At 55.4% G+C, this 226,536-nt stretch overlaps 12 protein-coding genes, 1 long non-coding RNA gene and 2 other non-coding genes across 38 annotated transcripts; 7 read left to right on the top strand and 8 right to left on the bottom strand.

The window, feature by feature from the left end:
• The first annotated feature begins 8,006 nt into the window (after positions 1–8,006).
• LOC127389148 (C-factor-like) lies at positions 8,007–16,839 on the top strand. 6 transcript variants are annotated; one of them, XM_051629399.1, is made up of 6 exons: positions 8,007–8,245; positions 8,453–8,504; positions 8,707–8,894; positions 9,180–9,338; positions 9,425–9,544; positions 16,641–16,839. In XM_051629399.1, exons 1-6 carry the CDS (start codon positions 8,099–8,101, stop codon positions 16,752–16,754), a joined length of 780 nt encoding a protein of 259 aa, XP_051485359.1. In that variant the 5' UTR covers positions 8,007–8,098; the 3' UTR covers positions 16,755–16,839. The 6 variants fall into 6 exon arrangements, with proteins under 6 accessions (XP_051485359.1, XP_051485358.1, XP_051485357.1 ...); XM_051629398.1 differs by lacking the exon at positions 16,641–16,839 and adding an exon at positions 13,068–13,225 and having other exon boundaries at positions 8,008–8,245; XM_051629397.1 differs by lacking the exon at positions 16,641–16,839 and adding an exon at positions 9,766–9,923 and having other exon boundaries at positions 8,008–8,245.
• An 11,321-nt stretch (positions 16,840–28,160) lies between these two features.
• TRNAH-GUG (transfer RNA histidin (anticodon GUG)) lies at positions 28,161–28,232 on the top strand. Its single transcript has one exon. It is a non-coding gene; the product is annotated as a tRNA-His (tRNA).
• A 1,540-nt stretch (positions 28,233–29,772) lies between these two features.
• On the bottom strand, positions 29,773–29,845 carry TRNAK-UUU (transfer RNA lysine (anticodon UUU)). The gene has a single exon. It is a non-coding gene; the product is annotated as a tRNA-Lys (tRNA).
• A 2,127-nt stretch (positions 29,846–31,972) lies between these two features.
• On the top strand, positions 31,973–39,436 carry LCAT (lecithin-cholesterol acyltransferase). The gene is made up of 6 exons (XM_051629380.1): positions 31,973–32,189; positions 35,118–35,274; positions 35,742–35,857; positions 36,169–36,264; positions 36,537–36,761; positions 38,335–39,436. The coding sequence occupies exons 1-6, from the start codon at positions 32,042–32,044 to the stop codon at positions 38,964–38,966; spliced, it is 1,374 nt and encodes a 457-aa protein (XP_051485340.1). The 5' UTR covers positions 31,973–32,041; the 3' UTR covers positions 38,967–39,436.
• A 2,197-nt stretch (positions 39,437–41,633) lies between these two features.
• On the top strand, positions 41,634–54,514 carry MATCAP1 (microtubule associated tyrosine carboxypeptidase 1). 2 transcript variants are annotated; one of them, XM_051629382.1, is made up of 6 exons: positions 41,634–42,021; positions 45,589–45,732; positions 51,004–51,136; positions 52,015–52,320; positions 53,173–53,270; positions 53,684–54,514. In XM_051629382.1, exons 1-6 carry the CDS (start codon positions 41,671–41,673, stop codon positions 53,846–53,848), a joined length of 1,197 nt encoding a protein of 398 aa, XP_051485342.1. In that variant the 5' UTR covers positions 41,634–41,670; the 3' UTR covers positions 53,849–54,514. The 2 variants fall into 2 exon arrangements, with proteins under 2 accessions (XP_051485342.1, XP_051485341.1); XM_051629381.1 differs by having other exon boundaries at positions 53,173–53,775.
• PSKH1 (protein serine kinase H1) lies at positions 45,002–140,142 on the bottom strand. 4 transcript variants are annotated; one of them, XM_051629387.1, is made up of 5 exons: positions 140,118–140,142; positions 138,346–138,508; positions 136,618–137,652; positions 110,875–115,031; positions 45,002–45,029 (listed from the first exon to the last, which is right to left on the bottom strand). In XM_051629387.1, the coding sequence occupies exons 3-4, from the start codon at positions 137,560–137,562 to the stop codon at positions 114,714–114,716; spliced, it is 1,263 nt and encodes a 420-aa protein (XP_051485347.1). In that variant the 5' UTR covers positions 137,563–137,652; positions 138,346–138,508; positions 140,118–140,142; the 3' UTR covers positions 45,002–45,029; positions 110,875–114,713. The 4 variants fall into 4 exon arrangements, with proteins under 4 accessions (XP_051485347.1, XP_051485345.1, XP_051485344.1 ...); XM_051629385.1 differs by lacking the exon at positions 45,002–45,029 and adding an exon at positions 81,877–81,929; XM_051629384.1 differs by lacking the exon at positions 45,002–45,029 and adding an exon at positions 96,642–96,703.
• TMEM208 (transmembrane protein 208) lies at positions 55,302–61,169 on the bottom strand. Of its 7 annotated transcripts, none has more exons than XM_051629406.1 (7): positions 61,100–61,169; positions 60,441–60,536; positions 60,295–60,354; positions 60,084–60,220; positions 59,443–59,586; positions 57,124–57,208; positions 55,302–55,453 (listed from the first exon to the last, which is right to left on the bottom strand). In XM_051629406.1, exons 1-7 carry the CDS (start codon positions 61,103–61,105, stop codon positions 55,304–55,306), a joined length of 678 nt encoding a protein of 225 aa, XP_051485366.1. In that variant the 5' UTR covers positions 61,106–61,169; the 3' UTR covers positions 55,302–55,303. The 7 variants fall into 7 exon arrangements, with proteins under 7 accessions (XP_051485366.1, XP_051485369.1, XP_051485367.1 ...); XM_051629407.1 differs by having other exon boundaries at positions 55,361–55,651; positions 60,084–60,203; XM_051629404.1 differs by having other exon boundaries at positions 55,361–55,651; positions 59,443–59,582; positions 60,056–60,203.
• ELMO3 (engulfment and cell motility 3) lies at positions 61,994–72,782 on the bottom strand. Of its 5 annotated transcripts, XM_051629349.1 has the most exons (21): positions 72,676–72,782; positions 72,565–72,605; positions 71,201–71,273; positions 71,076–71,126; positions 70,449–70,618; positions 69,534–69,633; positions 69,287–69,438; positions 68,511–68,678; positions 68,259–68,337; positions 67,604–67,654; positions 67,147–67,269; positions 66,893–67,024; positions 66,571–66,675; positions 66,104–66,212; positions 65,809–65,945; positions 65,262–65,425; positions 64,089–64,201; positions 63,781–63,885; positions 63,571–63,653; positions 63,251–63,331; positions 61,994–63,112 (listed from the first exon to the last, which is right to left on the bottom strand). In XM_051629349.1, the coding sequence occupies exons 1-21, from the start codon at positions 72,751–72,753 to the stop codon at positions 62,900–62,902; spliced, it is 2,328 nt and encodes a 775-aa protein (XP_051485309.1). In that variant the 5' UTR covers positions 72,754–72,782; the 3' UTR covers positions 61,994–62,899. The 5 variants fall into 5 exon arrangements, with proteins under 5 accessions (XP_051485309.1, XP_051485311.1, XP_051485308.1 ...); XM_051629351.1 differs by lacking the exon at positions 68,511–68,678; XM_051629348.1 differs by lacking the exons at positions 72,565–72,605; positions 72,676–72,782 and having other exon boundaries at positions 71,201–71,574.
• On the bottom strand, positions 73,951–88,562 carry E2F4 (E2F transcription factor 4). 2 transcript variants are annotated; one of them, XM_051629389.1, is made up of 10 exons: positions 88,415–88,562; positions 86,457–86,566; positions 85,828–85,989; positions 85,330–85,373; positions 82,986–83,047; positions 81,420–81,705; positions 80,383–80,547; positions 78,870–78,917; positions 76,529–76,573; positions 73,951–76,211 (listed from the first exon to the last, which is right to left on the bottom strand). In XM_051629389.1, exons 1-10 carry the CDS (start codon positions 88,559–88,561, stop codon positions 76,096–76,098), a joined length of 1,185 nt encoding a protein of 394 aa, XP_051485349.1. In that variant the 5' UTR covers position 88,562; the 3' UTR covers positions 73,951–76,095. The 2 variants fall into 2 exon arrangements, with proteins under 2 accessions (XP_051485349.1, XP_051485350.1); XM_051629390.1 differs by lacking the exon at positions 78,870–78,917.
• Positions 91,642–103,496, top strand: EXOC3L1 (exocyst complex component 3 like 1). 2 transcript variants are annotated; one of them, XM_051629353.1, is made up of 13 exons: positions 91,642–91,830; positions 92,708–92,868; positions 93,953–94,172; positions 94,490–95,150; positions 95,344–95,461; positions 95,643–95,768; positions 95,885–95,985; positions 96,384–96,494; positions 96,845–96,974; positions 98,891–99,013; positions 99,955–100,110; positions 100,922–101,046; positions 101,659–103,496. In XM_051629353.1, the coding sequence occupies exons 1-13, from the start codon at positions 91,788–91,790 to the stop codon at positions 101,843–101,845; spliced, it is 2,262 nt and encodes a 753-aa protein (XP_051485313.1). In that variant the 5' UTR covers positions 91,642–91,787; the 3' UTR covers positions 101,846–103,496. The 2 variants fall into 2 exon arrangements, with proteins under 2 accessions (XP_051485313.1, XP_051485314.1); XM_051629354.1 differs by lacking the exon at positions 98,891–99,013.
• Positions 104,857–107,626, top strand: CTRL (chymotrypsin like). The gene is made up of 7 exons (XM_051629394.1): positions 104,857–105,115; positions 105,249–105,352; positions 105,489–105,568; positions 105,703–105,784; positions 105,876–106,056; positions 106,856–106,989; positions 107,430–107,626. The coding sequence occupies exons 1-7, from the start codon at positions 104,863–104,865 to the stop codon at positions 107,589–107,591; spliced, it is 996 nt and encodes a 331-aa protein (XP_051485354.1). The 5' UTR covers positions 104,857–104,862; the 3' UTR covers positions 107,592–107,626.
• A 5,041-nt stretch (positions 140,143–145,183) lies between the features above and the next one.
• NRN1L (neuritin 1 like) lies at positions 145,184–147,942 on the bottom strand. Its single transcript, XM_051629415.1, has 3 exons — positions 147,867–147,942; positions 145,579–145,714; positions 145,184–145,490 (listed from the first exon to the last, which is right to left on the bottom strand). Exons 1-3 carry the CDS (start codon positions 147,940–147,942, stop codon positions 145,217–145,219), a joined length of 486 nt encoding a protein of 161 aa, XP_051485375.1. The 3' UTR covers positions 145,184–145,216.
• Positions 147,943–148,480: 538 nt separating this feature from the next.
• Positions 148,481–191,390, bottom strand: EDC4 (enhancer of mRNA decapping 4). The gene is made up of 29 exons (XM_051629333.1): positions 191,273–191,390; positions 187,218–187,374; positions 186,095–186,206; positions 184,552–184,651; positions 181,945–182,134; positions 180,752–180,899; positions 180,139–180,243; positions 179,003–179,112; positions 178,394–178,477; positions 177,423–177,518; positions 176,324–176,426; positions 175,314–175,494; positions 172,913–172,985; positions 171,635–171,726; positions 170,797–170,993; positions 167,685–167,773; positions 166,692–166,845; positions 164,853–165,316; positions 163,001–163,102; positions 161,836–161,988; positions 160,440–160,476; positions 159,149–159,329; positions 157,074–157,229; positions 156,251–156,366; positions 154,680–154,845; positions 153,472–153,658; positions 152,075–152,294; positions 150,765–150,928; positions 148,481–149,482 (listed from the first exon to the last, which is right to left on the bottom strand). Exons 1-29 carry the CDS (start codon positions 191,349–191,351, stop codon positions 149,290–149,292), a joined length of 4,209 nt encoding a protein of 1,402 aa, XP_051485293.1. The 5' UTR covers positions 191,352–191,390; the 3' UTR covers positions 148,481–149,289.
• Positions 191,391–191,473: 83 nt separating this feature from the next.
• Positions 191,474–193,526, top strand: LOC127389166 (uncharacterized). Its single transcript, XR_007890566.1, has 2 exons — positions 191,474–191,613; positions 192,493–193,526. It is a non-coding gene; the product is annotated as an uncharacterized LOC127389166 (long non-coding RNA).
• On the bottom strand, positions 193,509–221,550 carry NUTF2 (nuclear transport factor 2). 3 transcript variants are annotated; one of them, XM_051629418.1, is made up of 5 exons: positions 221,472–221,550; positions 210,779–210,903; positions 208,246–208,317; positions 201,825–201,923; positions 193,509–194,072 (listed from the first exon to the last, which is right to left on the bottom strand). In XM_051629418.1, exons 2-5 carry the CDS (start codon positions 210,875–210,877, stop codon positions 193,959–193,961), a joined length of 384 nt encoding a protein of 127 aa, XP_051485378.1. In that variant the 5' UTR covers positions 210,878–210,903; positions 221,472–221,550; the 3' UTR covers positions 193,509–193,958. The 3 variants fall into 3 exon arrangements, with proteins under 3 accessions (XP_051485378.1, XP_051485377.1, XP_051485379.1); XM_051629417.1 differs by lacking the exon at positions 221,472–221,550 and adding an exon at positions 221,223–221,438; XM_051629419.1 differs by lacking the exon at positions 221,472–221,550 and adding an exon at positions 213,892–214,082.
• Positions 221,551–226,536: the final 4,986 nt, after the last annotated feature.

A 226,536-nucleotide genomic window follows, 5' to 3' on the forward strand; every position in this document is an offset into this window, starting at 1 on the left:
TTCCTGGGATGGTGCATCCAGCTCCTTCGGCACAGGAACGCAGAGGGGACGCTCCCCACTCCTCCCTCTTCCCCCCAGGCAGTTCTGAGCTTTTCAGACATGCTTGGCTTGGAGGAGACCCCTGGCTCAGGGGTTTGGGTGGGATTCTCTGGAGTCTAGACCACAGAACCCACCATGAGCTTGGGAAAGGAGGAATGACTTTACTCCCTGCCCGAGGCAGCCACAAGTAGCATTTGGTTCTCTCCAGATTCAGCTGGAGCTGAAGACACCCAGCAGCTCCTGAAGCTGTGTCCTCTGGGCAGGGGCTGCTTGGGAACCTGCCTCAGCCTTGGGTTCTTCTCATGGTAAGACACCCCTTGCAAGGCCAGGGCCCTGAGTGCTTGGCACAGAATCAGCATCCCAGACTGGTTTGGGTTGGAAGGACCTTAAACATCACCTAGATCCAGCCCCCTGCATGGGCAGGGACACCTCCCACCAGCCCAGGTTGCTCCAAGCCCCATCCAACCTGCCCTTCAACACTGCCAGGAATGGGAATGCTGCTCCTTGCAGCATCTGCTTGAATTCAAGCCCCATTCTGCTTCTCTCTGCTCAGGCCGCCAGTGAGAGGACTTGTCACCAGAAGTGCTGCTCCATCTGGTGCAAAGGTGGGCAGATACGTAAAAATGAGGACACAGGGGGACAAACCAACCCTCTCAGTGAACCACACTGAGGAAGGGGGTTTTGCCCACTGTGGGAAACTGTTCTTTTCTTCCCCACATCAGTCTAAACAAAATGCCTTTTCAGCCAGGAAGGCCTCTCCTGATTATCCCCAGCTAAGGGACTAAACCAGACTTGCTTCTCAAGGACAACTGAACCCAAAACAACAGCTGTGGCCCGGGACAGAAAGGATGGGTGACAAGCCACCCTGTGCCCCTGGTGTCACCGCCCTAACGTGGGGCTGATGGACGCTCGTTGGCTCTGGACAGTGACACTGACTGGACAGGTGGGTCAGGGGGTATCAAAGGGGCGAGGGCAGCAGGTGGGCCCTTCCCTCCTCCCTGAGGCCCGTTCGGACGCTTTCTGCCTGGGACACCCCCCTGCTGCGGACACTGGTGCTGGGACCCTGCCTGCCTGCCTGCCCCGGGTCCAGCCTGAGCCTCAGCGCCGAGCGTGCCGGGGTCCCGAGCCCTGGGGTCGGGGCCGGAGCCCCCTCCCCGTGTTGCTGCCCTGGAGGGGAAACCAGCGGCCGCTGCACCCGCTGCCGAGAGGCTGCCCCTCCGACACCACGGGCTGCAGACCTGCCTGGCGGGGACAAGCCAGAGGGGAACAGCACCTCACACACACACACACACACGCACACACAGCTCCACCTCAGGCTTCCTTTGGTCCTCAACCCTCCCCCAAAGAGAACGCCTTAAAAGCACAAGACCCTTTGCATTACCTCCCTAAAGGACACTTTCTTACTGTATATATATATATATATATATTTACATATATCTATCTATATCTATCTATATCTATATATATTTACATATATATATCTCCCTGGTAGCCATTTACGTTTCCATTTTCCCTAAACGTCATCCCTCAGTTTGTGTTAAACCTTAATAAACCGATGAATTCGTGTAGTAAACATTGGTCTCAGCAGCAATTTGTGGGTGCATTCTAACCAGCACCCTAAAATACAGCCCCGCAGCGGCCGTTCCTCCGGGAGAGGCAGCGTGTGACCCTCGGGCTCATTCACAAACCCCTCCTGTCACCGTTTGACTCGGGTTTGGGTCCGACAACAACGCTCTCGATCCCCTCCCCCTCCCACCCAGGTAGGGAAGGAGAGAGAGAAAAAGAGAGAGAGACTTGGCTGGATTGAAAACTAAACTGCACAGCTTGAATTAAACACTGATGATGTAAGAAAATAGATACCATTATATAGATACGTTCAGGTATGGGCAAAAGCCTCTCACCTCCCCCCACCCCCAGCAACTCCCCCAGCATCTCCTGAGCTGGGAACAGTCCTGGAAAATCCTGGAGCTGCTGGAGAAAGCGGAGGGTGATGAGGGTCAGGAGAGCTGGAGCCTGGGGGTCCACGGGGAGGGAGGGACGGAGTCCTCCCCGGACGATGGCCACGGGTGGAGGAGAAGGGAGGAAGAAGCAGGAAGGAAGTTGTCTTGTGTGATCTCTGTCCTTCCCCTGAGCTCACGTAGCTCTCTGGAATGGAAGATCTCTGGCCAGTTTTGCTGTCTGTCTAACTCAGCCTCCTCCGGGGGGGTCAGAGATCTCCCTGTAGCATCTGAGCCGGCAGAGTGAAGGTGTGACCTTGAAGCCCCAGTAGTTAGAGAAACATTCCTCTCTTATCAGCCTTAGTTAGAACAGACTGGTGCTAGTTAAAAGAAAGCTTGATGAAGGAAAAAAAAAAAAAATCAATAAAAAGAAAATTGGCTTCATCCTGGCTCAAACCAGCTCCACATCAGGGGGGAAGTTGTGAAAGCACCTGACAGCTGAGAGCCCCCCAGTATCAGCCCACCTTGTCCACCCAGATCCTACACTCTGAGGCAGATTACATCAACCATCTCTTCCCTAAGTGCTCCAAAGAGCTCTGGAAACTGGGATCCCTTGTGATCTGCTGCAAGGAAACAGTTAATGTGCAGCCACAGCTGAAGGCAGGAGGAGCCTGTCCTGAATATCAATGGGAAGGGTGAAAACAGCCAAGCTCTGAGCATCTGCAGTTGGATATTTCCCAACATGGACACAGTTTGACCCACTTTTATGATTCAGTTCCCCGTGAACAAAATAGGGCAGTATAGTTGGGCAGAGACCTTCCTCCAGTCCAACTGTTAACCTAGCACTGACAAGTCCTTAACTAAACCAGAACCCTAAGTACTATGTCTCTATGACTCTTAAATCCCTCCAGGGATGGTGACTCCACCACTGCCCTGGGCAGATGGAATCATCAATTCCTAGAACACCAGGTTGGGAGGGACCTCAAGGATCATCTGCTCCAGCCTTTCTTGTCAAAACCTGAACACTGCCAGGGCTGGGGCAGCCACAGCTTCCCTGAGCAACCTGGGCCAGGGTCTCACCACCCTCACTGGGAAGAATTTCTTCCTCATCTCCATCATCTCTATTCCAGTTGGTATCTGCTTCTATGGTGCCAGGGCTTTGGGTTGCTGGGCTCAAGGCCAGTTGAGACACAGCACAGGGCTAACCTGGATCTGCCTGCTGGGAAAACAGCAAAGCTCTGGAAAAGGGCCATGAGACACCTCACCTGGGACCTCACCACTTTGCTGCAGTGAAAATCAGGAACCCCTCCATCTCTTCACAATGGGGTGTCACTAGTCCTCTCCAGCCAGAAAGAAAATGAGTCAGGGAGGGTGGGCACGACTCGCCCAGCTTCCAACAGTCACAGGTCTCACCCCACCCCTCCATCCATTCATTCCTCACCATCTGTTAGCTCTTCAGCCAGTGACTAACAGGTGAAGACAAAAGGCCCAACACACCTGGAGTAAACAGGCCTGATAAACAGCAGTGAGTTTATTCTCCTTTTCAGGGCAAATTAATCAGACTCAGGATGACTGTGCCACTCCCTCCTGGCAAAGAAAACTCGGTTGGTCAACCCTGCTGTGGGTGCTGTTGCCCTTCTGCAAACATGTGGGTGAGGGTGAGCACACCTCAGCTTCCAGCCATGGAGAGTGCAGGAGAGACTGCACCTTGGAAAACTGGCTTGGACTCTTCCCAGCTCAGTACGAGGGGAAGCTCCAGATGTGAGACACATCTGAAGAAAGTCCAGAGGAGGCCACTGAGATGATCTGAGGGCTGGAGCAGCTCTGCTCTGGACACAGGCTGGGAGAGTTGGGCTGTTCAGCCTGGAGAAGAGAAGGCTCCAGGGAGACCTTAGAGCAGCTTCCAGTGCCTGAAGGGGCTCCAGGAAAGCTGGGGAGGGACTTTGGACAAGGGCAGGGAGGGAGAGGACAAGGGGGATGGATTAAAACTGGAAGAGGGAGATTGAGGTGAGACAGGAGGAGGAAATTCTTGAGTGTGAGGGTGGTGAGACCCTGGCCCAGGCTGCCCAGGGAAGCTGTGGCTGCCCCATCCCTGGCAGTGTTGAAGGGCAGGTTGGATGGGGCTTGGAGCAGCCTGGGCTGGTGGGAGGTGTCCCTGCCCATGCAGGGGTTGGATCTAGATGACCCCTTCAAACCCAAACCAGCCTGGGATCCTATGATACAGCTGCCTGAGGTGTTATGGGGAACAGAAGGATCTTAATGTTCAGCTTAAGGCTCAGACCATGCAAGGACCATCTGAATGGCTTCCCAGGAGTTGGTCTGAGGTCCCGTTCAGAGCTCTGGGGACAGCACTGGCATCTGTGCTGAGCCTGGGCGGTGAGCCAGAAAAGGCTGGCTGGTTCAGCCTCCACCTCTGCACACCAGGTTGGACTTAGCATCCTGGATCTTAGGTGTTTATTAAAATGCTAATGATCAAGGGTGCAGTCTGGGGCACCAGAGCAAAGTCAACATCATAAAGTTACAACGCCAAAGCGGTGGAAGGCTGCAACAACAGGGTAACACAGCAGAAAGGAGATTTAGAACCACAGAAAAGACCTTTAAGATCATCAAGTCCAACCCTTCCCCCAGCCCTGCCAAGGCCACCACTGCCCCATGTCCCTCAGCTCCACATCTCCAGGGCTTGGGAACCCCTCCAGGGATGGGGACTCCACCCCTGCCCTGGGCAGCCTGGGCCAGGGCCTTACAGACCTTTTCATGATGAAATTGTTCCCAAGATCCAATCTCAGCCTCCCCTGGCACAACCTGAGGCCATCTCCTCTTGTCCCATCCCTTGTTCCTGGGGAGCAGAGACCAACCCCCCTGGCTCCAACCTCCTCTCAGGCAGCTGCAGAGCCAGCAGGTCTCCCCTCACCTCCTTGTCTCCAGGCTGGACACCCCCAGCTCCCTCAGCTGCTCCTGCTCAGACTTGTGCTCCAGCCCCTTCCCCAGCTCCCTTACCCTTCTCTGGACATGCTCCAGCCTCTCAGTGTCCTTGTTCTGAGGGACCCAGAACTGACCCCAGGATTCGAGGTGTCCCCACACTAGTGCCCAGCACAGGGAGACAATCCCTGCCCTGGTCCTGCTGGCCACACCAGTCCTCATACAAGCTAGGATGCTGGTGGCCTTCTCAGCCCCTCAAGCACACTCCTGTTGAAAAGGTAAATGTTTTCTCCTGATGCTGTCAGGCTCTGAGGGACTGGAGAGGTTCCTAACAGGCTGTGAGGGATGGCCTCATCCTCTGCCTGGAAGCAGGGAAGTGTGGAAGTCTGTTTGGAGGAACAGAGCTCTTGTGCAAATGGCTTATGTGGGTGAGTGGAGTTGTGGTCTGTGGTCATTTAGAAATGAAAATATAGAAAAAGCTGTTGAGATGACCTGGGGGAGCCTGAAAACCAGTCCTGGGATCTGAGAGGTAAGCTGAGGTGGGACAACTGTCCTCAGTGAGAGATCAGTCTGAGACAGACTGCTGGGAGAGCCAGAGCTTTGCACTGTTGAGAAGTGGTAGGAAGCAGAAGAAGGTCTGAGTGGCCACAGGAAAGAAAATGGGAAAAGAATTATACACATGGAGCTTAAGGAGAGACTGAGCCTTGGCAGGGTGGAGGATGGGGGAAGAGGGAGGATCTGTGACCAGCTCTGAAATTCAGCTGCAGAAGCTCAGGAGGGCAGGATCTTATCTCTACTGTTGTGTTCCTGCAGAGGAACATCTCACCTAAGAGCTGGGCAGCACAGCACTAGATGGCCATCCAAGCAAGAACAGTCCATGGGTGGGGGAAGACCTGCAGGCACAAAAAGCAGCTTTGCCACCAAAGAAAAGCTACAGGCAGTGGAAGAGAGAGGAGTAAAACCCCTTTCTAGGTTGCCATGAGGTTGTGAATGAAATGTGTGAGAGCTTAATATGCTGCTAATAATTCTGTATGCAAAGTCACAGGAGAGGAACTAAACAAATTCATTGGCAGGGAATGTTTTCCACAAGGCCCAGAGGAGGAAACATTGGTTATTGCCTGCCAATAAAGACTACTTTTCATTTCTTGTGCCAGCATGCCCATTGTGTTTGTGTACACCTCTGTCACGTGCTCTGGGCTTTATCTCAGGATTGACACTGAAGAAAAAAAAAACCACAAAAAAGGGTAAATATTGCTCAGAGGTTGTGAAATCAAATGAGCATCTGCTGACAATGCACGCGCTGGGAGAAGAGAAAAGGCTGGGAAGGGGTCCAGCCCATGTTCCTGGGTAGAAGAGGAGTTACAAAGCACCTCAGAGGTGGAGAGGGACACGCCGGGTCTGGCCAGCAGCACAGACGTGCAACGGGGATTGGTACCTCTAAGCAGGCCCTGGGGCAACTGAGTGGTTGTGTCCGTTGGTAAAGAAGAGCGGCCCCTGGGCAAGAACTCAGTCCCAGGAGGTTTGATAAACTGGACAGGGTTGTATCTGGAGCCAAGGCTTGGTGCAAGCCCCGAGTGGGTGAGGTGAAGCACGATATAAAGAAGCTCTGAGGAGCTGAGCGAACCAGGAAAGTAGGAGCAGAGGGAGGAGAAGGTGCCGAGGTGGGGTCCCTCTCCCTGCTCCCCCTGTGCCCGGGCACTGCGCACACCTGAGCCCCCGGGACGGCCCCTCCGGAGGCGCAGGGCCCGGGCACAGCCGCTCTCCTGGCAGCGGGGCTGTCCCAGGGCTGCTGAGGAGGGAAGGGATGGGGTCCTGGCTGGCCCTGGGCTGGGGGTCGCCGGCTGCAGGGCTCTGCCGTGTGGGGACACAGGGCTCGTCTGGGTGATCCCAGTGCCCGTGGGGACAGCCTGGGGCTGAGGAGGCCTGGCCCACGGGGACACGTCCCCAGGCTGCAGCGATGTCTTCTCCAAGCCCCCTGGACCCGGTGCTGGCCGGGCTGCCCTGGCCTTGCTGCCCTCCTTGCCCCTGAGCGGCCCCGCGGCTCCGGTCCCACACACCCCGAGGCGCCAACGTCAGAGCTGCCCCTGGGGCTCCAGGACCCAGTGCCCCCGTGTGCCCTGAGCGGGAGCGCAGTGGGGGCTCAGGGGGGCAGCCGGTCCTGGGGACCCTCCCCTGCACAGCCCAGGACCTTCTCCACCCCCCGTCACGCTGGATCCACGGGCCGAGGCCGACGGCCCCAGGTTCACCAAGGCCAAGTGCCGGGTCCTGCGCTCGGCTCCCAACAACCCCCGGCCGAGCTCCAGGCTTGGGGCAGAGCAGCTGGAAAGTGCCCGGGGGAAAAGGACCTGGGGGAGCTGGTTGACAGGGGCTGAATATGAGCCAGCGAGTGCCCCTGTGGTGAGAAGGGCACCAGCCTGGATAGGAAACGGAGGGGCTGGTAGCCCAGGGCAGGATTTGTGCCGCTGTGCTGGGCACAGGATGCCCTTGTCCTGGGCCGCGTCACCAGGCACCTGGTCACCACGTTCTGGGCAGTCTGGAAGAGGTAGCACCGTGCAAGCACAATTTGGGGTGCGGGGGGGCACGAGAGGGGATGTTCTCTAGCCAGAAAATGGCCGTGGGAGTGGGAAATGGGGCTGTGCCCAGTGCTCGGTCATCGGCGCACCCAGCACTTTGACAACACCCTGAACTTGCACAGTTCACCCATTGAACTGCAAGAGCTGCAAAGGGAGGTGCAAGAAGGCAAGTCAATTTGCCAAGTGGGAAGGCAAAGAACCTCTCCCAGTGGCCACCTGAGTCACGACCTGGTGCTGCAAGGACAGCCCATCCAGCCCAGGGACACCTGTGAAGCTGCACAGGCCAGCGGAGCCCTGGGGCTCCCCACATCCCTCCCACACGCTGCTCCCTCCCTCCCTCCTCAACCTCAGCAGCTCCTCCTGGCCAGCCTGGCCGGTAGCTCCTGGATTTCGGGGCCAGGGGTCCCAAGGTCAGCAGAGCTGGCCTGGAGAAGCCAAGTGATTTTTGCCCGTTGGTGCGGAGGGCTGGCTCCAAGCCAGGAACGGAGTCCAAGGGTCCCAAGCTCTGGAAGTTTTACCTGGAGCCAAGGCTTGGTGCAAGCCCCGAGTGGGTGGGGTGAAGCACGATATAAAGAAGCTCTGAGGAGCTGAGCAAAGCAGGGAAGTAGGAGCAGAGGGAGGAGAAGGGACATGTCAGGGCTTAGTGTCCGCTCGGTGCTGGTGAGCGGGGCCAACCGCGGGATCGGGCTGGGGCTGGTCCGGCAGTTGCTGGGGCTGCCAAACCCCCCCCAGTGGGTGTTTGCAGGTTGTCGGGACCCCAAGGGGCAGCGAGCGCAGGTGAGGCCGGGCTGGGCCGCAGGGGCTGTGCTGGGGCCGGGAGCACGGGGGGCCAGGGCAGCAGGTTGGGGCAGGGAGGGGGTTTGCAAAGGGCTGGAGCTGCAGCCGGGCCCCCCGGCACAGGGCAGCGGCTGGGGACGGCCGTGGGACCAGCTGTGCTGGGAGGTGCCCAGGCTGGCGGTGCCCACGCGGCCCCCTCTCTTGCAGGAGCTACAGGAGTTGGCCTCCAAGCACCCCAGCCTGGTGGTCGTTGCGCTGGGTAGGTGCCCCGAGGTGGGGTCCCTCTCCCTGCCCCCCCTGTGCCCGGGCACTGCGCACACCCTGGGAGCCAGAGCCAGGAGGGAGCAGCCCTGAGGGGCCGGTGCCTCTGGGGACACCGGGGGCTGCTGTCCTGGGGGACACCGGGGGCTCCGAGCCACCACGGGGACACGGGCACTGACCTCCCCGTGTCTGCTCTGCAGAAGTGACCGACCCTGCCAGCATCAAGGCGGCTGCAGCCAGAGTGGGGGAGAAGCTGGGGGGCTCGGGGCTGAACCTCCTCATCAACAACGCTGGAATGGCAAAGTTGACCTCATTTGAAACGGAGACACTGGAGAGCATGACTGAGATTTACACCACCAACACGATTGGGACCCTGCTGCTGTGCCAGGTCAGACCCTCACCCACAGCACTGCTGCAAAGCTCCGAGGAGCACCTCTACCTGTGGTCCTGATCTGGGCAATCCCCAGGGAGCACAAGAGGCTCCATGGACTCTCAACGAGCAGCTCATGGAACTGTGGGCTGGAGCTCATGAGTTGGGTCTGGCTGACTGGGGCAGTGGGAAGAGGAGGCAGGATGCTCCTGTGCTGGTGCTGATGTTGCCCTTTGGGAAGGAGAGGCTCCTCTCCCCTGTGCCAGCTCCATGAGTGCCCCTGTCCCCTCCTTCTCCTGGCAGGCGTTCCTGCCCTTGCTGAAGAAGGCTGCCCAGGGGAGCCCGGGCTCAGGGCTGAGCTGCAGCAAGGCCGCCATCATCAACATGTCCAGCGCTGGGGGCTCCATCACTTCTCCTCTTGGTTGGGACCTGATGCCTGTTGTCTCGTACCGCTGCAGCAAGGTACTGCCGTGCCAGGGCCAGATTCCCCTGTCCGGGGGTCTGCCCGTGTCCCCTCCCGTTGCCAGCCCTGCCCTGTCTCCCCGCAGGCTGCTCTCAACATGCTGACCAAGTGCCAGTCCCTGGGGTACCGGGAGCACGGCGTCCTCTGCCTGGCTCTGCACCCCGGCTGGGTGCAGACCGACATGGGCAGCGCAGCCGGACTCACGGTAGGAGTTTCCCCCGTGCCGCCACGTGCTGCTCTGCCAGGGGAAGGAGCTGCTGCCCTGAGCCCTGCCCAGCAGCTCCCTGCCTGCCCCAGCCCCTCGGCTCCCTGCCCGGCCCCTCTGCCCGGGGCTGGCAGCTTTCCCCTCGCTCCCCCGCGGCTCCTGCCCCGGCCCGGCTGCTCCAGGGCCTGACCCAGGGGCTGCCTCTCCCCTCTGCCCCGCAGCCCCCCTTGACGGTGGACGAGAGCGTGCGAGGGATGCTGAAGGTGCTCTCCTCCCTCTCCGAGAAGGACACCGGCACCTTCCTGGACTGGGAAGGGAAGGTGGTGCCCTGGTGAGACCCCGGCATCCTGGCAGCGCCTCAATAAAGCCCTTCCCGAGAGCCCCCGGCTCTGCTCTGCCCTCCTGCTCCTTCTCCCGCCTGTGCCGCTGCCCGCAGGCGCCCGCCCGCCCCGCGGGGCCGCTGGGTCCCCACGCGTGACACCCGTGGGGCCCGGAGCCCCCGGGACGGCCCCTCCGGAGGCGCAGGGCCCGGGCACAGCCCCTCTCCTGCCATCATGGCCCGGGGACCACCCCGACCCTCCTCAGGGCGGCTTCTCCCCCTGCCCGTCTGCGGGGTCCCCCAGGGCCGTCCTGGGGCGCACAAGGGTCTGGGGGTCGCAGGGCCCGGCTGCCCTCTCCCCTCCGCTGGGGGACACTTGGTCGCCGGCCGGACAGACGGACAAACAGGCAGCACGTGGAGAGCTGGTGCTGGTCTCCATGTTCTGGGCCGCCTGGGAGAGGCAGTTCCATTCTGGGTGGGCAGGAGAGGGGACATTTCCCACCCAGAAAACGGCCGTGGGGGTGGGAAATGGGGCTTTGCCCTGGGCTCGAGCATCGGCACAACCTGCCTGACAGGTTCCGTCCTGCTGGTCTTGGTCCCTGTGCTTCCCCTGAGGAGAACCAGGCAGGGGTGGGTGCCCAGATGGGCTCCCCTCCAGGGGCACGGGGCACAGCAGAGCATGCCCAGCACCTCCCTGTCCCTCACCTTGCTGCCATGGCACAGGTACATTTGGACTGGGAGCATGCCCAGCCAATGGGAGCTGGGGAAGCTCACTCATGATTCTGGCAACACCCTGAACATGTATTCTTCCTCCAATGAGCACAAGAGATGCAAAGCGCAGCACAGGAACACAAGTTAATTTGGTCCCGAGAGCAGCACTAGCCCCAGGGTGGCAGCAGTGGTGGGGCAGCTGCTCAGCCCAGGGCAGAGTGAGGGAGCACCCCAGGGCACGGAGTGTGTGAAGAGCGGAGAGGTGACGTGCTGGCCATGCACGTCTGCTTCCTGCTTCCAGCAGACCATGCTGGGCTTGCTCCGCTCCTGGGGTCTTCTGTGGGACAATCAGTGGATGGACGTTGGCTCAGAAGAGACAAGAGCAGGGCAAAGAACCTCTCCCAGTGGCCACCTGAGTCACGACCTGGTGCTGCAAGGACAGCCCATCCAGCCCAGGGACACCTGTGAAGCTGCACAGGCCAGCGGAGCCCTGGGGCTCCCCACATCCCTCCCACACGCTGCTCCCTCCCTCCCTCCTCAACCTCAGCAGCTCCTCCTGGCCAGCCTGGCCGGTAGCTCCTGGATTTCAGGGCCAGGGGTCCCAAGGTCAGCAGAGTTGGCCTGGAGAAGCCAAGTGATTTTTGCCCGTTGGTGCGGAGGGCTGGCTCCAAGCCAGGAACGGAGTCCAAGGGTCCCAAGCTCTGGAAGTTTTACCTGGAGCCAAGGCTTGGTGCAAGCCCCGAGTGGGTGGGGTGAAGCACGATATAAAGAAGCTCTGAGGAGCTGAGCAAAGCAGGGAAGTAGGAGCAGAGGGAGGAGAAGGGACATGTCAGGGCTTAGTGTCCGCTCGGTGCTGGTGAGCGGGGCCAACCGCGGGATCGGGCTGGGGCTGGTCCGGCAGTTGCTGGGGCTGCCAAACCCCCCCCAGTGGGTGTTTGCAGGTTGTCGGGACCCCAAGGGGCAGCGAGCGCAGGTGAGGCCGGGCTGGGCCGCAGGGGCTGTGCTGGGGCCGGGAGCACGGGGGGCCAGGGCAGCAGGTTGGGGCAGGGAGGGGGTTTGCAAAGGGCTGGAGCTGCAGCCGGGCCCCCCGGCACAGGGCAGCGGCTGGGGACGGCCGTGGGACCAGCTGTGCTGGGAGGTGCCCAGGCTGGCGGTGCCCACGCGGCCCCCTCTCTTGCAGGAGCTACAGGAGTTGGCCTCCAAGCACCCCAGCCTGGTGGTCGTTGCGCTGGGTAGGTGCCCTGAGGTGGGGTCCCTCTCCCTGCCCCCCCTGTGCCCGGGCACTGCGCACACCCTGGGAGCCAGAGCCAGGAGGGAGCAGCCCTGAGGGGCCGGTGCCTCTGGGGACACCGGGGGCTGCTGTCCTGGGGGACACCGGGGGCTCCGAGCCACCACGGGGACACGGGCACTGACCTCCCCGTGTCTGCTCCGCAGAAGTGACCGACCCTGCCAGCATCAAGGCGGCTGCAGCCAGAGTGGGGGAGAAGCTGGGGGGCTCAGGGCTGAACCTGCTCATCAACAACGCTGGAATGGCAAAGTTGACCTCATTTGAAACGGAGACACTGGAGAGCATGACTGAGATTTACACCACCAACACGATTGGGACCCTGCTGCTGTGCCAGGTCAGACCCTCACCCACAGCACTGCTGCAAAGCTCTGAGGAGCACCTCTACCTGTGGTCCTGATCTGGGCAATCCCCAGGGAGCACAAGAGGCTCCATGGATTCTCAACAAGCAGCTCATGGAACTGTGGGCTGGAGCTCATGAGTTGGGTCTGGCTGACTGGGGCAGTGGGAAGAGGAGGCAGGATGCTCCTGTGCTGGTGCTGATGTTGCCCTTTGGGAAGGAGAGGCTCCTCTCCCCTGTGCCAGCTCCATGAGTGCCCCTGTCCCCTCCTTCTCCTGGCAGGCGTTCCTGCCCTTGCTGAAGAAGGCTGCCCAGGGGAGCCCGGGCTCAGCGCTGAGCTGCAGCAAGGCCGCCATCATCAACATGTCCAGTGCTGGGGGCTCCATCACTTCTCCTCTTGGTTGGGAACTGATGCCTGCTGTCTCATACCGCTGCAGCAAGGTACTGCTGTGCCAGGGCCAGATTCCCCTGCCCGGGGCTCTGCCCGTGTCCCCTCCCGTTGCCAGCCCTGCCCTGTCTCCCCGCAGGCTGCTCTCAACATGCTGACCAAGTGCCAGTCCCTGGGGTACCGGGAGCACGGCGTCCTCTGCCTGGCTCTGCACCCCGGCTGGGTGCAGACCGACATGGGCAGCGCAGCCGGACTCACGGTAGGAGTTTCCCCCGTGCCGCCACGTGCTGCTCTGCCAGGGGAAGGAGCTGCTGCCCTGAGCCCTGCCCAGCAGCTCCCTGCCTGCCCCAGCCCCTCGGCTCCCTGCCCGGCCCCTCTGCCCGGGGCTGGCAGCTTTCCCCTCGCTCCCCCGCGGCTCCTGCCCCGGCCCGGCTGCTCCAGGGCCTGACCCAGGGGCTGCCTCTCCCCTCTGCCCCGCAGCCCCCCTTGACGGTGGACGAGAGCGTGCGAGGGATGCTGAAGGTGCTCTCCTCCCTCTCCGAGAAGGACACCGGCACCTTCCTGGACTGGGAAGGGAAGGTGGTGCCCTGGTGAGACCCCGGCATCCTGGCAGCGCCTCAATAAAGCCCTTCCCGAGAGCCCCCGGCTCTGCTCTGCCCTCCTGCTCCTTCTCCCGCCTGTGCCGCTGCCCGCAGGCGCCCGCCCGCCCCGCGGGGCCGCTGGGTCCCCACGCGTGACACCCGTGGGGCCCGGAGCCCCCGGGACGGCCCCTCCGGAGGCGCAGGGCCCGGGCACAGCCGCTCTCCTGGCAGCGGGGCTGTCCCAGGGCTGCTGAGGAGGGAAGGGATGGGGTCCTGGCTGGCCCTGGGCTGGGGGTCGCCGGCCGCAGGGCTCTGCCGTGTGGGGACACAGGGCTCGTCTGGGTGATCCCAGTGCCCGTGGGGACAGCCTGGGGCTGAGGAGGCCTGGCCCACGGGGACATGTCCCCAGGCTGCAGTGGATCTTCTCCAAGCCCCCTGGACCCGGTGCTGGCCGGGCTGCCCTGGCCTTGCTGCCCTCCTTGCCCCTGAGCGGCCCCGCGGCTCCGGTCCCTCTCCTGCCATCATGGCCCGGGGACCACCCCGACCCTCCTCAGGGCGGCTTCTCCCCCTGCCCGTCTGCGGGGTCCCCCAGGGCCGTCCTGGGGCGCACAAGGGTCTGGGGGTCGCAGGGCCCAGCTGCCCTCTCCCCTCTGCTGGGGGACACTTGGTCGCCGGCCGGACAGACGGACAAACAGGCAGCACGTGGAGAGCTGGTGCTGGTCTCCATGTTCTGGGCCGCCTGGGAGAGGCAGTTCCATTCTGGGTGGGCAGGAGAGGGGACATTTCCCACCCAGAAAACGGCCGTGGGGGTGGGAAATGGGGCTTTGCCCTGGGCTCGAGCATCGGCACAACCTGCCTGACAGGTTCCGTCCTGCTGGTCTTGGTCCCTGTGCTTCCCCTGAGGAGAACCAGGCAGGGGTGGGTGCCCAGATGGGCTCCCCTCCAGGGGCACGGGGCACAGCAGAGCATGCCCAGCACCTCCCTGTCCCTCACCTTGCTGCCATGGCACAGGTACATTTGGACTGGGAGCATGCCCAGCCAATGGGAGCTGGGGAAGCTCACTCATGATTCTGGCAACACCCAGAACATGTATTCTTCCTCCAATGAGCACAAGAGATGCAAAGCGCAGCACAGGAACACAAGTTAATTTGGTCCGGAGAGCAGCACTAGCCCCAGGGTGGCAGCAGTGGTGGGGCAGCTGCTCAGCCCAGGGCAGAGTGAGGGAGCACCCCAGGGCACGGAGTGTGTGAAGGGCAGAAAGGTGACGTGCTGGCCATGCATGTCTGCTTCCTGCTTCCAGCAGACCATGCTGGGCTTGCTCCGCTCCTGGGGTCTTCTGTGGGACAATCAGTGGATGGACGTTGGCTCAGAAGAGACAAGAGCAGGGCAAAGAACCTCTCCCAGTGGCCACCTGAGTCATGACCTGGTGCTGCAAGGACAGCCCATCCAGCCCAGGGACACCTGTGAAGCTGCACAGGCCAGCAGAGCCCTGGGGCTCCCCACATCCCTCCCACACGCTGCTCCCTCCCTCCCTCCTCAACCTCAGCAGCTCCTCCTGGCCAGCCTGGCCGGTAGCTCCTGGATTTCGGGGCCAGGGGTCCCAAGGTCAGCAGAGTTGGCCTGGAGAAGCCAAGTGATTTTTGCCCGTTGGTGCGGAGGGCTGGCTCCAAGCCAGGAACGGAGTCCAAGGGTCCCAAGCTCTGGAAGTTTTACCTGGAGCCAAGGCTTGGTGCAAGCCCCGAGTGGGTGGGGTGAAGCACGATATAAAGAAGCTCTGAGGAGCTGAGCGAACCAGGAAAGTAGGAGCAGAGGGAGGAGAAGGGACATGTCAGGGCTTAGTGTCCGCTCGGTGCTGGTGAGCGGGGCCAACCGCGGGATCGGGCTGGGGCTGGTCCGGCAGTTGCTGGGGCTGCCAAACCCCCCCCAGTGGGTGTTTGCAGGTTGTCGGGACCCCAAGGGGCAGCGAGCGCAGGTGAGGCCGGGCTGGGCCGCAGGGGCTGTGCTGGGGCCGGGAGCACGGGGGGCCAGGGCAGCAGGTTGGGGCAGGGAGGGGGTTTGCAAAGGGCTGGAGCTGCAGCCGGGCCCCCCGGCACAGGGCAGCGGCTGGGGACGGCCGTGGGACCAGCTGTGCTGGGAGGTGCCCAGGCTGGCGGTGCCCACGCGGCCCCCTCTCTTGCAGGAGCTACAGGAGTTGGCCTCCAAGCACCCCAGCCTGGTGGTCGTTGCGCTGGGTAGGTGCCCTGAGGTGGGGTCCCTCTCCCTGCCCCCCCTGTGCCCGGGCACTGCGCACACCCTGGGAGCCAGAGCCAGGAGGGAGCAGCCCTGAGGGGCCGGTGCCTCTGGGGACACCGGGGGCTGCTGTCCTGGGGGACACCGGGGGCTCCGAGCCACCACGGGGACACGGGCACTGACCTCCCCGTGTCTGCTCCGCAGAAGTGACCGACCCTGCCAGCATCAAGGCGGCTGCAGCCAGAGTGGGGGAGAAGCTGGGGGGCTCGGGGCTGAACCTGCTCATCAACAACGCTGGAATGGCAAAGCCAAACTCACTTGAAATGGAAACACTGGAGAGCATGACTGAGATTTACACCACCAACACGATTGGGCCCCTGCTGCTGAGCCAGGTCAGACCCTCACCCAAGCTGGTCCTGCCTCACCTCCTGTGCCAAATGGTCTCTTGCCCGACAAGCAGCTCATGGAGCCACGGGCTGGAGCTCAGGAGCTGGATTCAGCCGCTGGGGCAGTGGGAAGAGAGGGGAGGATTCCTCTAGGCAGAAGCTGGTCCCCTCCCCTGTGCCAGCTCCATGAGTGCCCCTGTCCCCTCCTTCTCCTGGCAGGCGTTCCTGCCCTTGCTGAAGAAGGCTGCCCAGGGGAGCCCGGGCTCAGCGCTGAGCTGCAGCAAGGCCGCCATCATCAACATGTCCAGCTCAGCAGGGTCCATTCAGGAAGTCTATTTGTGGGGTCCCACACACGTTGTCTCGTACCGCTGCAGCAAGGTACTGCCGTGCCAGGGCCAGATTCCCCTGCCCGGGGGTCTGCCCGTGTCCCCTCCCGTTGCCAGCCCTGCCCTGTCTCCCCGCAGGCTGCTCTCAACATGCTGACCAAGTGCCAGTCCCTGGGGTACCGGGAGCACGGCGTCCTCTGCCTGGCTCTGCACCCCGGCTGGGTGCAGACCGACATGGGTGGCGCTGGATCACAGAAGGTAAGAGTTTCCTCTTGGTCAAGGTCTGGAAGAACCTCTTTATTTGGGAATGCCAGGCTTCCTGTGGATTGAACGATCCGGGGATGCTGGTCTCTGGGAGGGCACTTTGCCTGATGCTCTGAGGGAATGAAAACAGAGACAAAAAACTCTTCTCACCCTGTGTCGGCCTCTCCTCACTCACAGCAGAAAGCCCCAAACCCCCAGCAATTATCTGCTCCAGGGCAGCCCTTGCCAGGCCTGACCCAGGGGCTGCCTCTCCCCTCTGCCCCGCAGCCCCCCTTGACGGTGGACGAGAGCGTGCGAGGGATGCTGAAGGTGCTCTCCTCCCTCTCCGAGAAGGACACCGGCACCTTCCTGGACTGGGAAGGGAAGGTGGTGCCCTGGTGAGACCCCGGCATCCTGGCACCGGGGCCTGGTACTTGTGCACTGAATTGTTCCTGTGTCTTAATAAATTTCTGCCTGAGAATCATAATTAGCACAGTCTGAGCCTTCCTCTTGGTCTCCTTTTAGCTATCATCATAAGAGTCTTTGCTAATGCTTTGAGAGAAGTTCTCAGGGTTATTTCTGCCTGTAATCGAGCTAGGTTGGTCTGGGTGGCCTGGTGGCCCCTCCAACTGGAGGCCTGGTGGTCATCCTGGAAGAACCTGTTCCCTGGATACAGAGGGGTTAATCCCACAGCTCTCTGAATGACAGCAGAATCTTCTGATCCATCAGTCACCCCTCCCAGCGAACTCTTCCTGGTTTGTGAGCACAAAGTCCAGCAGAGCTCTGCTCCTCCTTGGCTCTCCTGTCACCGATGCTCTCTGGGAACCTCCTGCGTTGCCTGTGTCCTGCTGCATTGTCCCTCCAGCAGATATCAGGCTGGTTAAAATCTCCCAGGAAGACCAGGGCCTGCAGACATGACGCTACCCCTGTCTGTAGAAGGCCTCATGCACTTGTTCTTCCTTACCAGGGCAGACACCCACTACACTGACACCCATCCCAGTTTCCTCCTTCATCCTGATCCATAGGCTCCCAGTTGGCTCATCCAACCCCAGGCAGAGCTCCAGGCATTCCCATGACTGTCTCATTCAAAAAGAAACCCCCTGGAGGTGTCTCTGAGCCCTGCTGTTGTCCCAGGACTGGGGAAGCTGCTGCTCTATGTGCCTTGTCCATATCCTAGGAACTGGAACACCACCACAACCCCACACCCGCAGTGGTGGCACAGCCTCTCCAGTTGGGACCCATGAGCTGACCAGCACATCTGGAATGCAGAAGGTGAGCCTCTGGCCAGGAATCCCTACCCATGGCTCTCAATGTCTCCTTGTTCTCCTTGGGCAGTGAGGTGAGGAGAACTCCTCCTCACCTCAGGGTGGCCCTTGCAGTCCCTCTGTGACATGGTGTGTGGTGATGCTGGGACATTCCATACCAGCACGGAACTGGGGGCCCTTTGGTGAAGTCAAAGAAGGAGGTGGAGGTTGTGGAGTAGTCATTTCCTTCTCACCCTCCTGCTACAGGAGCTAGCCCGGAGGGAAGAGGAGGACAAAGATGGAAAACCTGTGGCCAAACGTCTTTCCAACGCTGAAGAACCTCACCATTGGTGGTAAGGCTTGCAGGGGTTGTTTCCTGACCTTTGTAGACAATACAGCTATGGAAGTAGCTGTGAGAACACGGGGCTTTTGGGGGGGTCTGGGCAGGGTCCAACAAGACCCATCAACCCTTCCTGGATTGGTTCAGCAGCTGGGACTCCTGGGTCCTCTTCCTGAGGACCTTCCTCTGCCCCTGCCTTGCTGGAAGGCCCTGGCACCCTTGCCATGGGGATTGTCCACCTGGAGCTCCCTGCCACGGTGGCCCTGTGAAGTTGATGAGCTGACAGGGGAGATACCTGAGGGTCCCCTGATCCTCCCAGCCCTCTGTGGGCATCCTCTCACTGGTGTGGGCATCCAATTCCCTACATCTCCTGTCCTGCGGAGCACCTTGCGTGGTCTGAATGGGGTGGCAACATGTTTAATGTCACTCATCATCTTCTTGGGGAAGGGGGTGCTGAAGTGGTTGCTGACTTGGACCCATGATCCTCTTGCTTTCCAGAGATCCTTCTGATTTGGGACAGCGTGTCTGAACGCATTAGGCAGCACATGGAGAAGGACAAGGTGAGTCTGGCACCCTGTTCCTTCTCCCTGTGAAACCCCAGGACCTTGCCTTGTCCTGGCAACGCTGTGCCACCAAGTGCCACCCCTTCCCTGCTCTGACAGCAGGAACTGCCACCCAGCAGGACGCTGCTGCACACACGTGGCACACACCAGCTTCTCTGGCACCTGCAGTAAAAAGGGAAGTCCAGATCAAGTAGAAGAAAGTGTTCATCACTTTCTGGGCCTTCTCTCATCTCCATTGCCAGGGTGGAAAGACCACCCTCTGGTATCTCCTGAAGGGTTTATCCCTGTTGAACCAATTGTACCTATGGGTGTTGGCTCTGCTGCCACTTTTCCCAACATATTGAGCAAAGCAGAGGAGAAAAAGGACCTGGAGTCTCTTCTTTTTCTCCAGAGCTTCCTCAGTGTCCCACCCTGGCCTTTGTAGCATCCCCATGCTCCAACAAGCCATTGGATACTTAAAATGGTTCCTTCTCTTTGCCTCCCGCTGCTCCCAGGCTGTCCAACTGATTGGAATTGGGACATTTTATGTTCTTAAAGACTACCCCTGCAGTGTGAACGGAGACGTTTCAGTCGTGAGGAGACCCATGTTTCATCTGTCCAAGGTTGTGGCAAATGAATGCAACCTCAGCTGTGCTCAAGGAGACATTCCTGGTAAGAAGAAGGATTAAAACCTTTGTCCCACCCTTGAGGTGTGTGCTGACCCCTGCTGAGGCCTGAGTGAGTGCCCAAAGATGTCCTGAGAACAGGACTGAGAACTGAGGAGCAGTTCCTCAGACACACCCAGGGGGTGTCCCGTTTTGGTGGTACTCATCCAGCTAGAGGATCTCTTCTTGACCTGCCCTCACATTCACCATTGTGCTTCCAAAGAGTCAATTGTTGGAGCTGCTTCTCCTAATGGAACAGAGATAAAGCTCATGCTCCAACTTTCTGGTGCTGCCCATCTACTGGTAACGGCAGGGCCAGAGTTCCTGCTGACCCTTATAGGCTCCTTCTGGAGCAAAGTGGGGACAAGTCACTTGTAGACCCACCAGAACCAAAGACAGGCAGAAGAGCTTACAGCAGGACTCATGGATGGCCAGTTTTGCCACCATTTGTGGTCAGTGCAGCTGCAGGGTGACACAGATGAGGCTGTGGGGCAGGAAGAGCTTGGGTCTGTGTTTGGAGGGTTCTTCTCTTACACCCCATCTTCCATGTGACTGAAACAGCAGGTGGGTATGTGGGTATGAGGGGAAGGAGGACACCAGCATGCTGTTGTGTGGTCCTTGTGTTTCCCTCCTCCATTGCTTCTCCATGGGTCTGGCACAGACTTTGTTGGAGCCCACTGGGTGTGGGCACACTTGTGGCCCAGCACCATGGACTTGGCTGTGGGATCTGCACCCTTCTCCCTGCCCTCCCACACAGTGGCAGCCACTGACATGGGATCCAACAGGTTGCTCCAGAGCAACATCCTGCCTGGAGCTGCTGACACCTTCTGGGAGCCTGCTCTGTCCTGCTGGTGACTTGGTTCCTCCTTCTCCTCCAGCTGATGTACCGATTGTCCCTCTGAAGTGTGAGGAGCTCTCCGTGTGCACCCAGCTGCCGTATGCGAGGGTGCAGTGTTGTGTCTTTGAGACTGTGACATTGTTCTTTCGGGCCACCTCTAAAAGACAGGACACGGACTTTGTCTTCAGGACCATGGGCATCCTTTCCATACGGAACAGGGAAGTCACCATGAGGTTTTTTGATGACTTTCTCCTCACTATGGATGACACTGGAAAGCTGCTGAAAGCCCTTCGCAGTGTAAGTTGATCCCCTTCCCTGTGCTACAGCTTGTCCTGCTGGACACCTGTCAAAGGACAACTGAGCTGGTTTCCAGTGGCCTGTGAGGGCCCTCTTGGTCCCTGGGGCAGTGCTGGTCTACAGCAGTGCCAACTCTGTGGTGTCCTGCTGTCCTACACAGTGGTCCAGCTGACAGTAGAATCCAGGAGGGATCATCAAGAGTTAGATCAAGGCTCTGCCCAGCCCACTGTCTGTCCTAGAAATGAATCATGGTGAGGCTTTGATGGTTCAAAAGTGGACACTATCTAGAGAAGAAGTCCAAGACCAAGTGTCCCATCCTACCTCACCCCTCACAGAAAGCCAGCTTTAGTTTCCTTGCACGTGAGCAGCCATGGGATGATCTCACTGCTTTGGATTCAACTCCTTGGACCCTGTTTGGGACACGGACACATCAGATCCTGTTCCCCACATCCTTGTTGTGCACCTGGGGAACTGCAGCTCCCATGGGGCAACACGTGGCAGTGCTACTGCTCCTTGTCACCTCTGAGCTGGGCACCTTCTGCCTGAAGAGCTGAGGGACTCCTGTGAGCCAAAGAGAACTTTGTTGTAGGATGGCCAGGTGGCCACGTCTTCTCAGAGCAGGTGAAAGACTTCATAAGCAAGGTAAAAATGTCCCTGACATGCTCTCCCACATCTCTGTCTCTGTTTCAGACCCCCGGGAGGAGACATCTGGTGATATCCAAAAGAGAAAGCCCTGAGTTTCACATAGGTCCTCGTGGTGTCTTCGTGTTGCCACAGTACGTTGGCTTCTCCTTGATGAGGAACTAAGACAACGTTTTCCACAGGGTTTCTTCTGGGTGCAATTTCAAAATGGAAATGGCCCAGAATTCCCTGCACGTGGATGGCACCATAGAGTGTCCCCGAGTGGGTACCAGAATCACCCAAGTCCTACATTTGTGAGGTAGCCATGGCTTGGGTGAGACTTGAGGGTCCCCTAAATAGCTGCTCCCTGAGTCCCATGGGGACAGGAGGAGTGATTTCTCCTGCTTTGGTGCTTCAGTGAGGTTCCTCAGAGCTCTGATCTGAGGTGGGGCTGCTCAGCAGTGTCCCTGATGGCCATGGGGGTGGTGGTTGTACTCTACAGATGCCCTGACATGGGCGTGAGAGGGTCTGCAAGCGAGCTGCAAGGCAGGGTTAGAATTCAAACCAACCTTGCCCAGCTGGGCAAGAAAGAGTGGTCTGTTCTCCAGGTCTGTGGACAGGAAGAAGAGATGAGAGATGCTCTTCAATGAAGGAGTCCTAACTTTTTCAGAGTTAGGACTTGGGAGCCCCTGGAGCAGACTGATGGGACGTCTCATGAGCTCCAAAGCCATGGAGGTCTTGTGTCACTCCATGTCCTAAAAGAGCTCTCAAGGACATTGCATGTTCCTCTGTGGAAAGCAATTGAGAGACCTTTTGAAGGACTCTTTGAAGCCTTGATAGACCTTTTCCAGTCTCTTCCTGTCTGCACTGTTAATGGAAGATGCAACGGGAATGTGGTGGCCCTTTCTTTTATCTGGTGTCTTCTCCTTTCCAGGTTCATTCTTATGCTTCCCCCTGAGAAACCAGCCAGGAAATATCTCTTCACAGCACCTCTGAAGGCCAGAGGAGACTGGAAGAGGAAAGAGGAGGAGATGAAGGAGGAAGAAATGGGTGATAAGCAAATTGAGAAAGTCACAGAAGACGAGACCAAGGAGGAGGAAGAGAAGAAGGAGAAGAAGGAAGAAGGGGATGAGCAAATGGAGATTGATGGTAGGGTCATATCTGACCAGGGTGGGGGGAGTGGACAGGAAGGCTTGTCTGTGGGTGTTCCTTTAGTCCTCAGCTGTAGGAGGTTGAAGCCAAAGCCAACACATGGTGCTTGGGATGGAAGCTGGCATCTCTTGTGCTTTGCTGTCCATAGTCACCAGCTATGGAAGGAGACCTCCTGGCAGCCCAACATGGCAAAAGGCAGCTGGTACTGCTGAGGGACACTCTTCCCAGGGCTCTGGGCCCTGCTCAACATCACAAGCTGCTCCTTCATTTTAGGAAGCTCTGTCTGGAGCTGCCAGAGGTGGAGGGATCTACCTCTCCTGCAGGTCCTGTGCACTTGAGTGTGGGGAGAAAAAATGCCTGGAGATTACATTTAAAAGGCTGCTAAGCTGTGCCAGGGACCTCCTGGAGAGTCAGACCTCTTTGAGGTGATGGCATCAAAAGCACAGAAAAGACATGGACCTGTTAGAAATGGTCCAGAGGAGGTCATGGAGATGATCCAAGGGCTGGAGCAGCTCTGCTCTGGAGCCAGGCTGGGAGAGTTGGCGTGTTCAGCCTGGAGAAGAGAAGGCTCCAGGGAGACCTCAGAGCAGCTTCCAGTGCCTGAAGGGGCTCCAGGAAAGCTGGGGAGGGACCTGGGACAAGGGCAGGGAGGGAGAGGACAAGGGGGAAGGGATTAAAACTGGAAGAGGGAGATTGAGGTGAGACATGAGGAGGAAATTCTTGAGTGTGAGGGTGGTGAGAGCCTGGCCCAGGTTGCCCAGGGAAGCTGTGGCTGCCCCATCCCTGGCAGTGTTGAAGGGCAGGTTGGATGGGGCTTGGAGCAGCCTGGGCTGGTGGGAGGTGTCCCTGCCCATGCAGGGGGGTTGGAGACTGCTGATCTTTAAGGTCCCTTCCAACCTTCACCATTCCATGATTCTATCAAGGAACTGGATTGTTTTCTCAGATGCTGGAGCTGATCTGCTCAACATTCCTGTTAAAAAGCTCCAAAGGCACTTTCTGAAGAGTCTTCTCATGTGTCATTCCAGAGAGTCCTTCTACTGAACATCTCCGTTCTCAAGGAAAGCTTTCTCACTCCAAGTCATCTGGCCAGAAGAAGAGAAAGGGGAAGAAAGACAAAGACAAAAAAGACAAAGACAAAGACAAAGACAAAGACAAAGACAAAGACAGAGAGTCACCTGGCAGGTGAGGCTCAGGGAGCAATGGATGAGGGTGACCCTGTGCTCTTGGGTTTCTGGAGTGAGCTGTCCCCTTGGCACACAGTGTTGGTGTTGTCTCTGAAGATGTGCTCAGGTTTGTCGTGGTGACTGATGCTTGTGTGAGGAATCACTCCAGGAGCTGAGGCTGGTTTTCTCCTTCCTTTTCAATGCCCACGAAGCTCCTCTGATGTCGGTGTAAATGATGCTGCTTTTCAAAGAAAAATGAGAATCTTTGGCTGCCCCATCCCTGGAGGTGTTGAAGGGCAGGTTGGATGGGGCTTGGAGCAACCAGGTCTGGTGGGAGGTGTCCCTGCCCATGCAGGGGTTGGAAGTGGAGGATCTTTAAGGCCCCTTCCAACTCCAAACATTCTCTGAAGTTCAGAACCTCCTCCCCCAGCAAGGCAGAGCAGTGTCTGTGCTCACTGTTCCCTGCCTTAGATTTAGTCAACTGGAAGATTCTTCTTTAATTCCAAAGCTGGTGGCCAGGGCAGGCAGTTCTCTGGCACAGGAGAAGTGCCAGAGACAACTACTTGCCAGCTTTGCTTCTCACTCTCAAAAACCCTCCTCCTGCACAAGGTGCCCCCAATCCACAGCCTTGAGCCTGTGGCCACCACAGTGGAGTTTGCAGGAGGAAGGTCCTGGTCCCTCCAGGCTCTGGTAACTGCACAAGCCACTGTTGTTCACGTTGTTCCCTCAAGCTGGGGACCACATGTGGGTGTCACATGTGAGTGCCCCAACTCGAGGTTTCCTGCCTTCACTGTTGACATGAAACCAAGAAGCCAAAGCACCTAATTCTCCAGAAGAACCTCTGTCTGCTGCAGAGGCCAACACTGGTGAGCAGAAGGTGGAGATCAGCCCCATCTTGTACTCACCCACTTGGGTATTTTTCAGCTTTCTGCCAAGAATTCGGGAGTGCTCCTTGGTGGGGGAACGGGCCAGCAGGACCAAGGAAGGTCACCATGTCAGACCTGAAACGACACTTCCCATGCTCAAAAACGAATCGAGGACCTCCCTGTCACACCAGGAAAGCAGTCTGCAGGTCAGGATCTGGATCAGCTCCAGCTGGGGGTGAAGTGGGAGGTGGGTGGAGGTCCCAGAGGATGCTGGAAAGGGCTGCTGGTGCCTTCAGGGCCTCCATCTCCTCCAGCTGAGCCATCTTCGTGGTTCAGTGATGTGCTCTGACCTCCTGAGCCTCTCTGGAGGATTTGCCCCATCTCTATAAGTGTTGAAGGGCAGGTTGGATGGGGCTTGGAGCAACCTGGGCTGGTGGGAGGTGTCCCTGCCCGTGCAGGGGGCTGGATCTAGGTGAGCTTTAAGGTCCCTTCCAACCCAAACCAGCCTGGGATTCCATGATTTCATCTCCTGTTTCCTGCTCTGAACAACAGCTCTTCCCTCCCCTCACCTCATCATGAGTGATGTCAACACGGGAGTGTGGGGCCAGTGAGGAACTGATGTCCCCCTGACCCAGAGGGCCATGTTGGGGTGTTCATCTCAGGGGGGCTTCTGAAGGTGGAGCAGCCCCTGCTGGGGGGCTGCACAGACCCTGCAGCTGCTGGTGCTTCCGCTGCTGAACGTTCAGAGCACTTGAGGGAGGTGAGAAGCCTCCTAAAAATCATTTTCTGGTCCAATGCAGGACGGGTGGTCTCAGGAATCATTGAGAGAGGCTTGGCCACCCTCACAGCTGCCGCTGATTGCAAAAGAGGAGAGGTCTGCTCCCTTCCTGGATGATGCTTGCATGGAGAGACAGCAGGGGCTGTGGAGACGAGCCAGCCTCAGCCTGGGAAACTTGGCTGACAGGAGCTGTCCAAGGCATGAGGAACTGAGTCAGCTCCTGAGTGCTGGGGCTGGGTAAGGTCTTCTTCTTCCCCGTGACCTGAACCACACCCTGCTCCGGGCAGCCCCAAGTTGCCTCCAAGCTGGAGGCATGGGAAGCAGGAGGACCTCAGCCAGAAGGTGGGTCAGCCCTTTCCCTCGCTGTTGCAGCAACCTTTCTGTGCGGGCAAACCACATCCTGCAGCTCCTGGAGACCTACCAGATGCGTCGGGAGGACTGGAGCAGGAGAGTAGAGAAGAACCGGTGGAGGAATCTCCAGAATAAGAATCTCTTCTGGTAAACCTCTGCAGCTGTGGATGGTGTCTCCACACCCCCTGCGGTGCCCTGCACCCCACAAGCAGGACCACCCAGGGGAAGGGGGTCTCTGGTGGGCACCTCCTGTGGGAGAGCAGCAGGCTGGGCTTGGGAGGTTGGCACCTGGAATGAGGGCACCCTGGGCACCTCGATAGGGTCTTTGGTAGGACCAGAAAGTTGTGGGTGCCCAAAGAGAAAAGGGTTCCTCCAGGGTTTTCTACCTAGCCACTGAGACCTCTCACCCTGTGGGTTGATGCCTCTTTGGTCCAAAGTCCCCTCCCTTGCCCAACCCATCCTGGAAGTGTTCAAGATTGGATGGGGCAACCTGGTCTGGTGGCAGGTGCCCCTGCCCATGGCAGGGAGTTAGGACTAGAAGGTCTTCAAAATCCCTTCCAACCAAAACCAGTCTGGGAATCTGGGATCCCCAGGCTGACTGCCTGCACGTGGGACCTTCTCATTGCCTGGCATGCCGGGGTTTGTGTCCCACCAGAAGAAGCATGGAAACACTAGGAGGAGCAGATCCCATAATATCCAGCTGGAACTAAGCAGGGAGCCTTTCTGGCCCCTGCTCCCCACACAGTGCCACCAACCTGTCTCTCCTTAATGCCACAGCATTGGGCAGCAGATGACTCTCCAGGATCCAAAGGAAAGGTACCTGGACCCCTGGAAGAACCAAGGACACGTGATTATGATGGAGAAGTCTGTAAATGACACCCTGGGCCCTACTGGGCGTGGGAGGCCCTGTGGGCTCCGTCTCTACTACATTCCTATTAAATCTGGTCTCCACCTCTCTTCTGGGTGGCTGCACTTCCTCTTCCAAACCTGTCTGGAGCCAGGGTGGGCTCTGGGTGCTGTGGACATTTCCATGGGACACCTGTGACTTGCGGGGCTCCAGACTGAGCAGAAATGCACATGGGAGCTCTGGGACTCAGTAGAGGGTTGATGGAGTGGGGTGAGAGACCTCCATGGGAGCTCCATGCAGGGCTGGGGGGCACCAGGGCTCACCTGCTGCATCTCCTGTGGGGCGTGGAGAGATGGGGAGGAAGAAGGTGGTGGGACATGGAGCAGGGAGCTCCCACCCCCACCAGGTCCTTCCAGCTCCACCAGAGCTGAGCCCAACCTGTGCCAGGGCCAGAAACAGCCAAAGAAGCTCTGGAGCCACCAAAGCACCTTCTTGAAGGTGTAAAATTGGGGGGGGTAACAGGGAGGTGTTTCTTTCATCACTAACAAATTCAGAAGTTGTGTTTAACACAGGGATGAAGAACGTGGGACCCTCAACTGTGTCCCCACCTCAGCAGAGTGGGACGTACACAGGGTGGTCCCGACAAAGGGCACATGGGACCATTGTGATGGCCCTGTTTGGGAGCCCACAAACATGCCTAGAAGAGAGACAGGCAGGGACAGGAGAGCTCTGGGAGAGCCAACTCCAGGCCCTCTGTCCTCTCCAGAGGTGAGGACATTTTGCTGTGCCCAAAGGAGGAGAAAGCCCTGATGGAGACTGAAGGAAGCAAGGATCCTTCTGGCATTGGATCCATCTCTCTTGGCCAATTTCTACCCCAGACCATCTTGTACCAGCCATTCATGGTGCAGATCCAGTGGTAAAGAAGCTAAAGGGACCAAAAATCAGGTATTTTCTCCAAACCAGGCCTAGAGGAGGAAAGGGTGGGGAGCTCTGACCAATACAACCCATCAGCTGGGCTACCAGAGGGCAAAAATGGGATGGCAGGAGGATTAAAAGTGTCACAGAAGCAGCTGGATGGCTGGTTTGGGAAGAAAACCAAGGGCTGAAAGGTCCCAGTGCCAGCACAAACCCTGGAGATAGGAGCTTGGAGGACAAGACTCCAAGGAGCCCTCCAAGGCTGAGCCCAGCCAAGAGACTCAGCCCAACCACCCTGTCTGACCCGGGCTTCCCTGTGACACAGCAATGTCACCAGGGGAGGATTTCCCTGCAGGGACCACAGCCAGGCAGGGAGGTGGCAGTGGGACCCCAGGGACACTGAGTGAGGGGCCCTGGGGACATGCCAGCTTACCTGGACCTCTGTGCCCAGGGTCTTCCCCAGGCATCACTCAGCTCCCCATGGAGATCCTTGTACCACTTGTATTTTAAACTGAATTGCCCCAACTTGGCAATTGGTCACTTCTCCCAAGGGGCAAGTGATGGGACAAGAGGAGAAGGCCTCAGGTTGTGCCAGGAGAGGTTTAGATTGGATCTTGGGAACAGTTTCTCCCTGGCAAGGGTTGTCAGGGCCTGGCCCAGGCTGCCCAGGGCAGGGGTGATGTCCCCATCCCTGGAGGGGTTTCCAAGCCCTGCAGATGGTGCTGAGGGACACGGGGCAGTGGTGGCCTTGGCAGGGCTGGGGGAACAGTTGGACTGGGTGATCTTAAAGGTCTTTTCCAACCAGAACAATTCTGTGACTCTATGGCATTTGCTGCATCTCCCACTGAGGATGCCACAAAGCTCCTCAGTTCCTCCCCTCTCGTGTAACTCAGATGCAGCTGAACCTCGTCCCAGCTCCAGCTCTGCTGCACCACCCCCTGATCCCCTCCCCCGCGGGGATGTCCCCAGGGCACCGCATCCCCTCCGCAGCACCTCCCGGCCCCAGGGTGCCATCCCAGCCTTTCCCACAACCCCAGCCCCGTTCCAGCCCCCCGAGGGGCAGCACCCGAGCCCGTTCTGCAGCCGCTCAGGGGAAGCCGGGAGGGCTGTGCGGCCGGGGGGGCCGGGGCCGGGGCCGGTGCCGGGGCAGGGGCACAGGACGGCGATGTCCCCCGGCTCCCGGCGCCGGGCTGTGATCGTACAGGGGTCAGTACTCTGCGTTGTGGCCGCAGCAACCTCGGTTCGAATCCGAGTCACAGCAAGGGTTTTGCTCACCTCTTGGAGCAGCCGGAGGCCGGGCTGGAGGTGCCAGGGGGGTGGGGGCTTGTCCCTCCCAGACCTGGGAGGGAGGTGACAAAGCTCTGAGGTCCTTTCCCCTCCTCCAAGTCACCAGACTCAGCCTGCAGCGGTTGCCGACCTGTAGGCGCCGGGCAGGGGCTCCCCAGAGGGGCTTCCTGCTGGGAACGCGCTCCTGCTGCTTTTTTCCAGGCAAAGCCGGAGCGTTTAAGAAGGGATCGCCCCGCTTGCCCACCCGGTTTTGCAAGAAGAGGACCAGAAGATGCTGTGGCCAACCTGGAGGGGAAGGAGGCAGCAGGTGGCTGCTCCAGGCTCAGGAGAGCCAAGGGCAAGGCAGGGAGGACCTGCCACAGCCACCGCTCGGAGAAGAAGGAAGGTGAAAGCACTCCCGGCTCCTGGGAATGGGGTTTCGGCTGCAGCAGCTCCAGGGATGCTTCCACAGCAGAGGTCAAGCCCATCCAGCATGGAGGGACAACCCTGACTCGCTGTGGGTCTGGGAACCAGAGGTCCCGTGGGCACCAAGAGGCAGGTGGAGATCTCTGGGCTCACCAGGAGGTGCTTCAGCTCCGGAAAGTGCTCTAAGCAGTTTCCCCTTCAGCTGCCTCCAGAGCATGGAGGCACCCTGTGGTCCTGGTGCCCTCTCCTGACAGCTGTGCAGAACACACGGCGGCTTCGAGTCGGAAACTGCACCTGAGCCCCGCGAAGTCTCTCCCGGGCGGCTCAGAAGACACCACCCAAGGGGCAGGTCTCACTTCAGTCCCTGCTGAACGCAGCAAAGAGCTGCCGGCAGCCGGGGGGGTGCAGAGAAAGCTCGAAAAGCCTTTTCCCTCCTAAAGATCACTCAGAAAGAAGACCAGCCTGTAGAGAAGTTGTCCTTCAGCAGCAGAAGTACCTGTCCCACCTGGACCCAGCTGGGGAGCAGGAGCCCTGCTTGCAGATGAACCATCTGGAGGAGATGAGTTGGAAGTGAGAGGCAACAGGGCTGGAGTGAGTTTGAGGTGACAAGCCACAGAATCACAGGACCTTTGTTGCTGAAGACACCTCTGGTGATCACCTGGTCCAATCCTCTGCTCGAGCAGGGCCATCCAGAGCTGGTTGCCCAGGGCCACCCAACTTTGGAATGCCTCCAAGGATGGAGACTCCACCAGCTGCCTGAGTGACCTGTGCCAGTGCACACGAGTGAACACGTGTCTCCTGATGGTCAGACGGAGCCTCCTGTGCTCCAGTTTGTGCCTGTGGCCTCTGGTCATGGCACTGGCCACCACTGACAAGAGCCTGGCTTACCTCCTAGGAGAGATGCTCCAGCCCCTTCATCATCTCCATGAAAAATCAGACCCAGCAGGAATCCAACCTCTGAGGATGGGCTGTGAGGGCACCTAAACACCTCTCAGTGAGAAAGGGAGAAGGTCCGTTCCTCCATCCCCACCTCAGCAGCTCCAGGAGGGACTATCCCCAGCAGGAAGAGGTGCTGCTCCTGCCCACGGGCTCCTAAAGGATAAATTCTTCGCCTGAACAGGGGCTTGAACCCTGGACCCTCAGATTAAAAGTCTGATGCTCTCCCAGCTGAGCTATCCAGGCTCCTGGAGGGAATTTTTGGGGGGGTTCAGGACAGGCAGGGAGGACCCCCCAACACTGCAGCACTGGTGGGACAACCTGGGGACTCCTTGGAGTCCCCCACACTGCTCCAGCCAGGCCACCTCAGGGGAGACATCATCCCACCAGGAGCACCCCAGGACCCTGCCCTGGGACCCCCTTCCTCAGGCCAGGAGGGGGCCACTGGGATGGAGGTGACACATAAATGTCAGGTTTGTCCTCATGGGGACAGCCAAAAGCCAGGGTGACAAGGAGGAGGAGAAGAGCCTGGTGGAGGCTGTGGGTGAGGAAAACGATAAGCCAGCAGCTGTGGGCTTTGAACTCAGTTGTCCCAGCACCCAACACCAGCTCCTCAGCCCTCTCAGCTGTGCTGCTGGTGCTGCCAGGGTCAGCACTGGGATTGTCCCATGGGCTGGACCAGCCTCCCACTGGGACTGATCCTCAGCTGGCTGCAGGACGGATGGTTTGCAGAGACATGGTCTGGGAGGCAGCCACCAGCTCAGACCAGCTCCTAAAGGCCACCCATCCTTTTCTCTTGCCCTTCCTCCCTGTTGTACTGGAAAGGACCCCTCTGTTCCATGAGGAACCTTCCAGTGTCCTGCAGACCCAACCCACCTGGCCCTTGCCTGTGAGGAAAAAGACATCTTCCCTTTAGGAGGACAGTATGACTTTTCTGAAGCTAACCCACTTCGTTGGAGCTCTTTGTGCCTGTCCTGGCCAAGCTGGAAGGCAAACCTCCCCTGGGAAGGAAAACCTCCCCTAGGAAAGCTGAAGCTTTCTGCCCCAGAGCTCATCTCCAGAGAAGATGCTGGATCTGCAGGATCTGTAAGCAGAGGATGGGGCAGGACTCTGGGTGAGCACAGATTTCCTGTGATTCCTGTTCATACTCCTGGAGTGTCCTCAGGTTTTTGTCCACCAAGGAGAGCACGCTGGAGCTGCACCCCCAGATCCTTCCTCCCCTGAGCCCCACAAGCTGCTGGTGCCACCGAGCTCAGCCCAAGGGTGACACTGATCCCTGAGGTGGGCTACGGAACACCCCCCCCCCCCCCTGCATCCAACCTCCTCCTCTCCAGGTCCATGTGTTCAGCCCTCACTTCTCAGGCTAGGAGGGCTTTCCTTGGGCAGAGCAGGGCTTGGGTGCACCAGGAGCCTGCCTGTGTCATGAGGATGGAGTCTCCCAAGGGACTTGGTGGGCACGTGGAGCCCGTTTCTGTGTCCTCACGTGGATTTGCAACCCTCTCCTTCCGAGCAGGCACTGCAAAACCCACCAAAAAAACAACCCTCCTGGAGCTGAGACATCACCTTCCTCTTCCTCCCCCTGGGGCAGGTCCTTGGGGACCTGCCAGCAGCTCCCTACTTGTGCCCCGGGGCGGGGGGCGAGTCCTGGGCAGGGGCTGGATGGCTTGAGGAGGACCCAGGGGGGGAACATCCAGCTCCCCCCAGCTTGGGCTGGCACCGAGGGGGCACCCGAGGGGACCCACAGCCGGTGGTGACCGAGACCTGCGGGGTGCCAGGGCCGGGGGGTGCTGCAGCCCGGGCAGGGGCAGTGCCGGGGGTGGCACTGGGGTCGGGGCTCTGTCCTGCTGCCGTGTGGCACCTGCGGCTGCCCCGATGTGTCCCGGCCGCTCCCAGCCCCGACGTCTTGCTTCTCCCAGGGGTCTGGGGTCCGCCTGGCCCCCTCGGGCAGCCCCGGCAGGAGGGGAGAGGTGCTGCGCCCACCCGACAGGGCACGGGAGGGGAGGGTAATGAGCAGGGAGGGCAGCGGTTTGCAGGAAGGGAGGGAGGAGGCAGGAGCGGGAAGGGACGCGGCAGGGAGGGCAGCTCCGGGCTGACCCCGGGGCGCCGAGCAGCGGGAAGGGGGTGGCAGCCCCCGCACCCAGCCGGGAGGCACCCGAGCTGCGGGAAACCGCTCCGCACCGGCGCTGGCAGCCCTAGCAGCGCCGCGGGGGTGCGAGGAGCCCCCCCAAACCCCCTCAAACCCCCCCCCCACCCAGGCCCGCCCCGTCCCTCCTCCCCGGCGAGACCAGCCCCTCGCCGCTCTGCCCTCCCCTGCAGCCCGGCTGCCTCTTGGCTGAACCTGCCTTAAAAAACAAACCACACTCCCCCCCCGCCCCACGCACACACCGATATAAAAGGCTGTTTTGCTCGGAGGGACCGGGAGGATCCCGGGCGAGCTCTGCCATGGGGAGCCGCGGCGCCGGGCTGGCTTTGCTGGCCTTGTGGCTGCTCCCGCAGCCCAGCAACCAGTTCTGGCTCTTCAATGTCCTCTTCCCACCCACCAGCACCCCAGAAGCTCCCCCGACCAACAGCACGCCGCCCGTGGTGCTCGGTAAGGTCCCACCGGGGGATGGGGGGACACCCCGGGGACCCCCGCAGCCCTCCTGGAGCCGGTGGGGGGATTGGGGGGCTCTTGGGGGCTCTTGGCACTGCTCAGGGGCTCTTTGCAATTAGATCCACCAAGGGGGGGAGAGGAGGGGGTGACACACGGCTCCGGGTCCCCTCCTGTCTGCCGTGCTGGGGACACAGGGCTGGCTGGAGCTGGGGGTGCAGGCCGGGCACCCCAGAAAGCAAACGGGGCTCCAAGATCTCATGGCTGGACCAGAAGGGGGTTTAGAGCTTGCTCAGTTCAGGGGGTGCTGCAGCACATCCTCTGGTGTCCTCTGCTGCCATCAGTGCCATGGGCCACCCACCACCCCTTGGTCCCCCTAAGCCCACCCCGTGTCTGCTGCAGCTCCGTGGAGATTTTAGTGTGAGGGTGGTGAGAGCCTGGCCCAGGTTGCCCAGGGAAGCTGTGGCTGCCCCATCCCTGGCAGTGTTGAAGGGCAGGTTGGATGGGGCTTGGAGCAGCCTGGGCTGGTGGGAGGTGTCCCTGCCCATGCAGGGGGTTGGATCTGGATGATCTTTAAGGTCCCTTCCAACCCAAACCATTCCATGTTCCATGATTCTGTGATTCTACAGGGAGGTCACCCTCTGTGGCTCCATGATCCCACATCCCACCTCATGCCCACCCTGCCCAGGCTGGTGTAGAAGAAAGCAGGATCTGCTGGGGAGGGGGGAAGGAGAAGTTGGGGCATCCCCTTGGGGGGGTGGGAGCAGGTGCTATCTCCATCCTGCACGGCTCTGCTGTCCCTTGTCCCCATGCCACCACCAGGGACCTGAGCTGGGGTCTTGCTGTGATTCTGCTGTGCAGCATTGGGGTTTTTCTCCTTTATCTGAGTTTCCCCTCCAAAAAGAGAAGAGAAAAAGCAGAAGGTCCCTGTTGCAACGCCCAGGGCTGAGCCACAAACTCCCTTCCCATCAGAGGGGACAGTGTCTGGAGCCTCGGTGCCCTGGGACAGGTGCTGCTAGTGGCCAGGAGACACAGTGGCTGTCACCAGGTGCCTCTTCTCAGGCTGGTTTGTGAGGGTCAGAGCATCTCCCCATGCCCCCAGCCCCTGTCCCAGCACCCAGCCGGGTCCCCCAGCTCCACGTGCCTCTCGGCATCCTCAGGGAGCCCATCCCCCTGGGCCGGGTGTCCCAGAACCCCCAGTGCCCTTGGGACCATCGATAACCCCTCTGCCCCCACAGGAACTCCCTTAATAATTACCTAATGTTCCCTGGAAGGGGGGGCAGAGCTCAGGGCTGCGTGCCGGGGGCAGGGGTGCTGGTTCTGCATCCTCAGGTGCCAGCAGAGCAGCTCCTGATCCTGCTCTTCTTGCTGGCTGGAAAGGTCCTCCCTGCCTGGGCTCTCCTACCCTGAGGTCCACTTGGGTAGCCTGGTCCCCAAGCAGGTGCTTGGAAGGCAGGATTAGACCCTGCTCTAGGGGATCCTGCTCTTGCAGGGGAGTGGGAATAGATGATCTCCAGAGGTTCCTTCCAGCCCCGACCACTCTGTGGTTCTGTGACCCTCCCTGTGTCCCTGGGGAGATGCTACAAAGGTGGGGGAGCCGTGGATCAGGTTGAGGGAGTCAAACACCAGCTCCTCATCACCTCTTGCCTGGGATGAGGCTTTTGGAGGCTGCAGCCTCGGCCACAGCACAGCCCAGCATCTAGAGGGACCTCAGACCACAAAGCTTCTCCTTGAGGGGAGCTCCTTATGTGGGACATGGAGCTGTCAGTGCCTGCAGAAGGTCCACGCTGTCCCCAGTCCAGGACCACTGTGGCTGTGGGATTCATCACCCAGTGGTCCCATCCCACCACAGCCACTGTCCCCTGCAGGCCCAGCACCTCTTGTCCTCACCCTCGAGCCAGCCCTCAGCTTCTGCACACCGGCTGGGAATGGTCCCCGTGGCACAGGGACACGGGCCAGGGGGGCACGGGGTGGGGAGTCCCATCCTTGCCAGGAACCCCAGAGGCAGCCCAGGCTCCACGGTGATGGTCACCCTCCACCCAGGGAGCCCAGGTTGCACATGGCAGCCCGTGAACCTTCTTTTAAAACCCCGCCGTGTTTCCCATGCCTGCTGTTGGCATTGAATTCCCATGGGATATGGTTCTGCTCACCATCCAACCACCCCAGAGACCTTGCTCAGCCTGGAGGGAGGGTTTAAAGTTCAGGAAAACAGTGTGTGGCCTTTGGGTGCCAGCACCAGGGTGATTTTCACCTCCCCCGGGGACTCTGTGTATCCCTGAGCTGGTGGGACTGGGCAGCCCTGGGCACCACCCCCTTCATCCCTTGGGATGCAGCAAAGAGGAGGCTGGAAACCCAGGCAGGCAGTGGGGAATCCTGTGGGATGCTTCATGCTGGTGGGGTTGACAGGGGTGGGGCTACAACTACCTGACAAGAGGTTGGAGTGAGGAGAGGGTTGGTGTCTTCTCCCAAGTGTCGTGTGATAGGGCAAGAGGAAACGGCCTCAAGTTGCCCAGGGGAGGTTCAGGTTGGATCTTGGGAACAGTTTCTTCCCCAAAGGGTTGTCAGGCCCAGGCTGCCCAGGGCAGAGGGTGGAGTCCCCATCCCTGGAGGGGTTTCAAAGCCCTGGAGATGGTGCTGAGGGACACGGGGCAGGGGTGGCCTTGGCAGGACTGGGGGAAGGGCTGGACTTGATGATCTTAAAGGTCTTTTCCAGCCAAACCAAGTCCATGATCCTATGGTGGCAGCTTGGGGGGTCACCCCCTGGGAAAGGCAGCTCAGGGTTGTCCCCAGGAGGGGTTGGCAGTGCCACCTCCCTACTCACCCCAGCTCCGAGCACCCTGGCTGCCGCACGGAGCAGGCTGCTCCCCGGGAGCAGCGGGTGGGACGGGTCTCTAGCTGTCCCTCTGCTGTCCCTCTCTGGGCCGCCAGTGCCCGGGTGTCTCGGGAACCAGCTGGAAGCGAAGCTGGACAAGCCGGACGTGGTGAACTGGATGTGCTACCGCAAGACAGAGGATTATTTCACCATCTGGCTCAACCTCAACACCTTCCTGCCCGTGGGAGTCGACTGCTGGATCGATAACACCAGGTACCGCTCGTCCCCGCCCCGGGAGCTCCCGGGTAAATGACCTACCAGGGATGTCCCTCCCTTCTCCTCCCCCCCCCCCCCCTTGGCCACCACCTGGCACACATGGAAAACCACGGGAGCGTCACGGGACTGTTTGGGAACAGAGTTGGCTGCCTCCTGCTCCCAGCGCCCGTCCCTTTCCCGTGTCCCCGCCAAGTGCTCGTGCCAACCAGGCTGCCCTCAGCACCTACTGGAGGTGCCACCACCCCGCCCGGGGCAGCAGGACCGGGGGGGCTGCTCTGTCACCGCTTTCCACCCCGAGGTGCTGGGTGGTCGGCAGGGACCCCAGCTTGGGCACCAGTTCACACACACCCCCCCACACACACACCCAATCTGCACCAGCTTCAGAAACATCCGCCAAGGGCCAGGCTGCCACCGCGTCCCCTGGGGAGGTGGTTCTGCTCCTAGTCCCCAGCCTGTCCCCGCAGGGTGGTGTACAACCGAACCTCCCGGAAGATGTCCAACGCCCCGGGCGTGCACATCCGCGTGCCCGGCTTCGGAAAGACCTATTCCGTGGAATATCTGGACCAGAGCAAGCTGGCAGGTAAGAGGAGAGGTGTGGGGTGTCCAGAGACCCCGTGCCCTCCCTGACGTCCCCATGTCTCCGCTGAGGACTGGTTCTTCCGAGAGCCCAGGTCACCAGGGACTGATGGACGTTGGCCCTGGGGACACAGTCCCTCCAAGTGCCACCGGGGACCAGCCCAGCCTTGATGCATAGAAGCCACAACCTCTGGCTGAGCCACCAAGCCCCAGGGCTTACCAGAGGACATTGTGGCCGTGGCCAGGACCAGGGTGGAAAAAGACCGAGAGGAGAAGACCACAGGCTTAATTCCCACCCGTTCTCTCTGCCCCTAGGCTACATGCACACCCTGGTGCAGAACCTGGTGAACAACGGCTACGTGAGGGACAAGACGGTCCGGGCAGCCCCCTATGACTGGAGGGTCGGGCCCCGTAAGTTTGTGGCCAGGCCACCCAGGCAGGGAGGGGAACGGGGTGGTTCTCAGGGGCTGGGTGAGGCACCTGGTGTGGGGGAACCCCTGGGCCAGGGATGACTGCCCAGGGTGGTGGGCGCTGGGCCATCCGTGGTGCTCTCACGGCAACGCGTGATGGCACTTGTGGCCTCTGCACCCACACCTCTCCCTGGTCAGGGCTCCTAGGGCCACCCCTGGAGCCCTGCGGCCATGGGTGAGGTGACCAAGGGCTGGTGCACCTCTTGTCCACAGAGGAGCAGCCTGAATACTTCCAGAAGCTGAAGGCCCTGATCGAGGAGATGCACGACGAGTACCAGCGCCCCGTGTTCCTCATCGCCCACAGCATGGGCAACCTCAACGTCCTCTACTTCTTGCTGCAGCAGACACAAGCCTGGAAAGATCAGTACATTGGGGGCTTCATCTCCCTGGGTGCCCCCTGGGGAGGGTCTGTCAAGCCCCTGCGTATCCTGGCATCTGGTGGGTGACTCCTGGTGTGCAGCCACCTCTTCGCTTCCTTCCTCTCTGGCAGAAGTGGAAGGGTGGTTGGTGGGAGAGGGAGGAGAAGAGGTGGGGGACAGATGGCCAGGGGGTCTCTGGAGGCAGTGCTGGTGCTCTGGTGTTGATGCCACTGCTCCCTGAGGTGCTGAAAGCACCATGGATGTTCTCAGGGCATGACCTGGAGCTTGCTCTGGCGTCCACGATTGGGGTTGGTGGGTTGGTGTGTATGGAAACCTGCTGCCAGAAAGGTGCACCTGCACCCTTCCTCCACACTGGCTCTCACCAGACAGCCTGCAGGACCCCCCACCCAGGGTCAGCTCCTGGGCTAGGGTTGCTCCTTCACAGCCAAAAAACACCCACCCTGGCCAAGAAGAGGGCTCAGCCAAAAGTCTCAGGGCCAGGGAAGGACTTTGGGACATGCTCACCCTCTTCTCACCACCTGCCCAGGCACCTGCACCACCTCCAGCTGTGAAGGTTGCTGGACCTTCACGCCAAACCACACAGCCCTTCTGCAGCTGAGGCACCACCCAAGGACACCCACACCCCCCTGCACCCCTTGCTTGGACCTCCCCACACCTCAAAGCCCATCACCCATAAGCTTGGCTGTCTCCAGGCTTCAGCCTCCCTTCCCCCAGTTCCTCTTTAGCGTCTTCTCAGCCCAGAAGGCCACAGTCCCTTGCCCAATGCTGACAGCCCAGAATATCTACAAGTCACAAGCTGAGCCTCCAAAACCACATGGAATCAAAATCATGTGCTTCAAGGTTTTAACATCTGGCCCCTTGCATCACCCTTCAGTCATCTCCTCGTAGTTTTTTTCTTGGTTGCCCCAAGGGCCAGAGACATTTTTAAGGTTATCAGAGATCATTGCATGGTCAAGGGCCCCAGACACACCAAAACCACCCAGGCTTGCAGGATGCACATAGGTTGGCCACCCATTATCAGCACCATCATCAGGCTCCTGTCCCTGCAGGCTGGTGTGGAGGTGCTGGGGTTGCAGGGCAAGTCCAGGGTTGGGTTGGTCAGGGCCATCACAGGTCCAGGTTTCTTCACAGTCAGCCCCTCCTAGCAGCTGGAGAGGCCCTCTTTTCTTGGGGGCAGAAGCAAATTAGACATGAGGAGGAAATTCTTCCCTGTGAGGGTGGTGAGAGCCTGGCCCAGGCTGCCCAGGGAAGCTGTGGCTGCCCCATCCCTGGCAGTGTTGAAGGGCAGGTTGGATGGGGCTTGGAGCAGCCTGGGCTGGTGGGAGGTGTCCCTGCCCATGCAGGGGAGTTAGATCTAGGTGAGCTTTAAGGTCCTTTCCAACCCAAAGCAGTCTATGATTCTATGTTATGGTGGAGAGAAGAGTTTGGAAGGTTGCTCTGGCTATCTGCAACCAGAGGGGTGAGAAGAGGACGTATGGTCCTGGGCAGGGCTAAGCAGGGGAAGGTGTGAAATGGAACGATACCCCAGTCAGCTGTGGGTCACTGCTGAGCCCAGCACAGCCACCCAAGGGGCACCATTCCCCACGGTACCTCTTGGTGCTGCTTCTGACCAGCCCCCGTGTCCCCGGCAGGTGACAACCACGGCATCCCGCTCATGTCCAACATCAAGCTGCGTGAAGAGCAGCGCATGACCACCACCAGCCCCTGGATGTTCCCGACGAGCCTGGCCTGGCCCGAGACCCACGTTTTCATCTCCACCCCCTCTTACAATTACACCTACCGGGACTACAAACGCTTCTTCACCGCCGTCAACTTGGAGGACGGCTGGTACATGTGGGAGGACATGAAGGACTTGCTGAAGGACTTGCCTCCTCCTGGAGTGGACACGTATTGCCTCTACGGCACCGGCCACCCCACCGTGGAGACTTACATATATGATGAGCACTTCCCATACGAGGACCCCGTGGACATGGTTTATGGTGACGGGGACGACTCGGTCAACACGCGCAGTCTGGAGCTGTGCAAGCGGTGGCGTGGCCAGCAAAAGCAGAAGGTGCATGTCCAGGAGCTGCCAGGCATCGACCACCTGAACATGGTCTTCAGCAACCTGACCCTCAGTTCCATCAATGAAATCCTGCTGGGGAGCCCGCAGGAGCTGGAGGAGCCAGGGCAGGGGAGATCCAGCCTGGAGACAGGGAAGTTGGGGAAGATCCTAGCTGGACAGAAGGTCCTCAAGGAGCCCAAAAAGAACGGGAAGGAATGAGGACCAGCTTCCCTCCACGCTGGTGGCCACCACGAGCTGCCACGCAGGGGAGCAAAGGACTCCGGAGATGAGTTTGGAAGGCAAAGCAGCAAGACCAGCAGCTCAGGTGGGTGGGCTGGCACCCACCTCCACCTTCATGGGTTCTCCCTTGAGGAACGGCAATTCCTTACACTTCAGAGGCTTGTCACTGCCCGCCAGCGGGGGGCAATTAACCGCGCTGCCAGCTCATTAACATCCCACTCACCAATTACAAGTTTGGCCCTTCAGGGGCCGTGGAGCCTGTGGTGCTGCAGCCTCTGCAACAGGAGGGCAGCTCCTGTGATGAGAGCAGGGCTGTGACCTGCGGGGACACGGGGGGTGGCACGGGGGTGGCACGGGGGTGGCAGGGCAGGGGTGAGGCAGCCAGGCTCCCCGGGCAACAGCAGCTCAACAGCAGCAGATTTATCAAGTAATAAACACTTTGCTTCCGAGCGCTGAGGTGGCCCTGTCCTCGTGTGGAGGGTGGCAGAGCCAGCACGACCCCAAACCCCAGGTACCTGCTGCCTGCTGGCACCCCGGGAATGGGGCTTGGGAAGAGCCACGTGCTCAGCAGTGCAGCCAGGGCTGGCCGTGTGTGGGGACTTGGGGACATGGCTGGGGATGGCCAAGTGACCAGGGTGACAATGTGACTGGGCTGGTGACACGACTAGGACTGGTGGTGGGATGGGGGCTGGTGATGGGACTGGGGCTGGTGATGGGACTGGGACTGGTGGTGGGACTGGGGCTGGTGATGGGACTGGGACTGGTGGTGGGATGGGGGCTGGTGATGGGACTGGGGCTGGTGGTGGGACTGGGGCTGGTGATGGGAATGGGACTGGTGGTGGGACTGGGACTGGTGGTGAGACTGGGGCAGGTGGTGGGAATGGGACTGGGACTGGTGGTGGGACTGGGGCTGGTGGTGGGACTGGGACTGGGGGTGGGACTGGGGCTGGTGGTGGGACTGGGACTGGTGGTGAGACTGGGACTGGTGGTGGGACTGGGGCTGGTGGTGGGACCGGGGCTGGTGGTGGGACTGGGGCTGGTGGTGGGACCGGGACTGGTGGTGGGACTGGGGCAGGTGGTGGGACTACGATGACGATGCAGCTGGGCTTGGAGATGCGACTGGGACTGGCGATGCAGCCGGGGCTGGTGACACAGCAGGGGCTGGCGATGGGACTGGGACTAGAGACACCAGCAGGGCAGCCACACGAGCGGGGCTGGGGACACAGCTGGGCTGGCAATGGAACCGGCACTGGTGACACCACCGGGGCTGGGGGTGCAAAGGGGGCTGGGGACACTGCTGGGGTCGGCAAGGCAGCCGGGGCTGGGGGTGACAGGGCTGGGGTTTCCGGGCTGGGGGTGTCCGAGGTTGGGGTCTCTGGGGTTGGGGTGTCCGGGGTTGGGGGTGTCTGGGGTTAGGGTGACAGGGGCTGGGGTGTCCGGGGCTGGGGGGTCCGGGGTTGGGGTGTCCGGGGTTGGGGTGTCCGGGGCTGGGGGGTCCGGGGCTGGGGTCTCCGGGGTTGGGGTGTCCCGGGCTGAGTTGTCCGGGGCTGGGGGTGTCCCGGGCTGGGGTGTCCGGGGTTGGGGTGTTCCGGGCTGGGGGTGACAAGGGCTGGGCTATCCGGGGTTGGGGTCTCTGGGCTGGGGGTGACAGGGGCTGGAGTCTCCGGGGTTGGGGTGTCTGGGGCTGGGCTGTCCCGTGTTGGGGTCTCCGGGTTGGGGTGTCCGGGCTGGGGTGTCAGGGTTGGGGGTCTCCGGGGTTGGGGTGTCCGGGGTTGGGGTCTCCGGGTTGGGGTGTCCGGGCTGGGGTGTCCGGGTTGGGGTGTCCCGGGCTGGGGGTGACAGGGGCTGGGGTGTCCGGGGTTGGGGTCTCCGGGGTTGGGGTGTCCGGGGTTGGGGTCTCCGGGTTGGGGTGTCCGGGCTGGGGTGTCCGGGCTGGGGTGTCCGGGTTGGGGTCTCCGGGTTGGGGTGTCCGGGCTGGGGTGTCAGGGTTTGGGGGTCTCCGGGGCTGGGGGTGTCCGGGCTAGGGGTGTCCCGGGTTGGGGTGTCCGGGGCTGGGGTGTCCGAGGCTGGGGTGTCCGGGCTAGGGGTGTCCCGGGTTGGGGTGTCCCGGGCTGGGGGTGACAGGGGCTGGGGTGTCCCGGGTTGGGGTCTCCGGGTTGGGGTGTCCGGGCTGGGGTGTCAGGGTTGGGGGTCTCCGGGGCTGGGGGTGTCCCGGGTTGGGGTGTCCCGGGCTGGGATGTCCCGGGCTTGGGTGTCCGGGGTTGGGGTGTCCGAGGTTGGGGTGTCCGGGCTAGGGGTGTCCCGGGTTGGGGTGTCCCGGGCTGGGGGTGACAGGGGCTGGGGTGTCCCGGGTTGGGGTCTCCGGGTTGGGGTGTCCGGGCTGGGGTGTCAGGGTTGGGGGTCTCCGGGGCTGGGGGTGTCCCGGGTTGGGGTGTCCCGGGTTGGGGTGTCCCGGGTTGGGGTGTCCGGGCTGGGGTCCCGCTCCCCCCGCTCCCCCCGCTCCCCCCTTCCCTCAGCTCCGCTCCGCGGGGCGCCGGGCGGAGGGGCGGGGCTTTCCCTAAACCCCCTCCTCTCCCATTGGCTGCGACTCGCCGGGCGAGGCGCGGATTGGCTGGTTGGCGGGCGGGCGGGCGGCGCGTGCCCGCGGCGCGGGGGGCCGCTCGGCCGCAGCCCCGGGGCCGCCATGGTGCCGGGCCCCGCGCCGCCCGCCCGCCACGGCCCGGGCCCGCCGCCCGCAGCCCCGCACCGGGGCGCCCGCCGCTTGTCGGAAACCGGCGGCGGGGGAGGGGGAGGGGCGGCGCGGGGGCTGCGGGCCGCCGCCTCGCTGCCGCAGCTGGCGCGGGGCCGGGAGGAGGGCGGCGGGCGGCGCAGCCCCTGCCTGCTGGTGGCCTTGCGGCCCCGCAACGTGGAGGCCGAGCGGGAGCGGTTCTTCCGCGCCAGCTTCGCTTACGACCCGCAGTTCGAGTACGCGGAGCCGCCGCCCGCCGCCGTGCTGGAGAAGTACGGGGAGGCCTCGGACCGCTTCGTGACTCAGGTCGGGGGAACGGGGGGGGGGTCTCGCCGGGGCAGCCCCTGGGGAGGGGTAAGGGGTGGGGGGGGGTCTCTGAGGGGACCCCCCCGGTGCTGAGGGAGGGGGTGGGGGGGAGGGCGTCACCACAGGCAACACCCACCCCCTTCCCTGGGGCGGCCCGGGGATGCTCAGCCTGGGGGGAAGAGGAGGCAGGAGACCCAGGCCCCCCTCCCTCCCACCCGGGGGGTGGGGGGGGTGCAGAGGTGCGCGGGGTCTCCCCTCGGGTGGTCTCACCAGCCTGGTGTCCCCAGGATGTGCCCCGGGTGGGGCTGCTCCGTGGCCCAGGGCAGCCTGGAGCTGCCCCGGGGTCCGTGCTGCCCAGCCCCTGCTGCCCAGCCTCCCTCCTCAGCAGCTTCTGGGTGTTATTAAACTCTTCTTCACGCACCTGCCTCGACCTGCAGGAGCAGCACGTGCTCAGGGGTTGATGTGGGTGATGGTCATACTGGGGCATACTGGCTTCAGACTGGTTGTGCTTACGGCTGCAGGGCGGTGGGCAGGAGCTGGTGCCCCACCAGGGACACGTTGCTGTTATGTTTGGCACTTGTTGCTGCAGAAATGGCAGCTGAGGGGCTGGGTGGCCACATGGGGAGTGGGTCCTTAGCCCAGATGTCCCGGTGGTTAAGTCTGGTTTGTTTTCTGGAAGGCCTAAAGGTGCCTAAAGCACATCATCAGACGTGCTTCATTGTGGTAATAGTTGGTGTAGACCCTGCTTAAGGCAGTTAGTATTGTTTTGTTTAGCTGCTTGTGTCCCTCATATGCTGCTGAAATAGTTCTGACTTGGTAGAGTTGAGCTATGGTTGAACTCAGTGATCTTAAAGGTCTTTTCCAACCAGAACCATTCTGTGATTTTGTGACTTTCTCTCTGCCATGGCAGCAACAATCATAGAATCCCAGACTGGTTTGGGTGGGAAAGGACCTTCAAGATCATCTAGTCCCAGCCCCCTGCATGGGCAGGGACACCTCCCACCAGCCCAGGTGGCTCCAAGCCCCATCCAACCTGCCCTTCAACACTGCCAGGGATGGGGCAGCCACAGCTTCCCTGGGCAACCTGGGCCAGGCTCTCACCACTGTGGCCTCCACAATGTGGGGATGGCTCCTCTGAAGATCTCAGTGGCTTCTCAGGGGTTTCTTCCCACATTTAAACACGTTTCATTCTTCCAAGTCATGCCCTAAAATAAGTTGTTCAGAGCCATTTCCTCACTCCCTTTCCATTTTGGAACAATTGACTTCCAAGTTGAATGATTGAGATCATTGTTCTCTGCAAGTCACTTGGAATGAATGAAATCAAGTGTTCATACCCAGTGTGAGTGATCACACCCTGGGGCCTGAAACCCTTAATAAATTATGAAGTGTTGAGCACTTCTACCAACCTTTCTCCCAGTGTGATGGCACAGCTGTTTGTGTCCCTGTTCCTTTCTTCCAAGCCTGCTTAACCTTCCAATCTCTTGTATTTTGGGAGACTTTTCCCCTTGCCAGCCAACAAGGAGCTGCAAACTGCCTTTCTTTTCAAACCCTGCATCAATCATGGGGGCTCAAATAAATGAGCTGTTTTGCTAAGCACCTTTGGAACAAGAGCAGCCAAAGCAACACCAGCTCCCTGCTTCCAGCTGGCTGCTCCACCAGCTGCTCCACACATTTCTGGTTTTAATAAAAAATGTAAATAAAGCAGAAGGATTCTTCCAGCCCCGTGGAGGTTCCTCACACTGGTCACGTCCCCAGTTTGTCCCAGGAACACGTGGAGCTGGGGCTCCAGTTGTTATTCTGCAGCAGCTGGTGGGTGCCTGATGGCAGGAGATGTTCTGCAGCCTCTTGGAAAAGTCAGCCTGGTATCTGAGGAATTTTGCTCCCTGGGATGTTCTCAGGAGGCCAGCAGGGAGTGTCCTTTGTCACCCTGCTCCTGGGCAGCAGCTGTGCTGGGTTACTCTTGTCTCTGGGCTTTGGGTTCCCTGGGAGGAGGCAGCAAGTGACTGAGCAAAGGTTGGGGGAAGGGATGGTCTATGTTGTGCCCCTGTCAGCAGGAGGGACCTCGTGGTAGAGCAAAAATGGTCCTGGTTGTTCAGGCAACAAAACACAACCCCTGAAACAACACCACGAATTCTCCAGGAAAGACACAATGGGTGGAGAAGAAAAAACAGCTGTGTGGAGAAAACTGTTCAGGGATGGAAGAATCAGGATCTTCTGCTGGGATGGGGAGGCTGCTCACCAGCCATCGACCACGAGGCCCCTCTGAGGGGTGCTGGGTGGTTTGGGTGCTGGTGGTGAGCACCCATCTGCTGGTCCAGGCTGAGCTTAGGGGTGAAGGGAGAGGATGGGACCTCCTCTGCAGGGCTCCAGCAGAGGATTTTTGCTCAGCTAAGGGAGATAAAACATTCTCTGTCCAGGAGCAGCACTTGGTCCTGGACTGGGAAGCTTGTCCAGGTTCACAGCTGCAATAAAACTGCTGGAAAAACTCCAGAATTGGTACAAAGTCATCATCATCTGCTGTGGGGTTTGTACTAATAGGCTGGAGAAAGTCACTGCTTGAAAATGTCTACAAACGCAGGCTCATTTTTTTGGGAAGGAAATTTGCTGATAAACTCTGGTGGTTTTAGATTCTTCAGAAATGTTTCCTGCCCAGCTTGAATGGAGAAACTCTTGGGGAGAAAAGCCAGTTGATGAGCTGAGCCCTCTGGGTGGCCCCCCCCCCCGGGCAGCCCTGGTGCCCTTTCGCTTCTGCTTCTCCCACCTCCCACAGCTGCTGCCAGGGGTGACAAAACCAGCCAGAACATTCTGTGGGTCACGCTGGGTGTGTTTAGTGGCCATCTGTCCTGGGGGCCACCCCCAGCTGACGTGGTCTGCTTGGGTTTTTAGATGTTGCATAACCTCATAGGGTGGTTTGGGTTGGAAGGGACCTTAAAGATCATCCAGATCCAACCCCCTGCATGGGCAGGGACACCTCCCACCAGCCCAGGCTGCTCCAAGCCCCATCCAACCTGCCCTTCAACACTGCCAGGGATGGGGCAGCCACAGCTTCCCTGGGCAACCTGGGCCAAGGTCTCACCACCCTCACAGGAAAGAATTTCCTCCTCATGTCTCACCTCAATCTCCCCTCTTCCAGTTTTAATCCCTTCCCCCTTGTCCTCTCCCTCCCTGCCCTTGTCCCAAGTCCCTCCCCAGCTTTCCTGGAGCCCCTTCAGGCCCTGGAAGCTGCTCTAAGGTCTCCCTGGAGCCTTCTCTTCTCCAGGCTGAACACCCCAACTCTCCCAGCCTGTCTCCAGAGCAGAGCTGCTCCAGCCCTCCCATCATCTCTGTGGCTCCTCTGGACCAACAGCTCCATGTCTCTCCTGTGCTGAGGGCTCCAGAGCTGTGCTCAGTTCTCCAGGTGGGGTCCCACCAGAACAGAGGGGCAGAACCACCTCTGCACCTGCTCACTCTACATCTCACTTCACAGGCCTTGATCAGGGATTCTCTCCACCAGGTTTTCTGGCAGGTGGGATTGGAGGGTGTGTTTAGAAGTTGTTTGCACTGATGTTTTGTTTCTGCCTGTGACAGGCCATCCGGATCATCCGGGCTGTCCTGGAGAAGTATGGGACCTACGAGAGCTTCGAAGTGGCCACGGGTGGGAGGCTGCTGAGCAAGTGCCAGATCTGGGCCATGATCCGAAAGTACATGCAGAAGGAAGGCTGCGTGGGAGAGGTAAATCCACCTCCTGCCTTTATCTCCTGGAAAAGGCAGCTGCAAAATATTTCTTTTCTGATCAAAAGGACTCTGATGAAGAAGTGGTTTGGGTGCGAAGAGGAAACTTTGCTCCTCTGAGCTGTGGTGTCCTTTCCTCCCCAGCCTGGCTGTCTTTGCTGTACCCTGGCATGGGTGCTGGTTCCCCACCAATCTCCCTGCACTTTTTCAGCTTTTATCTCCATTTTATGCTTGAGAGAAAGAGAGAGAGAGAGAGAGAGAGAGAGAGAAGGAGCTGCTCGGTCTGCATGGCCCTGGGGAGCCTTTTGCTGAGCTCTCAGTTCCTGCTGGTAGCAGTGGTGTGGCAGACATCTCCAACATCTGCCTTCCCAAGGCAGAGCCAGGGGGAGGATTTCCTGCTGGCTTATGGTGCTTTGAAACCTCAAGCTCTGGTTTAAGGCTGGGAATATGTGGTCAGGATATGAGAGGAGCCACGTGGGGTGGAGGAGGGAGAAGGTCAGGCTCTCTTCATCTGGTTTCTCCTTTCCCCCAGCAGCATTCAGTGTGGGATGTCCCACAGCTCCCATTAAAGGGCTTTTTCTTCCCCCTTCCCACCAGCAAAGTGTGGGCAAAAAGCTTCCACCCTCCTGGGTTCAAGTGATGAGAAGGATTTCTGGACCTGGTTCTGCTTTTTTTGGCTGGTGGGGCTGTCTTCTGCTGTTGGCTGCAGGGCTGAAGGTTCCCTCACCTCAGCCTGGTGACCAGACTGTTTTTCCCAGCTCTGATTTTTCCCCTTTGTCTCCAGATAAGGTTCATCACCAGCATTTCCCTAAGGCATCACCTTGCTCAGTGATTCCCAGCAGGTTTTGTGCCTGTAAAACCAGGAGTGAGTGGTTCCCTGAGGTCCCACCTGGCCTGGGGATGTTCCTCCTCCAGTTCCCTTGGTCTTCCCTGATCCCTCCCAGAGATGTCTTGGATTTGGCACTTTGGTCTTCCTAAACTTTGTGTAGGACAGAAGGGATCTCTGCAAATCTCTTCCTGTCCTTCAGTGCCCAGAGCCATTCCCAACCCCCAGCCTGGTTGCTCCACAGTCCAACTTAACAGACCTGCACTTGGGACTTGCTGGCTGTCCTCTACCTCTAATTACATTAATTGATTAAATTCAGTTATTTTGCTTTTCTCTGTTCATCTAAACCCAAATTGAGCCCTTGCTGGGCAGAAAGCCCATCTTCTTCCTTACATATTAGTGAACAACTGGCTTCCTTCCAGCCCTGATTTTCCCTTTGCTGAAGGCAACTCAGGATTCAACAATTATGGTTGCACCTCGACAGGGCCCTTTTATCCAAAACTTCTGATAAGTGCTTGTAAGACCATGAAAAAGAGCTGGTTTGCAGGTTCCCACTGGTTCCAAGTTGAATTTCTCCGGGGTGGGGAAGAGGGAAGGGTTTCATGCAGTAATGTTGACAAGCTCTGCTCCTCACACAGAACAAAAACTTGCTGAACCTTGGGCATTGCTGATAACAGAACTGGGAGGGGTCAGACCTGGGTCTCCCTCCCCACTCCTGTGTCTGGAATTCCTGACTTTCACCTGGTCTGTTCTGCTCTGCCATTTGTCTCCCTGAGATGTAGCAAACAACAACAAAAAGAGAGAAACTCCTCTGCTCAGCCCCAGTGAGACCTCACTTGGAGTGTTGTGTCCAGTTCTGGGCTCCCCAGTTCCAGAGGGACAGGGATCTACTGGGGACAGTCCAGTGGAGGCTACAAGGATGAGGAAGGGACTGGAACACCTGCCTGATGAGGAAAGGCTGAAAGACCTGGGGCTGTTCAGTCTGGAGAGGAGAAGCCTGAGGGGGGATCTAATGAATGTCTATCAATACATGAGGGCAGCAAGAAGGCAGGACAAGCTTTTGTCACTTGTGCCCTGGGACAGGACCAGGGGCAATGGATTCAAACTGGAGCCCAGGAAGTTCCACCTCAAGATGAGGAAGAACTTCTTTGCTGTGAGGGTGACAGAGCCCTGGGACAGGCTGCCCAGAGAGGTGGTGGAGGCTCCTTCTCTGGAGACTTTCCAGACCTGTCTGGATGCCTTTCTGAGTGACTTGCCCTAGTTTTGGTCCTGCTCTGGCAGGGGGGTTGGACTGGGTGATCTCTGGAGGTCCCTTCCAACCCCTGACATGCTGTGATCCTGTGATTGTGCAGCCTGCAGGCAGCAGGGCAGGCAGCTGCCCTTTGTCCCCAGTGCCAAGGGGTGAAGGCAGGATCCAGCCCTCAGGCAACGTGCTGCTGGGTAAGTATTTGCACTATCATTAACTTTGTGTCTTCAGAAGCTTCTTTTTTGGCATCTGAGCTGGAGATCCTGAAGCTCTTCTGCTTTTCTTCTGGCTCAGGAACAAGCTGATGCTGCCAGAGCTTGGAGATCTCCGTAGGGATTTCAGCGAGCTCCCAGCTTGTGGCAAAGAAACCCCTGGCTCCTCTGGTAAGTGCTGCACGTGGTGGGATCAAATTGGGAAAGAAAAAGGAAACAAACTGTGAGTTTGAATTGTTCAGTCTGCCTCCTGTTCCAGCAGGAAAGTGGAAGGACAACACTTCCCACAGTTTGGCTGAACTCCCGTGGGGCTCACAATGCTTTGGGGGTTGTTGATGCTGTGTCTGTAGCCATCTCAGTGACCTGGTGACCATTGACTTGTCCTGCAGCTTAAAAACCCCCCCAAATAAGATAAAAATCAGCACTTTTAAAGCCAGAGCACTGTTGCAAATGTCACTTGGTGCTTGCTAAAGTAGGTTGTAGCTTCAGGGAAGCTCAGCCCTGGTAGGATGCTCAGGTGGGTTGGAGCAGGGAAGATGCAGCGTGGGACACAGGACATGGCAGAGGGATGTGGAGGACACAGGACATGGCAGAGGAAAAAGCCATGGACAAGATATTTGGGTTATAAGAAGTCTTTTTCAGGGGTGGGAATTAAGGTGCAATGGGAGGGGAGAGCTGGAGGTCATCAGAATGGCAGAGGTGAGCTGTGTGGACTGTGTGTGGAGTCAATAAAATCAACTTTAATAATCAATACATTAACTTTATTGAGTTTATACAATATTTCACCTGCCTGGCTTGTTTTCAGAGGTGGCTTTTGAAATGGCACATGGAAAGCCTGAGCAATTCGGGGGGTGCCAGGGGAGCCCCAGCCTCCCACAGGGTGGCCCTGCTGGTTCAGGGACCTGGAGCTGCTGGATCCCTGTCACCTCAGGATGGAACCTGGAGGAATCCAGCATAACAGGGCCAAGGATCAACAACTGGAAAGGGGGAAAAGGAGAGAGGGGGAGCCCTGGGGTGGTATTCTTTTAATAGGTTGAGGGAAAGCTGGTTTCAGAATGAGAGCACTTATCCTAGGGCAGGAGTTAGTTTTTCTGCGTCTAGTTTCCTAAATTCCAAGTTGTTTGGGTTTGTTTCGTTTTCATACAGGGGCAGTGAAGCATGACAAGACAGCAGGATGTGGTCTTGGCCCTGTGGAGCATTCCCAGCCTTCCAAGCATCCCTTATCCTGGAACTGGAGCTCCAGGTGCCAGCACATGGGCTCCAGTGCTCCCAGTTGGAGCTGCAGGTTGGGCAGTGGAGCCCTGGGGACCTGGGGCTGTCCCAGTGTCCTGTCACCACCTCTGTGCTGCAGCACCTTCCAGGGAGGAGGAAAAGGATGGAATGGATTCCTCATCTTCTTTCTTCTGCTTAAAACTGGCCCCTGGCTCTTCCCCTCCCACATCCCAGGATTTCAGCCTTTGCTGCTCCCACTTGGGATGGCTGTGTTGGATGTCCAGGATATATTCCCGTCACAGAGCTGACCTAAGAGATGGGAATTGCTTAAAATGACCCCAAGACCCAGCTCATTTGTGCCTCCTTCTTCCTGCTCGTGCTGAAGCCACGACCACCCCTGCCTGTCCCAGCCCCAGTCGGGGCTGTTGGCAGAAGCTGGAGCTGCCTTGAGTCTCCTCCCCCCGTGGAAGCTCCACGGAGGTGATGATCTTGCTACAAACTAAACCTGGAGCATAAAACCAGTTGAGTTGGGATCGGTTCCAACCACATTTTGTCCCAGGTCACCAAGATCCAAGGCTTGGAGCTGGAAGGATTCTCTTTCACACTGGTATGTTTTAATCCAGGTAAGCAGTTGCTCTGTGAGCATTTTATGCTGGTTTTTTTTGCCCTGCCTGCTCTGTCCCGTTGCACTTGTGGCTTTAATAAACAGCTCTGCACAAGAATAAATCTGGGTTAGAGTAAACCCTTTCTGTCTCCTCTCCTTTTTTCTTCTTAAATAAGAGACTGGAATTGCCACGTGGGCACATTTTCATCCTGAAAAGTGTCAGCTGTGGAATAATAGATGTTTTTTTACAGTAACATGGATGTGGTAGAAGGATTTTGAGATGAAATTGGTGCGTGCCTGAAGGTCCTGGCATGGTCAGAAAATGTTGCTTGGCTGGCATGTTAAGTCTGGTTAATGCAGAGCAGCTCTCTCAGCTCCAGCATTTGTGGTGGCCAGGATTCCTAAAATAGGTGTTTTTTTTTTAATGGATGATGACAGTCATTGGTCCTGTGTGTGTGTCACCCAGTTCTGTTGTGAATTGCAGCCGGGACTCGTGTTTTCCTGCTGCCAGGGGGGGGCTGGTGTGGATCCATCCTCAGGGCTCGTGTCTTGGAGCCTGGACAGGGAGAATCCACAGGAGAGTCCATGAAAATGGAGCCAGAGCCTTGGTTCTTACACAAGATGTTTCTTGGGAGGGTGAGGAGGTTGGGACCATAAGGAAGCAGGCGCTGTTGGTTGGAGCTGGATGGATTTGATGCTGGAATTCCCTGCGCCGTGCCGTGGGAGTGGGGCTGTGGGAGTGGGCAGATCTCCCAAGGATGTCCATTGTCTGGGGCCACCAGATGGTGCAGATCTCATGGGAACAAGCTGGGGGTGTTGCTGGAGCTGGGGGGATGCTGGCGGGGGTGCTGTTGGGTGCTGGAGCTGGGGGTGCTGGAACCAGGGTGCCCAGGAGCTGCCCCATGGTGCCCGCTCAGGTTTGGCTGCAAAGAGATGGAAGTTGAGATTTCATCCCGTGGGATCATCTCCTGCCCCTCCCTCCTGCTCCCACCAATCTGAGGTTTCTCTGTGGAGCCGCAGCACAAGTTGGTGACAATGTGGCAGCGTCACCCACGGTGCCAGGGCTTCTTCTGACCATGCACCACCCTCTCAACCTCTGCTTAGAGCTGAGATTCCACTGAGCAGCTCCTGGTGTGGCCGTGGTGACACCATTTGCCTCCTTCTCCTGCAGGTGGTGGTGCAGCTCACGGATGACCTCCTGTCGCAGGCAGTGATGATGGTGGAGGACAGCCGGCCAACCCTGGCCATCAACCTGGCAGGAGCCCGGCAGCACTGGCTGGAGGGGATGCTGCGCCACGAGATAGGTCAGTGGGATGCTTGGGGACATCCTGGGGTTCTCACCAGGGGGGATGGTTTGGGGGCTGTGAGGACCATGGGGCAAGGGGATGTCCCCCGGGTGCTGCGAGGAGGGGGCGGCTGCTCCTGGGTGGATTCCGGAAGGGGCTGAGGCCACCTGAGTCCTGCTCCACCTGGAGAACTGGGTCCAGTGCTGGGGTCCCCAACACAGGAAAGACATGGAGCTGTTGGAGAGAGTCCAGAGGAGGCCACGGAGATGATCCAGGGGCTGGAGCAGCTCTGCTCTGGAGACAGGCTGGGAGAGTTGGGGTGTTCAGCCTGGAGAAGAGAAGGCTCCAGGGAGACCTTAGAGCACCTTCCAGTGCCTGAAGGGGCTCCAGGAAAGCTGGGGAGGGGCTTGGGACAAGGGCAGGGAGGGAGAGGACAAGGGGGAAGGGATTAAAACTGGAAGAGGGAGATTGAGGTTGGACATGAGGAGGGAATTCTTTGGTGTGAGGGTGGTGAGAGCCTGGCCCAGGTTGCCCAGGGAAGCTGTGGCTGCCCCATCCCTGGCAGTGTTGAAGGGCAGGTTGGATGGGGCTTGGAGCAACCTGGGCTGGTGGGAGGTGTCCCTGCCCATGCAGGGGGGTTGGATCTGTATGATCTTCAAGGTCCCTTCCAAACCAAACCAATCTGGGATTCGATGCAGGACAGGGGGTGTCAGCCACCCACCCGCATCCCTGTGCCCCACCCTGGTCACTGGCACAAGCAGATCTCCCCCCGCAGCATCTCCAGCCCAGACTGGAGCTCAGCACCCACACCCTGCAGCCCCCTCATCCCCAGCCCCACCCCCTCCAGCTTTTCGGAGCCCGCCCCCCTCGCCGCTCACTCCCCGCCCCCTCCCCAGGCACCCACTACATCCGGGGGGTGAACAACACCCGCCAGCCCTGGCACAGCTCCGAGGGTCGCAAGCAGTACAGCCTGAAGCCCGCCAACCCCACCGAGGAGGGCCTGGCCAGCCTGCACAGCGTGCTGTTCCGCAAACAGCCCTTCCTCTGGCGGGCAGCCCTGCTCTACTACACCATCGAGCGCGCCAGCCGCCTCTCCTTCTCCGCCCTCTTCCAGGACCTGGAGCAGTACGTCCAGGACGCCGGCGTCCGGTGGGAATACTGCGTGCGGGCCAAGAGGGGCCAGACCGACACCTCGCAGCCAGGTGATGATGCCTGGGGAAACCTTGGCCTTTGGGGTTGTAGTCTCTTGGGTTTTAAAGGGAAAAAAAAGAAAGGTGGGAGTGTTTTGCTGCTGGGTGGGTTGAGTATTAATGACCCCACTGCTGTGCCCTGCACTGCATCCCTCCCCATCCCTGGCTCCACATCCCTCCACGTCCCTGGCTCCACATCCCTCACTATCCCTGGCTCCACATCCCTCCACGTCCCTGGCTCCACATCCCTCACTATCCCTGGCTCCACATCCCTACCCATCCCTGGCTCCACATCCCTACCCAGCACTGCATCCCTTCCTGGTCCTTGCTCCACATCCCTCCAGATCCCTGGCTTCACATCCCTCCCCAGCTCCACATTCCTCCCCATTCTCAGCTCCTATCCCTCCCAATCTCTGGCTCCACATCCCTCCCCATCCCTGGCTCCACATCCCTCCCCATCCCTGCTCCACATCCCTCCCCATCCCTGGCTCCACATCCCTCACTATCCCTGGCTCCACATCCCTACCCATCCCTGGCTCCACATCACTACCCAGCACTGCATCCCTTCCTGGTCCTTGCTCCACATCCCTCCAGATCCCTGGCTTCACATCCCTCCCCATTCTCAGCTCCCTGTCCCTCCCAATCCCTGGCTCCACATTCCTCCCCATCCCTGGCTCCACATCCCTCCCCATCCCTGCCCCCACTCCCGCTCCTGGCCGTGCCCCCAGCAGGCCCAAGCCCTGGCTCACTGGTGTCACCCAGCTCCAGGGCCATCACGCGGGTTCCTGGGGTCGCAGACGTTGAGGAGAGCAGAGGCAGTTGGGGACCCAGGCTCCTGCTCCACAGCCTCTCCTGCTTTTCCAGGCTGTTTCAGTAAGGACCAGGTCTACCTGGACGGGATTCTCCGCATCCTGCGCCATCGCCAGACCATCGACTTCCCTCTGCTGGCTGCACTTGGAAAGGTAACACCAGGGAGCAGGTGGGTGATCCCAGAGCTCCGTCCCACCCCAGGGCTGACACAGGTCCCTCTGGGTCCCAAAAACAAGCCCTTAGCTGGCAGCTCTTCAGCTCTTTGCCTTTCCCTGCTCCACGGATCTTGGTGGAACAGGGGAATGCTGTGCTGGGTAGGATGCAAGGAAGGAGGGGCAATCCATCCTCATCCATGGGAGACCTTCAGGGACAGGTTTAACCCCTGGGCTTATGTTCTGCCAGCCCCTCTGCCTTGGCCACACTGGCCCTGCCACCACCTGTCCCTGCAGTGACAGAAAATGACCAGATCCTTGCAAATCCCCCTCCACCTGGCTCTGCTGGATGGGCTACAGGGGAGGGGAGCCAGCCTTCCTCCTCCTTGGTGTCCTTTCCCTGCTTCCATCAGGTCTCCTACGAAGATGTGAACCGGCTGAAGAAGTTTGGGGTGCTGGAGAAGACCCGGATCCCCCATTTCATGCAGGACCTGGAGAGGTACATGAAGCAGCTGGATCACATTGTCACCACCAATGGCCTGAACGAGGAGGAGCTGGAGCAGCTGCTGCCCGACTGAGGGGATCATCCCCCCAAAACCAGTGCCCTGAGTCCAGCACCAGTGCCCTTTGTTGGATATTTATTGGGGCTGGAGCCTGGAGGGCAGAGCCTGGGCCCCCTGCTCCGTGCCCAGGTGGCCACTGTGCATGTAGGGCTGGTGGGGTCGGTGTCCACGTGTCCTGTCCCCACTGTCCCCTGAGCATTTTGGGGACAGCTCCATGAGGCTTTGGGAGCTGGAGCAGAGGGTTCCAGGGGGCGAGGGCAGCGCTCCCAGCCGTGCAGGAGGTTGTGCTGGGGTGGCTGCAGTGAGAGGGGGGGGTCCTTGGGGTGCCATGGGGGGGTCCCAGCAGAGTGGGGACACCACCTGGGGGGCTGGGGACCCTGGGCTAAGCCTGCCAGGGTAGTAAGGGCTGGCCCAGACGCTCTGTCTGCGTTTCCCACTCCCTATCCCTTCCCTTGTGCCACCCAGCAGCAGCAGGAAGGGCTTTAACAGCCCCCCCCAACCCCATCTCTGCTCTCCCCCTGCCCCCCCAGATGTTTGCCCACCATTAATCATTGCTCTGCACACCAAGGACTGGGGCCACTCTGCCTGTCTCTGAGGGGCAGGAGGGCTCAGGGTGGGGGGGGGGGTTCAGGCTGGATGTTAAGAAAGTGTAATAAAAATGATGTCATGAAAAAAAACCAACCAGCCATGTGGGTAAAAGGTTGTGGCTCAGCTGAAATGCCAGCCTGGCACTGCTGTGAGGACTGCCTGTGTCTGGCTCACCCAGGCAAAGCTGCTTGGCTCTAGCTGGGGGGGGGGTGGTCAGGAGTAGGAAAGTAGGAAGGGGGCACTGGAGGGTGTAAAACAACCTGCTGGGCAGGGACATTAATAAATCAAAGGAGGAAAAAGCAGGTGCTGTCCTGAGCTCTGCTACATAGTCCCTGCTGCAGTTGTGGCAACTCCTGCTGTGCCATCCCCTGCTCTGCCAGCCCGGGGAGAGTGGGTTTAAAAGCAAGGGAAAAAAAAAAAAAAAAACAACCAACAAATGCCTCCAGATTTAGCTTTGGCTTCTTTTGGCCGCATCCCTTCCTCCCCCAGAGCTCCCACAGAGGCAGCAGAGGCCATTTTGTGGCTGCAGAAGCCCGGGCTGAAGCCCAGCAGCTGGTTGTGTGGCTGCAGGCCCTGCTCCCAGCACCCCCAGCTGCAGCCCCTCTGCAGGTGTTGTTGCTCTGGCTGCACAATCAAGCCTGGGAAGGGAGGAGCCTTGGGGGGGGTTTCACTTCCCTCTGGTCCAGCTCTCCAAAGACACACTGGTGTTTTTGCCAGCTCCCCTCTTCCACCACCAGCATCCCCCCAGCACGAACACACCATCAGCAGGGTCAGACTCCGCTCTTTAATGCACCATTTCCTCCAACGTTGCACCCCCCCAACCTCCAACACAGTAACAGAGCTGCTTTAAAAAGGTATTTACACCCCCACCCCCCCCCAGCATCACCCCCCCTTTGTCATCCAAGGAGCGAGGCCCCAACTGGCCCTGAAGAACCAGCGGGAAGTCTCTGGCTGCCTCCCCATGGGCGCAGCAGCGATGGCAGAGGGTAACGCAGCTACCGAGACAGTTTGGGATTGGTTTTGGTCGCCTCCCTGATGGAATAACAGGATGGAGATGAGAAACAGCCTTTCACCTGCCTCCCCGGGGCAGGGCTAGAAGCGTTTCATCTGGCGCCGCTCCTGGCGCCGCTGCTTCTTCTCGCTGGGCTCCTGCGCGGCGGGCGAGGCCTCGGCCGTGAGCCAGGGCCCCAGGATGTTCACCCACAGCAGGTAGAGAGCACGGCCCGGAGCCTGCACGACACGCGGGGCACGCACCTGGTCACTGCCCACGGCTCTGCTGCTACCCAGGAAGGCAGGGGAGCTGCAGTGTCTCCAGAAGCTGGAGCTGGGACGGCAGAGCCGGGGGCACGAGGCCGAAGGGAACGGGCTGGTTTCCCCGGGCTCGGGAGGTTGCACGGGTGTGCAGCACTTGGGCCTCAGACATGGGCACAGAACCACAGAATCATCCTGGTTGGAAGGGACCTTCAAGTCCAACCACAACCGAAATACCCCAACCATAACCTCATCCACCCCTTCAGTGTTTCAATCATGTCCCTCAGCGCCACATCTCTATTTCTTTTCAACACTTCCAGGGATGGTGACTCCATTACCTCCCTGGGCAGCCTGTGCCACTGTCCAACCACTCTTTGGGTAAAGAAATTCCTTCTAATACCCAGTCTAAACCTCCCCTGGTGCAGCTTCAGGCCATTTCCTCTGGTCCTGTCCTTATTCACTTGGGAGAAGAGCCCAACACCCACCTCCCTACAACCTCCTTTCAGGTAGTTCTAGAGAGCAATGAGGTCTCCCCTCAGCCTCCTCTTCTTCAAACTAAACAATCCCAGTTCCCTCAGCCTCTCCTCACAGGACTTAATTCTCCAGACCTTTCAGCAGCTTGGTAGCTCCTCTGGACCTGCTCCAGCATCTCAGCATCAGGGCTGAACTACCCAGGAAGATCCAACTGCCCCAACCTGCTGCCTCTCCCTCCTTCCACAAAACCCACCCACATTTCTCAAAATGAAAACAAACATGATCTGGGTGGTCTCCAGGGGACAACCCCCTGCCAGGCCAGCTACAATCAACTTGTAAGGACCAAAACAAGATCATTTTCCACACTCCCAATATTGCTTTATGTATCTTCATGGGATGCACTCAAAGAAACTGTGGGATTTTTTTAACTAACTGGAGACTTTTTGTCCTTGTGCAAAAGCAGTTTGAGCCAGAGGCACGTGACAAATGTCTCAGGAACAGAAAGTCTCTGGTGTGTTAGGGGGAAATCAAAGCCTGGATCTGCCAAGCTCCAGAGTGTCCAGCAGTTCCCAGTCTGTGCTGGGAAATGAATGACTGTGAAAACCAACCAAGCAGCAGCACAGCCTGTTTGCCATGGCCCCAGAAAGGCTCTAGACACAAAGATGGCTTTGATCTGCCTTGTGTTTCTTGTTGCCCTTTCACAGGACCCCAGAGAAAGGCCAAGGCCAGCCTGGGTTTTGTGTGGTTGACCCTGAGGGATCAGCACTTCTTCCCCGGTATGGCCTCATTTTTAACAAGGTTTGAGAGGGAAATTAAAAAAAAAAAAAAAACACTGATCAGAAAATCGTTTTGGCCTGAAAATGGACACTGAAATAAAATGGATCAATCTTGTCCTCAGTGCTGAAGACACAGAACTTCTTATTTGAAGACGAGAACAGGGAGAGTACAGAGCAACAAGGAAAACCACAGGGACTTACCAAGAGCCAGAAGTACCAGACATAGAGTGAGAAGCAGCTGAGCACCTGGACCATGGCTGTCAGCAGGATGACATCCTTGAGGTGCCTGAGGGAAGAAAAGCCAACCATGAACCTCCCCTGCCAGCCCCTCTGCCAGCACAGGGACCAAAGGGCTGTCCCTGCAGCTCTGCTCTGCCACACACGGTGATCTGGAAGAAGCAGAGCAGTGAAGAGAAAAAAGAAATAGATCTGCTGAGTTGAAGAGCTCCCTGATAAGGCAGAGGGAGAAAGCTGAGGAAGGCAGGGGCAGCCAAACCATGGCCCCTGCAGGCTGTGGCAGCAGCCAGCACCCCCTGTGACACCTACCAGGGCATGTCAAGCCACTCAGGTACTCACAGCTGGTGGCACTCAGGGAATGTTCCCTGTGCCATGTCACAGGCTGACAGACACACTCGGGGTCCCCACTGGGCTGGGGGGGCTGCACAAACACACACATCATCACCCACAAGCTGAGCTGCAGCTACAGGCTGTTCCCCCCTCCAGGGTCCTCCAGACCAGCCTGAGGCAGAGCTCTGCAACCACAGCTGCCCACACCCCAGCCACCACCCTCTGGGGACCTGGTGCCCAGCAGAGGTAAATGGGCAACTGGTTTTTCAACACAAGCCACAGGGAGTGGCTGAGACGGGTTAGAAAAACCCCAGCTCCTTCAATCCCATTAAATCATCATCTGCTGGAGTAAGAACCATTGGAGTCATGTCCAGGAATGGAGTCAAGAAAAGAAGTGATGGGAACGGAAGAGCTCGTCTCCTTCTGGGCAGAGCAAAGTGAGCAGGGACAGCTGGGCCAGGCTGGGACACCCTGATCAGCACAAGCCACTGCAGGACCAACCACCAGCAGCTCCATGGGGACAGGAACCTCACACAGCAGAGCCTCCCCCTTCCCAAACCAGAGCAACACCCACCATCTCTGCCAGCTACAGACAGCAGGAGGGAAACACACTGGCACATCCACAGCATTCCAGAAGCTGCTCCAACAGAGCACACAGGGATCAGCTGCAGCACACTCAGCTGAGAGGCAGGAAAATTTAGGTTAGAGGGGATTTAGGTGAGACATGAGGAGGAAACACTTTAGTGTGAGGGTGGTGAGACCCTGGCCCAGGCTGCCCAGGGAAGCTGTGGCTGCCCCATCCCTGGCAGTGTTGAAGGGCAGGTTGGATGGGGCTTGGAGCAACCTGGGCTGGTGGGAGGTGTCCCTGCCCATGCAGGGGGTGGAACTAGATGAGCTTTAAGGTCCCTCCAACCCAAACTAGTTTGGGATTCAGTGATTCTATGAAAACACCTGGTGCTCTCTGAACGTCACTGCCAGCCTGGAGTGACTCCCCCATCCCTCAGCTGACAAACAGAAACACTCAGCAGGAGGAGCACAAAGTGCTCATTAAACTAATGAGACTCGGGGCTGAGGGCTCTGGGCAGGCTCTGGTGCACAGACACAGGGTCGAGGGGGGGGACTTCAGTTGTGCAGGTTTTGTTTTTGCAGCTTTGCAGGTGCCTGGGCAAGCATCAGTTCATTTTAACGTGTCACAAAACTCACCTCACTTAGCAGGATACCCCAGACAACATCCAGCTTCTGTGCTTTCCTGCCTGCACTGCCCCCTGCTGTGTTCCACAAAAAGGTACCCAAAATATTTCACACTTCCCAGGAGAGTCAAACCAAGAGAAAAACACCCAGCTGACCAGCAGGGAAAAGAAATCTCTGCAGGCAGCAGAGTCCATCCCCCTGCTGGCAACACCCCCAGGCATCTCCTGGCTGCAGAAGTAAAACTTCCGTTAAGAAAAATCTATCAATCCATTCAGGGCCCTTCCAGCACGAGAACACCTGATGTGACCAGAGGCATCTGACAGAAACAAGGCCGTGCTTCTTCAAAAGCCTGACAGCACGTGAAGGGCAGAGAGAAACCTTCCACCTGGGGCTGAGGGTGTGGGAGGGAGGGGGCCAAGCACCCTGGGGACCTCGCTGGGCATGTGCCAAAGGTCCCCAGCAAAAGCTGGAAGAGGTGGAGGCTGTGGATGGTTTGTGAGCCAACTGCTGGAAAACACAGGTATCTAGAAGGTATTTCTGCTCTTTAAGAATCACAGGATGGCTGGGGTTGGAAGGGACCTCTGGAGATCATCTGGTCCAACCCCTCTGCCAGAGCAGGATCCCCTAGAGCAGATCCCACAGGAACACATCCAGACAGGTCTGGAGTGTCTCCAGGGATGGAGACTCCACCACCTCCCTGGGCAGCCTGTCCCAGTACCCTCAGAGTAAAGAAGTATTTTATTCTCTCCTTATTTAAATCACCTTGCAGGAATTACTGGTGTGTGTTCCTTGACCAAGGAAAGGAGGGTTACAGCACCACCAAGACCACGAGGCAGGGAAACTCTGCAGACAGCAGGAATGCAGAGCACAGGGGGCAGAAAAGGCTGAGGAGGCGAGAGGAGCTGGCTGGGACAGAGAGGAGACTTTTTAGTGTGTAGAGCAGTTGAAGACACGGTTTGCAGCCTGGATGGGGGAAGTGGCAGCTGGTGCCCTCCTGCTCTGCCAAACACCACCTGCAGTGCTGGTAGAGCACCAGAGCACGTACATCTGTGCGTGTCACAGCAGGGAGCACAGAGCCAGTGCTGTCTCTTGGCTGAAAGGTGGCTGAAAGGTGGCTGCAAGCTGCTCCTGCTGGCCCGTGTGGGATCTCCTACCTGTGCAGCTCAGCCCTGCAGTTCCGGGCTGACTGACCCACGTGGCAGCTCAGGCTGGCACACACCTCCCCGGGCAGGGAGCTCAGCTTAGGCAGGCTCTTGGCAAAAACCACCTCCAGGCTCCCAGCTGCCCCTGTGCCCGTGGGCAGGCTGAGGGGGAGCCCAGTCCCCGGGGGGTCCCGGCGGGCTCCGTGCACGCTCAGGCAGCAGCTCCTGCTCACCTGGACTCGTGCGGGTGTGGACACTCACTCTGCCATCCCCTGCTCCATATTCAGGTCGATTCCCCCGTCGGCGAGGCTGCCGTCGTCCGAGAAGGACGGCTTGGCCATCGAGGTCATGGAGCGGTAGCTGGTCCCGTAGACCAGGCAGCTGAAGAGGAAGGCCAGCTGCAAGGGGGAGACGATCAGGGGGGCCGGGAGGGAGGGCCCGGCTGCCCCCCAGGCCGGCCCCGGCCGCTCACCCATGTCCAGGCAGAGGCCGCGGGGTGGAAGATGACCAGGTTCACCACGGCATAGACGGCCTGAGGAGAGAGTGTGGCTGTCAGAGCCCCCCGACCCTGCCCAGCCCTGCCCGGACCCCCTGCCCGGCCCCTCCGCCCGCACTCACGGAGGCCCCCAGGATGATGCGGAGGTAGAAGCGCAGCGTCTCCCGGTTCTCCTCGAAGATCTGCTTCTTGCCCTTGGTGCCCGCCTTCCCCTTGGGCTGCGGAGCCCAGACGGGCGGTCAGCGGCGCGGCCCGGACCCCCGGACCCCGACCCCCGGACCCCCAGTCCCCCGACTCCCCGACCACCCCGACCCGACCCCCCAACCCCCCAGTCCCCCGACCCCTGACCTCCCGGACCCCCAGTCCCCCGACCTCCCGGCCCCCAGATCCCGGCCCCCGAATCCCCGGTCCCCCGACCCCCTGGACCCCCGGCCCCCCAGCCCCTCGACCCCCCGGCCCCCCGACCCCCTGGACCCCCGGCCCCCCCAGTCCCCCGACCCCCCGACCTCCCCGACCACCCGGACCCCGACCACCCGGACCCCCGGTCCCCCGCCTCCCCGGACCCCCGACCCCCCCGACCACCCGGACCCCCGGTCCCCCAGCCCCTCGACCCCCCGAACTCCCCGACCCCCGGCCCCCCCGGCCCCCCCAGTCCCCCGACCCCCCCGACCCCCGGTCCCCCGACCCCCCGGCCCCTCGACCCCCCGACCCCCGGCCCTCTGGACCCCCAGCCCCCTGGACCCCCGAACCCCCGGCCCCCCAGCCCCCGGCCCCCACTCACCGCCATGGCCGCGCCGGCTCCGCGCTCCGCTTCCGGCACCCGGCGGAGCCGGAAAGGCGGGACTGGGCGGGACCAGCTGTGCCGGGGGGTCCTCCCGGCCCCCTCCCCCGGCCCGGGGGTCCCTGCCGCGGGGTCCTCCCGCCCCCCAGCCCTGGGGGTCCCACGCGTGTCCCCACAGGCGTCCCCCGGCGCTGGAGGGGGTTCCGCGGTGCCCACCCGTGGGTCTGGGGGGGTCGGTGCCTGCTCCCCTGGCCCCGGCACCGCCGCAGCCCCTCCCGCGCCGCTGCCGCCCCCGGGACCCCCGCAGCCCGGCCCCGCGCGGCCACCGGCAGCCCCGGGGACACGCTGCTCTCGCCTCATCCCATCGTTCGGGCTGGAAAAGGCCTTCGCGAGGCCACGGAGTCCCGCGGCCACCCCAGCAGGCTGGCTGTGCTGCGCGGGGTGAGAAGCCGGGGGCCAGCAGGGACCCTTCGGCAGCCTTGTCTTGCCCTTGAGCAGCTCCTTGGCGCCTGGGACGCTGCTCTCCCAAGCCTGAAGCCCCAGAGCCTGCCCAGCTCGTCACCCTGCAGCGCTCCTGGGCTGGAAACAGCCACAGCCCCGTGGCCACCTTCCCTGGAGGTGCCTCGACTCCTCTTCCCTCGGAGGTGCCGTGACTCTTTCCCTCGAGGTGCCTCGACGTGCCTCGACTCCTCTTTCCTCGGAGGTGCCGTGACTCTTTCCCTCGAGGTGCCTGCTCCTCCACAGCAGCAACATCTTCCTGCCGGCCATTCCTCCAGGTTTCTTCCCGCTTCTGCGCTGCAGCTCCCACAGAGCAGCACCACCCCGCTCTTGCCTGCTTTGGCCCCTTTTCCCCCCAAAAAAAAAACCCCTTTGGGACAAGGACAGAGCCCCGAGTTCTCCCACACGTGTTTATTGTCCCCGCGGGCGGGAGGCTGGGGCAGCCCCGGCGCCCTGTGGCTGTTGCCCCAACACCCCGGGGAGAAGCCAGAGGCAGGAGGAGGTTTGGGACAGGGGGCAGGGGGGGCCCGGGGAGGAGGTAGCTTGTGGTGGTGCAGTAGTGCAGCAGCATGGCTGGAGTGTGCGAGGATCCACCCGGGCTGGGGGAGGCACCAGGACTGGCACGACGCCGGGTAATAAGGACGGAGCCCCGGGATCTCCTCCTTACACCAGGCACGGTGGCAGCGAGCCCTGACCCAGCTCCAGAGGTGCTGGGAGAGGGGTTTGTACCCTCAGCACCCCTATAGCCTGAGTGGGAGCAGCCAGGGCAGAGCAGGACAACGTTTCTGTGCTGGGCAGGCGCCCAGTGCTCTGGAGATGGCGTCTCCTTGCCAAACCCAGGGGATTCATGATATGAAAGGGGCATTTTATCCTCTTCTAACCCCTTTCTTGTCCAGAAAGGATCCCCCCCACTGACAGGGAGTGCAGATTCGTACCTTTGCAGTACTGACCCCCCTCCAGGTGTCCCAGTGCTGCCCGTACCTTTATTCCTGCCCGCAGCCCTGCCCTCTCTGCCCAAAGCACTGAGGGGTCGGGCTGTCTGGAAGATATTTTCTGTCACCTGCCCATGACGGGGGGCAAAGCAGCTGGGTCACCCCCCTGGAACAGGAGCCTGACTCACTGTGGCTCAGCCCTGTGCTGTCGCAGGAAGGCAGGACACAGGCAGGGAAGGGTGGGGGTGATGGGCAGGGGACAGGCAGCACCTGGGCTTGTCCCTCTGGGCAGGAGATGGGGGACAGAGCCTGGAGGAAGAAGTTTGATTTTGGGGGGTGAATGGAGGGGGGACGGGGCACAGGGAGGAACTCACTGCTCTGCGTGGCTGAAGTCGTAGCAGAAGTTTAAGCTGCTGGGGGGCTTTGGGACAGGAGGGGGGGTGTCAGGGATGCTGATGTTCTCCAGGTCCAGGAGCCGCAGCTTGAGCTCCATGGACAGCAGGACGTCCAGGTCGGTCTGTGTGCGCTCGCTCGTCATCTCCTTGCCCAGGAGCACGTTCAGCCCATCTGTCCAGAGGCAGAACTGGGGGAAGGGAGTGTGGGCACCTCTGTCCTCAGCTCTGGGCAGTCAGAGGACCCCCCTGCTGGCTGCCATCCTGGGGACACACACACACACACACACCCTGCCAGCTGACCCTGGCCACCCCAGCATGGAGCTCACCTCGTAGCGGGTGGGGGCAATGAAGTTGAGGGAATATTCCTCCACGTCATACACCACAGAGAAGGCCAGCTCCAGGACATCCTGTGGGGACAGCACAGGGGGAGCTGGCTTCTCAGCTGGACCGAGTGGCGTTCCAAGCAGGAGCTGCCTCCCAGCCTCCTCCTCTGCCCCCCAGGACGCCCAGGAGGTCTCCAGCCTCAAGTCTTGTCAAAAACATGCCACCATCTATGAAACCACCCAACCTGCCACCACCCACCCACCGCCAGAAGCCATCAGCAGCTGGGGAGGGAGCTGTGAGGGCCAGGGTGGGAGGTGCTGACCTTGTTCTGCTTCCCAGAGCTCTTCTCCTTTGTGTGTGGACACTCCTTCCCCACGAGCAGCATCTTCATGTCGGCCACAGGAACTGGGGCGAGCAGAGGAGCTGTGAGCTCTCCCCTTCCCCAGCTCCCACCTTGAGCCATCCCCAGGACATCACAGCCGGGGTGGGCAATCCCCTCCTTCCCACTCTCTTCTTCCTCCCCACCACCTACTTTTCTCTGGCAGGCTCTCGATGGGGGGCGAGCACACCCCCTCCTCCACATCCCCGTAGTGCAGCACCTTGTGGTTGGGCGACAGGCGGCAGTACCAGAGCTTGTCTGCAGCAGAAGGACCATGGAAGAACCTTCAGCTGAGGCCCCCAAGCCTGGCAGGAGCTGCACACCCCTCGGCCCCACCCCGGGGGTTTGGGCGTCCAGGGAGCCCAACCCGCTGCTCCCCCACAGGTGAACTGTGGCTTCCCCGGTGGCAGGGGACACGGGGACAAGGCCTGGAGCCCCCTGCCCAGGAGCAGAGCACCCACCCTGCCTGCGGCGGCTGCTGATCTTGCGGAACAAGGTGCCCTCGCAGAGGTGGAGCAGCCGCTGCTGCCGCACCAGCTCCAGCAGCTCCGGCTTCAGCCTCTCGCGCAGCTCCCTGGGGAGAGGGGCAGCAGAACCACAGAATCATCCTGGTTGGAAGGGACCTTCAAGTCCAACCACAACCTAAGTGCCCCAACCGTAACCTCATCCACCCCTTCAGTGCTTCAATCATGTCCCTCAGCACCACATCTCTATTTCTTTTCAACACATCCAGGGATGGTGACTCCACCACCTCCCTGGGCAGCCTGTGCCACTGTCCAACCACTCTTTGGGTAAAGAAATTCCTTCTAATATCCAGCCTAAACCTCCCCTGGTGCAGCTTCAGGCCATTTCCTCTGGTCCTGTCCTTATTCACTTGGGAGAAGAGCCCAACTCCCACCTCCCTACAACCTCCTTTCAGGCCGTTGTGGAGAGCAATGAGGTCTCCCCTCAGCCTCCTCTTCTTCAAACTAAACAATCCCAGTTCCCTCAGCCTCTCCTCACAGGACTTAATTCCCCAGACCCTTCACCAGCTTGGTAGCTCCTCTGGACCTGCTCCAGCAACTCAACATCCTTCTTGCAGTGAGGAGCCCAGAGCTGACCCCAGTACTCGAGGTGCAGCCTCAGCAGTGCCCAGTACAGGGGCACGATCACCTCTCTACTCCTGCTGGCTACACCATTCCTGATGCAGGCCAGGATGCCCTTGGCCTTCTTGGCCACCTGGGCACAGTGCTGGCTCACGTGAAGTCAGCTGTCAACCAGCACCCCCAGGTCCTTCTCCACCATGGAGCTTTCCAACCACTCATCCCAAGCCTGTAGCTTTGCTTGGGGTTGTTGTGACCAAAGTGCAGGACCCGGCACTCGGCCTTGTTGAATCTCATCCAACTGGCCTTGACCCATCGATCCAGCCTGTCCAGGTCCCTCTGCAGAACCTTCCTACCCTTGAGCAGATCAACACTTCCTCCCACCTTAGCATCATCTGCAAACTTCCTTAGGAAATACTCCATCCCCTCATCTAGGTCTGAACCCAAAACTGAGCCCTGGGGGACACGGCCAGTCCAGCAGGTGCCCACTGACCCTCCCCGCCCCGAGCCCCACGTTGGGCCCCCCGGGCCCCCTGCCCGCCGCCCACGCACAGCACGGGCACAGCCAGCGTCTCCTCCTGGTGCAGCCGCTCTGTCTGCCGCAGCCTCAGGATCTCGCTGTAGTTCAGCGCGTTCACTCGGGTCTTGAAGAGCTCCAGGGAGGTGGGTTTGAGGGACAGGGTCCTGGTGATCTGCTCCCGCACCACCTGCAGCACCTGCGGGGCCCAGATTCTCACCCCCAGCCTACTGACAACCCCCAGAGCCCCCGAATTTCTCCAGGGCTCCTGTCCAGGACCCAGACTGTCACCTCCAGCCTGGTGACAACCCCCAGAGCCCCATAGTTTCTCCAGGGCTCTCACCTGGGGCCCAGGTTGTCACCCCCAGCCTGGTGACAACCCCCAGAGCCCCTGAATTTCTCCAGGGCTCCTGTCTAGGACCCAGACTGTCACCTCCAGCCTGGTGACAACCCCCAGAGCCCCATAGTTTCTCCAGGGCTCTCATCTGGGGCCCAGGTTGTCACCCCCAGCCTGGTGACAATCCCCAGAGTCCCTGAATTTCCCCCAGGGCTCCCACCTAGAGCTCCAGCATCCCCTCACACCTTGTCAAAGTCCTCCTGGGTAGCTCGCATCTCCTTCCAGGTCTTGTTCACTAGCTGGATGCAGATGCAGAAGAGCTCCTCAAAGAAATGATCCTGCCCGAAGAACATCGGGTAAAAGGCCTGAGCCGTCTCCGAGCCTGCGGTGAGAAGGACAGATGGTGACACCAGAATCCCCAGTTTACCCCAGATTTCCCCATGGCTGCTGTCGGTCACGCCAGAGGCTGGTGGCCCCAGGCAGGCAGGCCTGGCAGCTTGTCCCCACCGCTGCAGCAGGGCAGGGAGGGGACACACGTACAGGGCTCCCCGACGTGCAGGATCTCGCAGAGGATCAGGCTGAGCTGGATGCTGCTTCGGGCAAAGGGACACTCGTGTTTGTCCTCCCGGCTGCTGTTCTCGAGGACAAACTGGAGGAGACAGTCGTTGCCTTGTGTCACACGAGGAGAACTGCCCCAGCTCAGACACCCCACCCTCCTTCTGAGCTTCCTAGGAGGTGTCCCCCCGGATCCAGCCAATTCCTAATGGCCATCCCGGTGAACAAGGCCTGGAAACCAAACTGGGCACAACACTATGGGGACCCTTCAGTGCCACCAGCCTCAAGGGGCTGCTCCTGCCCACCAGGAGCAGCTGGCTCCATCTGAAACAGGGCAACAGCTGGCCAGAAGGGCCTGGGGCTGGCCGAGGATGGGTCACAAGGGGAGGAAAAGAAGGTGGAGATCCACCAGCACCTCTCTGCCAGGGAGGTCTCTGGGGGAGAGCACACACCCTGCTGTAGGCGTTGGGGGTGTGCCTGGAGAAGTACACCATGTTGTCGAGGGCAAGAAGGCCTGGTGGGGCACGGCGGAGGTCCTCTGCTGGGTTGCTGTTGTTCTAGGAGGACACAACAGGATGCACCTGAACGCCTGCTGCTTTCTTCTCCAGGCAGCCGAGTCCTCCTGGCGCAGCCACGGGCTTTGCCTTGTCCCGGCAGCTCCGCGGCACCCGTGGTGACCCGTCAGGAGGGACACCAGGCTTAGGGGAGCCACCAGAAGGTGCCACCGAGGCCGGGCAGCGGATGCGGCACGGGAGGGGGCGGGGGAGGACGCACGGTGAAGCCCAGCTTGCGGAACTCCTTGGCGCACAGCGAGCGCCGGCGCTCGGTGCTGAAGGGGCCGGCGGGCGCCTCGCCCTCCGGCTCGAAGGCCGCTTGGCGGAGAGACTGGAGGAGCTCCCGCTGCTCCTGGAGGGAGAGTGGAGGGCAGGGGATGCTGGTGAGCCCCACGCAAGCAGGTCCTCCCAGGACCTCACCCCCGCGGAGGGGAAGAGCTCAGGAGCAGGCTGGCCAGGAGAGCGCTCCCAGACCTGGGAGTAGGGATCCATGGAGGTCCTCATGCGGCGCTCGCGCAGGTTGAGGCTGACGGACTGCAGCACGTACAGGTAATGGGCCATCTCGTCCCCCAGGGGCTCAGAGCTGTGGATGATGTTCTACAGGAGACCGTGAGTGAGAAGGTTCCCCCAGGCTGCTGCTCCTGGTTCCTCCAAGCCCCAACAGCCACAGCCTGGCAGGTGCTGCTGCTCGGAGGAGCACCAGGAAGGAGGCAGCTCCTCTCGGGGCAGGAGAACCACAGGCGGCTGGAGGTGCAACCCTGGGCACGCGGCTGCCAGCACAGCAGCATCCATGGGAGTCACCACGGAAGGGGTGTGGGGCCTGCAGCAACCCAGCCAGCACGGTCACCAAAGGCTGGGGGGACAGGGAGGCCAGGAAAGGAGAACAGAGGATGAAGCACAGAGCCGTCCCCAGAGGAACCCAGCTTCTCACCTTGTGGATGAACTGCCTGATGTTCTTCTCCCTCAGGTAGTCCATCATGTCCTAGGAAGGGAAGCGGCAGTGAGACATTCCCCAGTTCCACACATCCCTCTTTCCCACAAAATCCTGAGTTCCCCTAGAAGGTCCCCATCCCTGCTAGGCCTGGCTTTGGACCACAGGCAGGGTGAGGACAGAAAGGGACTGGCAGTCTCAGGTGCGACAGTGGTGAGCAGGAGACCTGCCCTAGCCCACCCCACAGTGGCTCAAACAGATCCTGTCCCACCAGGCTGCCAGGACAGGTTGTATCAGTCAAGGAGAAGAGGCAGAGCAGGGACACTGACTCCAAACATCTCCGGGCACCTCTGACAGCCCCACCACCCCAGACAACACAAACACCACAGCAGAGGACCCAGCTGCCCAAGACCCCATCACAGGGGTCCTGGCCAGGACAGCCCAGGTGTGCCAGCTGCTGGGCATCACGGCCACTGTGCCACCACCAGCTGTGACACTTCTCCTGTCAGCTGAGATCTTGCATCACCCCGTAACTACTCCAAGGGGTGTGAAGCAGTGGAGGCCTCTCTGCAGAGCACCCTCGCCATGGGGGTGGATCTGCAGGGCCACCACCCTGCTGTCACCCTGGTCCTGCCCATGCAGAGCAGCCCCTTACCCGCCGCTCGGTGTCGGGGGCAGCCAGCAGCAGAGCGATGAGCAGGGCCATGGCCTTCAGCTGCAGCTGGGTGTTGGTCCTGCAGAAGGAGGAGGATGGGGAGAGTCACCAGCTCTGAGGGTCCTCTTCCCCCTTCACTACGCAGGGCTGGGGAACCCAGAGAAGCTCTGGAGCCACAAGCTGCTGACAGGACTGGGGGTGAGATGGTCCCCACAGAGCACCCAGGGGTGGATCACGGTGCTCTACACACACTCATGGGTGCAGCATCTTGGAGCTGCAGGAAAACCAAAGGTGAGCAGAAGACTCCTGCCTGGGCATGAGCCTCTCCATTCTTGAGAGAGAAAAACCTCCAGGCTGAAGAGGTGCAGAGGTATGAGAAAGAGGAGGAAGAAGAAGTTGGAGTGGCTCACGATCCCTGTTCTGCAGCACAAAGGGCAGAAGGAGAACCTGCCTGAGTGATGGATTTAACCAACTTTGTCCAGTCCAGCACCACCACCACAAGCTGCAGGGATCAAACTGTTCCTCAACACACCAGGACAGGGAAGGGAAAGCCAACCCCAGCAAACCAGCAGGTCAGCTGAAGAACCAAGATATCTGAGCAACACCAGCCATGAATGAAGGGATCTGACCAGGAAACAGGATGGTTCCCACCACAGTCCATCCCTCCCCCAGCAGCGGGGACAGGACAGGCTGATCTCCCCAACGTTGCTCAGGAAGGGACAATATGTTGTGCCAGGGAGAGTCAGCAAGACCTGGAGAAATCCCTTCCACTGCTTCATCCTGGAATCGGCATTGGAACAAGTTGCCTTGTCGCCCAGGGAAGCTGTGGCTGCCCCATCCCTGGCAGTGTTGAAGGGCAGGTTGGATGGGGCTTGGAGCAACCTGGGCTGGTGGGAGGTGTCCCTGCCCATGCAGGAGGGTTGGGACCTGATGATCTCTAAGGTCCCTTCCAACCCAAACCATCCTATGATTCCATGATCCTGGTGGCTTTGGGATGGGGCACAGGGTGCTCTGGGCTCTCCACTTACACCTGCAGGTGGGTGAGAAGACGATCCAGCGTCACTTCTTTTTTGACGAGCTCGAAGAGGAGGGGACTGGTGGGCACCATGTTCTCCAGGATAGACAAGGAGAGCTGCTGGACAGATGCATCCACCGCGTTCATGTTGACGTAACTCACTATCTAGAAGACACAAAACCACCCATCGATGGGCTGAGCCTGGTGACACCAGCAACAAGGGACACCAAGGGCATGTGGAGCCTGCAGAAGGTGCTCACCTTCTTGATGAAGGCTGCACTAAGTGTCTCCCAGGAAACAAAATCATGCTCCATCAGCTCCATGAAGGCCTTCAAGGTATGAGCCAGCATCTCCCCTGTACTGGAGGGACAGATGAGCAAAGGCAATGAGGAAGGGTCCAGACACCCCACAGTCACCACCATAAGACAGGGATTAACTGGGCATTGGTGGGTACGTTAGATAGAGCTGGAGAAGCAGAGAGCAGCAAGCAGAAGGAAGGAGAGACTGTTGGGTGAGAAACCAGACTCTCACTTAGTCATCCCAGGAAGTGGAGGCAGGGGAAGCTCAACAGCTTCTGGAAAGCTGAGTTACCACAGTACAAAGATCACACAGGCAAGCCCTGGGGAAGGCCAGGCCAGCCCAGATCCCCACCCCTGCTCCCAAGACCCAGCTGCCTGGTCTTGGGCTCCACATCCTCTGTGGAGTGATAGGAGCTCCGAGGAGATGCACTGTCACATCCTGACCCGAGTCAGGCAGCCACCAGTTTGGCCACCAGCGTCTTCTCGAGCTGCCTGTAGACCTGTGGCAGCTAAAACAGCTGGGCAGAGGGATGATCTGGGTGGGAGCAGCTACAAGGATGATCACGGGGGGTTCCTGGCAGCAGAACCCATGGGGCTGCAGAGGACCCAGCCAGCAAAGGGATGGGAGGTTCCAGTCTGGACACAGACAGGAGGAGTTAGGACCCCAGACCCCTGAGGACCTTCTCCCACTGCCAGGGTGTGGGCACACAGCCATATGCCTGTGGGTGAGGAGCCTGCAGAGCCAAGCAGCCCACGTGCCACAGCACAGGGGTCACGAGCAGGGTCCACCCCAAGGCCCAGCTTGGAGCTCAGGCAGCATTAGCCAGGGAGAAGAAAAGTCAAGAGCTGCAAGGAAAGTCCTCTCCTCGTACTCACGCATTTCCTTCTTCCACAATATAGAAGATGAGCTTCAAGCCATTCCTGTTGATGAATTCCTGAGCGAAGGTAACGTCCTGGGAGAGGCTTGCAAGCTTCTTCAGTGAGTCAGTCTTCACATCCGAGTTGTTACTCTGGATCCCGTTGTATAACCGCTCTGCTTCTTGGTCCTACCAGGAAGGAAAGAATCAAGCCAAAGGGGCTCATCGAAGGACAGTGAGGAGCTGGAGAAGGCTGGAAGATCTTAAGCATGAGGTTTGGAAGGAGGCTCAGGCTAGAGTTGGAGGAGCTGGACCAAGAGACAGAGCCAACCAGAGCAGAGACGAGGAGGAGCTGAGGAAGGAGGACAAGCTGGCAAGACACTAAGAGCGCTTGATGAGTTGGCCCACACGTCCAAAGCATCTCAAGATGATTTAGTTTCTCTTCAAACTCCCCCAAGCTCTGCCAAGGGAGAAGGAGGGCTGAGACAGGTCTCCTCCCCGTGGTGCTTCTGCAGGGTGTGAGGAGCTGTCCCGAGGCAGAAGTCCCGGAGCGAGGCAGAGGGTTTGGAGCGGCACACGTCGCCCCGCGGCAGCGGGACGCCCCACCCGAGCGCGCGGCCCGGGTGACGGGGGGACAGGGAAGTACCGGGGAGGTGGTCAGCCGCAAGATGCTCCCGTTCTTGATCTCCCGGCGGTTCTGGAAGGAGAAAGGAGGCGTGAGGGGCGGGTGCCGGGCCCGGGGGGCGCGGGCAGCAGGGCTGGGGGTCTCACCGACTCGGTGATGTAGGTCTGGCGCCCGTCCGCGTACTGCAGGGCGTAGCGCTCGGCGTTGGGCAGGCTCCACCTGGGGACAGCGGGACACCGCGCGGGGTCACCCCCCGGGGTGGCAGCCACAGGGCCACACGGGTGGGCACAGCGCCGTAGGGATGGGCACAGAGACACACGGGTGGGCACAGAGCCACGTGGGTGGACACAGAGACACACGGGTGGGCACAGAGCCACACGGGTGGGCACAGCGCCATAGGGACAGTCACAGCACCACATGGGTGGGCACAGCACCACATAGATGGTCACAGGGCCACATGGGAGGTCACAGAGACACACAGATGGTCACAGCACCACATGGGTGGGCACAGAGACACACGGGTAGGCACAGCACCGCAGGGACAGGCACAGCGCCAGCCAGGGGGGCTGGCGGGGCTGGGGGGGCTGGTGGGGCTGGCGGGGGCTGGCGGGGCTGGGGGGGCTGGGGGGGCTGGCGGGGGCTGGGGGGGCTGGCGGGGTGGCGGGGCTGGCAGGGGCTGGGGGGGCTGGCAGGGGCTGGGGGGGCTGGCAGGGCTGGGGGGGCTGGCAGGGGCTGGCAGGGGCTGGCGGGGCTGGCAGGGGCTGGCAGGGGCTGGGGGGGCTGGCAGGGGCTGGGGGGGCTGGCAGGGCTGGGGGGGCTGGCAGGGGCTGGCAGGGGCTGGCGGGGCTGGCAGGGGCTGGCAGGGGCTGGGGGGGCTGGCGGGGCTGGCAGGGGCTGGGGGGGGTGGCGGGGCTGGGGGGGCTGGGGGGCTGGCAGGGGCTGGCGGGGCTGGGGGGCTGCAGGGGCTGGCAGGGCTGGCAGGGGTGGCGGGGCTGGGGGGGCTGGGGGGGCTGGCGGGGCTGGGGGGGCTGGGGGGGGCTGGGGGGGCTGGCAGGGGCTGGGGGGGCTGGCAGGGGCTGGCAGGGGCTGGCGGGGCTGGGGGAGCTGGGGGGGCTGGGGGGGCTGGCAGGGGCTGGGGGGGCTGGGGGGGCTGGCAGGGGCTGGCAGGGGCTGGGGGGGCTGGCAGGGGCTGGCGGGGCTGGGGGAGCTGGGGGAGCTGGGGGGGCTGGCGGGGCTGGCAGGGGCTGGCAGGGGCTGGGGGGGCTGGGGGGGCTGGCAGGGGCTGGGGGGGGCTGGGGGGGCTGGCAGGGTTGGGGGGCTGGGGGGGCTGGTAGGGGGTGGCGGGGCTGGGGGGGGCTGGGGGGGCTGGCAGGGGCTGGCAGGGGTGGCGGGGCTGGCGGGGCTGGCAGGAGCTGACGGGCTGGCGGGGCTGGCAGGGTTGGGGGGCTGGCAGGGGCTGGCAGGGTTGGGGGGCTGGCAGGGCTGGCGGGGTCCCCGCGCGGTCACTCACGCGTCGCACACGTCCCGCAGCACCGCGGCGAGGGGCTTGTTCTGCAAGCGGAGAGCGCGGCCGTGAGCGGGGCCGGGGCGCGCGGGCGGGGCCGGGGGCGCCGGGCGGTACCTGCTGCAGCTCGATCAGCTGCGGGATGGCTCCCACCATCTGGATGGCGATCTTCACCACGTCCTTGGGCGGCGGCATCGCTCGGGCCCCGCGAGTTCCGGGTCGTCGCCGCCTCCCGGGGCCCCGAGCAGGCCCGGCCCCCTCACCTGAGCTGACGCGGGGCAGGACCCACCTCCACGGGCCTTCCCGCCGGGAATGGGGCCGGCACCGCGGCCCTCCAGGGAGAGCGGGGTTGGGGGAGCTCTGGCGAAGTTGGGGAAACCCTGGCAAAGTTGTTGGGGAAACTGGTAACGTTGGGGAAACCCTGGCAAAGTTGTTGGAGAAACCCTGGCAAAGTTGTTGGATAAACACTGGCAAAGTTGTTGGGAAAGTTGGGGAAACTGGTAAAATTGGGGAAACCCTGGCAAAGTTGTTGGAGAAACCCTGGCAAAGTTGTTGCAGAAACCCTGGCAAAGTTGTTGGATAAACACTGGCAAAGTTGTTGGGAAAGTTGGGGAAACTGGTAAAATTGGGGAAACCCTGGCAAAGTTGGGGAAGCTCTGGCAAAGTTGGGGAAGCTCTGGCAAAGTTGGGGAAACTGGTAAAGTTGGGGAAATCCTGGCAAAGTTGTTGGGGAAACTGGTAAAGTTGGGGAAATCCTGGCAAAGTTGTTGAGGAAACTGGTAAAGTTGGGGAAATCCTGGTAAAGTTGTTGGGGAAACTCTGGGAAAGTTGTCTGGGAAACCCTAGCAAAGTTGTTGGAGAAACACTGGCAAAGTTGTTGGGAAAGTTGGGGAAACTGGTAAAATTGGGGAAACCCTGGGAAAGTTGGGGAAGCTCTGGCAAAGTTGGGGAAACTGGTAAAGTTGGGAAAACCCTGGGAAAGTTGTTGGGGAAACTGGCAAAGTGGGGGGAACTGGTAAAGTTGGGGAAACTCTGGGAAAGTTGTTGGGGAAGCTCTGGGAAAGTTGGGAAACTGGTAAAGTTGGGGAAACTGGCAAAGTTGTTGGGGAAACTGGCAAAGTTGTTGGGAAAGTTGGGGAAACTGGTAAAATTGGGGAAACCCTGGCAAAGTTGGGGAAGCTCTGGCAAAGTTGGGGAAGCTCTGGCAAAGTTGGGGAAACTGGTAAAGTTGGGGAAACTCTGGCAAAGTTGTTGGGGAAACTCTGGGAAAGTTGTTGGGGAAACTGGTAAAGTTGGGGAAACCCTGGGAAAGTTGGGGAAGCTCTGGGAAAGTTGGGGAAACTGGTAAAGTTGGAACCCTGGCAAAGTTGGGGAAGCTCTGGGAAAGTTGGCTTAGTTTTCTTTTTTTTCTTTTTTTTTTGGTGTTTATTCACATCAGAGAACACTGTACAAATATTACAGGCAATTTTCTTTCCTTGCAAAAAAAAAAAAAAAAAAGTATAAAAATAATCTTTATATAGGAATCCAAGTTCATCTGCAGCTGTCAATGTTGCTTTTTCAGTAGGTGTCCTTTTTTTATTTTATTTTCTGGGAAGGTGGTCGAACTGGAGGTGAAGACAAACGCTTGGAAGGAGGGTGAGGGTCTGGCAGAACACGGAGGTGGAGCTGCAGGAAAGCCCTGGGCTGAGGGGTCTGGATCCACTTCCCTGCCAAGGGGGAAGGCTGGGCTGGCTCCAGCAGGGCTGGGACTTCTCCCCCTGGTGGGGTCCCACTGCAGAGCATCCCCTCGGTCCTCCTGAATTCCTTCCCAGAGGGGATGCCGGGGCTGCAGAGAGGAACAGCCCTTCTGGAAGAGTTCCCACCGAGAATGGGACACCCCAAGGAGCCACCTGGAGGACGCAGGTCCCAAGGAAATCGTGTTCTCACCCCCGTGGGCTCCAAGAATTGAGGACCCTGCACCCCAAGCTGGTTGTGGGGCTCGCTGGTGGTGAGCAGCCAAGTGGAGAAGTGAAACACCCACAGTGGGCTATGGAGATGGCTACAAACCACCTCCCTGCAATGGGCAGCCAGTGTCCTGGCCCTCTCTTCAGGAGCAGGGATGGTGGGAGAAGCTGCTTCCAGCCCGTGGGCAGGACGATGTGCAAAACTGAAGACACCCAAATACAGCACCTGACCAAGAAAGCACCTGGGGGCTTGCAAAATCCAACAGAAACCCATCAGGGCGTTTGAGTCCAACTGCAGAGGGTCCAAGACTGGCCCCACCTGAACACAGCAGGGGACCCAACAGGGAAAAATGATGCAGAGAAAACATCACCCTAAAGAGAGACCTGCCCCAGGATCAGGAGTGGGGAGTGTGGCTACGGACACTGGAGGAGCAAACTCAGATGTACAGGAAACCTGATCCTGAGCAGATGATCAGAGAGAAAAGAGGGGAGGAAAAAAAGCACTATTTTGACAACACCTACATAACTTGTCATGGGAAATTACTACTGGATTGTTACTGCTTGGTCACCATTTGGCCAGTTGAAGGCTCAAGTGCAATGGTTGGAGAAGACAGCTACTGGCAAGTATGAGCAGGCTCTGATGGACCTGGAGTACCTTGCAGGCACCAGCTGGAGCAGTCTCATCCTTTCAAACATCACTCAGAAAAAAAAAAAACAAACACCAAAACACATAAAAATAAAAAATAAAACCATACTGGCACCTCTTCTTTAGCCCTGCAGAACAGCACAGCTGCTGAACAAGGAGCTGGAGCCCCTGGGCCCACACATCAGCAGGCTGGTGACACTGGTGACAGTGCTCCTGCTGAGGCACAAGCAGGGAAACACTCAGCCCCTGGGTCCTACCAGGAATGCTCAACTCCTGAGTCCCACTAGGAGGCACAGCTGGCTAAAAAAAAGTGCTTTTTTTTGCTTTTTTTTCCTTTTTTTTTTTTTTTTTCCTTGTAAAACATCCTAGCTTGGTCTGGAGTCACTGGAAGAAACAGAGACACTTTGGTGCCTTTTTTTTGTTTTTCCTTTTCCCTCCTCCTTGTTGCTCAGCAATGTAACCACCCCAAACCTGAACCACTCCCATGGAGATATCTAGCTACCTACTTGTCAACTGACCATGGAATTAGGGCTCCTTGGAGCAGCTGGTACCTAGGAGGTGCAAAGTGCCTCTGGGAGTGCAGGAAAAAAACCAAAGGCATGCAGATTTTGAGGAAGCTCAAGAGAGGCACAGGGGCAAACTCTGCAGGTGACCTGGGCACACTCAGAAGACAGACCCTTTGAAGGGTGGCCCAGGATCCAGTGGAGAGGGAGAGACACGGTGGGATGAGCTGCACGTGGAGCTCAGACGTGCAGCCGAGGGAGAGGAAGAAGCTGTGGGGAGGCTCCCAGCCTGCACGTCCACATCTCTTGGTTCTGAGTCCAAAGGAGGGCACCTCTGAATCGCTCAGTTCTGGAGCTCTAGCACAAAAGGGATCCAAAAATAGACACTTTTTCCAGAGAGTTACAAAACAGTCGGTGTTGGCCGGGTCACAGCCACAGGCAGCAGTCAGAGGTTGAGCACAGGCACGTCGAAGAGGTCACAGACACCTTCACTCTCGTCCAGGTTGTAGATGTAGTCGTGATCTCCAGGGGGCGGGGAGAGGCGGAGCAAGGGAGCAAACACTGAGGAAAGAGAAGCCCAGGGGTGGTCACCAAACCCAGCACTCCCACAGCCAGCCAAGCACCTGCAGGGCATCCCCGTGGCCACCTCAGCCACCACAGCTTCTGAGGTTGCTTCCAATCAGCTTTGTGATAGGGAAGAGCCAGACTGTCCTAGGCCCTCTGAGGGACTGGCAGGACAATAAGAACAGTCTGTCTCCAGCGCCCAGGAAAGATGAGGGGGAGTCTGGAATTGCAAGGTTCTAGGCTGGGTGAAGCCACCCAGGATGGTTCTCCTCCCGTGGAGAGGCCACACCAGGAGGAGAGACTCCAGGACTCACCTTCAGAGGTCATCAGCTCTTCCAGCAGCTCAGAGTTCATACATTCTGGGGAAGAGACAGGCACAGTTAGACAACACGCTTTGCATTCCTGATCTGCTCCTGGGCAGCATCCCACCCTTCCCAGGGTGGTCCTCACCCTTGTAGTCCCTTCCCTGGCCAAGACACAGTGTGTGCAGCAGGCAGTGGCCAAAGCAGGCTCCTGCCAGGGACAAACGGAAATGGGTGTCAAACAGTTCCAGCTATGCCAGAAAATGCTGCAGGTCTCCTCCTGCTTCAGTTCAACCACATGCCTGGCTCCTTCAGGTGAGGGGCTTCACTGTCTCAGCCCTGCACTGCCAAGGGGACTCTTCACCACTCACCAGAATCTGAGCTGGTAGAGCCTGACCCACCAACTTTGCTGAGAGTGGGGAAAAAAATACAACAAACAAACGAGCTATTCCAGAAGTAATGAACCTCCAGATTTGTGTCCTTTGTCCCCCTAATTTGCCCCCCTTGCAGGGCTAATCCAGCCCTGGCAGACTGGCTGGCTGCTCACTGCCAAGTGGAATGAACATCTGAGCTCTGGGTGTCCACCCTTCATGGGCCATTAATTATCCCTGGAATGTCATCCCTCCTCCAGAGTTGTCACTCCTGGCTAGCAGGCTGGTGAGGCACTTGAAGGGCAGAGAGATAAGCAGCCAAAGTGTGTGCAAGCCAACAACCCCTTTTCTCCAAGTTGGTTGAGAACAACTTTCTGAATAACTCTCCCACTTTGCCAAGTTGAGATGATGAATATCCAACTCAGTCCAAGTTAAGATGATGAATATCTGACTCAGTCCAACTGGGTTGAAGAGATACTGCCCAAACCTGAAATCAGCTTTCACAGAACAAACCCAGACCAGCCCATTTTCAAGACACTGATCCACAGTTCCCTGGAGGAGAGGAAACCACGTGCCATGGGATGAGAGGATTTCAGTGCTAAGCAACTAGACAGGAATAATACTGGCTTCAATAAACAGTTATTAAATGCAGAACCTGCATTCTTCAGGGCTGGTAATATCACAGGGTGTGTATTTGTGTGTTGAAATTCTGCTTCTTTTCAGGATATGTGTTGGAAACCAGCAGTTATTAAGCACCCATTCAAAAGAAAGAGAAAACCATGCGGAAAAAGTAATTCCAGTGCAAAACACTAAGGAAGAATTTCAGGCTCTTGCAGCTTAAACTGCCTGAGAGCAGCTGCCAGTGCCAGGGAACACTGCTGGGATCCCACAGGGATGAGAGGGGCTGCAGGGAGCACCCTGTTGCTCTGAGCTCTGTTGTGTTGCTTTTCTCCACTCCCTGAGAATCCTTCCCTCCTGGATCTCTCCCCTCCCTCTCCAAACTGGGAGGAATAGTCCATAAACCAGCATACACCCCCCCCCCCCCAGCCAGCACACATCTCCTTTTTCATCCTGTTAGTTTGGGTTAAGCTCCATCTCCTGCCCAGGGGGTGGGGCTGGCAGCAGCTTGTGTCTCACGTGAAGTCAAGTTCAGACTTCAGATGTGCTCAGTCACCACCAGGACCTTCTCCCCTGCCTCCAGCAGTGGGTGCTGAGCAAGGAGCTGCTCTCCAGGCTGACTGCAGAGCACAGGGTGTGTGCCTTTGGGCCTGGGGCTTGGTTTTTACACAAAGGTGAACCAGTTCTGTGGAAGTGCCACCTGTGTGTAAGAAGTGCTGCTGCACATCTCCTGCCACCACCCTTCAGTGGTGTGTCCTCAGCTCTGCCTGGCTGGGAGGAATTCTGCCAGCATGGGAGGGAAATAAATGTGCAGATAAAGAGTTTCCCAGTATAGAGCAAAATCCTTCACCTCTCCAGCCCTTAGGGCTGAGTCTGTTCCATCATGAGGCAGTGACATTCCTTGGTAGAACTCCCAACACAAGGAACAACATTCCAGACTGCTCCAAAATCACTAGCCACACCAAAACCACTGAAGGATGCTTTGGAGAGAGACCTTCCTAAATGATCTGCTTGGGTCAGCCTCGGGCAGGCCCCAGCTGAAACCAGACTACCAGGGAATGTCCTGGTGTGCAAAGAAGCTGGACAAGGAGCATGGGAAGGCAGAGCACAGACTGGTGTTGGCACAGGGCTGGGAAAGACCTGGTGGGGCAACCTCACAGATGCAACGTGAAGGCAGAAAAATACATCCAGGAAGCAGTAATTCTAAGAGTGCTTCACTACAAGGAGAGACCCAGCAGCCACCAACAAGCACCTGACAAAACCACATCCCCACAGTGATCCCAAAGGGAGTGAACAAAACAAACAGTCCCACTTCTGGGGGTAGCTGGGCATGGAACAAAGCCATGGTCAGGGAGTGAACATACCTCTTGTTGGATCAAACATCTCTGACAGCTCTTTGGGCAGTTCCAGTACTGCAAATACAACCAACCAGTTACAAGAAGAGTCTGAAATGCCTCACAGCACCATCAGGTACTGTCCTCCTGCACTCCTCATGCACCCAAATCATCCCACGCCACCCAGGAACTCTGCTCCCACACCCCATGGGACCTATTTCTGCTCAAATGAGCAGCAAGACAATTCCTAAGCTCAACTACTTTAACACAGACCCGAGGGAGCCCTGGGACATGCAACTGTTCTCACAGGCAGCAGCTCCAGAGACACTGCCTGTCTGGAAGCCTCACCCAGCATCAGCACCCACACAGCACCTCCATTTACCTCATGTGGGACAAGGACTTGCCTCTAGAGAGGCCCTCTGGGATGTGCTAAACTACAGGCTCATCAAGGCTACTCCAAGATGAAGCCACACACCTCATGCTTTCTCAGACACACCAGCAGCAGAGAAGTGAAAAAAAAGCTCTGTGTAAACTACACTTGACTAGGATTTCCTCTTCTAGCCCTAACTCTCTAACCTAGAGTGTTTCTGCAGTGGAGAGAGCCTTCAAAATCCTAAAGCCAAAGTGTGTCTTAAAGTGTGTCTTCCCCAGAGGATGCTTTTCTGTCCTCAGGCCAGCCTGTCATTTCCTGGCAGAAAGCTCAAATGTTCCTTTTTTTAAAGCCCATTCCACCTCACCAAGCACATCAAGGAGCTCCCCAAATATACACTGAGGGATTAAGACCACAAGATCACTAAAGACATAGGAAGTATTCCTGAGAAAAGGAGGAAAACAGAGACTAGAGCTCTCCTAATAAAGGAACACTCCCCACAAGTAACAAAGGTGCTCTGGGCCATGGCTGGAAATTTGGTAGGTTCATCCAGACTCAAAAATTTGACCTAGCACTACAGAAGGGACTGAAAGGGATTAAACACAGAATCCCAGACTGGTTTGGGTTGGAAGGGACCTCAAAGATCATCTAGATCCAAGCCTCTGCATGGGCAGGGACCCCTCCCACCAGCCCAGGTTGCTCCAAGCCCCATCCAACCTGCCCTTCAACACTGCCAGGGATGGGGCAGCCACAGCTTCCCTGGGCAGCCTGGGCCAGGGTCTCACCACCCTCACAGCAAAGAATTTCCTCCTAGTATCTCATCTGTATCTCCCCCCTTTCAGCCTAAAACTGTTCCCCCTCATCCCATCCCTCCCTGCCCTTGTCCCAAGTCCCTCCCCAGCTTTCCTGGAGCCCTGTCAGGCACTGGAAGCTCATACATACAACCAGAGAGCTGTGTGCCATGCAAGCCTCCCTTGCAGACTTCCTAGCAGGGGTGTGACAGAGAGCACCAGAACAGCAGACACAGAACAGTCACCTGCTCACCAGGTTCCCCAGCACCCTCCCAGGAGATGCCAACTCACCCCTTGCAGACAGCAAGGGCAGGAGGGAGCCTGGCTCCTTCCTGCAGGGCCAGCAGCCTGCCCTGCACAGGTGGGACAGGGGGGTACTCACTTCCAGTGGGGTCAGGCTTGATGGGCTCGAAGGAGGCAGAGGGGCTGGGCAGGACGGAGCTGCTGTCCAGGGAGGCAGAGGACTGGAGGGGCTGGGTGTCCAACCCTGGGTCACCCAAGGGGTCAAAGTCACCAGTGCTCTTGGACTCTGCTGCTGGGACACATTCTGGAAGAGCCACAGACACAGGTGGGAATGTCACCTCCTGGCAGCCAGCAATGCTGGCCACAGGCAGCTCCAGAGGGAGGAGGCTTCTTGCTTTCACCCAGCAAAATCTCCCAGGCCCTTGGTGGTGCCAGGCTGCAGGAAAGGCAGGAGCACATTCCCACAGGAATTCCCACAGGCTGGGTGGGCAGCTACACCAGCCAGCACACTGAGGGAAGTTACTGTCCTTGGGGCTGAGGCTGTGTCCAGCTTTGGCCACCCTCCACTTCAAGAAAGAAGATCTAGCTGAGGGTTACCAAGGTGGTCAAGGGTCTGAGGGACATGACCTGCAAGGAGGGGTGGAGGGAGCTGGGCTTGTGCAGGCAGGCAGAGGGAAGTCTAAGGGCAGGGAAACAGCAGCTTGCAGCTGCCTGGGAGGCAGTTACAGGACTTAAAATCTTCTCAGTGGTGCCAAATGATGTAACGTGCTTAACAGGCACGAGATGGAGCTCAAAGGATCCAGACGTGAGGAAAAAGGAATTCAATGAGAGGCTGCAGTGCTGGAAGAGCTTGCTGAGGAAGCTGGGGATTGCCACCACCAGAGGCTTTCCAAATTTGGCTGGACAAAGCCACAACCAACCTCACCTGGCACTTCTGAGTCTTTTTTCAAAGTGAAAGTTGAACTTGAGTCTCTGAAAGACCCTTTTGCAAACTTCTGCTGATCACTGCTCTGCGTGACGAGTCCCTCCCCCACCAGTGCTCCTGCAGGCTGGCACCACCCCAGCCCAACCCTCTGCTTTCCAGCCTGATTCCCATCATCAACACACCCAGCCCCACCATTCCAGACACAAGAAAAGACAAAGGTGCCAAGGGGCCACCTGCAGCCTCCCACCCACCTGTGCTGGTGGCCTTCTGGGCAGGAGGGCCGTGGTCCTGCGTGGTGGTGGGGGTGGGGGTGGAGGGCCGGGTGGTGCTGGGAACAGATGCCTCCTGGAAGTGGGTGAGTGGGGGGATCTGAGGCTTGGAGGGGGCAACTGCCTGGCACTGGAGGAGGTCTTCAGGGGGAGGGACAGGCAGGACGACAGGAGGAGAGCTGCAGGCATCTTTGTTCACCAAGAGAACATCAATGGGACCGCTCGTGCTCTTCAGATGGATCTGATACTTCTTCTGCCCATTCAGGCCCTGAGGGAAGTCAAAAGCAAAACACAACCTGACATTAAAGGCCCTTTTCCAAGTGCCAGGTGCTTGGTTCAGCTCTTGAGTATGACAGCAAAAAATGAGATGAAAAAAATAGAATCATAGAATGGGTTAGAGTTGGAAGGGACCTTAAAGCTCACCTAGATCCAACCCCCTGCATGGGCAGGGACACCTCCCACCAGCCCAGGCTGCTCCAAGCCCCATCCAACCTGCCCTTCAACACTGCCAGGGATGGGGCAGCCACAGCTTCCCTGGGCAACCTGGGCCAGGCTCTCACCACCCTCACAGCAAAGAATCTCCTCCTCATGTCCAACCTAAATCCCTCCTCTTTCAGCTTAAAATGGCTACATAGTCTATTATTAGCTCTCAGTGCACAGAATGTGTCAGGGAACAGGAGATAAAAGGTAAAACAATGACTGCATTTTCACATTCCATAGGAGACCTTCTGGCACCCACTTCTAATAATTTTCTGGCACACCAGAACACTGGGAAATAGATGAATGCTCTTTCTTGCCTTTGGTGTTTGAACCTAGTCAGGATTACCAAGTTTAATACCTGCCACGTGACAGGCTTGATGTTAGTCACAGTCAGGGCCCCCTTTGCTTAGCAAAAACATGGAAGTGAGACATATGAAGCAAAGAGAAAGTATCCCAAGTTGAATGAGTCAGCATTGATAAAACTGTGCATCTTTTCAGGACAAGGGGAAATGGCCTCAAGTTGCTCCAGGGGAGGTTTAGATTGGAGATTAGAAGAAACTTCTTCCCTGAAAGGGTCATTAAACACTGGCCCAGGCTGCCCAGGGAGGTGGTGGAATCTCCATCCCTGGAGGGGTTTAGAAACCACATAGATGTGGTGCTGAGGGACACAGGTGAGCACTGGGCTTGGTGGAGTTGGGCTAATGGTTGTTTGAGTTGGGTTATGGTTAATGGTTGTTAGAGTTGGGTTATGGTTGGACTTGATGATCTTAAAGGTCTTTTCCAACCAGAAGGATGCTGTGACTCAGACAGCTCAGCATAATTCCACACACAATTCCCAACTCCCAGGGCTACCCAGTCCCCTGGTGCTCCTGCCATGACTCATGTACTTCCAAACAACAGAATCTCCTGGCAATTTTTTAATATCTGCAGCCTTCCTTGGGTTGCCAGTTCCCCTAACCCCATCAACCCCCTGACTGCCAACTCCCAGCCTGGCCAATCCAGCAAAAAACCCCACCCTGACACCCCTCATCCCTCCCCCCCACCTCAGCCCACCCATTTCTCACTCACCTCTGGGATGGGAACCTCCAAACGTGTGCCTGAGGGGGCTCGAATGGCCAGGAGGGTGTCACCTGTGAAAACAGACCAGTCACCACGGGCACCAACTGCTCTGAGGATGATTAAGCACTGACAAAAAACTTCCAGAGTCCATATCTGGGTTTGCACTTAACCAGAGAAAACATGAACAGAGAAAACACTGGTGCTGCAACCATGAGACACACTCAGCTGGAGCCCCTTTGCAGCTTTCACTTTGAATGTCTGAGCTCTGCTGTGGTTAAAATTCACACTTTGCTGGCATTTGCATGATGCTGCACTTGATAATCAACATCCCCAGAGCAAGGACAGAGAGTGGACAGAAGGGAGAACATCCTGTCATTTCAGACAGGCAAAGCTGAGCTCAGCAAAAGGGGCAGGGATTAAAAATACCACAGGAGCTGTCAGTAAAATGGGATTCCTTTCACAAAGCTGCACTTCAGAAAAACATTGTGAAGAGGCATTAAAAGCACATAATGAAGCTCCAAGACTTGAGCTTTAAGACCTGCAAGCTTCAACAACCCAGGGGCTGCATTTCTGTCTCCCTGGAGAGCTGCATCAAACACTTTTCCAACCAGTGTACAGTGTTTCCACCCCCTTTTTGACTCTGCAAGTGCAAAATGCACCCCAGCACCAAAATTCTGTTCCCCAGTCACTAAAAGCAAATATATTCTCACTTTTTTTTAATTAATCCAATTGAGGAATCCATATTTGACAAGAGACCAAGCACAAAGGCCTTCAAGCCCTAACTCATTTTGAAATTCAGCCTGCACCACAGTTCAAGAACACAAGGGGTCCAAGAAAGACCCTTTGCAAGGCTCAGGCATTTCTGAGAAGCAAAAATAAAAATATAAGGAATATTCAGATAGCAAAGTTGGGCACATGCTGAACAGACAATGGAAAAAGGTGGATCAAGCCTGTTTTGGGAGGAATTTGGCTTTGACTCAAGTAGTATCTAACCTTCTCTGCATGTTCTGGTGAGGTCTGACTTGAGACACAAACCAGTTTACAAAGACCAGGTGCAGTGACATGCAAAACAGTCAACCAAGCAAGAAGCTGTCTGCTGGTCTGCAGGAAACTCTTCCAGACTGTTAGGAGTTATCTGGCCACAAGCACCATCAAGCTGAAAACACAACCCCTGCCCCCAAAAAGTGATCACTGAAATGATGATCCAAGGGCTGGAGCAGCTCTGCTCTGGAGCCAGGCTGGGAGAGTTGGGGTGTTCAGCCTGGAGAAGAGAAGGCTCCAGGGAGACCTTAGAGCAGCTTCCAGTGCCTGAAGGGGCTCCAGGGAAAGCTGGGGAGGGGTTTGGGACAAGGGCAGGGAGGGAGAGGACAAGGGGGAAGGGATGAAAACTGGAAGAGGGAGATTGAGGTTGGACATGAGGAGGAAATTCTTTGGTGTGAGGGTGGTGAGAGCCTGGCCCAGGCTGCCCAGGGAAGCTGTGGCTGCCCCATCCCTGGCAGTGTTGAAGGGCAGGTTGGATGGGGCTTGGAGCAGCCTGGGCTGGTGGGAGGTGTCCCTGCCCATGCAGGGGGTTGGAACTGGATGATCTTTCAGGTCCCTCCAACCCAAACTGTTCTGTGATTCTATGAGATGATGCCTGCTGGGGGAGATCAAGGTAAGCAGGTTCATCTCTGCTGAGCCAGCAGCTGCCCGGGGCCAGGAGAGGTGGGGTGTCCACCCAAGCAGAAAGGAGCTGTGGCTCCAAACCCCTGCAGCTCAGATGGCATTTCCTTTGGGTCCCACAACCACCATTAAGACTGGCACTAGGGAAGGAACTCCTGTGGGTTTTCCTCACTTTTGCCCCACAGAGACAGAACATGTGGGTTTTCCTACGGGCAGCTCAGAGCTTCAGGAAGGCACCACACATGGGAGAGAGGTCACAGTGAGCAGTGTATTCCCTTCTGCCCTGCTCTTCCCTATCTCCCTCTTGCATTCCTGATGCAGCTGAGGGAACAGTTTGTCTGCTCCCATCCTGCTGACACTCAGTTTTCTACCATGCCATGAACTTCCTATTATTAGAACACTGTCTCCTCAGAATGAAGGGTTTGTAACACACAAACTCACACAGGGACACCCAGCAAAGACTTCCCTAGGAACAGCAGATGTGTCACTTTAAACATGAGTGACCCAATGACCTGTCCCCTCTGATGGTGACAAGAAAGCTACAACTCAGTGGTACACAAACCCTGTTAGCATCAGGGCTCCCACTATATTTAACCTGGTGCTTTTGGGCAGCCTGTGGTCCAGTGTCTCCTCTTTCCTGGAAGAGGGAGAGGAGCTGGGACAGCCTGACAGGACAGGACCATTTCCTCACCTGTGAAGCACTTGCAGATGTCTTCATGTGTCACATAAGCTAACGTTCCCAAGGTTAAGGAGAAAGGCTGCAGCTGAAGACAGAGAACTCAAAGAGCACCTGGTGTTACCTTCCTGAGCACAGGGAATGCCATTCCCAGAAGACCCTGATGTGGTCTGCAGGAGAGGTCTGCAAGCTACACCCTTGTCAGAGCTGGCAGCCTAAGAGCAGTGACCACAGGAGCAGCTCTGCACTTGTGAAAGCAGCACCCATGGGCCAGAGAGAACTTTTCTCACTCCAAAACCCAGACCAGCAGCCAAGTGCCACAGAGGAAGCTGGTTCCCCAGCTGGACCCTGATTCCCAAGGCAGGCCCTGCCTCTTGAGCCTCTCAGCACAGCTCCTCCAGCAGCACGAGGCCCCCAGCACCCCCCTGCCCCGAGCAGCCCCAACCCAGCCCTCAGCTTCCCAGCCCAGCAAACAAACACAGGGACAGAGCCAAGGGGTCACACAAAGGATATCGACTGTTCTGCACATCTTCTGTCACGTTTTTGATGCTCTGCTGAACCCACATCTTCTGCTGCTCCAGCTCCTGCTCCCGCTGCTCCAGGTCCTCTATGTCTGCCTTCAGCTCGATCAGCTTGTGAGCTATTTCACGGGTGTTGCAGCCAGGACCCACCCCTCTGGGCAAGGTAAAAAGGAGGGACATGCATCAGCTTCTGGAGGCCCCCAGACCAGCCCCAGCCTCTCAGAGAGGCTGCCACCTCCTTTCTGCTGCCACCTCTTCTGCTGCCACCCCTGTCATAGGCCAGATCACCCAGAAAGCCTCACCTGTACCTGCTCTACACCCCCAGCACAGCAGCACCTGGTACATCTTCCTACATCCCACTGACTGGCAGGGTCATACCCCACCTCCAGTGCCACAACAGGCATCTCTTCCACCCCAAGGCGCTGCAAACACTTGATTTCTACCAAAACAACAGCTCTGCTCTAAAAGACACACCAGACATACCTCAGCTGTCCTCATTACCTCTATCAGCATGGCCCAGCACGCACAGACCACTGAGGAACCTTGCTCTGAGCAGGGCATTTTAAGTCCAGTGTCACTCAGACCTGGACAAGAAGGGGCCAGAGCTCCTCCACCACTCACTTCCACTGGATGCTGTTCTTGGATTTCTTCTCGATCAGCCCGATGCCTTCCAGGACGTTGGTGATATCGTAGATCCGTCGCTTCTGTCGCACAGCCAAGGTGTCTGCAGCCTGCAAAAAGGTTAGACACTCAACTCCCAGTCACGTTTCACACCTTCCTGCCTGTCAGACTAATTCCTGGCCAAGTGCTCTGCCCACCATCTCATACCTCTCCTGTCCCGGCGCCTCAAGTTACAAAGCCACACTCTCAATGTCATTAGGACCATAAGAAGAAGCCACTTTGCTCCTTTCTGCAGCCACCAACCTCCCCCACTCAGCACAAACCAAACTCTACTTGTGGTGGGTCCAGAAAGCACCATTCCTCATCCGTGTTAGGAGACACTGATCTGGCAGCCTAAAAATTCCGTGCTCCTTCAGCTAAAAGAGGTGGGGATGGGCAGAGGAGAGCAGAGCTCTCGGTGGGACCAACAGCAGTTTAGTGAAGTTGACACTCAAAAGGTCTTTTCTACATCTGATCTGATGCTGCTTGATAGAGACCTCAAGAGGCAGATTCATCCCTGTGTTTGACAGACACGATGCTGGGAGGAGAGTAAGCACAGCTGGCAAGATAAGTGTCCTAAAGAGACAACAGTTTTGGAAGAGGAGCAGATAGAAGGCTACAGCCAAGAGACTGCTCCAGCCCTTGCATCTTCAGGGCCTTCTGGCACTTGTTTGCTGCCTGCCAAGGGTCAGAGCACCCTCAGACACCCACCTATGAGATATCTGTGTTAACCACAGCAAAGGAACATCACCTACAGAGAAGGTCCAGGTTTAGGTACCACGTGTGCCACAAAGACAGTTATTTCCTCTAGGTGAAGATCATCAAAGATCAGAAGACACATTCACAGGGCACTTCTCCACAGCTTAAAGGCATCAGGGACAACCTTCAGCAGAGATTAATCTGCTCACACTCCCCTTCCTGCTGTGTGCCAGGGGGACAAAGGGCAGCTGGGGAGAACACCCTCTCTGCTTCTATAGGTCTTGGAGGCTTTATAGGGCTGAATAATTAAGAGGAGAATGAATTGAGGGCAGCCCTGAGGAGAAGGACTTGAGGGTGCTGGGTGAGGAGAAGCTCACAGTGAGCTGGCAACATGCACTGCAACCCAGAATCCACCCATGTCCTGGGCTGCATCACCAGCAGTGTAACCAGCAGGGCCAGGGTGGGGATTGTCCCCTCTGCTCTGCTCTGGTGAGACCCCCTGCAGGGTGGGGGCCAGTTCTGGAGCCCCCAACACAAGGACGTGGAGCTCCTGGAGGGAGTCCAGAGGAGGGCACAGAGATGATGATCCAAGGGCTGGAGCAGCTCTGCTCTGGAGACAGGCTGGGAGAGTTGGGGTGTTCAGCCTGGAGAAGAGAAGGCTCCAGGGAGACCTGAGAGCACCTTCCAGTGCCTGAAGGGGCTCCAGGAAAGCTGGGGAGGGGCTTGGGACAAGGGCAGGGAGGGAGAGGACAAGGGGGAAGGGATTGAAACTGGAAGAGGGAGATTGAGGTGAGACATGAGGAGGGAATTCTTTGGTGTGAGGGTGGTGAGAGCCTGGCCCAGGTTGCCCAGGGAAGCTGTGGCTGCCCCATCCCTGGCAGTGTTGAAGGGCAGGTTGGATGGGGCTTGGAGCAACCTGGGCTGGTGGGAGGTGTCCCTGCCCATGCAGGGGGTGGGACTGGATGATCTTTAAGGTCCCTTCCAACCCAAACCAGCCTGGGGTTCCATGATCGAGCAGCTCCCTGGTAAGGGGCCAGAGGGCTCAAGAGGAGGCCATAAGGCACAAGAGGAGGCCAGAAGGCACAAGAGGAGGCCAGAAGGCACAGCCCCTCCGCACCGCCGCCAGCTCCCCCGGGACCCCGCCGCTCCCCCCCCCCCCCAAAACCCGCTCCAGCCCCCTCGCTGAACCCCCCGCCCCCCCCTTCGGGCAACCCCAGCACCAGCTTCAGGTCGAGGACTCCGTCCTTCGCCTCCTGCAGCAGCGAGACGAACTTGGTGGTCAGCAAGCCCAGGCTCTTCTCGTGGCGGCTGGGGGCCCCCGCCGCCCCGCTGCCGGCCCCGGGGGGCTGCGGCCCGCTCTCCGCCATGGCCCGCCCGGCCCGGCCCGCCCCTTCCGCTTCCGGGCCGCGGGGAGCGACGGGAGCTGCCCGGGGCGGCGGCGGGGCCGGGGGGGAGCGGGGGCCCCGGGGGGAGGCCCCGGGGGGAGGCCCCGGGAGCGGGGCCCGGCTTCCCCGCCCCGTGTCTGTGCCCGCCGGGGAAAACGGCTCAGGAATGTCGGTGGATGCGGTTGTTTCATAGAATCACAGGATCCCAGGGGCTGGAGAGACCATCCAGCCCAACCCCCCTGCCAGGGCAGGGGCACCCAGAGCACATCACACAGGAACGTGTCCAGGGGGGTTGGGATGTCTGCAGAGAAGGAGACTCCACCACCTCTCTGGGCAGCCTGTCCCAGGGCTCTGGCACCCTCACAGGAAAGAAGTTCTTCCTGATATTCACATGGAACCTCCTGTGCTCCAGGTTGAATCCACTGCCCCTTGTCCTGTCACTGGACATCACTGAAAAAAGCTTAACTCCATCTTCCTGACACTCACCCTTTACATATGTGTAACCATGGATGAGGTTGCCCCTCAGCCTCCTCTTCTCCAAGCTCAAGAGACCCAGCTCCCTCAGCCTTTCCTCATCAGGGAGATGTTCCCCTCCCTCCAGCATCTCTGTGGCTCTGCCCTGGGCTCTTTTCCAGCAGTCCGTGCCAGACGTGCTCTGGGTCTCTCTGCAAACTGTGAGAAACGTTTGTGGTGCCAGGGAACGGGCCCGGATGGGTCCTGAGGCCAAGGACAGGTTGTTGACACTCTGGCCAGAACGGGTGACCCAAACAAGCAGGCACACCCATGTCAGGTGAATAACAGTTTATATTCCCTATTCCCAAAGCTCCCTGTGTCCCCCCTGGCTGGGCACTCCAGGGTCTCCAGCCCATCCCACGCTTCTAATGACCCTGCAAGTTCCCTCCCCCCGTTCACACATCCCATTCCAGCAGGTCACTTTTTACCTTTTAAGGTCTAATCCTGACCTTTCTTGCCCCCCTGGCTGCCTTCCCAACCACCACAATGATCTGTACCTCCCTTAAAGCTGGGATCTTGTGGTTGAAACACGTTAATCAGTACTCGCTCATGTTTGGACAGGCAGAGCAATGAGGGTCCATTGTAATTTTAATTTATCTACCCAAAATTTCTTTTGGTTTGATGAATTTCTTCAGGTTCTTCCTGTTCTTTGAAAGGAGAAACAGAAATGGTGCAAGTTTCTCAGCTTCAGCAAAAGGTGTTTTCTAAGTTTCATTCCAGTGTTAGTTGCTTTCCCAAAGGTAAATTACATGAAAAGTAGGTTGAATTTGAGTGAGGACATTTTTCTCCTCCTTTGTATCCCTAAAACTTAAGAATCTCTGGAAATCTGCTTCTTACCTAGTGGCTGTGAGTTTGAGGAGCCCCGAGGAGCAAGATGGAAGTGGCTTCGTTGGGTCTGATCTTGGCCATCAATCCTGCTCCATGTTCAGATCCCCAGATGGAGCCCAGTTCAGTCCCTCAGCTTCTTGGGCCATAAACCCCCCCAGGTGTCACTGGAAGGTGCAGAGACCTCACTTCTCTTCAACAAGCTACTCCTAACACTAGGGTGTATATAAAATAAAAACCCCAACCATGTGCTTCTAAGACTGGGATGCAAACCCAACATTCCATTTCTAGCAATCCCAGGTGCCAGAGGCACAGCCAGTGCCCCAGGCAGTGCCCAGCAAAGGACACCCTGCAGGAACCTGCCTTGGAGCAGGGAAAGCACCCAGGGGGTTGGAGGGTGTCTCATCTAAACCACCCCCTTGGCAGCAAAGACGAGGTCTGTGGGGGTAACTGGGCCTGAGGGATGCAGGGGGGGATAAAAAGGAGCCATGGGTGGCTGAGCCAGCCTGGGGCTGCAGAGCTTGTGATACTGTGCCCGTTGGGTGAACGGAGCTCATTATCATGTCATTATAATATTAAAAATCATAGCTTCGTGTCAAAAAGGTGAAGGCCCTTCCCCTGGGCCTGGCACAAACAGAGCTGTGACCAGGTTGGAGCTGCACGTGCAGCACTAACCAAGCCCCCCAGGGAGGATGGACTCGGCGCTCGCTGGCCGGGGCGCTGGGTGTGCAGAGATGTTGTGGGGCACCTCATGTGGCCTGTTGGGTGGTGGGGAGGCACCCAGCACCCAGCCGGGAGCAAACCTGCAGTGAAGAGCCAGGTCTCCTGCCCAAACGCAGTCCCTTTGTCTGGGTTTTGGGAGGGATTTGAAAATGGTAATAAAACCACCCGGTGATGCCCGTTCCCAAGGCCTGTGGCAGCCATTTCACCTTCTCTGGGGTGTGTGTGTGTGTCTCTGTGTGTGTAACTGTGTGTGTGTGTGTCTGTATGTGTAACTCTGTGTGTCTCTGTGTAACTCTGTGTGTCTGTCTGTGTGTGTCTCTGTGTGTGTAACTGTGTGTGTAACTGTGTGTGTCTCTGTGTAACTGTGTGTGTGTCTGTGTGTGTCTCTGTGTGTGTAACTGTGTGTGTGTCTGTTTCTGTGTGTGTCTGTGTGTGTGTCAGGGCCGGTGTGTGTCTCTGTGTGTGCCTTTGTGTGTCTCTGTGTCTCTGTCTGTGTCTGTGTGTGTCTCTGTCTGTGTGTGTGTCTGTGTATGTGTCTGTGTGTGTGCCTTTGTGTGTGTCTCTGTGTCTGTCTCTGTGTGTGTCTGTATCTGTTTCTGTGTGTGTAACTGTGTGTCTCTGTGTGTGTGTCTGTGTTTGTGTGTCTCTGTGTGTGTGTGTGTGTCTGTGTGTGTGCCTTTGTGTGTGTCTCTGTCTGTGTCTCTGTCTGTGTCTGTCAGTGTGTCTGTATCTGTTTCTGTGTGTGTAACTGTGTGTGTCTCTGTGTGTGTGTCTGTGTTTGTGTGTCTGTGTGTGTGTCTTTTCTGTCTGCATGTGTCTCCGTGTGTGCCTTTGTGTGTGTGTCTGTGTGTGTGTTTGTGTCTGTGTGTGTGTGTGTCTCTGTGTCTGTGTCTCTGTGTGTGTGTGTCTCTGTGTCTGTCTCTGTGTCTGTCTCTGTGTCTGTCTCTCTGTGTCTGTGTCTCTGTGTGTGTCTCTCTGTGTCTGTGTCTGTGTGTGTGTCTCTGTGTGTGTGTCTCTGTGTCTGTGTGTGTCCCCACCTCCGTCCGTTCCTGACAGGAGGACAATGAGGCCCTGAGGAGCTCCGGCTGCTCCGCTGAAGGAAACGGGCTCCGGTTTCCTCCTGCCGGCCCTGCCCTGGCTCCAGACCATGGGCATGTCTGCGGAGGACCAGCACGCCGCCAGCCCCAGAGGTAACGGGGACAGGGGGGCTCGGGGGGCTCCCCTCAGCCCTTTCCCCCCGTGGGGGGTGGCAGCCTGGCTATGCTCCGTGCTGGGGAGACCTGCTGCTCCGCCAAGCCACCCGCCGGCCCCGCTCCCCGCTGCAGGCAGGTCCCCCCGCAGGGCTGGGACCCGCTGTGGCCCTGGGTGACGTCCCCACGGGGCTGCGGGGACCCCCAGGCTGGGGATGGAGCTGGGGATGGAGCTGAGGATGGAGCTGGGGATGGAGCTGGGGGCGAGGATTAAGCCGGGCGCTGGGGAGAGGGGCTGCCACGCCTGGGGATGGGGCCTGGCGTGCGACGAGCGTGCTGGGGCTCAGCCCCTCCGCGCTGGCCCTCGGCACGGCCCCGCACCCTGCGCCGAGGGGGACGCCAGGACCCCCCCCACAGCTGCTTTTGGGGAGACCAGGAGCCTCCCGTCCCCAGTTCTGCTGCCGGCCAGAGCTGCCATCTCGCTATCCCTGCTGCTGACTCACTGCCGAAGCCCCAGCCCTGCCCAGGGCTGCCCAGGTGCCATCACACCAGCCCCCCCCAGACCACCCCACGCTGGGTCTGGGGGCAGCAATGGGGACGTGGGCTCAGCCCGGGGGACAGCCCCCACCGGCTGGCTGGGTGACAGCTCCTCGGGGCTGCCACGGCCGCTGTGACAACCCCAGGCTGCGGCAGCAGCACCTTTGGGTGGGGGGGCTTCTCCTGGAAGGACCCGCTTGCTGTCCCGCTTCCCACGCCTGGGTGTGCTTGGACATCCGTCCATCCATCCACGGCTTCCTGCCCCAGGCCTGGGGGCCCTTCCTGCCCTGCCAGGAGAGGCTCCGTTGTTGTGCTCCTTAACCCCTGGCTTCGTCCCCAGACGAGGAATGGCCGGAAGTGGAGAAGGCTGAGAAACTGGCCAGGGGAGCTGCTCTGAAATGGGCTTCAGGGGTGTTTTACCGCCCAGAGAACCTGGAGGGGCTGGGGCAGTACCGGAGCAGAGAGACACAGAGGAACAGCTCCATCCAGTCCCGCCTGAAGGTGGGTGTTTCCCACAGCCCATGGACACCCACAGCCTCCCCCAGGCAGCCATCCCAGCCAGGGACCCCTCTTCTGCCTCATGGCATCTTTTTTTTTTTGTCCTCCTGCTGGCAAATTCTTGTCCTTTGGCTGGCACTTGGTGGGAGAAATGCAAGTGTTTGGGGGAAAAAGAGGTGGTAAACTCCCTCAGCATCTCCTGGCTTCCCCTGGGCACTGGCTGAGGTGTTAAAATGAGTCTGCTGTGACCCCATCACCGTCCTGTCCCCACACCAAAGGCTTCCTCCTGGCTGGGAGGGGACAGAGAGCTCTAATCTTCCCCTCCTCATGGGAGAAAAACTTCCCTGCTCAGGGTAACCCTTTTTGCATAACCCAAGGAACATTTAACCTCAGGATCCCATCAGTCTGAGCACCACAACCTTCTCCTGATTGATTTGGAGATGGTTTTTCCTACCTCGCATGGGGCTGAATTGTCCAGGAGGCAACTTTTTTGAAGTGCTGTGGCCTCAGAGAAAATTACTGGCTTCTGGTGATGCTGGGTGACAGCCCTTCTTGGTTCCAGGAGCCAGGAGGTAAATGGGCAGACAGAGCATGGAGCTGTGGAAGCCACACAGGGGCCCTCTGGCCTGCAAATATTTTGCAGGAGCAAAGTAGTCTTTTAAAACTGAAAGGAGACATCTGGTTACTGCTCACCCTGCTGCCTTGGTCACCCCAAAATGGTGCCCTTCTTCCACCTCCTGCACAGCAGCCATCACCACCCACCCCATAAATAGTCACCGTGACTCAGTTTACCCAGAGCAAGGGGGGTGGGTGTGAAATGAACCATTCCTACTGCTGGAGCAGGTTTCCTGAAGCTGGGGGTATCTCGGGTCTGATGGGATGGGGTCATCATGGAAGGTCTGGGAGATAGGATGGCACGGTGGGAGAGGCAGATGTGCCCGTGTGGGGCTGGGTGGGAAACAGCTCATCCTCCCCACCTGAACAAAACTCCTGCTGGGAGGGAGGGCAGGGCTGGGCTGAGCAGCGGGCGGCTCCTCCAGCCTTGGAGAGCTTCTCCACCGCCCCTCTGTCTTCTTCTGCTCCCCAGTCCACCGTGCAGTCCTACCTGGAGGGGGTCAGCGTGGGGCTGGAGCAGCTGCGCGGGGCGGCGCGGGAGGCGCGGAGCGTGTGCCGGGAGCTGGGGGCCGCGCGCTGGGCCCTGCTGGACTGCGCCGAGCTCCGGCAGCGCCTGCGGCCCCTGCGGGCGCTGGGGGCCGAGCACCTGCAGCTGGCCTCGGTGGTCCAGCTGCTGCCCCAGCTCTTCTCGGGTAAGGCCCCAGCCCAGTCCACCTGGGTTCGGACGGGAAGGCGCCGGGGAGCTCCCCGGTCCCACCCCAGGCTCCAGGCAGGGCTGGGGGGTGAAGCTCAAGCGGGTCGCTCCAGCTTTGCCGGTCGGGTTTGGGAAGTCCCCGTGGATGGAGATGCCACCACCTCCCCAGGGCCTGGTCTGGCACGCTGCTCCCAGAGCCCCAGACCTCACACCCTTCTCCTCACCATCTCCCCGCTAACCCATGCCCGTCACCCCAGCGCCAACCTCCTTCACTCCCCACACCCAACCCTGGCATCTCTCCTCCCTCTCCCGCAGTCCAGGAGGTTTGTTCCCATACCCTGCAACTGCTCCGTGGGCAGCAGCTCCTGGAGGCCCACGTAGAGCTCATGATGATGGAGCACCTCCGGGATGACATCCTCTCCCAGCTGCACCTCCGCGGGCTCTCCAGCGCCCAGGCAACCGTGCTGTCCTACTTTGGTGGCCTGCAGGAGCTCAACAAGAGCCTGGCCAAGCAGCTGTGGGACATCGTGGGCAGCAGCTTGAGGCTGGTGCGTGAGGACCCGGTTCTCTTTGTCACCGCTGTCAGGATCATCGAGCGGGAGGAGAAAATAGACAATACTCTGCTCCTGGAGGGCACCTTCCTGCCCCCTGGCCGCCCCAAGGGCTGGAGGCAGAAGTTTTATCACGTTCTTCAGGATACCATCACAGGATCCCTCTTCCACGCTGCCCGCGCGGACGCTGAGGGGCCAGGGCTGGCCAGGCACCTGGCAGCGCTGCAGAAGGACATCGTGTCCCAGCTGCGTGTGGTGAAGGATCTGATGGTCCAGTGTGTCCCAGCTCACTATGACATCCTCAACGTCTGCACCGCTACCTACCACCAGACCCTCAGCAGCCACCTCCAGGACATCCTTCGAGAGAACCTGGACAAACAGGGGCTCTTCCTCCTCCTTGAGTGGGCTCTTCATGTGTATCACAGGTCAGCACCAACCCCAGCACCAACCAAGCGGGGGGGGGGGTTGTGGAGAAGAGTCATGTTGTCCACCAGCACGTGAGTGGGTTGGGACAGTGGCTGTAGCTGCCTGGGGATGACCACTGAGAGGACAAAGGAAGAGGTAGGAACTGCTGGCAAACACAGGTCTTCCCAGCTCTGTCCCACCTCTGCCCTTCAGCTCAGAGATGATGGGTCACCCTGACCTTCTCCCAGAAGTCGATGTTTCTTCTCTGGGTCCCTTGATGTCCCCTGAGCTTGTGGATCAGACAGAGAGGAAATACGTGGTGAAAGTCAAGGTGAGTGGGTGGGACAGTGCACATGCAATGGGGACCCAGTGACCACCACTGAGCCAGCACCTCCTGTGACAGCAACAGAAGACCATGAGGCCATGGAACAAGACCCAGGACTCACTGCTGTGCTACGTGCTGGGTCTCAAGGGAGTTGGTACCTGACTTCTTGGTGGGTGTCCATCCACAGGCTAGTGTGCTCGAGTGGATGCAGAGGACCTTGGAGGTTGAGTTCAAGGAGTGGTTCAGGGAAGAGGAACCTGAGACAGACCATCAAGGTTTCTTCCAGTCAGCCCTGCCTGTCATTGTCATGCAGGTGGGTCCCCAGCACCACGGGTGCTGCTGGGGCACAGCCATGCTGAGAGTCCCCAAAAGGGGGCCATGGCCTGCAGTCCCGTCCCCCCCCGATTCACCTCCACTCTCCCTTTGCAGATGCTGAATGAGAACATCCAGGTGGCCTCCTTGATCACTGAGTCTCTGCAGCAGAAGGTCTACAACATGGCCATGGAGGAGCTGGAGGCATTTCTGGGCCGGTCAGTGGAGCCCCTCGCACCCCTCCCCATCCTCCCAGGCCCTGGGTCCTGTGGTCAAGCCCCGTAGGCTGATGGTGGAGACCTGCCATGGGGCACCCAGTGCTCATCCTGCTCACAGAAGGCTCAGCAGCTCCTCCACCTATGGGGCTACTGTCTCAGCTCCCAGGGCTTGCTGCCCCAAGGCCTCCTCCAGTAGCACTGGGCTCTGCCTTTCTGAGGGCTCCAGAACGAGCCCCACCATCCCACCCTTCCCAACAACCTGTCACTCTCCGCTGCTGGCCAAAAGAAAGAGCCAAGAGAGTTGGGAGGCCTGTCAGAGGTCCACATACCCCCTGGAGCAGCCCAGCTCCGGGTGCTTGTGGTGAGAAGTCCCTCAGGGCTGCCTCTCCGCCCTGCAGCCTGCGGGACGCCCTGGTGCGCTGCGGGAAGGAGCACCAGAAGGACCGAGCCCTGCCCAAGCACTACACCTCCTACCTGCTGGCCATGCTCAACAACAACCTGGCTCTCAGGTAACACACACCAGCACCTTGTAGCTCTTGTGGAAACCCCACCACCCACAAGGGAGCCACGTCCTCCCCATCCCCTGGGGACTGGTGCCACACTTATAGAGTCATGGAATGGTTTGGGTTGGAAGGGACCTTAAAGATCATCTAGACCCACCCCCTGCATGGGCAGGGACACCTCCCACCAGCCCAGGCTGCTCCAAGCCCCATCCAACCTGCCCTTCAACACTGCCAGGGATGGGGCAGCCACAGCTTCCCTGGGCAACCTGGGCCAGGCTCTCACCACCCTCACAGCACAGAATTTCCTCCTCATCTCTAACCTTCCCAGACTGCCTGTCCTCTCTTCTCTCCCCCAGCTCCTCTGTCTCCTCCCTGCACCCCGACTCTGCCCGCAGAGAAGTCCCCGCATCCCTCCAGGCTGCCCTAGACAGGACTGAGAAGAAGGCCTGCCAGCTGCTGCTGGAGGAGCTGCTCCTGGACCTGCAGGTAGGTTTCTCCACAGCCCCCGAGGCTGGCAGAGCTCCAACAAACTCCAGCAAGAAGAGCCCTCCTGCTGCCGGCCCCGGGCACGGGTGTGTTCCTGCCCAGGGTCCCCACCAGGCACCCGTGGCCCCGCTATCACCCTGCAGACATCTCTGCCAGCCTGGCCTCAGGGCTGTGATAACCCCCTGGAGATCAGGCCATGCCTGTCACCAGCCAACACCACCACTATCGGGGGGGCAGGTGGCCCGTGGCCTCCAAATCACAAGCCAACAGAGCCCAGGAGCCACAGCCCACCCCCCAGGGCCACCTCCTGCTCCTTTTCATGGCCACAATCCAAGAGGAGGGAGGCCACGGCCATGAGGAGGATACAAGCCCACGTCTGAGTGTCCCAGGGTTTCCTGCCAGAAGAGTCAAATTTAGCTTTCCTGGAATCTGGACCGAAGCTCAGGAATCATGAACTTCGTTGCTATTTGGGGATGGGACACCAGGAAAACAAAAGAGCAGCTGAAGGCCAAAGCCCTGGCAGGCAGGGAATGGCTGCAGGGAGACAGGCAGGGGCAGCAGGGCAGGAGGAGGTCAAAGCACCAGGTGATGTCTGCAGGAGGGAAGAGGAGTGGGAATTAAAACTGAAGTCACAGCGGGACGGGTGTGTGGGGAGCACAGGTCTGGGGCTGCCCACCACAGGGCATCATGGCCCAGAGAAACCCCAGGAGAGCCACTCTGGGTGCCAGGGAGGGGTGGCCCCAGATGTGTTTCAGAGAGCCACAGAATCATCTTGGTTGGAAAAGACCTTCAAGATCACCAAGTCCAACCCTTCCCCCAGCCCTGCCAAGGCCACCACTGCCCCGTGTCCCTCAGCTCCACATCTCCAGGGCTTTGAAATCCCTCCAGGGCTTTGAAATCCCTCCAGGGATGGGGACTCCCCTCCTGCCCTGGGCAGCCTGGGCCAGGGCCTGACAGCCCTTTTGCGAAGTAAATGTTCCCTAATATCCAATCTATAGAGTCATTTTGGTTGGAAAAGGACCTTTAGGATCTCACGGAAACAGTCACACTGGTTTCAAGATGCATTTACCAAGGAACTCCCCCCATCCCCCGCAGAAAGGCAGCCCTGGTTTAACCAGAGCAGCTCCCATCATTCCCTAATCACAGAACAACAGGGTGGTGGGGGTTGGAAGGGACCTCTGGAGAACATCTAGTCCAAACCCTGCTAGAACAGGATCACCTACAGTAGATCCCGCAGGAACACATCCAGGTGGTTTTGGAATGTCTCCAGGGATGGAGACTCCACCACCTCCCTGGGCAGCCTGTCCCAGGGCTCTGTCACCCTCACAGCAAAGAAGTATTTTCTCATATCCAGGTTCAACCTCCTGTGCTCCAGCTTGTGCCCATTGCCCCTTGGCCTGTCCCTGGACACCCCTGAGAAGGGTCTGGCCCATCCTCCTGACACCCCCTGTAGATACTGACCAGCACTGATCAGATCCCCCCTCAGCCTCCTCCTCTCCAGCTGAGCAGCCCCAGCTCTCCCAGCCTTTCCTCACAGGCAGATGCTCCAGCCCCCTCAGCATCTCAGTGCCCTGGGATGGACTCTCTCCAGCAGCTCCTTGTCCTTCATGAACTGGGGAGCCCAGAACTGGACACAGTGCTCCAGATGTGGCCTCACCAGGCAGAGCAGAGGGGCAGAACCTCCCTGACCTGCTGGCCTCACTGTTCTTGATGCCCCCCAGGAGGTCACTGGCCTTCTTAGCTGAGGGCCATGAGGACCTCCAGACCACTCTTCTCTTCTTCATGGTAACCCTGGGCTGGCAGTGGGGGCTTGGGGGGGGTTGACAAGGCCAAGGGGACAGGCAGTGGCCGGGGGGTGTTGTGCCACCCTGCAGCAGGGGCAGGGCACCCAGAGCTGCTCCTCTTGGTCCTTCCAGCCCCTCTGCCTGCAGCTGCCTTCCCGCAAGTGGCTCTCGGGGTCCCAGCTGGTCAGCAGCATGTGTGAAGTGATCGACAAGTACACCAAGGACTTCTCCCACCTCAGGAAACCCGTCTTCACCGTACGTTTGGGGCAGGAGTTCCTTTCAGTGGCTCCTTGATTACAGGACATGGAGGTTGGGTGGTTGGGTGCCCTGCTGGAGTGCAGGATGCAGGGAGCATGGTCACTGCTGGGATTGCTGGAGAGCTTGAAGCCGCTGGAGCAGCCTGAGGACACCATCACGCAGAGATGTTCAGGGTTTCCCCCAAATTCAGCTATTTTCTCTGTCCCTCCATCCTGGGCACTTTCCAGAAGGTTGTCCCCATGGCTTGGTGGTGTATCCAGCCCCTTTCCCACCCAGGCAGTTGTGCAGTGGCAGCCCAGAATCCCTCCCTGTCCTGGGCTAGATCAAAAGAAATGTGGCCAGCAGGGCCAGGGAGGGATTCTACCCTCTGCACTCATGAGACTCCACCTGGAACTGTGTCCAGTTCTGGAGCCCCCAACGTAAGAAGGTCATGGAGCTCCTAGAGAGAGTCCAGAGGAGGGCACGGAGATGATGGAAGGGCTGGAGCAGCTCTGCTCTGGAGACAGGCTGGGAGAGTTGGGGTGTTCAGCCTGGAGAAGAGAAGGCGCCAGGGAGACCTTAGAGCACCTTCCAGGGCCTGAAGGGGCTCCAGGAAAGCTGGGGAGGGGCTTGGGACAAGGGCAGGGAGGGAGAGGACAAGGGGGAAGGGATGAAAACTGGAAGAGGGAGATTTAGGTTGGACATGAGGAGGAAATTCTTTGGTGTGAGGGTGGTGAGAGCCTGGCCCAGGCTGCCCAGGGAAGCTGTGGCTGCCCCATCCCTGGCAGTGTTGAAGGGCAGGTTGGATGGGGCTTGGAGCAGCCTGGGCTGGTGGGAGGTGTCCCTGCCCATGCAGGGGGTTGGGACTGGATGATCTTTAAGGTCCCTTCCAACCCAAACCAGTCTGGGATTCTATGCTTCTACCCCACACCCAGCACTAACAGCTCCCTCATACCCAGGTCCTGCTGATGGAGACCGAGCTCCTGGTGACCAGCCAGTACCTACGGGCACTCATGCAGAAGAAGATGGTTTGCAAGAGCGCGGAGGAGCGGGGCCAGCTCTGCCAGCGCCTGCTGCAGGACGCCACGCAGCTGCGGGAGCTCTTCTGTGGCCTGGTGAGACCTCCCTGGGACACGGGAGGGCAGGACCACCATGCCAGGAGCTCCTCATTCACCTCCATCACCTCCCTGCTCCCTTCTAGCAAACAGCACTGGGGGGGAGGGGGGTTCCTCAGCCCACCAACGAGATGTGGCTGTTACATGTGGGAGGTCAAGATGAGAGTCCAGAGGAGGCCACAGAGATGATCCAAGGGCTGGAGCAGCTCTGCTCTGGAGACAGGCTGGGAGAGTTGGGGTGTTCAGCCTGGAGAAGAGAAGGCTCCAGGGAGACCTTAGAGCACCTTCCAGTGCCTGAAGGGGCTCCAGGAAAGCTGGGGAGGGGCTTGGGACAAGGGCAGGGAGGGAGAGGACAAGGGGAAAGAGATGAAAACTGGGAGAGGGAGATTGAGGTTGGACATGAGGAGGAAATTCTTTGCTGTGAGGGTGGGGAGAGCCTGGCCCAGGTTGCCCAGGGAAGCTGTGGCTGCCCCATCTCTGGCAGTGTTGAAGGGCAGGTTGGATGGGGCTTGGAGCAGCCTGGGCTGGTGGGAGGTGTCCCTGCCCATGCAGGGGGTGGGACTGGATGATCTTTGAGGTTCCTATCAACCCAAACCATTCAGGGTTGGATTGGGGACCTTCCACCCCACCCAGCACAGGTGGGTGAGGCTGCACGGCCTCAGCTCACCTCAGGCCAGGCTGACCCTGATCAGTGGGACACACCAAGTGGGGAGACACCAGGTCCCACGAGGGCACTGAGGAGCAGACTGCAGTTCACCAGCCACCGTGGTGGCCTCCTCCCAGCCTTGCACATGGCTGCTCTCCCTCCCAGGGTCTGGACAGGAGCCAGCAGAGCCTGGAGGCCATTTTTGCCCTGCGGGAGCTGATCTGCCTCAAGGACCCTGCACTGCTCAGCCTGGAGGTGCTGGGCTTCATCACCAAGTACCCTGACATCAGGTGAGAATCACAGAACTGTTTGGCTTGGAAAACACCTTGAAGATCAAGTCCAGCTGTTCCCCCAGCCCTGCCAAGGCCACCACTAACCCATGTCCCTCAGCACCACATCTACACGGCTTTGAAACCCCTCCAGAAAAAGCCCAGCACAGCTTTCCTGCAAGGTGGGGTAGGCTTGGAAACATTAAGGTTGGAAAAGATCTCTAAGATCCTCAAGTCCAACCATCAACCCAACGCCAACTAAACAAGGCTGCCCAGGGGAGCCCAGGGTGGGCTGGACCCCATGGGGCTACAGCTCCAGAGCAGAGACCTGGGCTGTTCCCCTCTCCTCCGAGGTTTCCTTTCCCTCATGCCCCAAATTTGAGGGGTTCCTGCAAAGTCCCAAGGGCAAAGATGGAATGGACAAAGCAGTTCTGTGGGGTGGTCACTTACCTGGCTTTGGTGGCCAGACAAAGCCTGGGAAACCACAAACCCCAGCCCTCAGCTCATCCCCCCAACCCTCAGCTCAGCCCCCCCAAACGCTCCTCCCCCCAACCCTCAGCTCAGCCCCCCTGTCCCCCTGGAGGTTGGTGGCTCCAGGCCCAGCAGCCCCCCAGCCTCACCTCTCTCTGCCAGTGACGAGCACATCTCCACCCTGCTGGATCTGCGGGGAGACGTCTCCAGGGAGGTGCGGCACGTGGTGCTGGAGATGATGGGGCAGCACCCCCAGGTCCTGCCCCAGTCCTACAGGCCCATCTTCAGCACCATCCTGGTCCCTGCACCGGAGCTGCCCTTCTGCCTGGGCAAGGGCAAGTGTGCCTGACACTGCCCCACGGACCTGCCTGCCCCCCACGGACCTGCCTGCCCCCCACGGACCTGCAGACCACTCAGGACATCTGCATGGATGGAGGTGACACGTGGGGTGGAGGTGACACGTGGCATCCCTCCTGCACAGCATCTCTCCCCGTGCTGGGGACAGTCTGGGGATGTGCCATCCTCTGGCCTCCCCCAGCAGGCTGTCCCCTGCCAGCACCAGCCCCAGGAGAGCTGCTGAGGAGATAGATAACTGGTTGGCTGGGGCAGGCAGGGCTGCTCAGGTCTGGCCTGCAGGAGAACGAGGGGCCACCAGAAAAGAGCAGGAGTCTGCACAGTGGGGGTGAGCCCAGGTCTCCGTGGGGCTGGAGAGATGTTTGGGGTTCCCTGAGTATCACAGAATCACAGGATCACAGCATGTCAGGGCTTGGAAGGGACCTCCAGAGACCACCGAGTCCAACCCCCCTGCCAGAGCAGGACCAAAACCAGGGCAGGGCACTCAGAAAGGCATCCAGACAGGTCTGGAAAGTCTGCAGAGAAGGAGCCTCCAGCAGCTCTCTGGGCAGCCTGTCCCAGGGCTCTGTCACCCTCACAGCAAAGAAGTTCTTCCTCATGTTGAGGTGGAACTTCCTGGGCTCCAGTTTGAATCCATTGCCCCATGTCCTGTCCCAGGGCACAAGTGACAAGAGCTTGTCCTGCCTTCTTGCTGCCCTCATGGATTGATAGACATTCATTAGATCCCCCCTCAGGCTTCTCCTCTCCAGACTGAACAGCCCCAGGTCTCTCAGCCTCTCCTCCTCAGGCAGATGTTTGGTGTATCCCCACAGCCCTCTGAGCCAGGGTGTCCTGGCCATGGAGCCTGTTACCACCCTGGAGCTCTGCTAGACCCAGGCTTGCAGGAGGGTTTGAGGTGAGGTCTTCCTCAGCCCAGAGGGCTGGTGTTGCTGCTCCCCCAGCCTGGGCCCTGCAGGGATGGTGGAGAGCAGCCCAGCTCAGCGTGGCTGGCTGCCACACAGGAGAAGGGCACAGGGGGTCTCACCACCCTGGGTGGTGCCATCAACCCTGTCTCTACCAGCCTGAGGGGACAGCTCTGAGTTCCTGACCTGCCCAGCTCTCTTGCCAACATCCAAGACAGTGCTGGAGTCCTTGATCCTCCACCTCCTGGAGAAGATGAACTGGGTCATGCCTGGTGTGTTGAGCACCCTCTGGGACCAGCTCCCTCCAGCACTGCCCTGGGCACTGCCTTTCCACCCTCTGCTGCTGTCCAGCCCTTGGTCACCTAACTCCCCAGGTGAAGATCAGGAGCAAACCCTGCAGCCTTGTGCCCAGCCCTGGCAGCACCCTGGGGACCTCCACACTCCACCATGCTTGTGGCAGGCCTGGTCCTGCTGTCCTCGTGTGGCTCTACCACCAGAAATAAAGGCCTGAGCCCTGCAGCCCCTCACCAGCGTCCAGGCTCTGCTCCCCAGCAGGTCAGGGATGAGGGGACGTGGGTGGCACAGTGGGATCCATCCCCACACCCAGCGTCACCCCTGGGATGGTTCCCCGCACCTGCTGCCAACCCGGGAGGGTCACCCAGAGGCTGATGGTGCCACTGTGGCTCATCCCTGTGTGTCCAGGATGGTGATGGGAGGTTTGGGGGAACCCTGCTGTTCCCCAGCACACGGCCCCAGGGTGGGGGGTCAGGCAGCTGCAGTGGGGGGGATGCTGGGGGGGTCACCCTTGGCTCAGGGAGGTGTGTACTGTCCTCCTGGGGCTCATGGTGTGCTCACCCACTCTGGCCATGGCTCCCAGCTGCCTGGGAAGGTGTCTGTCCCATCCAGCTGGTCCTGGGGACATGCTCACCTGCCCAGGGTCACGATCCAAGTGGTGTCCCTGGACCCTGGGAATGTCCAGCTGGGACCAGTGTGGCCCCAGCCCAGGGCTTCAAGGCCACAGCCCTGGTGCCAACAGATCTGAAACAGCCCTGGGGACAGGGTGACCTCCCACGGCCCAGGCACCAGAACCTGTGCCAGCAGTGCCCCCAGTGACGTGCCCACCAGCAGCCCCCCGTGCCCCAGCACAGCCCTGGGTCTCTTCCCATTCAGCTCCACAGGCTGCAGTGAGATCTGACCCAACTCATCGCAGTGACAGCCTGAGCACCCTGGGCTGATTCTGGTATCAGAGAATGGGTTGGGTTGGAAAAGACCTTTAAGATCATCGACTCCAACGAGATGTTCCACTCCCTTAATCATCCTTGTGGCTCTGTGCTGGACTCTTTCAAGCACTTCCCTGTCCTTCCTGAACTGAGGGGCCCAGAACTGGACACAATATTCCAGATGTGGCCTCACCAATGCAGAATAGAGGGGGAGGAGAACCTCTCTTGACCTACTAACCACACCCTTTCTAATGCACCCCAGGATGTCATTGGCCTTCTTGGCCACAAGGGCACATTGCTGGCTCATGGTCATCCTCCTGTCTACCATGACCCCCAGGTCCCTTTCACCTACACTGCTCTCCAGCAGCTCAGCCCCCAACCTGTACTGGTGCATGGCGTTTTTCTTCCCCAAATGCAAAACTCTACACTTGCTCTTGTTAAACTTCATCAGGTTTTTCCCCGCCCAAGTCTCCAGCTTGTCTAAGTCTCTCTGAATGGCAGCACAGCCTTCTGGTGTGTCAGCCACTCCTCCCAGCTTGGTGTCATCAGTCATTAACCCAACTCTACCCAGTTTAGTGCTAACCCATGTCCCTCAGCACCACATCTACAGGGCTTTTCAACACCTCCAGTGATGAGGACTCCACCACCTCCCTGGGCAGCCTGGGCCACCTGACAAATCTTCCTGTGAAGGAACTTCTAATATCCAACCTAAACCTCTCCTGGCACAACTTGAGGCTGTTTCCTCTCATCCTATGGCTTCTTACCTGGGAGAGGAGCACTTCCCTCTCTTACAACCTCCTCTCAGGCAGCTGCAGAGCCAGCAGGTCTCTTCTGTGCCTCCTCTTCTCCAGGCTGGGCACCCCCAGCTCCCTCAGCTCCCCCCCCCCTCTATGACTTGTCCTCAAGACCTGGCAGCACATTCCCATGTCCCCACTTACCTGGGGCACAGTAGGTGCCAGGTGGCTCGTCCCCACTGCCCGCAGCTGGCAGAAGGCAGCAGGGGGGACCTTGGCCCTGCCTGGCTCCAAGCCACACGGCTCCCAGCTGCCATAAAGCTGGTGGCCCTGGGGACAGAGCCACATCGTCCCAGGATGGCGTTCCTGTGGGTCGTTGCCTGCCTGGCTCTGGCCAGCGCCGTCTCAGGTAAGCGCTGCCCGGGGGTGCGGGCAGGTCCTGGGGGTGCAGCAGGGCTGGGGCACCTCAGGGAGGGTGACACGGAGCCACCGGCAGCCCCGAGCTTTGGGGGTGACCCTCACGCCCCCCTCTGCCCCCGCAGGCTGCGGGGTGCCTGCTGTCAGCCCCTTCCTGGAGCAGAGCGAGAGGATCGTCAATGGGCAGAACGCTGTGCCCGGCTCGTGGCCCTGGCAGGTGTCCCTGCAGGTATGGAACTGTCCCCTGCACCCCGTGGGGACACAGCCAGCTGGGAGGGGGGCTGTGGCACCCTCTGCCTGTCCCTGGCTTTGGGGGGACACTCAGCCTGCCCTGCCCCAGCTCTCCCTCCCTCTGTCTCCCCCAGAGCCGCACAGGATCCCATTTCTGCGGCGGCTCCTTGATCAGCCAGTACTGGGTTGTCACAGCCGCCCACTGCAACTTCAAGTGAGAAGCCCTGGCCACCAGCCCGGTGCCACCAGGGAGCCCAGCAACCCACCCCACGTCCCCTCAGGACCCAGGTGCCGGGTGGCAGCCCCGGTGCTGCCCACCACCCCCTGACTCCCTTTTACCTCCTGCAGCCCCAACGCTCACGTCGTCGTCCTCGGGGAGTATGACCTCTACTCCAACGCCGAGCCCATCCAAGTGAAGACCGTGAGCAGGGTGAGCCGGGCTGAGGCGGCTGCCCTGGGCGGCTGGGGCAGCAGCTGAGCTCCCAGAGGGCAGGGCTGAAGCCCGGGGTGTGTTTCCACAGGCCATCACACACCCCAACTGGAACCCCAACACCATGAACAACGACATCACGCTGCTGCGCCTCTCCTCGCCCGCGCAGCTGGGCCCCCGCGTCTCCACCGTCTGCCTGCCCCCCCCCAACATGGCCATACCCAACAACCTGCAGTGCGTCACCACCGGCTGGGGACGCACCAACCCCAACTGTACGTGCCCCTCCAGCCACTACCTGGGGTTCTGCAGGGCCTGGGGGGGGTGACACCGAGTGGGGAGCTGGGCAGTTGAGTGACTCTGGGTGTGCACGTGTGGATGTGTGTGTTGGTGCAAGCGTGGGAGTGAGTGGTTGGGAGGTGGGTGGAAACGCCAGGGCCATGGAGATGATCCCAGGGCTGGAGCAGCTCTGCTCTGGAGACAGGCTGGGGGAGTTGGGGTGTTCAGCCTGGAGAAGAGAAGGCTCCAGGGAGACCTGAGAGCACCTTCCAGTGCCTGAAGGGGCTCCAGGAAAGCTGGGGAGGGGCTTGGGACAAGGGCAGGGAGGGAGAGGAGAAGAGGGAAGGGATTGAAACTGGAAGAGGGAGATTGAGGCTGGACATGAGGAGGAAATTCTTTGCTGTGAGGGTGGGGAGACCCTGGCCCAGGTTGCCCAGGGAAGCTGTGGCTGCCCCATCCCTGGCAGTGTTGAAGGGCAGGTTGGATGGGGCTTGGAGCAGCCTGGGCTGGTGGGAGGGGTCCCTGCCCATGCAGGGGGTTGGGACTTCAAGATCTTTCCAACCCAAACCATCCTGGGATTCTCTGGCTGCGCTCAGGCAAACACCTGCCCATGCTGGGGGCTGCCTGCACCAGACAATCCCACCCCAGGAAGGCACGGAGAGGGAAGCTGCTTGCCCAGCAGCACCCGTGTGTCTGGAATCACCACAGGAGCGCGCCCAGGGTGCCCGTGTGCTCCCCCAAGCCCCGGGAGACCTTCCAACCCTGCAGTGAGTTAATGGTGGTTCTTTCCCCCAGCCCAAGCCCTGGCCACACGCCTGCAGCAGGTCACCGTGCCCTTGATCCCCACGAGCCAGTGCATGCAGTACTGGGGCAACAGGATCACCAGCTCCATGCTCTGCGCCGGTGGGGTTGGAGCCTCCTCCTGCCAGGTAGGGACTTGGGCTTCTGCTGTGCTGTGGGGAACACAGGAGGAGGAGACATGGGGTCTGGCATTCACGGAGCCAGCTCCAGCACCTGGCAATGTCCAGGGGTGTGAGGGACCAGTTTGAAGAACATGCTGGGACCACGGGAGGAGGAGACATGGAGTCTTCCCAGAATCACAGCATGTCAGGGGTTGGAAGGGACCTCCAGAGACCCCCGAGTCCAACCCCCTGCCAGAGCAGGACCCCAACCAGGGCAGGGCACTCAGAAAGGCATCCAGACCGGTCTGGAAAGTCTGCAGAGAAGGAGCCTCCAGCAGCTCTCTGGGCAGCCTGTCCTTGCATCCGCGCAGCCAGAGGTTGAAGCTCCAGCCCCTGGCAACGTGCAGGGCTGTCAGCGACCAGTTTGCCTCCCGTGCTGGGACCAGCAAGCAGGGGCTTCTCCGCAGGGCGACTCCGGGGGACCCCTGGTTTACAGGAGCGGCAGCGGCTGGACCCTGATCGGCATCGTCTCCTGGGGAACCACCAACTGCGATGTCCGCACCCCGGCCATCTACACCCGCGTCAGCAACTTCCGCACCTGGATCGACTCCGTGGTCGCCCGGGGCTAGAGAAGCTGGGAACACCCCCCTTGGCAATAAAGCATCAGCAGCTGCTCGTGCCTCCTGCTGCCTCCGGCTCCTTCCTTCCCTCCGGGCTCAGACAGGGCGGCAGGTGCCCGGGGACACCCGCTGGTGGGGTCACCCTCTGCTGAGCCCCAGCAGCTCCCAGCGCTGCAGCTCAGTGCCCAGCTGGGACCCACTGGGGACATGGGCAGCCAGGACATCCTGGGCAGAGGAGGAGCAGGGCTGGCAGCAGCTGCAGGGCTGCTCGGGGGGGCTTCCCATGGCACCTGCCCAGGGGCCACCTGGGGGAAGGGACCTGCAATGGTCCTGCCACCGACCCAGCTGTGCGGTCTCCAGTGTGTGCCAATCCCACCAGGGAAGGAGACTGTGGAGCTGCAGCCATCTGGGAACCATTGAATCATAGATTGGTTTGAGTTGGAGAGATCTTAGAGCTCATCCAGTCCCACCCCCTGCATGGGCAGGGACACCTCCCACCAGCCCAGGTTGCTCCAAGCCCCATCCAACCTGCCCTTCAACACTGCCAGGGATGGGGCAGCCACAGCTTCCCTGGGCAACCTGGGCCAGGCTCTCACCACCCTCACACCAAAGAATTCCCTCCGCATGTCAAACCTCAATCTCCCTCTTCCAGTTTTCATCCCTTCCCCCTTGTCCTCTCCCTCCCTGCCCTTGTCCCAAGCCCCTCCCCAGCTTTCCTGGAGCCCCTTCAGGCACTGGAAGGTGCTCTCAGGTCTCCCTGGAGCCTTCTCTTCTCCAGGCTGAACACCCCAACTCTCCCAGCCTGTCTCCAGAACAGAGCTGCTCCAGCCCTCCCATCATCTCTGTGGCCTCCTCTGGCCTCTCTCCAGGAGCTCCATGACCTTATGCTGGGGCTCCAGAGCTGTGCACAGTTCTCCAGGTGGGGTCTCACCAGAGCAGAGGGGGGAATCACCCATATCTATGTGTTTAGTGCCCATCACTCACGTGCAGGAGGAGCAGCAGCTCTTGGTCCCACACAGATCCATGAGGCAGGAGTGACAGGACACAGAGAATACACTGACATGTTGAGCAGGCAGAGTACGCAAAATAAATAACTCTGTACACTCTAATAATTAACATTACAGACTAATTACAATGAGTTCAGACCTCATCCTATGAGACCGTCCTTCGTGGACTCCAAAGGCAAATCTGGATCCTTCTGGAAACTACAGGGACACCACCAGAGTCACTTCCAAACTGTTCCAACCCAGCAGAGGGAAATGGGTGACCAAAAATAACAGCGAGGTCCGGAAGAGCTGCCGGGCCCCAGAGCTTCCCGGGAGGTGGTTTTTCCGTAGTGAAAGGCAACAGGAAAACTTCTGGGTGTCCACAGGGGAGCTGCTCGTTTCCTACAGGCACCTGGTGGGGGTGGGATCTCTCCCAGGTCCAGCAGACAAACTCAGTGCAACTGGTTCCTGCCACAGCAGCTCTCCTGTCCCCCAGGGGTTCTGCAGCGCTGCCCTGCAGGACAACAGGAGGAGCTGGCACCAGGGAGGCTCCTCAGGGACAAGGGAGGCTGGGAGGCACCAAGCCCTGCTGCTTCACATGGAATTTGTGTTTGCAACCTCAGGGCGCAGCACAGGCAGAGCTCTGCCAGGCCTGCACCCTCCTCCCCAGCACCCAAGAGCTGCATTTTTCATCCAGGCTGAAAGAGGAGAGAAAAGCACCAAAACCCTCCCCCGGGGGTGGGGCAGGGAACCTGGGGCTGGGAATCTGGCCCTGAGAAGTTTAAGGCACTTGGTGGTGTTTTCCAGGGTGAAGCTGAGCCTGGGTCATGACCACCCTCCCTGCAGACCCCAGGGCTCAACCTGCTGCCAGAAAACTCTTGCTGACTCCTGCAGAAGGTGTGATCTCCCTCCCCCACCCAAAGCCCATCCCTGGGCTGCTTTGCTTCATTTAGGAAAGGAAATTAAATTGAGATATTTATTTACTCTGCCCCAAACCCTCCACAGCTTTAGTAGCATCACTTAAAGCAGGAATGTGGCCCCACACAGACTCCAAGAGGCCTGTAACTGCCCTGAACTCCTTGTCCTGTTTTGTACATCATCCTGAGCTGAGCCTGCACTCTGGGGTCCTCAAATGGAGCCTCCTCCCACCTTCAGGGCACCATGGATGCTCTCCCCTGGCTCCAGGACTTGCCAGGGCTCCTGAAGAGCCAGATCCAGAGCTGCTGCCCAGCAGCTGAGCTAACCACCATTCCCATTCCAGTCTGGGCGTTCCATAGTTAGAATCACAGAATCATTAAGGCTGGAAAAGACCTCTCAGATCATCAGGTCAACCCAACACCATCACTGACCAGATCAGGACTTCAGCCAAACAGTTGGGTAGAATAGGGCTGAGGAATGGAGCAGGGTATGAGGACAAGCAGGAATTACCAGAGCAGAAGCTCCTGACCAAAGAAAACACCCCCGTGTCAAAGAAGTTCAGAGTTTGAGGGTTTATCATTTCCAAAACAAACAGGTCCCGTGGGCTCCAGCCTGTAGCTGGTTTCCTTATCACTCCTGAAGGGTCAGAACCCTTCAGTCTGGGCTGGTTCTCCTCATGGGCTACAAACTGTCCCTCATGGAGGCCTGTGCCTTTCCAGGAACAACAGTCCAGGAACTGGCAGGAGCATCCAGATGCTATCACCATCTGGGGCTTAAACAGCACACATTTCTTCTGGGTTGCAAGAAGGGGGGTTTCTGCCACCACTGGGATGACACATGAAGTTTTTTAGAAGCCTGAGGAAGGTGAAAAGTAAATCAAGCATGGAAAAGTAGCTGCTCCTTTAGCAAAATGCACAGCTTACTGGATGTACTCCAAAACCCTGGACATGAAGCTTCACAAGCCTGCAGACCACCTGATGTTGATTCTGGAAGACCTTTTCATAGTCACCTCCAATAACCTTCCAAAAAAACCCACCCAAAACAAACCAAGGAACCAACAGGCCACATGCTTTGAAGCTGTAATTCCCTCCCTGAGGAGAGCAGCCAAAGCCCCAGGACAAAGTGATGGAACTGTTTCCCACAGCACAGCTAAGTTCCAAAAGACAAACAACTGCAATTCCCTCTGCTCCTTAAATCTGCTCTTCCCTGAAACAGGATCTGCTGGGAAGCAACACCCTGAGCTGCTCCATCATGTCTTGTGATGGGAGAAAGTCATAGAATCCCAGACTGGTCTGGGTGGGAAGGGATCTTCAAGATCATCCAGTCCCACCCCCTGCATGGGCAGGGACACCTCCCACCAGCCCAGGTTGCTCCAAGCCCCATCCAACCTGCCCTTCAACACTGCCAGGGATGGGGCAGCCACAGCTGCCCTGGCCAACATGTAAGTCCCAAACCTACTGGTTCCAGCCTCAGCACCTTTGGGCTTTTCTCTTTCCTAGTGCCCCCCAAGACGTGCCCAGGGTGCTGCTGAGCATCTCCTGGACACACTGGTGGGGTGACCACACTTGTCTTTTCCCCAGCATTGAACGTCCCTTCCAGTGGCTGCACAGGGACTCACACTCATCCTGGGCTGACAAAGCTGCTCTTTGGGCTCAGGAGAGGAGAACATGAGGCCACCTTGGGCAAGCTGGGGAACATCCAGAGCTGCAGGTCTGGGCCAGGACCAGCACTCAGCACCCCAGCCCCAGATTCTTCTTGGTAAGAACATCTCAGCCAGAAGCAGTGGGAAGGTGACCCAAAGAGGGCTGTGCTGGGACACGGACACACCAGGATTTACCACTAGGGGTCATTCCAGCTTTGTTTCCGTTGCCTGAACAAGAGTCTGGAAAAATAAGGGACTTGGGGGTCTGGGGCCCAGCTCAGCAATGGCCTGGAACGTGCAGCTGTTACCTGCCCCCTCCTGGCCAGTTCTGCACCAGGGGAACTCTTCCAAAAACCACCACCAGCCAAATTAGGAACCACCATTAAAATCCAGGGAAGGAGGGAAAAAAAAACAAACCAAACAAGAAACATTTCAAGAGACTTTAACTTCTAAAATCCCCAAACAAGGCACTGCTGGAAAGTGGAAACTCCTGAGACTTGAGATAAAAGAAGAGCTGAGATGTTCCTGGGGGTGTAGCCAAGGGCAGCTGATGGAGATCATTGACAGGGAAGAGCTTTGCAGAGGACAGACTGAGGCACCTCAACTGCTGCTCAGAATTAGAGCCCCCTGACTGTCCCCACCCCAGATCCAGCTGAAAATGGGCCACGACTGCAAGGAGAAAAGCAGCCCAGGAATTGGTCTTGAGCTGATCACTGAGTCCAACTGCCAAGGCCACCCCTGCCCCATGTCCCTCAGCACCACATCTACAGGGCTTTGAAACCCCTCCAGGGATGGGGACTCCAGGGCCTGACAACCCTTGCCATGAAGCAATTTTCCCTAATGTCCAATCTATATAATAATTTTGGTTAGCAAAGCCCTTAAAGATCATATGATGGACCAGTGCTTAAAGGGTGTTGAGTTCCAGAGGACTTGGCTCAGTTCATCAGGCTCCTGACACAAGCAAAATATCTGTTTTTAAGGCTAAACATGCAAAATAGTCCGGGGAGAGCCATGAAAAGCATCCAGGAGTGAAGAGAGGTCACAGTGTCTGGCTGGGATGCTTGGAACACGCAGAAGACTCTTAGGAGTGATGGCTCAAAAGCAGAAGCCCCCTGAGAGAGCATCCTGCCCTCTTTGAGGAACCATTTTCCAGTTGGTACACATCTTGGAGCAGCTGCTGGGGCAGAGCTGTTTGGAGAAACAAGAGGGGAACCCAACTGTTCATGAAGCAAAACATGGCAACCTGCCTGGTTCAGGCACTAGCCCAGGTTGCCCAGGGAAGCTGTGGCTGCCCCATCCCTGGCAGTGTTGAAGGGCAGGTTGGATGGGGCTTGGAGCAGCCTGGGCTGGTGGGAGGTGTCCCTGCCCATGCAGGGGTTGGATCTAGATGATCTTTAAGGTCCCTTCCAACCCAAACCAGTCTAGGATTCTGGGATTTGTCAGAAATCACATCTCAGACACAGCTCCTGGTGATGAACCAGGAAAAACCCCATGAGGAATAAAAGAAGCTGAAGAAGTTCACAGAAAAACATCCAATTGTGAGTAATTCTGTGCTGACTGTGAATGGTGATGGAAGAAAGCCTGGGCTATGGTGGGATGGAAGAAAGCCTGGGCTATGGTGGGATGGCCACTCAGAGACAGGGCAGCCTGCAAAGGACCCAGAGTTTTCATCATAATATGCAAAACTTGGCAAAGGATTTAGAATCCCACCCCTGCTCCACATACTGTTTGTCCTCAGGTGTCCTCCACAGTGGTCATGGCCCATCCCAGCTTTGGGATCTGAAGCACATCCTTGGAAATTTCCTTTTTCCCTCTGCACAGAAAACTCAAGTCTTCTCCCACCACAGTTGTCTCCTGACCTGTGGCCAGTGGAGCCAGAGCTCCCTGGAGCTGTGAGTGACCACTGAAGATCTTGCTGGCACCACACCTCGGTGGCACAGGCACCAATCCGGGGTGGAAAGGCCATGCTGAGCTCTCCAGCACCACCTTCCCTGAGAGGTCCTTCCCAGAAGGCCCCACATCACCCACCCAGCACAAGGAAACCTGACAAGCAGCTTTTTCCTGTTGGATTTAAGGCACCTCTAACAGCTCTGAGGGGTTTGTACAACATCTCCAGGGCATTAGCACTGCTGACACTCTACAACTGGACCTGTGTGACTCCAGCCCCTACCCTGATGCTTTGGAACCATTTGTGGCCATCCCAACAGCTCCCACCACCACTTGACTGTCCCAGAGCAGGGATGGGATGGCAGTACCAGGGCAGAACAGGCAGGCAGATCAGGGCAGCCCCAGATCTGCAGACAGGGAGAAATCATAGAATCATGGAAGCATCAAGGTGGGAAAAGACCTCTGAGATCATCAAGTCCAACCCAACCCCACCCCACCAACTAAACCATGTCCTCAAGTGCCACATCCACATGTTTTTTCAACATCTCCAGGGATGGTGACCCCAGCACTGCCCTGGGCAGCCTGGGTCAGGGCCTGACAACCCTTTGGGGGAAGAAATTGTTCCTAATATCCATTCTGAACCTCCCCTGGGCAACTTGAGGCCGTTTCCTCTCATCCTATCACCAGTTATGTGGAAGAGCCCAACCCCCACCTCACTCCAACCTCCTCTCAGGCAGCTGGAGAGAGCAAAATCCAGTTATATTCCAAAAACATTCCAAAACCTGGAGCCAGCGAGGTTTTGCTGAAGTGACAGGGTGGGTAACACCTGCCTGAAGGGTGACAGGTCACAGACATGACAGGGCCACCTCACAGCAAGGAACAACAAGCCCTGCATGGGAGACACTGCTCTAGCTGCAAAGAGTGGAAGGATAATTCAAGGGAGACAGGAAGGACCCCCAAAAACCTACCTAGGACACCTCTCTGTGGCCCATGAAAAGGGACAGTGACCCCCTTCCCAGCCCTTCATGAGGAGGACCCTCCCAGCCCAGATGAAGGTACCAGACCCCAGCTCCAAGCCCGCTGTCATCACACACCATCCATGTCAGCAGGCACTGGGCAGCACTGGGGGGACCCTGCAGCTTCCCAGTCCAACCGCCCTCTGGCATCTCCTAGAAGCAGGATGAGGAGGAGGTGGCACCACTGGGTGAGATGAGTCAGAGCTCAGAGCTCTCCTGCTTCCACCTGCATGTGACTCATGCCAGCTTCGAGGCACCACCACAGAGGCTGACTAACCCAGCTGGGCACGGGGGTCCACCTCATTTTTCCATCCCCACACGCATCCCTGCCCGCACCTCCACTCAAAGGGGGTATTTGGCCTTCCCATGCAAATGAGAGAAACTTAACGCTCCGGAATTAATAAATAACTATGAACAACCAAGCTCCTGGGCTCCAGAAAGAGCTCTCCTCCCCAGCCTGGCTCCTGAATTTGTGGGATCACTTGAGGCTTGGAGCCCACGGGGGCTCCCCTGTCACCTGCGCCAGACCCCCCGGCACCGGGACGAGCACCACGAGGCTCCCCGGGCCCCAGGCGGGGCGGGGTGGGGGAGGACACCTCCTCGGGGATGGGCTGGGACACCTGGACGCTCCTCGCCGAGTGGAGGCAGAGCAGAGGCGGCGGGCGGGCGGCGGGGCCCGCGCTCAGCCCGTGTACTGCTGCTGGTAGCGCAGGTTCAGCTCCCGCAGCTCCCGCTCCCGCACCCGCCGCGACTTGTTGGACTTGGTGGAGCGGCTGGAGCGGGTGGACTGGGCGGACTTGGTGCTCTGGCAGCGGGAAGAGGCCCTCTTGAGGAGGTTTTGGGAGATGGAGCGGTGCAGGTTCTTCATGGAGGAAGAGGCTGCCATGCTGACCACCCAGGGGTGCTTGAGGGCCTGCAGGGCTGTCATCCTGTCGCCCGGGTCCACCGTGAGCAGCCGGTCGATGAAATCCTTGGCCAGGTTGGACACGCTGGGCCAGGGCTGAAACACAAGAGAGACAGGACATCAGGAAGACATTCCTGGCTGTGAGGGTGGTGAGAGCCTGGCCCAGGTTGCCCAGGGAAGCTGTGGCTGCCCCATCCCTGGCAGTGTTGAAGGGCAGGTTGGATGGGGCTTGGAGCAGCCTGGGCTGGTGGGAGGTGTCCCTGCCCATGCAGGAAAGTTGGAACTAGATGATCTTGAAGGTCCCTTCCAACCCAAACCAGTCTAGGATTCTATGAATGAAACATTCCAACAGAGCTTCACTGATTAATTCAATCCCCCCATCCCCAAAAGGTGCTTTGGGACATTCCACTTCTTATGTTCCCTCTTTCACCCTCACCTCTTCCATGCTGTATCCAACAGTATCTGCCCAAGGTGAACGAGCCACAACAACATCAAGTGAGAGGGAGAGGCTGAATTAGTGGGAAACATCTACACAGAGGCAGGAGGTAGGGAATCTGGAACCATAGAATCATTCTTCAGCATCCTGGGGTGCATCAAGGAAAGCGTGGCCAGAAGGCTGAGGGAGGTTCTCCTCCCCCTCTACTCTGCCCTGTGGAGGCCCTGTCTGCAGAACTGGGTCCAGTTCTGGACTTCCCAGTTCAAGGCAAGTGAACTGCTGGAGAGGGGACAGCAAAGGGCTACAAAGATGATGAGGGGACTAGGACATCTCTCTGAGGAAAGCCTGAGGGACTTGGGTCTGTTCAGCCTGGAGAAGAGCAGACTGAGGGGGGATCTTAGTGCTCATCAGCACTCCAAGGGTGGGTGTCAGCAGGATGGGGCCAGTGGTGCCAAGTGACAGGACAAGAGGTAACGGGCACAAACCTGAACATTGGAAGTTCGTTCTAAATGTGAGGAGGAACTTGTTGCCTGTGAGGGTGGCAGAGCCCTGGGACAGGCTGCCCAGAGAGGTGGTGGAGCCTCCATCCCTGGAGACATTCAAAGCCCACCTGGACGTGTTCCTGTGAGTAAAACAGTCTGGATGACTCAGCTTAGCTAAAGGGGGATATATGAGCACTGTCAAGAACTAGGCAAGAGAAGAAATGTTCTTGCTGGTGTTCAGGATAGAGCCAGGGTGCTCAGGAAGGAAGCACAGCCTGGAGAGCCTGGTCAGAGAAACAAGCCTCTAACCACCAGGAACAACATGACTTCAGTCATTTCAAGTCATATTAAAAGATGACAAATGTGATAATTTAGAAGTTGAAGAAATCCATCAGGAACATGCCAGCCTGAAGATGTAGAAACTGGGAATACGTGACCAGCCCAAGCCTTGAGAGGCCTGGGCACCACACCAGCCCAGTCTAATGAAACCTCAAGAAGATAAACTCCCAACAAAACCCAAAAGGATTTCTCATTATTCCAATTACTCTGGTTTCCCCACAAACGTTGCATAGGGAGTATTTGCAATTAGATTTTTCTTCTGCTCAGCAAACACAAATCAGTTGATTGATCTGTTTACGCAGCAGGAGGTTTCACTTGCTGCACCATCCCCATCCTTGGTCTGATTTCACTGAAGCCTTCTCCTTAAAAACAGGTAAGGCAACATGGGACTGAAACACTGAGTGGAATGAATTTAGCAATTTTCAACCCCAGCCCCTGGAGAATTGAAATTGGTCTCCAGAAACTCCAACATCCGTCGGCAAAACTGCAGCTTTAAGTTGGCAAAACCCCAGGAACCCTCCTGGTGAACACTGCAAGGAGCTCCTGCAAGGGCTGAGGAAGGTGGGCACTGGTGTGCTTGGGGAACACCAAGAAGGTGTTCACATGAGTGCAGGACACTGGACTGAAGTGATCTAGAGGAGATACTGCCCCTCTGCTTCTCTGAGGGGAAAGAGAGAATGACTTGGGAAGAAAATGCTGCCAGGAAATACCCCAGCAGAAAAGCCCAGCAGAAAAGCCTTGCCTGGCATCTCACTGCTGCCATGACCAACACTGCTCTTCTGTGGCCCAAGAATTCTACATAAATGAAGAAAAGTCACCAATAGCTGGTCACTGGGCACCCAGAGAATCACAGAATGTTAGAGGTCGGAAGGGACCTCCAGAGATAATCAAGTCCAACCCCCTGCCAGAGCAGGACCAAAACCAGGGCAGGGCACTCAGAAAGGCATCCAGACAGGTCTGGAAAGTCTCCAGAGAAGGAGCCTCCACCACCTCTCTGGGCAGCCTGTCCCAGGGCTCTGTCACCCTCACAGCAAAGAAGTTCTTCCTCATGTTCAGGTGGAACTTCCTGGGCTCCAGTTTGAATCCATTGCCCCTGGTCCTGTCCCAGGGCACAAGTGACAAGAGCTTGTCCTGCCTTCTTGCTGCCCTCATGGATTGATAGACATTCATTAGATCCCCCCTCAGTCTTCTCCTCTCCAGACTGAACAGCCCCAGGTTCCTCTATGAACCGATTTCAAATGTAATGGAGTTTGAGCAGAACTTGTGTGCTGGTCTCTGCTGGCCTGCACTCCTCCACAAGGGAAAGGAACCACAAAAGCTCTGGCATCTTCCTACATACCTTAAAAAAGGGGGGTAGCAGCCACATCCTAAGCAGAACCTCAGCAGTGCTTGATGGACACCAGCAGAGACCTTGCCAAGTGACCAGCTCTTCAAGCAACTGCAACCAGGTCCTCTAGCTGGGAGCACTGGGGAAGCATCCACTTCACCCACCTCATTTCTTACCAGACAAACACTGGGTACAATTAGTTTAACACTGGAGACTGTTGGCCCTCATATTGGAGGGCTGAACATCCTCTGGAATCCCAGACTGGTTTGGGCTGGAAGGGACCTTCAAGATCATCCAGTCCCACCCCTGCATGGGCAGGGACACCTCCCACCAGCCCAGGCTGCTCCAAGCCCCATCCAACCTGCCCTTCAACACTGCCAGGGATGGGGCAGCCACAGCTTCCCTGAGCAACCTGGGCCAGGTTCTCACCACCCTCACACCAAAGAATTTCCTCCTAATACCTGAATCTCCCCTCTTCCAGTTTTAATCCATCCCCCTCATCCCATCCCTCCCTGCCCTTGTCCCAAGTCCCTCCCCAGCTTTCCTGGAGCCCCTTCGGGCACTGGAAGCTGCTCTAAGGTCTCCCTGGAGCCTTCTCTTCTCCAGGCTGAACACCCCAACTCTCCCAGCCTGTCTCCAGAGCAGAGCTGCTCCAGCCCCCCCATCATCTCCGTGGCCTCCTCTAACACGTATGGATGGCACTGGAGGCAGGGCACATCTCTCCACCTTCTATCAGTTTTCAGAGCAGCTGCCTTTTAAAGTTTTGATGTCTCTGGTGGCAGATTTGTGACATGCTGGTAGTTTCAAAACATAAATTCCTTGAAGGTCCCCAGGCACTCTCTGCATTGCATTTTTCACACACAAGTGCTAAAGTAGCAGTTGTGTCTAATTTAGGAGGTTCCCACATGACTTCAGAGAATGGAAAGTGTCAACTCTGAAGGAGCAAGTTGGGAACAGCAATGATGGGACATCCCGTGGTGACCCAGCCCAGGACCACGCTGGGGCTGCATTAACAACCAGCTCCTTCAGCCCAGGAGCAGTTGCAAAGAGGTGATCAAACCCCAGCAGCTCCAAAGAGCTGGAACAACAAGTTTTCATTGAAAAACTGTCACCTTGTGCAAAGGACAGATTCCCAAGCATTCCACATTAATTTGTGGGGGACTGAAGGAAGGATGAAAGAGGAAAATACAACAGCCTTTTAATAATCCACAGCATTATCAGGCCATGCAGCCATCTGGTGCTTGTGAACTTCCATAACCCAGCTTTTGGAATGGAAATAACCACCTGATTTTCCCTGCACAAGCACTGAATGTTCAGCTGGAATCAGGCAGCAACACCAGAGCAGCTACAACAAAAATAAGCACAGAGCTTTTCTTTACAGCCAGGGATGGCTGTGCTAGCCTCAAGAAAAAAACTGGCATGGAAAAATGGGGGAACCCCACATTTCAGCTTGGCTGGTTTCACAGCCATCTCTTAAAAATGTGTCAGCAAGTTATAGACACAAGAGACTTTAACCACTGCCTTGGCTGAGAAACTGTGTGTGGAGGAAGCTCAGGGTGAAGAGACCTGGACTTGGCAGAATGGAAGTGACAAGGTGAGCTCCCCTGGACCTAGGAGAATGGAGGTGACAAGGTGAGCTCCCCTGGACCTGGGAGAATGGAGGGGACAAGGTGAGCTCCCCAGCTACCACCAAAAAGGTGAGCAGGGAAAGAAAGAGTCAGGAACCTCCAAAGGAACTGCTGGAGCACCAGCTCCCTGCACTGACTCAATGAGTCCCAACCTGTTCATAATACCTGGGTTTCCTGACATCTTCACTGCTCTTATTCCCCAAACTCCAACCTGAGCTGAATGATGCTCTCTCATTCTGAATGAATTATCTTAAAAGAGGCACTTACTGGCTGAGAACTGGAACTGAACCTAATCAGCACCTCGAGGTGCCAATTCCCAGTAACTAAGAAAGGGTGGAGGATAGGGAGGAAGAATCTTCCCCAAGGACAAAGGGTTTCTCTTCTCAGCCCGATTAGTGCAGCAGAGGATGAAGAGATAAGCTTCTAACCTTCCACCTACACACACATCCCCTCCTGCAGGCTTCAAGCTGTGGATGCACAAGCCCTGCCTGCTTTCAAGAGAGCAAACAAGGGGGAGTAAATCCTAAAACTGTCTTATTTGTTAGTGCAACCACAGCCTGCTCCCTGCTGGCAACAGCTCCTCTGCTCCTCTCCTTTCACCTCCCGGAGCCCAAGCACCCAGAAGTGCAACAGGGTGAGGAGCTGCACCAAACACCAGCAGGGTCCAGGCTCCAGCAGAAGAGCAGCACCTGCTCTGCTGCCCAGCAGGACTTGCCTTTCTTCATCTTTCCATTTCAGTCAGAATCCACCCCAGACGTGTGGCAGAGGGGGGGAAATGCCCCTTCTTCTGTCCAAACATCTCCTCAAAGCTCAGGTTTAAGTATCCAGCATAGCCCAATTTAATGGCACTCCTGTTTCTCTCCCAGAAAGCACCAGTTTGGGCAGGCAAGGTAGATATAACCTGCTGCTTGGAAATTTAAAGTTTATAAATCATCAGGAGACACTAAAATTAGATTTGCTTAGTGCAACACAGCTCAGCCCTGGGTGACGAGTTTACAGCTGCCTTTCCTGGCACTACCTGGCTGGTTTCTGTTAGAATCCAAACAACTGTTCTGGATCCCATTCCACCATGTCTCTCCTTAGTATCATCTCAGCCTCTTTCAGCATCCAAACTACCCAGTGAAGGAGACAGAGATCCTGGTGACCAGCAAAGCACCTCACTGGAACTGCACCAAACTGCACAGGGGCAAGAAAGAAACACTGAAGTAGCAAGGACAACTCATCCCTACCTGACACATCCCAAATGTGATTTTTTTTCCCCTCTTATATCCTACCCTCTTGTTTCCTGCATTGCTCGGTTGGGTTTTTTTTCCCAAAACAAAATCAGAAGTTTTCAGTTTGCTCTGTGGAATCTGGCCTGGCCACTCCCCAGCTGGAGAAGGATGTGGAGAAGATTTGTGTTAGGGTTACAAAGGTGGCCAGGGGTCCATGACACATGGCCTGCAGGGAGAGGTGGAAGGAGCTGGGCTTGTTCAGCCCTGCAAGGAGAACTGTAAGGACAATGAACCAGCAGATTACATTTATCTGAAAGTAGTTTTTGGCCCATCCCTGGCAGTGTTGAAGGGCAGGCTGGATGGGGCTTGGAGAAACCTGGTCTGGTGGGAGGTGTCCCTGTCCATGCAGGGGGTTGGGACTGGATGATCTTCAAGGTCCTTTTCAACCCAAACCAGTCTGGGATTCTAGTTACAAGGATTACAGAACACACAACAGGTCCAAATGTTGCCAAGGGGCAACAGGGCAAAGCTGCACCTTGGAATGTCCTTATCAGGAAATACCAGGCTGGGGGGGTTGCATAAAATCCCGGGAAAGGTGGTACAGCCCTGGAAAATGTCACCAGGGAGGTGAGGGATCTCCAGCCTTGAAATTTTTCAAGGCTTTGTCAGGAAGACAAAGTCACAGCCAACATCATCTAGTACTGGCAACAGCCCCATCTCGAGCTGGGTGGGATAAGAGACCTCCAGAGGTCTCTGGTAACCAAGTGTCTATGATTTCAGAGCTCCTCTGCCCTGTCCCTGACCAGTTCTGGCATCTCCTCTTCACACACCACAGCCCAGGCTCCACCCCAGACACTCAGTAGGGTCAAGTGGGCCAGGACTGGTCCAGAGATAAACTTTAGTTTGCTGATCAGCTCTCTGGATACATGTGGACTGATTTAATTACCATTCCTGCAGCAAGGAGGTGAATTTAGTTCTCTCTCCTGGCCAGCCATGGACTTCTACGAAATCCATAGGAACTTTAAGGTCCCTCCCAACCCAAACCAGTCGGGGATTCCACAATTCTGTTCTTCAGCTATTTTTATGCACCAACTTCCTCTTCTTTTTAAACAACCTGCAGCTGATATTGAGCAGCTCAAACCACCTGGGGCCACCTGCAACTCACTGCACTTCACAGCTCTTCCAGGTCAATGTCATCTGCAAATACAATCAACATAATCCCCTCACCTGGGCTAGTCAGTAAAGCCCTGAACACCACTGGACCTCTGGCAGTCTCCAGAGAACCACCCTCACCACATACTCTACTTTGCTGATGGTAAGTAAATGCAAATTTTAACACAAGAGCTTTGGGGAAGTACAAGGTTGGGTCCCCAGGCTCTTCCTGCATCATCTGTGGCAGATTCTGAAAGCCCCCTACAGCAGAACCTGCCTGCTGGCTTCTGTCCCCAGAAAGCCTGGAGAACATCCTTTTCCAAGCTCCTAAGCAAAGAAGTTCTGCTCAGCACGAAGGGCAGATGAGGACAAAATGGTCTGCAGCAAAGTGGGGAAGCAGTTTTTCCTGGGGCCAAATTCCCTCTCCCTTCCCACAGATCTCAGCTGGTGCAGAGGACACGTGAGGCAATGATGCTGCTTGTCCAAAGCCAGGCAGAGGAGAAGGCTCCCTGCTTCCAGGAGATGAGGAACACTTCAAATCCTGACTCTCTTCTGCCTGCAGACGTGGTCAATTCACCACCTGTGTTTGTTAGCACAGTTCTGGCACTTGTTGGATTTGCCCACATTGACCACTCAGGAGCTCCACGTGCCTGGCACACACTGGGAGCATGTGGAAGGTTTCCAGAGCAAGGTTGCTCCCTGTTTCCAAACAGGGATCATTCAGAGATCAGGGAAAACCTTCATGAAGTAGCTCAAGATACCCCCAATACCAGCTCCATTCCTGCCATGCCCCTGTGTCAAACACTGGAGCTACAGGAACTCTCATGAATTTTGAAAGATGAATATAGAACCACCACAGAACGATAGAATTGTTTTGGTTGAAAAAGACCTTTAAGATCATCGAGTCCAACCCTCCCCCCAGCAGTACCAAGGCCACCACTGCCCCATGTCCCTCAGCACCACATCTACAGGGCTTGGAAACCCCTCCAGGGATGGGGACATCACCCCTGTCCTGGGCAGCCTGGGCCAGGGCCTGACAGACCTTTGGGAGAAGAAATATTCCCTAATATCCAATCTATAGAATCATTCTGGTTGGAAAAGACCTCTAAGATCTCACAGAAACAGTTACACTGGTTTTAAGATGAATTTAGCAATGAACTCACCCCATCCCCTGCAAAAATGCAGCCCTGGTTTAACCAGAGCACCTGAGCTGGCAATTCCCTCACCCTCCAAACCCCATGAAACCAAGGTGGGCTGGGACATATTTTAATGTCCTGAATATGCCACGAAACTATTTTACATTCTTATCCAAGAGCCAAGCCAGTTTGCCTTAATTTTTCCAAATCAGTCTCTTGAGCAAAAGAAGGTAGCTTAAGAATGTCATCAAGAATTCCTGAACCTTGCTCATTCCTAAACCCCAACATAAATTCCTAAAGCTGAAAGCAAATGAAAAAAGCAAAGCAGAGTACTCAGTGGAAAGAGATAAGGAAGTGCAACTCAGGCATTGGTGTCAGTGCCTGCTACAACAGCACAGAACAGCTTTTGAGTCATCCCAGCTATAACAAGAAACCTTTCTTCTGTCTGAGCCCGGAAGGTTCTGTCTAACCATCCTCAAGCTGAGAAGACTGTGACCAAATCCCTCAGAAACTGTTCTTCAGACACAAACAATGGCAGGAAACACACCAACACTTCCCTTCCCAGCCAGCTCAATTCTACCTCTCGTCAGGTACGAAATCAAACCCTTCAGTTAATCACTCCAAGTGCCTGAAACGCTGGGTGCTTCTGATGTGTGGGTTGCCTGGTGCTGATGGAAGTTCAGGAGCTGGAGACACGGCCAGGCACACGTCGGCACCAGCAGGGAGGTGCTGGCTGTGTTACCAGCAGGTGTTTCTCCACGGCCACCACCAGCACCTCCTGCCTCTCCTCGCCTGGGCCGCCCGGCTCCCGTCTCGCCAATCAGCGCTAATCGGGGGGATTAGCAAAAGCTCACTGTTCAGGAAAATCCATAAAAGCATCCACTTCAGTAACAAAGATATTGGACAACGTGCCTGGGATCTCTCTCTCCGCACTGGCTCAGGGCAGCAGGAGGGGGAGGCAGCAGCCAAGCCAGCCCAGAAGCTCCTGCTCCAAACCAGGGGACTCGGGTGCTGGCTGGAGCTGCCCCTTCTAGCTCCAAACAACTCGCCCAGATCCCTTGTGCCCACCTGCTCCAACTGCAACCTTGTCAGATTTAGGGATTTCAGGGAGTAGGTCAAGAGACTACCAAGAAAAACTCTGGGTTGAGAAGAGTCTTTTTAGCCATCCAGCTCAGCACCAACAGAATCCTCTCAGAAGAGTTTTTGCAGCTGAAAAGAGATTTTAACGACCTAAAAATCAACATCTTGACTTCCTACCTGTGGCACATATGCTGGTTAACTCCTCCTTTGTCTCCTCCCAGGGCAGGAGGACATTGCAACTGTCAGGGAAGACTCAAATTCAGGTCAGACAAAATCTGAGCCAACTTTCAACAGCAGATTGGTCCAAATGTATCAGGTCCAACCAGCCCCCCTCAAAGGCAGGGTCAGTTACAGGCCACAGAATTATTTGCAGCACAGATGAGTGTTCAGGGTCTTCTTTGCAGAGATTTGATTCAATCAAACTAGGTTTTACCCTGAAGTTGGAACCACAGCCTGGTACCAGCTCTTCACAACCTGCAAGTCCGGTGCTCAGTGGAGGGGTCAGATGGGAGCCAGGAAGATCATGGAATCCCAGGATGGTTTGGGTTGAGAGAAATCTCAAAGATCATCCAGATCCAACCCCCTGCATGGGCAGGGACACCTCCCACCAGACCAGGCTGCTCCAAGCCCCATCCAACCTGCCCTTCAACACTGCCAGGGATGGGGCAGCCACAGCTTCCCTGGCCAACCTGGGCCAGGCTCTCACCACCCTCACACCAAAGAATTTCCTCCTCATCTCCAACCTAAATCTTCCTCTTCCAGTTTTGATCCATCCCCCCTTGTCCTCTCCCTCCCTGCCCTTGTCCCAAGCCCCTCCCCAGCTTTCCTGGAACCCCTTCAGGCACTGGAAGGTGCTCTAAGGTCTCCCTGGAGCCTTCTCTTCTCCAGGCTGAATTTTCTGTAATTTTTTGCTGTGATTTTCTCCAGAGTGCAACACATTTACAGCACCCACCCAAAACCACACTTCAGAACCACTGTACAGGTGCCATTCAGGGCTCCCTGTGCCTCCAGAGTCACACTGGTGCTCAACTTCTCAGTTTCCATACCATCTCCTGGAGCCCCAGCACCCTCAGGGCTCCAGCAGAACAATCCCAGTCAAACCAGTGTGTCATAAGGAGGACAGATCCAGATCAGTGCTCAGCCCCTGCTCAGGGGCTGCACCAAGCAGGTTACTGAGGATCACAGCTCTTCCCACTGCAGAATTAACATCTTATCCCAAATATCCTCACCCACTAAGCCAACCAGCACACAGCAGGAAGTCTGGCCACCCAACATACACCTCCAGTGAGGTATCAGGAAAACACCACCCCTGAGCCACAGGTAGAAAGCAAAGGATTAAAATAATTACAAGGAAATGAGGAAACTGCCCAGTGAAGTTTTATGCAGCTGTAAAGGAGCCCCAAGACACCAAAGGCAGCTGAGAGTTCAAATCCTTTCAGTTAATACTCTCTGCTCTGCACAGAGGCAGCTTAATGTTGTTTTTCTACCCTTCCAGTGGCCCTTTATCCCTAATTCTGCAGGAACACTGTTCCATTAACAGGATTTTCTAGGGCCCAGAGATGCAGGAATGAAACTAGGATGCAGCAAATCACTGCATTATCACAAGTCCTTTTCCCTCAGATGTGGCTCCTGCCTCCCTCCATCCTTACAAAAATTACATGCCATATGCTGTGCCCCACTTCCCCAAACCCAGACATCCACCCAAAATCTTAACCAAAATGCTCAGCTACCCTTAACCCTGCCTTGAACCTGCAGGTGCTGCTGGTCTGGAGGGCACTGCCAGAGACAATGGGCTGTGAATGGAATTACTGGGAAAAGACACATCCTTCTTATCCATGGAGATCTGCTCCCTCCTTTCTTTGTCTCCAGCAGCTCTGAGGTTTGGCAGGTCCCTCCCTGCTCTCCTGCTCAACACACCAACATAAATCAAAGTATTGCAACCCAAAGAGGCCACCAGAGTGAAGCAGGTGGCACCTCCACCTCGTTGTTTCACCGGGTGCTTCCAGCCCCAGAAACTGCACAGCCAAAGCAAGGGAAAGCCCAACCAACACAGCTGCCTCTCAGCAAACTCCCTGACCTGTGGGGTTCTGTGAAACACACAGCAGGGTGTTGCAGACTGCAGCTGTGTGGAAAGGAAAGATGTTTGAAGAGAAAGATCAGCCCTCTACCTCACTGAGCCTGCCTTAGGATCTGGAGTCCTCTTCACAGTTAAAGAGTTGCAGCCTGAGATAAAATACAGTCAGAAGGCAAAAGGAACCCTTTGCAGAAAGCTCCTTCTGAGACCCTAATTCCATCAAAGGAAACAACCTTCTGAACAACCTCAAGAAGCCACAGTGAAAGGGAATTGATTTTTAAACACATACATTGGTCCCAAAGCCCTTTTACTGAAAAAGGTGCTTCATTACCTGTAAATGAAGTGGTTTCCAATACAGCAAGCTGAAGGTCTGGGGGAGCAGGGGAACTCTACCCTGGTGAGGCCACACCTGGAGCACTGACTGCAGGTCTGGGCTCCTCGGTTCATGAAGGACAAGGAGCTGCTGGAGAGAGTCCAGCCCAGGGCACTGAGATGCTGAAGGGGCTGGAACATCTGCCTGTGAGGAAAGGCTGGGAGAGCTGGGGGTGCTCAGCTGGAGAGGAGGAGGCTGAGGGGGGATGTGGTCAGTGCTGGTCAATATCTACAGGGGGTGTCAGGAGGATGGGCCAGACCCTTCTCAGGGGTGTCCAGTGACAGGCCAAGGGGCAATGGGCACAAGCTGGAGCACAGGAGGTTCAAGTCAAACATCAGGAAAAACTTCTTTCCTGTGAGGGTGGCAGAGCCCTGGGACAGGCTGCCCAGGGAGGTGGTGGAGTCTCCTTCTCTGGAGACATTCCAAACCCACCTGGATGTGTTCCTGTGGGATCTGCTCTAGGGGATTCTGCTCTGGCAGGGGAGTTGGACCAGATGATCTCCAGAGGTCCCTTCCAACCCCACCACTCTGTGTGAGCATGGTCACTGACACCTGTGGGAGGCTGGAGGATTTCCTGGGTGTAACTGAGCTCCTCATGTTTGAAAGAGCCCAAGACATCAGCTCCTGCAGAGGAGAGATCTGAACAAACACTTCAGCTCCCAGAAACGTACAGAGCAGCACAAACCCACCCGTCCTCACACCCCCAGGCAGGTGCATTAAAATAAAAGAAAGAGCAGAAGCCAAGGATGCATTTATCTGGCTGGCCCTGGTGCTTCATGCCAGGCACTTTCATTCTCTTCAAGTGTCTCAGCTCTTCAAAGCAGAGCTCAGTGCCCTTTTCAGCAGAGAGCATCTGTCTGCATCTCACCTCCACTCCTGGTGCTCTACTTAAAAATCACCACGTTCCCACAGCCTGGTTGAAATGCAAAAAGCACATTCTTCTGTAAATTGAGTTTTGTTGGGTTTTTTTTTCTTTCCTTTTTCCAGCCAAGGGCTCAGCAATATACATCAAGAGCAATTCCTCCTTACACAGGGAAAAAAAACCCAAAATCTAATTTATTTGAGAGCACAATGTGTGCATTTCTTTAACAACAGGGCAGGAGGAAAACAATTCTACCATCTAATGTGCCTCCCAGGATAAAAAGAGAAGGGAAAAATAGTCTGTCTTCCCCAAGAAGGATAAAACATGGGCCCAAAGGCTGGGCTGCATCCCCAGCAGCAGGGGAGGGGATTGTCCCCCTCTGCTCTGCTCTGGTGAGACCCCACCTGAAGAACTGGGTCCAGTTCTGAAGCCCCAACACAAGAAGGACATGGAGCTCCTGGAGAGAGACCAGAGGAGGCCACAGAGATGATCCAAGGGCTGGAGAAGCCCCAAATTTGGTCTAATCCAGCCAAGTAAGCCTCAAGGAAGAGAAAAACAAGAGACATCACTAGATAAAGAGGAGGAAAAGGAGGTCTGGAACTGCCAACAATTTGCTCTGGCTGTGGAAGTGGCTGGTTGGATATATTTTAGGAGAGACACACCACCTCGTATCTGGAGCACTGTGTCCAGCTCTGGAGCCCTCATCATAGGAAAGGCAGGGAGAAGGTCCAGAGGAGGCCACAGGGATGATGGAGGGGCTGGAGCAGCTCTGCTCTGGAGACAGGCTGGGAGAGTTGGGGTGTTCAGCCTGGAGAAGAGAAGGCTCCAGGGAGACCTTAGAGCACCTTCCAGTGCCTGAAGGGGCTCCAGGAAAGCTGGGGAGGGACCTGGGACAAGGGCATCTTGTGGATCTATGAGCAATGGGTACATAAGAGGGCAGTGATGCTTCTCTGATCCTGGCATTTTTTTATATCTGCTTTCAGTATTTTCCAGCAGCCACACTCCAGTCCAAGCTCAGGAATACCAAGCTGCCCTTCCTGTCCATCTTCAACAGGAAATGTACCAGCAAGAAACCCCCAGAGGGAGATTTTTCTCCCTTTCAGGGCAGCTGCCACCCTAGAACTGATTTGTGTCTAACCCATTCCACAGAGCTTTATGACATACAACAAAGCTACAGTTATGAACTGCAGGAAAAAACCTGAACACATTTCTGGGCCAAACAAAGCCTAACATTGAAAATAAAACTAATACATTATTAAACACTTGAGGCTTTGTGCTTTTTTATTTTTCTAAAGCTGTTATAATTTTTGTCATCAAAACAAGAGACAGATTTATTTCTTTTTAATCCTATTTGCAGATTTAGTTCATTCTAAGTGACCAGAAGTGCAACCACCCAGGAGCCCTTCCAGGCCTGGCAGCCAGGGGAGGCTCACACCTCCTGCAGCATCAAGGCAAAACCTACTATTCTTTAAAAAGCCACATCCCAACTTGGAGCCTGTTGGTCCTGTCCTGACTTCACTCTCCTGCAAAACCCCAGGGAATCAGTTTCTACCCTAAAATACAAGCATGCAAAATAGAAAGCTGGGGTTTTTTCCCTGCAGGTCTCTGCCACCACACATTTCCACCTGCAGCTTTTCTAGGACGGTTAACAAGCAGGTTACCAACCTTATTCTTTTTATTGCTTGTGTCTTTTTTTAGTACAATCTGTAATTTGTTAGAAAATCTGACCATAGCCATAATATAAACCCATTGGAGAAGGAGGGGTGATTCAGTAATCAGCTCTCAACTGAGTCAGAAGCAGCCTGTGGTCAAGCTCTACCTCATCCTCCCTCAGAAAATTGAATAAATGCAGGAAATTGATATTAAAGTTGACAAGGCTGTCATCCCTCTCCTCTATTATGCGTCACGAGGGGTTTGAGAGGCTACAAGTCCTCCACAGTCTTTTAACCAGCCTCCAGGAATGAGGACAACTGCAGGAATACTTTGGAAAAGTTCTGCAGACCTACTGATGTAGCTGGGGGAAGGACTCACCCGGGCAGCAGCACCAGCTGCTTGGAAACTTTGGACTTTTCTCACAGCACAAGGACAGTTTGTTTGCCAACACCCTGTCCACACTCTTCACTCTCCCTGCTCCTGGTCTCACCTGCAGGCAGGGAAAACTGGCTGGAGAAGAAAGTGTTTTGTTCCTTCCCTTCCAAGGACCGAGAGTGTTACCACGGGAACACCCTGCTCCACTCATCTCCTAACTTGTTTTTAAAGAGTTAAGTGCCCGAATCCAACCACAGCAGCATTTGCAGAATTTCCTCAATATCTGCATCTAACATTCAGCTCCAAGCTAGGGCAGATGGTGGTTAAGATGCTGAATGCTCAGGGAGAGCAGCAATAGGAAATGCTACGCACTAAAAACCCTTCACACTGAGCCCCTCCTTGGGTTTGCTCTGCAGCCACCTGTGCTGCAAAGCTCTCTCTATCTTTCTGGTTTTTAGAGATTGCTTCTTGGCTGCTTTTGACCAAGATTCAGAGGAGTTGTTGATAGGCAGGAGGGCCATCAGAAGAACCTCAGGTACCTGGAGAAACAGGATGGGAGTACGTGTGCCAGCACCGCCAGGGCAGTCAGAGGGGGGGATGCCCCACCTGATGTGCTGGAGATGCTGAGTGGAAAGGCAAGTGGGGGCTGCCAAGCTGCAACCAGGTGAATTCTGGCTGGATAGAAGGAAAACCACACCTCCCACAAGATCCAAGCAGCCCCAGAGAGGCAGTGACATCTCCATCCATGCAAACTTTCAAAGCTTGAGTGACCGAGGTGCCCAGCAAGCTCAGCTAAATTTTTAAATTTAGCCCTGTTCTGAATCAGGGTTTGGACCAGAGTCTTTCTGAGGTCACTTTGTGCCTAAATCCTCCTCCAACTCTGCCTCAGCCTCCCTCCAGTTTTAAGTTCAGTGGTTTACATGGCATCACGGCCCAGCAGGAAGCCAGACCAACTGGTTGTTGATCCCATTGCCAGTTTGATGCGAAACAAAAAGCAGAACCACTTCAGGAATGCCACCAACTTCCTCCTGGAGTTACCACACGTAATGGAATCTAGAACTGGAAACAGGAGCTCTTCATTTGACTTGACAGAACTTCAACAGGTGCCATCACTACAAAAATACTGTTAAATTGTTGCTTTTATGTACATCTTAGTTATTTTTCTGTATTGCAGCCACCTGGAGGCCATGAACAAGGCTCCAGTCTTGTTGGTTATCCTAGGAATCTGCCACCCATGCCAGGGACAGACTAAGGGGCCACAGCAGTCCCTTTCAGCCTGACATCCTTGCTAAGAAGCAACCTCAGAGCAGGTAAAGGAAATAACAAAGGAGCCTAGACAGAAAGTGTAGGTAACCCCAAAAAAATAAGGGATGGAGAAGAAATCTGGGTGGATGTGGCCAAAGAAACAAATTATACAAAAAACGTGTAGATCTGCATGAGTTACAGCAGAGCAAGATGTACTTGTCAAGTTGGAAGAAAGGGACACCTGAAAGGTTCAGACTCCAAGTGAGGGCCTGGCTGAAGGTTTGCTGCTCAAGAGAAAAGCTCAGGCTTTAAATGAAGGATGAGCAAGCCTTAAAAAACACTTTGGTGAAGACTCAGCAGAACCCTCAGTTGGAAGAGGACACCTTTCTAAACATGTGCCCACAGGAAGGGCACTTCTGAAGGGGTTTCTTCTCCACACAGTCAGCACGGAAAGGCACCTCATGCTCATGGGATGAGAGGAAACCTTCAACACTCAGACATGGGGCTTCAGCAGCCAGCCCCAAAATTGCTGTCACCCTCACACATCTGAGAGCAGGAGCAACAAGTGGTGGAAGAAAGAACCTTTGGATGTTGTTGGGAGTGCAAAGAAATTAAGTGAAACCCTCAAGAGCAAAACTATTGGCAAGGAGAGGTGTGGGAGAACGAAGCCATCACGTGATGGGCAGGATGACTAGAGAGCTTCTGCTCTCAGGCTTCACATCTGAGTCATCAGACAGAGCAGAGTCAGAAGCAGAAGGCAACTCACACCACACCTTTCTTCAGAGATGTGGAACATCAGGGCAGACTCATTTCTCCCCAGGAAAGACAAAACACAAATGACTCTGCAGGAGAAGGGGAAGTTAAACCAATCTTACCATCTGCAAAATGCACTTTTTATTACTGCTTAGTCTGTAGATGTTGCTTGTTTTCTACCTGCCTACAGGGAAACTGCAGCACTGGGTGATAGTTCAAGGGTTCAAGAACATTTCTGTTCATCAGGACACGTTCTACCCTCCACACATGCTACCTGCCAGCCTTCCCAAAGGAGTATTATCCAGCAAGTGGGATTGATAAGCCTTGGGACTGATTTACTTCTCAGCTGCAGTAATGCTGCTGCTGCCAAACCAGGGGCTACCTGCTCCCTCAGTGTCCAACAGGACAGCTGAGGACCCCCAGCACACAACCCCCAAATCCTGCACAGCCCACCCTGCAGCACTGCCTGCTCCTCAGCTCCCTAACTCTTGGGAGTGGATGAAAACTCCAACTAAGGGATGAGATGAATGAAGGGGAAGACTAGCACCTCTGACAGGACTGCATGTTACTGGGTCAAAATCCAGCCAGCCCAGTATGGTGTCTCCAATACCAACCAACAGCAGGTACAGAGACAGAGCAAAGAAAACACCTTCTGTGCTGCAATCAACACTCTCAAGCCTCAGAAATTTGTGGCTTAGGGACCTCTTCAACCACCCAACTTTTAAATGTCATTCTAAATGCCATTCAAGACTAGGTTGGATGGAGCTTGGAGCAACCTGGGCTGGTGGGAGGTGTCCCTGCCCATGCAGGGAGTTGGGACTGGATGATCTTTAAGGTCCCTTCCAACCCAAACCATCCTGGAATTGTCTCCACTGATTTGGCTTCCATTAATTTGTCCAGTTGCTCTTTGAACTCAGGGAAGCTTGTAAGGTCCACATGTCATCACCATCTGAAGAGCTCTGTACCATCAGCACAGCTTCATTGGTGAACTTGTTTCTGATGGCTCTGGGGCAGCAGGGAACAGATCCTTCCAACTTCACTGGCTTCTTCCCCATGGAAGTGACCACATCATTCAGCCTTGTGCTCCTCTTCAGCAAATTGCTGAGCTATGGAAAGGCCACTATCACATTAAAGCTTCAAAGCTCCTTCAAGAGCCTTTGGTGAGGAACATCATTAAGCACCACTGGAAAAACCTAAGCAAGCCACACACAACCAGGTCATTTCTCCACACGGCTGCTGAGTCCCTTGCAGAGCTCCTTGCAAAGCCCAGGGTCCTTCATACAGCAAACATGTCCCTCCTTAGCTCACACTGATCAATGCATCACTAGCACCATGATTTAGAACAAGCTCTTTTTGGTTTTAAACTGATTATCAGGTGTTCCCACACAAGCAACAACCAAAAAAGCTGATTCTGTTTCAGGAACAGGAGGACAGACCCCACGGGGACATGATTTGCCAGATCAGATACCAACACCAGCACAACCCCTAGCTCAGTTTCCCAATTTATCCACAACTTATATTATCTGCCACCTCTTCCAGCAACTTTCCCAGGTGTGTAAAGCAACATAAAAGTATCAGTATTCAAGAGAAGGACCAGCTTTGAAACTGAACCAGAGCAGGGTAACGAGGGTCTGATGTTCTGCACTTTGAAATGTAAAGGAAACTGTGAATGAAATTCCAGCATTATTCCTCAGACAACTCTTTAAGTTACAAAATCAGGTTTAGCCCCAAGATTTCAATTAAAATATTGCCAAATTTTCTTTTGAGTGGGTTCTAACAAAAGAAGTGAAAGAGGAGGACTGGGGCAGGCAGTCTCAAAGAGCCAGCACAACCCTCACTGGGAGACACTCAGAAAAAAGCACACCGAGTTCCAAAGCCAGCTTTTCTTCCTTCCTCACCCTGCCCATTACTCCAAGCAGCTCCAAAAGTACAGAAGGAGATTAAAAAAAGGACAGAATGAGAGCAGTGATGTCAGCAGCAGCCGAACAAGCTCTTCTGGGAGACCTCTCCTATTGATCTGCTAATGGTCTCTTCAAAGAGACCTCACACTCCAGCAAAGGGAGAGAGCAATTACAGGCCTGGCCAGCAGCTCACTTGTTTTTCAAGGGGATGGAGCTGCTTCTCAGGTCAGTGTGCATCTCACTTTTACTCCTCTCTCAATGCAGCTTTGTCCTCTCTTGACCAGGTTTTGAGGCCAGATCTTTCCAGAAGTGGGACTCGGCACTGATTCCCACAAGACCCCCTGACATGGTTGGGAACTCAGCAGCCTCCTTCCCAGCCAAAAAACCTGAGCTCTGAGCTCTGCTCCTCACAGGCTTCTTTTAACACTCCCTTTTCCGTGGCACAGCCTGATAATTCACATCCTGGACAAGAAAAGCAGTTGTGCCCCTGAAATCTCTGCCTCTGTACCTATCAGACAGACACCTTCTGCAACACAGACAAACTTTCTGCTCATTCCTGCTCCTGCAGGTCGAGGAGGTTATTCTCACCATTTACTTGGCTCTGGTGAGACCCCACCTAGAGAACTGGGTCCAGTTCTGGAGCCTCCAACACAAGAAGGACATGGGGCTGTTGACATGAGCCCAGAGGAGGCCATGGAGCTGATCCAAGGGCTGGAGCAGCTCTGCTCTGGAGACAGGCTGGGAGAGTTGGGGTGTTCAGCCTGGAGAAGGCTCCAGGGAGACCTTAGAGCACCTTCCAGGGCCTGAAGGGGCTCCAGGAAAGCTGGGGAGGGGCTTGGGACAAGGGCAGGGAGGGAGAGGACAAGGGGGAAGGGATTCAAACTGGAAGAGGGAGATTGAGGTTGAACATGAGGAGGAGATTCTTTGGTGTGAGGGTGGTGAGACCCTGGCCCAGGTTGCCCAGGGAAGCTGTGGCTGCCCCATCCCTGGCAGTGTTGAAGGGCAGGTTGGATGGGGCTTGGAGCAGCCTGGGCTGGTGGGAGGTGTCCCTGCCCGTGCAGGGGGTTGGGAGTTGGTGGGTCCAGCCCTTGGATCATCTCCTTGGCCTCCTCCTTCAAACCCTGCACCTGGTTGGAAATCACACATTAACCGGGCAAACTACCACCAGAAGCAAAGGCTGCCAAAGTCAGCTGAAGCCTGGAGCTCAGGGAAGCAGCTCATAAGATGTTTTTGGCAAGAAACTAATCAAGTGCTGCAGTTTCTAAAGGAAGTAACACACTTGGTCCAGAAAGTGCCAAATCTGGGGGTATGCAGCTCCTCATGTTTGTATCTCTGTGGACTAGGAGACCTTCTGAGGATCACCCAGGGGAAGAACAAAAACATCCACAAAACCAGGCTCTCCTCAGTGGTCTCCTGTGCAGACACCAACATTCCTCAGCTTCATTCAACTTGGATATTCCAACTATGAACACAAGCTGGCCTGACAGCTTTACAGAATAAAAAGACTTGCTGACACCTCTGAAACCCCCCAAGAGTGATCTTCCATTCTTTTCCTTCAGCACAATCCTCAAGCAGCTCAGTATGTCTAAAACTGCAACATGTCAGACCCCTTCCATCCATCAGCCAAATGCCAACACACCCATCACACCTAAAACCACCAGAACAATCACTGATTTATTCTGGAGTTTTTTGACTGTTCATTTACTGTCATTTTGGAATCAGAACCTCAGTCATTAACACCTTCCCAGAGGGTTTCATCTCACAAAGTCATGGCATTCAGGAATTTAATCACTCTCTTATTAAAGAGGTTATAAAAGAAGCAGCGAATCCTGGAATGCCAGGTTGGGAGGGACCTCAAGGATCATCTGGTCCAACCTTACGAGGTAATAATACAGTTGAAATGAGGTGGCCCAGCACCCAGTCCAGCTGAGTCTTAAAACTGTCCAATGTGGGGGAATCCACCATGTCCCTTGGGAGATTGTTCCCATGTCCAACTGCTCTGAGGGTGAAAAAAGTGGTGAAAAGCTTCATTTTTTCATATTTCCAGTGGATTGCATATTTGGGGACACAATTTCTGTGTGCTCCTTAGGGAGGTTGTGCCAACTCCCAGCAATCCTGGTAACCAAGATTTCCCACCACAACCACAAGCCAGTCAGCAGGAGCTGTGTCAGGCTGGCACCTGGCATTCTGCAGAGCAGCAGGACTCTGGGAGGGTGGAAGCACCCATCTTCTGCCTGAAATCCATCCCCCAAGGTTCTTCTTTCCAGACTTAGCAAAGAAAACTCTCCTCAGCCCCCAACTCTGTCACACACTGAGCTCAGGAGACAACGCAGATGGATTTCTGAAGTGCTCACAGTGAAGAAGTGAGCTCCCCTTTGTCTGCCACAACCTTGTCTTTCAGCAAAGGTGCTTTTCAGACTTGGATCCACATCAGAAACTACTCAGCTATGCACAGGCTGCATTTCAAACACCCTGCCAACAGTTTGGACCGAGAAGCATGAAAGGGAAGTTCACCAGGGCTGGGGTCTCCCCAAACAGAAACCCACAAGCATCCCAGTTGTGTCCTACAGGAGCAGATCTCCTCTTTCTTAGCACACATTTTGTTTGCAAGAGCTCAGTATGTTGCACTGGAAGCAGGTTTGAAAGCTGAGAGAAAACAAGAAGGGATTTTAAAAGCCAGAATCACTGATTTATTTATTTTTTTTTAAACCCTGATTAATATTGTTCATAGAATCCCAGACTGGTTTGGGTTGGAAAGGACCTTAAAGAGCATCCAGTCCAACCTCCCTGCATGGGCAGGGACACCTCCTACGAGACCAGGTTGCTCCAAGCCCCATCCAACCTGCCCTTCAACACTGCCAGGGATGGGGCAGCCACAGCTTCCCTGGGCAACCTGGGCCAGGCTCTCACCACCCTCACAGCAAAGAGTTTCCTCCTCATGTCCAACCTCAATCTCCCTCTTCCAGTTTTAATCCCTTCCCCCTTGTCCTCTCCCTCCCTGCCCTTGTCCCAAGTCCCTCCCCAGCTTTCCTGGAACCCCTTCAGGCACTGGAAGCTGCTCTAAGGTCTCCCCTAAGGGAGGGTTGGTCCCTTCCAACCTTCATCATTCTATGATTACCACCAAGCCAGCACAGGGCAAAGCCAAGCTGAAACCTGCTGCCCACATCAGACTGCTACACACTCCAGGGAGCAACAAAAAGGCTCCTACTAGACAGAAAAGTTCACAATTGTTCTGTCAGAGGTTAAATATTCTTTTGGCAGACTTCAGAGGAGAGAAGAGGAACCCCAAGGAACCCAGGGAGCAAGGACAGACCATGTATTTTTAGTGTTAAGGCAAAGGAGGTTACATCTGGAAAGAGGAAATGGCCCCAAGTTGTGCCAGGGGGGTCTAGACTGGAGATTAGAAGAAAATTCTTCCCTGAAAGGGTCATTAAACATTGGCCCAGGCTGCCCAGGGAGGTGGTGGAATCCCCATCCCTGGAGGGGTTTAGAAGCCACGTAGATGTGGTGCTGAGGGACATGGGTTAAGCTGGGTAGAGTTGGGTTAATGGTTGGAAGAGCTGGGTTATGGCTGGATTCGATGACCTTAAAGGTCTTTTCCAACCAGAAGGATCCTCTGAGTTCCCCTGACCAGAGCTGCAGCCACACTCACCTCTCCTGAGTAGCTGTATTTTCCTTTCAGGATCTGGCGGTACAGGCGGGTGCGGTTGTCATCCTCGAAGGGCATGGTGCCGCTCAGCAGGATGTAGGAGATCACCCCCAGCGCCCACATGTCCACAGAGTTCGTGTAGGGCTTCCTGACCAGGATCTCGGGGGCGATGTACTCTGGGGTCCCACAGGTGGTTTTCATCAGGCAATCATCCCCCTTCTTCCGGGCACTCGCCAGCCCGAAGTCCGTGATCATGATCTTGGAGTCGGTCCCCGGGTGATAGTACAGCAGGTTCTCCGGCTTCAGATCCCGGTGGGTGATCCCCAGCGTGTGCAAGTACTTCACCCCATCCAGCACCATCTGCAGCACCCTGGTGGCATCCCTCTCAGTGAAGGACCCTTTGGCAATGATCCGATCGAAGAGCTCCCCCCCGGTGGCCAACTCCATCACCATGTAGACGCGGTCCTGGGTCTCGAAGACCTCGATCAGCTGGATGATGTTGGTGTGCCTGACGCGCCGCAGCACGCTCAGCTCCGACTCGCACACCTCCCTCCCCTCCCGGTACTTGGTCTCGATCATCTTGATGGCGTAGGGCTGCTTGGTGGCCTTGTGCTCCACCCTCACCACCCTGCTGAAGCTCCCTCTGCCAATCAGAGCCTTGATGTCGTACTTGGCCGTCACGCGGGGGTCGAACTTGGCGCGGTACTTGGCCACCTTGTTCTTGCGGGGCTCGGGCTGCTCCGCCTGGGCAGGGAGGGGGTTCCCAGGGTAAGGGTTGGCCTGGCGGGGAGGGGAGGGAGAGCCAGCCTTGATGACAGCCCCACAGTCCCCTCGGATGAAGTGCTTGTAGATGTCATTGTAGCCCGTGTAAGGCTCGACTTTTTTCACCAGGTCCAGCTGCACGTCTTTGGGGGGCTCGGGAAGCACCTTGCTGGTCCCACAGCCCATCACTGAAGGGTCTTAATTCCCCATCGAGGCATTTTCCCAAGGAAGCAGCAGCAGCAACAACCACATCCAGGTCAACTCCTGCATGGGAACCTGAGGAGCATGAGAAGAAAGAGATGAATGGGAATTCCTTAATGAGCTGGACAAAGGGACAGAGTGCACCTGCATCAGCAGGTTTCCTGAGGACACCCAGCTGGGATGGGTGGTGACACCCTAGAGGGCTGTGCTGCCATCCAGGGTGACATGGACAGGTGGAGAGTTGGGCAGGGAGAAACTTCAAAACATTCACCAAGGACAAGTGTAAAGTTCTGCACCTGGGGAGGAACAACCCCATGGGTCAGTGCAGGTGGGGGGACCTGCTGGAGAGCAGCGCTGGGGAGAAGGACCTCAGGGTCCTGGTGGACAACAGGGTGACCATGAGCCAACAATGTGCCTTGGGGGCCAAGAAGGTGACCTGGGGGGCACTAAGAAGAGTGTGGCCAGCAGGTCAGGGAGGTTCTGCCCCTCTGCTCTGCCTGGTGAGGCCACATCTGGAGCACTGTGTCCAGTTCTGGGCTCCTCGGTTCATGAAGGACAAGGAGCTGCTGGAGAGAGTCCATCCCAGGGCACTGAGATGCTGAGGGGCTGGAGCATCTGCCTGTGAGGAAAGGCTGGGAGAGCTGGGGCTGCTCAGCTGGAGAGGAGGAGGCTGAGGGGGGATCTGATCAGTGCTGGTCAATATCTACAGGGGGTGTCAGGAGGATGGGCCAGACTCCTCAGAAGGCTCCAGAGGAGCTTTGCCCTTACCATCACCAGGCCTCTCTCCACTCATTCACCACCTCTCCAAGCAACAACTCATCAGGACAAGCACCACAGGAACCCTGGCTGGTTTTCCATCAGGAGGACAACGTGGAGACACAAGAACTCTCTTAGAGGGACACCCAGAGGCAGTTCAGACTCCACATCCAACCTGGAAAGAAACCAAGGCTTTAGATAAGATTCAATTTTAAAAGCAGACATCCAAGTTACACCTTGGAGAAGCCTCACCAAGTCAGGGCCACCAACCATGCACAAACACACCTATGCTAAGGTGCAGGCAGCAGGAACCAAAACTAACTCCACAGAAGCTCTAAGTGACCTTCACTGGGGGCTGTCCTGCTCATCCAAAGCCCCCTGACCTAGAAATAAGTAAAATCCTATAGCTAGTCCCAAATAATGCCTCCCATGGAGAGCTTTTCCCTGCTGTGTTATACCTCAAGGGAGAGGGAATGGGAGCAGCTCCAAAGAGCAATTCCACACGTAGAGAAGCACTTGGGTCAAACGTCCCCCCCTAAACAAAACCAGTGAGGAGCAAACGTTGAGCGTGGCAACATCATATAAATATCATAACAGTAACTGACACCAGGCTCATACTCCCTGCATGACAGGGGCTCCTCCTCATGCCCCAAGGGTCCCAGTGAAGGCCCCAGAGCCACATGTCACAGGCAGCAACAAAGAGCTGACCTCCATGGCTGTGCAGGTGGAAACGTCTCCTGTGCCATCATCACCCAGAGCTCTGGAGAAGGGAATGAGACATCAGAGACACGGGGCACCACAAACCCCCTCCAGGCAGGAACCCCCATCCCCAGCAGGTGCTGAGGGAGGACAGCACCTCCCAGCTGTGGCTGCAGGTGGGGAGAAGGAACACGGGGGTTTAGGCTTCAACGTCCACCTCCTCCTCTCCTTGGACAACCAACACATTGCATCCCAGGGCTGCACTGGGCAAGACCTCAGCACAGAAGTGTCCTCCACTGCTCTGGATGAAGCAGGACCCTGAGGGATTCCATTCCTGAGTGACACCATCCCTGAGGGTGTCCCTGTGTCAGTCATCTGGCCACCCCAGCCCAGCCCGAGCAGCCCCTCCACCACCAATTAAGTACCTCATGACTTGAAGCTAATTAATTTCCCTCTGCATAAGGGAACACAAAGACACCAGCTCTGCACTGTGTGAGAAATGCTGCCACACAGGAACCCTCTGGTCACACCAGCACAGCACAGGGAGGGAAAAGCCCTGCACACCCCTCACCTTTAGTTTTACTACTCAGTTTTAAAACGTATCTTACACCTGACTCAAACCTGACCTGGCGGGCAGTGCCAGCCCCCGGGGGCTTTCTGAGGAGAAACCCAGGGCTGGGGCAGCAGCAGCACCGCGGGCAGCGGGGCCGAAGCCGGGAGCAGCTCAGGACCGGCCAAACCAACCGGGATTTGCACAAACCCGACCGCACTTTGGCTCAGCCCGAGCTGCTTTCCCAGGCAGGGGGCCCCGGGCCGGGGAAGGCTCGCCCCGCGGCTGGCTGAGCTGCAGGCCTGGGCAGCACCGCGCCCGGCCCGCCCAGAGCACGCTCGGGGAGGCGCTCGGGGCTGCCCCCCGGGCCCGCCCGTACCCGCGGCCCAGCAGCCCGGGGCCCGCCGCGCCCTACGGGCCGGGCCGCCCCGCCGCGGGAGGGAGGGCGAGGGAGGGGCGGCGGGGCCGGGGCGGGGCGGGGCTGCCCGCCCGCACAGGCCGGGCCTGGGGGCTGCGGGGCCGGTCCCGCACTCACCTCGTCCCTCTCCGGCCCGGGCTCGGCGCCGCCTCCTGACGTCATCGCCGAGCGCCGGGGCCGCCCGAGGGGGCGGGGACAGCGCGCGCGGCCATTGGCGGGCTGGGGGGCGGGGCTTCTGGGGGGGGCGGGGCCTCTGGGGGGCGGCGCATGTGGAGGCGGAGTCTCGGATTGTCTGGGGGCGGAGCACGCGGGGGGCGGAGTCTGAAGGGGGCGGGGTCTCGGGGCCGGGGCGGCTGTTCCCGCGCCCCGCGCTGCACCGCCCCCTGCCGGGAACAGCCGCGCTCCCGCCGCCGCCCCCGGCGCCCCCAGACCCACGGGCTCCGGGACCCCCCGATAGCCCCACGGAGCGCAGGTTCCCCCCCCCCCCCCCCCCCAGCCCCGCGGGCCCCAGGAGCCCTCACAGGAAGCCCCCTCAGCCCCGCGTCCCCCTCAGCCTGGCGGACCCCGCACCCCCCTCACCCCCGGGACCCCCCGCAGCCCCCGCTGCCGCTCCCCCGCGACCCCCTGCCCAGCCAGCCGAGCCTCCTCCGCCCCCCGCAGCGCCAGACCCGCCCCGCGGGGCTCCAGCAGCGCCAGGGGAAGCTGCTCCACACCCCCCCCCCCGCACCCCCCGCAGCTCCCGCGCTCCCCGCCGGGCTCGGGATAAACATTCCCTGCGCCAGGAAACCCTCGGGCAGCACCGACCCTCCCCCCGGGCAGGGAAACCCGCTCCCTCTGGTGCTCAGCGCAGGAACAAGGCGCATCCCCTCCCCCCCGCTCCCCCCCGGCCGCCCAGCGCCGCGGGACCCCCGGAGCTGGCTCGGGGAGCGCTGGGGGGGCTGCCCTCCTGCTGCCCTCCCCCCACCCCCACCCCAGAGGCTCCAGGGGAGCTGGAGGCAGCGCGGTGAGGGACGAGGACACAAAGGTGGCAGCTCCTGCCCCAGCCGGGCTGGCACGTCGGGCCGGGCGCTGCGGGGCCCGCAGGGGCTGTTCTCACCCTCCTGCCGTGCCCTGTCGAAACAGATGCTTTTATTTTAACCCTCCTGGGCTGCTCGCGATGCTCAGCAAGGCATATTTTAATAAAAGGCCGCCCTGCTGCCGCGTGCTGTTGTCATCAGCTGCTGTTCCGTGTCATTCCGGATCAGTGACAGGGCTGAGAAGGGGCAGCTCGGGCTGGACTCAGCAGGTCCTGGGAGCTGCACCCTTCCCTTCCAGGGAAACGAGCCCGTCGTTGTTTCCCCCCCACACCCATGGTGCTGCTGGTAGATTTTTCTGCCCTGGAACTCCCCCCCGTTGTCTCTCTGGAGCTGCTGCTGAGCTGCTTCTCAGGGTCATCCCAGTTTGGTGCCACCAGTGGATGGAAAACCCTGCTGCCCCTCTCCTGGTCAGCCCAGCTGCTGCGGGGGTGGGCAGCACCGGGCTGCCCCTTGGCCACAGCTGCTCCCACAGGGACACCAGCTTTGCACGGGTGGCTTTCTTCAGGGTTTTGCATCTTCCATGAGTCACTTCCTCACAGCCTTGTTTCCTGGCTGGCTCAGGAGGACATCAGCAGAGGCAGCTCCAGGTTCATCGCCAGCACTCGCTGTCAGCGGAAAAGTGTCCAAGAGCCAACGGGAACCACCAGCTTCTGAGAATCAATCAAAGCCTCTTTCTTGTATTATTGATGCCGTGGCCGTGCTCCAAGATCCACTGCAGCCAGTTCCAGGGTCTCCCCACCCTCACACTCAAGAATTTCCTCCTCATGTCTCACCTCAATCTCCCTCTTCCAGTTTTCATCCCTTCCCCCCTGTCCTCTCCCTCCCTGCCCTTGTCCCAGGTCCCTCCCCAGCTTTCCTGGAGCCCCTTCAGGCACTGGAAGGTGCTCTAAGGTCTCCCTGGAGCCTTCTCTTCTCCAGGCTGAACACCCCAGCTCTCCCAGCCTGGCTCCAGAGCAGAGCTGCTCCACTGGACCCTGACCCAGGTTGCCCAGAGAAGCTATGGCTGCCCCATCCCTGGCAGTGTTGAAGGGCAGGTTGGATGGGGCTTGGAGCAGCCTGGGCTGGTGGGAGGTGTTCCTGCCCATGCAGGGGGTTGGGACTGGATGATCTTTAAGGTCCCTTCCAACCCAAACCAGTCTGGGATTCCATGATTCTATGACAAGAGAGCAGGGTCCCTCTCCCACCACCGGACACGGGAAGCCTGGGTGTCCTCAGGCCACATCCCAGCCCCACAGCGGGGGAACCAGAGCGGCCAGCCTGGAGCTCGAGGTTTTCCCAGCAGGGCTGAGCAGAGGTCGTTGGGGAAGGGTGTTCAATGAAAGCTGCTTAGAAAAGAAATCCAACTTTCCATATGCCTCCCTGGAGGGAAAAAGCCCCAGAGCTGTGCCCAGCCGGGCCGGGAGCCGAGGGCAGCCCCAGCAGCAGAGGTGACTCCAGCTCAGCCATTCCTGCTGTGTCCAGCCCAGGGGATTGAGGGTGCCTTTGGGCAGTTCCTGATGGGACATTTGGCTCTGCAGAAATCCCTGCGTGAGCTGGGACAGTGGCCAGCCCTGTGACACAGTGTCCTCCAGCACGGCTCCCTCTGCCCCCGGCTCCCCGGCAAGGGGACACTGCTCCTCCCTGAGGACTCTGCACTGGGAACTGTGGGAGGGCAAGGAGCCATCCCATGTGGCCCAGGCACAGCTTCAGCCCATCTCACTGGGGAAACCCATGAAGAAAACCCCACAGACGAGGAGCCGTCCCCTTCTGCAGCAGGAACTTCCGTGAGCAAAGGAAGAGTCCCCTCTGGCATGGCTGGGAGGTTGTCCCTCGTGTCACTGCTCCACGTGTGCTGTGTCCAGCTCCCACAGCTGCCCAGAATAGTGTCACCATCTGGTCCAGCTGCCTGGGGACACGGGCCCCTCCCCAGCCCCTTCTGTGACTACAAGAAGTGACTTCAAACACCGACACAACCCAACTGGGCCGGCCTCGATCCCCACAGCTTTTCTCTTTTTTCTCTTTTCTTTTTTTTTTTTTTTTCAGTAACTCAGATTTGTCTCTCAGAAGGGAGTGGGGGAGCTCATGTCAGCCCAGCAGTTAATCTCCTGCCCAAAGAATAGCAGAAAGCAAATTAGGATCGACTCCAATTAATTTGCCTTGATGGGCAAAACCTGGAGAGGCGCCATATCTGGGAATTAGGAGCCAGAGCAGGGAGTGCAAAGTAGGTCGCTGGAGTTTCGTAACTGGAACGATGGGTTTGTGCAGCTCCGGGTGCTGGGGGGCACTGGGGGGCACTGGTCTCCATCCCCTGTCACAGCCACCCGTCCCTGTCCCCACCCTGGCCACCAGTTCTCACAGGTTTCAGCCTCTAAGAAGCCGTGTGAGGAGCCAGATGTTTGGGAGCAGGAATGAGGATGTTGTCCCTTCCCACGGCAGGACACGGCCACAGGACTGTCCCACACCCTTGCCACAAAGCCTGGAACCCAACGGGAGGACAAGTACCAGGTGTTTGTCCCAGTTTTGGAGCACCTGGAGAGCTTTCCCAGAGGCTGGCACACCTGTCCCTGCTGTCACACAGCTGCTCTCCACCTCGCAGGCACCCTCCTGGAGGAGGACTCGGGGTGACACTGTGATGGGGGGCTTAGGGCAGAGGACCCTTGTGCCATGGGGTGTGTCACCAAGCAGCGATGACCCACAGGCCTGTCCTAGCCCAGTGTCCCCAGATCCCAACCCTGGCTCCCTGGAACCTGCAGGCTGTGCGGTGACACTGCGGTGGCAGCTACGGGGACACCTTCCAGCTGCAGGACACACATAGCAGCCCAGCCAAGGGTGTGGGCCGTGTGTGGTGACATGGTGACACCTTCCAGCTGCAGGACACGCGTGGCAGCCTTTATCCTCTTAGCTGCCCGCGGGGATCCAGCACTAATTCATCCTTAACCACAGGATTGTCAGGAACGGGAAGAACCAGCGGATTATCCCCCGACGTTCAGCCCGGGGAGCAGCAGCTGCTGGCCAAGGAGAGCTGGGACAGCATCCCACCCCGTGTCCCCTGGGGGACACAGCCTGGGCTCAGCACCATCCCCTGGCAAAGCCACAGTGACATCCCAGAGGTCGGGGCTCACACGCTGAAGTGACCAGACCTCCCAGGAAGAACTTTTGCAATGATAGGAGCAATCGTTCTCCCCAGCTTGATGAGGGCAGCAATAATTAAGCTTCTCACTCACCCAGGGAAGACTTCGGGACATGGGCCAGCATGGAAACACTTCCCTGGAGCAAACCCACCACAGTGGCCTGTGACCGGGGGGGATCTGAAGTCCTCCCAGGAATCAAGGGCTCTGCAGCAGCTCCTGCTCAGGTCACAGGGCTGCTCTGCTGGTCCCTCCTGCTGCCCCCCGAGCCTCATGTGTCCAGGGCATCGTGGCACTTGTGTCCCCTGGAGGATTTCACCTGCCCATAACATCTTCCAAGATGGACACAGCCAAGTTCAACTCCAGCACTTTGTTTAACTTCAACAAGCCCCACTCAGGACCTGGATGGGAGCTTCACTTCCCTGGTTTTTCCACTTGTATCATCTCAGCTGAAAAAAGCCCTCCTCTCCCAGCACCCCCCAGTTTCCTTGATGGCTGTAAATGGGAACAAATACAGCAGGACCCCAAGAAAAAGGATGGAAAATGAGATTTCTTTTAGGAATCCACCTCGTGCTGCTGGAGTTGCCCATCAGAGGACAAGCTCCCAGCTGCCAAAAAGATGGGGGGGGGGAAGAGAAATCCAGGCACTGTGTTTTCCTCAGATGCCCTTTGAGATGAAGGAGCAGTTTGACCTGTCTCTGAGGGAACATCCTTCGTGTCTCACCCTGCAAAGCAGCTGTCAGGGAGGGTGGGGGGGTGGGAATCCCTGGTACAGCCCCCCGGGGTCGAGGAGCACCCGTGGGCTGCCCGGACAGAGCCAGAGCCCCCCCGTAACCCCTCCCCCCCTACAGGGAGAATATCCCCTGGAGCAAACCTGGAGCTTGGGAAGGGGGCGAGGGGCATCCCGCGGCAGAGACAGCCAGGAAGCGTCATTTATTAAAAGCGTCTTTTAATATAAATATAAAACTCATCTGAAGGGCTCCAGGAGAGGACCCGTGCCCCGCGACGGATGCCCGGGCTGGGGCGGGCAGGGCTAGAGCCGCGGCAGCAGCAGCAGCAGCAGCAGCAGCGCCGGGAGCCGCGGCCGGGGCGGGGTGGCCGAGCCCCGCAGGGTGGCCTGGCTGCTGTCGGTGTCCGGAGAGCCCCGGGAGCTGGCCAGGCGGCCCCGGGCGCTGCACAGCTCCTGCAGGTTCCCCTGGAACTGGATCTTACGGGATTCCCGGCGCAGAGATTCCCAGATGGCCGCCGCTTCCTCGGGGCAGCTCGACAGCACCTCGCTGGCACACGCGTGGAAATCATCCCAGGACCTGGGGGGGGGGGACGGGACGGGACACGGGAGGCAGGTGGGCGGGGGCCAGGTCTGGCGGCAGGTCCGCAGCCCCCCGGGACACCCACCTGCAGATGGTGTCCAGCTCCTGCTCCTCCGCGCCGCCCCGGGCCATGCTGTCCCCCAGGCTGATCAGGCAGGTGGCGAAGCCCCGGTAGATGGTGTCACACTGCCCCGCCGTGCTGAGCGGCTCCTGGCTGGCCGCTGCGGGACACACACACCCCGCTGAGCCCCCGTGGTCCCCCCCAGCAGCCGCCACCCAGCCGGCTCGGGGGTGACCCCCACCGTGGGGGGGACACCAAGCTCCAGAGTGTGCACCGGGGCCACCCCCCTCGCCCCGCATCCCACCAGAGCCCCCATCCTCCCCTCGGGGTGCTGGCCCTGGAGCCTGGTGTGGCACCATGCGGTGACCCCCACGAGTGACGCTGCCAGCAGGGCACGAGTGGCAGCGGCTGCTTTGCCTCGGGGCTGCCCCGGAGCCATCTGTCCCCGCGCTTATCCCCCAGCAGCGAGGATTAACTCCTGGCTACAACAGGGGAAAAAACAAACAAACCACAAAAAGGAACAAAAAAACCCAAAACCCACGATAAACAAAAGCCAAGGCTCAGGAAGCTGGAGCCCTGGGTTCTGCTGCGGAGGGACAGGGAGGGAACGGGGGAAGGGGAAGGAGGAAGATGAAGGGGAAAGAGGAAGGGGAAGGAGAGAGAGGAAGGGAAGAGGGAAGGAAAAGGGGAAGGAGAAGGGGAAGGAAAAGAAGAAGGGAAACGGGGAAGGAAAAGGAGAAGGGAAAAGGGGAAGGAGAAGGGAAAAGGGGAAGGGGAAGTACACAAGGAAAAGGACACAAGTGCAACTCCAGCTCCTTCAGCCCAGGAAGCCCCACTTCTGTTCTGCTCTGCAAGGGATGAACCACCAGGAGTGGCTGAACCGCGGCGCTGGGTGACAGGGTGTGCTGGGGACAGCCACGAGTGGCACCCACTGCTGGGGGAAGCCCAGAAAGTGCCAGCACGTGGCTGGGACATGGGAAACATGGCAGGGTCGGCTTGGCTCTGCCTCGGGGCTGGATGGACACGGGTTCCCTGGGCATGTCACAGGAGCTGGGACACTTTTGGAAGTGCCCTCGTGGGTGTGTACCCGGGAGCTCTCCAAGATGCAGATGCTAAGAAAGCCTGAGGACAGTCCCAGAGGGGTTCCCTGTGGGAAGGAGCCCCCAGAAGCAGCTGCCAAGGCAGCCAGGATGTTTCTAGGGAGCCGTGTGCCGTGCCACTGGCATCCCATGCCCCTGGAACAAGGCCCTGAACAAAGCAGCTCTGGCCAAGACCAGTGTCGGGGTCAGCCCGTGGTGGAGCATGGCACGGGTCTGCAACGAGAAACCCCCTGAGCTCACCCCCGAGGGAAGTCTCAGGTTGATGCCAGCCACATGGGCAGCAAACATGGCAGGTATTAAGGGAGAAAGTGGGATCTGTTGCTTCTCTTCAGATCCAGCCAGGCAACAAGCCTGGCGTCTCCCAGCAGCGGTGGGGCCAGCAGGCACCTTCCCTCGGCTGGCTGGTCCCTTTTGGCCTCCTGGGCTCCTCTAACGCCCGGGGGGATCCCTCCCCTCTGCCCAGCTCCTTCTGTGCGAGGCTGGGGAGGGCAGGAGGGAGAAACCAGGAGGGCAAATCATCTCTGCACAACCGCGGGGGGAGGAAACCTGCCCCCGGCTCCGGCAGGGAGAGATCCCCAAGGGGTAGGCGAGGGGGGGGAGCCCCAAGGGAAAGCCAGGGAGGGAGCCCAGGGTGCTGCAGAGCGCCCACGCAGCCGTCCTGCTCCTGGGTCACGGCCTGAATCCTCCTCCCTCCGAGCCCTAAAACTGCCCCGGCTCGGTGGTCCCGTCCCCTCGCTGGGCCGGGCAGGGCCAGCCCCGGTTCCCGCAGCCCTCCCGGGGCCGGGATGCCGGCCGGTTGCTCCCTCTGAGGAGCAGCGGGAATGCCGAGAGGTGCCGATTCACCGGACCATGGTTCTCCCGTCGTGGCCGGTGCCCGATGCGCTCCAGGCCCCGGGGAAGGAGGGCGAGGCGGCAGGAGGGCAGGGCTGGCTCGGGGCACCGCGCCGGGCTGGGCAACCGGAGCCGGGGACTGATCCTGCCGGGGTAGAGGGACCCCCGGGGCAGAGGGACCCCCGGGCAGCGCTGAAAGCCGCTCTCCTCTCCGCCCGGCGCGGGACACAGGGGTTCGCTGAGCTCGGGGCAACCGGGCACCCCGTTCCCCGCCACCACCGGAGAGGCGAGAGATGAAGGGTCCCATCCCAACCCCCCCGCCAACCTCCCCCAGCCCCGGGGCGTCCCGGAACGGCGTGTCCCGCTCCCCGCGGCACTCACCGAGGTGCAGGAGCAGCGGGAGCAGCGGGAGCAGGGGGCAGAGCGGCCCCGGCAGCCGCCAGCAGCCGCAGCCCATGGTGCGGACCCCGCCACCGGCGCCGTCCGCTCCGCCGGCCCCGCCGCCCCGCCCCGGCCCCGCCCCGAGCCCCCCGGTGCTGCACCGCCCGAGGGAGGAGCGGGAGGAGACGGCTCGGGTGGGAAGAAGGGAAGCGAGGTCTTCTTCCCGCGGGTAGCCAACCCCCCTTCCTCATAAATCCTCCCCGGCTCTCCCAGAAATAGAATCATGGAAGGGTTTGGGTTGGGAGGGACCTCAAAGCTCATCTACTCCAACCCCTCTGCACGGGCAGGGACACCTCCCACCAGCCCAGGTTGCTCCAAGCCCCATCCAACCTGCCCTTCAACACTGCCAGGGATGGGGCAGCCACAGCTTCTCCTGGGCCACTGCTCCCAGATATTCCAAAGGGGAAGATCTGGGACTGGGCAGCCCAGCCCCTTCCCTCAGCTCCAGCCCAGGGCACATCTCTCCAAGACATTTCAGGTGCTCCAGAACTGGTCCCAAAAGCCATCCAGTCTTCCCTCCACAGCACAATAGAAACAGGTTCCCATTTTTTTTTTTTTTTTTCTCAAAAAGTCGTTTATTGAATTGTTTTTAATGTTATTTGGAAAAAAAAAAACAAAACCAAAACAACAAAACAAAAACCAAACCAAACAAAAAAAAAACAACCAACAAACCAAAACAAACTTCCAAAATTTAGATAAAAAGAAAAACCCTGGTGTAAAACCCAAACTAAGGTCTGAACTGTGGACATGCTCCAATGCACAACAGAACTGATCTCCCCAGGGGCTGGTGCAGCTTGGCCTGACCCTCCAGCCCCAGGGTCACTCCAGAGGCTTGAGCAGCCCCTGCCCAAACCTGCCTGCACCCCAGGGGAGCCTGAGTCAAAGCAAAGCCCCTTCCTGCCCCGCTGGCACCCTCCTGGCTACTCACCCCAGCAGGGGGGAGGAGGTTGAGTCCTTGGTTAAGACACGGGGACTGGTTTCTGGTCAAGGAGGAGGAGGTGTCCCCGGCAGCCCCGGGCAGGGCTCAGCTCCCCTCTCCCAGCAGCAGGCTCCAAACTAAAGGGGTAGGAGATCCAGCTTCTGCTGGGTGCCCCCTGGGCTGCCAGGCAGGCCTGGGGGATGGACGGGCAGGTGAAGAAGAGACTTAACTCTCTCAAAAAAGAGGCTATTTAGGAAAAATAAGCCAAGTGAGCGTTCAGTGACTATTTGGGACTATAGACAGATGGCGTTTGCCTTAGAGACATCACACACATGTTGATAGAATTCCTGGCAGGAGCTCTTAACACAAGCCATAGGTGGTTAGTATCTACTCGAGCTGCTGGGTGGGCTGCTCTGTGGAAGCCCACAAGGCAGCCAGGTCCTCCTAGGTCATGCCAGGGGTGACCAGGCCCTGGAGCATGATCATGAGGCGCCGGGCAGGCTTGTTCAGCGTGTTGTGAGGTTCCACCTGGACGAACTGGCAGAGCTTCTGCCGCACCTGGTTCATGACTGACCCCATGTGGTCACGGGTGATGGGGTCGCTCTGGTCCAGGTGCATCACTGCTTCCTCCAGGTAACTGAAGGAAAGAGACTGGAGTCAGAACCAGGCCCAGCATGTGATCCCAACCCCATTCCATTCATCTGAGCACTGAAGGTGCAGGATTCTGCTGCCCCACCACCCCAACACAGTACAGAAATAAACGTTAGGGACTCAGAGCAGTGTCCACCCATCCCTTCTTCAGCACCCAAGGGCAGCCCACATCTTTTCCAGCCTGGAATATGAGCAACACAACCTGGCTGCCTGAACCAAGTGGGCACCACAGCGAGCTCCAAGCCCCTGCAGAGCTGGAGGTGGCACTTGGCCACAGGCCATGCCTGGTCACAGCTCTGTAGGCATCTTCTTTGCTGCTTTTTTAGCATAAGAAGAATTAGTCACTTATTAGACAGTAAAATCCTCAACAGTGAGGCTTGTTCATCAAGGGGGATATTTTAAAAGCTGCTTCCAATGTAACTACATGTGTTTGAGAGAGGTGGGGAAAGGCAAGAGTTTTACCAACAAACTTTTCTCAACTCCAGACAAGCCAGACGCTTTCAAACCGCAGCCTGAGCCAGGCAACGTGGTCTCTGCAAAAGGTTTTCCCTGACAGACCAGCCTGGACTTCACAGCAGCAACTTCAACTCTGATGGGCTGGAACTTCAGGCTCTTTTTCAGTTTTTCTGGCTTGTTTTACCCCTATTGTTAACTTGAGATAAAACTTTGGTGCAAAACATCCTCCACACAAGCCCCAGTTCAAACCTGTAGGCACTTTAACAAGTGGGTTTTTTAGGGCAGATAACAGTGTTTTGAGTCACTCACTAAAAATGTTCATGGCAAGTGTCAGCACAGTCACTACTTTGTCACACGAGCTTTGCTTGGAACATCCAAGAGCCTTCACTTGCTGCCACCTCCCACTGAGCTGTCTGGCAGTCACGACAAGAAGCTGCCAACACAAAGTCCAGGGATGGGTTAAGAACTGAGGACAGAGCAAAGCTGCTCTGGATATTGAGCTACCCAGGGAACATGGCATCACTATCTCTTCTTTAACCTCCCCAGGGAAATTGTGCCACGGTGGAAGGAGATGGCTGCACAGACCACGTATCTACAGACTACAGGAGGTGACAGTACTTCCAGGCAGAGGCTCTCCATGGCAATGCCTACAGCTTTTCCCAACTCACTCCTGGCTGTTCCCAGGCCAGTCACAGGCCACAGAAGCTCTGACCTTCTTGAAGCACCACCTTCCACATCCAAGCAGTGAAGTTAAAGCCAGAGGCAGGGACAGGTCTGCCCAGGTTCAGCCCCTGGGGTCTCCTCATACTCACTTCAACTTCAGGTCCGTGCGAGTGCCCAGATCTGAGGAGAGCTGCTGGATGAGGGAGAGCAGCACAGGCTGGGACAGTGGGCATGGGTGCTGCCCAAACACCTGCTGAGCATCCACTGTCTCACAGACATACAGGACCAGGTTGAGATCAGCTGCTGTCAGAGCCTGCAAGGAAGACACAGGTAGGAACGAGGAGGAATCGAGGGGCAGGTGAAGGACACAGGGCAGAGCAGGAGGCAGCCCCTCAGCCCTGGGGCAGCTCAGTGGCTGGCTGGCCTCCTCTGGGAGCAGAATTCCCTACAAACCCTGCAAGCAGGACTGTGTTGGAGCTCTCAGTCTGTGCTCAAAGGACACTCATGTCTTTTCCAAGGAGAGCAGACCCCAAGCAGACAGAGGGGAGCTGGTCACAGGCAGCAGCACAGAGCAGGGCCAGCTCTGCACTCCCTGGCACGGCTGGTATTCCCAGAGGAGTTTATCTGCAGCAGCTCTAACAGATCTGCCTACATGTTCAAAGGCAAAGACAAGGTCAGAGCCCAGCTGGTAGATCTGCCTGGAGAGGCTTAGGAAGCTCCTGCTCTTTGGGGCTGCACCACGTGTCACTGCTGAGGGCAAAACACTCGGGCTGACTGGAGCGCTGGCACCAGCCTGACCGGGCAGGGAGGGAAGGAGGAACTGCCACCAGGTCACAGAACTTGCCCATCTCTGGCTTTTCACAGAACCACAGGATGGTGAGGGTTGGAAGGGGGACCTCTGGAGATCACCTAGTCCAACCCCCTCTGCCAGAGCAGGGTCACCCAGAGCAGGTTGCACAGGATGGCATCCAGGTGGGCTTTGAATGTCTCCAGGGATGGAGGCTCCACCACCTCTCTGGGCAGCCTGTCCCAGGGCTCTGCCACCCTCACAGACAACAAGTTCCTCCTCACATTTAGAACGAACTTCCAATGTTCAGGTTTGTGCCCGTTACCTCTTGTCCTGTCACTTGGCACCACTGGCCCCATCCTGCTGACCCCCACCCTTGGAGTGCTGATGACCACTAAGATCCCCCCTCAGTCTGCTCTTCTCCAGGCTGAACAGACCCAAGTCCCTCAGGCTTTCCTCAGAGAGATGTCCTAGTCCCCTCATCATCTTTGCAGCCCTTTGCTGTCCCCTCTCCACCAGTTCCCTGCCCTTCTTGACCCGGGGAGCTCAGAACTCCTGAGCCCAGCTCACTCCAGAGTAAGCTGTGGGATCATGTCCCCAGCTCAAGGAGCCCTTTTCCCCCCCTCCATCCCCCAGGAAGCAGCGATGCCTGCTGCCAGGAAGCCTTGGTACCTGCTGGAAAGCTTGGTTGAGGTGTCCTTGCTGGAGCAGCTGGAGGATGTGAGTTTGCTGAGACTGGAAATCCAGGTGAGCCGCAGGGATGGGAGTCCCGGCCGCCGAGCGCATGGCCTGGACAATGCTGGAGGTGACAGCAGCTTGCTGCTCCTTCATGGCCAGGCTCACCTCTCCTTTAATGACCCTCTGCACCTGGGCCAAAATAGACTCCTGCATGCTGAAAAACAAACCCAAAGCCACCTCTGAAAATGAAGAGCTGAGGGACAACCTGGCACAGAACTTGCAGTGGAGAGGAACCAGAGGTTGTGCTCTATGGCAGGTGGCTCCCAAAGGGAAACGTGCTGGCAAGGCAGCTCTGTGGCCAAGGAATGTGGGAGATGCTGGGATTCCGTGTGGGAAAGTGGTGTCCCAGGGAACCAAGCCTCTCATTACAGAGCGTTTTAAATCTTAAACATCTCTGGCTCACAAACAAGGCTCCTGAGCTCTGGGCTCCTCCCCAGAGGGCCCAGCTTCCCCATCAGAGCTGAGACACAGTGTCCCAGCCTGCAGGTGACACCTTCAGAATGAGACCTCACTGCCACCCAGCCTGAGGCTTCTCCACACCAGACCAGTTCCCAGGAGGGGCTTTGCTGCTGTGTCACACCCTCCCTCCCTCCCCCGGGGGCTGGTTGCTCCCCTCTCACACAGGGCACAAAGCAGGGAACCTGCTGTGCCTCAGCAGGACCTCCTTGGGACCCAGCACAGCCCTGCTATGGGACCAGCCCTCAATCTTCCTGGCAAGTGGGAGCTGCACGGAAACCCCAGTCCCCTCTGCCAAACGTTCCTGTGGCTTAAAACAGGACCATTCTGGCCTGCAGGTGGTCACCAGCCATGCCCAGCTACTTGCCACCAGCTTCACGGCATGAATGTGTTGAAGGCACCACTGGGATCAGTCCTGAAAAGAGGATGGCCAAACACCAGCAGAGCAGCTGGGAGGACAGAGGAGCCTGCAGAAACTGCTGGTAAGCCTGAGGCCACAGAGGTAAGAAAAGCCCTCAAAAGACCAGGAGAACATTTCAGAACTGGAAGGGTGGTGAGAATTGAGTGCTTTCGGGCTGCCCAAGTCCTCCTGTCCTCCAGCGTGCACAGAGGAGACCAAAATGCAGGCCCCAAGCTCACACATGCAGCAGTGATACAGCTGCTTGGTGGAAACCTTCCATGGCTTTCACTCTGTGCTCCACAGGGCACCAGCTCCACCAGCCCCACCAGCCCACATGCTTTGATGCTGCACAGCCAACAAGCAGCCCTACAGCGGCCAGTGGCTTCATCCCACAGCTAAGCAGGGAGAGAATTTTGTCACCCACGTGAGAACATCTCACCCATTTCTCTTTCCACATGCCCAGCTGTCAACTTACTTGCCCACGATGATGTGTAGCTGGTGCTGCACCTCAGCATGGACACTGGCTGCCACAGAGGACGCCAGTTGCTCCGTGCTGCTCTGGAAGGTGAGGAGGAGCTGGCGGAGCTGGTTCAGCAGCGGGTCCCGGGCCTCCTGCTCTCGTACCTTCTTGTTCTTCAAGTGAGTCTCCAGCTGCTGGATATCTGCAACAAGCAGAGAGGGAGATGGTTGTGCCATCAGAACCCGTGGAGACCATTAGGGCAGAAATCCAGCTGCCAGGTTCTCCGTGTTCTCCAGCAGAGCTGATTACTGAGGCAGTGGGTGAGAGAGCAGGAGAGAGGGGACAATGCATGAGTCTGCTTTTGGGCTGCCCTGATCTAGAACCCTTCCAGCCACCCTAGAGAGTCACAGAATGGGGTTTGGGTTGGGAGAAATCTCAAAGATCATCTAGATCCAACCCCATGGCAAGGGCAGGGACACCTCCCAGTAGACCAGGTTGCTCCAAGCCCCATCCAGCTGGGACTCTGAACAAGGACAGCGAGGGAGAGGACAAGGGGGAATGGATTAAAACTGGAGGAGGGGAGATTTAGGTTGGACATGAGGAGGAAATTCTTGAGTGTGAGTGTGGTGAGACCCTGGCCCAGGTTGCCCAGGGAAGCTGTGGCTGCCCCATCCCTGGCAGTGTTGAAGGGCAGGTTGGATGGGGCTTGGAGCAACCTGGGCTGGTGGGAGGTGTCCCTGCCCATGCAGGGGGTGGGACTGGATGATCTTTGAGGTCCCTTCCAACCCAAACTGCTCTGGGATTCCATGATCCCTGTGCCCTTCTCTAAACATTCCCCAATCCTTTATGCATCTGAGATGAGGACCTAGCTGCTACCTCCTCCAACCATCAACTTCCTGGTGTCAGGATGGTGGGATCCTACAGCTGGGCTTTAATACTCAAGAGATGAAATCACAGACTCAGGGAATGAGGCCAAGTGTTTCACCACATGGGCTACAGAGACCAGAGGTGACTGTTCCTACAGCACCACCCACAAGCTCCTCCTCCCTTCAGCTTCTGTTCTCCAAATGTGAAATGGAGCAGGTCTTTGGACCATGGGGATGGGCAAAGAGGTTTGACAGTTATCAGTGAAATTCCAAAAGGCAAAGTCCCTGAGGCCAACTTGTCCAGCACTAAGGCACGTGTGCTGCACGGAGTAAACCTAGAGGAGAGAAGCCACTCACACTCCTGTGTGCCCTGCTTGAAGGTGTCATTGATCTGCTGGAACATGGACTGGCAGCTCTTCTCAAAGGCTGGCAACACGACAGTCTGGAAGGCCTCCCTGTAGGCAGCCTGGATGGGGCCCTGCAGGGTATCGGCCGTCGCCCTCACCACGGTGTCCGTCAGGTTCTGCAGGTGGACACAGAAGAGATCTCAGAAGATGGCCAGCAGCCTGCTGCAGGATGGAGATGTGATGGTCCCTGCAACCCACCCACACAAGTACAGCCCAGAGCCAGAAGCCTGTTTCTCCTCAGCTCTCTCCACCATGACCACAGCACCTGCCCCAGAAGGTCCCCATTTCCCCACAGTCCTGCTGCAGAGCGAGGGGAGGTGGCACAGGCAGGTGTGGCTCCTCTTTCCTTCCCTGCTTTCCTCCCACAAGCCACCATTCCCTGCCAAGACAAGGAATGCTTCTGCTCCCTGAAAGCAGTGGAAAGGCAGAGAGAAGAAGAGCCAAACTTTCATCACTTTGCTGACTGAGATGGCCCTAAAATCACTGCTGTAGCGAGAATCCTCCCCTCCCCTCTAGGAGAACATCATGGAATTACAGGCTGGTTTGGGTTGGAAGAGATCTTGAAGATCATCTAGTTACAACCCCTACCATAGGCACAGACACCTCCCACCAGCCCAGGCTGCTCCAAGCCCCATCCAACCTGCCCTTCAACACTGCCAGGGATGGGGCAGCCACAGCTTCCCTGGGCAACCTGGGCCAGGGTCTCACCACCTTCACAGCACAGAATTTCTTCTTAAGATCTACCTCAAGTCTCCCTCTTCCAGTTCTAATCCATCCCTCCTTGTCCTCTCCCTCCCTGCCCTTGTCCCAGGTCCCTCCCCAGCTTTCCTGGAGCCCCTTCAGGCCCTGGAAGGTGCTCTCAGGTCTCCCTGGAGCCTTCTCTTCTCCAGGCTGAACACCCCAACTCTCCCAGCCTGGCTCCAGAGCAGAGCTGCTCCAGCCCTCCCATCATCTCCATGGCCTCCTCTGGACTCTCTCCAACAGCCCCACGTCCTTCTTGTGTTGGGGACCCCAGAATTGGCCCCAGCCCTGCTGGGGGGTCTCACCAGAGCAGAGCAGAGGGAGACAATCCCCTTCCTGGCCCTGCTGGTCACTCTGCTGGTGACACAGCCCAGGACACAGTTGGTTTCTAGGCTCCAGCAAATGGAGCTGGTCATGTTGAGCTTCTCATCACCCAACACCCCCAAGTCCTTCTCCTCAGGGCTGTTTTCCATCCATTCTCCACCCAGCCTCTATTGGTGCTGGGGATTGCTCCGACCCAGGTCCAGAACCTTGCTCCTGGCCTTGTTGAACTTCATGAGGTTGGGTAAATGGAAGAAAGGACTCTTGGTTTCTCTTGGTGAATAAAAGAAAGGGCTCAGGAAGCCAAGCAGGTGAGGACACAATGAGCTCACTCTCCTGATGAGACCAGCAAAGAACTTTGACCATGGCGGCTAAACTGACCTTACCTAGAGACATAGGTGACGGAAAGAGGTATGAGGACTTGCTACATAGGAAAAGCTGCAGCCTGCTGGTCCTTACCTTTGATTTCACTAGCTTGGTGATACTCTCTTTCAGTGTCCCCTCAACAGCGGTGAGCTTGGCAGCAATCGTGTTGCTCAGCTGGCCAGCAACAGGGTCCATGCTCTTGGAAATGCCTGGGCACAACATGGCAAAGTCTAGAGTCACACTTCAAAACCCAACAGAGAAAACAGAGTCAAACTCTTCTTGGCTATGACACAGTGAGGGGCAAATGGTCACAAACTCTGGCTTGGGAAGCTAAGGTTGGACATTAGGAGGAACTTCTTGCCAGGAAAGTGGTAAAGCTCTGGAAGGCACCAGGGAGGCTGTGGAACCTCCAGCCTCGAGGGTTTTCAGGACTTGACAAAGTCAGAGCTGACCTGATCTAGAATAGTGGGCAGCCCTGCTTCAAGCAGAATGGTGGACACTGATGGCTGCAGAAGGCTTTCCCACCAGCACTTCCTTGAACATTTCCTCACATGGATGATGCCAGTGCTTCAAAGAAGGGCAAACACAGGTTTAAGTTTGCTCAGCATTTCCAAACTCATTAGTTTCTTTTGCCTCCCTCCACAGAACAGACTCCCAGAAGCTTTCTGGATTACAGTGGAAGGTCAGACCAGGCTCTCTGGAAAGACATTCCCTCTGGGAACTTCTCACTCCTTCCAAACCACATCTCCTCTCTCAGATTGCAGCAAGACCCACAACAGAGTGAAGAGCAATGACTGCTCTTCATGCAACCCAACTCCTGCCTCAGGCAGAGCCGACACTTTGACACAGCACACGCCTGGTCCCTGAGGGGCTAAATGCAAAGACCTCCCTTCAGAACTTGGGCAGCAACACTCACACTGGGGCACAGTCTTCTTCATCTCCTCACGGATGGTCCTCTCCAGACGGGTACACACGGCAGCAGAAAGGGACTGGGAGAGCTGCTGGGAGAGGTGCTCCTGGAGCTGCCCGTTGCGCTGCTGGCCTTCCGTCAGCGCGCGGTCCAGTCTCCTCTCTAGGGAGAGCACGTTAAGGAGCACCAACCACAGCTTTCTTCTCTACCTTCAACACTCCTGTCCATGAAGATGGACACTCACATCACCTCCAGAAGCTCAGTGAGAGCAAGTTTGCAGCGTGGGTGAAAGAGAGGTCTACCTGTCATTGCGGAGGTGTTCCTGTAAACAACAGGCTGCTCTTCAACAAACGAGCAAGGTGAGAAGAGCTCTGGAAGGTGCGGTGGAAAAGTCAAACAGCCAGAAGAAGCTGGGCAGCAGAGCTCCCTGCCTGCTGTGGGTCAAGTTGGGTGCCCCTCTGGGCAGCTCAGCTTGCTCCCTCCTCTGCAGCTGGACAGGGAGGGGACAGGAAGGGGGAAAGTGAGAAAGCTCCTGGGTTGAGGCGAAGACAGTTTAAGAGGGAAAGCAAAAGCTGCACGTGAGGGAGAAGCAAAATGAGGAATGAACTCAGTCCTGCAGCTGGCAGCTGATTGGCCACCCCCAGGGACACCAGGCTCATCCCACCCAACAGCAATGGGGGAACACAAACCCCATCACTCCCAGTTTCCCTCCTTTTCCTCCTCCTTTTCTCCAGCTTCTGATGCTGAGCAGACTGTCACACCGTGCAGGACACAGCTGGGGTCAGCTGGCCCAGCCCTGTCCCCTCCCTGCACCTTGCCCACCCCAGCCTGCTCACTGGTGGGGCAGGGTGAGAAATGGAGAAGGCCTTGACAGGGTTTAGCAACAACATCGGGGCGTCATCAAGGCTGTTTTGGTCACAAATCCAGAACTTACCACCACAGGAGCTGCTAGGATGAAAGTTAACCCCAACCCAGCCAAACCTGCTGGAGAAACTAAGAAACCCAATATCCAGAAAAATCAAACCAGTAAAAATGTTCCTACAGGATGGAACTGGGGGACTTCAGTGACACAGAGCATGGGAGCAAACCCAGGCTCATCACACCTCATGAAGCAACCAAGGAGCCCCCACAAAAACACTGTGATGCCTTCAGAAAGGAACCCAAAACAAGCAGTGAAAAGACAATCCAGCTGCTGACAAAACCCAGTGCAGGTATGAAGTTGTGCAGGGAAAAATTATTCCAATATTCCAATGCAGCTCTAGACTCCCAAGGTCAGTAGAAAGCTCTCTGAATTATCCATGAAACTATCAGCCTGGTGGTCAGAAAGGAAAGACTAATCAACAGAGAAAACAGAACTAATTACAGGATCACAGAATGTTAGCAGTTGGAAGGGACCTCTGGAGATCATCAAGTCCAAGCCCCCTGCCAAAGAAGGACCACCTAGGTGGTGTCATGTTAAGTTAAGGGTGGTTTAAGACATGGAACAGGAGCTGCTCAGTGTGGGGAAAAAGACCAACTCCAGGGCAGCAAAAGATGCATGAGAACTGGCTGCTGCCAGTGAAAATAAGTGAATGTCAGGTTTGAAAACACCAAAAGAAAGTACTTTTCAGACCAGAGAAGGGACCTGCAGACCACCAGATGTGTCTATAGGTACAGACAGGACAGTTCTACCTTCAGCTATGGAGACTGGCAGTCTGATGGTATTTCTGGTGCAGACTCTGACTTGCCTTGAGGAGGGAAGGAAGGGAAGGATCATCCCATCACCACTGTTGTGCAACCGGCCGCTGCCTGACGGAGCATTAGGTGAACTACACCTAATAGTCTGCTCCAGCATTGCATCATTCCTGGTCTTAATGAGCAATTAGAAGATTTAGTGGCACAGAGAAGTCTCAGTTTTTCTCCATTCTCTTTCTGAGGAATCAAGAGGAACTGGACTAGCTGCCCTGCAGCCAGGCAACCTTGCTGCACCCATGGCCCATGCTGCCGAGATCCTTGAACTCCCTTCACTTTCCTCCTGTGTCCAGTCTGCCCCACAGCCTTCCACTCCCTGACTCCCACACAATATTTGTCAACAAGGATACGTTCCTGCTCCTGCTGGGAGTCAATCACTCTCTCCACGTGGCCCATGAGGGAGCTCTGAATGGCATCCAGGTGATCTGTCAGTCTCTGCAGCAGCTCCATCTGGTTCTGCCGCAGCTCCGAGAGCTCCCGCTGTTGGCTCCTCAAGATGCACATCAGCTCATCCTGGAACTCTGGGGTCACCTAGGTGTGGAGAGGACAAACGTTCACTTCTGACAGGATCAGGGGTCAGTCAGGTTTTCTGCTGGGTGATCAAGTCAAGCCTTGTGCCTTAGACTGAAGCATGACACACAAAACAGAAAAATGGGGTCAGCTCAATGTCTATTTCTAAGGCTTCTGTCCCAAGAAATAAACTGACAAAGGTACGTGAAGTTCCCACATGGAGTTTGTAAGTGGTTGCTTAGAATATCCTCAACTGTTCAGATTCAAGACTCTCTCCAAATCTCTGTCATCTAAAAGGAAACTGAAGAAAACAGATCCTCCTCACTGTTGGCCACTTTTAGCACTGAGAGTGTTTAGGCCTCTGAACATAAAAAATCATAGAATCATGGGATGGTTTGGGTTGGAAGGGACATTAAAGATCATCCAATCCCACCCCTGCATGGGCAGGGACACCTCCCACCAGCCCAGGTTGCTCCAAGCCCCATCCAACCTGCCCTTCAACACTGCCAGGGATGGGGCAGCCACAGCTTCCCTGGGCAACCTGGGCCAGGGTCTCACCACCCTCACAGCAAAGAATTTCCTCCTCATTTCTAGTGTAAATTTCCCCTTTTTCAACTTAAAACCTTTGTCCCTTGTCCTATTGCTACTGACCCTTATAAAAAGGTCCTTGAGGAACACCACTTTTCACCACTCACCAGTTGTTCTCCACTTGAACATCAAGCCCTTGACCACAACTCTTTGACTGGAATCAGCCAGCCAGCTCCAGCCAACTCCTTATCTACTGACTGGCCCATCCATTGAATCCTTATCTTCCCAGTTTAGAGATGAGATTTTCCTACTGTGCGAGTCACCTCAGCAGGGAAGAGGAAATGGGTGGAAGGGCCTCGGGTGACACAGGGCTTGTGAGAACACCAAAATGGACATCACCAGGCAAAGGTGAAGGAAGCCATCAGGCTGGGCAGCACTGGGCAGCTCCAGTCAGAGCAGAGCAAGGCCAAGGCCAGTCACACCTCAGCCTGCTCAGGCCTGGCCCACAGTATTTCAAGGAACTGGGATAAACTTCATCTCAGGTGAGACAGTTGGTAGAGCTGGAGCAGGATCCTCTTGGGACAGATTGAAGCTCTGACTCACCTGGTTGTTGGATGATCTCGGTGACTGGTTCACATCCCTGGCAAAAAAAGAAAACTAGTAATCCAATCATGTCAAGTAACTGCTCTGGTTCTCCAAGTCTTCTGCCAGACCAGGTCACACATTTTATGGTTGCTTTAGATTCTACTCTCCAGCTCACACTCCTGTTTTGCCCAGCATCCCCTGAAGAGCCACGAGAAGTGATTAAATCCTTCCATCCCTTGTGCTATTCCATTCCTTACAGGCTGGTTCCTTTGCAGGGAGGAGATCTGACCCAGGTCTCAGGGAGGAGATCTGAACCAGGTCTCGGGGAGGAGATCTGAACCAGGTCTCAGGGAGGACTGCTACAAAGACCAACAAACTGATTTTTCAGTTTTGTCCAAATTCAAAGCCAGGGAAGGCTTTGCCAAACAACTTCGGAAGGTCTCCTTCTTCTTTACAAAGGAAAACCAAGTACCCATTTGTTAAATATAGAATTAATGAGCTTTAAAATCATCTAGTACCACTCCAGCTCTCAAGAACCTGGTGATGCACACCAGCAGAACAGGGAAAAACCCTGAACTGATCCACTGATGTTGCCTGTCTTTATCCAAGTCACAAATATGACTATTCCAACTCTCCAGAAGGAAAGTCAACACCCAGCACCCAAGCAGCAACTTCCAAAGGGCTGAGGCAGGAAAAAGGAAAGTAATTTTGGAGCTTCTGGGTGCCACAGCACAGGACCACAGCCAGAAACGTCATGCCACGGCCCATCCAGGTTGTGATTTGCACATGTAGAGATCCCAACCGTGGAGCTAGGAGAGGCAAGATGAGGAGAGAGCCCCATGCAGGAGCTGTGCTGCTCTCCTCACCCTAATGCAGACAGGTTGGTCTCCTTTGCCATGGGCAGACCTTTCCAGTCACCAGTTTTCACTCAAGACATTCAGAGGGGCACATTTAGAAACACACAGAGCAGCAAGGCAGGTGACAAAGGACAGATGCTGCTGAACAAGGGCACTGTGACAGTGTTCAGAAGCCAATTAGGAATGGAGGCCACGTGAATGAAGCTCTACTCCCAGCCTCACAGTCCCAATGAAGCCTTCACTGAAACCAGCCAATGGATCCAGTGTCCCCACCACAATGTGTGATTTACCATCTCCACCTCTTCTGAAGCCCAGGCTGTACTTTGGGGTTTGATTGCCAGCTGGACAGGTAGTGCAGCACCTCCTCCCACACCCCCCAAGTGGCAGTGGGTGACTGAGGAACCAGCAACACCTTCTGTGGGGTTCCCACCATTTGCCAAGCGGGGTGAGGGGTGGGACACTTGGCCCAGCCTCAGCCCCTCATTTAACAGCTCCTCCAGACTCTGGCCCTGCACAGCTGGTCCCATGGCCACCAGGTCCTGGCAAGCTCAACATACCCATCATCTTTCTTGCCCTTCCTCTTGAGCTTTGGGGAACCCCGAGGGGATGCCTTGGCTTTCCAGTCCTTCACCGGCAGCCTCTGCGTAGACGCTTTGGCACCAAATCCACCTGATGTAGAAGCCAAGCTTGCAACTTCATCATCATGGTCACTGCGAGGGAACAGCAGGGGAGGGGACATCACTTGCAGTACCAGACAGCATCAGCCTTCACTAAGGGGAGGGGATTCTTTTTTTGTTTTTTTTTTTGAATGGTGGGGGTTGGAAGGGACCTCTGGAGACCATCCAGCCCAACCGCCCTGCAGAGCAGGGTCACACTGCTCTTCATCCACCCAGAGTCATCCACCCACGGTCAGGCAGCAGAGGACACCCACCACCTCCACCACAGACACTTCTGGGGAGCTCAGCACCTGCTGCTCTGTTCTGAGCCAGCTTGCTAATGGTCAGCTTGAGGGCTGCACAACAAGACCTGAAAGGTCTCTGTGCTGGGGACAACTGTGGTCCAGGCAGCGTGGTGGAACGGTGCCCGCACCGGCTGCACACACACCAGCACAGAAGCCTGAGGGTGTGGAGCTGACCCAGTAGGGAGCCCAAGAACAGGACATCCTTACAGCCTGACAGACAGAAAGACATTCAGCAGGTACTGTGGGAATAGAGGAGAATTGGGCTGAGCCCAGAAGATCCTGGGAACCTTGGAGTCTTCCAGCTGCTGACCAGCCATCCAACACAGGCCACGTGCTTCAGTCGGAATCAAAACATGGATTAGGAATGAAACTTTAGCTGTCAAACTGGGCTGAGCTGAGCTGACCACACACACAGAGTGTGCCCAAGGAGCTGCAGGGTGGCCTCCTGAAGCTTCTCAAAAGCAAGGAACTAACTTCTGAGGTCCTCTCACCACCTCATCTAAGGCACAGTATTTGGGAACTGCTCCTCCAGCAGGTTGTAACCGGGAATTAAACCAAGCCTGGTCAGTGCTGTTAGGAGCAGCACAAACCTTTCCCTACAGAGAGTAAATTGGGCCAATCTTGTGACCACCTGAAGTTACCAGAGCACTGCAGAAGCTGCACACACACGTGAGGTCAGGAGCCAAAGCACAGAGATTCAGCCCCCACGTGAAGACTTGCTGGGGACAGAGCTGAGGCCAGGTGGGGTGAGCACAGGGTACCTTTGCTCTGCACTGGCATCCTGGCTGTCGTGCTGCAGCAGGTGGTAGCTGTGTCGGTGGTAGGAAGAGCTCTTGTGCTTTTCTTCAACCTCATCCCTTGGGCTAGAGGGAGGGACAAAAAGAAGATGTCATCAAAGCCTCTTTCAGCTTGGGCATCCACTCACTCCACCTCTCACAGCAGATCCTATCTAAAATGACAAAAACAAAAAAACCCCCACCCCACCCCTACATGCAAAGATCCAGAGAGAGGTGAAGGGTTGTTGAGAGGTGCTAAAAAACTTCTCTATGCATTCTTCTGGGGGGCTTAAGAATCATAGAATCATTAAGTTTGGAAGGGACCTTAGAGATCATCAAGTTCCAACCCCCCTGCCATGAGCAGGGAACCCACCACTAGACCAGGTTGCACAAAACCTTCTCCAACCTGGCCTTAAAAACCTCCAGGGATGGGGCATCAACAACCTCCCTGGACAACCCATCCCAGTTCCTCACCACCCTTACAGTGAAGGATTTCTTCCTAATATCTCACCTAAATCTCCCCTCTCTCATCACCCCTTGTCCTATCACTGTCTTCTCTGATGAAAAGTCCCTCCCCAGCTTTCCTGGAGCCCCTTCAGGCACTGGAAGGTGCTCTAAGGTCTCCCTGGAGCCTTCTCTTCTCCAGGCTGAACAGCCCCAATTCTCTTAGTCTGTCTTCATAGCAGAGCTTCTCCAGGCCTCTGATCATCTTGGTGGAAGCAGCTCAGCTATGTGTCAGGCTCTGCCCAAGCACCATATCTCAAGAGACACCCACCCAAGGCAGGTGAGACTCTGCCCAAAAGGGGCAGCACAGTGAACAGCACCATCTGTGGCTGCTCTTCCTCAGGTGCTACTCAGCACTGGGGCAAAAGTCACTGTTCCTCAGATCTTCCAAGTGGCTGAGGAGCTCACAGAGAGAAGTGCATCAATGTGATGGGTTAGCTCTACCAGACAGAACAGAACTGCTACAGCAAATCCAGCCTGAACTTCATAAAGGGTTTGAAGGCAAATTACCCCCCCACACACAAGGCATCAACCAGGTCTCTGAACTCCGTGTGCAGGAGGATCTTGAACCACAACTGAGCACTTGTTACTCCCCTGCAGCCTGATGGCTGAGCTGAGCTGGAATGCCAAAAAATTCTATTGCTGCAGAAGCAAACTACCTCTGAGCCAGCCAGATCTGCTCTGCTCCTTGGATATGAGAAGCCCTGAAGACAGAGTGGGATTGAGGGAAGTCACCAACTCCTGGGGAAGTATTTTCTCCAATTCAAATTATGAGCAAAGGGAAAAGCCCTGCATAGAAACACAGGCTCAGCACCCTCCCCAGAGCCAGCAGAATTGAGACTGTTGCCTGAAGCAGCCTCCTCAGGTAGGGAGGCATGAGGCGAAAGCTTTTCTCTTGGAATTCTGATGGGAGGGAACAGCCCTGGACAGTCTGAGGGACAAAACTGACCCCCTCAGCCTGTGAGTCCTGCTGCAAGGGCAGGTGTTTGCAGGCTCTCCTGGTGCCTGCAGTCCTGGCCTAGGCAGACTCTGCAGGTGCCAGATTCATCTCCTTGTTCCCATCTCACCACAAGGCAGGGACAGGGATTCTGTGCTGAATCCAAGCAGTGCTCCAGCAGAACAGTTTGCTCCTGGGAAGCAGGTGTACATGATGTTGTTAGAGCTGGCTGAGGAAGTTCAGGACACAGCACAGAGGCTGGATCACTAGATCCTTTCAGGAAAGGGAGGGATGGACAACTGTTCTGGTTGCATCCCAACATAAGGGCTTCTCAACCAGCTGGGAATAGGCAAGTGCAAAGAACATGCCCTAAGCAGGAGAAAGCCCAGTGGTTACCTGTCTGCCATGCTGTTCCTGGTTTCTCTGGTTATGTCAGGAGCTGCTGGCCAGGGCTGACCCACCACACTGTCAGCAGCTGCATTTTCCTGAGTTAAAGCAGTCTCCAGTAAGGACGGAGCGTTCAGTCTGTCCACCTCCACTGGAGGCATGTCCAAAGAGTGGTGGCTGTGCTCGGAACTGTGCCTGTTCCTGGGGGACAGCAAGTGCAGGGCTGAGGCAGCAGAGGCCATGCTGTCTGCATGGTGACTGGGCTCCAGCACCTCCCCGGGGAGCCCGGCCGGAGCCGCCGCGAAGCTGCGCTGCAGGGTCTCGGAAGCAATCTCTGGGATGTCCTGGGACATGGCTGTGGAGGCTGAGGAGATGACATCTGGAGAGCGCTCGCGGGTGGGAGAAGCCTGGGGCACCACCAAGGGCTCCACCTCCTGCAGCTCCAGGGCTAGAGAGGGGTTTCCTGGTGTCACCTGAGTTCAGAACAATCAAACAAGAGCCTTGAGGGTCATCACAGAGTCTCAGAATGGTGGGGGTTGGAAGGGACCTCCAGAGGTCATTGAGTCCAACCCCCCTGCCAGAGCAGGACCAAAACCAGGGCAGGGCACTCAGAAAGGCATCCAGACAGGTCTGGAAAGTCTCCAGAGAAGGAGCCTCCATCACCTCTCTGGGCAGCCTGTCCCAGGGCTCTGTCACCCTCACAGGAAAGAAGTTCCTCCTCACGTTTAGATGGAACTTCCTATCCTCAAGATTGTTACCTCTTGCCCTGACACAGGCTCCACCAAACAGAGACTGGCTCACTCTTCTTGACACCCACCCATCAGACATTTGTAAACATTAATCAGGTACCCTCTTAGTCTTCTCTTCTCAAGACTGAACAGCCCCAGGTCTCTCAGCCTTTCTTCATCAGGCAGGTGTTCCAGTCCCTTCATCATCCTTGCAGCCTCCACTGGACTCTCTCCAGCAGATCCCTGTCCCTCTGGAACTGGGGAGCCCAGAACTGGACACAACACTCCAGATGTGGTCTCACCAGGGCAGAGTAGAGGGGGAGGAGAATCTGCCTCGACCTGCTGGACACACTCTGCTTAATGTACCCCAGGATGCCACTGGCCTTCTTGGCTACAAGAGCACACTGCTGTCCCATGGATAACTTACTGTCCACCAAGACTCCAAAGTCCTTCTCCATGGAGCCACTTTCTAGTAGGTCAACCCATAATGGAGAGCCAGCCCAAGAGCCCCTGGTTCCTTACACCAACCAGCCACCTGGGAAGAGCCTTTCCAGCAGACAGAGAAGGGCCCCAGGACTTGTAGCCAACCCTCACTGGGTCAACACCACAATTAAACCACTGCTAGTTTGAACACACTTTCAAAAGAAAATGTCACACCAGTTCTACCTCCCTGCTCTGCTCCAGGATCCCTTGTCCTTGAGGGCCAAGGTTAGTTCTAACACTGAACATCTTCAGCACTGATAGGAATGTCAAGTTTTGGTCATACTCTGTTTTACATCACACCTGGAAAGATTTAGGGATAGGAAATGACTGCTTGAGACCAGCAAGGAGGAAGGATCCTGCCCAGGCAGCACTGTCCCCTGACTCAGAGGCTGCCCACCTCCACTCCCTGTGGCAGTGACAGCACAAGCTGGGGCTGCCTCTGGTGCTCAGAGACCTGCTGTTCTACACAAGGTCAAGTTCCACTAATCCAGATGCAGGGCTGTACCAGCAGCTGTGTTGCCCAAAGGGCAGACACAGGCCCTGTCAATATCCAGAGAACTAATTACACCTTGTCTACACCTGCTGTGGTTCCTTGGCCCACAAGAAGGAAGGAAGGGAGCAGCATTGGGAGCCTTACTGGAACAGCTGCCTTTGGTGTTAGCTTGTCAGGGAGGCCTGGGATGAGAACTGAATGGCTTCTAGGACTGGTCTGGAGACTGCTGCTGCTGCTGCTCAGCGTGAGGCTGGTGTCCAGCTGCATCTTGGGGCTCACAGTCAAGTCCTCTGATGGCCTGCAGGAAACAGAGACACTGAGAAATCAAGCAGGACAACCTAATGATACAGATCTGCATCAAACATTCAAGGTGAGGGGACAGGATCCACAGGTTCCTGGAGGAGCCCAACCCGAACCTCACAGGTGTTCTTCAAGCCCTTCCTCTTTCCATCATGGCCAGCCACTCCTTGCCAACTAGCACCTGCATCTCATGGTTAATGGTTGGACTTGATGATCTTGGAGCACCAAAACAATGCTATGAACCCATCTCCTAGTCCCCACACAACCCAAAGAGATACCAAGTAGAAACAACAAACAAACAAAAGAGGAGCACTGCAAACTTTTAGGATTTGAGGTGTCAGTGAGAAGGAACCTGTTCTACCCTCAGTTCACACTGTACAGAGTTCAGGGAGATGCAGATGACTATGGGACGGCCCTCTGTCCTTCTCCCAGCCCCCAGAAATGAAGCTCACCCTGTTATGCAGCACAAGCCACTTCAATGTTAGTAAGATTCTCCTAACAGTCCCAATCACCCTCCTGCCTTTGGTGGCTGCAGTGCTCTCCTACCTGTAAACAGTGACAGCCCTTTGGGAGAAGCATGGAAAGTAACCAAACTGAGAAGCAGAAAGGGAATTCCCGTGAGAGACAAATGGAACAGCCCTGCTGGCCCCTTGGGTGACAACAGTCACTCCAGGCTACACCCAAGGTGCCAACAGTTGCCCCTACAGGACTGCTGGGTCTCAGGACAGTTTCTCACTCAAGTTCCAACCTCCTCTCCTTCAAGATACTCTCCAGCTCTGAGACACCCTGAGGGACAGTTCAGCTGCAGATATGTTATTTAATCCCTGAGTTATTTACCTGGGCATAGAGGCATCTGTGACAGAAGTGCTGCTCATGGCTGTGACTGCAGTCAGGGAGCTGACACTGCTGCCTGGAGACACAGCGACCTGGGAAAGAAGAGAGTGGTCAGGATGTGACAGCAGAGTCCAACAGCAGAGCTTGACCCAAGAACACTGGCTCCAAAACTCCTCAGGAGTCTTTGGCAAAGAGCAAACAGAAAAAAAGAAGTAAAAACAGGTCGAGTTGTACAGCTGGGGTGCTCAGGTGGTGGTTGGAGGAAAGCCCCAAAACATTCTCATCACAGGAACTGCTCTCATCAGGCTGCAGATGAAGGGTCACCCTGCAGGGCTCTGCACCAGGTCCCCAGTTTGTTCCTCGAGCTACACTGCTCCCATCAGGGTCTGCTGGCCCCAGAGGCTGTGCAGGGTTTAGGCCCTGACAGATGAAGCAGAATGCTTCAGCACACCAGAAGAGGTCCTGCTGATCTAAGCATCTGGCTGGCAGTGCAGAGCAGGGGGTGCTGGCCCCCTCTGCTGCTGGTGGCTACCAACAACCACCTGCAGAGAACACCAGCAACTCAGGGCTATGTCCACCCTACAGCCCTGGGTGTTGCTGCCAGCAAGAAGAAGCCTGAAGCAGGTAGAAATGAAAAGCCAGGTGGGAACTGAACAGTTCCATGTTTAAACCCAAGAGTGAGCTGCAAGCCCCATCTGCAGCCACCTTCAAGGACTTCTCTCTGCTCCCCTGGGACACCTTTGCATTAGGAAAGTCACCCTCCCTCAGCCACATCATTAACTTCTGCACTCAGCAACTTGGCTAGCAACACCAAAGCCTTTAGGAGAAGGTCAATTCTTTGCCCACCAAGTTGTCACTGAGCTGTTTCTGTCTCATCAAAGACTCCATTTCTGCACATCTCCATGTGCTGCCCATCCTCACCCAGGCCCCTCCAGCTGTGGTGACCACCACCATGGAGGGGAAGCCCTTCCTGAGGGCACCAGTGCTGCTCACAAGCTCTCTGCAGGAACCCCAGCAGCACAGCAAATTCCTGACTGCACATTTTGCACAGGAAGGCAGAGAAAAACACCACAGCTGCTCACCAGTGCAACCCACACCTTGTAAATACACTGCAGGGCACTTTTTTAAAGGATGCCCTTCTAAAACACACTTAAATTCATGTCTCCTTCCAATCTACAAGCACATGGAGAAAACTCCAGCCACAAATGCTGTGCAGAGCCACAGGAGCAGGTTATAAAGCAACTCTGAATGGATTTAAGACCAACTAACATGATGTTTAGATGCAGAGTGGCCAAGAAACAGCAAATTCTTGCACTTCTGCTTGTTGGCAACTCAAACCTGTGCCAGCCAGGTTCTGGGAATGGGTGGCAGGACCCCAGGGTGCACAATGCAGCACTGCTGGCCAGGCACACCAACAGAGCACTGAGAGGAACCACGTGTCTTCTGACTGCTCCATCAGAGCTCCTCTGAGGAGTGAATGCTTGGTTACAGCTCCTCACAGATCACCAAGCCCTGAGGAAATCTTCACGTGCTTGTGAGGAAAGGCTGGGAGAGCTGGGGCTGCTCAGCTGGAGAGGAGGAGGCTGAGGGAGGATCTGATCAGTGCTGATCAATATCTACAGGGGGTGTCAGGAGGATGGGCCAGACTCTTCTCAGGGGTGCCCAGTGACAGGACAAGGGGCAATGGGCACAAACTGGAGCACAGGAGGGTCAAGCTAACCATCAGGAAAAATTTCTTGACTGTGAAAGTAACAGAGCCCTGGGACAGGCTGCCCAGGGAGGTGGTGGAGTCTCCATCCCTGGAGACATTCCAAACCCATATGGACATGTTCCTGTGGAATCTGTTCTAGGGAATCCTGCTCTGGCAGGGGGCTTGACTAGATGATCTCCAGAGGTCCTTTCCAACCCTGACCACTCTATGACATGCTTTCTGATGGTGAAAACCTTGGGGCAAGCACAGAGCTCTTGATTCTGTACCAGTTAAGACCTGCTGTGTTGGAAAACCCCACCGAGCTCCTGGATCACTGATTTGTCTTATGCAGATGTTACAGTCTCACCTACCACCTACCTACGTGATCATGTGAGATGTGCTCCTACAGGATTCCAACAGACAGGATGTGCAGAGGTAGCATATTTTCTTCCCTTAGAGTTATGTCACACCCCAAACAAGGGGTCTAGCCCAGTCAGAGCAGTCTCCCAGATCAGACACAGCTCTTCAGCAACCCCCCATGCCTACACAACACGGCCCCACCAGCAGTTCTGCAGCAAACACAGCACTCACTGCACAAACTCAGGCCAGTTTAGCATTTTAGAGGTGCCAACATGTCTTTACTGGGTTTGGTTACCCCCAGAGAGCTTCCTGTGTGCTCTGTGTTCAGTGAGCATCACCTAGTAGAGTCATTACTGCCTAGAAAAAGTTCCCAAAAGTATCACAGAATTGTTATGGCTGGAAAACACCTCTAAGATCATCAAGTCCAACTGTCCACCCAGGAAACAAAACAAAAAAATTAAAAAGGGGAAAATCACCACCACGAAACCACAACCACACACTCCACAAAACCAACACCACCACACAACCCTGAAAACCCCCCCATGCCCACCAGAGCATGCCCTGAAGTGACACATCTACATGTTTCTTAAACGCCTCCAGGGATGGTGACTCCACCAACCTCCCTGGGCAGCCTGTGCCAGGGCCTAACTTTTAGTAAAGAATTTCTTCCTAATATCCAGCCTAAACCTCCCCTGGTGCAGCTTCAGGCCATTTCCTCTGGCCCTGTCATTATCCTCTCAGGGGAAGAGGCCAAAATCCTCCTCCCTACAACCTCCTTTCAGGTAGTTGTAGAGAGCAATGAAGTGTCCCTTCAGCCTCCTCTTCTCCAAACTACACATCCCCAGTTCCCTCAGCCTCTCCTCACAGGTCTTGTTCTCTAGACCCTTCCTCGGCTTGGTTGCTCTTCTCTGGACACACTCCAACAACTCCATGTCCTTCTCATCATGAGGGGCCCAGAACTGAGCACAGTGCTCGAGGTGCAGCCTCGCCAGCGCCCCATCCACCAAGGTCAAAATCCAAACCCATCCCTTACCCCACCAATGAAAGGTGCTGCTCTCTGGTTACCTGTTGAAGAGAGGTACTGGGCGTCATGAATGCATCTGGAGTCATCAGCTTGGGTTTGGCATCGTTGGAGAGGGACAGGAAGTCTGCGGGCACGGGCAGGTCGGCGATGCGCCGCAGGTCGGGCTGCGAGCCGTGCGCTGAGCCCTTGGCAGAGCCCAGCCCCTCCGCGCCGAGATCAGCCATGTGGTCTGGAAAGGCTTCCAAGGGGGAAAGAGGAATTGATTGACAAGTTCTTCCCTCAAAAGCTAGAGCTTGAATTCCACCACGTCTGAGCTCAGGCCGTTGCCATCCCGGGCTCTGACAGGACCGGTGAAAACCCTGTCACAAGCTCCTCAAAGCCACGGGGCAGGCAAACCCTGGGTCCTGCTCACTCCTTGCAGGCTGAGCAGGGGATCCTGTCAGGCTTTGATAATAAGGGATCCAAGCTTCCTCTTTTCCCTAAACGCAGCTGAACAGCCACATCCCACAACAGTGCATGGCCTGAGAGAGCACGTTACATACAGACCCTGTCCCCTCTGCTCCAAAGCTCTGGTGTCACTGTCACCTCTTCCACCTGACAACAGACAAATGCCACATTTCTGGCACAAGCACCAAGTCCCCAAGGAAGGTGAACTCCAGCATGCACAAGGCATGAGTGTTCCTCACCCAACATGTCCCCATGGTCCACACACACCCTGGGCTCTCTCCAAGCTTCACAGATGGTCCATGTTGAGAACCCTTTCTGCAGGAGCACTACCCTATTACAAAGAGGCACCCCAAGCTGCCTTCCTGCTGCCCCTTCTCCAACACCCTTTAAAGGCTCAGCAACACTCAAGATCTATTGAACATCAATGCTTACCAAATTCTTCATGAGAGCCATGGGGAGGCATGGATGCACTCGTGTCAGGGCTATGGAGAGGCTGGAATCTGATCTGCACATCCTGTAGGGCCCTGAAAAAAAACATCTCCAATTAGTTAATGAATCCCCAAGAGAAGCCTCAAGCTTAGGAGATCCCTCTTCACAGAACTGATGCCTTGGAATCAGTGAGCTGGGCTGGTGCAAACCTCATGAAGTTCAACAAGGTTCTGGACCTGGGTCGGAGCAATCCCCAGCACCAGTAGAGGCTGGGTGGAGAATGGATGGAAAACAGCCCTGAGGAGAAGGACTTGGGGGTGTTGGGTGATGAGAAGCTCAACATGACCAGCTCCATTTGCTGGAGCCCAGAAACCAACTGTCTCCTGGGCTGTGTCACCAGCAGAGTGACCAGCAGGGCCAGGCAGGGAATTGTTCCCCTCTGCTCTGCTCTGGTGAGAACCCCTGCAGGGCTGGGTCCCATTCTGTGGTCCCCAACATAAGAAGGACATGGGGCTGTTGGAGAAAGTCCAGAGGAGGCCACAGAGATGACCCAAGGCCTGGAGCAGCTCTGCTCTGGAGACAGGCTGGGAGAGTTGGGGTGTTCAGCCTGGAGCAGAGAAGGCTCCAGGGAGACCTTAGAGCACCTTCCAGTGCCTGAAGGGGCTCCAGGAAAGCTGGGGAGGGGCTTGGGACAAGGGCAGGGAGGGAGAGGACAAGGGGGAAGGGATGAAAACTGGAAGAGGGAGACTGAGGTGAGACATGAGGAGGAAATTCTTGAGTGTGAGGGTGGTGAGAGCCTGGCCCAGGTTGCCCAGGGAAGCTGTGGCTGCCCCATCCCTGGCAGTGTTGAAGGGCAGGTTGGATGGGGCTTGGAGCAGCCTGGGCTGGTGGGAGGTGTCTGTGCCTATGGCAGGGGTTGTAACTAGATGATCTTCAAGATCTCTTCCAACCCAAACCAGCCTGGGATTCTCTGCATACACGTTAGTGTTTTCTGCCCACGACAGAAGCAGCAGAAGCTGGTCCTTACTCAGTGCCACCCAGCAGTGTCACCCAGGGTACTTGAGAGACACTTCTCAGCACTCAGATACCAGCACAGCTCCTAAATCACTGCCTGCTCATGGCTTGCCACCAAACCACGCAGGGCTACTCCATGGTGAGGCCACACCAAACACCCCCCAGCTTGAAGCTCCTATGGGTCCAAGAGCACAAGGAGATGGCAAATCAAACTGCTCGGGGTCAGTGCAGGAGTGGGACAGCCAGAGAGCTGCCAGACTTACTCACTTGGTGTGCACACAGAAGAGCTTTATCAGCACGCCTGCTGCTGACTCAACAGCCCCAGCTCCCTGAGCACCTTCTGGAAGGGAGACAAAAGTAAACCATGAAGTTGGATGGAAACTGGAAACAAAATAGTAAAAAAATGTCACAGCAGATAAAGCATAAACCAGCAGCAGAGAACCAGCATGATACAGCTTCATCACTTCTCCACTCCAAAGGTGGATTCACCCTGTTAAGGGAAAGTATATGCTACCTTCCCTTTACTTTTCAATGGGAGAACCCCCAAATTTGGTCTAATCCAGCCAAGTAAGCCTCAAAGAAGAGAAAAACAAGAGACATCACTAGATAAAGAGGAGGAAAAGGAGGTCTGGAACTGCCAACAATTTGCTCTGGCTGTGGAAGTGGCTGGTTGGATATATTTTTGGAAGTGACTGGTTGGGTACATTTTAGGAGAGACACACCACCTCATATTTGGAGCACTGGGTCCAGCTCTGAGCCCTCATCATAGGAAAGGCACGGAGCTGTTGGAGAAGGTCCAGAGAAGGCCACAGAGATGACCCAGAGATGACCCAAGGGCTGGAGCAGCTCTGCTCTGGAGACAGGCTGGGAGAGTTGGGGTGTTCAGCCTGGAGAAGAGAAGGCTCCAGGGAGACCTTAGAGCACCTTCCAGGGCCTGAAGGGGCTCTAGGAAAGCTGGGGAGGGGCTTGGGACAAGGGCAAGGAGGGAGAGGACAAGGGGGAAGGGATTAAAACTGGAAGAGGGAGATTTAAGTTGGACATCAGGAGGAAATTCTCCACCATGAGGATAGGAAGGCACTGGAACAGGTTGCCCAGGGAAGCTGTGGCTGCCCCATTCCTGGCAGTGTTGAAGGGCTGGTTGGATGAGGCTTAGAGCAACCTGGTCTGGTGGGAAGTGTCCCTGCTCATAGCAGTGAGGTTGGGAGTTGATGATCTTTAAGGTCCCTTCCAACCTCAACCATTCTGTGATTCTATATTGTACAGATGTTCAGACTAGGGCTCAACTGTCCCTCTTTGGTGTAAATAACTTGTTATGAGAAGCTCTGCAATAACCTCCCATCAGCCAACACTGACACCTTCAGCTTTCTCACTGCTAAGAAAGCTAAAGAGGCCAAGTAGAAAAGATAGGTATAGCTATGCAAATTGTCCTAATTATATGAGTATCAATCAGGGACATGAAGTCTCAGTCCTATTCTACTCCTGACCTGCCACATCTATCTGTCGTTTTTGCTTCTACATTTCAGAGCAATGTGGGACAAATATTGACAGCAACATGAATTAACTATTATGTACAACAACAGGCACAGGGAAGCACATCATAGAGCCAAAGTGACAGTCCAGGGATCTTTCTAACAGGAAACACAGTATTAATTCAAAGCCTTTTGCCAAATTTTAGCAAGAGAAAGGCAGGAGATGAGGACCCAGCAAGAGCTGAAGCAAGGCAGTGATCCAGGGACGCCTGCACGGGCCAGTTCTCCACAGGATTATCACAGTGACTGTAGTGGCAGCCAGAGAAGACACCTCATGCATCTCAAAAGATGAAGAGCTACTCTAAAAAAAGAGCCACTTGTTCATTTCTGTTACAAGAAGCCTTGTGGCTCAGCAAGGTGCCTCCAGACGTGATGGAGAAGCACCCCATCCTCTCCTTCACCTCAGACCACGTGCTGTCCTCTCCTCTGTCACCACTCGGGCAGCACAGTTCAGATCACATGCTGACACCTCCACATTTGACTACTCAGAGTTTATTCAGACAAGCAGTGACAGAAACACAGCCTGCCAGCTCTCCTGGGAAGGCTTCTGCTCTTGTGAGCCTGCAGCAAACTGTGCTGGAGAGGGACTTGGCCCCACGCTGCCAGGACGCTGTCCCCTGCCTTCTGCTGGGGACAATGGCACTATGCCATGAAGGAGCACCATGGCTGACACTGAGCAGCTCATTTGTACCTTACCCAAAGCATCCCTCACACTCACTGCAGCCTGCCCAGCCCTGGAGGGGATTTTTAGGTAGTGGAAAATCTCAGTGGGGTTTGGAGAGCTATGGGCCAAGGGCTACAGGCTGGGTTGGGAGGTTCAGGTTCAACATCAGGAATATTTTCTTCCAGGGGTACAGCCCTGGGGACAAGGCATCAGAACCAGAGACAGAAGTGTCATGTCTGGGGGCCTTGAACGTGCAGCTAGATGAAGCCCTAGGTGACCTGCTCTGCTACCAGCCATTGTCCTGCTTCAAGCAGCAGGTTGGACCTGACACCTCCAGAGGTCCCCCAGAACCAACTCTCCTGCATTTCCCTACCTGCACAGGAGGTATTCTTTACAGACTAAGAGAAGAACCAGCCAGAACCACTCAGGAAAGAAATCCTGATCTCACAGCAGCCAAAGTCTCTCCATCACTCACCTACACTCAGGCTGTCACTCTCCTCCTCGGCGGGGAGCACCTCGGTGTGGCGCAGCCGGCAGCGGCTCACGGCCTGGATGCCAAAGCTGAGCACAGGGTGGGTGAGGAGGAACTCGGAGATGGAGCTGAAGTAAGCTTTGCCCTCCTCCTGGTTCTGCATCAGCTCCATCACATACAACACCTGGAAGAATCAGGAACAGTTAAGTCTTTTTGGAGACCATGTGAACGTGTCTGTGGACCACAGAGCCTAGGACCTGAACGGGATTTGGAACAATCGGAATGATGTGAGGGATAAAGCCCAAGACATTTAAATGGGGAACAGAACCCCCAAAGGAGCCACAATAAGCAAACTCCTATCTGAGTCAGTGCTGGTCAGGAACTCAATCATGCTGTGCCAGACACAGGTTCCTCCAGATGACAGCTTCACTTCAAGGTGAATCCCAGACTGGCATTTGGAAAAGACCTTAAAGACCATCTATCCCCAACCCCTGCATAGGCAGGGACACCTCCCACCAGCCCAGGTTGCTCCAAGCCCCATCCAACCTGCCCTTCAACACTGCCAGGGATGGGGCAGCCACAGCTTCCCTGGGCAACCTGGGCCAGGCTCTCACCACCCTCACACCAAAGAATTTCCTCCTCATGTCTCACCTCAATCTCCCTCTTCCAGTTTTCATCCATCCCTCCTTGTCCTCTCCCTCCCTGCCCTTGTCCCAAGCCCCTCCCCAGCTTTCCTGGAGCCCCTTCAGGCCCTGGAAGGTACTCTAAGGTCTCCCTGGAGCCTTCTCTTCTCCAGGCTGAACACCCCAACTCTCCCAGCCAGTCCTTAAGGCTCCAAGGTTCATCAGCTGAACTGTTACCATTATCATCTTACACCGAAACATCTCAACCTGGGAACTTTCAGCTATTAAGGAGCCAATCCCAGAGCTGGGCAGTAGAATCAGCCACACAAATGGTCACTTCTCCTCCTGTCACCACCACCACTATAACCAGCAACCAAATTAACCACCTACTTTTCTCTGCACGTCGCTCAGTATCAGATATTCAGCAGAGAGGTCCAGGCAGACTTTCAGGCTGGGAAGAATACTCATGGAGCTGAAGATGTCAGGAGAAAAGCTGGATCCACAGACAGGGGTGGAGGGTGCAGAAAGCAAAGTAGATTAGCACCAGATTAGAACCAGAGTGACTGTCAGTAAACTGTAGTATTTTAAATAAAGCAAACATCTTCAGGACTTTACAGCCATGATTACAGAGCAGCTACAAACACATCACTACAGAAAACAGGGCTGACTTCAGCTGGATAAGCAGGGAGATCCCTGAACAGGATCTAGTTCTGGATTCTGAGCATTTAAAATGAGAGATGATAGTTTGTCATGACCCAACATGTTCCACATTCATAGGAGGTCAAGAGCCAAGGCTACAGATTTAAAACCAAAAAGCCACCCCGACAAAACAAGCCTTCTGTAATACAAGGTGGCAAAAGCAGAACTCAGCTGTGTGCCTTGTTCTTCTCATTTCAAGGGGGCAGCTCAGAAGTGGCCTCACAGGTGTGTGTGATCAGAGAGGCCCTGATCCACCCTCAGGAAGGTACAATCAGGGAACACAAAGTGAGTGAAGGGATGGGTTAAAGCAGAATTGGAACTTCTGGACCTGTGTAATTGCTGAAGCTGTCAACACAGCAGCTTCTCAGGATTTCAATCAGAAAAACCAATAATGCAGGAAGATCATGGATTGGTTGTTGAATATCTAGTACTTTTACAGAAGGAGGCACTCCAGGTGTGCAGTCTGGAGGGCCCCTCCTCATGCTGTGGGTATGTCTACGCTCTACAAAGTGAAGACAACAGGTCTTGATAACACCAAGGAGACCATGTGAAAGGATCAACCTTCCTGCCCTTGCCAGAGCTTGACCCAACAGTCTGTCACAGCCCTGACAGCTTCCAGCAGCTGTGTCAGACTGGGAAAGGGGCAGGCTCTAACTGGGGCTAGAGCAGACTGTTGGAGATCAAGGCTCACCTCTGCAAAGTAAGAACCCCTGGAAACTGAGAGCTCTGTCATGATCCACTTCTCAAAGCAAATCCAACCCTCCAGGAGAGCTGGGAGATCAGCACCTACCGGACAGTTTGCAGACAAGTCCAAGACACCGTGCACCACATCTTCAGCTCTCTATTCTGATCTGCTCCTGTGATGAGAAACCTCCAGAAGGGAACCCTGCAGGCACAACACATTTATGTTCTCTTAAAGAAGATCTGGTCCTTCCCAAAAGGACGTTTCACAGCAGAGTTCCTTACAAGCTGCCTGTGGCTGATTTTGCTCAACTGTGTCTTAAAGTTCCCAGAAAATCTCTGCTTCTGAGCCAGGTTAGAAACCCCCAGAGCTCTAACAGCTCTCAAGAGCTTTAAGGCCACAACTGACTGAAGAAAGAATATATATACATATTATATATATATATATGTATATATATATAAAATAAATAATCAGCTACTTTTTAATTAACTGCAGTAGAAAATTCATAGAATCACAGAATCACTGAGGTTGGAAAATACTCTTATGATCATCAAGTCCAACTGCTCCCCCAGCCCTGCCAAGGCCACCATTGCCCCATGTCCCTCAGCTCCACATCTACAGGGCTCTAAAATCCCTCCAGGGATGGGGACACCACCCCTGCCCTGGGCAGCCTGGGCCCTTTGGGGAAGGAGTTGTTCCCAAGATCCAATCTAAACCCTCCCTGGGCAACTTGAGGCCATTTCCTTTCATCCTATCTTGGAAGAAGATGCAAACACCCACCTCACTAGAACCTCCTCTCAGGAGGACAACAGGCCAGTTCAAACTGACCACACCACAGACTTGAAAGGAATCATCAGTTTAGAATTTTTGTTGTTTGCATGGAACTGACACTAGAATCCAGGCTGTGCTCCAGAGCCTTATTTCTCCTTCACTAGAAAACTGACTACAAAGAGGACAGGACTTGCTCCTGCCACAAATCTGAATTTTTACAGGTATGGTGCAATTATAAGTAACCCTCCAGAGGCAGAGTTAGAAGATGGTATTACACTGATAATCTAAGTAGAGGACTGGGGACTTACTCTGGGTCTTGTTTTTTATGGTTGTCACAGAAGAGCAGGCAGGAGAGAGGCCTACCATCGTGGGGTTTCCACTCATGAAGACACCTAGGAAAGAACCAGAGGAAACATCCAAGCGTGCGGGGAGTGGTAAGTGAGGAAGACCAGAGGTGGGTGATGAACACACCACCCCTTGTCCGAAGAGCCTTGTCAGCAGCCAGCGAGTGTTAGCAGCTCGTAGCTGTGTACAGGCTTGTAAAAAATAAGGAGATTACATCCTGTGCAGCCAAACAAGCAATAATCATGTTTTACCCTGGGGTTTGGTGTCTTAACAAGGGCACAAGACACAAAAGAAGTCAACACTGAGAGGTACAGCTCAGAGAGGCTTCCTGCATTGACAGGGTGCAGGAGTTGGACTCCAAAGCACAGAACTCCTGCTGTTTCCAGAAGTTCACCAAACCTTGGACCATCCTCAGTGACACAACTCTCCAGCCACAAATCACTTTACCACCATTCACCCTCTATCTTAACAATGTCCTCAGCATGACCAGGTGATCCTGTAACCAGGAAATTCTCCCAGAGGAAACGCTGCTCTCTGTTCCAACATCCTTCATTTTCTAACTCTCCACTTACCTTGGCTCATCCTGCCCCTCAATGTAGATCTGCCAGAATTTGACAAAACCATCATGGCTTGCTGTGGCCAGCACAGTTCCATCTGGAGAAAGTGCTCCCTCACTCAGGCACTACACACAGGGGGGAAAAAGGGCAGAAAGAAGTCATTTTATAGCTCTTGAGGGAGAAAGAGCAACTCCTACAGAAACTCAGGGTGATTTCTAACAGGCATGTCATCAGGCAGCTTAGCTCTTCAGAAAATAAATAAAAATACTTTTTTTTTTTTGTAAAAATCATTAACAGTCACCTTTTCCAGACAGCAAACAGGTACCATGTATTGTGCTGCTGCTGCTCTTCTCATTGCTACTCATGTTATGAGCAGAGCTCATTTTGTTCTGGGATATTCTGGCTTTTCTCTATGATAATTGTTTCTAAGTGACAGAATTACTTTGTCATCATCCTGTTCAAGAAGTGAAATCAGACTCTTTCCAGTTGTTTCTGTTATATTCAAAATACCACCTACTGGATACTCAGCTGCAGTCCCCATCCATTGTACTCAGAGATGTAACTATCATCATTAGGGAAGTCAGAGAAGAATAAGAAGGCATTTGGCTTCATTTTCCCCTTCCCATCCAGCTGCAAACCACTGCAGTGGTCAGTGTTCTATTGACCAGGAGACAGAACAAAATAACTGAAATGCAGCCCAGGTTGTCAAACAGGCCCTTGAAAATCACAGAATCATAGGATGGTTGGGAAGAGACCTCAAAGATCACCCAGTCCCAGCCCCCTGCATGGGCAGGGACACCTCCCACCAGCCCAGGTTGCTCCAAGCCCCATCCAACCTGCCCTTCAACACTGCCAGGGATGGGGCAGCCACAGCTTCCCTGGGCAACCTGGGCCAGGGTCTCACCAAAATATGGGCGAGTTTCTTCAAGAGTTGTTTTCAAAGCAAATTCCTACAAATTCATCTCAGCTCTTGCAGGAAAGGTTCTTCACCAGTAACATGTGCACACAACCAGAAGGCTGTGGATGGGAAAGAAACCTTTTTCACAGGAAAACGTCCTAAGAACTGCAGCTCCTGAGACATTAGGAGAACCTAACTGATCTGCAGTGATCTCCTATGAGATGGCAGTCATGAACACAGAGCAGTTTCATACCGTGCTGTGGCCTTTCACCACAATGAAGCCTTCTTTGATGCTTGGCACTTCCACTGGCCAGGAGCTGTTGTTTGTCCGGATAATGTCCAAATCCCACACCTCTGCCTGGAAAACAAACACGTGGGCATAAAGGTTTATCTCTACAACTACTGGTCTGAGCCAGGGGAGAGTTTCTCATATTCTTATATATATATTTGGGACATAAACTTCCCCACTTCCACCCAGTTTGGACAACAGATGCTTTCCTGGCCCATCCCTAGGGGGATCTGCTCTTGGCAGGTGCAGTGGCTGCTCACCAAGCCCTCTTCCCTGGGAACTGGCTCAGCCTGAGCCAAGGAGTGATGCCCCTGGCCCTCTGCACTGTTTCTAGTGGCCCTGTGTGATTTGATGGTGAGCAGAAGGTACCATCTCCCTCCCTCCTGAGGCTCAGACAGATCAGGTCTTGTCCTCTCCTGGGACAAGAGGAATCCCCACATCTCACATTACAGAAGGATCCCCAGCACAGACTAGAGAGGAGCTTCTACAATTCTAACCATATTGGCTCTCCCCTTCACTAGATTCTCTCCCTCTAAAGGTGAAAAGGGACAAGGTTTCAAAAGCAGGGGCTCCTTACCCTGTCCTCATGCAGCAAGGCCAACGTCTGGCTTCCCTCTTCACCACTCTCCTCATTATCATCTGGGATGAAAGGGCACCAGATGATTCTTCGAGAGGTGTTCAACGGGGTGTTGTCAGGTCGCTTGATGTGAACCAAGATCTCCTCTCTGATCACCATGGTTAAGGAAGATAACACTGGCACAGCTTCAGACCCCCAGCAATTCCCTGCTCAGCCCTAGTCCTCTGGTAAATACCACCAAACCTCAAGTTTTTGGATCACTGAGATTAAAACATAAATCAGATACAAGGATTCTGCTAAGAAAGGTGGCAAGTGAGTGTTTCTCCACCGGCAGGGGAGGTTAAGCTTACAAAAGTTAAAAGCCTCCTAATTTTCTCTTGCAGGCAGCAGACAGGAGCACACAGGCACATCTGAATGTGCAATCCATCCAGCTGCTGATGGACAGATTAAATTATTTCAGACAAATCAAATTATTTCAGCCAGATCAAATGATTTCAGCCAGCACTGCAACAACACTACCAGGGAAAGCCAGAGAGGCCATCATGCTGCCCCAGGCTGAGCGTTCTGGCCCACCCCTACAAACCAGATCTTCAACAACCTTTGCTCCAGCTCCTCTGAAACGATGACATACAACTGAAAGGAAGGAGCCACCACCTACCAAGACATATCCCACGTGCTTCCCAAAACCACCGAGACATCACTCCCAGCAATTAAAAAGGAAAAAATCTCGGGCAAAGAATCAAACGCTGAAAATAATTTCAGGACCAGCAAAAGGAGTGACAGGTTTGGAAGAAAGACAGTCAGCAGGAGGGAAGCATTACACCCAGAAAAGTAAGTAAGGAAAAGAGATAGAGGCAGACAAACTCCAGTAAAGACCTTTTTATCACTTGGTGAAGGTGACATTTTCCACGTGTAAAGCCAGCCAGTACAGATCAGCACTTCTCACTGACTGCTTCTGCCTGGACCAGGAGCACTGAGGTGTCACTCCCAGGATTTCAGGTTACTTGTGATTTCAAGTGATGATTGTGTTGAATGCAGGCACAGGGTAACTGATTAGAAGCTCTGGAAAGGGCAGGACTATCAACCTTCCCCCTGCAAGCTGCTGTTCTGGAAGGAAGCTGCAGTTTGGAGGTTGCGCTCACACCAAATCCTGACACAAAGACTGACCCAAGGCACATCTCCTTACAAGATACTGGATTTTTTCTTTATCCATGGCCAGGCGCCAGACAAAAAGGTTGCCAGCCTCATCCAGGCATGCCAGCTGGTTGGAGTTGAGGTGGGCAAAGGCCAGGTCAGCCACCCCACCTGTGAAGCCCTTCAGCAGGGTCCTCTCAGCTGTGCTGACGCTCAGCACCCGCACCATGGCCGAGCCGTTACTGGCGGCTGCAGGAGAGACAGAGGGAGAGGTCACCATGGATCTGTGGGGTTTCACAGGGTCACAGAGGGGTGGGGGTTGGAAGGGACCTCTGGAGATTGTCTAGTCCAACCCTCTGCTAGAGCAGGATCACCTACAGCAGATCCCACAGGAACACATCCAGGTGGGTTTGGAATGTCCCAGGGCTCTGTCACCCTCAGAGCAAAGAAGTATTTTCTCATATCCAGGTTCAACCTCCTGTGCTCCAGTTTGTGCCCATTGCCCCTTGGCCTGTCACTGGACACCCCTGAGAAGAGAGTCTGGTCCCCCCCTCCTGCCACCCCCTCTAGATATTGACCAGCACTGATCAGATCCCCCCTCAGCCTCCTCCTCTCCAGCTGAGCAGCCCCAGCTCTCCCAGCCTTTCCTCACAGGCAGATGCTCCAGCCCCTTCAGCATCTCAGTGCCCTGCGATGGACTCTCTCCAGCAGCTCCTTGTCCTTCATGAACTGGGGAGCCCAGAACTGGACACAGTGCTCCAGATGTGGCCTCACCAGGCAGAGCAGAGGGGCAGAACCTCCCTGACCTGCTGACCTCACTGTTCTTGATGCCCCCCAGGAGGCCACTGGCCTTCTTGACCACAAGGGCACATTGCTGGCCCAACAGGACTGCCTGTTTCCAGCCCCTGGATGGTCACTTCCAGCACCCATCCTGCTACCAGCCATCACCAGCAGCACACTGGAAACCCCTACCAACAGATACCACATGAAGCCCTATCAAGACCCAGAGTACGTGCACAAATATTCACTGCCCTCTTCAGCTTTGGTACAGAAAATTGGCATGGCAGCATCAAGGAGGACTTGCCCTGCCTTGTAAGGGGCAGCTGGACTCCTCATATCTTCTGTAACTTCTTGAGCACCTGAAAGTCTAAGTTGCTCTTCTTAAAAAAGTCAATAGAAGTTGACTTCTCATGGCTTCTGGGATTACTCTCCCTGAAGACGCCCGTGTTAGATGCAAGGCTTAAATCTTGTCAGTCCTTGATGACAAAGCCACCAAACCTCCAGGACTGAGCTCCAGAGACAGTGAATTAATTGTAGTTGTCATTTCATTTTCAGTAACTAGAGAAAAGGAGTCACCAAGAGGCAAGTGGCTCAAACACATCTCGGGTAAGGGGCAGGTAAAGAGCACAAACACTGACTTAGCACCAAGCTCTGCTTCTTGGCTGGCAAGGCTGCAAAGAACATGCCCCAGAACATGCACATACCAAGCTAAGTTTCCAGCTTCTCCATTTCAGACAATCACAGACTGGTTTGGGTTGGAAGAGACCTTAAAGCTCACCTAGATCCAACCCCCTGCATGGGCAGGGACACCTCCCACCAGCCCAGGCTGCTCCAAGCCCCATCCAACCTGCCCTTCAACACTGCCAGGGATGGGGCAGCCACAGCTTCCTTGGCCAACCTGGGCCAGGCTCTCACCACCCTCACAGCAAAGAATTTCCTCCTCGTGTCTCACCTAAATCTCCCTCTTCCAGTTTTAATTCATTCGCCCCTTGTTCTGTCTCTCCATGTCCTTGGTCCAAAGTCCTTCCCCAGCTTTCTGGAGCCCCAAACATCCCCATACTGCAGGTAGTCTCCTGGAGACCTGATTGCTTCCACCCCTGGATGCCCAGGCCAGCCCTAGCAGACCACTCAGCTTTCCCTAGCATTACTGCCCCCAAGCTTTAATACTTTAAAAAAGAGTGAGACAGCCTAAAGCTGCTCTAAAACAAATTCAGCTGGGAAAAAAAGAGGACAACCTGGGGGGTGCTAGAACTGAGAAGAAAGGGGAGAGCTGAAACACTCTGTGGTTGTACCAGAGCAGCAAGAGACAGTGCAGCCAACCAAGTGTTCATTTGTTTCATGTGTGAAACAACCTTTCCCTGCATTGTTCTGCTTTCCTCTTCCTTCCTACTGCAAAACACTCTGAATCTCTGCTGCTCTTTGGCTCCTCTAAATTTAGCCTAAAACTCAGCTCTAAATCCATGCAACCAAATCCACTGCAAACATTTATCTGCCCAAATCACCACGGGGCTGTTTCTGTACTGAGCTACAGTGGAGCTTGCTCAGATGCAGAAATATTAATTAGAGGAGTAATCTGAACATCACTTTACTGCCCAGTGAAACCAATGGAATCCTGCAACTTTTCCTCCATCCCCATTGAGCCCTTGTCTTCCTTTTATTTCTAGCTTCAGACATACCTTTTCTTCTCAGTGGAACATCTCCTACACCACCAACCCCTCCCTCTCCTGCAGCTTCACTTTATCCCCACTACAACAGCACCCTGATCTGGATACTGCAACAAGTGTTTCCATTACTGCCAGTTACCTTCTTCTGATGCAAATGTTGCCTCTTTCAGAGCTTACACAGAGCAAAAGAACACAAATCACACCCCAGACAAGGTGTCTCACCTCTAATGGCATAAGCCAGGTAGGAGTTTGAAACAGCTATCAGGTTGCCATAGTAGTATTTCTGCTCCCAGTCGTATCTAGCAACAGGTTGGATCTTCACCTGCTCAGGAGAAAGAAAACAAAACAGGAGAAGTGTCTGGAATTAACTTTTTCCTGGAACAAACTTGCCAAATATGTTATTTCCTCTAGGGAAGAGCTGGAATGCTGAACAGGGAACTGTCAGAAGCAGCAGTTGGCAGGGAGAGCTGAACAATGAAAGCCTGAAAGTTGTGAGTTCTGGAGGCTGATGGAGGGGATGGGTCTGGAGGGGATGGGTCTGGAGGGGATGTCTTATGAGGAGCAGCTGAGGTCACTGGGATTGCTCAGCATGACCTGGCTGCAGTCTGTGGCTTCCTCAGGAGGGGAAGAGATGGGGCAGGTCCTGATCACTCCTGGGACCAGTGACAGGAGTGGGGGAAACAGCAGGAGGCTGAATCAGGAGGTTGAGGTTGGATATCAGAAAAGGTTTTTCCCCCAGAGGGCGGTTGAGCTCTGGAACCAGCTCCATAGGGCAGTGGTCACAGCACCAGGCCTGCCTGAGTCCTGATGCTCTCAGGCCCATGGGGTGATTCTTGGGGTGCCCTACACAGGGACAGGAGTTGGACTCGATGATCCTGATGGGTCCCTTCCAACTCAGCATGTTCTATGATTCTATGTTTCGTTCCATGGCAAGAAAGAAGGCAGCTCCCTGGATTTCTCATGCTGCAGAACAGTGCTTGACCCTGCAAGGACAGCAGAGCAGCCTTTCTCTTAATTAGCACTGTGACTGGATTCCCAGCTCTTGGAAACTTGTTATGTCCAGAAACACGTGGGCATCTTAGTTGCAGTGCTGCCTTCCAAGAAACTGAGTCCTGGTCTTATTTGATAAGCATTGTCTCTGCAAGCAAAGAATGAAGGAATCCCATGGCAGCTGTGGCAGTGATCCTCCCTTTCAATTTGACCTCAGGATCATCTATGGAAAAGCCACGATAATGAGGTGAAATATTTAGTTCAGTGGACATCAAGAAACCAAATGATACAGTATGGAGAAGTGCCAAGAGGATGAAGAGCAGAGCTCTCTCTCCTAATGATCAGCATTTGCTCTGAGCAGGTCTGAGGGCTCTGCTACAACCCTGGTTCCTGTCTCAGCTCTGACCTGCTGGCTGGAGCCCTCAGCAGCACCGGGGCTGCCAGGATACCAAGGGCAACCCTCCCTCCATGGTGAGGACCTTCCGGTGGAGAAACAAGGAGGAAAAGCTTGTTTGTGAGGAAAGGGCACCTATGGTTGAGATCATGGACTTATTCCTGAAAATTAGAGGATAACTTGGCCAGACTGGAATAACAGTAGCAATCAACAAGATTCCACTCCAGTCTCTTCCATCTTGTTAAGCTCTTTGACAAACTTCTACCTAATTACAAGCTCCTATAATACAAGAAGGAAGAAGGTATCTCCTGTTTTAAATGCTCAGGCATGAGCTGATGTGACTAAAAAAGAAACAGAACTATGCTTTCTCTTGCTCCTTACCTTGTTACTCCCTCGGGCCTTACTGGTGATGCTGGAGTCACTGCTGGCCACAATCTCCACATCTTTTGCTGATATCACGACACAAGTGGAGCTGTCATCACCAGAAAGGCAGCTGTGAAGAAAAACAAAGGGGAAAACAAATCAGGTAAGACTCACAGGAAGAGAAGAGAGGGCAGATATTTGCTGTTCATCATTTTAACACCAATGCCATCTGTGCATCTGGGAGGTGTGAGCTGAGCGACTGAAAACAGGGACTACTGTTGGGAAGCTCCTTTCCCTGTGGGAACTGGAAGATTTAGGTGAGATGTTAGGAAGAAATTCTTCACCATGAGGGTAGGAAGGCACTGAAAGAGGTTGCCCAGGGAAGCTGTGGCTGCCTCATCCCTGGCAGTGTTGAAGGGCAGGTTGGATGGGGCTTGGAGCAGCCTGGGCTGGTGGGAGGTGTCCCTGCCCACGGCAGGGGTTGGGACTGGAGGAGCTTTAAGGTCCCTTCTAACCAAAACCACAGGTTTGAGAGAGCTACACACCTGGTTCAGCTTCAGAGCCTCCAGTCTGTTTGACCTGAGCACAGAGCTACACTTGGTTAAAGCAGCTTCGACCACTACTCAGCACTCGAATGTGCAGAGGCCAAAGTCAAACCCACTGAACCTCATCAACAACAGCACATGCTGCTTGTGGCTCTCACAGCATCCTTGCTCCAAACTGTCACCAGGGAATCCCAGAATGGTTTAGGTTGGAAGGGACATTAAAGCTCCTCCATTCCCAACCCCCTGCATGGGCAGGGACACCTCCCACCAGCCCAGGTTGCTCCAAGCCCCATCCAACCTGCCCTTCAACACTGCCAGGGATGGGGCAGCCACAGCTTCCCTGGGCAACCTGGGCTCTGTGGGATCTGCTGTAGGTGATCCTGCTCTAATAGGGGGCTCGACTAGATGTTCTCCAGAGGTTCCTTCCAACTCTGATGACTCCCTCACCCTCACAAAAGCTCTGACCACTCACAACTGCCTCCTCAACTCAACCCAAAACTCCCCCATCACACTCCCAGAGCGTGTCTCCAGTCTTACCAGAACTACATTTCTCATCGTTTTCTCCTCGCTCTCAGCCTGTCCTTGACAAAACTTACATGACTTGCTTCTCCTGCAGGGCTCCCAGAGAAATGCTGCGATGCACTGGCTTGGTCAAAGCAGGTCCATCTCCAGCCACAATGGGATCAGGTACCAGCAGTCCGTTCAGGTCTCCGTTGTAGGAATTCGATGGCCTCTGGTTCTCATTCACTGCACCTAGAGAAAAGCAGGACCAAGTCAGCACAACATCCACTTAAAAGCAGAGCTGTGAGAAATGTGCTGCCTCCAGCTGTTTTCTGTTAGGTCCTACTGGTTAGTCAGGTGGAATATGCTGAATTGGTTGGGAAAAGTGTTCTTCTCCAAAATTAATGTGTAAGGGACGTCTGATACATGAAACTTCTCTCCACACAGAGTGAAACTGCAGCTCTTTTCTCACACAAGCCATCCCAGCAGACCAGAAACACATTGAAGAACGGGTACAGAAAGACTTCAAGTGCCAGGGCTGTGGAAGGGTCGTTTCTAACCCTCCTGCTCAGAGAGACCCCTCTGGAGTCCAGCAGTGCAGTGGTTTGCTGCCACACTGGGGGGTGGCTGGAAATAACACACCTGCTCCTCTCCAGAACTGGCCTCTGGTTGAAACCTTAGATGTTCAAGTCACTTTGTTATTAAACTGTGCAGCTGTGCCTACAGGATACCCAGATTTTTCCCTTGGCGTCCAGTCTGACAGAACCTTACAGCCCTCACTGCTTGAGTAAAGCAACCACTTTTTTCCAAGTTGGAGCTGATCTTTGATGAGTGTTTGTGCCCTGACTTCCTACACATGGCCTAGCACAAGTCACCTGGTGGCTTCTGTGCCTTCTGAAGGCTTGAAGAAGGGGACAGATGCAAGGAGCTGAAGGAGACACTTCCCCGTTTCACTGGCAGAGCAGACAGCTGCCAATTCCCACCAGAGAGCCAGCCCATCTGCCCCAACACATCAGTCCAGCGAGGTAAGAGCCTCCTGCCTCAGCAAAATCCTCACTTGACATTGTCCCCAAAATTTTGGAGACTGGTGCCAGGTAACTGCTGCTGCTGAGCTCCTGCAACATGGCTGCTCCAGGACCAGAAGCTCCACTCTCAGTGGCACATGGAACACACCTAAACAGAACTGTGGGCATGTCTGCTGAATGCCAGGCAAGACTGCAGCTACCAAACAGGCTTTAGCAGAGCAGGACGAGCACTGTTGCTGGCAGAAATCACTGCCACTGTTACTCAGTTGTCCGAAGAATGTTTAAAACTTGCCTGTTTGTGAATCACAGAATCATCGAGGTTGCAAAAGACGTTCAAGATCATCAAGACCAACCACCCACCCTACACCCCTAACCACTAAACCATCTCCTGAAACACCATGTCTGCCCCTTTTTTGAACACCTCCAGGGACGGTGCCTCCACCACCTCCCTGGGCAGCCTGTTCCAAGGCCTCATCACTCTTTCTGGGAAGAGATTTTTCCTAATACCCAACCTGAACAGAACCATTAAATCACTGCAGGTACAAGAAGCCTGAGCAGCCACAGGGTCTCTTGATGCAGAGACCATCTGGGTGCTCACCTCTGTTTCCCACATGGAGATCACAGCAGCAGCAGCACTCCCACAGCACAAGGAAACTTCAGACCAGGGAAAGCAAGCTTGTAACCACCCAGCAGCCCTGTGCTGTGCCTGTTGTCACGGGATTGTACCTACACCCTTTTTCCTGTCCCAGGTGGTGGGTGCCTGTCCTGCTGCAGCACCTTCCATTGACTGCCATTTATCCTTTGTGACCAAAAGCAGGAAAAAATTAACGGCAGAAAAGCATCCAGGTTGCCAGAGAAAGTCAATACACCCCATCCCTGGCAGTGTTGAAGGGCAGGTTGGATGGGGCTTGGAGCAGCCTGGGCTGGTGGGAGGTGTCCCTGCCCATGCAGGGGTTGGAACTAGATGAGTTTTAAGGTCCCTTCCAACCTAAACCATTCCATGATTCTTTGCTCTATCTGCAGCAACAGGAATGCCTCTTGCAAGCACCTCTGCTCTGTTCTGGACAGCAGGACAGTGATGCTGGCTCCATGGGGAAGGGAAGGAGGAAGCATCCCCCAGAGGCTGGTGGGCACAACGACAGCACCAAAGCCCAGGAACAGGCTCAGCCCATTGCTCTGTCTCAGTGGGAGCCAGAGGAGCCCAGGTGCTGCCCACACACTGTCCTGGAGGCACAACAGAAGGGATGAGGCTCAGGGTTTAGTAGGTACAAAACCAAAATGCAAACCTAGACTGGTAGATATTGGCCTTCAAAGTGAAAGAAGTGTCATCATACTCATCACCTTTTTAAAGGGCAGGAAAGCAGGAGCAACCAGAGCCAAGGCACTGACCTCTTCCTGCTCCAAATCCCCCACACCAGAGACATGGAACTGGACAGTGACTTTCCTGATAAAGGTGACAGGGGTGGGGTGAGCCCACATAACAATTATCAGCAGGAATTTCAGCATGGATTGAAGGCTCATGCCCACAACCTCAGCAGGGATGCTGATGGTCTGCCCAGGCACCCCAGCCACGAGGTCCATGGTTTGATAGTGCACCTTCCCCTGGCTGAGGGCACAACACCACAAAAAGGCAAGGGCAAGAGAAGCCATGGATGATGTTTGCCAAAGCTGGGAGAAAACTGTGTCAAGAGAGGCTGGGGTGGTGGTTCACACCTTCACCAGCACCAGGCCCAGAAGAACTGTAAGTGTTGTGACAGCTGTAAACTCTAGAGCAAGGAGAGCTCCTTGTCACCTGCCTGGACAGCACCCACCAGTGACACGCACCCAGTGCTGCAAAGCTTCACTCATGGCAATAACCTTGGGAAGCAGCTACACGACCTTCTGCTGGGTATTGAGATCTGTGAGTGAAGTCCAGGGTACAAGAGAAACCACAACTAGAGGACCTTGACCACGGTGACTTTATGCCAGGCAGGACCATCCCTACCCCTTCAATCCATGAGGCTGCTTCTGTTCTCTTCCAAAAGCCTTGAAGGACACCCCAGTTTCCCTTTCCTCTGACATCCTAACAGGAACTTCAGAGGCTGTCAGGTAACAAACCTGCTCCTCACTTTACTATGACCAGTTCTTTCAAGTCTGTTTGCTATTACCCAGGCAGTTACACCTGCTGAGAGCAACACAGGCTCCTTAACTGCTTGACTTACTGCCCATTCTGCTCCTTTTTCTCTCAGCTGCCTTCTTGTGCACTAGAGTTGGCAGAGAAGGTACAAAGAGAACAAGCAGGAAAGAAGAAAAACGAAAATAAACAAGCCACAGACAGTGAGAGAGAGAACTCCTTTGCTTCCAACAGCAAAAGAAGCTGCTTCAAGGGAAAGTCAAGTCAGCTTGAGAGAAGAGAAACCATTCCAACTATTTCCCAACCCTGACATATCCTTTCAGTTCAGAAACTGCTCGTGGAACAGGAGTTCCCCGTCCCTGCCCCGAGTTCTCCTTTCAGGGCTCCGCACCGGGAAGGAAGAAGCAGAAGCCCGGGCACCCGAGCGCTGCAGACACAAGAGAAACCACGTCCAGGCGCCAGCAGCGGCTCCACGGGCAGCAGGGCTGCCGAGAGGCCCCTCCAGCACCCCGGCCCCACAGCCCTGCACCCCGGCTCCCCTCCGGGCCGCGGGCAGCGCACGTGGCAGCAGCACCTCCGTCCTGCCCCTCGGGACACCGGGAAGCTCCGTGAATCCCGCCTCTCCCCCAGCGGCAGCGTCCTTCGCCCCCGGGCCGAGGCTGCTCCGCCAGGCGCGGGCTGCCCCGGCTCCCGCGGGCTCCGGGAGGCCCGGCAGCCCCTTCCCCGCTGTCCAGCGGGACACGCAGCGAGGCCCGGGGGCTGCCCGGTTCCCAGCGGCCGCACCGCAGCCCCGAGCCCCCGGCGGAGCAGCGCCCAGGCCCGCGGCTCCCGCGGTCCCGCTCAGGGGCCGCCGCCTCCTCTCCCGGCCCCGCCGCCTCCTCTCCCGGCCCCGCCGCCTCCTCTCCCGGGCAGCACCGGGACCCCCCAGCGCCGCGGGGCGGGCGGGCCCGGAGCGCGGCTCCCGCCGGGCCGGCCGGGCTCCCGCAGCCCCCCCCCGGGCCGCGGAGCTCACCTCCCGGCCGGTCCAGCTTGAGGATGTCCCGCAGGTGCTGGGTCGCGCCCTCGATGTCGATGCTGGAGGAGGAGGCCATGGGGCCCGGCCCGCTTCCCGCCGCCGCGCTGCCCGGCCCGGCCCGGCCCGCGCTTCCGCCTCCGGTCCCGCCGCGCCGGGCGGAAACCGCCGCCGGGACGCAGCGTTCCGGGCGCGGCGGGGCGGGCCCGCTTCCCCCCCGCGGCCCCGGGCTCCGCCGCCGCCGCCAGGCCCGGGAGAGCGGCCCGGGAGGGCCCGGCAGCTCCAGCCGCACCCCCCGGCCCGGGCAGCGCCCGCCGGGCTCCGTCCGCCGCGGTGATGGGGTGTGGAGAAGGCGAGCGGAGAGACGGGGTTGGGCGGGAGGGAGACACGCGGTGAAGGCCAAGAGGGGCAGGGGCGGGGGCTGGCAGCGGGGGGAGAGCAGCCCCCGGTACCGGCACCGGCTGGAGGGCAGGGCAGGAGAGAGGGGCCTGGGGGTGCTGGTGGGCGGGAGGGTGACCATGAGCAGCCGTGTGCCTGGTGGGCAGGAAGGGCAGTGGATCCTGGGGTGGGTTAGAAAGGGGGTGGTTAGTGGGTCAAGGGAGGTTCTCCTGCCCCTGTTCTGCCTTGGTGAGGCCACATCTGGAGTGTTGTGTCCAGTTCTGGGCCCCTCAGTTCCAGAAGGACAGGGAACTGCTGGAAAGAGTCCAGGGCAGAGCCACAGAGATGATGGAGGGAGTGGAACATCTCCCTGATGAGGAAAGGCTGAGGGAGCTGGGGCTCTTGGAGAAGAGGAGGCTGAGGGGAGATCTCATCCATGGTTACATGTAAAGGGTGAGTGTCAGGAAGATGGAGTTAAGCTTTTTTCAGTGGTGTCCAGTGACAGGACAAGGGGCAGTGGGTGCAAACTGGAGCACAGGAGGTTCCATGTGAATATCAGGAAGAACTTCTTTCCTGTGAGGGTGGCAGAGCCCTGGGACAGGCTGCCCAGAGAGGCTGTGGAGTCTCCTTCTCTGCAGACATTCCAACCCACCTGGACACGTTCCTGTGTGATGTGCTCTGGGTGACCCTGCTCTGGCAGGGGGGCTGGGCTGGATGGTCTTTCCAGGTCCCTTCCAACCCCTAGGATTCTGTGAAATCTGTTCACATATATTGGGGCTGAAAAGGGACCTGCAGGTCTCAAAAATGTTAGATGGAGAAACACTGGTGTTTGTGTCCTCCAGGTGAAGAGCCAGGAGTGTGTGGAGAAAGGACAAAGAGCCCCAGAAGGATCTACATGACCCACTTCAGGGCACAACTGCTTTGAACTTCTAATGGGCTAGAAAAACTGCGTTTTAGATCAGTTTTTAAACTAACACAAGCCATGTGTGTTGTTCCTTAAACCTGACTTTAAAGCAAACTCTCTCTTGGCTTCGTGAGCTCATTATTCCAAGGAAAACCCTGGCTTTGTAGATCCTCCGGGAGAAGGTCCATGAGCCAGGCCTGTCCTTAGACCCCAGGCTGCAGGTGGATCTGAGCTGAGCAGCAGGACCCTTGCCCAGCAGTGACCACATGAAACGTCTCCTCAAGGGATGAATTCTGAGTGTGACTCTCCCAGTCTAGAAGCAGCGACAGGAGAACAGTCCTGCATTTGAAACCAGGAAGATGCAAGAATGTGATTCTGCTCCCACCCCATCCCATGGGCTGGAAAATTAATTTAATCAACCCCTCAGCTGGTGGAACACTGCCAGGCCCCGGGAGGGGGGGACACATGGTAGCCAACCATCTGCAGCCCTCCCAGCTCTGCCAACCAGCCCAAACTAAAAGAATGAGAGAGAGAACCCAGAGCAGGGATCTCCCCAGAGATGGAAACTCCTGGATTGACATCCTGGGTGTCTGTCTGGGAAGGAAATACAGCTCTGCTGGTCAGCTCTGAGGGTGAGAGATGTCATGAAGGTGAACTCCAGGCTACTGTGACTTTTGTCATCCTTGGGTGTTATTTTAGGCTTTTGCCTGGGTAAAATACAACAGCTGAGAACTAACCTGTCAGTGTTAAAACTGAGCTACAAGTTTCTGCTACAGAAGCTGCTGAGAGGGAGGGAACAAAGCAGCTGTGTGGCCAAGGGCCTGCATGAGCCATCTGCATCTGGAAAGTGCTCTTCAGCTTGAGAGGGTCAGGTTTGTGAACACCTCAGGAGGCAGGCAGAGGGTATCCAAAGCAAGCAGTGCCACACACTCCACATCCAACTCATTAAAACAATTTGAACTGTTAAGAAAATCTCATGGTTTTATTGTGTAATGTAGCATTGAAACATCTGAACAAATCGATCTCCGGGCTGGACAGGCTGCTGTTCGCTTGTTTCTTTGGGTTATAGAGCATCTTGTCAGTACAGAAACAACAACCTTTTGCATTAGAGACTCTTCCCGAGGCATGCTGGTACAACACAAATTTCTCTTGTCAAATGCAGCTAAGTCTAACTTCCAAACATCATGCACAAGAAACTCATCTAGTGACAATGTAAACTCAGCAGAAGGGCAGGTCACAGGCCTCGCTCACGCTCTGCAGGGCTGCAGGTTTGTGTATGATATTTGGAATGTTCTGTGAGTGTGAATAATACCAGTAAGAGGAGAGGAGGAAAAAAAAAAAAAACCAACCCAAAACAACAACGAAAGAAAAAAAAAAAAGCCTGGGTGCCTCGGGGTCACCAGCTCAGCCGAAGTTGTGCAACGCTAGCCTGAACATGTCGTTGGTGCACACCCAGGCATCATTGATGTTCTTTAATAGAAATATCTGGTGGAACCCCATGATTGGGTCTTCATCAGCCTGTAGGAAGAGAGGAAAAATGTTGAAAAAGCTCCTTTTTTTTTTTTTTTTTAGAATTGTATTCTGCAACTCACGAGGACTTGAAAGCTGCAGTTAACAGTGGTGTCACATGCTGTAAGAGGCCAAATACCTCAAGAAAGACTAAACCATGGGTTCTGTTCCAAGGTGCTTTGCAGTTAAACCCCCAGGGCCCAAATGATACAGAATTCCTGCTACTGCATCTGAAGTTTTCTGGCAGACTTGTGGGCATCTCATCCCAGCAGCCTCACAGCACTGGTAAGAGCACAAATGTTCTTTGGGCCTTGCCCAGGAACCCAGAATAAAACAAGATCTTTTAAAATCAGTTTGGAGCTGCTGCCCTTCGGATGGATGACAAGAGAGTTCCTGCAGAAGTTGGTATCAACACAACTGCCTGAAGGCTTTTGGAAGCTGTCCCAGAGCAGGGAGTTGCCAAGCATGCAGTACTTCCCACTTCCACTGTCCAGGAACAGCTGGAAGGGAGTGAAGTACCTGCTCCAGCTGCCACCAGATGTTCTGAGCACAGGGAGCTGCAGCAGCACCTCAGCTCCTGCCTTTCACAACTCACCCAGGCAGGTTGTTGTGCCTGCCCTGTATTGATTACTGCAAAAGCACAAAACAGTAGTAGAAGGAGACTAGTTCTCCCACCTAACATTTACCATTCCCTCAAGAGACATCATGCAGGAGTTAAAGCTTCAAAACAACAGACATGATTCCCCAATTGATTGGAAAGCACAACAGGATTTAATCTGAACAGTGCACAGGACCTTGCTAGAAAAAAATTTGATAGTGACCACAGTGTATTGAATTCAGAATTTTCAGAGGATTTCAAGCTCTGTTCTTTCAGCACATGACTATTCAGCTTCAGAAAATGGGAGAAATGCATAAAAAAGCATGGAAAAGCAGCAGCCAGAGGAGCACAAGAAACAGCCTGGCAAAATGCTGAATGCTTTACTCTCCGTGCAACTGAAAAAGGTTGAGGAGCAAAGCAGCCTACAAAATACACTGAAAAGATGTATCATTACTTCAAAATAATATCTGTGTAAGGGATAAATTGAATGTGAAAGGGGTCAGCTCTGAGGACATCAGTTCTTGTCACCAAAGAGCAAGTCTGCCAGAGCAAGGGTAGGATCAAGTCCACGTGAAAGCAGCGTCCAAATCTAAAATCACTGCAAGGATTTCACAGTGACAACTGCCTGGGAAATAAAAAGGTGTGGGGTGAAGTGCAGTTTCAATAAGTGTATGACAATCCATAGAGGAAAACCAGAAAGGGCCCTAAATCACCTGCTGCCTCTCAAGAGAGTGATACTGGACCCACGATGGACAATTTTAAAATTTATTTTAAAATTTATTTTTAAACCAGCTGAGAGCTCAAAAAGCTATCAAGGCAAGCAGTGTTAGCAGTTATTAGGAGTAGAGAACCAAACCCAGTCAGTAACTGCATAAATGCACAGAGAGCATCCACATACCAAATCCTGCATGCATTTGTCATTTAAAAATTAAAAGGATACAATGAAGAAAGGTCAGAGAAGGACAAGAAAGATGATCCAGCTGAAGCACAGTTTCCTACTGAAGGAAGTAAATTGAATCTGACTCTCTAGCTTGCAGAAACATGATCAGGGTGGGGAGAACAGACAAAATATGAGATGACTATAAAATCATGAAGGGCAGCAGTGAATGAGGAAACTGGTTTCCTACAGCCAGAACAGAAGAAGGCAACAAGGCCAGAAGCACAAGCAGCTCAAGAGTTCAGTAGAGGAATGAAAGGAAAATCCTTGAGCAAGGCAAGTGCCAACAGTCCCTGCTCAACAGGCTGTGATCTGGGCAGCTTTTTGTCACTGCTGCATCAGGCAGAGGCTCCATGACAACCAGCAGAGGGTGACCACAAGCAGTTCTGCTGATCAGACCAGCTGCTCACCCTGCTCACCAGCACAGGTCAGCAGTCATGCCAGTGGTTTCAAGGGAGTGTGATCAGTGTCAGCCCTGCCCAGAAAGGGTGCTGGTGTATCCACCCCAGAGAGGCCTGAGCACTGACACCCAGGGGTTTATGCCTTTTCCAGCTTTTCTTAGGTATCAAACATAACTCTTAAATCCTACTGTGTAGTTCTACTACTGCTTGATAGCTGGGAGGCTACTGGATGTGCAGGAATCTTGAAGGAAACTGAGGAACATCAGAGTTGTATGTTACAGTTTGACACCAACTTTGTAAAGCATTTTGTTCATGCTCTTTTCAGAAAAGTGGAATTTATTCCTGTTCCTGCCAGCTCCTCTCCAATGGCTTCATTTAAACCAGCCAGGTGGAGTCCTTTCAGCTTGGATCACTTCTGATCACAACTGTTAATAAGCAGTTAGTTTCCTCTCACTTGCCCTGTGGTCTTGGGTTACTGAGGCATTTGTTTTAAGTTGCCCAAGTAGCTTCCACAACAAATGTGAGTGTGTCATTACTTACATGAACATACTTTAAACATGTATCTCTAAAAATATATATCTATACCACCACCAGACTAGTTTTAGAGTCAGTTTCCTCAACTTCTGATCAGCCCAGCTGTACTGCAGCTCTTGGTGCTTCAGCTTGAAGAACTTCCTCCTTTCTTACACAATTCAGGACTGGACACATGAAAGGAGATTAAAAGGGAATCCTTCCCCAAACACTTGCTGTTGTACAGATGGGAAATTGCCACAATGAAGACACATTATTGCTTTCTTTATTCATGTTAAGTCTTCACAGCCTGGAGTAGTAATATACTTTAAAAACAAGGAAAATCCTAGACTGTATTTAAGGAGAATGAAATACTTTTTAGTTCATTCCCGTAATTCTGAATACACCCTATTACCATAGAGCAAAGACCCACAGCAGAGTGACTTGAGATGCTCTAGAAGGCACAGACTAATCCTATCCCACTTTTTGATCGTCATCAGAGCTCAGGTAACCTCACTGAAACTCTTTCCTCTTACTTTCCACTTCCAACTTAACTAAATCCAACTCAAAATTTGCATTCCAGGTGAGTCCAGGCTTGAAACACAGGGGCTTTATTCTTTCCTGCAGAGCTTTCCTTCCTTTATGCAGTTCAAATTCTTTCATGACATCCTTGAATTCAAATTAAAATGGTCACAGAATCACTGGAAGGATCCTCTGGTTTCCAGCCCAGCCTCATGCTCAGCACCAGCAGAGACTACAGCAGGCACTGCAGCAGGCACAGCTCTGACTAGTAGAGTCTCCCAAGCCTCCAAGAACAGATGTTTCCCAAGCTGTCCAGGCACCATTCCCCAGGGTTTCAACCCCCCAGTGAAAATCTTTCCCTTGTGTCCAACCTGAACCTCCCAAGTCATGATTTGCAACTACATCCCTTGTTTCACTGCCTGGCACCACCAAGGGGTTTGCTTGCAGCTCAGAGGTGCTCAACTACTCTTCATCTACACTTCAGGCAGGCTGGCCCCATCCACCTCCTCTCCAGGCTCCACAAGCTCTCCAACACTGACAACCTTGGCAGCTTTTTCATCTCTCCCAGTTCTACTACATCCCTCGTGACCTGTAGGCTCAAAACTGTAGCAAGTCCTCAGCTCACAGGGCCACGGGTCGTGCCAGAGCACCAGATGCAGCATGACTTTATAATCCCAGTTGAGCTGCACTTTTGTCCTTTGTCTGGTCAGAGACAGTTTTGCTCTTCCACCAGCACCCCAGAGCAACTGCTGATGGAACTGCAGGCTTGTGGCTTCCCTTATCTCAAAGGAAAGGCTAATTGCTCCCAATATCAGGTTCCTGGAGATGTTAACCCTCATTACCAGGCTTTCAGCAGGGCTTTAAGTGGGCAGCATGCATTACAAAAAACATCCAGTGATTTTAATTGCAAATCTCCTTTCCCTTTTACGACTAGGAAACCCTGCATAACAACGAGTTATTCACAATTAATTCTGCAAAGTCCCAGGCTGGGGGAGAGCCACATATGTGCCAGGTTGCTGTGAGAAGGCACAAGCCACAGCCATGCTTTGAGAAGAAGCCCAGCTCAAGAGCCACTAGAGCAGAAGAGAGCACTCCTTACTCAACCAGGCCAGTGAAGACTGCATGGAAGGCAGGTAAGGCAGAGGGTTAAACGTTGTGGAGGGCTAGCCTGAAGACTTCGTTGGTGCACACCCAGGCACCTTGAAAACTTTTCAACAAAAAGGTTTGGTGGAAGCCTAGAACCTGGTCATCATCTGCCTGAGCAGGACAGGAGAAATACGTTACTAGGAGAAGCACATGGAGAAGACTGGGTGACATTCTGGATGGACAACAGCAAAGTAGGGTCACACCAAATGACACTCACTCCTGAAGGCTTCAGCTGGTGCTCTACCCTCCCTAGCTGGAGCAAGGAAGCATCCAGACACAGAACAGCAAGTAAAATAGTAATCAGAAGAATTTAGGAAGAAATTATTTAGTTGGGAAGAAATTCTTGAGTGTGAGGGTGGTGAGACCCTGGCCCAGGTTGCCCAGGGAAGCTGTGGCTGCCCCATCCCTGGCAGTGTTGAAGGGCAGGTTGGATGGGGCTTGGAGCAGCCTGGGCTGGTGGGAGGTGTCCCTGCCCATGCAGGGGGTGGGACTGGATGAGCTCTAAGGTCCCTTCCAACCCAAACCAGTCTGGGATCCTATGAATTAGTGGAGGTGTATTTATTGTACCCCTACCAAATGAAAACACATTCCTACCTATCCCAACACCCATTCAAAAGGATCTTTCCTATATTTACTTGTAAATATGCTTTTTGATCAAAGTCATTACTGTCCTGCTCCCTTACTAGTAACATTCACCCCACTCAGATGCTCAGTGACTCTCCAGCATCTTCTCCAAGCAGCTGTTGTGACTGAACAGGTAAATTAGTTTATGGTAGGAGGATTTAAGTTATGGTTGGACTTGATGATCTTTAAGGTCCCTTCCAACCAGGATGATTCTCTGATTCTGTGAACCCTCAGTGCAGGGGAACATTCTGCTGCAAAATACTATTATTTCCAGTTCATAATAGTGTTAGCATGCTGGGGTACACACCCTGCCCTCCTCACATCCTGCCCTCCTCACAGGACAGTCATGATGTCAACTGACCCCCCTCAAATCCCCTCTTGCAGGGGAAGCCAAAGGCTTAAAACAACCCAAACCTGCAGGTTTACTTAGGGAATAATAATCTGGCAAAGGAAATAAGAGTGTGACAGTCATAGCCCTTGGCCCCATGATTGCTTCAGGACTTATTCTTGTACTGTTAAGAAGAGGGATGAGGTTTAGTGACAATTTGGCAGCAGTTCACCCTACAGTCTGTGCAGGGAGAGTAGAAGGTTTTTCTGCTTTGGTTTGGTTCCTTTTTCCCCTAAAATCAAGCAAGATGAAAATGTTTAAGGAAGAAATACAAAATGTGCCCAGGTCACTTAAGGAGGAGTTTCCACACAACTTTTGGGACTCGTAATTCTAGCAACAAAGGCCTCAGAAAATCCACTTAAATCTCAATGCCAAGAATGACTTCTTAGAAAGGGCCCTTTACAGGTATTTTATCATGGTTATTTTCTGGGATTACTCTGGAAAAAGCATTATGAATGCTCCTTCATTACTTAGAACACATTTTGAAAAACCAGAGGATTCAAAAGCACAAACATTAATTGTACAGAGCTTTGAAGAATCTGGCTCACAGTCCCATGCCAAGAATAACTGAACACAGTAAGCAGGGAGCATGGCTCTTGCCTTCATAGAATCATCCTGGTTGGAAGGGACCTTGAAGATCATCAAGTCCTGCTGCTGAAGGTCTTCAACAGCCACTTCCTTGTGCAAATTGCTACAGACCATCACTATTTCATTTTTCCACCTGTATAACATCACAGAAGGCAGAAGCAAAAAGTTCTAAGTTGACTTTGACTTTCTGGACACTTCCTTGATGAGGAGCAGCATTCCCAGACATAAAAATGTGGTTTTTTTAAAGCTAAGACTGGAGAATCATACATGTGAATAGTGGAAAAGTGTTGCCTCTTCTACTAAAACTTCACAAACAGCCTGGGTTTGATCATGGCAGTAGGCATACTTCAATCCAGTATCTTCTTTCCAAGTACCTAGACACACCATCATGTGATCCCTGAATTATTCAGAGGATAAAAACAGCACAGTAAGAAATACTACTCACTCTGAGCCATGGTACTTATGGAAAACTCAAGACTGCATCTAAAAATCCCATGAAAAGGGTAAGAAAACTCAAAAGCTTTACAGTCTCGAAGAACTTGGTATCTTGGCCCAGGACCCAACTCCACCACTGCTGCAAGCAGATCTGCTGCACAATTCCACAACAACCTTAACAACTGACTCTGCAAAACCAGGTGCAGATGAGACAGACTGGCCCAAGACACTGAGTCAAAAAGTCTTGGTCACATCACTGAGCTTTGGGCACTCCCAAGATGCAGAGATGAGCATGTCTGACTTCACTCCTGCCCTGCAGTTGTGCTTTCCCTGACCATGAGTGGCTGGCTGTCCTCACCAGAGTGTGTGCAGGCAGGACTGAGCAACAAACAAGCTGGAATCCAACTTGCAGCTAGGAAGCAGGAGCAACTTTCACAAGAGCCAAAGCCACATATGTTAGGCTTAGGAGTGGATGCCATACCCTGGGAACTGCTCTTCCCAGCTGCCCAGCTCAGACCACTTCAGGAGAACAGCTAAGCAAGCAGATTCAAACTCCCAGTCCTACGTTTGCTTAGTGACCAGCAGAGGCAGGAGAGGTTTGGATGTCTCAGTACCAGCAGTGCTGCTCAGAGTTAGCAGGAAAAGGAAACTTCAACAGCTGTTTTGAAAGAAACTGGGTTCAAGTAACTCTAAAGTCTTGATGGCTTCAGAGTCCTGACTGGGCAGTATGGCTAGACAAGCCCTTAGAAACTAACCCTGCTAATTTTCACTATTGCAATGTGACAGACTTTAAACAAACACCACCCACTGTGTGCCTGTGGCTGGCTTGACACACTGTTTTTTGCAGAGTCCAGGACAACTTTTCATTACAAGTAGTCTCATTCATTTACAAGTCTGTGGCCCTGGTATATTAAGATGCAACATTTCCTCAACAGAACTGGAGACTGGGTAAGATCACACAGCTCAGCAGTGTAACTTAAACAGCAATGTCTTCACACTACAGCCTGAAAAACAGTCTGATTTCCTTACAAGAAGCAGCTGGTTCAACAACCAACATTTGAGCTCAGAGGCAACACTCCTGCTGCTGAACCAGTTTTGACTACAGTTCCTGGACTACACCACCACCAGCACGGTATTCTTGTGTCCTGTCACCAAGAACAAGCAGGGTCTCCCTGAAGGGCTGTCAGCCAACAGGAGATGTCTGCTACATCACAGCTGGATGCACCTGCTACATCCAACTGGATACTGTTCAAGAGCACTGTCATGATGTTTTTAAATGCAGAGGACACTGAAACCTTCCTGTGTCAGGGGAAGGGAAATACTGATGCTTCTCTAGCCCACATGATACTTGTATGCACAGTGAAAACCATGGCTCTGTGCTGGGCAGGAACACCACTCTCACATGACACGTGGTTTGCTGGTGCCAGTTCTGACTGGATGAGCAGTTTCCTGACAGTCTTGAACAACAGAAGAATGAGATCCCAACACAAGCTCACCAGAGTTTCTTTCTTACCCAAGGGAGCATTCTCATGTTTTTGAAAATAGAATTAATTAGAATCCTGCAGAAATCCAAGACATAAGCACTTGTTAACCTGGAATGGCAAGAGTTTACCTTAAGCTGTCCCACTACCATACTGAGTATACAGCTGTCAGGTGTAGGTTGGTGGTCTTGTGCTGTGATGCTGTGTTGTATTTTTTGGAAAGGGAGGCTCTGCAAGGAAAAGAAAGTACAATCAGCAAATATATTATCATTGCATTATTTAACTTACAAAACAAAGTTTGAGCAAACTTGACGCTATAAAGTGAGAGACAATTTTGGTAGCAGTGCATGGAGAGCTGCTGCAACCCACACTGCTCAGGCTGAGCTGGTCATAGAATCATAGAACAGTTTGGGTTGAAAGAGACCTTCAAGATCATCCAGTCCCAATCCCTGCATGGGCAGGGACACCTCCCACCAGCCCAGGCTGCTCCAAGCCCCATCCAAACTGCCCTTCAACACTGCCAGGGATGGGGCAGCCACAGCTGCCCTGGCCAACATGTAAGTCCCAAACCTACTGGTTCCAGCCTCAGCACCTTTGGGCTTTTCTCTCTCCTAGTGCCCCCCAAGACGTGCCCAGGGTGCTGCTGAGCATCTCCTGGACACACTGGTGGGGTGACCACACTTGTCTTTTCCCCAGCATTGAACGTCCCTTCCAGTGGCTGCACAGGGACTCACACTCATCCTGGGCTGACAAAGCTGCTCTTTGGGCTCAGGAGAGGAGAACATGAGGCCACCTTGGGCAAGCTGGGGAACATCCAGAGCTGCAGGTCTGGGCCAGGACCAGCACTCAGCACCCCAGCCCCAGATTCTTCTTGGTAAGAACATCTCAGCCAGAAGCAGTGGGAAGGTGACCCAAAGAGGGCTGTGCTGGGACACGGACACACCAGGATTTACCACTAGGGGTCATTCCAGCTTTGTTTCCATTGCCTGAACAAGACTCTGGAAAAATAAGGGACTTGGGGGTCTGGGGCCCAGCTCAGCAATGGCCTGGAACGTGCAGCTGTTACCTGCCCCCTCCTGGCCAGTTCTGCACCAGGGGAACTCTTCCAAAAACCACCACCAGCCAAATTAGGAACCACCATTAAAAGCCAGGGAAGGAGGAAAAAAAACCAAACCAAACAAGAAACATTTCAAGAGACTTTAACTTCTAAAATCCCCAAACAAGGCACTGCTGGAAAGTGGAAACTCCTGAGACTTGAGATAAAAGGAGAGCTGAGATGTTCCTGGGGGTGTAGCCGAGGGCAGCTGATGGAGATCATTGACAGGGAAGAGCTTTGCAGAGGACAGACTGAGGCACCTCAACTGCTGCTCAGAATTAGAGCCCCCTGACTGTCCCCACCCCAGATCCAGCTGAAAATGGGCCATGACTGCAAGGAGAAAAGCAGCCCAGGAATTGGTCTTGAGCTGGACGGTGCATTTAGACCATCAGAGTTTCTCAGAGGGAAAACACAAACGTCACTGATGACTCCGAGGGACACGGAGCTCTGCTACTGTCCCCTCTGCCCACCCACTTAATGGTCTGGGTACAAATGTAAAATTGTGGGGTAATCCTGAGGGTGTAACTCTGCAAATACTGAATTAGAAAATGAAGAGGGATTGAGCCAAAGGTGTTAGAACCAAGTGATGGAAGGAAAGCCCATAAAGATTTTCCCCATGTTCACACTGATGTTTCCATACAAAGGAGAAAACTCTGCATTTGTAAAGAGAATTAAGAGCTCTTTTTCTAGCAAAGCCAAACAGGTGTTTTTCAAGCACTGAGACATGACTACATAACCACACAGGACCTTTTCCTAATCTAATTACACTGCCCAAACAGCTTCAGTTCATCTACAAGCTCCAAATTCACATGATGAAGGCACAAAGCTGCTCTGGACAGTGAAATGATTATATGATCTAGACTTTGGGGTTTACCAGCTAACTCCAAATTCTCTTCTCTGTTAAAACAGCTGTGGACATAAAGGAAAGGTGACTGACCAAGTGTTTGGGACTTGAAATCCACTTATCTACATTTCCCCTTTTTTCTTTCCCTCTTGACAGCACCTGAGGGGAACCAGCACAGTGACAGGCCCCGACCTTTGCAGGACCAGGTAGGAGCAGAGGGAAAGGAGAATGAGGAGATCAAAACCACACAACCTGAAAAAAGCTCTCCATGCCTGGTAGCAGATGGAAGTCTGCCTGGATGCAAGGAACACACCTTGAGAAACACCAGACATTGGGGAGTTAACTCCTCTCTTTCAACTCAGACCACATTCACATTCCAACCACAGATGACTCCAGTAGTGAACTTCAGACATGATGGAGATCTCCAAGTCCTGTCACACAACTGCAGTCCTGGCCTGGTTCCCTCCAAAGCTGCAGTAATGCCAGATGCTTTACAAGAGGCAGTTCAGCACAGAGGGAGCTCAGTGACCATGGGGCTGGTATCTAGAGACCATCCACTGCACAGGCCAGCAGCACGTGGTCAGCTAAACCTCAGGCTGGGCTTTGGTGCCTTGACTTCACTGCCCTGATTTGCTAACAGCTTGAGGCAGACTCAGGCATGTACTTTGAGTTCTGCATTTCACTCTAGTAGTAGGAGCCCAAAAGACTTCCTAGAAGGCCTGTGTAGAAGAACAGGAGATCTAAGTCCAACTGTCAAGGATGCAAAGTACAGACCTGGCTCTGACAAGCATAAGGCTTCAGGAACAACAGGAAGCTAAATACTTGGACAACAGGGAACACAAACTGTGGAAGGATCAGTACCTGGGAAAGAAAGGGAAGTGTAGAGAGCAGCTCTCTGATGAGAGGGAACACTGTCCAACAACACACTAATAAAGCCTGCAGGGTTTCAACTTGACTGGGAGAACAATCCCAACTTATCAGGAACCACAAAGCTCACCACTGGTTTGGAACACAGAACAGATTTCCTGGAACTAAAAACAAAATCCAGAGCAATCTTTTCTGAACTACCAGGAGAATATTTTCCAGGTTCCCCATCCCAAACATGAATCTGCACTGTCTTGAATGAAACCAGCCTCACCCTCAGCCCAACAGCTTCCTGTTGAACAAGTCCTGCAAGAAGAATCTCTGGAAAATGCAGAGGGATGAAGGGGAATTAATGAGGTTGTCCCCAGAAGGCAGCTTCCTGTGTGACAAGATGCCAAGGAGAGGTGAGACTGGGGAGAGAAGAGAGGAAGGAAGGAAAGGCTGCAGAGGCAAGAGCCCTGCAAAACAGTGACAAGGAACCAGAGACAAGGTTGGGGAAGATGGTATCAGATTGTCTCCTTCAGAGAAAAGGACCCCAAAGCTTGGCCAGCCCAGTGAGGAGCTATCATGTGATGCAATGAGGGAAATCCACTGGAAAGTGTAGGGTCAGCTGATGGGACAGGTCACTGATTTTTTGACAGAGAGAAGCTACTTCAAAAGGATGGTTGTTGATGGACATCTGCCTGTACTGGAGAGAAGCACTTCTTGGTATGAAGAGTACAACAGAAGTGAGAAGCCATGCAACAGCCGAGGCTGCTGGTGTCCTCCCACACTAAAACTCATCTGGGCTTTCTCTACCAAAACCATGGAATCCCTGAAGCCAGAATGAAGACAAGTACCTCAAACTCACTCCTGGCAACAGCGCTACCTGCCCCAGCTTCCTCCCTGGTTCCAGGAGGCTCACAGAACTATGGGATTATCTCAGTCATGTCAATCCAGCTGCCCCCTGATTAGGACAGTCACTCATCTGAAACAACTTCTAAGTCCAGCACCAATTAAGACAGGAGGAATGTGTCAACTCCCACCTTTACCACCAGGTACAGGTGCACAGTGCTGGCAAAGCCATGTCTGTACAGCCCTGTCCTGCTGTATGAGCACCATCTGACAGGGCAGGTTGAAGAGGTGCTGCAGTGTGGCTGTTCCACAGCAGAGAACTTGCCATAAATGTCTCCTTCGCTGGAGACTTTCAAAACCTGCCTGGACGTGTTCCTGAGTGATGCGCTCTAGGTGACCCTGCTCTGATACGAGGGCTGGACTAGATCTTTTGAGGTCCCTTCCAACCCCTAAGATTGATTCTGTGATAAAAGAAAATCCTGCCTCTTGCTGCTTCCACTGATTCATCAGCCAGGCACTGAAGAACACAAGACTGCCAAAGTCCAGAAGAATTCCAGTGTCAAACTTGCAGTCATCTGCTCTACCGACCAAGATGGTCCAGAGGAGATGAAGCACACTAAGTTGAAGCAGCAAACAGAGCCCAGGAGGCTTGGTGCTGACAGAGATATGCTGAGACATCAGTCAGGGTAAACTGATACAGCCCCATAATGAGCCATGACCGTGGAAGGACACAGAATATTTCTACTGTATTTCTTCCTTACCTTAAGCAGATGGATACAAGTCAGAAAAATCCCCCGAGGCATGGCAGCTTGCCTTCACTCATCAAGCAAGACTGTGCAGCAGACACATGAACCCAGAAAGTCCAGCTTGCAGTACAGACAGGGAAGGCAGGGATGAGTAACGCTCAGGTGGGAAAGGGGCTGATCTGCACTGGGCCAGATCCAAGGCAGCAGCCTGAGACTCTGTGGCCAAGGAAATGCTTTGCTGGTTGGGTGTCTCAATGGCTGCTAGCCCAGAAGCCTCAAGAACACCGAGTACACAAACAAGCAACTTCAGAGCTTGAGTAGCTCCTCATCTAGAGGCGAGCAGTTGCAAGCTGTGCTATTCTGAGGTGTGTGGCCTTCTCCAAGGCAAGGCAAGCACCTAAAACCCAGAGCCAAGGGCAAACCTCAGCCTTCACAGCTAGAGATGTCTGGGATGAAAGCAGAGATTCCAAAACACAGGAGCTGTGCAACAAGACAAGCATTCAAGTTCCAAAGTTTTTTTTCTTCTCAATATGTAATTAAAATGGTCTATCTTCCTGATATACCACACTGAGAGCAGCACATCATACCAAAGGATCATGTCATAGAATGGTCTGGGTTGAAAGGGACCTTAAAGATCATCTAGATACAACCCCCTGCATGGGCAGGGACACCTCCCACTAGACTGGGTTGCTTAGAGCCCCATCCAACCTGTCCTTGGTCCAGGGACCAAAGCATGCCCTTCACATACCTTGCAAGAGAAACAAACTTTCTAGCTTCTTGTCAGCTTAGAAGCACACCCAGTTTTATAACAGAAGCACAGATTTACTCAGATAAATCTTCTCCAAGTTTTACTAAATTAACATAGGGGGAGAATTTCAGTCTCTGAACAGCAAGAAGCTCTTTCCCCCCTTGATGATGGGAGCCAGGGGTTTCCAAGTCCTGACCTGTGATGCTCCCAGCTGACAAATCATAGAACCATAGAATACCAGGTTGGAAAGGACCTTAAGGATCACCTGGTCCAACCTTTCTAGGTAATACTATAGTTTATATGTGAAATCACTGTGCTACTTAAGAGCTCCAAACTGTACCCTCCCTCATCCTGAACTATTACAGAATATGAAGAGCAGTGACTATTACTGCTTCAGTAGTGCTGAAACATTAGAGATTAAAAACATTTTAGAAATCTAAAGAACTGGCCTAGGTTAGGGCCAATTGACAGCAGCTGAGATCTACTTCAAGAATTTGACAACAGAAAAAGGACTAGATGTGACTTTTTTTCCCATCCTTGGTTATAACATACCAGACATCCAGTCCCTTTCCTACATTCTAATTAATTCTAATTTAATTTAAATCTGACTTCTGCATTGAAAAAGGAAGGACTGCATGCTTGACCTACATCATCCTGCATCTCTCCTACAGCTGAAATGGATGACAACATCTATCACCTTGTTCAGAGAACATTATTACTGTTGGCACATAAAAATTATTGAGGACTTCCTCTTTCCCTGCTACATAGCCTTTAAGAACACAAAAGAGGTGTTAATGACTTCTGCCTTTGCCACACAGGCAGAGAACATCCGGATCTCCTCAGCACAAGCTGCACCAGTGAAGTCATTCTGCTTCCAGCAGGCCATCATTACTGACACCTCCATCATGCCTGCTGCCTCTCCCTCCTGCTGCACTGAGGACAAGTCAGGGTCTCCACGACAGAACTTACTTGCATTTATGCATCAAAAAATAAATTGTTCCTTGCAATAATGTGCTTAGTCCTCATCACAGGCAGGTCCAAGCAACAGGTTGGCTATTGCTACTTCCTTGGCACACTTTAAAAAGAAGAAGAACCCACCTTTCATTCCTCCAGGTCAAGGGATCAGCTTCTGAATTGTACTTCTTAAAAAATAAATTGATAGTGCCAACTGTAACTGCAGTCACAAAACACCTTTGCAAAGTAAGGGGAGTCAATCATTCCACTCTTAGAGCCACCAAGGAAACACCCCACTACACAGAATTAAACCACAAGTAACATCTTCTGAGGACCAAAAGTTGGCAGAACAAGTCTCACATTCAAGAGTTTGAAACTGCTGGAGTCAAAAATCAAGTTTGCAGAAGCAATTAATTTAGTCTTCAGAACTGTTTCCCAAAACATCTGGTAAGGATTGCAGACTTACAGAGAGTTTTTCAACAATAGCTGCTTTGCCCTGGAACTGCTGTCCTTCCCACGTAAGGCATGATGCATCAATCTGAGGGGAAAAGAAACAAAATCATCAACCTGCTTAGGTAACCCTTAAACCATCCTGGTAAAAGACTTGGTTTACAAGACATATATCCTCAGTATCCAGCTATTTGGAAACTACCCAAAGGGAGATGGAAAGAAATGACAGAGTAACTACAGCCTTCAAATACAGAAGGCCACAAGAGCAGGGGGAACCCAGAACCTGCCTTCCTGAAGACACTTCAGCAGGTGAGCACGTGGTGGTGCAGGACCCTCCTGATGTTTCAGACAGCAAAAGAGGACACAGATGAAGTTGGTGAGGAAAATATGCTCTTCCTGAAAGACACAACCACCTCCCACTGTACTGCATTAGTGTCCACCTGACTCTCTGCTATAGGTGACCTCCACAGCCCCTTGCTGCATGAACCACCTGGGAGCAGCTGCTTCAAGAACAAAACTCGACCTCTGCTCCAAAATGGCATAGGAGTATTTAATTATAAGTAGCCACACACCTAAAGCAGAGGTAAGAAGTAGCTACAGCTATAGCTTCTTTCTGCAGGGGGATAATGCAAAACAAGTCTTTGATTTAATGCTGCAACTCCTGTTAACTCAAGTAACCCACAGCAAAAGTCACTGGCCCAGGTCCCTACCTGGGACAGGTGACAAAAGTTCAGTGTGCTCGGATTACAGCACTGAAGGAGAGAACTGAACCTGTGGTGATACAGGAATGCAAAACAAATCCCAGAGCTCCCTGCTGCATTCCTGCATGTTCCCACAAGGCCTAAGGAAGGCAAAAAGCTCCTTGGTAAAAGGGAATTTCTGCAGAACCTCCCCTCATTCAGGGCAGTTGTGACCTTGGTGCACTTCAGCCACACAAAACAGGGTCCCACCCTCTCTGGTTTAGGAACTCCACAAAACAATACACCTGGAGGACCTGCCCAACAGCTCTCCTGGCTGTGTCTGCACAGGTATCTCCACTGAGTGATGAAAGGCAGGAAGACCCCTAAGGGTGGGAAAAGCCCAGAAGTTCATTGTGTGAAAAGCCCTGATTCCAGAAATTTAGATCACCCTGTGCCTAAACACCAGTCTCGGGAGCACTGAATGTGTTTGGGAAACAACCTGACAGAAACTGCCAAGTGTCTTATTTAGAGATGTGGACTGAACACAGGCTACTAGTTTTTCTTCCGTAACAGGCTCTCTGTAAGCAGCTTTTTGGCCAAAACAACACAACAATCTACCAGACAGCAAACAGACAGCAATCTCAGAATCATATGGGTTGGAAGGAACCTCTGGAGATCAAGTCCAACTCCCCTGCTGCAGCAGGAACACCCAGGACAGGTCACCCAGGGACACATCCAGATGGGGCTTGAAAGTCTCCAGAGAAGGAGACTCCACAGCCTCTCTGGGCAGCCTGTCCCAGGGCTCTGTCACCCTCACAGCAAAGAAGTTTCTCCTCATGTTGAGGTGGAACTTCCTGTGTTGTCACTTGGTGCCGTTTCCCCTCGTCCTGTCACAGGCACCACTGAACAGACACTGGCCCATTCTTGACACCCACCCTGCAGGTATTTGTAGACATTAATCAGGTCCCCTCTTAGTCTTCTCTTCTCCAGACTAACCAGCACCAGGTCTCTCAGCCTTTCTCCATAAGTAATCCAAGGAGCAAAAGCTAGCAGTGCTGGTGCACACTGCTGAGGTATAAGGAAGGGCATCAGATGGTGCTCATGCAACAGCTTCAATCCTCAAGAGCTTGATGAGGCTTCAAACAACTCATCCAGCAAATGAAAAACATGTCAGAAGAACAGGATATGCTGCTGGAAGACCTGTAAGACTTGAGTGTCTTGCTGAAGCACCTCAGCCACTCAGCAGCATTCCTCACCACCAAGCCATCAGGCAGAGCACTGTGCATGTTCTGGAGGAGTCTTCCCTCAAAACTCAAACCAGATGCTCCTCACAAACCAGGAGCAAAAATACCAATCTAATTTTTGAAAAAATGTTAACTTCATTTAAATTTAACAAAGTCTAAACTTAGTTTAAATTTGATTTAAAATGTTAAATTGAATGTTCTGAGGATTAGCACAGAATGAGATCTGAGAAACACCTGGAAGAACTGTAAACAGAGCAGGCCTTAAATCACATCCCACTTCAAGAGGGATCCAAGGAAATCCATGCCTGGAACTTAATGGCAAACTAAGGTTGGCAGATTTGCCTTCACTGAGGATTTCATCACAGGACCACCAGCTCCCTCCACACAAGCCACTGCCCACAGCCAACCAGTGGTTTTATGAGATAAAGATACAGATAAGGCAGACAAAGGTCAAATAGAAGTGAAATGTAGAAGAAATTCAATAAATAAAAGTTGAGTCAGTGTGATGACACTCTGGAGTCAGGATAGAATCCACTATCCCATCCTGTCTATTCCCACACATCAAAACAGGGAAACCAAGCCAGATATGGGACAGAGCCCCAGCCCCCTTTGAATAGATACTTACATATATTGCTCCTAATTGAGTCCTGTCTGCATCAAAAAGCTGGTAGTAATGTTGTACGAAGCTGGACCCAATCTGCTCCCAGATAGGCTTGTCTCCCATTCTGAATCCTCACCTACAGGCAGTGACTGTAAACCAAAAACAATCATTAGACAGAGCAATCATAAATAAGCTTAACACTTTGGCTTCAGTATTAAGCACCAGCAAACACGGCTCCTCTCAGCTGGCCAGAATTTTTTTGTGGAGCAAGCAGGACAAATCTCACCTTCACATCCCAGACTTTTGCAAAGAAAAGATCTTGGATACCAAATGGCTTCATTTCTTACTAGAGCATTTGGTGATTTCAAGGGCTACCTCAGTGTGAGGCCACAATTCATGCAAAAGTGGGGAACGAGGGGAAAAAAAAACACACCTTAGTTTCACCCATTTCCAAAATTACACCCTATGAAATAGTGGGCCAGCACTCACTGCTGCAGTGGGTGATTTACTAGAAACAAAAGACACGATAATGTGGATTGTCTGCAAGTGGCTGACACCACCTGATTTATCTGTTCACCTCCTCAGGTATTTCACCACCCCCAAGGGCATCCTAGGGAAGAGTGTCCTTCCAAGGATGCACAACAGGAGTTCACTCACCAGGTCTTTGCTTAACAAGAGTCTGCTTTCAGAGAGTCATCTCAGACTGATTTGGGTGGGAAGGGACCTCAAAGATCATCCAGCCTCAACTCCCTGCATGGGCAGGGACACCTCCCACCAGCCCAGGCTGCTCCAAGCCCCATCCAACCTGCCCTTCAACACTGCCAGGGATGGGGCAGCCACAGCTTCCCTGGGCAACCTGGGCCAGGCTCTCCCCACCCTCACAGCAAATAATCTCCTCCTCATGTCCAACCTCAATCTCCCCTCTTCCAGTTTTAAGCCAGATCCTTTCCTCCTCTATCCTGTCACTAAGCCTGAAGGACACTCGACACCTGTTTATGAACCTGGAGTAAGTTCAAGGCACAAACCATGATTTTTCACAGTGGTGAGAACCTGCAGTTCCCAGTGAAGCTCCTGGAGCTCAGAGACATCCCACACTTCTGAAACTGAGGTCCCTCTATTCTAGAGGGATTAATTGTACAGTGTGAACGAGATGATCTTTAAGGTCCCTTCCAACCCAAAACATTCCATGACTATGTGCAGCAGTCCAGGCAGACGGAGTCCAGAACCATTCCTGCATGACCAGGGCAGATGATCACTATCTCATCTCACAAAGGTTTTCAAGAAAGCAAAATCACTTTTCCTTTATCCTTCTATCCCTCTGAAAGCCTGAAGAAATGTGCTGAAAGTCAAAACACAACAATGCTGCCCTCAAACCCCACCACATGACATTTTAAGAGCTGCTTTTACTTCAAACAAGCTAAATTAAACTTGCTAAAAGTCAAGATCTGTCAGCCACTGGTCCCTCTTTGCAATCCCTGCCTGCACTGCACCACAAGCCTGGAAAGGTGTGAAATTCTGTTTCAGGACACGACAGTTATTTTGGCTTTCAATTAGTCACACACCTGTTTAAGATTTGACAATTTCCTAAGAGGACCAAAAAACATATTCCCAAGATCTGGGCAGCAAGTATTGCCAGGCCTCACTCCCCGAGCACAGTCAGACCAGATAAACTTCTCATGTTTGAGGCCTTGGGCTGTCTGAGCTCTACTCACACAAATGGGAACTGAAATGGGTTCAAACCATGAAGCTTTTAGGTTACACGTATTTGGCCAGAGTTAGAGAATAGCAAATGTCTTCCATTAGAAAAATGGCATAACAGGAGGTTTCAGACAAGTTTTTCAGGGTGGGAAGCTCAACTGCCAGAGTAAAATACAAACCAAGAACAACCACTAGAGCTTAGAGATCCAGGCTACTTGAGGGAGAAAATGGTTGGCATTTGTGGAGCAGGGAATGCAAGGTGGCTCTCCCTGCTGAGAAAGGGATCTTTAGTAGCCTGTGAGGAGGGGTTCAGCAGGAGCTTTGGTTGTGACAATGCACCACAAAAGCATGCCACAGACTCCATGGGACATCTCACTGACCCTGCCTGCATGCAGGTGGACCTTAGACATTTTATTTTATTCAAGGATTAGGTAAAAAATGAACTTTCTATAGAAGCATACCTAACCCATTTAAACCTCCTGATTTCAGGATATGGCAATATGGTCAAACTCAGGAACACTGCACATTAACAAAGACTCAACTTGTTGCCACATAACCAGTATTTGAACTGCTCCAAAAAGATCTACAATCTGGGATCAGTCACCATCACGGGTGCTCCACTAATACCTGTAACACATGACTCAGTCTGAAGCAGTTTTACCCAGTGTGGTCACTCCTCTGGGAAAACAGATGACAAATCTCACCAGCTCCCTAAAAACTGCACTAAGGGATGCCTGCCCTGCTGTCAGGGAGGACTGATGTCTTGCTTGGAAGGCCAGAAGTACCAGTAGTTAGTTTTGAAGCCTGCTGTTTCCATTGCAGACCCACAGGAACCCAGAGGTCTGTAGTTTGAGATGGCTGTGGTGGAGCCAACAATCAGCCCAAGTGAGAATCATTTCTGTGATCACTTTTTATGGACTGTCACAGCTTCAGCTTCAGCCCATGAGCTCACACCCCTGTCAGATATCCTCCTAAACAAATGCAAATCTAGTTGGCAGGATTGATGTTAAACAGCCACACGTCTAACACCGAGATGAGGTAGCAAAACAAACCCAAACCCACCACCTTATTCTCATGAAGCTGAAGGAAGTTCCTGTTGCTAATTTTTCACACACACAATGTGTTCACCCTTCCCAGCACGCTCCATACAGACCCCAGGCCAAGCTGTGTGCTACCACTGCACCTCATCTAGCTCCTCAAGGCACAGCAGCCTCACCCAAGCACCAGGTGCCCCCTGTTCAATCCTGAAACTGCCAGGAAGCCTTTGAGACTGCAAGAAATTAAGGAATTTGTATTTTAAATACATACATGTACTATTATGGCTTTCAAAACTAAAAATTAGTATGCAAGCTTGCTATCTCTTTAAAAAAAACTATTTGTGTTTTGGCAGGTAAAATATCATTCAATAATTTTTTTTAAAAAATCAGTATAAATTTGACCTGTTATTATGTTGCTTTTGATGCTGCTGAGATTAATCATCTTTTTTTCTCTTTTGTTACAAACTTGCTTCTTTTCCTGTGCCATTCATATATGGTTTTGTTGAACACTCTCACTCTCCTTGGAAAGGTTTATTTTCCTTTTCTGATTTGTTGCCTTTTCCTCCATCCTGTCTCATATTTACTGTCTGTCCTTACAGATGTAAGAAGCTTAGGGATGTACCTAAAGAAAGACAAGATAAGAATGATCTGTGTCACCAGGGCTACTCCCTTTCAATGAGTCCATATAAGATTGTATTGATACGTTTATCAGGCTGGTTTAATGAGATAAATGCAATATATAAAGCTTTTAAGATCTATTCCAAAGGTAGGAAGGATGCACGTTTGGATGTTGACAAAGTCTAGGACAGCACAGTTGTGCCTCAGAGCCACCCAGCCAAATGTTTCTATGGTTCACACAAACTTTGGTTACAGAGGCAAGAATATCCAGTAAATATTGAGCCAGATAAAAGGTGTTTCAAGAAGCTGGAGAGCACAGAAGATGTGGCACAGCTGTGCTTTTAAAGGCACCTGCAGAAAGTTACCACTGTATAAGTGTATTATTGAGTATCCCACCTTAATTCTCCTTGGAAAAGCACTTTCCTCAAGCTAACTAATTTTCCTTCCTTCATCACTTCAAACCAAACCCACCTCATTGCATCCACACAAGAACATCACAGCCCATTTGATAAGCAGCTTCTTGGCAGAAGAGAAACAGCAGAGCTGAGCTACCAACACAGAATATAAGACTTTAACTCCCATTACTCCATTTCTTGGAATCTGCTCATATTAGAGAGCTGAGCCCCACCTCAGATCCCACCCAGCAGTCTGTGCTCAAGTTGAAACCCAATACAGTGCACAAAGCTGCAGCTGCCAGCAGCTCTCTCTCCAACAGGTACAGCTGACACTGCCATTGCTGGCCATCAGGGGACTTCTCAGCAAGGTCTAAATCACATTTTCCAACACCTTTGCCAGGCCACCAACACATCCCCAAGTGAAAACCCCAGCCCTCTACACATTGCTCACCAGGCTTCCTACCAGGTACCATCGTATCCCCAGTACCTTTGCCCCACGTTCATCCCTCTGCCTCAGGGGCACCCAGCACCCCTGAACAATCAAACCTCCCACAGCACAGGAGAGGGAATTCATATTCCAACCCAAGCAGAATTCCCAGCTCCCCATGACATCAGGCTTTCCTGCAGGCAGCCACAGACCCCCCCACACCAACAGGACTTCCACAGAGCACCACAACCGAGGCAGCCCAGCCCACAAGAGTCTATAATGCTCAGTGCTTCTTTTGTTTGCTTGACCTTACCAAGTGGTCCAAGGCTACACCACACCCTGAAGTTTCTCTTCCTCCATTCTCCACAAGCTCTTGCAGCTTGTTTTGTCCTGTGGCTCTGCATTAAGCTCCCCCTTATTTGCTTTGGCACATGGCACCAATTTGATGTGAAGCTGCATGACCCAAACAGCAGCACCACCAAAGAGAAAAGGTATGAGACACAGGAGGACTGGAAGGGAAAGGAGTCTTCACATGGCCATGAGTGACCTGACATTAGACTAGGCTTACACTGGCTTCAGGCAACAGATTTTCTGTCCACAAACCCCAGAAACACAAAATCTTTCACACTGTCTGTCACAGCTTAGGTGTTGCTATCTACACTCACCTCTCTTACTTCTCTGGCTCAAGGCTGGGCATGAGAAACCAGCACCAACACAATGAGTGCTGCTCCCAGGGGGAGCACAGCTCTTAAAAAAGCCATTTCTGCAAGTGGTCTGGATGAAACCTCTTCCTATTGTTTCCTTCAACAAACAAAAAACCACCAAACCTGGAGACAATTCTCTGTCAACTTGCTGCAGCACAAAGTCCATCCTTGAGCTCAAGTGGTACCACCAGAGCTATTGGGAGGAAAAGACACCTTTTTACTTGGCAAAAGCATGAAGTGTGTCCTGCCAACAGACAGATAAACAGATCACTTCTCCTGAAGCACACAAGCACCAGTGAGGTTTGGAGCAGGTGGGTTATTGCCCCATCTCAGCAGTGTGCAGAAAGACCAAGTAACTGTTTCAACCTGCAGCTGCGTTGACTGCATGATCAGACCTGGACGTGTGGCAGCTTCCTGCTCTCAATTTTTCGTCCAAGCATGGCAGACCTGCACTTCTGTAAGAATCCTACATTTTCTGAACATGTTGACAAAAGCTAACACGAGCACCAGCAATGTAAAAGTGTTGAAGGAAAGGCAGGTGGTCTCCCAGGGGCTACCACACCTAAGCAGCAAGCTGCAAACAATCCATGACCAACCACCACAGGCAAATGGCTCAGTGAAGAATTTCTTTCTGGATGTTCCTCAGGATTGAAAGAGGAAACACTTGACACAAATACATTCCAACATGCTAGTGGAGAAAGAAATTGTCAGCTATGAGCCAGTCATGACTACACTGATACCATCAGTTATCAGACCAGAAGCAAGCCACACTCCCTGGGTATTAGAGCTGCCCCCACGTCCCACTGCACCAAGTTAAATTCTCTTAAAATGAAATCCAACCTTGTTTTCTGGAAGATTTGAAAATCAGTGTAAGATGAGAGCATCAACCCTCCCTTTAAACTGGTGCTATTGGTCAGGGGTGAATGTGAACCCACAGCAAACATGATTCAGACCATCAGTTACTGGGCTCTTCACTACTGATTAACGAGCAAACCCAGCCAAGGAGCACGCTCGCGGCTGTCTCGGTTCTTGTCACTCATGTGATTTCTAACACAGATGTTTGATCACTCAGATTAAAGAGTGCCCAGTCTTCAGACTGCACCAAAAAAAATAACAGTAAAGCAGCAAACAGTTTTTAGACTATTTTTCCTTCTCTCTCCTACTGCCACTAAAACTTACAAGACAGGGCCGGCTCCTGGGTCACACCTTCTAGGAACACAATGGAACTAGCACCACAGGATCAGTTTATCTTCTCTCATCAGATCAACTATTCAACCACACCAAGGATCACCTGATAACAGATCATCTTCCTTTAGCAAGGGCATACACAGGCAACAGTAGCAGCTACGCAAATTATCACAGAACCACATAAGAATTCAGGTTGTAAGGGACCTCCTCCAGCTCAAAGCAGAGTCCATTAGGAGACAAGACCAGGTTGTCCATGCCTTTATCCACTTTGATCCCCAAAAGCTGATGCTGGAGACTACATAAGCTCTAAGGGCAACCTGTTCCAATGCTTGACTGTCCTCACAGAGGGCAGCTCTCCCACCTCCAGCCAGAATCCCAGCTCTTCTAATTCCTGCCCCTTGTCTCCTGTGCTCCCACCAAGCATCTTGTGAAAAGCCTGGCTCCTGCTGATGGTTTGAGAGGTATCAGAGCTCGGATCAAGCCCTGCTCAAGCCTTCTCTTCTCTAGGCTAAACACACCAAGGCCAGGCAGAAACACAGGGTGATGAAACACTGGAACTTACTGGGGGACACCATACACCACCAGTCATCACAACATACCATAGAATCCCAGACTGGTTTGGGTTGGAAAGGAGATAATCTTAAAGATCGTCTAGATCCAAACCCCTGCATGGGCAGGGACCCCTCCCACCAGCCCAGGCTGCTCCAAGCCCCATCCAACCTGCTCTTCAACACTGCCAGGGATGGGGCAGCCACAGCTTCCCTGGGCAACCTGGGCCAAGGTCTCACCACCCTCAGAGGAAAGAATTTCCTCCTCTTGTCCAACCTCCATCTCCCCTCTTCCAGTTTTAATCCATCCCCCTTGTCCTCTCCCTCCCTGCCCTTGTCCCAAGCCCCTCCCCAGCTTTCCTGGAGCCCCTTCAGGCACTGGAAGGTGCTCTCAGGTCTCCCTGGAGCCTTCTCTTCTCCAGGCTGAACACCCCAACTCTCCCAGCCTGGCTCTAGAGCAGAGCTGCTCCAGCCTCTGGTCATCTCCGTGGCCTCCTCTGGACTCTCTCCAGGAGCTCCATGTCCTTCCTGTGTTGGGGGCCCCAAAGCTGGACACAGTTCTCCAGATGGGGTCTCAGCAGAGCCAAGTAACAAGGGACCATCACCCTTCTTGACTTGCTGGCCATGCTTCATATGAAAGTAATTTCTCTCAAACACACTGTACCTCCTTCTCAGAAATCCCAACTTTGTGGTCAACCTTTCTCAGTCTGAAAACCTGTGAAACCTCCAGTCCAGCAGCAAACTCATGTATTCAGAGACAGAACAAAAATGCTTCTCTGTGGTATCTTTGCCATTGTCTCCACAGAAGCTGACTGATCCATGGAGGTTAACCACCTGCAAATGATTGCTCCAGGCCAGTCAGAAATTATTGATTTCAAGATAGACCCTCACCTAGTAATTGCTATGGCTGCACTGTGCAAAAAAAATTACATTATTCTAAACATGCTTTCAGATCTAAAAATAATTAAGTTGAGATGTGTGAAGAGTGGAGGGTTGGAAAAGGATTAAAGGGAAGAGTGACAAGGAACAGATTGTTTCCTTCTGAGAAATATGGAAAATAAATTGACTTTCCCCTTCTCAATCTTTTTATTCGTCTCCTCCAACTTTATTAAAACAAATTCATGCAGAAAATATGCCAACCTGAAGTATATGGTGGGGTTTTTTTGTTACAGATGTCAGCAAGGACAAGGCCATTAGTAAATACAGCAGATGGGGAAGGCCCTGGAAAAGCTGTCCCTGTACCCACAGCTTGGTGCTCACCCTGGTTGCAACCCAACAGGGACAGAGTCAGTTGAGATGATTTTCAAATCTATGGACATCAACTGTATTTCATGTGATTGGACAGAAAGGCAATGTTAAGCAACAGCCACAGTGCTGCACATCTGGCATTTTCTCCACAGAATATTTTTGCTGCCATCAAAAACCTGAAGTTCACAAAGCTGAAGTCACATCTCTTTTCCCCAGGATGAACCCAAAACTCCTCAGTTTTCAAGTAACAGAAGAGACATTGGGGGGCAGAAGGGGGTTGAAGTAGGACACCACATTTTTTCTTTATCTTTTAGGCACAGTAACCTAACATTTAATCTTAAAGAAACAGAAGAAAATAAGGTATTTCTGTCTCTCCATCTCTATCATAACAGCTGCTTTGGGTTAAGAGGAAAATTAGGAACTGATTTTTAATTTATGGAAGAAACAAGGTCACATTTCAGTTATAATCTTTTTTTCTCCACTAATTCACTAGTTACAAATTAACTATGTTTGTTCATGAACTCAGCAGCAAAATAATATTGAGTATGATTTTTTTATTCCACACAGGACTTGTACCAACAACTGCCATCTGACCCTGGCAAGTTTCCTAGTGGTCCACAACTGCAGTTTGGCACATGTGAAAACAATTGCTGGTTAGTGTTTGTCAAAGTAGCCAGCTGTGTAAGTAATAGCCCTGAATTAGATGGCACACAGGTAATCACCCCTAAAAACCTAACTCTAAGTACCCTGCTACAGTGGTAAATGCAAGAGGACAGAGGTAATATGCTATTTCACATTATACTGCCCCATAATTCCAGGTTTAGCCCCAGCACTCCCATATTATTGACTGGCTGCAAGCAAAATATGGGAAGTTTTCTCCAACATGCTTTATGATCCACAAGCTTTCACCTCTGTAAGCTGGGCTGCCTGCACCTCCCCTCCATACCCTGCCATCAGGTCTTCAGTACAGCTCCAACTTTCCTCAATCAATGTGCCTGAAACAAAACCAAGTCACCAAAATTCTTCCTGTGGCATCTGCCCAACCATCTTCCACTTTCAAACCCACACATTTTCCCCTCCTGCTTTGCTTCCTTTTTCCCCCCTGCAGCACACAATAGTCCTGCTTCCAGAAACATGGCATGTAACAGCACAAAACTGGTCAGGTACAAACAGGAATATCAAAACTGTGATGCCACAATTTTTAGTGGTTTTAAAACTCACAGAAATCATGCTTACAACTGCTACCTTATATATTGCAATCCTTACACAAACACAACCCACACCACCACTAACTCCATGATCCTGTTACTAATGACAGAGACAAAAAGAAACCCCAGCAGAGTGAACTGCAGAAAGTTGTTGCCATTTGCATTTTTCTGAATGCACAGAGCAAGTACATTTCAAATAACCTAACAAGTCACTTCCAGTCTTTAAGGAACACAAAGTAACAACCGGGACCCCAGCTGGGGTTGAAAAGCAAGGAAAAAATATCACTGCACTTGAGAGTGGATGATGTTTCACTGATGATGTATGTTAAACAATAATTTCTCTACTTCTATGTGGAGTTCTGTGAAACACCCTTTTTAAAGTCACCACACAGACACAAACACAGGAGGCACAGCTTGAACACAGCTCCTTCCAGAAAAGAAGAAATCAAAGAAGTACCAACTCGAGCAGGGGGCTGGTTCAAGCACCTGGATCTGACTTTCAAGCAACAGATCTGCAACTGATTCCTCCTGAAGCTTTCACCTGGGCTTCGTCCCCGTTCTGTGTGCCAGAAATCCAACTCTAAAACACGTCTGCACTGGAAGTGATGGACTTCAAACCAGCACGAGCAGCTGGAGCATTAGTACAGCCTGCCTCAGACAGGGAGTTAAGTGTGAACCGCCAGAACAACGTCCTGAGGGCTCAATGGCTGCAGAAAATTCACTCATATTAATAAAATGCAACATACCCTTCTCACTACTGTAAAATTTCGGAGGTTTTTGATTGTTTTTAAAGCGAAAAAGGGGCAACAGGTACAGAGATGGCAGGGGAAAAAAACCCATCTCTTGTAGAATCACACCGGGAACTGGCAACTGAAAGGTTAGAGCAGCCGGCTGCCGCAGCCCCCCCGGCACACGCAGGCTGCCAGTTTTCCCCCCAAGGAAGGGCGAACCTTTTGTTTCCTACCCGAGAAAGTGATTCAGCCTCCCCGGGTGAGCTTCAGCCGCCGCTCAACGCTCCGGCCGAGCAGGGCGGGAGGCACGGGCACAGCACCCGAGGGAACCCCAGCCCACCCGGGGGCCGCACCGACCCCGTCCCCTGCCCGCCCAGCCCGGGCACAGCGCGGCAGGGCCCGCGGGGCAGCGGGGAGCGGCCCCGGGGCCTCAGCCCGTGGCGGCAGCAAAGCCCCGAGCAGCCGGGGCAGGGCCGGGAAAGCCCCGGAGCCGCCCCCAGCAGCTCCCGCGGGGCCGAGGGGCAGCGCTCCCCGCCCCGCCGGAGGGATCCGCTCCCCGCGCTGCCCCCGGCCCAGGGCCCCGCTCCCCGGGCCGGGCCCCTCCCGCCGCTCAGCCCCCCCCCTCCCCCCGCGCCAGCCCCCGGCCCCGCGCAGCCCCGGGCTGACCCGGCGGCGCCAGCTCGGGCCCCCCAGCCGGTCCGCGCGGGCGCCGGGCCCCGGCCGCCGCCCCTCGGGGACCGCGCAGCCGGCGCCTCAAAGACGGGGAAGGTCAGGGCGGCTCCGGCCCCGGCTCCCGCCCCGCCCGGCGGCTGCCGGCAGCGCCCCGCCGCGGGGCTGCACCGGAGCGCGGGGCCGCGGGGCGGCCGGTCCCGCTCCCGCTCCCGCTCCCGCCGCTGCCCCGCCCCCCGCACTCACCCGCGGCTCCCACTATGGCGGCGGCGGCGGCCCCGTGCGCGGCGCGACCCGCAGCCTCTCCCGCCCGCGCTCCCCGCCCCGCCCGGCCCCGCCCCGCGGGCCCGCCCCGCGGCATGCCGGGACGGCGAGTCCCACCGGCGGCCGGCGCGCGCAGCGGGAGGGGCGGGCGGGACTACAACTCCCGGCGTGCCCCGCGCCGCCGCCCCCGCCGTGGCTCATTTGAATGAAGGGAAGGGGCCCGCGCGGCGCGGGGCTCGCGGGCGGCGCCCCAGAGCACTGTGGGATAGCGGCGGAGCGCGGGCGGAGGCGCCGCGTTCCCGTCCCACCGGGGCCGGGCCCGCCGGGCCCCGGGAGCCTTCCTGGCACACCCCGCGGCCACCCGCGCCGTCCTCGGGGCGGAGGCTGCGTTTCGTGAGGGAGCTCCGCCGCGCCCTGTGGCCCCGCGGGCCGGCGATGGCCCCGGGGAGGCTGAGGGGAGCCCGGGCCCGCCGCGGCTGCCGGGATCCCGGGCTGTGGCGGTGACAGGATTTCAGCCCAACGCGGGCGGGAGGAGGGGGTTCCGCCTGTGGCCCCTCAGCGAGGAAGTGGGCGATGAGCTGCGAGACAGAGCGGACAGCCCGGAGGCGGTTCTTTACTCCCCTAACACGGGCTTTACAAGCAAAAATCACCTTGAAAAACCAAGCAAAGTTGCTCAGCCGGCTTGCAGCGGAAAGAGTTAGCACAAAGGCTGTGGGGTGGTATAAAAAATAACAGCTAACAAGCAGAGGAAGGGTCTACACCCCACGGTTTCTCTGGAGACCCCACAGCGCGTTCCCTCCAGCAGCAGCAGAGAGGGCTGAAAAGGTGCAGAATGAACCTGACCTGGGGGGTTTGGGTCCCTGGGCTGAGCCTGAAAGACAGTTCAGCTCTTGGCTGGTACCGACCAGATTTCAGCCCAACTCTGAGCGCTGCCGTACCTGCCCGCAGAGCCGCGGGCTCCGTGGGGCAGCCAGCACCGCACAACCTGCAGGTGCGTGAGCGTCTGTGTCCCCGCGGGGGCAGGGTGAGGGTGGCTGACACTCAGCCTCTTGCCTAGACTCTAAACGTTGCACTAAACGTCTCCTAGCAGGTTTCTCCTATTTGAAAAGAAGCAAACCTTGAGTCGGGTTGGTGTCTCGTGGCTTCTTACCCTGCATGTCTGGGGAATGGAGACAGCAAGGAGGTGAGATTCCACTGAGTAGAAGTGAACAATAAATAAGGGATTTTAACACACACACCCCATTTTGTTTTCTGACTGAGGTGCTGGTTCACGCTTGAGAGAAAATGAGGAGCTTTTTCATTGCTTTTATCATGACATTCTCAGACTCCCAGCTGGCAGCCCGAGATCTGTTTATGTGCTCCAAACCTTGTGGTTACCACTGATGTCTCTCCCCCAGGGGGAAAGATGTCAGTGAAATGACAGGCACCATCCTGACCACAGTTCTTTGTGGACTCAGCTTAAGGATTTATGTCAGGAACAAAACCTGGTTTTAGATCGTGGAGCCTGTGACTTACACGGGTTAATTAGCTTGTGCACAGCAAGTCTGACCCAGCAGATTTATATAGGAATATCTAGGAACAGGGCTGGTTATACACCAATGCAAAGCTCTGCATATACAGAAAAAGCTACTTTTTATTTGCTCTTCATCCAGAAAGACCAAAGACAAGGATTTGTGTGATGTGGATCACCTTGTCTAGCTCACGTGCTGTGGAGTCGGTTCCAAACGTAGGACCCAAGCCAGGAGCTTGTGGGCCTTGAGAATAAAATGGTGTTGCTTTTCCTTCTGCTCTTCCTGTAGTAGCCACTATAGTGGGATAAGTATCTTTTAGGATGTGATTACCCAGCTCCTTTATGCTCCCTGCAGTGTGGCTTTTAATTTTTGAAGCAGGGACACAGTAAGAACTTGAGGGAGAATTGCTGTGTGATTTGGGAGGAAAAGAGGAAATGAGGTCATGAGGGCTGAGTGGAGCAGCCTGAGGAGGAGATAACTGGTTTTTAGGCTCCACCACCCAGGAGAGCACACCATTTTTGCTCTTTGCCTGCTCAGTGAACCCTGATTCAGCCCAGAATTTCAGCATTTCTGTATGTAGAGCAGGGAAGTCTGAGAGATCCACCATCCAGCCTATCAGTCAGTGCTTTCTAGCACACAATTCCCAGAGGAATCTCCAGCCTCTGCATCATGACATTGAGTGGCACAGGAACTTCTGCCCTGTCACATCAGGGCACGAGTCAGAGGTGGGATCAACAGGAATGACTAAGAAGTGGCAGTTTCCAAAGCTGGAGGCAGGACATGAGCCAAGGACACAGGGGTGCCACAGGGACACGCTGACTGCCAGCACTGTGGCTTCCAACCATGCAAGAGAGGAACTGCAGGAGAAGAGTTTGGGCAGAAGTCTGGAGAATATTCCTTGTGGAGGAGCCCATCCTTTGGAAGATGTTGTGTTAGAGGTCATGAAAATAATCATCTGTCTAATATTCAACTGATCTCTAAAATCCAGGTGAACTGAGCAAGTTTTGTGCATAAGCACGGAAGACAGGGTTTCATCTACCAGAGAGAACCTTCTCTTTCTCCTGTTTGGTTCTGCTTGTTAACTTTCCTTGTCACCTAAGAGCCCCTCTGTCCCTTTCTGCCCGTATCACAAAGGACTCAACATCCAGCTCAGGCTACAGGGGCTCCATGGCCAAAGCTCTTTTTGTAGTCCCTTCTCACAAAGCCTGGTTTTGCCTTATTAAAGTTCAAAACCCTTCATCCTTGGGAATGGTGTCATCTTTGGGTGGTGTCACTAGGTTCACCACCTTCAGGAGAAAAAAAGCTCTCTCATTTAATCCAGAGTGGTGGATCAGTCTGGCCTGTGCTTCAACCAGTCGTGGTGTGGAGCCTGGAGAAGAGGAGGCTGAAGGGGGACCTCATTGCTCTCTACAACTACCTGAGAGGAGGTTGTGGTGAGGTGGGTGTTGGGCTCTTCTCCCTGGTGACCAGCAGTAGGACAAGAGGAAATAGGGTCAGGCTGCACCAGGGGAGATTCAGGCTGGATATTAGGAAAAAATGTGGTGGCCTTGGAACAGGCTGCCCAGGGAGGTGGTGGAGGCACCATCCCTGGAGGTGTTCAAAGAAGGGCATACATGGTGTTTCAGGAGATGGCTTAGTAGTTAGGGGTTGTAGGGTGGGTGGTTGGACTTGATGACCTTGAAGGTCTTTTCCAACCTTGATGGTTCTGTGATTTTGGCAGCTACTTGGGGAAATCAGGGCAGCAACAACCAGAAACCTTCTACAGATGTTGAAAACCCCATCAGGCAGCTGAGAGCCCGACTGGCAGCTCTTCCCCATTGCATTATCCTCAGGGTTTTAGGATCTCACAGCTAGGTGTGTCCTAGATGGAGTTACTTTTCTAGATTTCTTGTGGAAAGCTGAACTGGTAGATTAACTTGTTGCACAACTGGACAGAGGCTGCTCAGGGAATACACATTCAGTGCTCAAGCTCTGCAGCTGGAGGGTGTTGAGCAAGGATGCAGCACCTTAAGTAAAATATAATTATCAGCCCACTGGGTTAAAGGATATAATATTATTACAGAAAATTTTCAAAATAGGTACAGAACCCAGAAAGGGAGTTACTGTTCATCTCTAGGGGTGATGGTTACGAAGATGAAACAAAAGCCATTTTAAATGCCCATTCTTCAAGCCCTCCTCTAGGGCTGATGTTTGAAAACAAACCCACCCAGGAAAGTGGCAACCAAAGAAGGTTGGTACCAAAAGATGCTGGTGGCAGAAAAATGCCATCAGGCCAGATCAGAGTACAGGATGCAGAAAGGTGAGGGGTTGAAATGGAAGGAAAGCATTTACATGGAGAGGTGTCTCAGGTTATTTGTTAACATGTTAAGGTACCTCCCTACAGACCTGGTCCCCTCATCCCCCACCAGTGCTGTTGCTCCCTTGGCTTCATGCAGCAGCAGGTGGGGAAGGTTTACCTGAGAAGTGTTTGCCTGGGTTGTGCAGCTCCATTCAACACTCCCAGCTCAACCCTAAAACATTAGGTTTGAGGCACAGCTGACATTTTTTTGCCACTTACATTTGTTGGAGACAAATAGTTCTAAACCAGCCTGAAACAGAGGGACTTTGGGAAGTACAATTCCAAATTCCAAGACCGTACAGGGCAGCTCTTCCCTGCATGGGGCTGGCTCATGAGAGGCTGTGCCACAGGCAACTGGGAGACTCATGCTGTTCCCCAGCAGGAGCCCTGTGGGGAAGCCTGGCCTTTGCTGCTCTAATTGCTCCTGGCTAATTAGACAGCAGCCCTGTTTGCCCACCCACACAGCTCACACCCCTGCACAGGCTGGCACATCATACACTGAACAGACCTTGGACTCCTCTTCCTCACCCTACAGGAATGTGAAGATATTTGTGCTATCGCAGCCCTGGAGCTCATGAGGAGTAACAAAACCAGTTGCAGAAGACAAGACACAACCAATTTCAGAAACACAGATACATACGCAGCATGAAAACAGGAAGCATAACAAAACAAAATATACTTTATTAAAGTTAAGCATGTTAGCACCTCAGTGTAACCTGGAGAAGTGGAAGAGTCCAGCAGTTAACCAGTCCAGCAGGCCAAGGGGCTGAACGTCCTGAAGTGCATTCCAATGGTAGAAAAAGTACCACGACTGTCACGACGCGCGGTCGCAAGAAGCCAGGACACACAACTGGCCTCGGGCATAGGGAGAGACCTTGTGCTGCCTGTTGTCTTGGTGGGAGCATAGAGAGCTGCTGGACCAATTCTGTACGTTAAACAAGATGGTGTAGCAGGTATCTGCTTTCCCTACCAAAAAAAAACCCCAAACGAACACAAAAATCGCTGCTTACTTGACTCGCAGGGAAGTCAGGATACCCGGGAGCTGAAGGCAAGAGCTACATATCAGATTGGAGAAAATAAATTAAAATGAAACAATGGGCAAGACTTAGTACATGAAGAAGCCTGCAGAATCCTTCTGGTTGACCATCCAACTCAGCACAAACGTTAGTAGAAAAATGCCCCATGCATCACCTGGCAG

This window comes from Apus apus, chromosome 11, assembly GCF_020740795.1.
Source record: "Apus apus isolate bApuApu2 chromosome 11, bApuApu2.pri.cur, whole genome shotgun sequence".
Classification (NCBI taxonomy): Eukaryota; Metazoa; Chordata; class Aves; order Apodiformes; family Apodidae; genus Apus; species Apus apus.

Excerpts from the sequence above, each read along its gene's own strand:
- ELMO3 (XM_051629348.1), bottom strand. The coding sequence starts at position 71,473 with ATGTGGTGCTGTGACTGTCCCTATGGCGCTGTGCCCACCCGTGTGGCT. Across the intron at positions 69,439-69,533 it reads GTGCAGCCTTCATCAAGAAG|ATAGTGAGTTACGTCAACAT; the intron begins GTGAGCACCTTC and ends TGTGTCTTCTAG. Across the intron at positions 63,886-64,088 it reads CAGCAGCCGCCGCAGGCAGG|ACAAGCTCTGGTACTGCCGC; the intron begins GTGGGTGCTCTG and ends CTTCTGCTGCAG.
- LOC127389148 (XM_051629399.1), top strand. The coding sequence starts at position 8,099 with ATGTCAGGGCTTAGTGTCCGCTCGGTGCTGGTGAGCGGGGCCAACCGC. Across the intron at positions 8,246-8,452 it reads CCAAGGGGCAGCGAGCGCAG|GAGCTACAGGAGTTGGCCTC; the intron begins GTGAGGCCGGGC and ends CCTCTCTTGCAG. Across the intron at positions 8,895-9,179 it reads GGACCCTGCTGCTGTGCCAG|GCGTTCCTGCCCTTGCTGAA; the intron begins GTCAGACCCTCA and ends TTCTCCTGGCAG.
- PSKH1 (XM_051629387.1), bottom strand. The coding sequence starts at position 137,562 with ATGGGCTGTGGGACCAGCAAGGTGCTTCCCGAGCCCCCCAAAGACGTG. Across the intron at positions 115,032-136,617 it reads AATACAGCTACTCAGGAGAG|CCCTGGCCCAGCGTGTCCAA; the intron begins GTGAGTGTGGCT and ends CTTGTGTTTCAG.
- TMEM208 (XM_051629404.1), bottom strand. Across the intron at positions 60,204-60,294 it reads CGGCCTCTGCCTGGACATGG|CTGCCTGGTCTACGGGACCA; the intron begins GTGAGCGGCCGG and ends CTTCCTCTTCAG. Across the intron at positions 57,209-59,442 it reads ACACCAGTAATTCCTGCAAG|GCACCTCAAGGATGTCATCC; the intron begins GTGATTTAAATA and ends TTCTTCCCTCAG.
- E2F4 (XM_051629389.1), bottom strand. The coding sequence starts at position 88,561 with ATGGCGGAGAGCGGGCCGCAGCCCCCCGGGGCCGGCAGCGGGGCGGCG. Across the intron at positions 80,548-81,419 it reads CCAGAAGGCCACCAGCACAG|AATGTGTCCCAGCAGCAGAG; the intron begins GTGGGTGGGAGG and ends TGGCTCTTCCAG. Across the intron at positions 76,212-76,528 it reads AGAGCTGATGACCTCTGAAG|TGTTTGCTCCCTTGCTCCGC; the intron begins GTGAGTCCTGGA and ends CTCTTTCCTCAG.
- CTRL (XM_051629394.1), top strand. The coding sequence starts at position 104,863 with ATGACTTGTCCTCAAGACCTGGCAGCACATTCCCATGTCCCCACTTAC. Across the intron at positions 105,785-105,875 it reads AAGTGAAGACCGTGAGCAGG|GCCATCACACACCCCAACTG; the intron begins GTGAGCCGGGCT and ends GTGTTTCCACAG. Across the intron at positions 106,057-106,855 it reads GGGACGCACCAACCCCAACT|CCCAAGCCCTGGCCACACGC; the intron begins GTACGTGCCCCT and ends TCTTTCCCCCAG.
- EDC4 (XM_051629333.1), bottom strand. The coding sequence starts at position 191,351 with ATGGCCTCCTCCTCCAGCATCGACATCGAGGGCGCGACCCAGCACCTG. Across the intron at positions 184,652-186,094 it reads AGGCCCGAGGGAGTAACAAG|GTGAAGATCCAACCTGTTGC; the intron begins GTAAGGAGCAAG and ends TCTCCTGAGCAG. Across the intron at positions 150,929-152,074 it reads TCAACCAAGCTTTCCAGCAG|GCTCTGACAGCAGCTGATCT; the intron begins GTACCAAGGCTT and ends TCTTCCTTGCAG.
- LCAT (XM_051629380.1), top strand. The coding sequence starts at position 32,042 with ATGGGGAGCCGCGGCGCCGGGCTGGCTTTGCTGGCCTTGTGGCTGCTC. Across the intron at positions 32,190-35,117 it reads CACGCCGCCCGTGGTGCTCG|TGCCCGGGTGTCTCGGGAAC; the intron begins GTAAGGTCCCAC and ends CTGGGCCGCCAG. Across the intron at positions 36,265-36,536 it reads TGACTGGAGGGTCGGGCCCC|AGGAGCAGCCTGAATACTTC; the intron begins GTAAGTTTGTGG and ends TCTTGTCCACAG.
- MATCAP1 (XM_051629381.1), top strand. The coding sequence starts at position 41,671 with ATGGTGCCGGGCCCCGCGCCGCCCGCCCGCCACGGCCCGGGCCCGCCG. Across the intron at positions 42,022-45,588 it reads CGGACCGCTTCGTGACTCAG|GCCATCCGGATCATCCGGGC; the intron begins GTCGGGGGAACG and ends TGCCTGTGACAG. Across the intron at positions 51,137-52,014 it reads GATGCTGCGCCACGAGATAG|GCACCCACTACATCCGGGGG; the intron begins GTCAGTGGGATG and ends CCCCCTCCCCAG.
- NUTF2 (XM_051629418.1), bottom strand. The coding sequence starts at position 210,877 with ATGGGAGACAAGCCTATCTGGGAGCAGATTGGGTCCAGCTTCGTACAA. Across the intron at positions 201,924-208,245 it reads CTATTGTTGAAAAACTCTCT|AGCCTCCCTTTCCAAAAAAT; the intron begins GTAAGTCTGCAA and ends TTTTCCTTGCAG. Across the intron at positions 194,073-201,824 it reads TGGTAGTGGGACAGCTTAAG|GCTGATGAAGACCCAATCAT; the intron begins GTAAACTCTTGC and ends CTCTTCCTACAG.
- NRN1L (XM_051629415.1), bottom strand. The coding sequence starts at position 147,942 with ATGGGCTGCGGCTGCTGGCGGCTGCCGGGGCCGCTCTGCCCCCTGCTC. Across the intron at positions 145,715-147,866 it reads CCCGCTGCTCCTGCACCTCG|CGGCCAGCCAGGAGCCGCTC; the intron begins GTGAGTGCCGCG and ends TGTGTCCCGCAG. Across the intron at positions 145,491-145,578 it reads GAGCTGGACACCATCTGCAG|GTCCTGGGATGATTTCCACG; the intron begins GTGGGTGTCCCG and ends CCCCCCCCCCAG.
- EXOC3L1 (XM_051629353.1), top strand. The coding sequence starts at position 91,788 with ATGGGCATGTCTGCGGAGGACCAGCACGCCGCCAGCCCCAGAG. Across the intron at positions 95,462-95,642 it reads AATACGTGGTGAAAGTCAAG|GCTAGTGTGCTCGAGTGGAT; the intron begins GTGAGTGGGTGG and ends GTCCATCCACAG. Across the intron at positions 96,975-98,890 it reads AGCTGCTCCTGGACCTGCAG|CCCCTCTGCCTGCAGCTGCC; the intron begins GTAGGTTTCTCC and ends TGGTCCTTCCAG.